This window comes from Syngnathus floridae, chromosome 6 (genome assembly GCF_059516105.1).
Source record: "Syngnathus floridae isolate MCC-2025c chromosome 6, RoL_Sflo_1.0, whole genome shotgun sequence".
NCBI lineage: Eukaryota > Metazoa > Chordata > Actinopteri > Syngnathiformes > Syngnathidae > Syngnathus > Syngnathus floridae.
Genome location: NC_142418.1, coordinates 16,923,143 through 17,171,796, shown reverse-complemented (window position 1 = coordinate 17,171,796; position 248,654 = coordinate 16,923,143). Strand labels below are relative to the sequence as shown.

Below are 248,654 nucleotides of genomic sequence, written 5' to 3'. Positions count from 1 at the left end.
ACTTTTGGTGCATTGAAAAATTTTGTTGATATTTTCAAGGACACAGACTTGATTGGTAACCGGCAGCTTAGTTGAAAAGTTCATTTGGACGTCTAGACGAGTGTTTGAATGGTTTATCGTTAGCAACGCAACAGCTAGCTCATTTGTAATCATTAGCGACTTAACGACAAATTGTCTCGTGCTTGGGCGAACGTTTCAAATGCTGTTTTTTTGCGGTGGCGTGATGCATCAGGCGCTAATGCTCATGTCACCCGTGCGGTGTTGTGTCCTGGCTTAATGATGCAGAAAAAAAAAAAAAAACAGCTCAGTTTTGACTTTGGAAGCGGGCCGCTGTGATTATCTGTCTGGTAATGACGCCCATGACATTTTCTTAATGACCTTCCTGCTCATTTGTCAGAGCCAGTGTGTGTTAGAAAGTGTGTGCGGCGTAAACAAACAAAAACTATAATAATACCACCGAAGAGAACATTTTTTTTTTGTTATTTTGTTGTGCAGTGTGGGCCTATTATTAAAAATCAATAGTTCAAAAGTCCCAGTGTGTTTAATCGTTTCTGCTGTGTCATTCAAAATCAATATAGTTGAACTTTCTCAGTGTGTGTTTGTGAGAGAGAGAGAGCGAGAGAGAGAGACATCAATTTAGAATTGATAGGATTCAAAAGCGGATACGTGATACCACTCAATCAACAGTACTATTGTGATTCACTGGGGAAGGGATATTATTTGAAATGCAGTTTCTCAGAAACTCTTACGGAAGAGCATTCTCCGTCCTCGCTCTCTACTCAACCGCCTACAGGGAAAAAAAATCAAGAAGCAAGAAAACAAAGCTTCATGGTCATGGAGGTCAAGGAAGGTTGGTGATCTTCTCCCGATGGATCTTCTATTCTTAATTTTAAGTATAGATATGAGTTGTCATTCAAAATCTATCGGGCCAGGTAGATTTTTGTTGCACCTTGCAAGGTGGATACAAAGAGAAGTTGTGTAACGGAAGAAAAGGTGCTGACTGGCAAACGAGGACGGCGTGGCAACAAAGGTAAATGCCCTGCTATCTGCTGACCCAGCACTTAATGGGATAGGTCGCCCGAGTCAGCAGGTAGGGCCGATCCCGGGATAGAGACGTCCACTTTATCTTTGGCCCTTGGCTTGGCGCGAAAACGATTCCCGGTCAGACAGTGATGAAGTACCGGAACGCCTGGGGAAAAAAAAAGGTCATCGTTTCCCTCCACGCAGGACTCGGAGGGAGAGGGGGGACCTCCCCTGCCATATGCACCTAACTCTTAATGGCGGTGCTAACCTTCTGACATTTTTCTTTTTCTGACACGATTGATATCCAGAAGGAAGAGTGGAAGCAGATCCCGAAACATTCTGGATGGACAGATGATTGTGAGTAGGATAAATGCAAGGATGGATGCTTGGGGGTGGCAGAAAGAGGTCAAAAAATCGATGGATGGCTTGAAAACAGACGGATGGATGTTCCAGATCGTGATAGGCAGTACAAAAAGCAACTTTGGACGTTTTGCCAGATAAGTGGAAGACAATGGATGGACAGACAGGATAAAGGGAGGACAAAATAGATGGACAGATTGTTTGGGAGTATTTATGAAGGTTGAAACACCTTATGGAAACTAAAAAATATATTAATACAACTACAAAAGCAGCAGGAATAGGCAGCTTGCATTGTACGGTTGGTATAAAAAGTCTACACACCCCTGTTTTGTATTGTATATAATGAGACCAAAATAAATAGATGATGTAACAAGGATAAACAATTTTTTTTTTAAAGATTTTTACACTCCTCGGGCTCTATTTTCATTTCATTCATCGGAGCGTTTGTGATGACTTTGTTATGGAGTAAGACGAGCGTCTTCTTCGCTCCACTGCACAGGCACTGCAGCTGTGTTCAGAATTATTATTTCATGCCCTACTCCCTAATCACGACATTTTTATACAAAAGATGACGCAATTCGCTCATTAATGAATCAATTAATGCTGTCACGTAATTACAACGCCTCACCACACAAAACTACAAACTCACTATTGTGAATGGGCCGGATTCTTCACTTCTTCACGGACTCCTCCATGATGGAAGAAAACACCCACAACCCGCTCTGAGGATGAAGACCACCTGCTGGGCCCACATCCAGCGCCGGGCCTCGGAGTTATTATCCTCTTTATCCCGGCTAAAGGTTGCGGCGTGTGCGTGCGTGTCTGTGTGTACGGTTGTGCGATGCATTTGTCCGCCCACAGTCCTCACGAGGGCCCTGCCAGCCTCGCTGCCAACTCTAAGCACTCTTATTTAGAGTGATGCATTTCCCTCGGCTTCCCTCCTGGAGTGGACCCTCCATCAAACCAACACACACACACACGCCGCAGTGTGTTGTCGGCAGGAATTGGAGCGGACACTGTTTGTGTGTGCGTGTGTGTATCAAGGGGAAGTCTCTTAGACGGGCGCCTACAAACAGTACACAGATAAAATTCAAATAACAATCTGTTCGGGGATGCCAATCGACTTCTCCGAGGAGTATTAGGGCTGCAGAAAAAAAAAAAAAAAAACTGAAATGTTTTTATCCGAACTGTTGCATGATTTTAGGCTGATATTCGTTGAAGGTGAACTTCTCTCCAGAAAGTTTTTCTGTTATTTATTATCTGTTACCTGACCGTCCGCCAAAATATAATTTATTATAATTTAATGACCACACAAGTGTTTTATATCCAGTTGGTATACGTGGTGTGTTCACACTTGTACAAATACACACACACACTTAGTACCTGCATAAAAGTATTCCAAGATAAAGCAGCAAGCGAGGAGACGCGCCAGGCATGAAAAATGAGCGCGTGGGACGGTCTGAGGAGTCCCTGAGAGTTTAGGCTTTGAAAGCAGCTCATTCATATTTGAATCACACCGCAGGCTCAATTAATCATGGCACAGTTTAAGGGTGAAAGTGATGAATATTCACATGCCGAGCCGCTCGACTTCTGACCCCCGCCGGATAATATTCCCACGCATCCCCACTCCGTTGCCGCCACTCCTCAAGGTCTTCCAAGGCTGTTTTCTTCGGTGGTGCTCAAGAAGTCTGCAGCATCATTGTGTTAATAGGCTTAAAGGGGGACTTGTTTTTGTATATTAATACGGTTTCATTATTTTAGGTCTTTAACTTTAGATTTGATGTATACAGATATAGTCGAGTCATTTCCATTCATTTCAACGGGGAAAGGTAATCACATAGCCGACTGGAGATTTAATTGAGTGTTAAAAGCATAGAGTAAAAGTCATCGGGTCCGCGGCGTCCGGGTCATTTGTTACGGCACACAAAAGCCTTCGTCTTGGAGTCCCGGCCCACTTACGCAGCCGAGCGACCTGCGCTTCTGACCCACTTTCCGACCTCATCCGTCACGCCAGACTCCCCGTTCATTTCCCAAGAATCCAATTTAGTCCCGCTGGGCTCCTATGTCATCATTACCCTCCCCGTCCGCTCACACTCTTCACCCATTTGAATATTTCATTATAGCTGAAGTAACACTTTAAATATGCCACAGGATGGGATTCGAACAAGGTGTGATTCATATGGGTTGAAGGGAGCGACGTGTGTTATTATGGGCAACCTGAAGAATTCTCAACGTGGAAGGAAATAACAGCGCCAACCGATGACCTCGCTAGAGGCAACCAGACTAAATTCACTCTCGGGAGCTTTCAAATGGATCTGTGGCCCTTGAGCAGCTGATTTAACAGTTTATTTCACTGTTGCTTTTCATTTTGAAAGGACGGTCATAAAAAAAATGAAGTTGTAAAAATGTAGATTTTTTTTTATATTTGCTTACAAACAACATGAGAGCACACCCAGAAAACAGGTGAAGCGGTCGTTAGCACTGTGATGTCATTTTCAGCAAAACAAAATGGCCGCCTTCTCGAAAATAAACTTGAAACTGCTAAATTTAGTGTTTTACTAACACTCTACTACCAAAATGACATGCTGCCAAAGTACAATGCCTAATGCTAACGCTAGCTTAGTATTGCTAGCTTGCGAAAATGATTATTATAAATGTTATCCTGCGATTTTGGTCAGAGATTCAACATACCTTCCCCCTAAAGCTGAAATTCAAGGAAAGAAACTTGAACGCGCAAACCTCGATATCTAATTTTGTCATCGATGATTGGAAGAACGCCATGGGTCGATATTTTTTTTTTCAACGACTTTGCTGACGAACAAAGCGTCAAAACAGCCAGTGCCTTCGTTCGCCTTCCCCACCCCCCGATCCAAGTATCAGATGATTAAAAAGAAACAATTCCCTATTGATTTCCTGCTGCAGGCGCTCTGGCATGGCACACTTGTTTTGTTTATTGCGAATCACAACTGAGCAAGCGCAGTGGGGAAAGAGAGTCATTACAAATGCAAATTTCCAATAAGTGCCTGCGAGCTCTTCGACAAAAAAAAAGGTCCTCTGAAGGATATAATTACAGCGCTGCCTTGATTACCTTTTACAGGCGGACCGATGCCCCCGATTCGGTCCAGCAAAGCATCGGAAAAAGCCCCCGCCCGTCTGACATTTGAATTAAACTGATTACGTCGGAAGAAGGTGGACGGGGTCAAGATGGTGGTGGTGGTGGGGGGTTGTCTGCTGAGCGCTGGAGTTTGAAGTGGCTCCTCTCGGAACGCTTTATTATCGCTCTTAAACGCAGCGTGACCGCGCTGGCTTTCGCGACGCCAGGCCATTATTCCTTTTCACGATGAGCACCCTCGGAAACGTTAAGCCGGGATAACGCGACGAGGGCCCGCGTGTTAAACGGCGATCACAAGTTACAGCGCCTGCGGTGGCTCGGTGAAATAAATTGGAGTTTAATTCTGTTGGTCTTCCAAAAAACAGATATTGTTAATCCGTTCGTAGGTGAGTTAATTGGTTAGCACGTTTAGCCATTTGGTGGTTCGCGTGTTTGATTCACTGTTCATTTTGAATGGCTAAGCTATACAAATTCTCATATTTATTTATATTATTGGTCACATTTTATGCTCAATAGTGAAGTAAATTGGAGATTAAAACTTGTTGGTCTTCCAAAAGACAGATGTTGTTAGTCCGTTCATAAGTGAGTTAGTTGGTTAGCATGTTTAGCCATTTGTTGGTTAGCGTGTTTGATTCATCGTTCATTTTGAGTGGCTAGGCGAAACAAATACTCATATTTCTTTTTTTTGGGTCATGTTTTATGCTCAATAGTGAAGTAAATTGGAGATTAAGACTTGTTGGTCTTCCAAAAGACAGACATTGTCAGTCCGCCATTTCTTGGTTAGCGTGTTTGATTCACCGTTCCTTTTGAATGTCTAAACTATGCAAATCCTCATATTTCTCCTTTTTTTGTCATGTTTCATGCTCAATAGTGAAGACTTTGATCGAGACTGACTTTTATTTCACACTCTCGCAACTTTGATGACGCCAGCCAGATCGACGACAAAGTGGCTCCACTTTAAAAAGCAATCTGGCTTTGTAACCGCCGTTTACAGAACAATCAAATGGACCAAAAGAACTGCTGATTAAAAAAAAGCAGCCCTCACTCAGTTCAATAGACGCTTCAATAGAATCCTTTCATCCACTCTCTTCAGTGGCATTGCGGCGGCTGAGGCGCCAGCTTGGTCCTTGTGACCTTTCAGCGTTTGGCTGCTGATGCAGATGATGATTCCTCAGCGGGTGGAGGAGCCAGCCACATTTACACCGGATGGATGGAGCAATAGTTGGAGCTACTAGACTCAGCACTGGAGAAAAGCTTCTGGAAGTAAAGTGGAAGCAGATTTGGTGACATAGACTTTAGACCCGGTGCAACCGAGTCTAAGTTGTTGTGGACTGCAAATTTTGGTGTATGTAAACTGAATTTCCCTTCTGGAACTAATAAAGTAATCTAATTGTCAGCCAGCACAGCGCCATTGATTGGTTGGTCAAACTCAATTCGTTGAAGTCGTTCCCTAAGCAAATATGGCTCAGTCTGCAGCTCATTCATAATGCACAGCGCCATTAATTGGCTTGTCATCTTCTGCGTTCCTCAAACATTGGTGGCTCATTTCAATCATAGCTAGAGCAAATATTATCCAGCCTACATGTCAATTATTACAGGAACAAGAAGTCATTCGTTCAAAGTTTTATTTTATCATCCATTAGTTTGATGTCATGACAGCAAATCAATAGAATCCATGAAAATGTGCATCTTTTCAAATCCTTATGGTCAACACCATCGCTTGTGATGTGTTTACCGCTTCCTCCCTCCAGCTGACACATGAAAATATGCATAAGAGCCTCCCTACTTCTAGCAAGCATCGCGTTTTATTATGTATGCACGTCTACGAGGTTCTGACAGCGACCCACCGGGCTGCGGGGCTTCTCTTTTGACACATCAGCCTAGCCGCTTAAACCACGCGAGCCCACCAGCGCCCTGTTCTATTGCTCGTTCAGCCAAACGCTAAGCGTTACATGCTGTCGCGCCCGTGGCGTACAGCCGCCCATCTGCGCTGACCTGCATTCTGCTGATGTTTACTGACATGCAGCGAACGACTTATCAGGATGTCCCCCGGCGAGCTTCTTCCTGCGACCACCTCGAGATGTTTTGCTGCCTCCCGCTTGAACATGGAAGCTGCTTCCCTTACAGCTTGTCAATCCCCTGACTCATTTGTACTCCACTGTGAAAGCAGAAATGAGTGGAACCAAACATTCACTCCATCAAACCACCAACAGAGCGCATAGCTCCACCAAGGCCAAATCGTCATTCTGAAAAAATGACATACCAGTCGCGGAGGTGCTGGTAATGCCAAGACAAGATAAAAAAAAAAAAAAAAAAAAGCAAATCTATCTGGTGGTTTTGATAAGTCGCTACCCCGTGTGACTATGATCTAATAAACTAACAAGCTAGCTAACTAACTACAAACACTTGTACGACAAACCAAGCAAACTAAACTAGCTAGCTAATTAAAATAGCCACTAGATAACCATATTTTCCGCACTATAAGGTGCCTCCAATTTTCTCAAAAGCCGACAGTGCGCCTTATATATGGACCAATATTGAGCCACTACAGCAGGGGTGCCCAAAGTCCGGCCCGCGGGCCACATGTATATATCTTATATATGGACAAAGTTTTAAAATGGGCCATTCATTGCTTTATAATCCGGTGCGCCTTATATATGGATAAAGTTTTGAAATGGACCATTCATTGAAGGTGCACTTTATAATCCTGTGCGCCTTATAGTGTGGAAAATACGGTACTCAACAAAGCAATGAATAGAAATAACAACTGCTAAGTGCAATCTAAGTTTCAAAACTATCAGATGGATGACACCACATAATCTATAAGATATGTCCAAGTCGACATGGACGCAAAAACTCTCGCTAATAGCTCATGAAATGCTAACACAAGCACATTAGCACACTGATCCCTAGTTCTCGAGAGCCTCTCATAAAGTCCACAGCTAGTTCTCAAGGCCGATGCATCTTTGTGAGAATCATTCTGCATTCAGCCTGTCAAGAATGTCAGCATTTATCTAGTCAGAAAGGCAAAACACAACAACAACACTCCGCTTAATACAAATAGATTTAGACACAAGTTTACATGTTTGCGCTGAGGCCCTGATTGAGTTCATTTATCGTTCTGTCTCTCAAATCAGTGAGTTGAGGTGTCGAAGGGAGATTGTGTGCCTTTCGTAGTTTGGGTAAAATAAAACAGACAGAGCAACATAACAAAGGAGTTTATTTACTAATATATTTTATATTCATGGAGAGAAGGGAAAATGAAGTAACTCACTATAACAAAGGATATTTGGTGTTTATTTTTAGCCTTCTTGTCAAAATAACGTCGGTGATGTCGTCGTATGTCAGTTTGCGAAAACAACAACGCAGCCGAAAATGCCAACAATGATTTTCATTGCGATGCATCTCGCCCCCTCACTGACTTTTTAATGACTTCCTCTGAGGTTAATTAGCACTTTTTTGCACTTTTGAGCAGAGGAAGACGACTGAGAAAAGCAACTTTTCTCCTCCCATGCAGACTTTTTGGTGGCTTTGTGTCTTTTTATTTTTCTTACGACGGTCACTTGGAGGTTGTCGCAGTAACAAACCTGGCAACCCCTGCTGTCATCATCCCGCCGCGAGGCGCATCCATCACTCCTGACATCTGCTTTGTTGTATTTCTGATCTGCAGATTTAAACGCTACATAAACTATGTTTACAGAGACGACACTGTTTTTTTTTCCTCGCAGACAGATTAGAAAAAATAAAATCACCCGTATTGTAACTTCTGCATTCTGACACTTTCCTACATCAAACTGTAAACGCCTTAGCATGGAAGAACATTAAAAAATACTAAAAAAAAGACAATAATGATATTATTCGATAAAATATGTTTCGCTACAGCATTTGGATGATGCATTAGCCCAAATTGTAGACGTGCGTGCTGGAAAGTGTCGACGTGTGCTCAACAAACGTCTATGAGGGTCGTCAACGCGGCCTTGGGCTATTGTCGTCTTAATTACGCCGCCCTCGTTATCACCGCCGCCATCATCGTGGTTGTTGTTGTCGGCGTCGTGTCTGACAACATCATTTTCTTCTGACTAACGACATGCCGAGTCGTGTCGTACATATTCATGAGCTTTGCTAGCGTCTGGCGCGGGAAGTAATGGCGGAATGATGACGGCCATTAGCTGAGTGGAACGATGTCTTCTCTATATGTATATTAAGGGTTGGGGAAAACATTATTCACATGGTGAATTATTACGTCGTTAACTGCTGCGATGCACTACTAGTGGGTTGTCTCCCAAATATTTCGTCTAAATTTAGGGGTGTTGATATTTGTCCAAGTACTTGAGTTGGTTTTATCCTTTTAGCGGTCGTAAAAAGCTAACTTTGTACCAATAAGGTTTCTCAATTAAATTATATCAATCAAGTAACTTTAATTGAAGTATTTGAACGCTGATATTTCTTAAATTACAGCTGAACGGCTGTTTGTTGCAGCATTAGCTTAACGCTATAAACGACAAAAAACAGATAGCAGCTAGCGGCACACGTTCAGTGACACTTCCAGGTCCCCTTGCGGTTTAAAATTGCTCATTTGAGTCCGTGAAAGATTGATGCAACCAATCTCAAGCGGTGAACTTTAACGCGGATCCGAACGCACGTCTATTCCGCATCGCGGCTCTAAAAATCGATGCGGTGATGACACGCCATTGAATATGCTTTAGTCTTGTCGACTGGCATTCAATAAACGTTTGGCCCCACTGGTGAGAGGGGGGAAAATCCGATGAGACTTCCAAAGGCTCAGCATGGCGTCAAATGACATTTGACTATTGATTTATATCCCATTTCAAGGCTGCTTTCTCTCGTCGATTCATCCTTTCTGACAGCGCTGTTGTATTGCTTTTCTTTTTCACGCACTTGACTGAGGTGACTCACACTAAGCTTGTCTTTTTATTTCCACCTCACTGGAGCTCATTGCGTTCCACGTGCTTTTTATTTCTTGCGATACGTATTAGTTGGCATATCGTAATTTCACAAAGGATAATCTATTTGGGCCAAGGTTAACATAGAATTTAGAATTTGAATATTATGTTAACATAAACTGCCATCATTTCTAGGATAACGCCATCATCCATATTCGGGTCCAACACCCCTGAGTCTGATCGTTTTATCAGAAGAGCTTAAATGATCAAATGTATGTAGGCCAAGTATATTACGATCACTCAGCATGAGCTGTCACTGTGTATACTTGTCAAGTGAGCCGATGATTGTTACATCGCGTTCATCCTGCTTATTGTGTCCGTCCTATGCCGTCTTATTATTGCGGATTTTTGCCACAGGGGTACATTGTCGGACTTATTGCCATCATTCCCGAGGTCTCATTGTGTAAGGGTTGGCGCAAAGGAACCACAGCAGCAACAACAGCAGCCTTGTCGTCATAGTCGTCGTGCGAATGCATAAAATACGAGACGCATCCCCTGGGCCGCATTGTTTACGACGCAGGGCAAACAAAGACACATGTGGGGGGATTATTTTGGGATCACAAGCACACTTCTATTTTTGTTTTAATAAGAAATGAAGGCAAATTGTATTTATCCAAAGGCAAAAACATTTGAGGTTTAAAAAAGGGGATGAATTACATACTCCAAAAGGTTGCTTTAATAATGCATTATTATCCTTTTAAAGCAACCTTCGTCAGACCATGAGGCTATATTTACAAAAAAAATTGCTCGCTGAAGAGCAGGGAATAAATGAAATAACGCCTGAATATTTAAAAACAAATAAAAGTGACAAAGTGCTGATGTGAAATAAAATAGAAATGAAGGGCCTTATTTTCAAGTCGAGTGCAAAGTGCAGTCAAGGACAAAGTGCAGTCTAATGGAGCACATGGCTGGGGGTTGTTAATTTCGTAAGTGGACGAAGGCAAAAGGGGCATTTGCGCCGATGTGGGAGTGAACACAGTCAACTTCTTGGTCAGTTACCAAAATAGACTCGCTGTAGTCCATGTCAAAAATCAATAACATCTAATAACGTGTCAGTATTTAGTCTGTACAGATTTAAATTTGAATAGATTTTTTTCAAAACAACTTCAGAATCTTATAGACTTTGGAAATGTAAAACCTACATTTGTATACTTTACAATTTAAGCAAAATCCTCGTGAAAACCGTACACGAATTCCCACCGCTGTCAAATATGTTAGCATATAGCATACAAATTCAAATTAAAATAGAATGTAATTAGTATTGTCTATCCAATTCTCAAATAACGAACCCCCTCGGAAGCAACACCATTGCAATCGCGTTCATTAAGCCTTTTGATAAAGAAAAAAAATGCTAACGTTTGAGATCTGAGGTCATTTTTCAGCGTGAGGGAATAAAGTGGCTACTCCCTCTTGTTACACAGGGCACTCAATTGATTTCCTGGACGGCCTCATTATTGGACTACACAAGAGGAAATGGGTTCTAGCGGTAATTAAAAAGTGATTTTTTTTTTTTGTGGGGGGTACTTTTGGTACGCCTCATTAAAACCTCAGCGTTATCTTGTGAAAGGGCAGCTAGGTAGTTGACAACGCGGTGAAAATGAAGCCTCAACAATGGGAGGGCAGACATGTTCGGCTCATCTTTTCTGTGACGAACGATAGCGGCTAATTGGCGGCGGCATCTCAAACGTCGCTCCCTCCTTCCCGATGGACGCTCGTGTGGATGAAAAGGTTAAGCCATTGTTAATTCCTCCCAGTTTCATCCTTCTTCTTTGAAAGTGGCTGTCCTGAAGCAGCGATTCACCAGAGGGAGGTTTAGCGAGCGGGATTAGTAGAGGACGGTCAGTTGAGTCATTCGCAACGTTCGTTCATTCTTTATTTATCCCGTATGAGAAATTTATGATTTATTCTAAATAGACAATTCATTAGCTACACTTGAACATTTCATATAGCTAAATAAGAAAACCTAAATATTAATAAATATTCGGTCGGTGCTGATTCAAATTGGGGTCATAAATGGCAATAACTCAAATAATGCCTGAATATATGAAAACAAATAGTTTAGAATTCAGTGAGGGCGTAATGGAGAAAGAGTCAAATAGAAATAACGAACTTTTTGCAACCTTTTAATTTTGGATGAATTTGGCGCTGCCCTTTCGAAATCTGTAGCGGCAGTCCCACAGCAGCAACCCACCAGAGAGGAGCTTTAGCGGGATTAGCGGCAAAGGACGTTCCGTCGAGTGGCGAGTGATCTTTGGCCAAACGTCATTAAAGATGCTAATCTCTCCTGTTGAACATTGTCGCTCTGCGTGAGGTGAGTTTGCAAAATGTTAATTACCACAAGTGACGGACGGGCCCAAGTTCCGTGACTGGACTCCATTAGCACAAAGCATATTAGCACAACTAACACAAATACCGAGTATAAAATGGCCATAATATGAAATATGTTGTTGAGACTTAGCAAATCATGTTATGCTACTATTGTGAAGCCTGGATACTGTTCATTAAGTGAAACAAACAAACGAACAAATAAGCAAACAAATCGTCTGTTAGCTTGCTAAGCTAAAGATGCTAGTTTGTGGTTGGTAACTTTCTATAGATTCGACCTACTCATAAAGCAACAAAAACCAACAGGCACACCTTTGTCTGTTCAAAATGTTAATGTTATATATGACTAATGTGAAGTGGTGATTTGTAAATGCTAATTCGTAAAGTGAATGAAGCCGGTCGACCAAATACAGTTTGCACCAGGGTTAATTGAACAAACTCAAAAGACAAACTATAGCTGCTCGACTAAGGACGTGAAGAACAGGACAGAACAGAGACGAGAAACAAGGAGACATGAGACGAGAACAATCCAAAAGGGAAGTGACGCGCAGACAGGACTTAAATACAAGTCAGGTAACGAGAGGCAGGTGACGGCAATTACTGTGAGGGAGGGGCGGGGCCAACAGAAACCATGGCAACAGTAAAACAAGAAAATAAACTGTGACAGATCTTGACAGATTGAAGGTTCCTTATTGTAACAAAGTCAAAAATCAATTTGTGACCCTCATCGTTTTGTCAACATGACATCATGAGATTGTTGGGCTTTAATTAGTCTTCGGGCCGTATCCTAGATGCTCCAGAAAAAGCCCCCAGTAAATAAAAGACAAATATTAGACTCACTGGGGATTGGTATATATTTTGTTTGAAGCCTACTGTAAATCTTTGCTCAGGGAAAACGCTAAGGACTTGCTTTGAGTTCTCGCCGCAGCAGCCTGTCATCTGTGCTTCCACACGAGAAGACACAGCACGGTCATGGTGGGCCCCTCCTTCACCACCAAGCACCATAACAACAAGACACTCCAATCTGTCACTCGACAATGCAACCTGTGTCCTACAGGAGGCCAAGTTGTCATTTCAAGCGCACGTCCACAAGATAGATGTCCCCTAATTCCTCCCGCCCGAGCACCACCAAACAAATTTACGACAGCGGCCCCCGTGGATGAACGATGACACGGCCTCGAGAAGGAGAGGTAATTTGCTCTTAATGTAGTGCCGTAAACATTTATCATCAGAAAAAGGGACGGAGGCGATTCTGATGAGTGTCGTTCTGCCGTCGCACTATCTCAACACGTTAAAGTCGTTGAAGTGACAACAAACAACAGAGATCAAAATAATATGATACTTCAAATAAAATATACCACTGTTTACAAAACTAGGGATTAAGCTAAGGCATGGACTGTATTCTGTATTTGAAAAATCTCGCCAAACAATTTTTTAATTCATTAGCCGTCACTGGGTTGATTTTTTTTTTCCTGAACTTCACGTCAAGTCAATCAAGTCAAATTTATTCACATAGCTCTTAATCACATAAATGCCCTCAATTGCCAAACATGTACAACATTCCAAATTTTCTGTCTGTTTTTTTAATCAAAATGCTAATGTTATGCTAATAATATGAAGCCAGCTAGCTAAATTACAGAGGTTAATTCCTGGTTGCATACTACTCATTCAATTTGACAAAAATCAACAGATACACCATTTGTCTGCTTTTCAGCTTTTTAACCAAAATGTGAATGTTATGATCCGAACGTAAAATGTTGTTTCTCTCTGATAGCCCTCAAGGCACACTTTTGTCAAGGTAAGTGACTCATATTAGCAACAAAATAATGCTACTTTTTTACCTTGAGCAAAAACAATAAATTACTAATGCTACTTTTATAGCTTGAGCAAAAACAATCAATTACTAATGCCAGATTTTCAGTACAAAAAAGCCAAACAAAACCCAATATGATTGACGGTTTAGCATCGGGAAGCGGACAATAAAAGTGATTTGCTTCATTAGGACGACCCTTGTTACGCTAATTAGCTTCACGAATTAGAAGCGTGGCTGTTTGCTCATCCGTCAGAGTACATTTGTTTCTAATGAACAAGTGTAATAATGCATTCAGTGCACGGCGAAGGCCGCAATTAGTAAAATGTCACCGTTGTTGTCCAAATCCCTTCGCATTGATATGTTAGTTACTTTCCTAACCATTGCAATCTGACACTGACAGTAGCCGTTTATCATGGTCGGTTTTTTCCAACATTGCGCTAGCCAAGTGGAAATAAATGGACGAAAATATCCTTATTTTTTGTTGTAGATGCACAGCGGCATACTACGGGGTGGATGACTTTTGCAACAATTACTGAAAACCGCAAGTGGAACCGAATCGGGGACTGTGACAGTGACAGCATCCCATCTGTCACATCCAAGTGAAAAGCAATGTGAGAAAATATTGGGCAAGTTTTGACTCTTGCGCCAAAGAGCTATTTTTGGCTATTCGTGGCTTGGCCGGGATTCAACCGAGAGGTCTGACTCATTTAGATGCGTCACGCCGCTAATTGTCCAATTCTCTGACCGCAGTTTCGCCACAGCGGTGCTACCTTTGCTACATTAGCACATGCTTCCATGACATAAGCAATCGATTTTCTTTTATATTTGACTCCGAATTGCATGACTCATCAGTTAGCCCCCCTCCATCCAACCATTGTCTGAACGGTTGATCATGTTGAAAAGCTTCAGATGAAAAAGATGAAGAAAAAAAGAATATTTCACGAAAGGCTGAAATGCAGACTGCTGTTAACTGTCCAGCCTTGTGCTTCAATGTTTGACGATTTCTACACAAGTTTTTATGACTTTAATAAGCCTTTTCTTTTCTTTCCTTTTTTTTTGTTTCCTTCTCACGTTCCGCACAAACCATAACGTTTTACTGCTTTTTTTTTTTCTTTTCTTTTACTACCGCTGGGACAGAGTCAACGACGCGGCATCTTCGAATATTTCACTGACAATGACAACGGTTCGAATTCAGTAAGGGTTGCATGAATTTATTGGTGTACTTATAAAAAATCGAGTATAATAAAGTCATATTTCTTCCGGAAAAAATGTCAAAACATTAGGAATATTTATTTTAAAAAGTTTTATTCTATCAAAAAAAATGCAAATATTATGATAATTGTCTTATATTTTTCAAGAGAAAAGTCAAAATATATAAAAATGGTGTTTTTCAGGAAATAAAAAGTCGTATTTTCCCAACTGATTCATATTTATGTATTTCTAGGTCTGGACATTCTGGTCTGGTGCATTCAAATCCATTTTTTTGACAAGAAGCACTGAATGATGAGGTAAACTATGTTAGCTCAGCATGCTAGTTCCTAGCAAGGCAACTGTCTGCTTCACATTTGCTTCTTTTGCACAGATTGAACTTTCCATGATTATTCTGATTTTAAAACCGAAAATATAAATTCTTCCAGTGAGCAATTGTTGAACACGCATAAACAGAACAATTTTCCATTAGCACCTGTCGTCGCTGGTCAAGGCTGCGTGAAATGATTTGAAAGTTAAAAAAACAGAATGGGAATAATTACCGGCTGGCCTTTTGAATAATGCACTCAACATTTTAATGCGCAAGACAGGCGAGATAATTTCCATGTGCTGACACCAAACGCATTGTGCCGCTGTTAATCAGTGTTCCTCTATGCAAATCTTAAGGAGAATTTTTTTTTTTCAAAGGTGTGCTGCATTAATAGCCACTAATTGTTATGTAGATCAGCACTATTATGTGTTATGGCTGTGAGCAGGAAAATACAAAAATAAAAAATAAGGAGCCACTTGCATTTTGTTCACCTGGGGTCACCAACTCCGGTCCTCAAGGGCGCCAATCCGGATTAGCGCCCTTGAGAATCGGACTTGGTGACCCCTGCCTTAGAGCTATGTGGCATTATTGTTTTGACCTTCCATAAACTTTTGCATTCATAGCAGCTTCTCAGATTGTTTCGAGTTCTTCAACTGAAGGTCTCTTTTCTATCTCCACAACCGTTGCTTACGAGGTGTATCGTCATTTATGTAAATAAGCGCTTGTGCTTCTCGACAGGTGTGTCCCGGTCGGTCAGCCCAGGCTCGGTGCACACAGCTGGAGCGAGCCCTCCACTTCTCCCTCCAATCTGCTTCTCTCTCGCACCGCCCCTCCCGAGCTCTCAGCTCCGCGCCGCCGCGAGCATCCGCTCCGCAAGAGCAGCGGCAGACTGCGCTCCGAATCGGGACCGATTGCACCTCTGGGAGACGATAGAAATTCAAACAAATCTAAGAAAAAAAGGAGGCAGCAGGAGTGGAAGAGGAGCAGAGGGGAGGAGAAGGAAGCGCCGACGCCTGTGCGGACGTGCGCCGCTGGAGCCGCACCGCCGCCCGCCCGTTGCCTTGTGACGCCGTCACCAGTGCTGTGCGATTGGAATCCCGGGCGATCATTCCGGCGGCGGACATCAACGTGCGCTGACGTTGAGGTGAGTGAGGTTCGAAGTGAGCATGGACGTGCAAATCAATCAGCATGACTTTTGTTATTATGGCTGACTTTACTTTGCACCATTGATGGTTTTGTACTATTAATGGATGTTTCGTTTTTTATGGATCATGATAATCATTGATACATTACTTGTGGCTATTCACTTAACTATTAATTCTATGGATGACTTTTAATGGGTTTCCTTATTACTATTGATGGCTTTAGTTATTTGAATGGTTTTAATTACACACTATAATGGATTGGCTTACTTATTACTTTGACTCTTATAAATGGCTTTACTCTGAAAGGTTTTTCTTTTGAGTAAAAGGATGACTTTACTTGTAACTATGGAAGATTTTTTCCAAGGAATGTTTGATACCACTTTTTTCCAAGATGATGCATCTTCACTCTTTAATACAGACTTTTTTTTTTTTTTAACAAAGACCTTTCCATCTGACGTTAATGATAATTTACCGATGTGTTGAACTTCCGCAGTACAGCGCATAAAATTAGAAGTACACATATAAAATACTTACGCACACTAAACTTTATCATTCGAATACTTCCGCTTGTCTTTTTTCTGTTTTGTGTGGCAGCACCTCCAAAATATTGAAAAGTGATGTGTCCTTCAAAAATGAGCGTTACTCTTATGTAAAATGGTTGTAGTTGGCTTAGAAGCAGTCATGTCACTCTAAACTCAACATTTTTTTTTTTCTTTGAGACATTTTTTATTCACGACTGTTTGGATTTCTGGGGCTGCCGAGGACCGACTCGCTCTGTCCTTTTCTCTGCACTTGAATCACAGACTGGAGTTGTGAGTTTGAATCACATGAAAAGAGTCACACATCGACAAGGTCAGGCGTCCTCCTTCACAAAGCGACGGAGGAATTGCGTCATGTTCGAGTTTCTGCCGCCGGCATCCCCCCCCCCCTCCCAGACCCCCCTACCCCATCTCTCCCAAGCCAAACAGTGGCTCATTACTTCCTGCCGGCCCACTAGGGGTCACCAGAGGTGAACCAAGCTTCTCAGAACCCCAGCGAGTTACTACGAGAAAGATATCGTCTTTGCTTCCTTTCATTTTCTTGTTCTTAGGGGAAGAAATGTACGTCAGCCCCAATTTAAAAATATATATGACATTTGAACTCATCTACTATGTCAAGCCTCTCTGATTGTAGAACAACAAAAATCCTGGAAAGAAATGACGCATCATGCTGATGAGCAAGTGGATGATCGCATTATTTGTTTTAATAGCAGGACACAATGATCCTGAGGGCAGAGTTCGCAATGGACAGTTTTTGCAGTAATGCATCAACGTATCGTCCGAGAGCCATGTCTGAATACTTTTGTCCATATTGTATCTCTATTTAGCTTCAAAATTGTCTGTATATATGGCAAAACGACACTTGGATTAATATTCAAATTTGTCTCAAATGGTCATGAAAGTCAATTAGCAGCGCCCCCTCCCGTTTTTTTATTTATTTATTTTTTTTTAAACACTTGCTCTCCCAACTCTCCTTAATGAAGTACATTTGTTATCCAGGAAAACTAGACCTGCGTTATCTTAATTAACTTCAGGTATTTCATTTATTTCTTACTTTTATGCAAATGTAATAATTGTTTTGTATTTTAAAAAAAAATGCTATCCGCCAATTTGAGAAACTTACATTATGGTGATTGAGTCGTTCATGGAATTGAATTAAAGTGCATTCCTTTAGTTTTATTCGCATTCCATTTAAACTGCAACCTTGTGGGCAGACCTTGTCTGTGTCTGCTATCTTTCTGTATACGTGAAAGGTTAGACAAATATTCGCAATATTGGTTGTAGTGCCTCTTGACAAGCGTTGATTATCTGCGCTAGTCGAGGTCATAAAGGTCCCTATGACTCATTCCACCCACACAATCAAATAAATGACGCTAATGCTCCTCAAGTATCTCTTCAACACGGTAAAATTCTGAGATAACCTCAAAAATAATTAAGGACGTTTCGTAAACTTAACACACTCGAGGTTAAAGACAATTTGAAAAGGCCTTCAGTCAAATATGCCTTTTGAAAAACATTGGAGGCAATCTCAGGTATTCAATGACAAAACCTCAAAGACAATTTAAAGCCAAAGATATAAACGTTAACGTCATATTGTTTTGAAAACCACAAATCCAATTCCGTCTCCGACAAAGGTATTATGGTTTCTTTTTAAACATCAAAGGCGATTTCGGCTTGTCAACATAGCTTAACGTTTTTTTCGAAAACATCCAAGACGTTTCAGAATCTTCTATGATCCTAACGTACGAGTTTTTGGAAAACAAGGACAATCTTGTCTCCGCTGAAGTTGACACATTTTTTTGTGAACATAGCTTCCACTTTTTATTATCTCCGCGTTGGACTTTTTAAACTCCCCCAAAGCGTTGGTGTCATTGAGGTTCAGTAACTCGATAACATTGTTCACAAGAGCACATTTATTAGCGTCGAAACGAGAGTTTTTCATTCCGCTAACTGATGAACAAACATTTTAGACGGCCTGTCGCTTCCGTTTAGGCAGCAATCCTCGCGAGCCTGCTTTGTACCTGGCTCTCGTTTGAAGCCGCCGCCGCCGCCGCCACATCGCCTCGATCAATAAACGGCAGAGATGATGAGATAACGTCCCGCGTCCCAGCTCTCCCAAACCGCAACTCCTCCTCCGCTTTCCTCAGGTGGGCATCTGCATGCCACATCAATGGCACTCATGAATTATGGAGGCGTGTCCCGCTTCTGTCTGTCACCCGCAAGTCTAATTAGCTTGGCCTGACACGTCTCGTCATCGTGCGCCAAGCAGAAGCTTGGGGGAGGTTCTGTTGTTTAAGCTGACCATGAGCCTTTCCATCAAGCCGTCCGATCTAGGCCAGGATGCTTTGTTTGTTTGTGAAGGTGTGCGAAGTAGGATGGTGATCATCATCTTCAATGTCATCTTTATCATCATCATCTTAATCATCTTCAGCCTCAGCCTGTGCTTTTCAATAATCTGAAACAATTTACCCTTAAAAGAACCAAATGCACATTTTTTGTAACGTCAAAAACAATTTAAAATCTTAAATGAACCTCAAAAAATGTTAACGTCAGAGCCATCAAGTCTTTGGCGAACCGACCTGATGTAACGCAGTGTAATTTAATGTTATGTAATTCAATATACCTCACCCAAAAAGGTTTTCCCACCCAAGGGTTTCTATTATTTATCGTAATTAGCTGTGTTTTCCTTATCATCGTCTTGGTTTGTTTTATGTGGAAAGTGAGTACAAAACCTCCCCCGGGGAATGTTTACAAACGGCTAAAACTCCCGAGCGTCCGCCTATTTGGTTGCGTTTGCCGCCGTTGTCCGCTCAGGCTGATGAAGTGCCCGCGATGTGGCTCAGGTGATCCCTGAGAGGAAGCGGAGGTGGTGCGGGGGTGATGACGGGAGGGGAGAGGTGGGTCTCCGCCTGGTCAGCTGATAGGTGCTGAGGAGCTGGGGATTTATGACCCCAGCAGAACAAAACGCTGTCTGCTGAGAGCCGGTGAAGCATAAATCAGCCAGAAGTGGGTCAGGTTGGGTCAGTGACTGGCGGTAGATCTGCTTTCCCCTTTTTTCTGTTTCCTGAAGAAAAATCGTTCCTCTTCAACTCATCGTGATGGAAAATTAATGAGGCTTCAGTGCATATATTTTTTGTCGTTGATGACAATACGATGAATCCAAGATTTGTAATTTGTCGTCGTTTTCCACCCCTGCCGTCTGCTCGACGTTTCTTTTCCCCATTCACTTCGGTGACTCGTCTTCCTCTAGGCTCCCTGAGCCCACGTGGAAAATTGATTTAATACGTGAGGATTAGTGTTGCTCGCTATAGGCGTGCACGTTACATTACGATGATTAATCCGGCATCGACACGGAGGCGTGCACACGCATCCACGCACAGATTAAACAATCTTATCGGGCCAACGCAACAAGTTGGAACGCCAAGTTGAGACGACCGACTCAAGTATGGAGATAAAGATTCGGCGGCGGCAAAGGCAGGTCATGTGTGCGTCGGTTCTTTGAAAACAACAAAAAGACTTTCAAGACATCAATGAAGTTGATGTACTGTCAAGTGTTTTGAGTCGAAAGACAATTTAATATCAATGAGCCTTTTAAAAATATCAAAGCTGATTTTTTTTTTTGATGAAGATGAAAGAATTCAATCATCATGAGTGAATCAAAAATAGACCTAAAGGACCACTGTTGTCAGTTTTGCCAAGTTCTTTTTCTGGAATTTGCGGTCCGAAAAGTCGTAGTCACACCAATTTAGAGTCTTCAATGAAGCTAACTTGCATGTTTTTCAAATCCGAGATAAAAGCCAGAAGAAAACATCACACAGAGATGCAAGAACCCCCCAAATCAGAGGCAGACATGCTAACCGCTAGTGCACCATTCTGCCGGCCACATGCCAGGCAATACAAATAGCGCAAATGTCTGACTTCTGATGCTAATGAACATCCCGGCAATTTTGGAGGTCACGTTGCATTGCCTTCAGTCGAGACTGCGCAGGAAGTGAGCGGAAGCGGGAGGCGTGCTGTCCTAATGTTCTGCTCTTTGTGATGCTAATTTCCAGCCGGTGTGCAGTCAGCTGGGAACAAGTTCCCCGCCACTTAATCCAATCCGAACATTTACAAGTTTATTGTGTAAGCAGCCAATACACACAGAAGCTCGCAGTTTTTCCGTCTAGCTTGCAGATGAACACTTTAAAAGAACAATTAAGCATTTTTGCAAAAGTGACAATTTTGTAAACGTCAAAAACATCAAAGACCTCCAATGAAATGGTATCGTAAACATCAAAGACACATTTTGAATGAATCTTTGTCAACATTAAAGAATTAACATAACATGCTTTGTAAAAATCAAAGAGCGTCTTGAATCAATCCAACTTGTTAGGGACAACAAGCGGCACCATTTTAATCATCAATGAACAATTTCTTCAGAAGTGTTTTTGCATACAACGGTCTTCAACTTTAGCTGAGTGAGTCAGCGTTTGAGAAAACATTTTCCTTTCTTCACAAGAGGCGAAAAGGTAAAGCTTTCAGAGAAAATACAAAATGCTTTTAGAAAAATACCGGGAAAACATTTATTTTTCTTGTTGTTGTTTTGGATTTGCTTTCTGCCATTTTCTTCCCCAACGGATCATAAAAGATTCCCTGAAATGTGCAGAATGCTCCTCTTTACCTTTTTAGCGGTTTATCTCCCAGGAGCCCGCTGAGATTTTTTTTTTTGTCTTTTTGCTCTCTTTTTTTCTAAGCTCTTTGAATTCAACATCTGTTCTCTGGCTTCAAGTCATAGCTGCCGTGGAGTATGATAATTCCTCCCCTGACAACCTTGAATGAGGCATGATGTCTCGAGCCGTACCGTGCGCTACGCTCGTTAGCTCGCCGCTTAAAGACAACGGCGGGAGATCACAACATTTTTACGACTTCTTGGAGTTTCTTCCGCTCACATTCATTTCAAGACGTGACGTAAATGCGTACGCTCTTATTTATACCGTCTCAGAATGGGGCTATAAAAGAAGGTGGTGGACTGTTAGCATGACGTATCATCCAATTGTATCACGCCGTGTAGGATATTACATCACATCATATCATATGATTGGAATGAATGAATCATATGGGTTTGAATTATAATCGGAGCTAATTGAACCATATATCAGGGGACCGAGTTGTATCGTACTTAATCGTAATTGGAGTGAACGGTGTCACAGCGCCTGGTGTCATAATCGGAGTAAGTCGTATCATATTACATTTGATCATATTGTTAGTGGAATTGGCACGATCATCATGATTGGAGTGATGGTATCATAAGCGGAGTCAATCGTTTTGGATTTTGTCATATCGTCTATTGTGTCGTAATAGATTCAAAATATATCACTGGAGTCAGTTGCATGCTATTGCATCATCATATTGTGAATCATATCGTAACGTGACTGGAATCAATCGTGTTCGGTCGTATTCTGCATAGCGTTAGAATCGGTTGTTCCACGTTGGATTGTGATTTCATAACCGGATTGAGCGGTATTCGTGTTTGAATCGTATCGTATGATACGACTCGATTGAATTGTACGAGAATGATGTGGCTTTTTATCTTTTACCGCATTGTAATGGAAACGATTTACATCCTTCGCATTGCGCAATGCCTCGGAGGACTTTTCTTGCATGTATTAATTCCAAGATAAACGCGAACGCTGTCTTTTCGATCGTGCTGTATTGCATCGTAAGAAGCGTTATCTACCGACTGGCTCAAACCTAGCGGATGTGCAACCCGAGCGCTATCTCGAAACGATCAAGAGGCAGCCGCTCGCCGCGACCTTGCCCCGTGCGGCGCTGTCGCACCACCTGGACGTCGCCAACAAACGTGCGCCGATTGCCGATTGGCTTATCGCCGGTGAAATTCCCGCCGCGCCTTGGCGAGCAAACGCGGCCTCGGCGAGATTAGGCGGGAAATTGACACTGACAGATCTCATGCATTACGGCTTCCTGGGAGGCAGCCGGGGGCCCCGACGAGGCGGCAGGTAGCGCATCCCATCAACGCCGCGCCGCCTTTTCCTTTAATACGCCTGCAGCACGTTGGCAGGATGAGAGCCCCCCGTTCGTTCGCCCGCCCGCCCGGCTCCTTCTGCGACGGAGATAAGGCCAGGTGTGCTCGGAGACGATTCATCGGACTAATGTGTTTACGGCGACGGTAATGAATAGAGTGCGAGTCATTAATTTTAGCTCTTCCAGCTAAATAACAAAGCAAATATGGGCAAAACTGTTTCATTTCCCTTTGGAACTGGAAGCAGCTACTTGCCCACCTCCATGCAAAACCCCCAGCAGCTTTCACTCCTGCATCTGCGCTAATGAGATAAAACCAGGCTGCTTTGATAAGAACTCCTACTTTGTTGTTTTTGATCTGCCGTGCTGGAAAAATCAAGGACGGAATGTGCGATCCAGCAATTCCGCGTGTTTCTCAGCTTTGTTTTTTACCCGTGGGATTTTCTTGCGAGCATTTTTTTTACATGCTACCAAAAATGCATGAATTGTCAATGTAGAGTTAGTTTGAAACGCCATTGTCACTCTAGATAAATTGTGGTATATCATTAAAATATTTGAATATTAGCTTTAATAAATGCCTCACCACATTTGCAATAAATGAACAGTCGTGGGATTCTCGACTTGAGTCGAATCGTGTTGTATATTCCGTTCTATTGGACACTGAAGGTGCTCCAGGGGTTGCCTGGCAACAAAGCGTGCCCCTGGAAGCGACTTTTGTGAAATGTGTAAAGTGTCAATTTTGGGAGCGTTAAAAGTGTGACCCCCCCGCTCCCCCCCTCCCTCAACTTTGATGCCCTGTCCTCTATTGAGCGTGCAATAAGATGGCCGAGTGTAATTGACTCATCAGTTCTCTCCTCATCTTACTAAAAAATCAATTTTTGGCTGTTCAAAAGCCTCTTTTGTGGATATACAAAACCTGGAGTATTTTGGCCAGGATAGTGTGTTGCTTAATCGACACGGTCAGGGAAGAGGTCATTCGTAAACATTGTATTAAATGAATGCCTCTCAAAGGAGAGCAATATAATCTTTGGAAAAGGTTACGTCATGCGAGAGGTACACCGATTGATTATTCAGCGTATTATAATAATAAAGTGGTTCTGATCATGTTTATGTTGCTGTTGGCGGTTATGTCGAATCATTCAATTCGTTTGTGGGGGTTAGGAACTGAAAAGTGGTATGAATTAATGAGAATTTTTATTTTGTATTTTTGTAATTATTCATATTTTTTTGTTTTTGTTTGTAAGCATCTTTTCTATTTTTTTTAAATTCTATAATTATATTTATTAAAACGACACTTCTTGCGTAGTCAGTCATCAAGAACCAATCACCTCCGTTCATTTATTTGATCAGAATTTGATCAAAACGCCATTTCGACTTTGGTGTCCATGCGAATGCATGGCGATGGTCTTAACCCACTTTGAGTGCCAAGACGCATAACAAGCTGTTGTGTTGCTCTTTGGAGAGTGACACGAGAAAGGCGGAAACTTGAAAAGAGGCCGGGAGCGCTAATGAGCCTTATTTTAAGAAACACAACACGCCTCATGAATATTTAACAGCTTGTCTCCTTGATGAACCGCAGCCACAACATGAAGTGAAAAAAAAAAAAAACACATAATGTGCAAAAAATAAAAATCATGTCTATTACGCAGCTGCTGCTAATGATTGACGCGTTCACGTGGAAACTTTGTAGTGCTCCGGCGAGTGTAAACAGAAGTTTACCGCTAACTAACGCTGTACCGAAAATTCCCGTGAAGTAAAAATAAATACGGCTTGTAAATTTGACACACCACAGAGCAGACTGTCTGCTAAATTTGAATTCTTAAAAAAAAAAAAGCCAAGTACATAAAACGAGGCTTCAAAAACTCCTCTCGCGGTGCTCAAATATAATTTACAAGCCTTTGGTGGCTGGCATACAGCCACGCCACAAGGAGGCGCTCTTTTTTCCCTCCTTAATTAGATTTTCTGTCTTTCTCTGTATGACAGGCGTTATCGTGGTTGACAACGAGGCGCTCTAAAGCGGCCATGCTGGGGTAGCCCCATTGAGCCCCTTCAGCGTTTTATTTGATATTCTAAAATTTAAAAAAAAAAATTTTTAGCCCTATAGGAGTGAAAAAAATCCTGGAGCAGTTCCCACCTGTCAATCTCCCACTGTGTCACGCTGCTCAAAGCCGATTGGTCGCCGCCATTGCCACGTGTTTGTTTTAATAACGCTGCAATCTCTCCTTAGTCCCCGGCCGTATATCTTCATGTCGCTCTGCGGCCGGCCGTATATTTCAGTTATGGCGCCGGCTTCATCACCCTTCAGCGTCAACGGCCTCCCGTAAATATCCGGCGCACAATTAGGCCGGCGGGACGCACGTACGCACAACAAAACGAGTTAGTGAGGGCGGAGCGCCGAAAGGAGAGGAAAAAAAAAAAAAACGTGGCTGCGTTCAATCACCGGAGACGGGAGGCCCGAGGAGCCAAAACAAAGGTTATTAGTGGAAAGGAGGCTTATCCTCGCCCCTTGTGGTCAATACCGCCAATTGTTAATGTGGACTCATCGTAGGGTCCGGAAGAAACCATCACCCGGGTGAAAAGTGCCACAATCACAATGATCCATGGTGGTCATCCCTGTTTTTATTATTACTGCATTGCGCCCCCGGGCTCCGTGATGCTTAAATCTTTAAATGGATGCCATAAAACACACACACACACCTACACACAAACACACACATTTGACATTACAAAAAGAATACTATAGATTCGATAAAAGTGCTTGAAATTCTCGCAAATATTTCAAATTATAAAAAGTATTATAAACACGTAAAAGACATTGTAAAAAAAAAAATCCAACACTAAAAAAATACCCCAAAATGACATCAACAATGGAATCCTTTTTACATACAATATAAATAATAAAATATGAATATGTAAATATCACCCACAAATATACCCCCAAAAATGATTAAAATTAACATATAGAAAGCGGAAAAATGCTAATCTCCAAGCTCCCACATGTTCTTTGAAAATAAAAGCCTGCAAGTAAACTCTTGTGAAGTTACTTCCTGCTCAGCGGGCATCGGCCATGTTTCCTCACGGCTCGGCGGGCAGCATCGGTCGCCCCCCGGAGTCCACCTGTGGGCTGATGGAAACAAGAGTGAGCTCTTGTCCGGGCCTGGGCCGGCGTGTAATGGAAATGTAAGCTCATTTCACAGAGTGCCGCCCCGCTTCGGGGACACGCAATCTCAGCGTAGTCAAAGAAACAAAGTTTCTTTGCCAAAGTTAGCTCGCCCTCTGTTGATCAGGAACATTTAAAATCTCAGTTGCTGTCAACCCCATTTAGAATCCTTAGTGGGTCTTCAAACCCTAATTTGAAACCCTAACTGTGTGGGTTTCCAACTTTTCAAATTCGGGTTCAAATTAGAGTTAGAATTTTAAATTAGGATTTCGTATGAGGGTGACATGAATGCCTGAAGAGCCTTGCTCAGCATCCGTGCCCAGCCTAAAGCTCCTCTCGGTCGGGCCACCACGCTCGAAGGCCTGAGCCCTTGGCTGCTTAGCTCCGAACCAGTGGACCTTTCCAAAAGTGTGTTTCTAAACATCTTGTTAAGATGAAGAATTAACACTCAGGCACAACTCAGGCTCCGCTCCAGCTCTCCATTGATGAATTAATTGATTAAGAGGAGCCTTTTGTCCATATGGTGTATTTAGTTGCGGGAGCAGCCAAGCAGTAAATTGCCTTTTATTGGCCTCACCTTTTTACTTGTGAGGGTCACTGTGCAGTCTTAACTTGCAATTAGGATCTACACACAAACACTACACATGTGGAGTCTCCACCACAAGTGCTTTATTTTGGCATGCAGTACCACCTTTGGCCACTAGTTGATATTGTGTGTAAAAATACTGAAAGAAGAGAAAGCAGGAAGCCTTATTTTTGATGAAGATATTAGGAAGAGATTGTGAATGTTTCAACCCTCTCCCAGCGTGCGTTTTACGCCATTTTGCCACTTTTTGTCGACTGAAAATGACATCACAATCATTGGCACAACATTTGTGTAGTGGTGTTGGGTCAAGAGGTGTGCGACGTGAGTATTCATTCAACCGTATCTGACTCAGTGGCGATGCATCATACGTTGTCGACGCGGCAATAACGAAAAGAAATGAGCGACATCAGCATTTAGCGCGATTTGTTGTTGTCAGCAAATCGGTCGAAATGTGATCCGGGCTTATCGTGTGTACTTGCTTCTGTATACAATGTAATCCAAAGTGTTTTGCATACAGGTTGTCAATTTTATTTTGTAAGTGTGAGGATTGAGAGATTTTTTTTTTCAAATCTTCATCTTAACATTGATTTTTGTTTGTGTGGGATGGAAAGAATGTGTGTGTTTTTTTAGACGGGACAAACAAGCTTTTATATTTTTTTTTAGCTTAAGGTCTTCAAAAAGCGTTGACTCACCAGATTGTCTCGGCGAAGTGACTCCATTGAACGTGATTGTTTTTCAGGTGATCTTGGCTGCAATGTGACACTATTGATCTGCGAACACAACGCACACATTCCGAATGTGTGACTGTGTGTGTTGTCTCACTTCGCCTACAGTGAAAATGAGCACTAGATGTATTTTTATTACATTCCGAATCAAGTGGATGGAAAAACGAAGGCTTTCTTGGCAAGATAGTGGAAAAGGGTGTGAAGACTTTTGTAAGTCTGCAAGGATTTTTTTTTTTATTATTTTGTTTATTTTTGTGCACCAACTGGGGCTTTTTTTCCTCTTTATTTGGAGACATGTGCCTTTTTTTTTTTTAGAATCCCAACCAAATCAGATTTGCTGGACTTCAATGGGATTCACGTCGAGGGTGTGCGTATTTGTTTTGTTTGTAGACTCTTGGCTCGGCGTGATGAGTTGTGACTGCCCGAGGCTGCGGCTGAGAAAAATCTGGAGGGAGGTGGCAGGCAAGGCAGGCGGCCTGCGGATTAAAGATGATATCGTGCGGCGGCGCAGGAATGATGGCGGAGATACACGTTGCCGGCCAAGTGAAAAAAATTCTCTCACGAAAAAATGGAGAGAGACGTTAAGATTATTCGAGCCTTGACTTGGGTGGTGCGCATACGGATTAGCATTTTTGGCCTACCAAACAACTAAATTGTATCATAGTGACCCGGTGCACCTAATTTAGTGTCTACTTGTTTATTTTTGACACCAGCAGGATAGGGAACAAAAAAAGAAATCCCAAGGAGTGAGAAATGACTTCCTGTGGTGCAGTAAATAGTAAAAGCAAAGAGAGGATGAAGTGCACACATTAATCCCGGAGTCAGAGCAATCTTGTAATCCACTCACTATGCTAATTGCCTGTTCTTTCTGCTGCAAAGGGGCCTTTTACAGGCCATTAAATGGCACTGAGCGCTTGACAAAGGATCACCAGCATGCGCACCCCCTCCTCGGCGCACACCGCCGCCCATCCACTCGCTCTCTGTTTTACACTCAGTCAGGCTGTTGCACGCCCACACGCCGCTTTTTCAAATAAAACGGCAGAAAATGAGAGATGCCGGGAGCCGTTATTTTATTTTTTTTTTTTCAGATATTGTCGGCAGGACGTGCAAAATTGCATTCCTGCTGCGATGCGAAGGCGACAAATTGTACATCTTTGAAAAAAACACGTTTTGATCTCTGTTGCCAGTGAATATTGTATGATGTGATGACTGTCTGTTGTCTGTCGAAACTCATGGCAGCACAATTTTTTTTGCGTGAGGGGGAAGGGGGTGCACCAACACAACTTTTATTTCCACAAGTCCGCATTTGCACCATTTTTTGGCTAATTCGGGAAAGGTGGTGTGCTAATTGAATCCTTTTTTGGGTGATTTTATCGCGTGGGAGGAAAAAAAGTTAGTGCACCAAATTTGTATCAATAGGTGTGTGCGAAGTTGAGAGGGTGCCATAACTGGGCCTCCTAAAAATATACACCTTCTGGAGGGGGGCTACTCTGGCTTTTTGAGGAGCGTGTGTGCCAACGGGATTTTTATTTTAGTCCTTTTTTGTGCACGAGGGAAAAGTGGGTGGGCCAACCTAGGTTTTCTCTTTTGTTACTTACCAAATGTGAGTATGTGCACCAACACACTTTTTGGGAAAGCAGTGCTATTTAGACAAAAGTAATGAGTTGCCGCCATCTTGACATAATGAGACATCCATAGCCAAACAGTAGCTGGGATTCGTGATTATTTGCAGATTTTCACAGTGGGAAGCATTGCAAACACATGACCTGCTGTCGACCACAGCTCACGCCCAGACGCTCACACGCCGACTCGCCAATGTCACACAGCATGCCTCTTAAAGGTCTTTCAATATTATGGATGTTCACTTTTTACAGGTAGCTCTAGAATGGATCCCCCTCTGCATTAAAGCAGCATTAACAGTACTTTATAGGTTGAGAAAAAAAAAACCCAGAGGTCATATAAGAGCTTCGTCACCCTCTTTCCACCGTCATCCATCAGCGCCGAGGTTGACGCGTCAGTGCCAACGATGGCTTTTGGAGCCCCCCAAAATTAACAACAAACTAAAGGCGGCCGATCGATAGATTGTGTCTGGAGAAATGATGAAGCGGCACTTCACAAGAGGGAAAATCAATGTCGCTTGCTCTCTCGTGTGCCTCCATCTTTCTTTCGCACAACTTGAGCTTTACTGCGCTTATATATGTGTGTGTGTGTGTAAGCCATTTAATGTTCCTTTTGTTTCTTCCCTTTTAGGCCGTAAGGACCCTCTGCCACTTTGATGTGTGAGCCCAGAGATGGCCCGACAGTGGAAGTAAGTAAGTGTGGCGCTTTCACCGTTTATTGGCCCTCCCGTGTATCCATCAACATCTCACTCAGGTTCTCATGTTGCTTACGCCTCTTAGTATAAAGGTAGTTCCTAGACGCCAAAAACTGCAGTGAGTCAGTTGCATATGATAAATCGTATTGTCATTAGAGTGGCTCATTTGCATTTAACAGGACAGCCGCCACAAAAGCTGCTCATTTCACCAACGCTGTAAAAAAAAAAAAGCGTGGAATGTGACTGATAGTATTGATTTTTGCGCTATTTTCACAAAGTCGCCCAAAAAAAAAAAAAAAGACATGTCAGTCCAGTGACATTTTTTTTTCTTTTTAATTCTGCAGTGACAACACTTCGAGCCTTTGAAAAATAATCCCATTATGTTTCCCCGGGCATTACATTAATAAAGTTCTCAGAGCGGAAAATCAGAGCCTCTGGAGCTCGATATTAGCTCTCGAAGTGCGGTGGCCGCAGAGTTGAAGGGAAATAAATAAGTCAATAAATAAATTAATTAATTAATAAGTCTGTAGAGAGGCAATAAAAATGAAGGTGATATTGTGAGTCTTTGTGGACAACACGATTTTGGCTCTATGATATGTTCTTGTGTCGAATCATGTGATGTTTCAGATTTGACGCATTTTGACAGTTGCTGTGATTGATTTTATATATGACGTCATTATTGGGGTGAATCATATAGCTTTAAATGAACGGTCTGGTGAGAAAAAAGAAAAGGGAACCGATGTCTTCATCTGAAGGACTTTTTGATGCCATCGACCTTCAAAGATCCTCCAGCGAGCGTGTTGCGTTTGTCCAACAAGCTATCTGGATGAAAAGGGATTGGAGCAGCACGTGTCCCGCTTCCAACATTCGCTGTCTGCATCCCGCTGAGGTGACTCCGCAGTAGTCCGACACCTCGTCACCTCCTCCGGAGATGAAAGATGAGCTCGCCTCAGCAGAGCTACCTTGCTGGAGAGCTCCTGTGATGCTTCTGGACTTTTGTCATTGGGCGAAAAGAAATAAACGAGTGTGTCCAAACTTCTTCATGTTCGGAAGGAGGTGAATTCTGGGCCAGCACTTTGGCCTCAGAGCTCCACAAGGATAAAGAGCTTTGACCTAATTAGCTGACTTTGTTAAGTAAAAGTGCACTGAGCATAACCCCCCCCCTCGCCCTCCCCCTTGTGTTTTGCCTCCATGACTTTATTAGCAGCTTTAATGAGCTGCTGGGAGAGCGTTTGTATCATAACACTGTATGCATGAAAGCAGCTGTTCTTAATTTTTTGCTCTTGGTGTCAGACTGATACCAAATCCTCCAATGAGCCCTGAAGTGGTCATCCACCCTTGGTCACCATTCACTGACCCTTGACTGGTCACCAGTTAATCATCTCAGCCTGGAGATTGGTCACCAGTTACCTTAATTGGTTGTTAATCACAAGAAACATATCAGGAGATTTAAACCTCCAATGCTACAGCTTGATATGTAACCTTCAAGTCATCCTTCCTACCTACCTTCCTTCCTTCCTACCTTTGTGCTATTTGCTCCGAGGCTAATCACGCCGCAGCCACATGATCAATGATGGCTTCCACGGCCAAACGCTCTGGCAGACTTAAACAAGCTGCCTGTCACCACACAAAGATTTTCCGCTCTTGATTCTCTTTGACTGGAGCACCTCGCTACAGGCGTTGGTTCCCACGCAGCCTCTGACCAGGAGAGAAAATGCAAGGAAACGTCTTCTGGCTCATTTATGATTCCTTTAGTTTAGCAAGAATCCCGCTGGGTTTTGTTTCTCTTGTTGAAGTCGGGTGTTTGGAGTCATGAGAAGATCCGTGTCGATATTGACAAGTTAAACCTGTCATAACATAGTCAAAATTTCCAAACATTCCAAAACCTACCCAAACCTTTTTCAATACCGTATTTATCACGACTAGTTTTAAACAACAGGCGTCTAGGAGGGAAACGTGAATTCGAGAGATGCCTCTATTCCTCTCCTTCCATTATCTTGGCATAAATTAAATCAGTTTCACACAGATGCACCAAGGAGCACCTTGGGAAAATGTATCAGGTAGCAAGAGCGAGCTGAAAGACTTGCAGCCAACCTTTAATGATGACTTAACAACAGGCGAAAAAAAAATAAACCAGCGGCCCTTTTTTCTTTATCTCCGAGATGAAATCCTCTGCAGACGGAAACGTGCGAGGAGAAACGTGCGGGCGAGAGGAAATGTAAACGAGAGAGGGAGAACGTGTAGGGTAGGGTGGGGGGGGTGACAGCCGGCTTGTCAAAAGTCTACCATGAATATTGCACCGTGCTTCACACATGGACACACACCCACACGAGCTTGCACAGTGAAGAAGACTACTGAGGTGTGCAGAGATAGATGGACGGATGAATGATGATGTGGAGAGGTTGAGGGAAAGAGAGGAAGGGCTCGGATGGATGGAAACATTTTCTGCTCTTCTCCCATTGCCACAAAATTCTAAACCAAGTCCCTCACGTGGTCGCCACCCCAGGTGTGAGTGTGGCCAGCACGCTTCCCAGGGGGGGTCTCCTGTTTACAGGATCCCCGGAGAGGGATCGTCACGCCGACCTGGTTTCGGTTTCTTCCTTCTCGCTTTTACCTGGGACCGTTCTCTAGAGAGGACCGCTCTGAAATGACACCGCGGTTACGTTCCACTAGATTGAGCGTAGCCATTTTTCACGATTTTGTCAAATTAATTTGGCGCATAATTGCCTTTCGGATGATGCGTGACACCGTCATGAATACTCATCAAACTGCGCCGTCATCGTCGCTTAAGAGGAAATGGCAGCCATCCATTTTCTGTAGCGTTTATCCCATCTCGACCCGAGACGGAGGAGTCCATATTAGCTGACACATGAGCTAAAGGCACGCTACACACAGGATTGGTCGCCTGTCAGATTTGTCATCTGTTAAATTGCTGGATTTGTCACTAGTTAGTCTGGATAACGAACGTCAACTAGTGGTATGTTCCATCTTTGGACTTACTATCAGATGTTACTGTCAAAGGGCTTATCACTGGGATGTTTAGTGGGACCCCCCCCATCATCTTAAAGGCGTGCGACTGTGCTGATGCTGTAAAGACGCAGCTGTTGGCACAATAAAAAAAATGCAGCGTCTTCACATCCCAATGGAAACACCCGCCCTCATAACCTTAACCATCAAAATCTAATTCCCGTCCAGATGTATGCACAAGACGTGAGGGGGTGAGAATCAGGAAGAGGGGTTGCCTCGGTGACTGAATCATAAAAAAAAAAGTGATGCTGCATAATTGCCTGTCAGATAATTAATTGGTGTTTAGTGGTGAAGTTGGGCGCATCCATCAAGGTTTGCTGGCAGCCGGCTGCTGTATCGATGGCGCCGCTGATGAGGGCAATAACGAGAGACGCTTTAGGACCGTGCTGGACGCCACCAACAATGGAAACATCCGCGCCACAATATCGTACATAGTTCATCTCCCGCTCTGAACGATAACCACCACTGTCGTCGTCCTTTACCATTCCTCAAGGTCTAATCCGCTCCCCAAAGGGATAATTATTGGAATCCAAAGTACCTTTTTCACATGCTGATCAGGTGTTTCATTCGTCCCCTGAGGTGTCGAAGTCAAGGGTACAACCCTTTTGAGGGTATGGCCTCAGTCAAAAGATTCTAATTGTAACCGTGGCTGTATAAATTAAATTTCTATTCCCTGCAAATGGTACGATAATAACACTTCAGTTCCAATATGATACAAAACAATTTCAAAGTTTTGTTTGACTCCAAGGGAAAGACAAATGAAGGAGTACTGCTGCTGTTGCGGCGTTCTGAATTCTTGCAATTAGCCGCGCGCTAGCAAACATCCTTGGCGGCGCTGACCTCCCGTCGCGCAGCGGCCGTCACGACTGGAAGCTTCACCAGGCTTATTACGGCTCCAAGTGTTATGGTAATGGAGGGCGGGTGTGTATGGTGGCGATAGCGCCGCGGGAAAGGATAGCCTATTATCCTCTGCTGTGTGCTCTTATCCACCACCGGTCAATGCTAATAATGGCGCGGGAAAGGGCGACCTTTCTGTTCTGGTGATGATGTGGGTGGTTGGAGAACAGTAGAAATATAGAAAATGAGAGTTTTTGCCATGCCGTTGTCTATGCTCGATAACATGGGCGAAGTACGCCCGATTTGTACAGTTAGCATGAGGTTTAGCTAACTGATCACAGCATACCTCTATAATGCAGTAATTAGGTTTAGCTTTAGCCAGATAGCATCTCCACAGTGCACCACTATTTAAAATAGCTTTATCCAGCTAGCATGACCACAACAAACCCCTTTTTTAAATAAAGCTTTAACTTAAACAGTCTAGAATGACCTTAACGCACCTCTTGTTAGCCAGCTAGCACAAAACAAAATTCCATTTGTGTGTCTGTATGAAATACTTCAGCGCAGTGTAGCATTAGCATCTTTTTGCTTTTCAGGAGGAGCTGACAACTTCCTGGTTTGAGTCCACCTGACAGTCCACCAACACACCTGAGACTACAGTAAGAGTGATTTTTAGTGATGCCAATCTAATGATTCCTCCAAAATGGTTATTTGAGCGAAATTTTGTAAATTCCTGTTAAATTCACACCCTCTGACAGATTGACAGTGTAAAAAAAAAAGTATTTCTGTTGGCTGGCTGGCTGTCTGGCTACTGCCCACAGGCTTTATCTGCCAGCGGAAATATTGACCAGCAACACTTGCACTTTGCTGGCGTTATTACTTTTCGTACTGCCCGTGTGTGTCTGTGTGTGTACAAATAACACACATTTGTTTGAGTCAAGAGAACACGAGCAAAACCCTGAGGAGTCTCTAAATGAATGTTTTGTGGCTTGTGTGTGTGTCGGTGTGTGGCCTGCTAAATAACCGCGCTGGTGCAAAGCTACTTTGTTCACATCAGTATTTAAATTGTGTCCGGGGATTGAACTAAACTTAACCCTTACCAACGATTATCTTAACTACCAACCCTAACATTACCTCCAACAAGGTTATAACCTTAGACTTTTTGAAAGCTATCATTTTAATGATCAGTGATAACATTCAAATAGCTCATGAGTGGAACACCTGTAGCATTGGTGTGTGAACGAACCTGACCTCCATCACAATCCCCCTCTTGCACATCAAACACAGCGCTAATGTTATTGCACTTTTTAAAGCGTGCATTGTAATTGCCGTACAGTCCCATTTTCAGCTTTAAATGGCTGTCGAGCCCCCGGTGGAGTGGCGCTCTCCAGTCAAGTGGGCCCTTGACATTTAGTGATGGCGTGGGACTTGAAAGACTGAAACTGATTAAAGATTCACTCAAACATATTCTGCCGGAGATGCTTTTTTCAGATGGACTGAAAACGCAGCTCCGGAGGCAGCATGCGGTTCAGCGTTTTTTTTGCGCGAGTCGTTCAAGTAACTCGAAGCTGTTCCGTTTTCTGGCACCTTCTAACCGATGGAAAAAGAAAACAAAAACAGCGGCGGCCCTTGAGCACGCTGGCCCGCTCCACCCCTGGTTTACATTCGACTTTCTCCCTCGTGGGCCTGTAAAAACAGTGAATGAGCACTAAAGGAGCAACATAGCAACACTCTCCCCGGCAGTACGACGGGGTCTTGACCTCATCTCCTGAGCTCGGCAAAGAAAAGAACCTCCTGGAGCTCGCCGATTGCCAATTTGCGACTCTGGGGAAATGCCGCCGCCGTCCCCCCCCCTTCCCGCCGAGTCGCAGTGAGGCGACAAACAAACACAAATGTAGGTTGGTCCTCGACATCACGCTTTCCTCCCGCTAATAAGCGAGCGGAGCGCCTCTCGGGACGAGCAGCTGGTCGTGTTTTTACAAGGCCGTCAAGGCACGCCACTCCTCGTTCATCAGCAGCTGTTAGCTACGCATCCTCGCACCTAATTGCTCTTGCTGGCACTCGGGCCGTAGCGTTTTTTTTTTTCCCAGTAGTAGTTATCAGGGCCTGATGAATGCTTGGTGAAAAACAGGAAGCTAATTGGGTGGAGTCAGCAGTTCATTAATAATTGCTGTTGATAACTCAGATCAATGGAAATGCAATCTACTATATGAAATTTTGAAAGTGGTGCGCACCAATAAAGCGAACTTTGGTGTGCACCAAATCTGCTAAAACTGTTTTATCTCGTGAATTAATTTGAGTTCCCAACTGTCTATCCAAAGTTCTCTTTGGCAGGATTCACTGCAGGCTTGACTCATTTATTGCACACCGGGGACGGCTTGTTTGCTTCCCACTTGGGTTCCCTTGTCTGCTTCCATAAAAAAATAGGTAACACGCATGCACACCCACGCTAGCAAACTTTGCTATCGGGGTTAGTAAGTAAATCAGTAAACAGAAGGTCTGTTTGTTTGTAATTTTTTTTTTCCCTGAAGGATGATGTCCTCTGTGCCCTTTTTATCTCTCGTGCACAACCTGATGTGAATCGCAACAATGTAGGGAGTCAGTTGACCGTGAACGCATCATCATCATTGTGTGCGTGTCAGCGATTAACATAAATATTTGTTCTGCTCTGTATTGGCTGTAAAAAAAAAACACAATTGTTTGTTGGCTTTGTTTGGATAAGATTTGGTTTCGTTTTTTTGTCATGTTTTCTCTTTTTCACGTCATGTCCCTTGTTTCTTGAGTCGGCCAATCAGCTCTCACGTCTCATCGGTTTGCTTGGATTCAGTTGATTGACAGATCAAAAAATGTAGTATGGCCAAACATAGTTTTTTTTATTAACTAAAGATAAAGATTTAAATCTGGACGAGGCTAGCAATACTTTTTGACAGAAAAAAAATTCATGAGTAGTGACTCTATTCACAAATGTCTTTTGTTCCCGTGTGCAGTCGCTTCGAAGATGCTGTAAATGGAGGACGAGAGGTCCCTCAGCAGTTCTTCCCAAATGTGAAAAGATAATTGTCTCCTTGCTCGAAGGAGGGGGACGGGGTGTGTCTGCGTGACCCCCCGAGTAGGTATGAGGGTCCCTTCTGAGGTGTTGTAATTACTTGTGCTGATAGAGGTGAAGAGAGGACGCCGCTCGCTTCCCGGCAAAAGCGCCGCCTCCCCCCCTCCCCTACTCGCTCTTGCCATATGCAGCGTTTAATGTCAGTGTAATCCGTAAAGGTTAGTGCTGTACATCTCCACAAGCAGCTGAATCAGTGCTCTGGAAACACGCTGTGACATTAAGAAGCCCGGCGCCCTTTCGTCCACTTTAATACGACCACACTTTGAGTGCTTCCCTTCTATCGGGAACAGTAATCGCACTCGGGTGTGTTCACTTGTACTTGTCGTGGCCCCTAGTAGTTGCGAGAAATTGAGATTTGTTTGCCATCGACACGACTCGAGTATGACGCAAACGATTTGATCAGGTTCGGTTTATTTGGTACCTTGGAAATTAGCATTGGTGGACGCCAAAGGGAAACTCGAGTGTGCCAAGAAGGGAACCCTGGAGAACACCCTAAAAAATTCAGGGAAAAAAATGACGCTATACTCCCAGTATTGGGAACATACTTCTCAATCTTTGCAGGTTTCCAACAATTATCTTCAAAACCAAAGAATGTATTTGGAATTATCTTTTTTCGCATTAAAAAAATCCCAAGTTAAGCTTGATCATATTTTTTTTCTTATATTAGCAGTGGTTCACGGTTTCCATATGTTTGATGAGTCCGAATTGCATCATAGCTCACATTGTTTTATTATTCTACCCTTGAGCAGATTCAATTCCGTTATTTCCGATGGGACCTGTTGGATAATTGGACATAGATGGGTGTGATCAAACTGTATGTATAATCGAGCGAGATGTACATCAAACCACTGACCCATTTCTGCGTGAATGAGGTCTTATACTACGGTAGACGAGTTTGCATATAGAAATACGGATCGTCAGTGAATATGAATATATGACTGTGACAATGTTAGGAATTGGAGAAACCTGATTTGCACTGGCGGGCAAAATTGCTCCAGTGGCGTCAAAGCACACTGGAGTCCAAACGCAAGCTAGCGTGAGGGTGGAGGTGGGGCGTTAAGGTGAGTCAGGCGTGAATCTGTGAGTGACCACCGTGTCCCGCTGAGTGTGTGTTGCCGCTATCCCACCGTGCCAGGACAAAGTGTGCGGCCTCGTACAATTTGACATTTGATTGACATTTGCAAATGCACAAACAGTATTTATTTATTTATTTCAGTTATTCGCACCCACTGGGTTTTTTTGTGTTTAAAAAAAATAAAAGTAGAGCTTTGTATCTTTTAGCAAATAGAGGCAATTGAAACCCTTTTTTTGTAACTGCTATTATTTTTCTAATAAACAGGCCAAGCGAGTACAAGCACAACAGAAAGTTGCGCAAAAATCTATCTTTTATTTCTATAATATTTATTTATTTATTTATTTATTTATTTATTTATTTATTTATTTATTTATTTATTTGCTTTCTTGTTCATTTATTTATTTATTTATTTATTTATTTATTTATTTATTTATTTATCTATTTATTCCAATAATTATTTGCAGGGTTTTTTTGTGTTTAAAAAAAAGTAGAGCTTTGCATCTTGTGGCAAATAGAGGCAATTGTAACCGTTTTTTTGTAACTGCTATAATTTTTTTAATAAACAGGCCAAGCTAACAACAGAATCAAAGGCCAATCTAAAGAAGTTGCACAAAAATCTATCTTTTATTTCTAAAATATTACTATATTTTTCTTTTTATTATAGATCGCTCTTGAAAGTAGCAGGTCTTGTTAGGATAAGTTCAGTGCAAGTGTGGCTTCCAACTATTGCTATTACCCTTCCTTAGAAAATAGAAGAAAAAAAACCTATAGAATAACGGGTTAAGCACAGTGCAAACAAAGCGTGGCATAAATTGGCACATAGAGTCCCAAAATAGTGTTAACACAGTCATCATCATCATCAGCCGACGTGCAAGCCTTCCATCTTCTTCTCAAAGTCAGTCGACTCGCTCGGTGTGCATTAGCGGCGTGTTTTGAGGGCTAAAATGGCACATTACAGCACATTAAGACGCATTACGGCACACGCGTGGGGGGGCGCGACTCTACTCCGTCATTACAGAATTGTCCTCTGATGCTTTTGTGTCATTTCCCTGCCGCCGTTTCGGAGTGGCCAAGTAGAAAATTGCCTGGCGCGGGTTCATAATTACACGCCGAGCGTACGCGGATCACCTCTGAGCCGAACGCGCGCCGCTTCCGATCAGATGCTCTGCGCCGCGGATTTTACTTCGCACAATGCCACAAATCACCGTCGCTTCCCTTTTGCAACCTTCGTGAGAATTGGGAGGAAATATACGATTACAAATCTGCACGTATTTTAAAGATGAGATTTTAATGACGGATGTACTGCTACTACTTAGCTAATTTGATGACTTAGAGCAGGGGTCCCCAATCCCCGGTCCGTGGACCGGTACTGGTCCGCGACCCGGTGGTTGGAGACCTCTGCCTTCGAGGAAGCAGGGCGCTTTTTCAACAAATAACTGCCAGTCAATAACAAATCTCGCTCGGGTCGCTTCTCCACGGATCAGCCCGAGAGCAAGAGATCAACCAATCACTGAGACTCAAACAGCTGGTGGGAAACGTAAAAGCCGGGCGGAGTCATGTGTGGGATATCGACGCGGAAAGCAAAATTAGAATTGATTTGTGGAGAAGCGAAGGGTGCTAGACTGAAGGGAGGTTGCGATCTGGCACAAGCTCCCGTGAATCCCTAATCCGTTGGTCTTTGAGGAATTCTCCGTGGCAGAAGCGCCTTCTCATTACTCTCACAGACAGGCGATCCGTCGCAGATTGGATGCGAGACGAGCTCCGGGGCGGCACGGAGATGCCTCGCTTCGTCTCGCCGGGCCTAATGGGATTCTTGTAAACAGGCGGCTCACTGGAGAACGCTTGCGTATTAACTGTTTTGTTTCACAGGTGGTTGAGCCACTTTCGACTCATCCTTGATGCATTGCCAAAATTGGAAAAATATATATTTAGACGTGTGAGGCCTCAGGTTGTCCTGGAACAAAACAACAAGGTTAGGGGGAACAAGAAAGTCTTTGAACCTTTGGAGTTCCTGTTAATTTTACATGATGCTCTGAGCCACTTTGATTCGACCTTGGAGGAGGTCGGCTCGCCTCGAAGCGGTCTTGTTTGCCGCTCAACTAGATTAACAGCTCGAGCAGTCGGAGGCCAAGCCGCCCCGCGCCGCGCCAGGAGGTCAAGTGGCTGGCAGCCGTTTTCCCAGAGTTTGGCATCGCCAACCCCCAGCCCGTGGCAAAAAAGGGGAAGTTTGCGCTTAATGAAAATTCAGCGTCCCAAAGGGCGCGGGGGGTGTTCTCGCGGAACGTCGTAGTCGATTATCTTGACTTTGATCCCGGCTCACTACCTCGAGCCTGTTCAGGGCGGCGCGGGCGGCGCAGGCGACAAAGCGCTTTCATCCTCGACGCCACCGCCAGCGCAACAAGCTGTGATCACACGCCGAGATGCACGTAACAACATTAGCATTTGCGCTAAAGGCAGCCCGCTGTCACCGATCAACCGCGTAAACTCACACTGAACAAAATAGTTGGTTTTATTCCTGTGCCACTGGCCTTTTGTGAACTTCCAGAAAATCACAATTTAGAAAAAAAAAACTATTAAATGCTGCTGGTCTGTGTAAAAGGGGCTGAAGGCGACCCACACATTTTTCCCAGCTTTCAAAGCAAAGTTCTTGAAGGGGCACATTTTTTGGACAGGTGCGAAAGTGTAGCTCAGCCTGTGGTTGCATTGTTAATTTAGTCAAAAGAAAAGAGGAAAAAAAATATATGCTCCTATAGGCCATGCTAGGACAGCACGGGGAAACGTTTTTTTTGGTGCACCGGAACACCCCAAAAAAAATCTCAGCTCGACTTGATGAAGTTTCTCTTTTATAAAAAAAAAAAAAAAATGGATTTAACTGTGACAGCAACAAAATATGGTGAATAACAAGAAGCTCAACACTTGTGGTGCAAAAACAACAGCAGGAGCACCTCTGCGCCGTACCCGCTGGTTTCAGAAGAAAGCAGAACGTCAGAAGGCAGCCAGCTGGCCCAGCGAGACTCGACTTTGAGTCCCAATGTGAATACGGTAACCATAGTGACGAGAAACTCGTACTCGTCAAAGAATTAGGCAAGCCATCTACTTTTTAGCTATTGTGCTTCCAAGAGCTTTTAAAACCAAAACACAGTTTCAAACAGAGTGGCACCATTTTTCATTGCAATGAGTCAGTTGTGTCCATTCGAGTCAATCGACTCGGAGTCGTCCACTGTATTTTCTTGTGAACGTCCACTTAAAAGTTGCTCATTTTAGACTCAGCCTTGTGTTGACTTCATTTTCTCACGCTCCTCTTAAGCTAAGACATCAGAGGGAAGTAAATACAGTCGGTAATGAAGAGGTAAATAAGACACATTGATCTCCATAGGCGGCCATTTTTCAATATAGATTAGCTGTTTTGAGTCATCATAATTTGGTGCCTCGAGCTGTGATTGTGTGTGGTGGCGGTGGGGGGGGAATAGTCTCAACATTGAGTTTCAAAAGATAACTAAGTGAGAAACAGATTGTCTAGGGAGCGTTCCAAGGAGCGTCTTGTCAGAAGAACAGCCTAATGGAAGCTGTATGAATTATTAGCGCCGGCGCGATCGGCTCATTTCCGAGTGAACCTGCGTGAAATGAATGCAGGGATGTCTCATTACGGTTTATCAAACATCCAGCTGGCAGCTCCGTCCGTCAAAAGGGAGGCAAATACGTTGTTGTTGTTGTTTACACGCACACCACGCCTCCAAGGTCAACACGATTGGTCAATGCCACTCGATTATCGTCGATGATGGAACGATCAAGTGCGTGTTTTTATATCGGATTTTAACATGAAATTTGGTAGGCGTGCTTCTCACGAGCACTAGTTTTGGGCAGGCGTTCCCAAAACGTTCATGATAATACCTACCAAGACGACGCTACCAAAAATCCAATGAGAGGTTTTCATCAGCGAGTTTTTGCTACGCTTTGCAAACTTTGAGCGCTCATCGGGGGGCTCCAAATCGTTTTTCATTTTCATTTACACTGCGCCAAATGAGCAAATTACCGACACCTACTTCACAACCTAGACGTTTAACGGCGCAATTAAATCACAATAGCATGCTTTCCGTCCGGCAATTAACCTTTTACTAAACCAATAATTATTTAGTGGCTTCCACCATGACAAACCCAGCGGTAATGGATGTCTTCTGCCCAATAAAAAGATGGAAATGTACGTTTAGCTCCTTATGAGTTTGGCTAGACAAGAAACATGCCAGACGACTTCAGTCCAAAGTAGTCAAGTAATGTAAGACATTATTAATCGAGAACATTTTCATTTACTGCAAGTGGAAACATTTAAAAATGATTTCCTTGATGATCATTTATAAATGAGTTCCCGTAAAGCTGAGTTTGAATCTTTTTCAACCCGAGATGGATGTGTTGTGCTAATTTTCTGCTCGTTTCCAAGGCAACCTCCATCACAAATGTTCGAACCATATTCCCAACTCAGTCAATCTGGTAACAAGTGCCATCAGAGCACGATAAGTCATCGGAATTACACGGCCATATGAAGTCACGCAACGACGGATGGTCGCCGGCTCGTTTGTCAATGGGCGACCAATCGCGTACCTCGCGGATAAACCTGACTCGGCACATTTGTCAGCGGGGACTCCATTACCTTTGGCGGGACGGGGAATAGATTCCATCCCGAATGGAGCTGTCTGCCCTCCAGCCTTGTAGATAAAAGTAGCTTGTGAAGCGTTTGGATGGATATCACTAAGTGTTATGATTACATTAGTCATAAGAGCCCCTTTCACGCTGCGTGCTCGAGAGAATAACTAAAAGTGAGAACAAGGGGGTGACATGAGCTCCTTTCATCCTGCCAGCTAAAGTTGACCTTTTCCCATTATTATATTTTATAGCATACATTGACAGTATAGCACCAAAAAAATGACTCCCGAAAAATGATGTGCTAGTAAAGACATTTTTGAAATTAGGATCAACAGCATTACTAAAAGCTAGGAGCTAGTTTACCAGATATTGTGGTAGTAATCCCAAAGCAAACACAGTCTTTGTCCTTTAGCACCTCCTTAGCTCTTAGCGTTGACATAAAGACACGCCATGTTGATCTGAGCTGGAATCCATAATGATAATAGCGACGGATCGATAGCGAGGCGCACCGCGGAGTCGCTGTCACAGCGGGATATTGACGTAGCGACGCTCATTTCCTGTGAGCGCATGCCGTTAATGACTAAAAATGTCATAGCCGCCTGTCAGCTGTCGTCGGAAACAGCAGGGAGGAGGAAACCGAGCGCAAATTCCCCACAGGGCTTTGAGATTTCTTTGTCAAGATTCAGGAATCGCTTATCATCAAACTTTTACATCATGATTTGATGAACTACGCCAAATAGTTTCACAATTTAGCTGTTTAGAATGACTGCTTCCAAATGGGGATGTTTTGGCTGGATTAGGGATTTGTCAAAGAACAATAGATATGGCAGCTTCAAACCAAAATGGCCGACTTGCTGTTCAATTTCGGGCATGGGTCATTGAGACTTTCTTGTGCATCCTGTTGTTGTGGTCATGTCTTTCCAAGTTCGTATCATTTAGCAAAACGTGTCTGCGATTCATTTTGAAATATTTTTCTAGGGAGAGAAATGAGCAAATTTGGCTAAAATGGCCACTTGAAACCAAAATGGCCGACTTCCTGTTCCATTGAGGCCTTCTCTTATATGTCCTGTTAAATGTCAATCTGTGAAACTGGTGGAAGGTATTTTTGTTCCCCTAATGCTTTTTAATTGTATTGATTTTGAACGTTGCATGCAACACAGCAAAAACTGCTTTTGTGTTGATGCCTTAGCAACAATTTAATTGATTTTGAGCATTACCTAACCCAAGATGGATGTGACACAACAAAAACCTTTACAGCGTAAATTCCTGACGAAGAATCTCATTGATTTTGAACATCTTTCAAGCCACGATGGATGTGACAGAACAAAAAATGTTTTTGTCAATGCTTGAGCAAGAATCCTATTGATCTTGAACGATTGCCAACGTAAGATGCCAAACATCTACTGTCACTCCTGGACTTTTAAAACATTCTCTCCAAAAGATTTCTCTTAATAAATTCATTTAATTATTTTTTTTATTCAGATGTGACGAATATTTTCCGCTTGCGGGTGGCCTAGTCCTCCATTATGTCCCTGTCGTCTGAACCCGAATGGCAAAAGTGCTCCTGCATTAGCATAGTCTCATTTGTTTACCATTAATTATGCATTCGTGTCAAGCCACTAATGATGACAAGGTCAAGGAGCACTAGGCGGGAGAAGAATGCCGTAATATTTCTCAGAGTCCAGAAGGACTTGCCAGCTCTACCTTTCTGCCTAAGGGACCATTAGCACATAATCCAGTCGGTGACATTTTGGCCTGAAATGGTTCGTTATGAATCCGTTAATTGATTGTGGATTTAATGGCATTTCCTAGCGATAGAATGGACTGCTTGGCTTCACCTTTGCCTTTCACCCAGATGCCCAGATAAGACGGGATTTGTGTGTATAATTTCACACGCAGAGACAATGATCAGATAATTGGATGTCATGTCGCATAATGTGCAATAAAGTTGTCTTTTGTTTGCTGTCAACACAGCAGGGCGGCGGCCATTATGGAATAACATAGCGCAAAAAGTGTCTGTTAGGACCTACAAAGTAGCAGAAAATTGCTTCTGTCCTCTCGTTTGAGTGGCGGAATCGCACAAGCGTTTACAGGCGGTGTAAAATAGACTTGAAACGTATCCTTTCACACGACAATCATGCAAAGAATAGTGACATCGCTGCCTTAACAAAAGGCTCGGAATGTATCCACCTTTGCCTTGAAGATAGCTTGTTGCAGAAAGTGCCGGATTGCGTCGTGGAATACAGACACCAATTATTTAACGCAGAGATACTGTCGCGTCCCAGTTGTAAAAGGAGACGATTATCCACATTTGACTTTCACACAGAGGCCAGATAAGAGGGTTGATTGCTTCGAAGACAATTGGTGGGAGATTTTTTTATGGGTTGAATATAAGAGACTTTGTTTCACACAGAGGCCTTTTACACGGAACACAGCAAAGTGTTGTGTATTATTTATCACCATTTTCCTATTACACATTTGTATTTTTCTACATTAAAGAAGCAAAAATATTCATGTTGCGGCGGTGATGTAAAAGAGTCGAGCAGCAGTAAAACCTCGTCCTTCTGCCTCGTCGCCACACTCTCATTAGCGGTCGCCATCTGTCCGAGCAGACCTCACACCACTCCGTCAACGTTCTGTGCTCCCGGCGCCCCATCACACCTTTGGACGCAGCGTCCTCCTCGGTCAGGATGACACCTTCATCATTCGCATCCCCCCTCGCATGGGCTCAATCTCGCGTCTATTTGTCTTCACGCTGTCTGAACCCAGACGGATTATTACTAATATTCGGGGTATGCATCAACATCACAGAGGGTGATGCGACACATTGTATCTCACTATGTCGCTACCGTACCCAGCAGTCACCGTACTGTATCTAATACCACAGGACGTATTAAAATGTAAGTGAATCGTATCGTAACTTTAGTCAATCACCTTGAATCATACTTGAAGCGAATCGAATAGTACCAGACGCTTCAACTAAATTGAATCAGATTCATAAGAGATTGAGAGAAGAGATTCATAACTTGACTCGGTCAGATTATCGTCGGAGTTGATCAGATGTTAATTGGTGTGATTAATTTGTAAATCAACCGAATCATCAGTGAATCGAATCATAATTGAAGCGTCTGCCACTTGAAATGAATCGTATGATATTGCATTAAAATTGGAGTGAATTTGATCACGATCGGACTAATCGTATCGCAACTGAAGTTAGTTGGATGTAATTGGTGTGAATTGTCTCAGAATTGCAGGAGTTCACTTTCTTCCACTCATAGTTCAATTATCCCCCTTTCACATCAAGACTGTGACATTTCCATCCCGTCACTCGTTTTCTCCGCGGAGCACGATGAAGAAGTCAGTTCCGGGCTCAGTCCGACGCTCCGTGTCTTGTCGCTCTCGTAATTCCCTCGAGAAATTGGAGCTGACAATCTTCCGCCGGCCAGACATGAAATCCCGTTGATCCGTCAGGACACGCTCGGCCTCTGAGCTCCCCTGGCGGGCACATCCGCAACACAGCGACACAGAGACGACGACGCCTGAGACAAAGCCGCAGACTTGAGGATTCCTGGGAGCTTTACTCCAGTGTCAAGCTAGTCCCCACCGACACTTTCTTAGATTAAAAGTTTGACTGACATCAGTCGAAAGAGTTTTCTGGATACTTCGCTTTCAAGGTATCTGGCCACTCTGTTGTATTAGATCATCATATCATAATTGGAATGAATCATTCCGAATCTGAATTGAGTCATATAGTATCGTAATTAGAGTCAGTCATAATAACAGAATTGTAGTGAGCCATTAAAGCATATCAAATCATCACTGGAATGAATCATACCGTAGTTGGAAAGAGTCGTAATTTGAGCGAATCGTGTCGTGATTGGAGTGAATTGTATCGTGTTACAAATCGAATGAATTTTGTCTGATCAAATTCAAAATACTGTCAATGTCAGATCATTAGAGTGATTCGGGTTCCATTTTGTCTCAGCATTACGACGGAATATGATTTACTACTAATATGTTACGATTCATTTGACAATGTGATGAACGCCAATTAAAATACGATCGACTCCAACGATGATGACACCATTAACTTTAATTACGATAGGAATCGCTTCAATTTACATCACTGCTACTCCATTTATGTTACAAAACCAATTCACAAGGATTTAAGATGATGATGTTTAAATGACCACTTGGACGCCACGTGCCCTATTTATCTGACGTACAACAAGCTACATAAGTTCGAATCAAAACGAGGTGACGACGGGAGGGTGCAGTGTGAGCAACAGCAGGCGGCTGACAAAACATGACAAATATTTTCCACCCTGTGACCTTTTCACATGTTCACCTTTAAAAGCGCCTCACTTCTTTCTGCTCCACAAATAAATGGCAAACATTGGACAAAATAGCCTTCCGACGCAGCTTGCCGGAGTCCGACGTGAGACCTTTATGTTTGGAACGTAACCCTCCAGGCCACCATGTTGAGTGTTTATAAATGTCAGTTGTGGTGACTCAAAAAAAAGTGAGGCTTTAAAAAGGGTGCCGGCGTACAACAGCTCACAAATGGCAAACAGATAGCGGCAGCTAGCGTGGGAAGCTAATGTTAGCTGTTTAGCGCTTTCTGGTCAAAAATCACAAACAAGTTGACTCGGAAATAAATTCAACTTTTTTATCCCTATTTTGGCTTTACGGAAATAGAAAACATTTGTTTTAACCAGACTGAAAATCTGACAGGTTAGCAAAATGTCGTCGAAATCATCTTAATTTTTCGGCGCGGCTTTTTATAATATTCTTCCTCTCAACTAAAATCCTCTCTGGCTTTACCCTCCACGTCCTCCCATGAACCTTAGCCGTCATCGGCCAATTTAATGAGACTTAATAAATTCAGACCTGAAAAATGAGCACCCATCTCATCAGTAACACAAATGTGAACCTTTGGACTGCTTACGATTATCGATTCTGCACACGAGACTCCTTGTCACCATCTTGCCCGAAAAGCTATATTTGGGGAAAACCTGATACCTCTTTTCCACTCTTAACTAAAAGCACCTGAGTGTGCTTGAGTGTGTCGTTCATTGAGTGTGTTTTTTTGCTGTGCTGTCCATTGTGATTGCCTGAGGATTTGGAAAGCGTGCACTTCTCCTCCACTCTGCTGCCATTAATAATGCACAGCAGCTTTTACTGGATTCTTACAAGATCGACGAGCACTACTTTTCTTTCGTTTGTTTTTCCTTTTTTTTTGTTCTTTCCGACCTGTTCTCCATCCCTGTAGACAGGAGATGTGTGGGAAACTCAGAAAATGTCTTCATTTATTGTCTCTCTTGTCAGGGCCAGGTAGTGCTGTTTTTTTTTTTCCGATGACGTATTAGTAGCCACTATTGAGCAGCACTTTGTATGCAAAGTAAGACCTTTGGTTTGTTTTTGTATTTAGTTTGATAAGCTGCTAATTTCAAAGCAAATTACTTCACTTTGGTTTCGTTTTGCACCGATGTCATTTTTGCTGTTTAAATGCAAAGGTTGCTATCTTCCGTTTTCGATGTCTTGACAGGTTCAGCTTTTTGTCAACAAAATGCAAATTTCCACAAAATGTATCTTTTTGATTGATGATTCTATTCGCTTGAATGAAGCCGCTTTTGTAAATAACCAAAACTTTGATTAGGGTTTAATTTCACACGTTTTGTTTGTGGATTTAATTTTCTTACTGAGATCTGGTTTTACTTTGTTTTGTTCCCATTTTATATATCTATCTTATCTTTGTGAATCAAGGGCTTTAATTTTGGAGGTTTCATATTTGATCGATCGCTTCTTCCATTTTTATTTCTAATTTGTGTTAGCTTGACAGGACCAACTTGAAAATTGATTTATATTTTTTTTCATAAGTCAGGCCTCAGGAGATGTACTCTGCGGTGTTACTGGGTTTAATTTGTACTTTGATAGGTTGCTTGTTCCTTTTCCCTTTGCTTAGATACAACCAGCTTTGTGTTAACTAAGAGTTTAATCTCCTGTGACTGGTGCGGTGCATTCAGGTCAGAAAACATTACCTCTACACTTTATACAAATTCATAATGGCCCATGCTTGGAAAAAAAAAAGATTGTGGTTAGACTGGAAGGTCCTGCTGTATTTTGTAATTATGTATAAAACATTATAATTGAACGAGGGCTGCGGTGCCTTGTTTATAGCAAACAAACAAGCTTTTGTTTATTATTCATCAGCAGTCGTCACGGTGACACGACTCCACCTTTGGTTCATTTCCACAACCATTTCCGAGCGGACTGTAAAATAAATATTCATGACCTTTTTTTTTTTTTCTCAACCATTCGCAAGTCGGAATGATAATAAGGACAATGAGCGGCTTTAGAAAAAAAAAACAATGAACGCAAAAATGCTTTTCAATGCTTCTAATGAGACACGTTTTAATAAGCAGGTATGTTCAACATGCTCGCAATTTGTAAACACAGACGCTCCGATTGCAACGCGACACGCGCCGGCGGGCGGAAATTAAAAATAAAATAAAAACAGGCTCATCAATGTTTGATGCGAGGGAGAGGAGCTTAGAGTAACCCCCGGATGTTCATTAAATGTGCTTCTTACACTTTTTTTTTTCAATGAAAAGTCACCTTGAGCGCGTCCGCGTTGTTTGCAAAAATAAATCGAGTCAATCAAGCTGCTTACCCAAGCGAAGACAATTCAATCACTATAATTCAAATAAAATTCTGTAAAACTACTCATATGGATTGAAGTCACTTGTAAACACTGTAAAGTGTCATGCAAGTCTTAAAACAAATCTGTTTAACGAATACAAAATATAAAGCAAAACTTTACGACAACAATGCCACATTGGCGCTGAAATGGTCACGACAACAAAATTGATCGGCAGCCACGCGAATGTTTCCACACCCGATATTAGCCACTTTCCAAAATGACACCAAGCGAGTCACACATTGGACGTGACAGGCGCATTTTTCAACAAATGTCCCGACACGGTCCTCTATTGTCGGCGTTCCCCGCCATCCGACGGGATTTGTCGGCTAATGACGGCCTCGGTTCCGGCAATTTTCCGCACTGTGAGTCATTGTTGGGCATCGGGCCATCATTTTGCCGTCGTGGGAACGAGTCAAGACGCTAAGCCGCTTTTCCCGGCGAAAAAAGACGAGCAAATCTGCCGCTAAGATGCTCACTTCCCGCCTGCGTGACTCTCGGAGCGGAATGTTCCGGGAGAATGCGCTGATGTCATCCGGCCTCCTTTCACACAGCATCTCCTGGAACATTTTCTCACCTTGCTTCATGTTCAGCATGGACGCTCGGTGAAACCAACAGTGACAATGGCTCTTGAATCTCACCGGGTGCAAAAAAAATAAATCCCGTCGATTATTTTCCTTCTGCGCTCACAAAAATCTGGACCAGAGTCCACGTATGGCGTTTAAAGCCTCCCCGGCGTTGTTCGTGATGAAGCGGCGCTTGTCACTACGATGTATAGCGTTAGCCTTTAGCTATCATCTATTGGGCATTAAACTGTGAAAAGGACATTTAGTTTTTCAATCTGTTCTTCAAGTCTGCCCTTTCGTCTAATTTATGTCTCCCAGGCGGGAGAAGGTCTCCACTGAGGGGCTCGCAATTCTTCTTCCTTTCTCTCTGTTGCCTTTCCCCATTAACTCGTTAAAACCATTTTTTTCTTTATTTGGATTTATTCTACAGACCGCAGTCCCATTTCCAACCTCTTTGTTGACTCGTGTGAGTTATTTAAAAAAAAAAAAGTTACCACTGATTTTATCGGAGTCGCTTTGGAGAGTGGCTTCATCTGGCCGAGTGTTGTTCTTGGCGCTAGTGTGAATGTCAGCGAGCATTAACAACCTCCCGTTAATTGAAGTGTAATTGCGTCGCCGTCGGGTCAGAGCTTCCGATAAATTTATGCCGCGCCTCCAAACACAAGGTGATAATAACAAGCTTTACAGGATGCGACGTTCTTTTGAATATCGTGAAAAGCATGACACGGTTCAGAAGCTACAGGCGGGCTAAATCCGACAACATGAGGTTTGTTTGATTCCCAAAGGAGGGAGGGAGACAAGATGGGGGTAGGGGGGGGGGGGGGCACAGAGATGTCTGCCCCATCAGGCCCATTGGATGTCCACTAAGTGTCTAAAAGCCACTAGCTGGAAGACGCACCTCATCAAAGATTCATGTACGAGATGGGATATTGTTCCGCCAGTCCGACCGCGTACGGGAAAAGGCAGCCCAACGTTTCCTCCTCCGCATCTCCTCATCTCGGTGAAGGTAGCGTACACGCCATCTTGGTTCTGGGTTGTGGGTTCGAGACCTGTATCGGTATCACCCTTTTGGTTTAATTGTGGCTTTTATTGATTATTTTAGCTGTGTTGGGGAGAACTTAACATTACTAGCTGCTCATTTTCTGTCAATTTAGCCGTATTGGATGAAACATCCAAGACGGGGGACGCATGCGGTTCCAATTTCCGTGTCTGTGGCTATCGTCACCCCGGAGGAGCGAGCTGCCGGTTCGTCCCTCGGGGTGTCAACGTGCCGTCTCATTGTGTCTTTCAGGTTTCATTTCCTGGTGCAAAGCCAGCCGAGCGCCAACCCTCTCCAGGCGTGGAAGCGGGAGATAAAGCTTTGTCATGTTGTCTGTCGCCTGCAGACATTTTTTTTTTTCCTTGTGACCAGGACATGACCTTGACTCTTTAAAGTGCTTTTAAGTGCTTTTCCTTTTTTTTTCCCTTTCCTCTCAAGACTGAAGAAAATACCCTCGCGGACTTTGACTGCCTTCTCTTGTGCTGTACGAGTCCAACAGAGCAGCATATAATGACGCTTTTCATTAACCCTTAGATGTATAAGTGGGTCAAAAATGACTCCATGATTTTTTGTTTTGATATCTTCATAATAAAAAGTCAAAGAACTAGAGGAAAAGAATGGAAAAATGTCACCAAAGAAGAATTGATGGCCTTATGCATCTGAGGGTTAAAACCCGAACCCTAGTTTGAAATCCTAACCCTAGTTTGACACCATAACCCTAGTTTGAAACCCTAACCCTAGTTGATCGCAAAAGCGAGGCCTCAACAGTTTAATTTCATGTCACAATAATAAACATTTTTGTTAAAAAAAAGGTAGTTGTGAGATTAGATATTTAAAAAGTCTATTTTTACTGGTTCTAGGATAAAGACGTACACGCTCCTTTTAAACCCCAGTTTGAAACCCCAACTTGAAATGACCTTTGAACCCCAAACTTTTAAAGCTTACTTTGTATTCCTAACATTAGTGCGGCTCAGCGGTAGACTTCTTGCCTCTCAACTCTTAGGATCGATCCTCAACCCTGGTGACCATGTGACCTTGAGCAAGACCCTGACCTCCATTTTGCACCCTCTGTCGAATCTATTTGTCGACTTGCGTGTAAAATACTCCCCCTAGCATTGAATTACGGCAGTGTCTGATTAGATTAGGTTTCTACCGGTTGCTAATTACCATCGCTTGATGTTTGCCAAGTGTGCGCCGACTTCCTTCTTTTGTGCCTGTAAGAAGCTCGACTCTTTGACCAATTTCAACGACTAACCAAACAGCCGTTCGTTAATGAAAGCCACTGATTATTCCTCCCCTGCCTGCGCCGCATTTCTCTTATCAATAAAAAAAGCGCTGGCGTCTCTCATCAAGGAGGAGAAATCCATGGAAAGCTAACGCGCTGACACAAAGCGACTGCTGAAGCCCAGCAAATCCGCCCGCTTAATTGATTATTGGCGCCGGAAGCGGGTATCTGTGAGGTGCAGGAGGCCTCGGGGGAAATAATGGAAAACAGATAAGATGAAATGCGGGGAGAAGCGTCGTCGCCGCTGCCGCCCGTTTCCTCCCGGCGTGCCAGCAAAGCGTTTCCAAATTGCCCGAATCAAAACGTAAACATGATGTAATCGCTAAAGTGTCGGCGAGACTTTTTGGAGTGACTCCGGTTCAAAAGCTGGGAGCCATTTTTGCCTTCTAAATTCTCCACGTCTACTTTGACTCGTTCGTTTAATTCAACCTACAACCGATCGACCAATCACGAGCCGACATGCTTTCTTTTGTTGATCTGTTTTTTTTGCGTCACTCCTTTTGTTTGTTGTTTTGGTGACAAGCTCGCAGGCTACGATTGTCCTTCGGGATCACCTTTTCGTGTGTGTGTGTGTGTGTGTGTGTGCTGTGAGTGAAGCGCGGTGTGACAACACAATCAAAGGTAGCTCGCAAGCTTGTTTTCTATTTATTTTAGTGAGGTAATAGAAAGTCAAAAACAAGATGGGCGACACAAGGCCATCTCTCCTGCACAGCGAGTGGGGGTGAAAAAAAAATTGCAGCGATGTTATAGCGCTTTCAAACATAACGCAGCAAACAAGACGGAGGTATTATGATGCACCTTGGAAAGAAGAAGAAGCACTCTGGCATTTGATCTCAGTCGTTTGAGATGAACTCCAATCGAATTTTTGCCTTGGTAAACAGACGGCAATTCTCGTGAAGGTTGGGGACATTGTGCGGGAAAAAATAATAATAATACAGGCGAATGCTTTTCAGGCAGCTTTCGATTGAACGCTCTACGAAAAAATGAGATGTTATTGCGACATATTTAGGATTTTTTTTGTTGTTGCCTGGAAAATGTCCCCAAAAGAAAAAAATATTTACAATTATGTCATTTTTCTACACTCAATAAGCAACTAAGGAAACTAATTGTCGTGAGTGGATGGACAACTTCAATCTTTGCGGCACCCTAACTAAGTGACGGACCGACTAACTAAGTAACTAACTAATAAAGCAACCGAGGAACGAATGGCTTAATTAAAAGGTAAACTCTCGCCTCACATTCAATCGAGTGTGGACACATCATCGGCGATGCTGTGCCTTTATGTGCTACACTTGACACACACACACACATACACACACTCTTCACTGCTGGAACTGTGCAGCAGCATTCTGAGAAAATGGCAGCTTCGACATCCCGGCCTATGTGACTGCCAGTGGGTCGCAACCATTAAAAGACACTTTAGTCCATTTGGCTGGCTGGATTGTTGCAACTAAAATGAACACACACACACACACAAACACACACATGGTTAATGCATCCTGGGAATTTATAGCTCTTCCCCCGTTTCCCGGGATATGAGAGGGATGAGCAGTTTTGTCAGATGAGTTTCTGGGGAGAAGGAAAGAAGATGGTTGCCATGGCAACACTTGGGCATCATGGGCAACACACTCCAGCGGTTATCCACGTCGGGTTGTGTTGTTTCGTCGACCGACTAACCAACTCACGTGAGTTTGGTGACGAAAAAGAATGAAAGATGTTTTGTCGTGCAGGTGAGTTGACCATGAGGCTGCTGTGGAAGGCCCTGGACAAGATGAGATGTCTGAGGAAGCGCTCGGCCATCCCCTTCCTCGGCTTCCTCATCACGTTCCTCCTCTTTCTCAACCTTTACATTGAAGACGGATATGTGCTGGTTAGTGATTCCATTACGTGTGTGTGTGTGCGCACCTGCGTGTTTAACAGCATCAAATGCTCCATCTTGTCTTCCAGGAAGAAGATAAGAGGCAGCTCAGGGAGACGTCGGCCCACCTCCCGAGCGCAGAGCGATACGTGCACACCTTCCGAGACCTCAGTAATTTCTCCGGATCCATCAACGTCACGTACCGCTACCTGGCCGGGACTCCGCTCAACCGCAAGAGTATGTCCAATGTTTTGTAAAAGAAAAAAATATATATTTGACATCAAAACATAATCGGCATCATTTATTCCTTGTCAGAGTATCTGACCATCGGGCTGTCGTCGGTGAAGAGGAAGCGAGGGAACTACCTCCTGGAGACCATCAAGTCCATCTTTGACCAGTCCAGCTACGAGGAGCTGAAGGAGATCGTGGTGGTGGTCCACCTGGCTGACTTTGACTCCGTGTGGTGCGAGAACCTCCTGCAGGAAATCAGCCGCAAGTTCTCGCACCACATCATCGCCGGCCGCCTGCTGGTGATCCAGGCTCCCGAGGAGTACTACCCGTCCCTGGACGGACTGAAGCGGAACTACAACGACCCCGAGGACCGGGTGCGCTTCCGCTCCAAGCAGAACGTGGACTACGCCTTCCTGCTCAACTTCTGCACCAACCTGTCCGACTTCTACATGATGCTGGAGGACGACGTGCGCTGCTCTCGGAACTTCCTGACGGCGCTGAAGAAGGTGATCGCCTCCCGGGAGGGATCCTACTGGGTGATGCTGGAGTTCTCCAAGCTGGGCTACATCGGGAAGCTCTACCACGCCCGGGACCTGCCGCGCCTGGCGCACTTCCTGCTCATGTTCTACCAGGAGATGCCGTGCGACTGGCTGCTCATCCATTTCCGCGGGCTGCTGGCCCAGAAGGACGTGATTCGCTTCAAGCCGTCGCTCTTCCAGCACATGGGCTACTACTCGTCCTACAAGGGTGCCGAGAACAAGCTGAAGGATGACGACTTTGAGGAAGACGCCGTGGACATACCCGACAACCCGCCGGCGCGGCTCTACACCAACATTGACGTCTTCGAGAACTACGACGCCGCCAAGGCCTACAGCGCCGTGGACGAGTACTTCTGGGGCAAGCCCCCGTCCACCGGAGACTTCTTCGTGGTGGTCTTCAACAAGTCGGCCAAGATCAGCAGGATCAAGATCGCCACGGGATCCGACGATAGACAGAGCGACATCCTGCGCCGCGGAGCTCTGGAAGTCGGCGAGAAACTGGTGGGCACCAAGAAGGGAAAGCAATGTTCGTCGTACATCACCCTGGGGGAGTTTAAGAACGGTAACATCGAGGTCCGGGACGTGGACCACAAGATCAGTTTTGACGTGGAGTGCGTGCGTATCGTGGTGACAGCCGCTCAGAAGGAGTGGCTCATTATCAGAAGTATAAGTTTATGGACGACACCTCCGCCCAGCCAATGAGGAAGACGTGCGGACATCGTAGGCGACAATTTCTAGAAATGTAAATATTTCCACTCCGATGTAAGCGTTTTATACGTACGTATTTATTGATTTGGATTGCTAAATGTTTTTTGTTTTTATACAAGCAAGTCTCAGATTCTCTGAAATGAAAAGGGATCGAAATGAACTTTACAAAGTATCGACTATTGTTAAAAAGCTACTGAATGTAAAGTTGTCGTCGTCGTTTTTACAAATGTATTTCAGCACCGGCTTTGCTTTGTGTTGACAATCATGAAGCTTGGCCATTTTGAGTCGAGGAAATCGCCTTCCGATTGGGACTCATTTGAAGCAATTCTCTGCTCGGAACCAATCCAAGCCGCAACTTCAAAACAAAATGAATAGCTTGAGATAAATATAAAAGCACGAGTCATTGAGAATCCAGCCCAAAATGGCTGCTTCAAACCAAAATGGCCAAATTTCGACTCAATTTTGTCATCATTGTGTCCACCACGTCACTTCACACATCCATCCAAATTCGTTTCTTGATTTTGCGAAACTTTCCAAATATTGAACAGGATTTTACAAGCTGTTCCATTTTACTCCTAGGTATTTTTCCCTATGCATCTTCTTTAAAAAAAAAAAAAAAAAAAAGTTGTAGTCGTTATTAGGAAGCGGCTGTCCTTGAGAACGCCGTCCAATTACTTGAGGTAATTGCGTCTTTCCAAGCCTTTCAAGACGGATAACAAGGCAGCAAAGTGTCGCTGTGGGATTCCCGGCAGGCCTCGTCCCCCGTTTGGCCCTTAATGAGCTCCCGCACCGCTTAAGCTACCAGGAGGAGCGCCATCTTGAGGTTCTTGGCACTTTGGATATTCACTTTGAAAGCCATCGCCACCCACTCCCCCCCACCTTTGTGTCACCGCGTCTACTCCGTGTTATGTCAAAGCGGCTGACAGGAGAACACTGTTTGTTTTTTCCACTGGAGATGAGATTGCTCAGTGAAAAACGAGCCAACAGTGCTGTTCTTTTTTTTTTTTTTTTGCAATATAAGCTCAGCGGCACAATTTTCCCGCAGTAAAAGCTCTCTCTTAGGACAAAATGAAGACCTTGGGAAAAGCCAATTCAGAACCAAATAGCAGACTTCCCGTGGCTTTTCAAGAATGGCTTCTTGAGACTTTTTGGGGGGTCGACTCATAATAGACAAGCCTACCAAAAATTTCATGATGATAAGTGAGATGAGCTTCAGGGTTTGAATAAAAAATTAAGAAAATAAACTACCCTGCTTTACTGAACTCATCAAAAGTCACTGCCATGCTCCACTAGAAAGAAAAAAAAAAAGTTTCACACCATCTGTGTACAAAATTTGATCAAATCCGTCGTCGTAGGGTCCCGGGAAATGGTCTTCATGACCTGAGTCTGACCTTAGCTTAGGTGGCAGTCTGAAGTCACGATGTTGGTCATGTGACGCATGTAACACGTGCATGAAGTGATGGTGCAATCTTTTCCCGGTGTTTTCGTACAAGACGACGTGATATCATTCGTTGTCTCGACTTGCGTCTTTCTCGTTGCTGCTGTACTGTAAAATGACGCATATCTATTTTTGTACCACACCTTGTACGATGATGTTGTGTTGTAAAAAGGAGCCGGATTAAACCCATGAATGCTCGGTGTCATGTTTGCCTTGCTTGACCGCATAATTTGGACACAAACGTAAAAAGCGGCAGAAATAATTTGGGGGTGACATTTGCAGCTGGTTGAAGCATCCTGAGACTTCACGTTTAGCCGCCAGCTAAGAACATACATTATTCATTTCAAGATTCATAATATGCTTTTTTTTTTTTTTTTTCTCTCCTCCTGCTGAAGAGCATCCATAATGAACGCTAGAGGGGACACGCTCAGGCTTTTTGTTTTGATTTGCATGAGAGACACACGGTAATACTTTTACAACTGAATTTTATATTTACGGTGTTTTGCTAGAAGTTACGCTGGTAGAATTGGGCATGATAAAAAAAAATCAACTATTACAAATTATGGAGAAAAAAAATGCAGAGCTGTGAATAATTTTCTGTGTGATTTCACAAAGCTGGTAAATGTCACTTGAAGCTTCGAGTCATGCGGTCCTGCCAAAAGGTGTTAACAAATGGGCCAAAAAAAAAGAAAGTATAAAGAAGACTGACATTTTAACTGCACTTGGGTGTGAACACTGGACCAAAATGTCAGAAACAAAGCCCGCCGGGTGCTGTTTAGTCCCGTGCCATGGCAAGGCTGATGTATCGGTAAAAAGTTGGCAAATAGTTCCTCATTGTTTAGAAAAATTCCGTTTTCATTTAATCTGTTTTAATCGTTTGGATAAATCCAGTCAAACATGTTTCCGGAGTCATAATCCTACCAGAAGGAAGGATTATGTGCGGAATTAAGTCATATTTTCTGAGCAAGACAAATCAGACTCAACTTTTTTGTTTTGGGTAAAATCATATCTATATAGGGGGAAAGTCTTTTGTCATCTTACTAGGATTACATTTGTTTTTTTATGGATGAAAAACGTCTTCAATATTATTATGATCCTTAATTATTCAATCATAAATTCTCATTTCATTTTGAAGTCTTAACATTTCATTCAGTGATTCTTTAGTGTACCACTAGAGGGAGCAATTGTATTGCAAAAATCATTGCTCTTGAGAATTGAATCAAAGAAATTGATTTTGTTCGTTTGTAGTTTACTTGTGAAGCAGCACACCACATTAAGCACCCATCGGAATCTTCTGCATTCCTGTCAAGTGACACGATCTGTTTCCGATCTCGGGAGATTCGCCGTTGCATCCTAACATTTTTCATTTGCTGCTTATGGTTTGCGTTTGTTGTGACAGCTGCCGGCCTTCAGACGCACAACCTGCTTGGAGACGCACTTGAAAGCAGAAGAAGCTCCCCGGAGACGACCGCTGGGAGACTTTGGTAATTGTCACCGCCACCAGCTGGACCCGAGGAAGGCCAAATACGTTATGTGCATGCGAGGGGTGTCGTCACATTTTTATTTTTTTGCAAGACGAAGCATTTGATAGCCTTGTACGCCGAAGGGGCGAACCGTTTGGAGGCGAATGCCCCCGAGACGCCTTCTGTCTGTCTCAACTCCTGGTTAGGAACGTCATATTCCACTGGTGCGGAAAATAGCAAGCCCACCTGTCGGAATAAATGCTCAATTAGACCTCCATAAAAGGAAAATTATACTTTAAAAAAAAATTGGGTCTTTCCGGTGTGACTCTTTTTGGAGATTCATAATCGCACCAGAAGGAAGAAATATTATGGGAATTAAATAGGATTTTCTTGAGAAAGGTTTTTGGGGAGAGAAAAGAGTGGTTTTAAGAAAAAACTCATCCTTTGTTGTCATCCCAGGGATGTTTTCCCAACAATTAATTGTACATTCCCAAAATTGCAACACTTAATGTAATACTTCATTACGAATGACTCACGCTAATCATGTAGCAGGCCTGGCTAATGTTGGCTTGTTTGCCGTGCTAATGCTAGCTTAGCTATTTTGTTGAAGCTCGATGGCATTCTTTGTGACTTTATGCATCACGACTATACACTTTCATAATGCATGCCATTGTGAATAGCTAGTCTGATGTTTGAAGATGGAAATGGTCCAAAAAAGATTTTTGCTTGAATATGATACTAAACTCCAATTTCTGGATTTAGTACAATGGAGCACTGTTTTGTTTGAGCCTTTGGAGCCTTGGCGGTGTCTCTGCCGGACTCCGCCAGGTGCCACATGGAACGCTTCCACGTCGACTAACTTTGAATGCTCCACGCACTCCTTTCTCATCTTTCATCCCACATTTGGAACACGTTTTCTTTCGCAGTCTGCCAAGCCGACACAACAGATGGTTGCTGTGACAAATACATGAGGGAAAGATAAAAAAAAAAAAAAAAAACACCTCTAAAATAACCTATAAAACTGATTGGATGGAGGACGTCATATGCCATCTTCATGTTTTGGATAAAAATACAACCTCATTTCAAAATTGAGGTTTCTTCATTTATGGAAACCACTACAATAATAATGATCTGTCAGGAAGTGATTTGAGGGAGGCCTTTACGGGCATTTGTTGGAGGTTTGGTATTGGTTGCTTTTTCTCAGTCGGCTTTGACTTAAACGCCTCAGCGGGGGGCCAGATGTCATCCCCACAAGCGGGAGCATCAAAAGGCAAAGAAAGGAAGGAAGCCTGGCGGGCTTTGGCCTCCTGTGTGCTTGCAGAACCATGGCAACCGCGACAATTGATTGTGCCTCAATCTCCTGTGGGGCAGTGCTCGATACTGCTTTTCTTTTTCTTCTTATTATTATACAGTTAGGTGTATATATATTTCATAACCAGATACTACAATAGCTGGCCAAGCGTCACGGTAAAAATACATCCTCGTTTGGTTACGCTTGACTTTGAAGAACGAGACAGGGACACACTTGGGAATGGTGGGGGACAAAAGACACATCTCAAGGACATTCAGACACATTTGAAGTTAGACCCGTGTAAAAAAGTGTGTATATATATATTCTGTCTATACTCTTTCTTCTAAAAAAAAAAAAAAAAAGCCAAAGGGAAGCATAATCCTCTAGAGAGCTAATCTTGTGTGACATAATGCATGACGGCAACTTTCAAGGGCTAGTTTTACACAAAATGTAACATTACGATTAGGAGTGGTTTGAAGGTTTGGGAATTAGGGTTGATTGGAGTTAGAGTGTTGGATTAATGGTTTAAGTTTAGTGTTTAGGATTATATTTAAGGTTAGAATTAAGTTGAGGGGTTGGAAATAAATGGTTAGGATTTCCATTGATTGTTAGCATTAAGCTAAGCTAACTTTTCTAAGGCAAAGCCTAGTAGATGCTTTCGATTATAAGTTGTAATTCACTTGCTTAGTTTGGCACTCGAAATACATAGTAGAAAATGTTTTTCTGAAAGTCCACGAGCTGAACACTAAGAATGTAAAAGGCCATAAAAAACAAATATTTGAAGAGAAATGGTGCAGCAACACATCCAGACAATCAGACATAAGATTACGGCACAAATAATTATATTCAAGTGTTGGGGGAAAAAAAGCAACGTTATGGCAGCTTAACAGTGCAGCAACACATCCAGACAATCAGACATAAGACTACGGCACAAATAATTATATTCAAGTGTTGGGGGAAAAAAAGCAACGTTATGGCAGCTTAACAGTGATGGTCTGCATTTCTTCATCAATCTTCATGTATAGGTGTTAAACTGCCCCCTGGTGGCCACGGCCTGCACGCCAGTGGGAGACGACTTTCTATGAACAGTCTTGGCTCTCTGAAAGAAAAACAAGTTAGTCCCAGATCATTCTTACAGGATGCTCTGTGAAATGCAAGGAAAAGCCTTGACAGATGCACACGCTTTGACTTTTATCGCATGAAATGAGTGCGCACACTGGCAGCCATGGAGCCTGACACAGTAAAGGCGCTAATTAAAGATTAATGTCAGCGCGCGCAGCTTGCTTTCAAGGCTCCCAGCAGCATTTTGCTCAGAAGCATCCCGGCCGGACACCCGCATGTTGCTAATTCAACAAGCAGCTGCAAGTAGCCAGCCAGCCAGCCAGCCAGCCAGCCAACCCGCGCATGAAAAACCTATGACAGTGCCAGCAAATGACTGACTTGTTTTAATTAGTGCAAGTAGGCAACCATACAAACGTAAATTCCTTGCCACAATTTCCTACTTTAATCTAAAAAAAAAAAAGACCTTTTTTTAAAATCCAGCTGGAGCTGGGTTGACAAAAAACATTTTGTTAGATAAAAAAGTATCCTAAAAAAAAGAGAAAAATCTGCAGAAAATACCATGATTTTGTCAAATAAATTTAAAACCCAATCGCACCGAACTCAGTGGAATAAAAGAAAGAAAGAAAGACAAGGAGTACGATCAACTCTGTTTGTACACCGTTCACGGGACCTACAGCGGAAACAGCTAGTAGGCAAATGGTGCGGCATGCAGGAAGGCTTTATATTAGACACGCCCACTTAATTAACACAGGTGTCTTCACTTAGAGAAGACACCTGTGTTAATTAAGTGGGCGTGTCTAATATATTAGACACGCCCACTTAATTAACACAGGTGTCTTCACTTAGAGAAGACACCTGTGTTAATTAAGTGGGCGTGTCTAATATAAAGCCTTCCTGCTTTATATTACAGTCTGCTTTACAGTCAACGTTTTCTGTCATTATAACAAGAAAATAATAAATCAACATTTGGACAACCATATAATTGAGAGCATATCTCAACAGTTTTTTTTTCTAGATTTTTTTTTTCCCAAACATGCACTCTCTTTTGACATTTGTTCTAAATAAATTGCTTTCTGATAAGATTCAGCTTTTTCACAAGGGAAAAATGTTCATTTTAATCTTCAAAACGATTTTCACTCTGAATGCACTACATCTGTGTAAAGGAGTGTTTCATAAATGCAAAAAAAACATTTTCTAAACTTTAATTTAAAAGGAATAATAGCTAAAGATGAGGGGAGTGCTTGTGTGATTGTCAAAGGGGGGGGGTGTCGGCGAGGGAATCATTTTAATTAGCAGCAAGCGGGCAAAGATACAATCTTCCACTCGCCGCCACAATTACTGACGTCCTCGTGTTTGGAACACAGTGAACCATCTGGTTGTGGGAGCGGGACACGACAGACGTACCAGCGCAGGCCTCGGCGACGTGCAAATATGTGTTTTGTCGGGGGGGTCGTGTTGCTGTCACATAACTGCGCGTTTTAATAGCACGCTAGTTTAAGGCGATCCCTTCTGAGGACAATCAAGCGTGCATATTTGCTGGGAAGTAATAAGAGGGCTAGTCAAATACAATTTTTGTAGAGTCAAATTCCATTTCTGGAGGTCACTCTGGCCACATGTGATTGTCGCATAACAGTCAAAAGAAAATGGCCTTTTCATAAATGTGAGCAAGTATTTTTGTAGAATGACTTCTTTTTTGGCTTGTCACTGCCCACCGGGATGATGTGACGTCGCCATAGCAACAAGTGGAGTGTCTGACTGAGGCAACGGTGTCATCGATGCTGTCGATGCGCAGTGTGTCCTCCGACGCGAGAGCACGCCGTTACGCTCATTTGAGAGGCCGCGGTTCTCTCCAAAGACGTTTGCAGCGTGAAAATGACCATTAGCACGGAATCAACTGGGGAGGGGCAGAAGGGGGGCGTGTCTAATTAACTCGGTTGATAATTAAGAGAATGTATGAAAGAAGGAGTCAGCTTTCAACCCTGCTCGGATATGCTACGCTACAATAATTTGACTGTGTCATCATTTTCACATATTTGTATTTTATCTGGTGAGGAAAACTATTTTATATTTTCTGAGTAAATTGTTTTCCATTCAGATTTTTTTTCTGTCCATGCCACACCGCTACAAAGACCCAAAAGCTGGTTTGCTTGTGCCACCGCACGACATCTTTTCCACACAACAGATGTCCATCAACGGAACGATTAGCGTGACCCTGAAAAGGCATCCAAAGCAACTGATGGTGTCTGCCGCCAAATCACTGGACTCCATTAAAAAGTTTGCTCAGACATCTGGCAGCGGATGCTTTTCCAATTTCGAGCTACGTTGGATTTTGGCGCTAAAACGTCTCAGTGGGATGTGGATAAGCCAAGAAAACTTGGATGACAAGGACAGTGAATCCTCGCTTATCACATGGGATAGATATGCCGCCGTAACTTTTGGGGGTTGCTGTTTTCCTCCATTTTGCTTTAAAGACAAATTTTCTAGCAAACATTTCAAAACAAAACAAAAAAAACGTTAACACCAACATAGAAGAAAAAGTTTACCTTTAAGGGGCGGAGCCTAGTGGTGTGGTCACTATGTGACATCAGTGAATCTTGGTGTGAGTGTCTGGGGGTGAGCTGGAAAAAAAAATGCAATACAGCAGGGGCTTTTCTTTTAAGGAAACACTAAACAAACTAGCAATAAAGAGAGGAAAAATAAAGCGAAAAATTCAATATATATAATGTTCTTTTTTGTGTGTGTACCTGTGTTGTATATTGTCCAATTAGTTTGTTTTTCTTGAGGAAAAATCGGAAATAGTCCTAATAAATATTAATTGTATATCTTAAGATTTGTCCTTTTTTTTTTACACTTTTAGTGGAAGGAATTTTGATGTTTTGGGGATTCAACCTTATTAAAACCTACTTCTTAAAAAAGTTCTAAAATACCTTTTGACGCTTTATCGATAAAAAATGCAATTTTTTTCAAGGATTAGGGTGTTTTCGCTGAATAAAGAAAGAAATGATTACATTTTGAAGTAATACCTAAATTTCACATGTCATTCCACAGTGTTGAAATCTTACAACCTGAGCGAATAATCCTTTCTTAGGTTTGTTCAAGGCATCTATAATATGGGATTCTGTCTTGTGGCTTTTTATTTGAGGGAAAACACGCATACGCACTTTCACATGCACACACAAGTCTTTGAAAAGTTAACTTTCTGGGGTTGGGGGGGAAAAAAAAGACAATTGTGTTCTGTCGTGCTTTTTCAAAGACATCCCTGAAATGTCTTTGGAATGAAAGTCAAGAACTTGTGGCGCCTGCAGCTCTCCAATAAAAGTACCCACAAAACAGTCCTCGTCTTTCTAGTTTATTCCTTGTCAAGAAAGACGAGAAGTGTATAGTGCAAACGCAAGGCAAAAAAGTGCACAAAGTCACACATAAATACTAAATAGAAAGCTGCTTGGCATACAATGAATAAATGACATACAGGGATGACCTTGGGGAGTGAGCCTCATGCTGCTTCACCGTGTCTAAAACAATCGAGTCCAAAGAATAAAGACGCTTTGAAAATGGCAGAGGTGAATGACTTACACAACACTGCCATCTACTGGCTACAAAGGGCATTACTCTGACACGATGATAGAATATATAATACTGAAGATACTAGAAGGTTATCTGTATACGCAAATATGTAAGATGCGTCTGTATAAATGTTATTGTAACTTGCATTAGTTAAATGAAAATATTTGAAAACTTTGTGCCGGCTGCTTCTGGAAGTCGATTGAGAATGAGAAACGTTAAGAAATGAACACTTACAGGTGTCAGGCTACTTTACTATCATTTAAAAAAAATAGTTTAGAGTAATTACAAATGAACAGAAAACGACAAAGAAAAAGCAAGACACCAAAACAAACATCTTGTCAGATTTACTTTGCATGTTTTGTGTCACTTTAGAAGCATATTTTTACGTTTCATGAAAATTTCAACAGCACAGGGCCATTCAATTTTAATGTCTTCAAGATATAATCGTCTTATGATTAAGGTTTTATGGAGAAGGCTAATTTGTTTTTTATCAGTACATAAATCAATCAACAGCATGGCAATGGAAGGAAATAAAGCGAGGGCCCTAAAATTGACCCCTGTGGAACCCCATTAGACAGCTGAGGGGAGACGACTTGAGTCACCAAGAAAAAAGTGAAAAATCAATCTCCATCATCCCTATTGAACCCAAGCGAAGAAATCTTTAACAGCGTTACTTTTTTTTGCCTTCTGTACCATTAAAATAAATGAGACTGTTTTTTTTTTTTTTTTTACCTTGATACTTTAATGATGTACACAAACAACCTAAAGTAAAGTGTCAATAAATAAATAGAGCTTTTCATTCAATGTGATGCTCAACTTTTTATCTCGTCGAGAGGCGCGGCAGAGCGGGAAAAAGTTGGTCGCAGCATACGAAGGGGTGGCAGTAAAAGGACAAGGGCGGCAAGCGCTCAGTAAAATTCACTCCGTTTCAAGATGTACGGCCTCCGAGACTTGGAAACGTGAGTGGCTTGCCTTTTCAGGATGTACGGTGACTTGCGCTTGAGCGCAGCATCGCCGCCATTTCCCGCAGCGTACTCTCTGGAGTCGTGATGTAGCTGTCGAGAGAAAGGAGCAGTGTTATTGGCAACGTTTTGTTGCCATGGAAGATGAAAACAGAATTTTGCTGGTGCTTTAATAATTTTTTTTATGTGTTTTTACAGTTTACAGGGGCACCTTGATTGACAAGCAAGTGATTTTGGTAATATTATGTCGTAACTTTGACAGTTAAATACGTGAGGTCAAAAAAGACTTAAGACAAAAAAAAGTACGTCAATTTTATTTTGGAAAAAAAATAAAAGTGAAATCTCAAAAGAAAGTCTTTTTTTTAAATAAAAATAAGTAGCATCTTTATGTTAAGTGAAATTCAGAAAAACTGATATTGTGTTACTGTTTTTAATTAAAAAAATATTTAAGTCCAGAAAGACTAGCTTTATTTTTCATAAAATTTTGATATTTGTTAAATATACTGTTAAAGAAAATACACTTCCAAAAAAATACAGGTGTTGCTGATTGTAACTAAAAAAGTCAAATCAAGTATTTAAAACTAAGTTGGTCAGTAAAGTAACTAAGTTATTTTTTCAAGGTAACTGTGGCAAGTTGTTAAAATTGCTTACCAGTGCCCCGGCCTGTAAATTTTGGAAGTTAGGAGCTTTATGGATTTTTCTTCCTTTGTGTTGCGAGCAAAAATCTAGCGTTCACCGCTAGATGGCAGAAGTGAACATCCCAACGTTAGTGTGCATAACTCACCCTGCCCTGGCGACTGTGCAGCAGCGCTCTGCAGATGTTCTGCAGGTTATAAAGTTCCTCCAGCCTCTGATTGCTCCACTCCCTCATCATCATCTGCTGTTCCCCTTCCTCGTCTTCATCTTCCTCCTCCTCCTCCTCTTCAGCCTCCTCGCCGCTCCTCCTCCACCAAGCCGCCTCCTCCGCTTCCTCCCCGAACAGCATCCCGCCAGCCAGCCGGCACAGGTTATTCAGCGATAGCCTCCAGTAGGGGGCGCTCTGCTTGCTCGCCTGTTTCAGCTGTTTCAGGATCAGCAAAAATGTGATCATATTGAATACAGAGTAGAGTGGAGTGCTGCTGAGGTTGTGAGAGGGTTAAAAAAAAAGCTTGATTATTCTGTTGGCTTTTTTTTTTTGGTGGAGAACCTTGTCGTACCTTGGAAGCAAACAGACTGCTGAGGAGTTGTTCTCCCAGTTCCTGCTCCATGTCTGAAGAAGAAGACATTGCCACATGGGCACAGGACAAAACATTAGGTACACTTGTAACATTTGATCAAATCAGATATTTGCTTTAGTTTGAATTACTATTTTCAGTGTCATAGTCATCATAATTATACTAAAAATAAAAAAGTCATGTTTCATGAGTATAAGCAATTTAGCCTGTATAAAATGAATAGCAATGTAGTGGTTGTGGTGGTAGAAGTAGTGATACAAACAACAAAAATATACCAGAGGTATTAAGTTTTAAGTGAAGTCCATTTACCGTTTGAAAATACTTTCTCCTGAAATGATAAATCCTATTTGTTGTATACTAAAATAGTTATCATAATTATGTCAGAAGAAAGTATTTTTACTACATATTCAAAAACAACTTCCAAGGTTCAGGTGAAAGTGAAATTATATAATCCAGCGTGCACAATACAATACTGGAAAATAAATCAGCTCTGAAAAGTTAAATCATGAGTTTTTACTGTTTACTTTTTCTCTGTGTTTTCAAAGAGTGAGTACACATCATATAAAATTGCACTAAATGAATATTTTAGTTGTCAATTGTTTTATGGATGATTTTTATTTTGGCTAATGACATCCAATACATCTTTTTTTTTTTCCCCAGAAATTATCACACTGCGTCACAGACTTTTGGACTCTTAGCGTGTGTGTGAGGTGTGAATAATTAAACGTGTGCGTGTCAATCCAAAGTGAGCATTTCATTCTTACCTGCACACAGCCCGCTGCAGGTGAAACACAGCAACAGCAACACACAAGCCAAGTGAGCCTGCATTTCGCCGGCTTAGACAAACAAACAAAAAAAAGCAGGGAGTTAAATATCAAAAGAAAAGAAAATGCAATCCCAGATGTGGACCGATGAGAGCAAGGAAGCTTTTTAGTCCATAGAGGTCAAACTTTTCAGGAGACTTCCTTGCTGCTTCTGCTGCTGCTGATGAGGAACACTTGGATGTGAGCCTCGGCTATATAAGAGCCGAGACCCCCCCCCCTTCCCCTCCACCATCATTTCTTCATCCAGATGTGTCATCACGCGTCATTCTGCCGTCATAGATTTCTTTTTTTCCAGAGTGTCATTATATTATCAGACATCAAATATGATGGGGTGGTTTTGTTGATTTTACTCCTCACCCAAGCATCACTGCAGATGTGCTGATGATTCATTCACACCTGAATATGGACTCATCCTTTTTTATAGCGCTTATCTCCACAAGTGTCTCGAATGTGCTGGATGACATCTAAAATGACGTTTTTATTTTTGTGTACAGTATTTTCACTCACTTAAGGGGAATGATATCAAATTTCAGGATGTTAGTATGACATTTGCGATATTCTTACACGGAATTTCTTCAACAGGTGCATTCAGTGTTGCAGTACCTTCATTGACCACGCAGGTGTAAGGTGGCAGTGTTGCACCAGTAAAACATCCCACGGTTGCCTCCTCCTCCTCCTTCCTCTCCTCCTCCTCCTTTTGAGTTCCTGCCGGGACAAGAGAGAACTTTTTAGTTCAGTTTCAGAAGTGCGCGTCGCGGTGCTGGTGAGGAACTTGTTCCGACTGCAATGGCTCCATTCGGGAAGAACTTCCTGAAAGCTCGTCTGAAAAACAGGTAATTCAAAACCACCCTGTGAACCCCTTCAGGGGGGTTTACATGACATTGTCTCTGTGGGGTGAGGTGGGGGGCTTTTGGGTGGGAGTTTCCGTGCAAGTGTAAACCAGGTCAGGCAAGTAATGTGCTTTAAAGTGTTCAAACTGGCAATGCGATTAACTAAAAGTGATACGAGTGGGTCAGCGCAAGCATTTTTTTTGAAAGAAAACAAGGCAGGATTTTTTTTTAAAGACAATCGACAATTGCACTATCTCCCTTTGTTGCGACTGTCCTTTATTTTTCATTTAATTAACTTCTATTAAGTTTGTTATTGTTTTATCCCCGCTACTAAATGTCATTAAATGCCTGCATAAATCCATAAAAAAAATTGTCGATTATTCTCGTCACTGTTTTATATATCCAAGTGTACTTAAAAATATGAAAACATATATGAACAACAGTGCACGTATTGTAACTTTGCCTTCAAGTTTGCTAGCATCATGCTAAGTCATAATGGCAAACGCCATAGAAGAGGTAACGAATAGCATTGGTGTCGGTCGCCATGTTTTAATAGATCTTTGAACACAAACGGTGGAGCAACATATAGACAGGCAATTATTATATCATTTAAATGGGGAAGGATATTCGATATAAATGTATTAAATACAGTATTCCATTAAAATGTGTATGTAATTATGAATGACTTTATATTTGACTACATTAAAACACATCATAGGAAAACAATTTGATACTTTGAGCGTATTTTCATGCTATTTCAAATGACCGTTTAATTTTAATGTATGCCTTCGTCAAATACGATCTCCCCAGTGACATTTACATGCACGCCATGTTGCAGACGTATCCACGCTGTGATTACCTTCAAAAGGTGCATGCGCCCTATTTTTCCCGTCCTTTTCTACATCGTGAAAGCCGCCACTATCATCACCTCTCCTTGAATCTGCAACCGCAATTTGATCAAGTAGCTCACTCTCCTTTTCTCATGTATATTTTGTTGAAGATGCTTCTTTGGAAGAAGTGTGTGAAATCAGAATACCACCCCCAGAAAAATGCAGCCAAAAGCTGCCTTCAAGTGCTCTGGAGTGAGCCAATGGTGTTCTTGACTAGATGAGGGCAGCGGCTAAAGCCTCAGCTGGCTTTGAGTTGGATTTAATTGAAAGGCGCTCCCCCCTTGCTTCCAAATGTCGCAGGGCGTGTGTGAAGGTTGTGTCGTGCTTGTTGTTGTGAGATAAGGAGGGGGAAGAGTCGTGTTGTGTCTCTGTCCGCACATCACAAGTGCGAGCGAGCGAGTTATCCCGCAGATAAAGATGATGTGATTTTCCTTATTCCACACCCAGATAAGGCCACCGACAGGAAGCGCCGCCCGTGTTTTTCTTTTCCGCTAGCGAATGTTTATGTTTTTTTTGTCTCTTTCCCAAAACATCAAAGCTCCTTCAACCCACTTTCCCGCTGCCTGTCAGTTTTGTGGATTGTTGGATTTCAGAATAAAAGAGGTGTCAAGTTTTAACATGTCACCTCTCACGTCCTAACCAATTATCACCTTTTATATGAGATGCTTGCGATGGGGATGCCATGTGACTTTGACAAAAAGATATTTTCGGATGAAAGCAATCTGCCTTTCGTTGAATTGGAATGGAGCGGCCATAAGGGATTTGCACCAGGCCCCCTGATCAAACACCTTAGCCACGCGCTTGCCAGATAACGTAGATGGAAAATAAAGAGGCTTGGGCCATTTTTTTGTACTTCCTGTCTGGCACAGGAAGTGGCGATTGTGCTTGAGGACAAAAATGCAGGTGCTTCCCCGCAATACACACAAGGGCGCGCTGTGCTGTATTCTCTTCCTGTTCTGTTATGTTTATCCACCTGCGTGTTCCCAATATTACTTCTTTTTTTTTTCATTTAATTTTGTGAGTCCGTATTATAGGACTATTTGCATATGCAGTTATTTAGTAATTGAAATCTTTTGCTTGTCTGTTTTCAGCTATATAGTCCATATCTTATTTATTTTTCTTTCCAGAATATGATTGTATGAACTGTTTTTCATTTCCAAAATGATCTTCCTCCGATAAATCAAGTTTCTGTGCCTCGAAAAAACTAATTAGCAACCATGTTAAGAATTATAATGTATAAAAGGGGTAGGAAAAAACAAGGAATAGCTTCTTCCTTCTCCTTTTTTGAACATGTTGATTTATTTGTCTTATTGGCATAACATGAGATTATGTGAAAATGCGAAAAAAATGATTTTGTGTTTGGTCGATCTCATGTTCAAAAATAAACTTCATTTATTTACAATGAGCGCATTAAAAAAAAAAAAAAAGATTGCGTCATCATCAAGTAAGCCTTGCAACTCTCTGTTTAGTTTCCTTCGAGGATGCAAATGCAAAGTGTGTTTTAAGTGGAAACGGTGAACGAGTTGTCTGGAATGTGGCAGGAATGCAACAATGGCAGTTAATGGTTACGCGGACCCTCAGAGCAAATAGCTGAGTGACGTCTTCGACAAACAAATCGTCCAAATCCGGCGAGTGAGCGCGACTTTGACCTCCCACGAGTTTTACAGTAATTGGGGCTTCATTGAAAAAGTTCAAAGTGGAACGCCTAACACTCTATTGTGTTTTGTTCGTGTTCTTTTGTAAAGACTTTACATCAGCCGGCTAGAAGCTGTTTAGGTTGCCGATGGAGTTCACCAAAATAATAAAATGGGATTAACTAACATTACTATGACATTAACTGGGATGACGCATCCATTTCTCCCGCCATGCGGATACTAAACACGGCACGCAAATCCAATCGGAACGTCTTATTCGATTACCTGCTCCCACAAGTTGGACGTCTGTGCCACTTAGTCATGTCTATTAGCAATGCTACATTAGCGTTGACCTATTAGCCACAGAGATGGCATATATGTATTCGGAAAAGAAAAAAAAAATGGTTACTGGTCGGTTGTCACAGTCCAGATGACAAAGTAATGAGTAATGCCTAATAGGATAATGATGAGCCTGTGAAAGAATGTCATGTCCTACTTTTTGAGCTCTTAGATTGGTTCATTATCCGTTATGAAAATACAAATACTGTTCCTGTCTTCCCCAGGACAAAAGACAACGAGTCCATCGCCGGGAAGGAGATCCAGGTGACGGTATGCAATGAGGAGAAGGTGGTCTGCGGCGTGACCAAGCACACCACTTGTGCCGACGTGGTTAAGGCATTACTGGAGGATCACAAATCTGTCCCGGAGAGCAAGCGACTCCTCCACGGAGAGCCCAAAGACTTCAGTCTGGTGGAACGTTACAAGGGTTTCGAGAGGGTGTTGCCGCCCCTCAGCAGAATCCTGAGGTTGTGGTATGCCTGGGGGGACCAAAGACCCTTCGTTCAGTTTGTCCTAGTCAAAAGCAGCGATGTTGTGCCCCAGCGTGCTATGAAGCCTACAAAGAACCGAAGTAGATATTCTAGGAACCCTCAGGCTCTTCCTGCGGAAAAGCAGAAACGCGTAGTGAGGAAGGCCTTCCGGAAGCTGGAGAAAATCCACAAGGAGAGCAAGACATCTGAGAGTACTGAGGAAATCGATCGCATGGTGCAGCTCATCCTCAACCAGGACCAAACTATTCGAGAGCAGATCCAACGCATGGAGGATCTGGAAGTGGAGTTCCGACAGTTTCAAGGGAAGGAAGACCACCACGGCGAGTTGGAAGCTTCCGCGTTGGACTCGGAGGAGCTTGACAAGCTGCTGCAAGCCAGTGAAGATGTCCAGAAGCTGGAGCTTCAGGTCCATAGACAGCAGGCCCTCATAGTACAGCTCTGTCGCGACATAGACGCCGAGCAAAGGATGGCTGCGGGTTGCGAGCCGGAAGGAGCGTCAGCCGTCCCCTGGACCCCCACGGAGGCCGACGAGTCCATCTTGGCTGAGCTGGAAAGGATGCAAGCGGAGCTAAGGCGCAGCTATCTGGCCGGCGTGTCCCTCCATAGCCAGGCGGCTGAGGTAGACAAGCAAATCCGTTGCTCTGAGGCCACCTGGCTCTCCAGGGATCAAGAGTGCTGGCAGTTGGCCGCTGAGCTCAGATCGCTGCAAATGAGCGATGACGCCCAGGAGATGGCCGACGGAATCGCAAAGGTGAGAAATGAGGCCACCACGGTCAAACACGTCACATTCCCCACGGACATGACCGACACGGATTCGGACACCGGGATCAGCTCCACACACAGCCAGGACTCACTGTCCCCCGGTTTGGACTTCCCTCCACCGCTGGACACGGACGTCTGACGATGTCTAGAGAACTACGTTTGAAGATGTCTGGACACAGAATTGAAGGATGTCTCTACCGCTGGATGTATAAAGAATGTCTGGACGTTTATAGGATGTCCGTAGACATCGGGACATGAACATTTCAAGGGGTCTGGAAACAAAGAATGTAATGTTTCAAGTGAGACCAGACCTCGAAAGAAAGTCACTTATCATTGAACATGGACAAACATGAACACGTCCAAATGTCTCCACCACTGGAAAGAGAAGTCTAAAATATTTCCAACATCTACAGAAATCAGAAGGGCTTTTCATATTTCTATTTAAAAGCCATACTGCACTTAAGAATGTCCTTTTTACAGTGTTTTTTTTTAATTAAAAGTCACTAAGATGCACTGTGTATATGAGATTTATATCAATTTATCATTGACACAATTGTACATATGCTTATTTGTTTCTATATTGTATCCACTCTGCTTTGTAAATCTCACGACTCTCACAAACACACTACAGTTGTACAAAAATGATATATTTATTTATCCTGCAATTTGATTCCACGCCAATGAAGTTGAAATGTCCATTCAAGTTTTCATAATAAACAAACGAAAATGTGACACCTATTGAATTTGCGGTGGATGTATTTTGTGTCACAATAATGAAGTCATGTAACCTTATCAGATTACGGAATGTGTGTTGCAGGCTAAAAGTGTCGCTATACTATACTTTGCTAACTCCTTTTTTTCGGGATCTGACTTGGGGATATTATGTCGGGTGTAACGTATAATCAGAGAATGATCTCCAGGGCAAAAAAGAGCCGTCTTCTCGTCAAACGTTCGACTGACTGACTGCTTTGTACTCGCGTAAGACGGGTCGTGCCGGAGGGGGGGCGGGCTCGGGGAGGGTATCTATTTCACGCACACGACACTCCCTCCATCTTTTCGCGCTCCGCCGCCGCCGCTTGTCTTGTGTGTTCCAGGGTCCGCAGCATAAAGAGGTCCAATTATGACGCCAGCTGCGCGGTGGTGTCACATCAGAGTTCAAGCTCCGCAAGCTGAGACACGTCCGACACGTTCGAGGGCCTCGCGGATAATTGGCAGCGCATCCAACAAGCGTGAATCATTTCATCAAACGGCCCAAGAGGCAATAAAATGGCACTACAGTAGCACTACAAGTGTGTGTGTGTGTGTGTGTTGTCGCTGGCAGCTTTAAAGATAAGAAATCAAACCGATCTCTTCTACCTCCAGGCTACAAGACTTACGTAGACCTCCAACAAGGCCAGAAAAACAACCAAAACAACAATTATGTGAAGTGCTCGCGAGTTCAAATTGAGTTTTCTGAAGTCGACGTACACGTTGGATACTTGTATTTCAAAGTATGAACGAGGCATACAGCCTGTCATTAAAGAAAAGGTCGAAGATATTAGTATGTGCTCAGACACAGTGACGCTAACTATTAAGGGATATTACAGCTACGTTCGTCACAGGTATAGCACTCCGAGGTTACCATTAGCAGAAGCCTCCAAAGCTTTTTGCTGACTTTTGAAAGGTTGCCAAATACGGCACTGTTATTTTAACATTTAATAATAATATCATGGAAATGTCACAGTTAATGGCATGTTCCAGGTTAACAATGCTTGTTTTTGTTGAGTCTAGCCATTACTTTAAGGTAGCAACCGCTAAGCTAGCAAGTGCGGGGTTGGTATTTGGTATTAATACAGTAAAAAAGAAATTATCCACACTGAAGTCGATTTCAATAATATCTGTTGAGATGGTGAACGCCTGATTCTTGAGGAGCTACTTATGTAGACACATTGGTATTTAAGTCTGACCTGGAATCGTCTGATTGAGATTAAAAATGGCCGCCATGATGATCTACCAGAGTGTTGTAAAGCCTAAATGCAAATGTGCTAAAATGTAGCTTACCAAAAATATATCTTTGTAATCAATCAAGTATCGTCATTGCGAAATGTTTATAAAAGAACCAAAAAATTTAAAAGGCTGAGATTACAAACTTTGTTGACAGGAGCGGTAAAACTGACTTTCACATTTTAGTCTGAGAAAATCGTTAAGTGTAAGCCGAGGTTTACGTAAGCAAGCTCTCTGGTGGAACCCAGACAATTGGCACACTTCAAATCCCGTCGTGTTTTTTTTTTTTTTACCGTTTGTTGCCATGACGACTTAAGGAATACTGATCTCCCTCGTGCGTCTGCGTCTGCATTCTTCCAGGGGCATTTGCTCCCGTTCAATCCAATTCCCGCGAAACAAATAACCTCTTTAACATAAAAACGCCATCTTGAATGAAGTCAATTCTGAATAAACAACTTTCTGTGCTCGTGCGGGTTGGGCGGGAAAGGGGATCCAGATTTACATCGGCACAAAGGGAGACACATTCCTCCCGCCTCGCGCTATGTGTGTTTCCCGTCAGCGTTCCCGTCTAAAAGGAAAGCCAAAAGGAATGTGAAAGGTAGCAAGGCCTGTGTGATGACCTTGTAGTCTCGCAAACACACATTTGCGTACACACACTGACACGTACTTTACTGTTGTTATTGTTAAGATTCATACAAAACGTGAGAAAATCTCGTAAACGTCTAAATTTCAATGCTTACACACGACTGTCAATCTTGTGTTGGGAACATTAGTAAAATAAGTTATTTGAAATAAAACTAGCATAAATCTCAAACGTAGCTGAACAGCCAGTTTGGTAGGTATCGAGCTTTTAGTAGGGCTCTCACAAAATGGTGTAAACGAGCGACACAAAAGTTTTTTTTTTACCTCTAGCAAATGTCAAAGCGAGAAATTTATTGATTTTGATCAGCAGCCTGCTCAGAAGCAGCACAGGAAGTGCAAGCAGGAAGCGGCGTGTTTGTGCAAAGAAAGGTCGCCACTCATTACGAAGAAGGACACACACACACACACACACACACACCATAACCTTATTGTAACCTCAACAGTAAAATGTGGAGTTGAAAAGTCTTAAAGGACAATTTGAAAGGATGTTTAGACACAGCAAAGTATTCCAAAGTGCTTCAGAAAGCTCTGAAAGAAAGAACAGATAAAAAAATCTGCTTTGTATTCTACTTTTCGTGCCTTGCTAGCACGGATGATAATAACTTAGCTACTGTGTGATTAGCTACGAGTGCCAATCGGAGTGTGTGTAAAAATGTAAAATTCATGCAAATTGTGATAATGTGATTGTTTAATTGTCTTGGGCATCCCTAAATGAGATTAGTAGCTGCGGCATGTGAACGTAATCCGATTTACTTCATTTGATAATCAACACATCATACTGCAGGCCGATCACATTACTCTCATATATGATTTAGTTTGGAATAACTTCCTGCCAATCACTTGAGTGACTTTTCACACTCCAGTCTCTCTGGAAGAAAACGATTGACTCCCGTCTCACTCCATCAGCTCTTAAGGCAAAGTTCAAGCGGCACGTTGAGATTCAATTTTTTTTTGCACTTAAAGAAAAATTCATCCAGATATTGTTTTTCAGCTCAAAGGGCTGTCAATAAAATATTTTTACTGCGGCAATTGAAGTCATGACAGCTAAACCTTTTTTTTTTTTATAGTCCCTAATTATCCAGGCTTCATTGTTTTAGTCTATTATCGCTTGTGGTGAACGAAGTTAGGAGAATAGCTAGCTAGCACTATAGCTAATGGAAAACACAATTGCTAATTTAATTGTTAACATCATGTCTTATATTGTAGCTTTCATCATGGAAACCATAGTAGCTAACATTGTGGCTAACAATTTAGCTAATACTGTAAGCTTAAATCATCATGCATCGATGTCAGTGTGAATATCATGACTAGCGCTAATAGCTAATGGCTAATAGCTTACGTTACCGGGAACTATGTAGTTGATAATACCCTTAACTAGCATTATATATTAATTGTCTACATCAATGGAGGTTTTTATCAATACTTTCCCCAACTTTTTTTGACATTTATTTCAATAGAATGTGAACATAACCTTTTTCAGCCGCGCCGTTTTCATTAGACGACAACCGCACGGGGACTAAAAGCAAATGTCAAACAAACTTTTCAATTCGACTAAAACGTTGGTGAAATTTATGTTCTTGACCAGTCCATTTTCAATTTCCAGCAAATTTGATTGAACCAAACAATTCTTGGAGCTCAGACACACACACACTCGATGCTACTGCTTAAGCTATCAAGTGAGGTGCTATTTGCACAATTATAGAAATATTCAGTTGTCTCGACATTGACGTGAGCTTCTAAATTTTGGGGGAGGAGATTGATGGATGGATGAATGCATATTATTATTTATGATGTAAAATGACATTCGAATAACAATCTCGTTTTGGGGCTGGCTTCACTAGCGGTCGAGAACAATGGAGGGCGTTTCCTGTTGGGTCAAGCCTACCATCAATGTGTGTGTGTGTGTGTGTGTTGCGTCCAGATGCTTCCACCTTAATGACGGGTCAAGACCCTGCGTGCCCTCCCGCCTTCGTGCACAAGCAAAGCAAACAGGTGCTGCCTGTGCCCGTCAGGACATCACGTCAGCCACTCACCACCGCGTTGGCCAGCTGCGCACCCACTCACACACCCACACTGATGATCTTTGCTAAAATCATGGAACATCACGGCTTGCTGTTGTGGCCACAATGTTCACCAAGGCGTTTGATAGCTACACTGTCAATGTTAGCCATTATATTAGTCGGTGTTAGCAACAGTGTGATGCTACTTAGAATATATTTATTGTTTTGAAGTGATAATATAATACAATTTTTATGAATGAATTTATTTTTAACGCGTAAACAAATCTAAGAGAAGACAAGTTCGATGGACACGGTGAACCAGCAATGCGGGGAGGGATTTTGTTGTAACATGAAGTCAACTTTTCTTTTTTTCTTTTCTGTGCGGTACTGTTAGCCTCTTAGCGGCTCAGAAGGATTACAAGTCTCTGCGGTTTCATGTCTGGATGCTACCCCCGTCCCCCCCTTCCCCAAATCCCTTCCACAAAACACCCTCACCCCCCCCCTTCCCACCCATCTTTTGAAGCCAATTCTCCTGGTCTGAAGCCCGGGGCTGCTACGTGATGTGCACACACAATTGCACGATAAACTTATGTGGCTGCCAAACGTCAGTCGTGTAACGGATATGCAAGAAGAAGACGAGAACTTCATGATTCAAGGAAGAAGCAATAGATCACAGAGCACGTGGATGAGCTTGAAAGTACTCTCATCTTCTACCTCGATTTACCCGGGGGCTAACAATATATATTTTTTTATTTTCGCCATTTTGTCAGCAGTAATGGGAAAAGAAATAATTGGTTTTGGGGTCAAGCTGACTACGAGCTGAAAACACACTTAGGCCCTCTGATGGACTGGTTTGCGTCCCAATACTTTTGTCTTTGTCTCTGCTGTTAAGCGAAGCTAATGTACGCGTGACAGCGTGACGGCAGGTTAGCAACGTCGTTTAGGATCACTTAACATGCTAATCGGGCGTAAGCGTAAATCGAGGCTCCTTTCGCTCGGTTGCTGGTGCGTGACGCCCCATGACAAAGCGCGAAGAAACCAACGAGGAAGAAGAGCTCGCTTCGGTGCACTGAAATGTTCGCTTCTACTTTAACTCCTTTCTCCAGGACATTTTTTTTTTTTGTATGAGTCACCCTGCACATCTGTGTGTGTCTTTATAAAACAATTACAAATGAGTGTGATTGCAGTCTGACAGCAGCAGGAAAATTAAAAAAAAAAAAGCATGGGCCTTCCGGTCCTCTAGATGGCGCTAAAATATTACACTTACTATGGGTTACATTTTTATGTTGACGTCATTTTATAATCAAAAGCTATTTTTTTTCTTTCCAAACAGTCTTCCTTTGCAATTAATGAGAGCTCAAGAATTTTTTTTTCTATAAAAATACGTATTTTCAGTTTAATGTTGCCTTCCCTTTGAGTTACAATCCAATTAAATTTAATTGAGTCGAATAAATAAAAGCGGCAATGTGGATATAATGTTGCATACCATCCAATGAAGGTGTTTCTTTCATTTAATTGGCTAATCAGTCATGTAACATGATACGCATGTATGAAACATGGAGTCCAATTTTCATTTGAACTACTTTTTCTTTCGTTTTTATTGCCTTTCATTTAAAAGTTCCACAGTAGCCCTTAACTTAGTTGAGAATGTCAAAAATATACGCAATGTAAAATACATTTTCTTTTAAAAGACTCAATGAAATTAAAATCTGTGTTAAAATGTGACTTAAGCCGTTGTCTGTACAGTTAATGAAGATTTAACGATGGCCACAATCTCCCTCCATATAGATCAACATTTATCAATATGCACATATTTGAATGAGCAGCCTGCGAGTCCTAAATGAGCCTGAGTGTTTTCTTCGGTTGTTTTACCAATTAGCCACAATTAACACAAGCGCTTTACATAAGGCGCACATCTGTGCCGTGTGATGAGGTCTTTGTCTGCCAGCGCTCGCACACAAACACAAACACACACCCTTGCAGACATGATTATGATGATCTTATTAGAACAAACACCACCGTGTCTCTGCGGAGTCCCACAGGGGTCCGTTCTCCTGACCCTCACGCTTGTTAGCTGTATGGCCACGTCTACGTATAGAGAGACCGTTTTTAGCTGTTCGATACAACGACCTTGTTGGTAGACAACAATTTTTTTTTCATTTTTGCTTTCCTCACTTTTGTGCGTGGCAATAAATTCAACATTAAGCAAATGGTGAGCATACAGACGTTTTTCAATTTTTTTTGACCGATTGCTCGAGTGGCATCAAAATGCCATCAGAGGCAGTTTAGGGGTTGGAAGGCTAGCACATTTAGCCAAGTGTGGCGCATTTTGAGAAGAGGCAATGAATACGTTTGACCTTCAGCGAGCGGAGCGCGGGGGGCATTAGCCTTATCTGAGTGACGCATAATTGCGTTGTGGCGACCGATCGCTCGCTCATCCATCCTATGGTTACACTTCTCTACACACTACGCAAACACGTGTGCCACTAAAACACACTGTTAACATATCCTAAATCTATAACGTCTTTTATTCTTTATTTTATTCTTTATAATTTTATTCTGTTTGGAATCATAAAAGCTGCCAAGTTAACACATAAAATTGAAATAATAATAATTTGGCTTTACTATTTTTTTTTTTTTTTTATTCAGTCATCGTGACATCGGTCATTGAATGCAACACTCCTGACATTTTGTTACATTCACAAAGAAATTACGACAAGATGAGTTCAAGGGTCACGTGACGCAATTAAGCCTTTTCATGCCGCTGAAGGAAAAATAATAAAACCATAACTCAATTGATTCTCTAATGGAGGTGAGAGGACAGGGAGATTTCTATCGATTTTGATTCGGGTGAGGATGTGGTGCAATAATAATACAGGCACTAATGGTTACATGATGACATCGGAGAAAATGAGATTAAAATACTCCACATTTCAGGACTTCAATGATCTTTTACATTACAAAAATGTCAATATTTCTGTTTTGGGTTAGCAACAGCCTTTGAAAGAGTCACCAGTTTCCTTCAGCAGTATTTGTTTGCTTTGAGACCAAATAAAGTCAGCCGGTTGATGCTTTTCAGAGTCATGGGGGGGTTGCGCTATGATGATGAACAAGGCGACAATTTAGTGACCCTTGAGTCGCTTCCATGGACTGGTAAGTGCTTTCCCTGGCAGCGCCATGACGCACGGGCCATCTTAACATCACACCTCCTCTGTACACGTACGTGTGTGTGGGTTTCACAAAAAAAAAGGACTAAAAATCAGAAAATAGGTTTCGATTTAAGCAAATCAAATGATTCCATTTTTAAATTGCTGTCCTTGAATCATATTGCCATGTACTGAACCAAGAAATTTGTTGCAAGGATATTTTGAACCTAAAAGTCTTACGACCAACATCTTAATACCCGAAGTATACAATTTATTTTAATATATATTGTTCTGCGCCTCAGTGGAATAAATTCAGTTTATCTAACTTCCAAATGAATGTTTTTCCCACTACAAATGTGATTTTGAAAACTGTATATTACGTAAGAAGCAAAGAATGTAAGGTAGATAATCGCGTGGAGCACATTAGTTAAACCGTGAAGGATTTCTTTCTGTTTGGTTGCGTTAATGTAGGATTCGTTGCGCAAAAACAGCTTTTGATGAGTCATCATCATCAGCTTGGTCTTCATCGCAATCTTCATCACACAACAACGTCAGGGAGAACAAGGACTAAAAATAAAAACAACAAACCTCAAACAAGCGGATTAAGTCCTGAGGAAATAGACACGCTGTTGAAGTTCAAACTATGTTGGTTACAGTCAATTTTATGAAATTTATTTGATCGCTACGACTAAAACTGCATATTTTTATACAAATCGCGCACACATATAGGAAATATGATTTTTGGTGTGTGGTGTTTGTGTTTGTGTGTGTCAATTGCTAGCTTGCCGGGTCTCAGCTGGAGTGTTTGGTCTCCAGAGGAGCATGCTCTTGTCCTATGGATACATCTTGTATGTATCTCCATGATGATGATAATAATGATGATGCAAGCCATGCAGCAGGACTTGTCGGTACTCATTATTGATCATAAGAGGGAAACGCACATGTCAGCTCCTGGAAAATAAATACAAAATTAATCAATAAAAATTAACCAATGACATCCAGATACTAATTTTGAATGAGGGGGGTGGTTTTAAAACAGACCTGGACAAAAAAGATGACACACCATTTTTGTAACTAACATTTAAAACAAGAAGATGACGTCACCGTTCACGGCTAGGAAACACACGAGGTTGATACAAAGCAGCGATATGCTAATTCTGGACATAGCTTCAACCCAAAAATGAAATACAAAATAGTCAAACATTTACTGACATTATTACGTGATTTATAAAGCTTTACCCACTTGGAAAACCAGGTTAAAACAACGCGGACGCTGACCGACGTCAGTAGTTCGCCGGTTCTCTACGACAAAGTGGAAAATGAAAATGGCTCCGCGCATGCGCTCTGAAGTACTGTCGCAGGTGAATCTGATTAAACCGTGGTTTACACCGCCCTCTACTGACCGAATTGAGTACTTTTCGTCTCAGAGAGAAAATACGTATTCATTTAAATGATGTGATAGAGGAAAATACTTTTTATTTTTGTCAGATTCAAGTGTTCCTGCAATCATTGAGACTTTTTCTTTCATTAAACGAGGCGTTGCAAAAAGCTTTGTCCCTGTGTGTATCATAGACACGTGTACAATTTCATGTAATTTGTGAGCTAATTTAAATGCACTTGAATTTCAATCATATCAGTTTCCGTTTTCATTTTTATGAACATGTATATTCAACAGCAAGCAACCACAAGCTTTTATTTCATTATGCATGAGCTCAATCAGTATTTGAGGTGATTACACATTCATGAAGTAACAATATATTGTACATTAGTAGGTATGGGATAACAGAAGATGTCAAGTTAATATAGTCTAATCTTGCAGTAATGAGGAATGAATGAAAAGGTTTCAAATGGCAGAGTGCAGTTACGTTTCCCCGCCAGCAGAGGGGAGCAAAGTCTACATTCAGTCTTTGTGCTGACTACACGAGAATAATCTTTTTTAAGTAGACAGGAATGTTATGTTTAATTCCTATAAAATCCTATAATAATATTGTAAAATATTAAAACCTTTTTAACCCTTCCCCCCGCTAAATAATTAACAGTAAATATTATGGAATAATTTATTTAACTCTTTCGGTAATTTGTACAAAAAAATCATACTATTATCTGATTTTTTTGTCAGAAAAAGTGTAGTTTTCCAGAGATTTTTTTCCTCCACTACATAAATCTCATATTCATTTAAAGAATTCAGGTAAAAAGTAAGCTTTCACTTACTTGAATGTAATATTGGATAAAGGTCATGTCAGAACTCAATTATTATAGAAGTATTCAGGATTTTTTCAAGTGAACATGGTGTGAAAAGTTTGAGAAACAAACACCACAAAACAATAGCCACTACTCTGCTGCCCTCTAGCGGACTCAAAGTGTACTGATGAGCTCATAAACTTTTTCTTTTTTTTTCAAACGCACATTATTTCTTCGTCTTCCTGCAACCACCCTTCCTTGGCTGATGTAACAATCACGCACATTTGGGATGAAGTCATTGGCATTTATTTCACTTTGGCACAGGAATATTAACATCACATATCCAGAGTTGTGTTGAGCGATTGACACTCAGGCCAGGCCAGCCTAAAAGCAGAAAAAGATGCCATAAAATCACGAAGGTTGCTAGAATAGTTAGCTCAACTTCAGCAAACATGTCATTCGTCATTTGAAAAATCACATTCTGAAATCCTGAAAATGACCAATAAGTTGGTCAGGTTTTTTTTAATTTTCTTCCAGAAATGGGTCCCTGTTTTTTTGGTTCCAAAAGAGGCTTTGTGTTTTTGCTTTGGTTTGGTCAGCGGTATTGTTACCGTAAGTGTGTTTTTTGCGCCAAACATGTGTTAATGTTTTGGGGGTTTGTTTGTTTTTTTCATTTATTTTGTTCTAATCTTGAAGTAGGTAGCATTTCTTTGGTTGAAGAAGTAGGTCAGTATTTAGGAGCTCGTGGGTGGGAGGTCCAAAGGTGAATGTTTTTGTTGTGACAAAAATGGAACACAATTTAGATTTTTTTTTTTTTTTCCCACAAGTGCACTTTTTTCTCCTCGCAGAAGCAGACAAGTGTTGTTGTTTTTTTAGAAGCAGAAGCAGGTTAATGTTTCTTTGGTTCCAGAGTTTGGCCAGTATATTTTTACAGAAACAAGAAACAGGTTTTGTTTATACCTCCGAAGTGGAACCGTGTTTGTTTGTTTCCAGAAGCAGGTCCATGTTTTTAATTCAAGTTGTGGCAAAAACACACGGCGCACTCCGTGAGTCCAGACTTGTGATCTCATCTGCCTCCAATCACAAGTGATGTCTTTGATTTCATTCTGGTGCCTTGAGTGCACATCATTCTCAAAAGTCTTCCTTTCTTTCTAGAAGCAGCTCATTGTGTCCAATTGTGGTATCGCATCCGTCTCCAAACTCTGGCAGTGGAATTTTATTGATCGCGTTCACTCGTCTTCATCACCCCGGAGCCTCAAAGTGTTTCGTAAGGTTCTAGAAGTGGCCCAAAGTTACATCGGCAATCGGCTCTCGTAGCGAGTCAGCATGCGACCATGCAAACACGCGGGCGCATTCCAAAGGTCCAAACGTGGTATCACAAAAGCGTGATTTTTATTGCATTCATGTGCAATAACTATTTCCTTCATGTGTGTTAAGTTGGTTCCACAACATTCCTTGGCTCTAGAAGTGGGTCAGTTTCTTTGGTTCCAGAAGCGGGTCAGCCTTTGCCAAGTTGTATCAGCATGTCTCCAAACACTGTCAGCATGTTTTTTATATTTCCTTCCTGTGTGATAACTGGAGTCCACCTGAATCTTGAGCCCTGGGTGTTTTTTTGGTTCTAGATGGTAAATGTTTCTTTGGTTCTAGAAGTGGGTCAACATGTGAGAAGATGGGAGTGGGTTTTGTGAGCCCAAGCATTGTGCCCACGTCACTCCTGAGCTTCAAAAATGTTTCTTTGGTTTGAGTGTCCAAGTGTCTTTGGGTCTAGAAGCGGGATCACATGGCCCAGGAGATGTTAGCGGCGTGCTCCTTCGCCTTCATGCGCAGCACGGCAATGCTGGACGAGCGCCTCTCAAACTCGGGCTTGGTTTCGAAGGCGTGGTGGCCGTTGGCGGCCGGCGAGAGAAGTGGGTCGCCGCAGAAGTTGTTGAGGGAGACATGGCCGAACTGGTTTTGCTGGTTGGAGAAGTAGCCGTGTTCCCCGGCGGCGGAAGAGGCCGAGCGCGGGGAGTAGGAGGCCACGCAGGGGGGTGAACCGCGGGGCAGCATGCAGGGGGACACCACGGGACCTGCCGGAGGGGCACCCGACCACAAGTTGTTTGGAATCTGTTAGGACAAGAAGCAGCGGAGGACAAAATTTCGTCATTTTGTTGGATTCAAGAGCTGGGTAATCAATCAAAATTTACAATCAAAGAAAAATAATTAATGTTTTTATCTGTGTTTGACAATCAACTAACCGCACCATTATTGACAATAAAAGTTGTCAATTCAAAACATCTTTCTTTTACTGCTTGAACATTTGCTTCAAATGATCCAAATGTCATTTATTCCATTTGCTGTGACATTTGTAATTGGCAGGTCACAATATGCGGTGGATGTTATTATTTTTCTAGTGTATTAAAAATGTCAGCGTTGGACATGCGTACCTGCCCGTAGCCGTCGGTGCGAGGCAGCACAGACAAGTCGTAGGCGGAGGCAAAGTGATTTTTAGCTTGTTGGATTTGTCCATAACGTTCCCGCTTCCTCCATTTGGCTCTTCTGTTCTGGAACCACACCTGACACACACAACAATCATATTAAACTCATAATAAACAAACAAAAAAAAAACATATACATGCGGTACAATTTCTTCTGAATGTTGTTTGGATGAGCTTGGCTCAATGTAGGACAATCGTGCCAATCACAATAATAACATTTTAAAAACATCTTGAGACACTCAGAAATATGTTTAAATAGAGTTATGACTTCTTTGGGACGTTTGGAGGAGCTTGATTTTGTTTTGAATTACAGGTCTAAGATATACAAAACAATACAATTTAATTTATATTGTGTATGAACGATAATATTAAGAATTATGGGTAAAAAAAACAATGAAGTCCTCATGTTTACAATTGCAAAGCAACCATCTTTCGTAATATTATAAAAAACAAAAGAAATTGGCCGTATAATGGGGACCGAGCGACACATGCAGCTCAAAATTAAGATTCCTTCTCAGCGTTTGTTTTTTTACATAACACGGCTACAATAATAATAATAACCATACTAAAAATTGACTAATCATTATAACAATAAAGAAAGTAACACTTTAATTGCCAAGAAATTATGAATATGTCGCTGAATTTTGTTTTGAAAAGTTTGTGTTGAGTTATATGTCAAACATGCAAATAATATTAATATTCCTGATAAATGCTCCTTGACTGCTGTATATAATTTACATAAATTTCTTTTAGCATGTCCAGAGAAGCTACACTCCATTTGTTAAAAATGACTGTGAAAACAAGAATAATCTATATAAGTAACTTTTTTTAAAGACATTTAAAAATATTTTGTTATAATTGCTATTTCTTTCGACATGTTCGCTTATTTTGAATTGCATGTCCTGCAGGCAAATAATGATAATAATCATTTTAAAAACACCATAAATTCAACCATTTAATTAAAAGGACACGGAAAAAAATATTGGTAAAAATGACCGTTTCTTTTGAGTTACACATCAAACGTAAACAGGATAATCTCTCTTTTTTTTTTTTTTTTTTTAAATAGAGCAATTGAAAAGACATTGAACATTTTAGGGGAAAAAATAAAATAAATTGACTATTTAATAAATAAAAGTAAATAGCTAAAAATATGATCTTTGTGTTTGGCGAGGCTTGACAAAATAAAATTAACTAATTAAAAAAAGCATGTAGCTAAAATTGTCATTTATTTTGGCAAGTTTGGAAAACCTTAACTGTATGTATTGTTTTGAGTCTAATTTGTTTTAAATTGACTTTATTCTAAAAAACACACTGCTAGGTCAGCGAACTAAATGTCTGCGGCATATGTCTAACAAACATACAACACAAACTTTTTGTATTTCTAGAGATTCTCGTCAAGCTAAAGTTGTGTTTTTCTTTGAGAGTCCTTCAATATAGTGCAAAATGAATAGCATGCGTGCACGCGTGCGTACGTGAGCGCGCGTACCTGCACCCTGGCCTCGGTCAGCTCAGTCCTGGTGGCCAGCTGCTCGCGCACGTACACGTCCGGGTAGTGCGTCTTCTGGAAGACCTTCTCCAACTCGTCGAGCTGCGCGCTGCTGAAGGTGGTCCGGTGGCGTCGCTTCTTGCTGCTCGTCACCTTGTCGTCGCCCTTGTCCGCCATCGACTCGTCCGCATCGTCGCCGCGGCAACATGACGCCGCCGAGCCGGGCAGCTCCTCCGCTTTGGCTGCGCCGTAGCCGCCTGGGAGTCACCGGAGAATTTAAAAAAAAAAAAACATACCAATGAACTTAATATTAATTATTTTTTATAGATTTACTCATTGCACGACAATAAATTATTTTACCGTGCTGGTCCGAGCGAGGGGAGACGCGGTGTTCGCCAAAGGCCTGCGCGCATTTCTGGGGAGACTTGGCGAAGTAGACGCCGCCATCCAGACTCTCCATAGTCGGCTCCATGAAGTAGTCCGCGGCCTTCATGGCCTGGTTCTTCAGGCCAAACTTGTCCTCCATGAAGTCCATCATCATCATTGTGAGTGCAGCGGTCATCACAGCGGCGGCACAACTTTATAGACCCCCCGAAAGTCTTCCAAGACGCCCCCCCTGCCCCCCTCTCGCACACAGACATCAACAACAACCACACTCCCTCTCTACTCTCCCCCAGAACTCCTCCTACCGACGGCCCAGTCCACACCGAACCGAACCACAAAACAATCTACTGCTGAAATGACAAGGAAACAAAGTGGAACTAAAGCTGTGATTTCTTTTAAAGTTTCGACAGTCCCGTTCTAAGAGTTAGTTTTGTGCTTCAAACTCCAAATAACTTGCTTTTTCTACTTTTTTAATTTCACTTTTAGTATATCTACATATGTTTTGAAGGTGGAAAAAGCTTACTTTGGTGTTTTCTCTGAGAATTACCGCAATAATCGTATGTCCCAGTTTTGGTTACGTCAGCATAAAAATACACTAAATATGATTCCAGCGGTCAATGTGTGTAATTTTTCTTACAGAAATAATTTCATCACTAATTGGGAAAATTGCATCATTAAATTCAACATCATTTGGAGAGAGGTGTATTAACAAAGAATTACCGACGGAGGGTTAAAAAAAATGCATAATTTTGCAAAGATATTTTAAAAGACAACTCAGAATTTCTTAAGAGTTAATAAGTTCTTAAGAGTAAAGTTTAGAACTGTTGTCCATTGTATTAACTACCCAACTTAAAGAATTAAGAAAAAATAACTCAGCAAAGTGTTTTGAGCAAACAACTTGCTTTGTTATGCTAAATAAAATTGTTGCAATTATTTAAAATATTTTTTTAAATGCAGTATTTGGGGAAAATCTTATCAATAACATGACATGAATATTAATTCTTGTGCAAAATTGCAGTGTTGTGATGAGAACTGTTTTTCTGGGGTCAGTGAGCATGCCACAGAAGGTAAAGTCCAAATAAACATCAGTATTAGGTGGCAGAGGGGGTGAGGGCCTTATTGGACTTCTAAAGTGAGCAAGTGTGGCTGCTGCACCATGCTGAGGAGGAAAATGTGAAAAGTTCACTGAGCTTTCTGCGGATTTTGGTACTCGCCGACACCACGCCAGCCGGGGTCATTCCAGAAGACAGCCAAGCTAGCTAACAAAAAAGATTATGTGGTCGGCAAAATGTCGCCATTACCACACTCGCACACAAAATTTCATTACGTTTGAAAACATTTGCATACTATACTTGTTTACAACATTGAGCTAAAGGTCAAAAATACCTGACGCCAGCTCTTGGCTAACATTCTTTTTTAAATTCAATTTGTCGAAAAACATCCTGCGGCTCTTGTTAGAGGAACCAATTAGCTGGGACATTTTACCCACGGTTTCTGCAAGCGCCGCGTTATCCCCCTCGACGTGGGTTTGGGTTTCTTGGGCTTCGTCGCGGTGGCACATTCCTCGTCGAGTTCATTTTGGAAAGAAATGCTAACCTTACATTTTGGAATCTCGTTTGCCGGCGGTTTTATTTGACTTGACATGTACTATCTAATTAAATAATGAGGTGAATAATCCACAATAACTCACAAAAAGTGCCTTTATGGGAAGAATTTTCGGTTTTAGTCATCAAATCTCCACCATGCATCTCCCCCCGGTGAGAGAGCAAAGTCGGCCATTTTGGCTTGAAGCTTCGGTCCGTTTTTTGGTCCCTTTTTGAAAGATTCCAAATTTGAGCTAACTTCAAATGTCATTGTCAGACAATTTTTGACTTATTGATTCTTCTATAACAAACTTTCCCTTAAGAAGTGCAATAAGAAGGCTAACCTAGCATAAGTGCTTCAACTTAACAAAACACATCAGGATTCAAAAGTGGACTTTGTCCAAGCTTAATAAAGACGAACCGGCAGGTGAGCAAAATTTCCTGCTTCCGAAAAGTGCTTATTTAGCTTGTCTATATTTGGGCTTAAGGGTAGTGTGTCGAGCTTAGCTCCTTGGCTCTTGTAGCTTTGCTACTTGTCTTTTTGCCAAAAAATGTGTCAGTGTTTTACTTTGTGTCTCTTCTTCCCTCCACCCCAGCCACTGCTTCGACACACGGGCTCATCCCGAAATGAAATGCGCTCCTCCTTCCTCCATGCAGCTGTAATGTCTTGTTCTAGCGGGAAAAAAAAAAAGAAGAGAGCCTGACTGAAAGGTGAAAAGTAAGTATGGTCATATCTGTCTACGTGTGTTGCTGCACCGATTGTGTTCATATCCATTGCTTGGCTGACTCATCATATATAGCACCACTAAATAGGCAATTATAAACCTTTTTTTTTTGAGGGGCGAATAGCTGTAAATCCCAGTAATGTTCTTTCGACGCTGGCAGCCATGATGGATTCCACGTGTAGACCATGGGGGGAAGCAGGCGGCAAAGACGGGGGGGGGGCCGGGACCCTATAACAGGTACCGATGCATGCTTGACTATGTGCACAGCTGGCACACCGCGTATAGTATATCACTCCATTTAGAAAGTGAGTCGGGGCGACCTGCAAATGACATACCAAGGAACGCGTAGCGAGTGATCTGATATCTCAGTCGACGGGGGTCTTGCTCTGACACTGAGCAAGCCACTCTTGAAAGTTTGCATGCTATTGGCTGAATGTGGGGCTGAGGAATGACATCGGAAGCCAAACAGAAGGTGACGTAAAAAAAAAAAAAAATCACGAAGATTTTACCTTAATGCCATCCCTCAGTTCTAGATCCGATCAAATGACATAACGAGTATCGAAATTATTGACCACACGTGTTCATAATTCAGTGCGAACAGAGGCAAGTCTGTCTTGACCATCATGTTCTGTCCTTGAGACCTTGACGGTGGCGGCGGTGGCGGGACAAGGCACTCTTCTTCCTCTGGGTCGGCGCACCTCGTGGAAATCATTTCGAAATCATCATCAGAATCCAATTAGGTCGAGTTAAAGGGTTGATGAAGGGGGGACAGGGCAGGACAGGGCTTTCCTTCACTCTGCCTTCCTGAGACGCTTTCATGTGCTCATCTGCCCTCACTGGCATCTTTGTCAGCCTCGCCGGACCCTCACACAAGACCCAGTCATCCTCCACCTTTTCTTTCTTTCTTTTTTTTTTGGGAGGAGAAACACACCATGTCCCCAGACTGACCTCAAGGCCCCTCTTACATGGGCCAATCAACAATTCCAAACTTTTAGGGCCATGCAACTCAGACTAGGAACTCTCAGCGAGTTGTGAGTATCGATGGGTGTGCCTTAGTATCAAGAACTAAAAAGTTAAAAACAGAATGCAGCTTTACTTTTGGTATTAAGGGAGGGCAAATTGTGTGGGACATAATTCTGCCTAGCAACCAATGACAGTGAAATCGACATCGGTATGAAATGACTCACTTGACTCGACTGCAAGTCCTGGAGTGTTTTTGTTCGCTCCACAGGCTTGGTCAGATAAACCGTTAGTGGTCCAAAGTCCACTGGGCTGATGTTCCGTACGTGCTGCTACTGGCTACACACATAATAATCAATGAAGGCATTTCAAGTGTGTGTGTGTGTGTGTGTGTGTATGTGTGGTGGCTTACTTACTGCAAGTTGTCGCCGCCGTCCAACGCCCACCGCGTCGGCGGAGATGTCGGGTAAGAAATGTTCGCTGAGGATGACAAGCAGGTTTTAAATTTGAAATAGTTTTAGAGTTAAATCAGAAAAGATTATTGATATCGGGATATTCTGCGAGTAAAACAAATGTGATAATGATTTTTTAAAATGATGAGGCACAGCATAGAAGAAAAGAATTGTACTCGTAAAATAACAATTGTGCAATTTGTTAGAGTGAACTTAGCACCTGCTATTTTTGCTCTTCAAATTCTTGCTCACCTCTTTGAGTGCCTCAAAGCGTTCTGGTTTCGGAGCCATTCCCGAGTCTGGTCCCACCTCACTCGCCCTAAGTCCGCCTCCGACTGGTGAACTGGGCCGCCGAAAAAAAAAAAAGACTCATAAGAATAAATAATGAAAAAAAATTAAAAAGGGCACCATTGTGCTCAATCTTGGAAAAAACCGTGTGTCACTGTAAAAAGTTACTACAGACAGACAAAAGTGAAAAGCTCGTGTGGTCAAAGCTGCTGGTGTGTTTACTTTTAGTTTCAAGAGCTTTGTGTGTTTGTTATCAAAGATTTCCCACTTGTTGAAAGACGCGCGACTCTCCCTTTCCCCGACTGCTGTGGTTCTCCAGTCCGACAGCTTTCTGGAACGAGGGAGAACTGGGCTGATTTACGAGGCGTGTTGAAATCCCATAATAAGGCCGTAATTCAGAGTAAACATTTGCGTTGTGCTGACAGTAGGGCGGCCGTAGACGGGTGTGGGCTAATAATGGATTCTGACGGGCCGTCACGGGGACTAATGACGCCTTTATTGCTCACTTTCGCCGCAGCGTAGCGAGGGAAAGGGCTGCAGTTTTTGCGGGTTAATTGCCGAGGACCACTAAAAGTGTCAAATGATGGATGTTCCCCCTCGGGGAGGGGTGCACGAGCAGGCCCGGAAATGGATGCTCGCGCTTGCCATTCCGGAAAGATGAGGCCGTCGGGAGTTACTTTCTACAACTATGAATTCAATTTGAATTAAACATGTGTCTTATCACAGTTAACGTTATTGAGGTTGATAAAGCTAAAGCGGCAGCAAACCAGTGCTTAACTGGTTTTATGGTTGGTTATAGAAATCATTGTTAGGGGTTACGGTTGGAGATTAGAGTTAAGGCGTTTGGTTAAGTTTATGGCTTACGGGTTAGCATGTGTTGGAGCTAACGTTAGCTCATGATAGAATTTGAGTAAAAACATCCAATTAAGCAGTAGCATGGAGACAATTCAGCCCACACCAGCGTCCCCCGCCAACCCCCCGGATCTCCAAACCTCCCGAGACACCACTCCAGTACTCCTGCAGGATATCAGGCGGGGGGCCCCCGTAGGATTCACGCCTGTTAAGAGGGGCTCTTAAGCACATTAAGTGAGCTCTTCTCTGGGCCAAAGAGAAGACGGAATATCAGGAGGTCGGGAGGAGGAACAGAGGGTGGCCTGAATGACTCAAGGAATGACATGCCGCCTCCCCCGCCCCACATCTGCCCGGACCCCTCCTTAAGCCAGTTCGATAAACTATAAATGCATTGTCAAGGCTGATTATAATTGTGCCTTGTTTATGATAGCGTAAAGCTAAAAGTGCACACAGCTGTTTATTTACATAACGACGGATGTGGAGCGTCGAGGAGACGGTCTCCACATCAGATTTGAAGGAGACCAGGAAGAATTGTTGCATAGCTTCCTGGAACACAAACATGGACGCAGCAGAATTGGCGTCGCCACCGAAAGTAACAGAGAGACGATCGGGTGAGACAATTACATTGCCTTTGGTCCCCGGCAACACAATCATGGACACACGCAACACTGTGGAGGGACCACGTCACCCATTCTGGCACACTTGACAACAGGAATCATCCGAGGAATGTTTTTTTTCCCTTCACAACAAAACATCTTGAGGCTCGCCCCCCTCCTCCTCCTCCCCCCGCTCGCCCCTTCCATCCTCTTCCCTGTCTCTCCGTGTAAGCCGATACCCGTTTCAAGTGGGTTACTCATGTCCAGCACATCCACACAAAGCCCGGATAAAATAAACACGCCGCGTCAGATATCTTGGAAAGAATCTGTCATGGCTTTTCGGGGCTAATCACCTCCAGAAGGACCCGGACTCTAAACCCCCTGAAACGTTAACCCCTGTTGGGCAGAGCGTGTCGGGCCGAGCCAGGTTTGGCTGCCTCGTCGGGCCTCGGGCACTGGGGAGGGGGGGGAGATCCGGACGAGGAGGAGGGGGAGGAAGGTGGAGTGCTTTCCACAGGTCATGGCCAGGGGTGCGCCAGGGAAGGTCGGCACGGGTCCGTTAAGGATCACAGCATCGGGAGCCTTTCATTGACACGTCAGTGGCTTAGTGCAGTGAGTCCCAACCCCCGTGCCGGGAAATTATCTAATTTCGCTTAATTGGTTAGACATTTATTATTTCATTACACTAAGTTGTTCATCTATCTATGCCAGCGATATATAATGGAAAGCAGAACAAAAAACTGCTCTACCACTAGATGGCAGAATTGAATATTAACCTGTGGCTCCACCTGTTGCCATTCGCACAACAGAATAATAGCTCTGCGGTCAGGCCGAGATTTCACATTGAGATGAAGAAATTGTGAGTAAATTGAGACCAGAGCATCATTATTACAGTTTAACTTTTTTGTTTGCGGTGGGTCACGAGAGTATTTTAACGTCAAGTGTGTGCCTTGGCTCAGTATAGCAACTCAAAGCAAATAAATCCACCACATGACAATTCTTATCTTAAAAAACTCATAAGTGAAAATGAGATTTGTACAAACGAAAGCAAAAAAGGTGTCACCATTTAGTGAACCCTCCCATTCACACTCATTCTGCTTTCCCCTCCTCCCCCTTCTGAAGTCTGGCTGCCGATGTCACAATGTCAAATCATCTCTCCACCTCAGGGCAGGCCAAGGAGGCCAAAAGAGAAATGTCTCTTCTTGAACTTCCTGAGAGCTTGTTACGCTTATTCTACAGGATCTCTTGAGTAAAACACTCAAGTCTTGAGCTACTTTAACACCAAAGACTAGCAAACAGTCTCCATGTTGGCCCAACCCAGCTTAAGACACAAAGCCCCATCTCGCCAGGTCTTACCCCTTGTAGCACTTGTGCTACGCCGTGCCAGCCTGTTTGGAACTGTCAGCTGGTAAGTTGTAAGTGGCTGGTTTCTCCAGGCCTCCAGATGCCCCGATGGACCTACAGAGGGAAGGCAGAAGGAGGTTAAATCAGGCCTAAAAAAAAAGTAGAGGACCGCAACACCACTTCTGGGAAGTATGAGAGCACGGCTCTGGTTGCCACCACGAGTTATACTCGACAAAGACCTGGCCGGCGTTGGGCGGGTTGACAAGATGACATGCCGATCAAAGGGTTGGACTACTGTTAGATCGGCGCAGCAGGGCCACGTCACCCCCGGACCGCACGAAACCCAGACGACGACGACGACGACACGAGACTTGTCGTTTTCCGCAAATGAAGCTCAATAAGAAGCGACAGAGTCTGGCTTCTGCTGTGCGTTACGGCTCGTTAGCGCACGCGAGCTGGAAAGGTGCTCTGCTGCCAAAGAGCAGACTAAGGAACAAACAGGGCCAGCAAAGCAAGAAATGGTTCAGATTTTTTTTAGAAAATGCCGTCAGGGGCATTTAGTGTTAAAGGAGACATATTATGCAACTTTTTCCACAAGACAAGTCAAAATACACAGAGGATGGAGAATTACGGCATACTTTATTTTCCTCTCCTTTTATATTGAAATCAGACAGTTCGGTCTTTTCTTGAGCTTACCATGTCCTGCTCATATATTGCACTTGTGAAAGAAATAAGGATATGCTTTTTTTCTTTATTTTTTTTTATTAAATGTAACACACCTGTGGGTTTCCGTTTGGACTTCATCTTCTGGGCTCTCCTCAGCATCAGCTCAGCTGTGTGCCTGTTGGTAAATCCCCTACAAGTATAAAATGAAGCCTTAGGAAAAGAACGTTATATGATCTTAAATGTCATATGGAACTGCAAATAATGGAAGATTTTAGTATTTAAAGTTCAAAGAAAAGGGGACAGAGAACGGAACCATGTGGGACTCCACTATGTTAATCATCGTGAAACAACTTACCATTCCTCCAGAATTCTTTCTGAACGCTCAGACAAGTCACTTGCCGCAGAGGTTGATGCAGACTTTTTCCTAAAAGTATATGAAGTTCTTATTTCCAATTCCAAAGATGATGGTCAGAGGTCATGAGCGGTGATGTCAACGTTAGCTTCTGGCATTGCAGCTTGCTAGCTAGCAGTTGCCCATCTTACCTATTGGAGTTGTGTGGTGAAACCATCTTGTCCTCACATTCTTTGATTTCCCAGGCTTGCGTATGCCTCCGTGTGGGCAGAGGTGGTAGAAGCCTCGGGGAATGTTGCGTATAAAAGTCGGGGAGCTAGAATGCAAACAATTCTTACTCCAGCCGGCCGCAAAAGCAGCTGGGCCTTTTCAGCCGAACCCAAACGGCTCACATGATGTACAGCACAAGCGAGCCGGCTGGCCAAAGAAAAGATCCAACGGGAGGTAAATGAAGGCAGAGAAAACACAGCTATGTGAAAAATGACATCAGGCCTTGAGAAGGAAAAAAAAGCCGGCATGTTTTTCCAGAAGATCAATCAGCGACAGTTGCAAAAGAATCCCCTGAGGGGGCGATAAGAGACATGACAAAGGGACAGCCAATCACGCCGTTGAGAATACTTCGACACAAGAAAAGAATTGTGAGAGTATCAATATTAAGGCCGTTATTGTTCCAAATGCGCAACCTTACCTCATTAAGCAACTGCTGTTTGAATACTGAGTAACTTCTAGCAGGAGCATCTTCATATAAACTCCAGCCTTGGTCCAGAATTGCCTTTTTGATATAGACAAAAAAAAATCATTTTTGGACAGAAAAAGTGCAAAGGGCTCCTATTTGTTTTATTATTTATTCCAAATGACAATGGCTTGTGTCCAAGAATGAATCAAATCATCACAAAACGATGAATTAAATTTCTCTTTACACTCAAAATGACATTCTCTGGGATAAAAATTTTAAACTAGTATAACATTATTTTATAATCAAAATGTTTACCAGGGAGGAGGTAAAAAAATCCGGTTAACTTTTGACAGATTCAAATAACCCTTAAAGGCCACCGTACTTGTGGTTAAGCTATATTAATTTGTCAGATGGAAGAATAATTAAGGAATATAAATAATTAATAGCCAGTGGGATTGGACAATTTTGTTGAGGGCGTTTTAGTTACACACCTCATCCAGGACAAACTCCTCCACATCCACCACCTCAAAAGCATCGTCGTCACTTTGCAGGGCCGTGACGGCGGCAAGTGCGGCCGCCAGCCTCCTCCTCAAGGTGAGGCCTCTCCATCGCGCCTGGATGCGGAACACACACAAAACTGTTTTTTTTTTAAACGCTCCATGATTCACAGCGCTAAAATACCGTTCGCTAGGCCATTCCAAAGACAAAACATGTTAACCTAAATTTTTTTTCCTCCCCCTGAACTCTGCGTGACTTCGGGTTGCTCCAAGACAAATGGAGCTCCAGTGTGCCTCTAAATTCAAGCGTCCCCATGGGAATTGGAGTGAGAACAGGGGGGACTCCAACTACCACACTTCTTTGGAATTTGATAAATCACTACGTACCTTCCCAACAAATGAACGCACTCATGCTTTGTGAAATGTTCTTGTGCAAACCTTTTAATTCATAAACGTAATATTTCTCAAAACAATGACAATTATTTTAGTCACCCTGAGAAACTACTTAGAAACTTTTAACAAATATTTTTCTATTATTTGCACACACATGTACAGACACACACACACAATCACGTGTACCTCAAAGGCCTCATTTGACATATGTACGTGTTGAAAAATAGATTTGCAGGAAGTGTTGAATTGCACACGTTTTGCAAGAAAAGCCCTGTGGAGGATTAGCGCAACGAGGCTCCACAGCACGTATGAGGCCCTTAACATCACAAACTAGTGAAAAACATGTTTACAGGTGATCTACATTTAAAATGAAATTGTGACAAATATAATACTTCATTTAATAATTCATTTTCAATCTTTAAATAATGCCGTAATTGGCTATAAATGGAGGAAGGTGACAAAGAAAATTTAGACCAAAATGATTACCTGGATGATGGTTGCCGCATGGTGCTGGGCCATGATGCTCCTTGCCGCCTCGGAATTGAGACTCCCTTCATCTTCTGACGCAAAAGACCTTGTGGTGGCAACGGGCGAACCCTGAGTTTCATCCAAGGGAGACGTTTGCCTGTCGTGGGTATGCTCGAGGGAGCGTCGCTGCTCCTCAGCCAGGTGGAAAGCTTCCGTGAAATGCCCGCAGGAAATTTTGATGGCGTCCGGCGGGTGCGAAGCTTGTTCAGCATGGCTGCATGAAGAAACATCAATAAGAACATACAGTCCATCATGATGGAGTTATTATATAAACAGCGTAAATGAAAACTTTTTTAACATGGCCGTTACCAAATTTACACCGGGTTGATTTTAAAAAAGAATGGCAAAACAGCGGAAAAAAAAAAGAGGCATCTCACTGGTGATCTATTTTTAGAACAGGTCAGCGAATCTTTGAATACATTGGCGACCTCTGGTCTCCAGCGTGGTCTCACTTACGTACGAATGACGTCATCACGACTAACATCGGCCTCCACACACTTAATCGTGGACCTCCAAGTATGTGTGTGAGTAACTCTTTCATTGAGGAGGTTTAGTGGCTACAAAGGCACCTCAATGAAAACTTAATGAATCTATTAGCAGCATGTTCCTGCCCCCCCCCCCTTTCGCTCCTCTAGCCTGAGGGCTTCTTCTAGGATAACCTGTAGACCACGTCCCGCTCCACAAAGATCTGCCTCTTCCCCTCACAGTGGGACAAAGAGGGAGAAGAGTCTGGAGGTCCAAAGGGATGCGACCCCTGTAACCTTCCTTCTTTTACCTGCTGGTTCACTCCAGGGTCACTCCGAGAATGAGACACTGTTTCACTGGACGTTCACACATAAAACTGGTCTTAAGAGGTGATGGGTGAAATATTTCGAGGAGTACGGATGCTTTCGATATGGGCACCAAAATTTGAGTCGGAACCGTTGGTCTCTATTTTTTTTTTTTTCTCGCAACAGCCTTTTAGTGAACCTTCCGCCTTCTAGGTTTACACGTCCTCACTGTATTTTTTTAAAGTATCGCTCCAACATATTGGACCACTTTGCAGCAGTCTTGTGTGCACCAACTATTAAAAGTAAAAGTGATATTGTCTGCAGGCGCTCTTTCATCCTACGTCCTGTTGGGAAAAGTTGTGAAACTGTACCCCCTGCCAGACCACATGGTTCCTCCACCTTTACAGGACGGGCGTGTGGGCAAAGCGCCCAACCTCGTCTAAGCCTCGCGGTGACACCGGGTCAGGCCAGAGGTTAAATGGCGGCGCTGTTCCCTGCAAGACCACAAACTGGCTCATTGTCCAGTGGCCAGAGGGGAGTCGAGGGCCAACTGTGAGGGGTGAGCCACGCTAGCGGCTCTCCCTCAAGCCACGGCGGTCCTCGGCGTGACCTGCGCGAGTCGCCGACGCCGCGTTTCATCTTTTGTGCGTCGTAATTTGGACGGGTCACCGAGACGGGTGGAAAGTTGACCGGCGTTTTTAAAGCCTTGGTGGTCCGAGAAGCACCGCGGGCCGGCTACGTGGAAGGCCTTGTGAAAATAGATGAACGTTGTCTCAAGGCTCGCTACACCCTGTGCATCAGACATAACAAGAAGGTAGCCCCGACATTCCTGGCCGGCTCGCGGGTCTCTCAAGACAGGGACTTAACAGATAAGCTGTCTTTTGTACCACATTTTAACTGCCGCTTGCTGCGCTACTCCATCATTTGGTAAGGTCAGCTAGAAAATGATCGCTTTAAGACCTCCTGGCACTAAAAAAACACATGAAATGTTTCTACTCAGTGCCAACAAGGATGTGAAGATTGGAATCGCAGCTAACTCAATAATTAGGGATGTTAGAATCACTTTTTTCAGGCTGATACCAGAACAAAATACTTGAGAAGTCACCAGTACCGATACCAAGTACCGATACCACTAGACTTTTATGGGTTGAATTTCCCCCAAAAAGAAACACTTTCGCAATGCTCCTTGAAATTATTTAGCATCTACCTGACTTGCTCGATGTGCTGCCGTTGTAAATCGCCAATCTGCTCGAGTTGCGTCCGGATCAAGCTGAGAAGACCGTCGGAGGCAGAGTCGATCTGCCTAGCAACAGCCGAGCTCGTCGGGAGGAAGTCTGAATCCGTCCCGTCGATGGTCTTCAGACTGGACACTGCTGCCTGTAGAGTGCATCTAACAGCAAAAGACAACTTGGTCATCTCCGAGAAGCCATTCCAGCAATTTAGAATCATTAATAACTTTCACAATAATCTGCCAGTTCGTCTTTTTTTTTTTTTATAGTCAGTTTGTTTTACGATCATGGTAATGACACGCACACAAAAAGTAGTCCTGGGCTTGTAAAAAAAAAAAGTCTAACAAGTGTTGTTAGTTAAGTATCGGGGCCTCGTGAGGGCAAGCGACCCGCTGAGCGGCAGTCTGAATGGTCGCGGGGGCGCACGAAATGGCGGCCCGAGGCTAAGGATGTTCGAGCGGAGGAATCCCAACTATCTGCCGGAGAAACAGACTTTTCCGGGCCGTGCAAATGTGGGAATATGTGAAGATGGAAAGTCTGCGGGACGCTGGGGAACGTCAATGATAATACAATTTAAGAAAAACACACCCTTGGGCTACAAAGTTTTTTAAAACACGATAAATTCTCAGAGTAACATACGATAAACCGGCGAATGTGAGAGGCAGCTTTTGAGTTTTTGTGGAAATTTAAGTCAGAAAAAAATTACCCAATCAGGAAATGCCATATTTAAAACAGCCACTCCAGGTCTTTAATTAAAAAAATATTCAAACGTTTTGTGGAAAAATATGTTGGTTTAATTTCTGCATACTAGGCGGCCCAATTTTATGTCAACCTTCTTCAAATTTTTATTCCTCGCTGTCAACCCAAGAGCACTTTAGATTTTTGACATCGGTTAACATCAGTCTGCCAACATCTCAAAGGAGATCTTAACATTTTTGGTAAAGGCTGCTTTCTGTTCAACAACATTAAACACAAGGTCTTTTTTTTTTTTTCCAAAGAACTTCCTCTGTGGTTGTGATTGACAGCTCGCTGTCGTTTGCCACGGTCTGACCGTGTTTTTGCGATGAGGATTCTGTTGCGTGCCTGCGGGCATGTTGTCTGGCACTCTTCAAACCTAGCAGCAAATCTAAATAAATAAAACCCTCTCCGACCTCATATGAGATCACTTGAAGTGGGCCGGTCTGTTAGAAAACGGGAAAAACAAACAAAAAAAATCTCATCCTCATTATTTCTTCTCATTTTCCCAATAAGAAATACAAAATGCTTTGGCTACAATGATGCTAACGAATGCTAACGGTAGCGGCCCATCAGTTTGCCGTTCTCCGTGAACCACAAAATAGCTAACAAACAGATGACAAATATTTTTTTTTCTCTTTCCCAGGAGGTCGGAGCTTTCCTGAGTGATAGCCTGCCTACTTAGCATAGTGTTGTTAAAACAACACATCTAAGACTTTGGCGCACTCCTCCATATCATCCACATCCTCCCTCTTCCCATATTTCACAGCGCAAACGACTTTCCTCCAGAAAGCCGACAGTGAAGGTGGAAGCTAAATTTATCGGGATGGGTGTTTTCTTCAGGGGCGATGAGATTCCCAACGCTTGTCGCTGTTTTAACTGGCTCTGGATAAAAGACGAGGCGAGTGGAAATACAGAGTGTAAATTCCACTTTTAGGCACCGCCGGGGGTCACGTTGAGTTCATGGCAAAGGGGGCGAGCGCAATTTAAAGGGGTCATGTTATGGAAAATCTACTTTTTATTTGCACAGCAAAAATTCACAAATAACACGGTAACAGCTCGCCTCATCACAACGCCCTAGCTGCATCCCGGTTGTCATGGTAACAGAAGCTCATTAGCATTTTCTTGAGACTGCGTCACAATTAATGTTAAGTGTTCTGTAATTCTTTAATCCTTTGTTGGGTTGGACAGAAGAACGTCAGAGAGGTTTTATCAAGACACCAGGGAAGTGTTTGAAAGGGAGGCACAAAACGTCTCCTCGGGATCGCAATCCTCGAGAAAAGTCGTACCGCTTGTGTTTGGCTCCTCGAGTTTGCTGTTAGAGACAAAAATCCGTAACGCAATTATCCCTAAGGCAAGCATTAATGGCCTTTTTGGCAAGACGTTTCAAGCTTACTTTACTAGTTTTGGATCTGCTGCCATGACAGAATGCTTGAATCCAAGTGACGCCCATAGACGAGCATATTTAGCATATAAACTCATCGAAAAATGCAGACTTTAATTTTTGTGCTTCAAAAGAGATGATGCAGAAGTAAAATTACATTGGATTCAATTAAATGTATGATGACTAGCTAAAATCAGAGTCAGTCAGTAAAATGTGAACGAGAGGAACTTTTCTAAGTTGTAATGATGAATCAAAATCAGCTTAAAAAAGGAAAACATAATGTAAAACGTCTTTTTATTTTGGTAATTTGAGTGTGAAACTGTGGAATAGGAATTTGGGGAATTTAAAATTAAAATAATTCCCAAAAAATCCAGAATGAGTTCTGCATTAATTTGGGAATTTTGTTTTGCAAACTATAAATGAGTATTTGACAACTTTGAAAATTCACCCTGATGGATTTTTCATCTTCTCACCTCCAGCTACTCTCCCGTTGGAGAGGATTCCCAGCGAGGTGCACCTCATTCAGGGAGCAGCATCCTTGCAGGCCGCGACAAACATTCTCCACATCTAGGAAACCATTTTTGCTTATTAGGCATATTGGACTGAGAACATTTCCATTTTTTTTGGTGCTGAAGCTCAACTACCTGATAGACAGTTGAAACTCAGATCCAAGGTAGCGAGCGATACTGCAACAGACATGTCAGGCAGGTGTGTGAGCCTTGAACACGCAAAGAAACACACTTTAAGAACACGGCACTTTTTGTTGTGTCATATCCCCGGACACTTAATTAGGTACACAATTTAATGAGACAATGCACTGAGAGCTGTTTCTAATATTGTGGTGATATTATTTGGCAAAACGGGAGGGTTACAATAAAAAAATATAATTGCTCTAATATGAAAAGTATTATTTGGAATGATCGCACTTTGTATATTAAATGGAAAACATCTGTTGGTAGACTTTTGTTGATTTAAAAAAAAATAAATAAAAAATACAAGACAGACTTCCCTTTCCACGAAATCTTCAAGCATCTCAATTTAATTGAATATTTGAATATTATTTTCCATTTTCCTGATTACCTGTTGCGCGCCAGCGTGAGCGTGTGCAAGTGGGGCAGCCACGAGGCGGTGAGTAGGCAACGCAAGGAGCCCAGGCTGTTGTCGTCCATGTGAAGCTCCCTGAGGAGGACGTGGTCCAGCAGAGCGGGCGGCTGGAATGGAGGAACACAGCCCGGTTGTCACTTAGCGATGGGAGGTGGGGGTGTGTTACAACAATGTTAGCGGGCTGCCGCTAAGTGGGGTCCATCCGTCAATGTCAGACGGTCCAGCCGGGCAGAAAAGTAGCGTTTCATTAAGTAATTAGGCCGCTAATATGTTCTTGTATTTGTCTTGTTAATTGCTTGGAATGACGCCATTGCCTAATTATTGCTTTAACATTTTTAGATATGCTCTTTCATTTTTTTCAATTGCTAGATTAATGTGAATCATCAACAATGACCAGACTATTTCTCTATCCAAAGTCTCATTAGATAAACAAAAATATTGATGAAACGTTTATTTTAATTAAATATTTTATTTCAAATTAAAATCAACAATTTTCATTTGTTTTGACATATTCGGTACATCATTTTTTTACACAGAAAAAAGTGGTTCTTGTAGCTTGGTGAGTTTTTTATTTGGTTTTGTCATTATAGCATACATATTTACTTGAGTGATTTTTATTTTATTTCTAAAAATTATAATATTTTTTTGTGGCTTACAGTATGTTTAAATTCTGTGTAAGAATGCCCCCCGAAAATATGTGTATTTTACATGAATGATTTTCAAAATTCTATTTAAAAATATGAACCACATTTTTAATTGCAATATTTATCTATTTTAATTGCAATCAAAGAAAAAAGTGGAAATTCAAACGATAGCTCAAGATGAATAAAGGTCAATAGTACCTCAGTGAGGCTGTTGTCGGTCAGGTCCAACGTACGGAGCAGAACGTTGCTCTCCAAAGACTCCACGCCAACCAGGTGGTTGTGGGAGCAGTCAAGGTGTAACAAGGTGCAGACGTCCTTCAGTCCTTTAGTACTCACAAGCTGGTTGTGGTCCAAAGACAAACGTTGGAGTCTCCTCAAGGAGCCTAGACCAGCTAGAAGAAAGGAAACAAATCAAGTTAATCTCAATTCTAATTTTGGTTGCACAAATGCTAAAAAGAGTGGAATTTTGCTGCATGCGTTGAAAAAATAAAATGCAGACACAAGTTTAGTACTTTAAGTACTTCTTGAGAGTCCGACATGATCAATTACTCAAGAAGTAAAGGAGTCTCAAGTTAGGTCATTTTGCAACGGCGAGCAAAATGGAGGCATAATTATTGTAACACTGCCCTCTTGTGGAGAATCATGGACAGTGCAGCAAAGGTCGAATTTTATAAATGTATAAATATGCTTTTCTGAATTAGGTAGCGATGGACCCAAAAACATTTTGTCATTCCAAATTTGTAATCACAAAAAAAGTGTTTACCAATGCGTGTAATAGAGTTATGCGAAAGTTCTAGAACGTCCAAGTTCTCTGCTCCGCTAAGGCCGTGAATGGATGTCAGCTTGTTGTGGCCCATCTTGAGAACTCTCAGGCCAGTCATATTCTCACAATCCACCATTGAGATCTCATTTTCCTACCATGAAAAAAAAGAAGATCTAAAAATAACATTTTTGCTTTGACAAAATGGACGTCATTCAAGATGGTGTTCACCTGCACGTCGACGTAGCTCAGCTTCGCTAATTGGTTGATTCCTCCCAAAACTTTGAGGCCGCATCTTCTCAGCGTGAGAGACTGGAGTTGTGCGCACTGAGACAGAGTGGACAAATTACAGCCAGGTAAGTCCTCCAGAACCAAGATGGTCACCTGGAAGAAACAAGATGGTGTCATCAATTCCAATTACACATTCAAGTGCTGGTTTTGGTGGGAATAGGACTTGAGTGGGATACCTCCTGCAGGGAATCCCTGCCTGCAGCCTGCAGCAGCGTGTCAGAGCAAAGCGGAGGAAGGTCATTGTCCCGAGCGGAGCGCCTGGATTCTCTCCTGGACCCGACAGAACTTCTTCGTCTGCTCCTGTTCTGTATTTCCGACCAGGGAACGCGTACTTTCATCCAAGAAAGCCTACTTTGATCCATTAGCTCGGTGAGCCAGGTTTGGCTTGAGGAGTTCTGGTGAAGGTTCTCGTGGATGTCTGGACGGATGTTCTCCAGAATGTTCCCATGGTTGTTCTCAATGATGTTCTGATGGATGCTCTCCTGAATGTTCTCATGGATGTTATCTTTGCTGTTCTGAATGTTCTCATGAATGTTCTCATGGATGTTCTCATGGATGCTCTCCTGAATGTTCTCATGGAAGTTTGGTTGGATGTTTTCCTGAACGTTCTCTTTGATGTTCTCCTGAATGTTCTCATGGATGCTCTGCTGGATGTTTTCCTGAATATTCTCATAGATGTTCTGCTGGATGTCTGGACGGATGTTGTCCGTAATGTTTGCATGGTTGTTCTCATTGATGATCGGCTGGATGTTTTCCTGAATGTTTTCTTCGATGTTCTCGTGGGTGTTCTCATGGATGTTTGGATGGATCTTTCCCTGAATGTTGTCTTTGGTGTTCTCCTGAATGTTCTCATGGAAGCTCTGAAAATCCTCATTGATGTTCAGATGGATTTTCTCCTGCATGTTCTCATGGATGTTCTGAATGTTCTTGCAAATATTATGAGGTTTGTTTTCATTTATGTTCTGGTGGATGTTCTCATGCTGGTTCTGAAGGATATTCTGAGTGATGTCCTTGTGATGCATGATGTCATGAATGTTCTCATGGATGTCGTCACAGATGTTCTGTTGGGTGTTCTTGGGGATGTTTTGATGGATGCTCACATGAATGTTCTCCTGAATGTTCCTGTCCATTTCAATGCTGGAGAGTCTAATTGCACGGCTTTCATCTTGGCTTGGTTTCTCTTTCTCTTCATTCTCCTCTGTCCTTTTCTCTCCTTGCTCTGGATGTTGTTCCACTCGCTTTGTCATCCTTTCCACGTCATCCATCTTTCTCCTCATTTCCCCATCACCCTTTTTCTTTCCCCTTGCTTCTTCTTCCATTTGTTTGGTCTCCTTTTCTTCTTCTTTTTCCTTCTTTACAGCTTCTTTTGTCCTCTTGTTCTCTTCCTCGGTTTTTTGGCTGGTTTCTTCCGTGTGCTCACTCTTCTTCTTTATTTCATTCTCAATTTCCCTGGGTTTTGTCTCTCTCCTTGTACTCTCCTCTTGGTCCACCACTCTCCTCCTCTTTTCCACCTCCTCCAGTTGTTTGTGAACTTTTTTGCTCCTCTCTTCCTCCTCCTTTGTCGGCAACTCTTCTTCGATTTGCATCACTTCTGCCTCCAGTTTTCTCTTTTCCTCTTCCTCCCGGTTTGTTTTCTCCTCTTCCTCCTCCGTCCTTGCTCTTTCCACTTCCACTACCTTCTTTCTCCGAACTTCCTCCGCTTTTGCCTTCCTCTCTGCCTGCTTTCTCTTGTCCTCCTCCTTCCTCTTCAGTTGTTCTTCTTCCATGAGGTTCCCATTTTCCTGCCTTTTGTCTTCCTCCTTGTTCATCCTCAGTTCTTCTTGCACTCGTTTGTCTTCCTGCCTCCTCCTCTCTTCCTCCCTTTTGGCCTTTGTTTCCTCTTTTTCCTCCTTGCTTCCAGTTATTTCCTCTTCCTCTTTCGGTTTACTTTCTGTTCCTATCCTTCCCTTTTCTTTCATTCTCTCCTCTTCCTCTTTCTTTTTCCTCTTTGCCTCTTTCCTCTTCTCCTCCTCTCGCTGCTGCTCTTTCAGATTCTCTTCTATCCTTTTCTGCCTCTCTTTATCTTTCCTTCTCTTTTCCTCTTCCTCCTGTCGCTGCACCAGGCTCCTCTGCTCCTCTTTGCTCTTTTTCAACTCCTCCTCCACTTGTTGTTTCATGTCATTGAGTCGCTCCTGTTGGATCAATACATCGTAAATAATTCTTCATTTTTTAGATTTCCTCAACATGACCAACCTGTTGAAGCTGCAACTCCCGCTCAAGCTTTTCCTGAGCCTTTAACTCCATCATATCAGCCTCCTTCCGACGCAGCTGCAAAAGAGAAAAACAAGATGTTGTTCCCGGATTTAGCTAAAAACATTTCTTCAACTCACCTTTCCCATCTCAATTATCCTCTGTAGCTCCTCCTCAAACTCTTGTTCCTCTCGTTTCCTACGCTCCATGTCCAGATGGAGCTCACTTCTAACCACATCTGCAAAAAGATGACTAAGACACCACGCTTGTGTTGTGGCGCCGTCTTGTGGGCATTTACAGTCCTGCAGCATTGTACCTTGGCTGTGGTTGGGCACAGTTGACAACTCTTGTTCGTCCGCATCACTGCCAGAGGTGGCGCTGTTGTCTTCATTTTGGTCATCTAAAGTGTCTCCCTGCATCAGAGCATAAATAAGTCATAAATAAATGAATAAATATTGTATAAACTCCAATTTAGTCAGTATGTTTCTTTTTCCTGGAAGAGGTGGCCTTTAACACAATAAACAAAAACTTATCAGTTTGTTTACTTGTCAGTATCTTGGTCATGTTATGAAAGACAGTTACCGTCTCATTTATTGTCTCCGAGTCCTTATCGACCAAAGCAACGTTTGCTTGCGTTACTCGTTCGGTGCTTCGTAATGCAGTGAGGTCTGAGAAAAAAAAATCACTTATAGTTTCTTTGTCAATGTACACGTGTTAATTCTGTACAGAAAACTAAGAGGTATTCATACATTCAAGGTCCTCCAGGACGAGCTTCTCACAAGCTGCCGCTCGGCTTCTGGAGAACTCAAAGTAGCTGAGCAGTGATGCCGGGATTTCATCGGAGGTCTGAAGTCCCAAAATGGATGTTAAGATGTCAATCAAAACAAAGCAGTTATTTTAGATGATTAAACACATCAATAAAAGCTGAAGAACAGGTGATAGGCCAAAAACTAGGTACTTGAGAAACCTAATAATAAGTTTCATCAAAGTATTTTCCCCCTTTCCTGTTCTTCAATCCCGCCCTACATGTTACTTCCAATTTCCCTCCCTTCCATTCTTCTTCCCTTAATTTGAAACCATCCCATACTTAATTTCTTCCATCATCCTTCCATCCTTTCTTCTTTACTTTCCATCATACATTGTCTAGCTTTCTTCTTTCCTTACTTTCATACATCCTTATTCTCGGAACTAAATTTTACCGTACCTAATTTTAGCCCACCTGGGGTTTGCCATTATGCTAGCACTTGTGTGAACCAGTTGTTTTCAAAACTGAATTTTAAAGTGAACAAAAACTTTCTTCAAAATACAGTAATGTACTTAGATAACCACCAACCTCCTCCTCATACTCTTCATCGGCGTTTTCCTCTTCCGTTTCTGAAGATGTGAGGAGCACCTCCGACATGTTGTGACGTTGATTGTCTAGTTCTTCTCACCTGACTAGTACTCATTTAGTTAGCTGTCCAAGTTATATTAAAAGTTGTGCCACAGTTGGCAAAAATACACTTAATTGTCACATTTACCGTCTCTTCACGTAAAATGGCATTTGGCGCGCAATTTTACCTTGGTTGACAAACGTTTACTTCCACTTCTACGAGTTATTGTTGCTATGGAAACAGTGTCCGCTACGGAAGATGATAAAGGACAAGATATACGAAAAGCAATTGGATATTCCGTTAATTATTTGAAATTTCATTTTATCTTCTATAATTGATTTAAATAATTTGCTATACTTTACTGACAACTTAATCCTTTAGTACCATAGAAACAGAAGAATTGTGTCCTGCTATAATGCTGAATGGTGGGTTTGTATGATCATTGTGGTGGGCCGAATGCGGGTCAGCGACTGTAGGTGAGAAGAAAAAGATGACCACAACAACAACAAAACAAAAATGGTACTCTGAACAATGCAGACTTATTCCCCGGTTCCCCTCTCCCACGGCGAAGGCTCTGTACTCGTGCTGATTTTGACTTTGAGGAGATTCCAGCGGGCCTACGCCGCTTTTCCCGTCCGGTCAGCATTCCCCCCGAGGCCCTCCTCAAGGAACCGAGTCTCCTTCCTCGGCCTTTCACAGGGGATGAGAACGGTGCGTATTCATGGAAATAAAAACAAAAGCCACAGCGTTAAACATTGTTCAGAAAAATAGTCTGTATTTAATGTACAAAATACTTTTCTGTCAATCACTGAACTTATATTAAGTACAAATTCTAAGAACCACTTAAGATCAAGACATAGTTGTCTGCGCAATAATTGCAATCATTAAATTAAATGATTATTATGACAATAAAGTGGTCTTAGGCTGGGCTAGAAGTTCGCTTCAGGTGGACTCCGTGCAACACAGATGTGAGGGATTTTGAGCTTTACTGACTTCTTTGAAAACCTCACAGCCATTAGCCCATTACTGTGAACACGAGTGTATTGTAAACGTCCCCTCGGGTCACAACACAACTTCAGTGGCGATCATGGCTTATGTTTGCATAGCTCCGCGGCGCTAGTTGAATCGGTAAAAACGCCTCCATCAGCAAACCTTGTCTACTCCGATTAGTTCTCGCGGGGCAAGGTGTATGTAGCTTTTGTCCGAGTGCAGGCGCCGCAGTCAGCGGCCAGACAACGGCGAGCCGCACGTTTGCACAGCAGACGACGCTCGTCAATGGCGTTGTTTGAATAGCCTGTTTTTACTGCCCAAAAGTTTTCTGTAGCCGTTAACCAAGCTCTGAGGTCAAATTTTGCCAAGGCCATTTATCCCTACTAATGTGTAGGACTGTTCATAAATTTACATATTCCAATTTAGCATTAGCATTTGACGACTCTCAACAGAGTCTGTAGTTAACAAGTCCCGAGCTTGAACTCCACCCGAGGAATACATCGTGGATGAGTCTTTCCGAATTGAGCCAGATTAAACGTCGTGGGATACTTTGCACATACGAAGAGCGAAGGGAGGAGAAACGCTGAAGCGGGCTAATCCGCGACTAGCCCGTTACCACATTGCATTCTTCACTTCTGTAAGGTCATGAGCAGCCCTATTTGGCCCCAACCGCTACCCCGACCCTCCCAGAGAGTATTTCCAACATAAGTGTGACCTAAGTACATTCAATCGGATCCCGTGATTAGGCAAAATTCCTCCAAAGTGTATCAAGTTTACAAAGTCCAGCATCTGATTAGCCTTAGCCTCATTTCTTGTATGAACTTGAGGATTCTGTGTAGGAGCACAGTACATTCTCTTTGTGGTCATATGCTCCTTAAATGATTCCCTACTTTGCTAGCGTATCTTCTAGCATGTAGCTCATAATTTACATTCATGTATTTAGTCTGACAGAAATCACTGAATGAATTTTAAGTTCAGCACATCAAGGGGTGACTCACTCGATTTGATTATTTGGGGATTTAAAGAAAGAAATCGACGACAAAAGTGATGGTAAACATAAAATGAGTGACATTGAACAGGAAATTGAAAATCTAAAATGTAGATATCTTGCTTTGTCGTTCTCAGAAAGAGGATATCCGTTCACCCGGCCTAACCCAGAAACCTCGAAAGGGGACATGAAAATGTTCAGATAAATTCATTCTCAGTATTTGCCATGGGGGGGGGTCAAATATTTAAATTAGAATAACGGAGTATAATGGAGCACTGATGAAGTCTACAGGCCCCATGACTAGTTGGTCTTGTGTTAGAAAACACATTGTGTAGTTTCAAGGACAGTTTCAACAAACTCAAGTATCCTCGAAGGGTCAAGCAAAAAGACACAACACGCAGATAGAATTGTGTTTTCTTTACCTTTATCACAGTAGTGTTGTGCTTGCAGGCTTCCAAGAAGACATGAAAAGTCCTTGTTCCTCACAAGGTGAACGCCTCATGGTCCCACGATTCCAAAGTTTACTGTACCACAATGATATTCTAAATAATCAACAATCATCAAAGTTTGGGACAGTAGGGGCAGGATGTTGCTTTTTTTGATTGAATAGAAAAGCCTTGTGAGTAAACACGTGTGATGTTTCAGACACTTTGTAAGCGCTCACCGATGCCTCGTGAGGATCAAAGTGATATTACAGGATGTCGACCAGATGTAAAAAAAAAAAAACTGGACTGACTTAAGATGTTTTGCAGTTCTAAAAATGTGGCTATGTAAAGCCAAAAGAGGATGTGGTTGTATATGACATTTTTTGTAGCCCTTCAATGTATGCAAACGTGCTGGAGGGAAGGGGGGGGGGGGGGGGGGGGGGTCACCATGTTGTTGACAATGACTATTTTATGGGTTGTAAATCCCTTTGTAAAGATGATTTACAGTGACCGACCGATTCATTCATTCATTCATTCATTGCAGGTGATCTCCATTGGCTGAGATGTAGCGTGTCTGTGACGCGCAGTGTAAAACAACACGCCTCAACTTTCCATGGGCTTCGTGTTACGAAAGTCACAAGCGCGCCATCAACTATTCAACATGGGCGCCCCAGCGAGATGACACCTGTGACTCACTTTTGTCTATTTTGTGGTCACGGTTGAATCAAAACAGGAGTTTCTTGACGCACTGTACCAGCAGATGTTAGCTGCCAAACAACAATAACAGAACGGCCCATCGTAGAGTGCTAATAAGGAATCACGTGGACATTCAGGCCAAAGGACAAATTTGGCCTAAATAATTGGTTAGTTGGTTGGTTACTGTTTTGCTAGTTAGTTTAGTCAGATTATGTTTGTACTTTGGATTTTTTGATGAGTTCTGTCAGGGATTATGTGATGTTAGCTTGATTGTCTCATGACTGAGTCAGTTGGTGAGTCAGGTGTGATACTTCACATCCATGCAAAACAACAAATTATTAAGAGGAGACAGAAAGGAAAAAAAGAAAGTTAAGCGTGTATTGTAAGCGATGCCTAATAGTGGAGTGACAAGTCATTCAGGTTTTATTTTTACATCTGAGATCTTACTTTCAAATTTTGAAAGTGAAAGTCTGTTTACCTTGGGACAAGTGTGGTCCTGCTAGAGGTCCACAAAATATTCGTGTCATCTAAACGCCACCGGTTCTTATGAGTTTATGAGCATGATGCTTAATATTTAGGGTGAAAAAATCTAGTATTTATGCCTTGAAGAAAGAATGGTTCATTCCTATTTCCCACCAAGCTAATCATAAGACAAACTGTACTGAGCATGTGTGGAGTCTAAAAAGATCAATTTGCCTGGAGGAAGAGGAGCATGAAAACCGTCCTTCATTCGCAACAAATCATGAATGTCGTACTTTCATTTTGTTATGTGTGGAAAGAAGGCAATGTTGACATTTTCAAAACCAGTCATATAAACCAAACTAACTAATTGTGATCAACTCATCTTATTTTATAAACCACTTTCTCGACTGCAGCTGTAACAACAATGCTCTTTACAGAAGACATAACATAAAACATGAACAATAATACAATCCTCGCAAATCGATTAATGAAATCTTTTAGACGCCTGTTTTAATTTAATCTTGGCCAAATACTCGGAATTTTCTAATATCAAAAGTAAATATTCTCATTTATGCAGTCCACCCTTATTAATTCATTCACTTTTTTTCTTCATTTGAGAAACAAAATGGACAAATTAGTAGTTTCACTTTGAGGCTTCCTCTCTAGTAAGATGAATGTCAAATAACCACTTTGATCATCTTTTAAATGTGGAAAAAAAGAGTATAAAAGAGAGTCTCTTCAAAGAGTATGTATAGTTCCTGTGCGGTTGACAAACAGAGGCACATTGCTGTTTAGCGCCAACCCTTTTTGGTAATAGTGGTCATAGTGGAATGTACCAAAGTTGAACAAAAACGGGGGAGTTACAGATAAAATGTCTGCTTCCAAGACGGTAGAATCTCCACAAAGTTGTGCTCAAATAGCTTTAATCGTGTATTACACCCAGGCTAATGTGACATGACGGCACACTGTGGTTTAGAAACTGGATGTAATCATTTGACGACGCTGAAAGTGAGAGGTAGCACCCTCAATTTCATTGTTGTGGTACGGCCCGCTGGCAAGCGAAGAGACACCGTCGTAGCGCGGCACCGGCAAGCCAGAACACACCGAACACGGAGCACACCGCAACGACGTTAGACGCTTTTCGAACGAGTGATAATGTCCGCCCCGTGTATGTGCTCGCACAATTTCATCCCTTGAGACGTCTTCGCTTCTTCTCGGCCTTTTTTTTCCTCTTCATTAGGTGAGTTCGCCCTACGGAGCATCCCTAGGATGTGAGTGCGCATACGTGCGCGTGCATGTGACGTAGACTGGGTTAGGGCTGGGGTACCAACGTGCGCGTGCGTGGATGGGATGATGAAATACCACACGCGGACGCCTAGGAGGCAGGATGGCTCATAAAGGGCACATTGTGAGACTCGTCAACGGATCACACGGCCTATAATTACTCATATTCTAAATTTTATAAATATCTAAATGTTGTGATGTCATTTTTCCACACTAAGGCCTGGTTAAACCACCATGCGTGGCGCCGTATAAGATTTCCCGTCACTCAGCATCCTCCGCGGAAAGATAGGCTAATCTGGAACTATGTAAATCTATTAATCGTGTTAATCCTTGTGTTCTAAATCCTTGTGTTCGACAAAGGAGAAAAGAATATGAACCAAAATGGCCTGATGTTGCGCGTGGCGCGTCGTCCACACCCATGGGTCTTTTCCCCACATCACTCAAACCATCAGAAAATGTATTAGGTAAATCTGCACAGACCGAGACTACCCCTTTACTAAAATAATCCGTGTCATGATTTAAAAATACCCTTATTATTTATTGTATTGTCAGTTCTCTGTATGAGGCAGGCGTGTTTTTTTTACGGGAATGGGGGTGTAAGATAAAGCAAACCTGAGAACAAAGTATACCCCGCTTTTTTTTAAAAATCGACTCGCCCAATATTTACATTAAAAGTCATGTTTTGCATGAATGTTACTGCTCCACCTCTAAAATTGCTTATTGATTCATTTATTTGTTTGTGTATGTATTTGTTAAATGGTCAATTGTAAATGATCAATTAAGAATATGCTGTGTTTGTAAAATAATCAATTTGATATATTTTATACATATAATTTATAAGTAAATTGATGTATCATTTGAAATATGAAGCAGCAAGACGAACTTTTACTCACAAAGGCGAGGTTCTGGGTTCGAATCTCTGGAGTTTGCATGATCTCCTCTGGATGTGTCCCTAAAATAATCCAAAATCATGTGAGTGGTAATGTGTCTTGATACGTGGGGTACGATATGATTCAAAAATAGTATGGTAGAATATTTTGAATCGGAACGATTCGATTCAGTGAGGTTACGATACGATTCAATACGGCCGTAGCTTTTGTCATATTTATTCCGATGTAAAATCTCGCCAAGCCCAATAGATCAACAGCAACACCAAACTGATTTTGAAAATGAAACAGTTTGATTCGGTTTCGTTATGTAAATACCTCACCCCCCAATCATTTATTTAGAAAGTGAGAGAAATGCGATAGTGTCACTCCCACCACTTCTCCAGCCATGCGGCTTGTTTTCATAGTTCCGCTATACGTGGAAATTTCATGGAAAAAAAAACATATATTTTTTTCCACAGTTCCCATGTGTCTGTGATATATTTTGGTTATTATATCCCAAAGATAAAGAATATAAAGCTACTTTACACCCTCTCTATAAAGCATTGCTCACAGCGAGGCTTTCAAGGTTTTTGGGGTTACAAGTTAATGCTTGGAGAAAGAACTGGCTGTTTCAAATATAGCAAACCCCAGAATGAAAAAATAAATAAATAGGGGAAATAATTTTCTGTATGCAGCGTTTGTGAACTGAGATGCAGTTGCGAGAAAACAAAATGGCGAATGGATTGAAAATGCTTGAATTCGTCTGTGTGATCTGCTGATTAATTTTCTCATTGTCTTACACAGATCCGGTGATAATGCCGAACTAAAAAACATCTTTCCTCGAAATCCCACGGACTCCGACAAACTGAAAAGTTGAAAGGCGGGACAATTGCGCAACCGTAACCCAACAACAATAAGCACGTGGCATCCCTCGCCCTCGTTTGCATTATCAAATGCCCAAAAACAGCAAAGCCGTCAAGAGAGAGCTTGACGACGATGTCACAGAATCGGCCCGGGACCTGCTTTCCAACGAGGACGCCTGCGACGATTCCTTCAAGAAGAGCTCGTTGATCATCGGCGACCATGACGGCGACGGCAAGGAGGGCGACGTGGAAGAGGGCGGCTCCGACGGCGAGGAGGAGGAAGAGGAGCGGCCGGCCTGGAACAGCAAGCTGCAGTACATCCTGGCCCAGGTGGGCTTCTCCGTAGGCCTCGGCAACGTCTGGAGGTTTCCGTACCTGTGCCAGAAGAATGGCGGAGGTGAGTGCAATGACCGCTTTCATCCATGTTTACGTTCGTGGGAGTTGTCAAACGACCGTACGACAAACGAGAGGTCACTTCAAAACATTGTGTCTCTGTTCTCGGTTGATGCGTAATTCATTCACCACTCCTTGTCTGTCTCTGATCTTACATAATGGAGAGATGACATCTTAAAAGGGAGGTCAAGTCCATTTTTTTTTTCGCAATTGCACATTATGGTTTTGTTAATTTTCTCGATTAAGTTTCTTGTGTGTGTTTTACATTTCTGCTCCTTTACAGTAAGGTGTCCGACACACTCATGCTGTGAGTCAGGTCGTTCCTCGCTTGAGTCACCCAGAGAGTCAGGCCTGATTTAAACAGCTCTGGTCCACCCCGCTGTGGTCAAATGTAATTTCATTAAAATGACACGTCTGGGACCTACGCAGCCCCAGCACCAAAATGCACACACACACGCAGCCCCCCCTCACACACACACACCAGAAACCTCAATGTTTTCATCTATTATAAGATACAAATTTCCTTTCGTGGCGTCACAGGCCATGTGCTACTGTCTCTTTAAGAAAACCCAGGCCCGGGTGGAAAAAGGACTCAGGGCTACTGTACAACTTTCGGCTGAGTCAATGAGTGATTCAGCTGCTGGTTGGGGTCCAGCAAGGGAGAAAGGAAGTGAAGTTTCTACTATAAATCAAATGGAATGTAACAAACTGCTGTTGCTAACCAAAACAGCAGTATATAGTGAGGTCAATGCTTTTACGGATTAAATGTCAAGATTTCTTTCAGCATTAATGATGTTAACTTTCACACTGCAATGTGATACATTGACAGATTTTTAATACAAAATCCACCGCGACTTCCGTAGAGGCTATTTTTAGTCGAAAGATAAAAGGTTCTAATATGATAATATTTGCTTTTGGAAAGACAATGGGAGACCACCTGGGAGGAAGGTGGACGCGGGATTGATGCTGACTGATGTCAAAGACCCCCAGGAATGAAATTGAATAAGATGATCTAATTGTTAAGACAACAGACGTTACACCTGGGAGGGGCATTGGGACTTAAAGAACATCCTGTTTGAGGAAACGATTAACAAAACACTATTTGGCGACGGATTAAACTACCAACAATACAATATACACGTGGGCAGATTGCGCAATCGCTAAAAATGTCAACAATGCCAACAGTCATTTTAGCGGGTTGGAAAAAATGCCAAACGGCTTTCATCACGGCATTTTGAAAGGTATGACGCAATCCTGCTCTAACTGATTTTTGTGGTTTTGGAGTGCACACGGAAGTACACCAAAGACTTGAATTCTCAAGAAGACTATCGTAATACCACTTCCGAGTCATTTTGGACTTCATCTCCTCGAAGACAGGCACTTGCAACGTTTGATTTCATAAGGGTGCCTCTTAAAAATAACCCACCTCTTGTTAAAGTAGGTCAAAACGTGAACAGTATCCTGCTTCCATTAATTTAGTGAGATGAACCTCATCATATCAAACTGGAAGCTAATGCTAAGCTATGACGAATGGTTCTTCAATTATTCATTTGATAATCGATTCATCGTCAATTATTGTTGAAATAATCAAAGTGTGTTGCTTGTGTTATTTTGATTCTTAGGGGCATACCTGGTGCCCTACTTGATCCTGCTGGTGTTGATCGGCATCCCGCTTTTCTTCCTGGAGCTGGCAGTGGGTCAGCGCATCCGTCGGGGCAGCATCGGCGTGTGGAACTACATCAGCCCTCGACTTGGGGGTATCGGCTTCGCGAGCTGCGTGGTGAGTCGCCGAAACGTTAGCTTGCTAGCTGATGAAATCCTTAACACCTCTTAGATGGACCAATAATAGACACTCTGTGCAGGTGTGCTTCTTCGTGGCTCTCTACTACAACGTCATCATCAGCTGGAGCCTCTTCTACTTCTCACAATCCTTCCAGCAACCGTTGCCATGGCACGAGTGTCCGCTGGTCAAGAACAAGAACAGCACATGTAAGTTCATTGAAAAGAATTTAATGTTAGGATTATATCAGTGAGGGTTACTATGTCACAAATTTTTTATGCACAATAAAGTTATAATGTTATAAATAGGTTGAAACTAAAAAGCTACTTTTTATTGTGCAGTTGTGGTGCCCGAGTGTGAGAAGAGCTCGGCCACTACCTACTACTGGTACCGCGAGGCCCTGGACATCTCGGACAGTATCTCCGAGAGCGGAGGACTCAACTGGAAGATGACCCTGTGCCTGCTGGGGGCCTGGTCCATGGTCTGCCTGGCCATGATCAAGGGCATCCAGTCGTCCGGGAAGGTAGGCTTAGCTTCTTGGGGGGAACTGGGGGAAAGTTTTCAGCCGCCATTTCTTGAAGAACCCTCTCACACCTCGTTAGCGAACATTAAGACTTACGGCGCGCTAACTGTATGTATGCCTTGTCTGGTCGCTAATGCTACAAAAAAGTGGCAATGTTATGGGAACAAAGTGTTAATATTCTTTAGCGGGAGCGTAAAATGGAGAGATGTTAACAACTTGTGTCATCCTCGGTCGCTCATGTGATTTTCCTGGAAGGGATTGGATACTTAAGCTCACCTAGCTACGCTGACCTCCAGCATCAAAGCTAACGTGACTAGCATCCGGAAGGATTAAGACCTCTCCTACCTCCATTTTTTTCATTTCATTTTTTTTGTCACATGACAAGTATTAGACAGCGGATGTTCGGGGGGGTCAAGCCGGAGCTAATTGGAAGAAATGGGCACGAGGAAAGCTCTTGATGTTTTTGACATTTGAATTCGGTTTGATCCCCTCTTGCGTCATGCCTCGACTACAACGTACGCTAATGACGGATCAAATAATGTCAGTAATCGCTTTCTGACCGTTACATAACTTTACTTCAATATCAATTACACGTTACCAACCGATTTTTTGTTTTAGCAGTTGAGGGAACGAAGACTTTTTTGTTGTCCGTGACAGGCAGACTGCCTTGGCGTCGTCATGAGCTGTGGTTTTATCACGACGACTGTCTTACTGTCTGGACAAAACAAGATGGATGCCCTCAACAGCGGTGGTCTGTGCCGTGCCAATTTGTCACGCCAGAGCCTCCCTGTTTGGCTTCAGCCTCTTGAAATGTGGCCGCTGCCATTGTCTAGACGCTATCTCCCACTGCCACTTTGCTCTATTTTAGTGCAGTCATTGAGAAACATCGCTGGAAATAATCCCTGAAGATAACGTGGATCTTTCACCTGGTGTGTCCAGACAGGTTTTGGGGTCGAGGAGTTCAAACTTCCCCGATAGTCGCCCCCCCACGAGGCGTCTCGCAAGTGTGAGCACAAAAGAATATTAATGGAGTCTCTCCTCCCGTGTGCACAAAGACTTTTTTTTTTTTTTTCAAGGAATATCCTCGTGTGAGCGCGGGTGGGCGTGAAAGGGATCTGGTTGTCGTGGTTACACGCGCTCTTTCGGCTTGGCTTGATTTAGGGAGATTTGAGGACAGGGTTCATGGGGAGGGAAATGGGGGGGGGATGGGTTAGGCAAGACTAATACTTTGTAAATCTTGCATAACGTCAGGTTGGAGCAAGTTTGATGACTCACCTTGGGTGCAGTTGTACGCCTTCATTTTTAGGAAATCCAGCCTCCAAAGTTAATTTTGCTTATCAGCATTGTAGTTACCTTGAAAAAGTGGTCTGATTACTTTTTTTACTCCTTTAAATTAGATTTTAAACGCAATTAAGATTACAAGTTACCTTATTGGTTAAATAAGCAAGTGATTAAGGCAAATTAAAGAGGATACATCAAAGTTAGTAGAAATAACTTAAAGATGGACACAATAATGCCCCATTATAAATTGTAGCACTTGCTAAACTTACGTAGCAACAAATTTAGCATACTAGCACAACATAGCATGGACTTAGTGTCACCATTTTAAAAATTGTACACACAAAATTGTGGTATGACCTTCTCACTTCTCATGGACACAAACTCCTTGAGAAGATAGCCATCTTTGCTGATATGTGGAATATTTCTCAAGGGCATAACTTAGATGTGTCATAATTTGACCATGAAAATACCACCTGCAACATTGGCCTGCTGTACACAGTACATGTTTACTTATTTGCGTTATCCCAAATGAATGTTTGTGTAGCTTTCCTTCTGTCTCGTGATTGTGTTGTGTGTTTATTTAAGTTGAATTTACTGACTGGAAGGCATGTCGGGTGTGGTGACCTGATCAGTATATATGCTGTTGATATAAAGATACAAAAAAAAACTAAAATAATAACACACTTTGTCTTTTTTTTTTTTTTAAATGGTTGTAATCTGAGACTAATAACTAACGGGATCATTTCTAGATAAACTAGTCCTTCAATTTTGCTACAAAATTAGCAATTTATTTGTTGTCTTTTAAATGTTTTGTTGACCTCAGCTGTGCCTGCATTTTTAGGTGATGTACTTCAGCTCGTTGTTCCCTTACGTGGTGTTGATCTGCTTCCTGGTTCGCTCGCTCCTCCTGGAGGGCTCCATGGACGGGATTCGCCACATGTTCACACCAAAGGTACGGACGCAATGTCTTTTTGCCCACGCTCCTTCTGAGCTCAGCAAGACATCACACTTTTGAGGAAGAATGGGAGTGCTCTTAGAAAAATATATATTTTTTTTAGTACCAATAGTTCAGCAAATACCCCTTCTGGAGGAAAAACTGATTTAATGAAAAAATAATCTTCTGACTGGCTGATAGCAATAACTTACCAATCAGCTTCCAAGGCTGTAAATTCTGCTGTAGCTTCTATCACCATAGAAACAAGAAGACCTACCACCGTTTCTTTGGTGCTCTAACGCCCCCTTGTGTCTGCAACATAAAACACCATGTGATCAAAAGAAACTCACCATTCCCTTCCGTGTGTGTGTGTGCTTGCCTGCCAGCTGGAGCTCATGCTGGAGGCCAAGGTTTGGCGCGAGGCGGCCACGCAGGTGTTCTTCGCGCTGGGCCTGGGCTTCGGCGGCGTCATCGCCTTCTCCAGCTACAACAAGCGCGACAACAACTGTCACTTTGACGCCGTGCTGGTGTCCTTTATCAACTTCTTCACATCGGTGCTGGCCACCCTGGTGGTGTTCGCCGTGCTCGGCTTCAAAGCTAACATTATGAACAACAGATGCGTGTTGCTGTGAGTCTCGTTCCACCCTGAAGATATCAAACGACACAAATGAGAAAAATCGATAACTTGTCTTGATTTTGTTTTTTTTTAGCAACAGCAACAAGATTGCGGATTTGCTGGGCAACGGCATCGAGGCCAACCTGATCCCCAACCACATCAACCTCAGTCAAAAGGTGAGCGTGGACGACTACCATCAGATGATCGACATCATCAGAGGAGTCAAGGAGGACAACTTTAGCAAACTCGGACTGGAGTCCTGCAGTATCGAGGACGAGCTCAACAAGGTATGGACGAGATGCGATTGTATTTGGAGGAAAAAAGTAAATTTTTTTGGGAAATACAAAGTGGTTACCCTTCACTGACCGATCTCTCCTCCCCCTCCCCTACCCACTAGGCCGTGCAGGGCACAGGCCTGGCGTTCATCGCCTTCACGGAGGCCATGACGCACTTCCCGGCCTCTCCCTTCTGGTCGGTCATGTTCTTCCTCATGCTGATTAATTTGGGCTTGGGCAGCATGTTCGGCACCATCGAGGGCATCCTCACGCCGCTCATCGACACCTTCAAAGTGCGCAAGGAACTCTTGACGGGTCAGCCAAACTCATGATTATGTCGATCGGGAGTTGGGAAAGCCGTTCCTAATATTGTGACCGACCCCCTCCCTCCCTCCAGTGGGCTGCTGCGTCCTGGCTTTCTCCCTCGGCCTGGTGTTCGTGCAGCGCTCGGGCAACTACTTTGTGACCATGTTTGACGACTACTCGGCCACGCTGCCGCTGCTCATCGTGGTCATCCTGGAGAACTTGGCCGTCGCTTGGTTCTACGGCATCGACAAGTACGGCCTTCGAACCGCTCAAAAACCGTGAAGAAAACTTATATTCATCCGATAAGGGTGAGCTCACCTGTGTTGTGATTCCATCAGGTTCTTTGAAGACCTGAAGGACATGCTGGGCTTCAGGCCGTATCGCTTTTACTACTACATGTGGAAGTTCATCACGCCCATCCTGCTGCTGGTTCTGCTGTGCTCCAGCTTTGTCCAGCTCATCAAGACGCCGCCCAGTTACAGTGCCTGGATACAGGAGCAGGTCGGTCACATGTGCGCCTGCAGAATTTATGGGCAATCCTGTACCTGTTTCCTCAATGCTTGTTCTTCTTCTGTAGGCCCAGGAGAAGCTGGTGGGCTTCCCTCCATGGGGCGTGGCGGTGTGTATCTCCCTGGTGGTGGTGGCCATACTGCCCGTGCCGGTGGTCTTCGCGCTGCGCTACTTCAGCGTGATCAACGACGGCGCCGGCGGCATCTCGGCCGTGTCCTACAAGAAGGGCCGCATCATCAAGGAGAGCAGCGTGCCCGGCGAAGGCGACGACGCCAGTCTCCTTCACGCCAAGACCACGCCCAGCGAGGTGCCGTCGCCCATGCTCGCCAACGGCATCTACCGCAAGCAGAGCGCCGGCGGGGGTCCCGAGGCGGACGCCGCGCCCAACGGTCGCTACGGCATCGGGTACCTGATGGCCGACGTGCCGGACATGCCCGAGTCGGACTTGTAGTGCCGCCCCCGTTCTTCCCGTCTAGTCGTCCATGTGTGTACCGCATAGTCTTTGTAAAACAGCCTAGCTGCTTTATTTCTTCTCTTTCCTTCTTTGTCGTCTCTGAACCTTAACATTTTAAAACAACAAATCGTAGGCAGGGAATATACACTCACAGGTCACTTCATTAGGCACACCATAGCAGAAGTCAGGTGACACCATCCCGCCTCTAAAAACAAAAATGTTCAGGGTTCTTTAATATTTGACAGGCATCCAATCGAAGGGGTTTCTTGAAATACCTTTTTTTAAGGAATGAGTGAGAGCTGACATTATTTTATCAATTCAATGAAATGAAATATTTGCTGGAAATGAAAAACCGTTTTAAATATTTGTTTTTAAAAATGAATTGAATGCTCTTGCTGGCCAAATCGGGTCAAGAATTACCAAACTCCAAATTAACGTTTACTAAAAATGTTTAAGCTAAAAAAAAATAATAATAATAATAAATCACCTCAACCGATACAAGATATGAAAACTACAAAAAAAAAACTGGATTGAAATCCAGTAGTTGGTGTACCTAATGTAGTGTCTGTCGATCGTGTGACTGTTGACCCCCCCCCCTCCCCTCCCGCACTTAGTCCATCTTTGGATCACTCGTCCGTGCTACTGAATACAAAAGTGTGAGCAATAAGGTGGACGTGCCACCGAGCCTACATGAGAAAGTAAGAATGTGTGTGCGAGAGAACGTGTACATTCAAAAAAGTTCCACGATTGGGTTGAGGCTAACGAGTGCCTACATCGTCATTTATAGAATACGCCATGTTTGTATAGTTTCAGTATTCTGTAAATATCATATAAATATATTTATCTGCGTTATTTGGATAAATGTAATTAAGGTTCAGTCATCAAATCGTCATTATTAACGTCATTGTTTTTTTTTTAACTAATGTGTTCATGAGGACCGAGTCCTTGTAAATAGTTTGTTCTGTCCATCAAATGGCTTGAAAACACACAGCAAAGAAATGTCTTTTTTCCCTTCCTCTTCTTCGACATTAAAATCTGACCCAAAAACACGAGTCAAAGTCTCGATTGATTTTCGATGCCGACTGTAAGCCTGAAGGTTTAAACCGGTAAGCAAAAAAGTCAAAATTTCAAATAGTTTATTTTAACATTTAACAAAAATAATATGGTGACCACTCCTTGGTCTGTTCGAAATATGACAATTGTAAAGTTATTCTTATACTTGCGTGTAATGTAAACCACAGATAGGAATCATTATCATAAAAAAAATGTGCAGTCAATCATTTGAGTGATGATCACATGACTTGAAATTAGCATCGCGTGTATTTTCTTTTTTTTTTTTTTTTTTAAAAATGTAATTGTTGCTCATGGGCCCTGATGGATAATACTTGTGTCCCTTTAAAATCAATCTCACATCTTCATTTTCTTCAACATTACGATTTTGGGGAATTTAAGGTTCCTCTTTCTTTCAAGAGCTCACTGAGGTCAAACCTAATCCCTTTCCCACCAACGTTCTGGAAAATGAGAAAAAAAGTTCTATTTAGATATTTTGTAATATTACATTGAGAAGATTTATATCCACGTGTGTTTGTGCGTATATAAAATAAGTCAACCTTTGTGTTCAGTCATGGCTGTGCAGCTGTTCTCTCATCCTGGCCGCAATGTTTTCTCTCCTCTCAAGGTGTTTCTTCAAATCTTTAACTTCGGAGGGCATCGTGCTGTTCCACACCATCAGCACCGACTGGGCGTCTGAGAACGTCCGGAACAAGCACGCTTAGCAAGATTCCACACTGAACTCTTGCCAAAGCATTCTCACCCCACTCGCTCTTGTCCTGCGGGAGTCTTCTGCCCAACACCAGGACCACATTCTTCCAGTTTTGCATTTCTGAGAAAGCCGAATCAATCACAATCATAATTTTTTGTAGAAATTGTGAAGAAGATTTGAAGGTGAGATTTAAAATTCAGTGTACGAATAAATAATATCCACCTATGAATGCCGAGGCGACGCATCGTAGCGAGTGGCATCTTGGTGGGATGACCCGTAACGTGTGGTGCTTGTTCCCCAAGTCCAGAAGTAGCAGGTGGCCCCCTCGGGTGCCCACCCAAAGCGTGGCAGTGCTCTGCCCGACCAGCAGGGACTTGACCTGCGCCCACCGGGCCCAAACTTGGGAGCCGTCGGCGGGCTCAACCGCCTCGCCCCCTCCGTCGGAACCGCGTCTACGAGGAGGTTGATTTTAAGTTCGGACTGAAAAAGTGAGCATGGCGGTTCTTGTTTGCTTGACCTTATAATTTGCGCGCAGTCAATGCAGTCCACCATACGCTCGCTCCTCTTGTCCCAAACCTCCACGGTGGCCATGCCGGCTTTGCTGAGGTACACGTATTTATCCACCGCCATCCGCCACACGCTGGCCTCGCCTCTGGGTTGATTCCTACGGAACCAAAGTTCTGGTTTTGAGTAAAGTATTCCAGTCGGTGCGTCAACTCGAACTGGACTCACGGGAGCGTTACGGTGTTGCGGGTGTCCATGTTCCTGCTCACGTCGTAGTCGGCGCCGAATGACAGGATCCTGGTACCGCAGCCGGCCCAAACGCAGCGACCGTCCAGAGAGTACGACGACGAGCATAAGCACACCACGGGAGTGTTGACGGTGCCCAGGACCAGCGACTTCACCGGCTGACCAAACTCCTAATGATGCAAGAAAAGCGTTGCAGATAAAAAAAAAAAGATAAAAATGATTTTCTGTTCGAACCTTGAGAGCGGAATCTTCGTAAATGGTGAGGAGGCCGTCAGCCGTGCCGACCAGCAAGTAGTTTTTTCTTTGCCTAAAAAAAATGCATATTGTAGATTATCAAAGAGGGTCGTGAATTTAAATTTTGTGGTAACTCACAGGCGTGGAGGATTGACGTGAAAGTAGAGCGAGGTGACGGAATCGGTGACGTTATTTAAGCGGTACCACGCGGACGGGTTCTGGCCGCTGAGAACGACCAGCGAACCCGACTGCGTGCCGGCCACCAGCCAATCGGAAGTCTCGCCGGGGATCTGGACCGTCACCAGGCATAAAACGGGACTGCTGTCGATCTCCTGAATGAAGAAGTTTCAGAAGATTTGTCATACATCATGATGAGCTCCACTTCCTGTTCTGTGGTTATCGTCACGTGTTTGGGTACCTGTGTGGTGACCTGGTTGCTTCCGAGGTCCACTGAGGTGACGGTTCCTGTCCTCTGAGTGCTGCTTCCCCCTCCCAGCCAGGCGGTGGCGCCGCTCACCGTTACGCACTCGGCATGCACATGCCTGGCCAGCGGCATCTCTCTCATCAGACATAACATTTCGCCCGAGTTGAGCCGGGCGAACACCTGATTGCAACGCAAATGTAATCAGCGACTAAATATTACCCGAGCATTGTGGGGGATTTCAAAAATTTTAAAATGTTCTCACCTGAGCAGATGTGGGTCGATCATGAGGATTAACCTTCAGGCAATCCTTCATCAGAGCTTGGAAGTCAGGCCAAGGGGAGCAGCCATAGTGCTTCACCGGATCTAAATTAAAAAAAAATAATCATAATAATAATTTATGCTGTTATGCACACATCTGGAACGATAAATAATAATAATAATAATTTTCATCTTGAAATATTTACATTTGAAACATTTATTTAATAATAATAATAATAATATGTTTTTATCTTTAAATATTTAGCTGCGAAATTTGGAGGAACTGAAGAAAAGATCCATTTGAATGATTGACGTGCTTCAAATTGTCAGTTTGCTGTTTACCTGGTAGCTTTCCCTGCACGGCCACCTCGTCAAACTCGCTGGGGAACTTGACCCCGTCGCAGATGCGCTCGCCGCCCGTCAGCAGGTCGTAGAGAAGGAGCCCGAACGAAAAGACGTCAGCCTGCTGGTTGTACGTCACGTTCCCTCTGGCGACTTCGGGTGCGCGGAAACCTGCACGACAGCGAGGTCTTGCAGTTGAGCTGTCGGAGACCATCAGGTGGTCGGGTGACGATCTAACCTGGCGTGCCCTCTGAACTGCGGACGCCCATGCTGCAGCAGTACTGAGCGATGCCGTAGTCGGTGATCTTGGCGATGACGTCGGCGTCCGTCTTGAGGTTGAACAGGAGCACGTTGTGAGGCTTCAGGTCGCGGTAGATGATCATGGCCGAGTGGAGGTACCTGATGGAACGCAGCGGATCACCTCACTTAGTGCCAAGGACATTTTTTATTTTTAAATCGTCGAATCTGTACTTGCGACAAAATTTCCATTCAATTCAATTTTCGCAACATGGTCGCTTACCGTAGTCCATCGGCCACGTGCAGAGCGATCCTGTGCCTGAGCTTCCTGTTCAGGCTTCCTTTCTTGTGCTGGAACAGGGAGTCGAGGGAGCCCCGCATGGCCAGCTCCATCACCAGGACGTGCGGAGACGAGCCGGCCCCCAGCAAGCCCACCAGGCTGGGGTGGCGCAAGCGACCCAACACCACCAGCTCCTGGAGACCAATTATATTGGAAGATGTTCCGATGGAGGTGGAATCTTGGGGCGCTTACCTGTCTAAGGAGTCTGTAGATGTAAAGTTCTGAGGCGTGCTTGTTGAATAACTTGACAGCCACTTCTTCATTCTTGTAGATGCCTCGGTAGACCGTGCCAAAGCCGCCGTCCCCTGTTGGTTCACCACATGCGCTTACTAAACACTCCATGCAATTCCCATATATATCTCATTTTTCACCAAGGAGGTTGGCTTTGGAGAGGTCCACGTGCAGCTCGTCGCTGTCCAAGGTAGTCCCAGCCGGCTGATCACTCAGGACCACGTCTGGAGCGACCTGAGAGATGGGAATGGTGCAGCGAGGGTCTTCAGGGTTCACCAGAAGAAAGTCTGAAAAGATAGGTATTTCTTACATTTTTTTATGAAGATGTTTTAACACGGTGAGGTCTCACCTTGGTCGAAATGTGCAAAGAGGTCTTCTAGCAGCATCTTGCTCCACTCGTGACCGTCCTGGAAGCTGTAGAGAGCCCACTTCTTCAGGAGAGCCTCCCCGCTGCCGTGCACGTCCGTGCTCAGCAGGCCGGGGAACCACTCCTCCAGCAGGGAGTCCACCTGGTCCACCACCTGACCCAGGAGCACCCGTCCTGGCGGGAAGTGAAACAATGACAACTGTAATCAGATTCATCATAGTTTGTAATCAATATTGGGAAGAGAGGACAACAGCGCCATCTGCTGGTTGGAATACCACAAATTGTTGCTGTACAAGGAAAGGCTTTTAAGTGAGCTCAAAAAAACAAAGGGAGAAAAAAAACATCTTCTCGGATACCTTTCCGCGAGCAGGGCACGGTGATCCGGAGCATGCTGGAAACATCTTCCCGCGCCGCCTCCACCAGGCAGTAGACCTCAATGGACCAGCTTAGGTACACGCCTCGATTCCAGCACACTTTTTCAGGCGGGCACGCTTTCTCTGTGTAAACACACACACATGAATGACTCCGAGGTGCGGCGAGACGTGATTGGCGAGCTCTCGCTACCTCTGCCGTAGAGCAAATAAGCCGAGACCTCCAGCAAGCGGACGATCTGTCTCGACCAGAAGTCGGCCGGGAAGTACGGCATCTCGTACTCTCGAACGATCACCTCCGAGTTCTCGCAGTGAGGTAGCTCAATGCTCGGCTTGTCTTTTGCTAAACTGGAGTTTAATCAAAAGGTATCCATAACGTTTTTCCATTTTAATTTTTGCATTCCATTTGTACCTGCTGGGCACAAGCAGCTGATCTTGTCCAAAGGGCAGCGCGATCAGGAACTTCTCCAGAAGTTTCAAGTAGTGCACAGCACGACTAGCGGGGAAACATTTGGTCTCGAGAAGAAAGTTTTCCACTGCTGAGCGCTGAAGCACTCCTTGACGATGCTTCCATCCATCCTTCAGGGTGAGTTTCTGCAAATCATAATTCTCCATTTAAGTGCACTTAACATTTTTTTCTCCAGTGGTCTTCATTTAATCACGAAACAAAATTGTGACAAACCTGCGAGAGGACGTTGCAGAGCCACTGTGGATCGATGAAGTAGAGCTCCTGAAGCTGGAGCGTGGGATCGTCAAAGTGCAGTAAGACCCCTTGAAGATGCAAAAAAAATATAAAGCTCAATAATTTTTTTAGATCATTTCTTAAAGAAGAAAAAAAAAAAGCGCTAACGTGCTAATTATTAGCAGCCTAACACTGACCAGCTTGGCTGAGGAAATGGATGGCGTGTGGAAGCTCCGCCTCCTCCAGTGGCAGCTGACTCTCCTGGATGAGGTCCAGCAGCTGTTGTCGCATTAGGACGGGGAACTCCTTCGGAACCCTGTTCCTCTCCTGGAGAAGCCTGCGCTCCAGCTCCACGTAGCTGTCGGGAACCAGCTGGCCCATCACGGGCTGACCCTGGATCTGCGGGTCGAAAGGGGGTGAGGAGAGATGATTCTGATGGAATGACGTGGAGCTACCTTGAAGTCGGCGGCCTCCTTGGCGATGGCCTTGCGGAGTCGGACGAGGGTGTCCGAGTCTTCGCAGGCCGACACGGTGAAGTAGTCCTGGATGGTCGGGAAGCCCTGATGCTTGAGCAGCTCCTCGCGGATTTTGTTGAAGCAGGCTTGGAAGGCCACGTCGTCACTCACGTCAATGTGCGTTCCCACCAGGATGACCGGGGAGAGAGGAGCCAGCGCCTTCGACAAGGAAGTGAAACATTTCGATTATCTGGCACCCACGGCAATCACGGCCTGTTGTCGTGGCAACCTTGATGTTGAAGAGCCAGGGCTTGAGCGCATCCAGCTGCTGGGCTCCTCTGCTCAAGTCGTGGACCACCAGGTAGAGCGCTCTGGAGGAGAGGAAATGAGCCTGCGAGCCGCACACCTCATCGCCACCTGAGATGTTTGGATTGGATTTAGTTCCCGGGTCTTAATTCACCTGTGTGACTCCACGCACCTGAGAAATCCCAGACATTCAGCACCATCTTCTTCTTGTCCCGTTCCCTGATGGTCCAGTCGCGTACGTCCACGCTGGTCCCGGCCGTCCGTTTGAAGGAGGACTGCTGCGAACGCTTGATCTTCATCAGCTTATGGATCAGGCTACTCTTCCCGCTGCCGGCATTCCCCACCACAATGAGCTTCATCCGGTAATACGGAACGGCCTTCTTCAGACGCTGCTGGAGAAACCTGAGCAAGGGAGAGGAACCTTCTTAAATTGTAAAATGAAAGAAATAATACAGGTCCATGTTCTCTTCTACCTGACGATGTCCTTGGTTTTGCTTCCGATCAGTTTGAGGTCCAGCTGGAGTCGCAAGCCGTCCAGCGGGAGGTCCCACAGTCGGCCCAGCCTTCCCATCTCGTCGGGAAAGGAACGTAGGCCGGAGTTGCGACTCACGTCCAGGGAAGTGAGACCCTCCAGCAGACCGACCTGTGGTGGGATCTAACCAATGTACCAAAATAAAAATAAAAAATCATCATTTCTGGATCGCCTGGTTCTACTACTGTAGCTCCCCAACGTTCATCTCACCTCAACGAGCTTGTTGTCACTCAAGTGCAGCTTCTCCAGTCGGGTCCACTTGTGGACGGGCCCGCTTAAATCCAGCTGGCCGATGAGGTTGTGGCTGAACATCAACTCGCGTAGGTTACTGGACACCCACGAGCCCGGGCCCGGTAATACCGCAATCTGATTGGTCCTCATGTCCACCGATCTCAAGCTGGGGATAAAAATTAAAAAAATATATAAAAATACAGTATATTTAATATAATGATCATAGATGACTTTGATAATGATTATAATGTGGGAAAAAAATAAAATGATGCAACGGTTAAATATAAACAAATTACAATTATATTAAAATTAAAATTATAATTAAAATTCTAAACAAATATAAACAAAAAAATTAAATGACTTGAAACAAAATGAATAATGCAAATGACAGAATGCAAAATACATTTTTGTGGTTGACTCACGTCGGTAGGCGGAGGATGGCATCGGAAACGCCAGCGAAATTGTTGTTGGCAAGTTTCAGTGTTATGAGCTTTGGCGGGAGCTGTTCCAAGAAACCTTCAGATGATAATTATCTCTGTTAAAAATAATAATAATTACATCTACAGTAAGTGCCACACCTATTTTGTTGGAGGAGGCGTTGAAAATTTCTAGCTTTGGGCAGCCTGTCAAGAAGCTAGATGAGATGTTGGTCACGGCGTTCTTGCTCACGTCCAGCAGTTTGAGCTCGGGGAGGTTCGACGGGGGCACGGAGAGCTCGGTCACGTTGTTCCTGAAGATCGGCGGTGGAAATCGTTTGGACATCCGAGAAGCTTTTTAGGGCTACTTTGCCGGGTTCCTACCCTTCCATGAGAAGCTCCTCCAGGTGCTCGGCAGCGCGGCCTATCTGGTGCGGGAAGGTCGTCAGCTTGTTGAAGGACAAGTTGAGCTGCCGCAGCGACGGACAGACGGCATCCAAAACGAGGTGCGGGCCTACGCAGTTGCGGGAGACGTTGAGCGTGGCGAGCGACGGCAAGGCGAGGAGCTCCACCGGAAGCGACTGAAGCTGGTTGCCTTGTAGGTCCAATCGGGTCAAGCTGCTCAAACTCTACACCGAAAGACACAGTTGTGAAGACAAGCCAGCTAATAAAACCAAAGATTTGGTAGAAATTGGTCACCTGACAGAGCGCAGGTGGAAACTCCAGAAGAACATTGTGGCTCAGGTCCAGTCTCAGAAGGTGAGCCAGCTGCTGCTGAACCGGGCCGTGGTCCATCAGGCACAACAGGCAGTCCAATTCGTTCCCCGACAGGTCCAGGAGGCGGATCTTCTCCTTCTCCTTGGGAAGCACCAATGAGCTCTCCAGAGACCCAAACGCTAGAAATGCAAATATCCAGAATTTCGAATCCAATTTAAAAACTACAATATCCAGAGATATTTTTATAAAAATATGTCCAAATACTTTTTTGGTGTCTTCCATATCGTCTGTGCTCATTGTGCTCGCCGTCTATCGGACCACTCTGGGGAAAGAAACAATGTCGTTATCAAATGTAAATATTTTTACAGGGAGTTGAGAAGAAGATGATTAAAAAAAAAAACAATAGGCCTGAAAATACGGTACCTCGCCATCTACAGGGATTTGTGAGTCATTACAATAGTTTGCAAACCAGAAATTCGCAGGCAAACTGGTCAAAGACGTACCAAATATATACAATGACGAATATAAACGTCCCCGGCAGTGAATGACTTAATAGCTTAGCATAAAATGCTAACTATAATAAATAAATCAGCAATGTACGATGACTGTAATGTTTCCAATACCTCCGCACTGGCGTGTCTGCGGCGTCCGTGGTTCCTCTTGAACGAACTCCCCCTCAACTCCTCCGTGGAGTTGTTGTGGGGCTTCAGGGAGACCCCCGTCAGTGAATCGCTCCCTAATCAACAGAGAACGATTCAGAACTCTTCACACGGTTATAAATAAACACCGTTCCTCACCGTCACTCTCCATGTCGTCAAGGAAGAGGCCTTCGTCCATGGAGAGGAAGCTGGAGTCGTCGCTCTCGTCCGACATGTATCCAGACGTCAGGCAGGGCTCTCCTGGAGACTTCAGAGGAGCTCCCAGCGTCCTGGAGCGTTGCAAGGAGAGAATGTAGCGTGCCAAGCTAGCTCCTTTACCTTCAAGACAAAGAACATACACATCCAATAATTGTTTTTTTTTTTGTTGAGGGGTTTGATGTTTTTAAAATTTTAAAATGGCCGCTTTGTCTAATTTTGGGCTGTCACCAGGTTTGACTGATTTTCAGATAGGTGAATTGAATTGAATAAATAACAATGACGCAAAGTCAATGTTAGTCACCATACAAAAACGCTTCAGGCATGTTTTGTCCTTCGACCTGTTTGCGACATCATTTTTGGTTCCCACAGTCACATTGTTGTTTGCTGAAGGTGAATGCAAATTGCCAAACCAGGTAATAAATCACACGAGCTGGTAGATAGGCGTGGTTTCAGCATAAAGAACATTGTCTTAGTTGCCCCAAGAGTGCCTGCTTGGTTTTGCTGTGTTTTTCCATTTACTTAGTTTGGAAGGCGACGTGTCACATCATTCAATCTAAAATTTTCCGTAAAAAAATTAAAAATAAAATAAATAAATGTGACACATTTTGCACTGAATAATTTGAAATAATAAGTGTGATATCTTGTAACAGTCAACATTTTAAAAATTGTTAGAAAATACAACAAAAGTTAAAAAAAAAATGTATCTTTCAAATTTTGAATACAGGTTTAATTTTTTTAATTTTTTTTTTAAAGCCCTGAAATCAATAACAAGAGTGGAACTAGCTTAACTACTTTAATTTGAGCCAGGAAAAAATATATTGAAGCTTTCTCACTTGTGCTGTAACGCAGGCTATGCGCTCCGCCTCTCTGGGCCAGCAGGGGGCAGAGCCAAGCTGCATCCAGACGCCCCAGGCGAAAACCACCCAGGCACAAAGCGTTGTTGTTGAGGTCCAGGCCCAGACGGCCCAGCAGCTGGATGACCATGGGGCCATCTGCGCGTTTCACGCTGACGGCCAAGGCCCGGCGGAGCTGCTGCTCGTGGGCGCCTTGGCTCAACAGCAGCTCCACCAACTCCAGTGGGCCTCCCTTTTCACACACCTACAACACACAATGGAAACATGCTTAGGGTTAGCAGAGAAGGTCATAAACCCGTGATATCCACACCTGGTAGATGAGGGACTCAGTTTTGGTCTTCCTGTTGACGTCGGCCCCGAGCTCGATGAGACACTCTGCCATGACGGTGTCTCCGTCCTCACATGCTTTCTCCAGCATCCTGTAGTGAAGCTCCGAGTTGGCGCACATCTTGGACAGAGCCAAGCACGCTGACCGACGAAGCTGAAGATATAAAAACAGGGATGGCGTGGTGGAATCCATTTCAGTGTCAAAATGTGTCAACGGTGTGACATACTGGATTCTTGCCGTGCTCGGGAATGTCGGAGTCTCGGAGGTGCTGGAATATCTGCCGATCAAAATCTTCTCGTTGGAGCTCCACAGCCGATCCTGAACAAGCGTCCAGCATCCTCAGAGCCACCTGGAAACACTGAAGACACACATACGATTATAATTTATCTTTCATAGCCTTAGATGATTTTAGCTACCTTGAGCAGTAAGTCATAATCCTCCTTGTACTCGCCCAGTGAGGCCACCAAGACTGAAGCTAGTACAGGAACGATCATCCTGGAGAGCTTCTTCTTGGATACCAGGTAGCTGAGCAGGGTCAGACCCCAGTAGTGAATTTCTGCGGGATGATTTGGAAACTTTTAGTGACTTTATTTATATATATTTTTTTATGAACGCACCTCGATCCTGTGGGAACATCTGCAGCGTGTGGAGGACCGTGTCGATGGCCCCCTGCTGGCAGAGCAGATCCACTGCACCTGAGCAGTCGGCCAGGGAGGCGAGCACCTTCAAGCCGCACAACTGGATGTTCGGACACCTGATGAACTACACACAGAGATAATAAACCGATCCCAGAATTCCTCTGGACTGCTAAATAGGGGCGATGTGTCGATAAAATTCAGAAACATTCATACCCTGTTGAGGACTTCCAGGTAGACAGTGTGTGCACCTTCGACCACACACTGGTTCTTCAGGACTTTCAGGGACACGTCGGACATGTCGGGGTCCGCCACCGAGGAGCCGTGCTCTCGTAAGCTCCGGTCTTGGAAAGGTTAGCGTGTTAGCATTCAACAGAAGCATTTGGACTTCGGGTCTACCGAGCCCATCGTACCTGGACAGAGGAAGACCAGGCTGGCTCGCAGGGCCTCCAGTTGAACTTCCGGTTGAAAGTTGTGGACCTTCATGACGCTCAGGATCTGACCCACGGCCATGTTGAGCTCATCCAGGCCGGCAGTCCGGCCTCGGAAGAGGAGGCCGAGCAGGCGGCAGGCGTTGACGGACACCCGGATTGAGGCCGGGTGCTTCTTCATCATCTCCGCCACGTTGACATGGAGGCCGCTGGACAGCAGTGTGGAACGTATCTTAGCTATGAAAGCAACGTGAGATATTTGTGTCAATTATTTTCACATTTTTACTTTTCACCTGCTCACCATCCTCTGCAAATAGAGGAGGTCTGAGGAAGTCCACGATTGAGGCTATTTTTTTATTTTACTACGTGTGCATGTAGGAAGCCCGGGCCCACTTACGATTTCGTGTGACCAGTGTGGCAATGGCGCTTGTGGCAGCCTGGAAGACACGGGGCGAGGAGGAGTGAAGCAACATGGCCGCCATCAGCTGTCTGTGAACAGGAGTCCTACAAAGAGATGCACCACAAAATGTTTCTAAACTTATCGTCATCAATTTAAAAAAAAAAAAGACTGTTGGAATACTAATATGGAGTACCGATCATCCTGCTCCTCTTCTGGCTGACTCCTTGTAGCTCCATGGACCAACAGACTGTGAATGGCCCAGCATGCAGCTTCCTGGAAGGGGTCATCCGATTTCATCACATTTAATTCACTTCAAATTGGCTTTGCTTCACCCTGACCTGAACGTGCGAGTCGGCGGCGTGGAGATCCAGCGCCGTGCAGCAGAGCCCCATCCAGCCCAGGTCCAAATCCAGATGCCCCGAGGCGCCCCCACGGTTCTCCTCCGCCTCGCCGTCCTCCAAGCCCTGCTCGGCCGCCGCTCGGCTCTCCACCATGCTGGACGCTGAGGAGCATCACGTGTGAGGGAATTTTTGTGTATTTTGTGCTTAAATTTTTGTGTGTTCTCACTGAGGTCTGCCAGGCAGGAGAGGGCGGCGGCTTGTAACGTGGCATTGTGGGGGAACGTCCGACAGGCCCTTACCGCCACCCGGGCCACGCCGTTCAGCACCAGGATGTTGTAGTAGCTCTCTGAGTCGACACACACGCATAATTGCACATAACGTCAAACGGATTAATCACAATAGACCTGCCGAATCTGACTAATTTGTTTCACAAAGTTTCTTTATGTCAAACACGTCTCGCCGCAAGGTATTCATTTACAAGAACGGCGACGCCCAAAAGACATGCATTGTTTTTATCCGTGTTTACTTCTCATCATTGCATTTTTTTTTTTTTGTGCAAAGTGACTGTGCGTGAGTCATTAAGTGCTCAACTGACATGTTCATGCATAGTTAACATAGTTAGCATGTGTACAGCTAGTCATAGCTCACGCTATGTGCTCAAATATGCTTGCCAGATAAAAAATACTTTAAATATTTTTTACAGTCCTCCTGTATTGAAGATTTGCGGGTGAATTTAGAACAGAATTCACCGCACATGGTATTTTTCCACTTGTAAATAAATATGTGACGGACATGCTGAACATGATTCGTCTTTTATATTCATATGGGAATAATTATGATGATTCTGCTGACCTGACGTGAACCTTCGGAACAGGCAGCACGCTGTCTCCTGGAGCTCCTCGTTTTGAGGGAAGGCATCCATGGCCGAGATGAGTGCAGAATAGCAGCGAGCGCTGCCGGACATTAACATTTCCACATTGCTGCCTGCAGGAAAATATTACAAAATGATTATAAATGTTGAGGAAATTTAGCAGCTGTTGTTTGATGTATGAATACTTGCGTTGTTTATTGGCAGCAAAATAAATGAACAGGAAGTTGGCCAATCTGGTTCGAATCAGCCCTTTTAGGCTAATTCCAATGCTTTGATGAACACTAATTACGGAATTTCCCCAAGAGCGCCCCAAACGAAAGCAATTATCATGCACCAATGGGTAACACTGAAATGCAAAACTTCCATAATTCCCTTATGATGTTCTGCAGGTTATGAATATGAGATTTCATACTTAATGGAGATTGAAATGTTCCCAATCCGCAAATTCAATTTCCAAATAGTGCAAATAATATTTACAGTATACACAGTTGCCCTTGTTCAAGTTCATTAAGTAGAACAATTTCAAGTTATCCTTTGCCACTTCGTAGAAAGCCACGGAATAAAAGCCATGACACAATCTGCGGGAAAAAGTCCCACGCTGTTAATCATAATGTCCACCAAGCATTGACATTTATGCCGAGGCTAAATATGTCGAGACATTACATCATCAGCGACCTATTTCCACGCAGAACAATAATAAAGCAAATATAATGAGGTCAAATTACATCCACTAGGGATGGAGGGAACATTTTTTTACAGTAATTGATCTATGAAAGTCTTTATGAGGACAAAGGTAGCAGAGTTGCTAAAGGAGAACGCTAGTTAAAATGGCTGCTGAATTACAGGAATGTGACAATGAAGCAGTCATGGAAGACTGTTCCTCACTTTTACATGATTTAAAATGTATTTTACTTCATCTATGAACTCTTTTGGGGTGTACAGATGTGGTCATTGCCTATTAGCATTAGCAAGTTAGCCTCTCCTTGTTTTTGCTACTATTTTTAACCTTGTTGTGGCCTGTATAGATGTGGTCAACACCTAGTAGCATTAGCACGTTAGCCTCTCCTTGTTTTTGCTACTATTTTTAACCTTTTTAAGGCCTGTCTGACCAAGACAGGTTTTAAAAACAAAAACAACATCAGGATGGCTCTAATTAAGCACTTGACACAGCGGTAAACACGCTTCTGAATTGGAAGTTAGTCAAGTTGAGCCGGAATGCCCGGAATGGCAGAAACGATTAACATTTCAAGTTTTGCTTTCATAGGGTTGACAGAAACTTGATCCCAGTTAGACTTTCTGCCAGATGGCAACAAAAAAGAATACATGGCTTTGACCAAGCTAAAAACATAATGATAGACTTTCACAATCTGACAAACTGACTTTAAGATATTTGTATACTCGATTGTGGCAATAATGATGGAGGAAAGTCTTACTGGGTCTGGACAGGGGGAGGAGAACTTTCATGGCCTGCAGCAGCAGCTCGGGGTTCTCCGGGAACCCGTGCAGGGCGGCCAGAACCGCCACGTGGTCTTGGTTCTCCACAAACGCCACCAAATGCTCATCCCTCACTGCACCATTGTAAAATAAATAAAAGGCATTACATAATTTCATTCAAAATATTTTGTCACTTCTGGCTCACCTCGATGAAGGAGGGCATGGAGAGCTCGGCAGCCTTGGAGCTGCACCTCCTCGTTGGAGGCGAAAGATTTCATGGCTTGGACCACCAGGCCGAACACGTCCTCCTCAACCTCCTCCAGCAGCAGCAGAGCGATGGCGTCTGTGTGACGGAAAGAAGCCACAGTTGATGATGTCACATGCTCTCCAACAAAACAAGCTGATCTTCTGAACATGGTTTTGACTACAAAAGTGTCTTCACAAGCAATCTTGATCTTTTTTTTAGTGATGAGCCTTCAAATGTTGCCACTGTGCTGTAGCTAACATGGAAAAAAAATCAAGTTAAAACAAAATGGCAGACTTTTAATTGAGAATTCCATTGGGCGAAATTGCAAAACGTTCAACACTGACATGAATGCAAATGTCGATGTAGGTGCATACTCAGGTAATTAGTTTTTTTTGTCAGTGGAAATGAAAAACATTAGACGGAAGAGTTGAACGTTTCCACTAGCAGGTTTAATTACGCAATCCTTAATTAAGCACTCGTACAAAGGGAAATGCCGCACCGTAATGAAAGATAATTTTGTCTGGATCTTGGATCCATTGTCTTAACTTTGCGGTTTAATGATTGCGGTTGAGGTTTCATTTTGCTTTTGTAACATAAAGTAAGGTAAGCTTCTGTTCTTGGCAAAGTTACTTCAAGTTTGCTTGATGTTTCTGTAATTATGTCTTAGCTCCACCTACTTCCTGGCTAAATTTACTTCCACGTTATTTCCTAGGTTAGGCCACGGCTCACTTCCGACAAGTTACATCAACATTTTTTTTCTACGTTGTGACTTTTAAGTTACTTTCTGGGTTACATGTATGCAAAAATTCTTGCCTGGAACTACTTATTATTTTCTGGGTTACATTTTCACTCAAGCGACTCGTTACTTCTTAGGTTACATTTCATTTTATTCACTGTTACTGCATTTCAATATTTATTTTTTGTCCTGCCAAATAAACTTGTTTTATGTTTGCACGACAGTAAATGAATATTTGCACTATTTTAGTTGTTACTTATGATTGCGTGTGAACAATTGCTGCAGCAAAACGAAAGCACTTACACGCCACACCAAAAAAAAAAAAAAAAGAACTGAAAGTAAAGTTAAAATAGCCACAGCCCAAAAGTACCTGAGCGGAGAAGGAGCGCCAGGCATCGGAGTGCGACTGTGGTTACTCGGCAGTCAGAGTGGTACTGAGTCAGAACCCTGAGGATTTGCCTGCGTGCACAAACAATTGATTATATTAAAAATGACCAATATCGGCAGATATAATGGGCCCAGCAATTCATTATTTTGTTAGCGAGACGCAGTTACTTACAGGTGAGGTGTGTTTAGGTCCTCCAGCATACTTGGACGTATTTCCAGCAATTGACACAACAGTGACCAGCCCACCTTCGGCAACAGGATGACATCATTACTATTTGGGATAAAACTCTAATCCATACAAAAAGTGGCGGTGCGTTCAAGTACCTGCTGAACTCCTCTGCTTTCCATGTGTGACAACAGTGCAGCCAGAAGTGGCTCTTGAACGTCTTTGTTTGCAAATAGCTGACAGGCTGAAACAAAGATGATCCTTTAGACCAATTCACTTTTGTGTGTTTTTGCTTTGGGGCCCTGCTATGATTCTGAAATGTGATTTACTAGGAAGATTAGTTGGACAGACTGAACATATCTACAAAAAAAATTCAAGTCCAACTCTGGGTCAGAGCAGTTAAAGGACGAAATGGACAATGGATCTATTACGGCAGGACTAGTTAGGACTATTAGATAGGGGTGGAGTAGTTAAGGGACTAGTTGGACATTGGAACTATCAAAGAAGGATGGACACGAGTTGGAAGGTCAAGGGAGAGGAACATTGGACCTAGTAGTCAAGAAGTAGTGACATTGTGACTAAAACGTAGATGGACATTTGATCTACTCGGGAAAGTGATAGTGGAAAGATTTGGTTGGACGTGATGCTCAACGTGACGCACAAGCAGCCATGCACGAGGTATCACCTACCATGGTCGGTGCGAGACAGGAAGAGCAGATCCTGCAGGATCTGAATGAGCGTGCAAAGCTGCCTGTCCTCCTGGGGGCTCTTGAGCCTGACCAGGAGCTTCCTCAACCTCTCCTCCAGCTCCTCTTTGTTGTCCATCTCGTCGAACGAGCCCCGGGCAGTCAGATCATGACAGCTTCGAGGAGAGGCTCCGACGGGCCGAGCGGCCACGGCAGCTTGGCCGGCCGGCAAGAAGGGCCGCACGGGAGGCTGCTGCTAGTCACCGCATCGGGGCGCATGTCTCATCCAAAAGTCAACTTTCGCTCGCCTTCCTCTTTTTGTCTTCGCTCTTTGTTTGTGTGTGTGTGTGGTGCTCCGTTTGTGACAGCCGCAGACAGGCGTGTTTTTGCCTCCCACGATCACATCATATGACTCCGTGCAGGAACAGGAAACAAACTTCCCGTTTGGAACGCGACTGAAAGAAGCGGTCGTCCAGGATTTCGTCTCCTCTCCGGTAATTTATCCGTCATTCAAACTCGGTGAGTAATTATAATTTACTCGAAAGATTCCGTGTTGTTTTCTTGGTGTCTTTCTGCGAATAAGCGTTTAAAATTGTAATATGAACTACCCCCTCACTTCCCCCTCTTTTCTTCTACGTCGATGTCTGGTGACAGCCGCAATATGAAAAGTATCGGGATTGACCCATGGCGCCGTACCGCGTTGGAAAAAAGACGCAATTAAAACAAAATAAATACATAATTATTTTTATCGATTGTACAAATAGTAGAGGTGCAAATGATTCTCCCTAAGAGGTCGTCTCGTTGCATTGATAGTGGTCGTTTAATTCTGCATGTGTAAAACTAAAATTACCACAATACCAATTAAGAATCGGATTATACCGATAAATCAATTGATAGATTTCCAGTTGTTACATTATTTATTTTTTAATGTTTTGGCCTTGTTATTGTCCAAGGCATTTGAAGCCTATACTGACACAGGTAGCCGCCTTCCAAATGTATTTAAATTATACGGTACATTGAAAATATCATTCAAAATACAGAATATAAAACTAAGTAACAGTGTTAAAGATTATATGAAAATATTAACTATAAGAAATAGATAAAACACAAAGCTCGCAGGTCTTTATGCGTAGTCAGCGAATGCCAAGGAGAAGTGGCTTTTTAGGCAATGTTTTTGGGGAAAAAAAACTGCCAAAATGAGGATATTCAGTATATCTAGAGTGAACTGGATAAAAACATGTCTGTATTACCATAAAAGTTTTTTCTCTCTCGAAACAGAATAATAAAACAAAAACAAGTCGTGGGTTTATGATGAGGTATATCTATTCAAATACACTTTTCATTAACACCGAATGGAAAAATACATTGAAGTCCTACTGAATAAAAACCGTTTGGAGCCTTGTTTAAAGAATAATGATACTATATTACCGCGAGCACTTGTCATGTCAGGTTGCCAAACAAGTCAGACAAGTTTATGCATATGCCTATAAAGGCCTAATTCTTTTTAAATATTTGCTGTTGAAATATCATTGTACATCCTGCAAAATTGTTGCGTGTGGTGTTTTTACTTTGTGTCCAATTTGATATTTATTCCAGAAATTCCAAAATTATAATCAGCCATTAATAACAATTTTTAAAATTTACTTTAATATCCAACGTGGTGAGAATACAAATAGTCTGTTATAATAGTAACCGATAATTTCTCCACAAAAATAAAAACATTACTGTATTTATGGAGCGTACATTCGACGCATGTAAATGACGTCACATTTTGGTGGGGGTGAGGTGGCTGGTTTGGTGACGTCGCGAAAACATGGCGGAACAGCGACTTGGGGCGTAATTCGTATCAGCTCGGCAATAATAATTGAACAAAGTCGTCTGAAATCGCAATTCCCCTCCCCACACGCACGACACGACGCTCCAGTGAGTTTTTCTCGCAAAGGGGGTAAAAAAAATTGCCAAATTAACACTTTAGCTCCTTCAAATGAGCAAAATTAGTCTCTGGATCTTCTCGAAAAACGTAGAAGACGCTTCGTAAATGATGTCCGACAAGTGTCAAGTGAAAATTGGAGGTCTTCGTTGTCAGCCCACCCAGACTTGACAGCTCCCGAGTGAGAGGCAAGGAAAAAGTTGTTGTTTTCCTTCTGAGTTTGAACCCTCCCCGCTTCCTATGTGCAACAGGGAGGACGATGAGTACAGCTTGACGCACTTCAGCAGTGGCAAAATCGTCAGCATGGGCATCAAGAATCAGAGTCCTGCAGAGGACGATGGCGAGCGGCGTCTCATCAACCCGTCCGACATATCCCGGAACCCCCCCACGCAGCCTTTCGTCTACGTGCTGGCCTTCTTCTCGGCCCTGGGTGGCTTCCTCTTCGGCTATGACACCGGCGTGGTTTCAGGAGCCATGCTGCTCCTCAAGCGGGAGATGAACCTCAACACCCTGTGGCAGGAGCTGGTGGTCTCCAGTACTGTGGGGGCAGCGGCCATCTCCAGTTTGTGTGGTGGCTTCCTCAATGGATTGCTGGGACGAAGGAAGTGCACACTGCTGGCCAGCTTCATCTTCACCTTCGGCGGGTTCATCTTGACGTTCGCACCCAACAAGGAGGTGCTCCTGGTTGGCAGGATCATCATCGGCCTTGGGATTGGTGAGAGTCTGTTGGGACCGTGTAGAAATTTTTGCGATAAACCAGGAATTTAAAAAAATATATATTTCAAATATAGTTGTAGAAATTCAATATTGATTGATATAATTGATTCCTGACTTAATTACACCAATCTAAGATTTTTTTTTTTTCCCCCCTTCTTTGTTTATCGTTCTGCCGCTTGAGTGAAGCAGAAAAAATAGTGAGCTGGGAGCGTTTGCGCCCGTACTAGCAATTGTTGTTGTTTTGTCAGCAAAAGCGGTTTTTCCTGTCGTAAAGAAATTTCAAAAATGTTCAAAACTGTTAGCGAGCAAGCATTCAAACTTCTTCCCACCAGGCGTGGCCTCCATGACGCTCCCCGTGTACATCGCCGAGGTGTCGCCCCCCCACATGCGAGGCCAGCTGGTCACCGTCATCACCGTTCTCATCACCGCCGGACAGTTCATCGCCAGCGTGGTGGACGGCGCCTTCAGCTATATGAAGCACGATGGCTGGAGGTAATTACGTATATATCTTAACACCTCGGGTAATTAGTAATTTGTATGTGACAGACAAGGATGCAATCTGCAGCTGAGTGCTACTTCCAAAACAAGTTTTACAAGCTCTGTTTTTTTTTGTTTTTTTTTTTTACCTTGCTTTATTTATCTGACGCCAGAGAGGCTGTGAAACTTTTTTTTTCTCACAACATCTACTTCTACAAAAATAATAGAAATGAGCTTTTTTTTTCCTCTCAAATAACCCCTTTGTCTCAAAATCATTCACGTCCATCTTTCGTTGCTCAAGGTACATGTTGGGTCTGTCGGTGCTGCCCTCCATCTTGCAGTTCGTGGGCTTCCTCTTCCTGCCCGAGAGCCCCCGCTGGCTGTTGCAGAAGGGCCGAAAAGAGGAGGCCCGCCGCGTCCTGAGTCGCATCCGAGGTTGCCAGGACGTGGATGAGGAGTTCGACTACATCAGGACCAGCATCGAGGAGGAGGAGAAGGAACTGCGTGGAGGTGAGGAGGGGGCGAGTTGGCTGTAAATATTTGTTATTCGGAAAGGCTCATGATTTAAATATCATTTCAATCCAATTTAAAATGTCGTCATTTGTTCTCCAGGTGGGATCATTCTTCTGCGCATGCTCCGCCACGGGCCCACCCGCAGGGCTCTGATCGTTGGCTGTGGCCTTCAGATGTTCCAGCAGCTGACAGGCATCAACACCGTCATGTAGGTCTTTTTTTTCTCGGAGGGGGGGTCTGGGTATTCGGCACCTGGCGTGACCTTCTCCTCTTCATCTTCTAGGTACTACAGCGCCACCATTCTGCAGATGTCAGGTGTGCGCGAAGAGAGGCGGGCCATCTGGTTGTCGGCCGTCACCTCCGGGACCAACTTTGTGTGCACGTCCCTCAGCATCTGGCTGGTGGACAGAGTCGGGCGCAGGAAACTGACGCTGGCCAGTCTCACGGGTGAGTTGGCCAAGTATTTTTGGAAAAACTCAAAACAAAACCAACCGAGGTTAAAACAAAATGAAAACTAACTCGTCGGAAAATTCCAAACTATTACAACACGGAATGCACCTGAAGGCGCGGCTAATTAGCACGTTAACAGTTACTGCAGCTGAAGCCCAAAATGTTTTTACTATTCAAACTTGACACACCGCAATGAACTTTAAGAACCAGGCCCAATTTCTAAACAAACAAAAGTGAGGCCTGAACGAGTAAATGCGTTTCACTTGCGTTTTAAAAACACCTGTCAGAACTTTTGTGCAGTGCCAAGAAATAACGGTCACAAAATACTTATTTAGTTTTTATCATAAGAGTTGCCCGTTAGGTCTCAGCAATATATATATATTTATCACTTTTAATACTGGATTCTTTTTTTTAAAGGTACCGCTCTGAGTCTCAGCGTTTTGTCACTGGGCTTCTTGCTGTCAGCTCAGTACTCTCCCGCAGTAACACTGCGACCGCTCGACTCCCACAACTCCTCCTGCGTACAATACGGGTAAATATAATAATAATTTTTTAATGACAATGTATGCCTGGTCTTCATGAATATGTGGTTGTTCTCATCAGCCACTGTGGAGACTGCATGTTGAATCCCGCTTGTGGCTTTTGCTACCGCGAGAACAGCAGCAGCGGCGTTTTTGACTCCGCCTGCCTGCCCGTCGATCCCAAGACCACCGAGCACTCGGCGTGGGGACGGTAGGTTGTTGTGTTTTTCATTTATTGACTTAAATTGGAAAAATAATTATCTTTTTATTCGACAGGTGTGCCAACAAAACGGACTCACCGGAGGGTCCATTCTGGGCGTACAACTTCTGCCCGACGTCTTATTCTTGGATCGTGCTGATGGGTCTCCTCCTCTACCTGACTTTCTTTGCTCCAGGTGTGCAAGCATGCTTTTGAAACAATACGACTTGTCATCATGACGTGATTAATTGTTGTGTCTATTGTCATGCATGTGGAAAATAAAAATAACCGAACGGGAATGCCTGTGTGTGTGTCAGGGATGGGCCCCATGCCTTGGACTATCAACTCTGAGATCTACCCACTGTGGGCTCGCAGCACTGGAAATGCCTGCTCGGCCGGCGTCAACTGGATCTTCAACGTCGTCCTCTCTCTCACATTTCTTCACATCGCCGAGCTCATCACCTATCAAGGTGACTGTTCAAACAAGGCTTGCATTTTCGAGCCGAGTTTGGTGTCTAATTTCGGTTCACACAAGATGGCGTGAGAATTTCTAATTCGATTTTTAAACAGAGTTAGGGTTTGAAGACCAGTTTAAGTGGTCAAAGCGCTGATGAAATTTGTCTTTTTGTTAGGCATCTTCTTCGTGTACATGGGCTTCACCGTCCTGGGCCTGATCTTCGCGTTCGGGTGCCTCCCCGAGACGCAGGGCCTGCAGCTGGAGGACATCGAGAACCTGTTCACGGGTCCGTTCTGCTCCTGCGGCACCTCCCCGAACCTCAGCAATCAGAACATCCAGTACATCCGGGTAAAAGGCAACAATTATCTGCCGTCAGACAACGACACCTCTGACATAGACTAGTTTGTGGCGGTGGGATTCTGGCTTTTTCTTGTTTGGCTTATTTTTTGTATGAAGACTGCTGCAGCTTGGAGGAAAATCATCTGCTGCCCTCTACTGGCGAAGAGCATAAATTGAGCAAAATTTGCACTTGTAGATTTTTTTTTTTTTTTTGTGGGACCTTCCTACTCAGGCAACTCTGATCAATCTGTGGCTTCATCTCACATGGGTACGACTTTCCTCTCAACATATTCAAATCATATACAAGGAAAATTCAAAGGCAAAGCAGACACACAAAATTACTTTTAATATAAACCATAAATGTTTTAGACATCTGTAAAAGATGTCAACAATATGAAAAATACCAAACATCTATAAAGATTTTTATTTAAAATACTGGATTTAAAAGGTGATAATTCTAGTGCAATTTGAAGGTCCAAAAAATGTTTTGATTGAGAAAAGTAGAAAACGATTATTTTCTTACTATACCTTATAACCAGCACACTCCCCGAAGACGGCAAGAGTACTGTACTGTATGTTTTGGACCATTGCTTTATTTTATTTTAGCCACAGGGTTCAAGCTAGTGTTAGAGTTTCGGTTTTACATCACCAAACGTGACAGCCATAGAACACTATATTAGTAAGATTTTATTACTGACACACTCCATTTTCTCTTCTTGAAATGCATTCCTGGGTCATGCTCATGTTTTGGTGCTTGGTGGTGCACTTTACAAAGTCATTGTATTTTATTTGATTTCTTTATTTGACTCACTAAAAGTAGTTGAAATGTTTTTAGAAAGGTCCGGAATTCAGCCTTGGGGACTTCGGGAAAGTGGGCGCGGAAAGTGGCGTAGCCTATATAACTGTAAGTAATTTAAAAAAAAAAAACATAAAAAGCACAATGTTGTATATAAAGCATTTAAGCACCTTGGCAAAGGTAGAACCACATTTAATTCCTTCGCTCTGTCGCTTTTCTGAAATGTATTTTCTTTTATTTCCACAGCTGAAATGACCTGCTTTGTGTTCTGAGCACCTTTTTACCACACAGCCTTCATTTTGCATGAGCAGGAGGAAAAGTGCCTTTAGGGTATCCGGTCGGACTCACTTGGCTAGATGTTATTTCAGGGGTGGGCAAACTGTTGTGCTTGAGAGCCACATTTTATTTTTAAATGAGATAGAAGCGTGGCATGTATGTAAATAATTAAATAGTTTTTCATTTTCATGTTTTTATTTATAATAAAATAATATAATGAAGTGCAAAATATTAATCAACCAGTGCTATTTTGTTGAACCCTTTTTAGAAGGGACACAAATTCATACAACAAATTTGACAGGACTTTTGGAAATTATTAGGAAACGGCTATGTGGCCAGTTTGCCCACTCCTGCGATAAAGATGGTCCTCTATTTCAAACGGGACCTCAGTGCTGTGCAAATTTCTTTTTATTTTCTCGCTTAATACATTCCTAACACATTCGCTATTATCACTTCCAATTACAATGCATATATAGCATTTATATCCATCAATGGCGGTGGATATAGTGTCATGAAAAAGACTGATAAATTCTGTCTGTATACAATTTGCAGAGCACATTAAATGGCTGATATTGATAGTCTAGTCTAGTGGCTCAGTGAGGGTTAAAGGAAAAATTAACAGGGCTGGTCTAAGACTTGCACTCATCTATGTATGGTATGGTGTGATAGGATTTATTTTTAATGGAATATTTATAAACATTGTCACCGTCCAACGAAATGCACCAGGTTGTTAAATATAGGAGCACTTTTTGTTGGTCAGTGCCAGAATGATTTCATTATGCCAAATATAGTCACACAATGTAATATGTTGTTGAATTATTCATGTTTAAATTTGTTTTTGGAGACATCTAAGTTGCTTGAAAACCAAAAATCATTTTTTTTTTTATATGTAGCACTTGTTAATTTCTTCCTGAAGGGGAATAAAATAAATTAAGCTCATGTAACGTGTGATTGTTCTTTCCACCCCCCTTACCGTTTTTACATGTATTCTTTTTAACCTTGCTACTGTTTAATTTAATCGAAACGGCGTCACACAACGCAGCCACAAGATGTCGCCAAAGCTCCGTGATGTCGCTTTTATTACTTTTACTTAACCTTAAGCTCCGTGCGTGCTTGAGCATGCCTCTGACAGCACCAAGCAACCACTCAGACGTCTTCTAAGAACAATGTGCACGTCAGAGGAGCAAAAACGCGTAAAAAACAAACATAAGCACAAATATTAAAAAACACCTGCAGCTATGACGTGGTTTGACATTTATTGTGCAGTGGTCGTTTGATTTCGTAATTGCATTTATGTAGTTTTAATTAAACAAGTACAGAAGAAACATCCAGGTGTTAAGATTAAAGTTAAATAATTCTAGATAAATTGTTTATCAAAACAAACCGAATGTATGGACGATTAAGACGAGCCTAAAGAGGGCGTGGCTTAGTGACGCATTGCGGTTGACTCCCCGCCCGCCAGCGCTCCTCCACACGGCGCGTGCGTTTGCGTGCACAGCACACGTCTGTTTGCGTGCGCCTTCACGCTGCATCAGTCGGTGCTGGTAAACTGGTACTGGCCCAGGCTTGCGCACGCGCGTGGCTGCATCCGCGGCGTCGGCGCAGGTAGAAAAAAAGAAAAGAAAAAGAAACGTCTTATTTTTGGCGTTTGTTTCCCCCCCGACATGGCGGCGACCGATTGGCGGTAACGCTATTGCCCTTTCGAGAGGATTACACGAGGAACCATGACGTCGGGCCAGGATGAAAGTTCGGTTCGTGTGGCGTTGAGGTGAGTCTACTGTGTATGACACCTGCCATGCTAGCTTGCTAGCGCCTGGGCGGGAACGACCCGGCTTGCAACCGGGTCCCCGGCTCTCCCGTGCGGGCCTAGTTCCAGCTGTGGACGGCCAGCTGGTAGTGTGGCCGCGGTGCAGGTGCCGAGAGGATGATGGTGTAACGGTTGTGGATGAAGCAAGCTTGCAAACTCGAGTGATTCAGCTTTTGTTTGGAGACGCACTGATTTTGGGGGCTCACTAGTTAGCTAGTCAGCCAGGTGCGTTCGTATCCTCGTTAAATAAAGATTGTGACGTCATAGTGTCGCGCATCTTTCGTGCTGCTCTATCTATCTATCTATCTATCTATCTATCTATCTATCTATCTATCTATCTATCTATCTATCTATCTATCTATCTATCTATCTATCTATTATTTTAATCATCTAATAATAATCTAATCATTATCTATCTATCTATCTATCTATCTATCTATCTATCTATCTATCTATCTATCTATCTATCTATCTATCTATCTATCTATCTATCTATATTATTTTAATCATCTAATAATAATCTAATCATTATCTATCTATCTATCTATCTATCTATCTATCTATCTATCTATCTATCTATCTATCTATCTATCTATCTATCTATCTATCTATCTATTATTTTAATCATCTAATAATAATCTAATAATAATCTAATCATTATCTCTCTCTCTCTCTCTCTCTCTCTCTCTCTCTCTCTCTCTCTCTCTCTCTCTCTCTATCTAATCATTTTGTCACCATCTTATCATTCCACCTACCCACTGTTCAATCTCTTGCTCTATCGTTCTTATCTGTCATGATCAGTCGTTCTTATCTGTCAGCTGTATTGTGTTGTTCTAGCCGTCGTTTTTTTTGTATATACAGTCAGTCGGGTTTATAAACAATTTACCTGAAGCGTACTGTAACCAGAGTATTCATGGGACTAGGGATCAATCGAATAATTATTAAAAGAAATAATAAATCTCGCATTTCTTGCTGCCCTGAGTGTCCCTGAGTCTGCTTGGCAACAGTCACATGCTAAGAAGTAAATATAGGGGCCTTCTTTGTTGTCCTTTGCTGGTTTCTTTTTCCCCCAACTTTTTCTCAGTTCCTCTGCAGGCACAATATAAAGAAGGTGTAAAAAGAAGAGTGAAGCAGCTCTTGGTTAAAACATTTTTTTTGCAGGCAGTGGAGGAACTCTTCAGACTTGTGGTCTTTGTTCCCCCCAAAAGGATGCAATTAGCAGAGGACGTGTGGGCAGTTTCTCCTCCTACGTTCATTGTCACATCTTTTTTTTTGTCCTTTTTTCTATTCACCCAACTCAAATATAGTCTCAAGGAGATCCCGACCCTTGCTCTTAACTTGCAATTAGAAACAGAGTGTCAGTCAGGTCATGCAAAAACTAGCATTCGGCAATTCTTGAAAAAAAATCATCTAAAAAAAAACCCATTTGCTCTTTTTACTTGTAGACACTTGCATGACCGGTTTGCTTTCCAGTATGTTGTGGCCTGCCCATCCGAGCACACCTTTGTAACTATGTCTTGACGTTATGTAAATAATACAGAGTACAAGCGCCGTCCGGCTAGCACTACTAGCTAGCTACGCCTGAAAGAACAGCGGGGGCCTCTGTTGAGATCAGCGCGGCTTAAGAAAAAAGAAAGATGGTTTCCGTGGTTACCGCAACACACTCCATTGCTTGACCAGACACACACACTCGCTCTGTCGTCCAACCTTTAATGGACTGATCAATTCATTAAAAGACACATCTGAATATTTTAGTTCACATCAATGTCTTGCCAAGGCTTGCTGCTGTTCAGGCCGCTGTGCAAGGGCACCGTAATGACATTAAATGGATCCGTAAAGACCTGAAGGCTTTAGTCGGCTCAGCGTAATGGGCGGCAGGCATGCCGCTACCCGTCTAAGTGGATACAACGTTGTAAGCCGCAGGCCGGCGGATGAGGAAGTCAAACAAATCGGGAGTCAGGTGACGAGGAGCAACAGCTGATCAGCACCCGCTGCAAGTGCTTTTGTTGACAATAACAGGGATTATTTCATTTCTTTATCTTAATCAATTTAGTCTCAACAAAGTATCCAGAAGAAGATGCAGACTTGGCCTGAGGTGTGTGTGTTGTAGTCCAAACCCAGCAGACTGGACAGTGTCCAAAGATCCTGTGAAACCTCTGCTTTGTTCACAGCCACTGAACCAAAGCATTCCCTCGGTACCCCCGCCGCTCGCTCGCCATTTTTTGTTATTGGCGCCGCCCCCCCCTCGTGCGTTACTGACTGCTCGGTGGTTGTCAAAAAAAAAATCCTTAAAAGATCTGGAGTCAGATATTGTTTAAAAATCAGTAAGGGGTTCTGTTGGCCTTCTTATCAACTTGGCTCAGATGTTCCTTCAAATCAGCTGGATTCAGCCTTGCAGGACTGCTCCAAAAAAATCACAAGGTTTGAAGTCATCTGGAAGATAGCAACCGACCTTTGGCCTCCAATGCCTTCTTGAACTTTGGTCAGATGTTTGTATTACTTCCGTCTGTGAATATAAGTAAAATTCAATAAATGTAATGAAAAAGTTAAATGTCGCCAAATAGCATACAATTAAAAAAAATAAAAATACAAATACAATTTATTTCATCACTTACTCTAGCAACCTTTTTTTTTTTAATTTCCAAAAATGTGTTGGATCCCCACAGGGGGAATTCCCGCTGATCCCCAAGCTGCCCCCCTCAGTTTGTTTTTGGAAAAAGTGGCGCCCAAACAAACAAGATAGCGCAAAGTCCCCCGCGTGGTGCGCTGATAACAACATTGGCTGCTTCCTGCAGGTCAAAGTTCACGCAGGCACCAAAGGAAAGGAGGGGCTGTTCTAAAAATGATTTGATTATATCTGCAGACCTGATTGGTATAAATATGATGATGATGAGATGTGTGAATCTATTTGAGAGCGTCGGCGTCCTATTTGTGAACCCCGCTGGAGTTACATCCTCGTCCTATTTGTGGTACCGTGAGGTTGGACCTTGGCAGGATGCTAAGCTTGGTTCTGTATTTATTATTTTATTTATTTTTAAATCCCCCCCCCCCCCCCTTCCTCCCTTCTATTGGTGTCATCCAGTGGATCAAACAGACCTCTGTGATACTCTCCCTGCATGGGATTAGGATTTTAATTCATCCGTTGACGGTCACCATGGCAACACCATCCTCTAAGTGCTTTTTTCTGATATTCACTTCTATGGTGTGTGTGTCATGTTCAGTTTTGTGGTGTGTACCAGGGTTTCACTTTTTTTTTTGGGGGTTGGATTTGGATTCATTTGGTGTCGAGTTAGCCAACATACGTCACATCACAGATTCTTGACCGGATTACGCAGTTCAGTCTCCTGAAACAAAGAACGTCCTGTCCTCACTGTAGAGGATTACAAATGTTATATATTGTGACTGCAAACAACTCCAAAAGAGCCAGGGGGTTTCCCCAGTACCTTGTTGCCCCCACAGTCCGCTCGGTGCCAGGGTCCAGTGTCACATTTACGAACGCACAATGGCCGCACTATGCTGGACGCCCCAGATATTGTTTTGGAGGCACAATGAGGCCGTTATTCAAGTTAGATGTGAAATGCTGCCAGGTGTCTTTCAACCCTGTTGAGGACTTCCATGTCAGAGGAACCAGCAACAAGCAGAATTTATGATTTTGAGAAAAAAAAAAAAATTAAGTTTAAAACAATAAATCCAACATTTATTCGCATCTTGCTTTATTTTTTTTTAATCCCCCTCAGGATCCGTCCTCAACTGGCACGGGAGAAGATCGAAGGATGCCACATCTGCACGTACGTCATGCCCGGCGAGCCTCAAGTCATCCTGGGCAAGGACAAGTCCTTCACGTACGACTACGTGTTCGACATGGACTCGCAGCAGGACGCCATTTACCAAACCTGCACCGAGAAGCTGATCGAGGGCTGCTTTGAGGGATACAACGCCACCGTCTTCGCCTACGGACAGGCCAGTAGCTGCCACGCCATTTTGTGTGAAATTGAATTGACATCAAATTTATCTTTGACTTGATAATTGCGTGTCTCCACGCGCAGACCGGTTCGGGAAAGACGTACACCATGGGGACGGGCTTCGACGTTAACATCATGGACGACGAGCTGGGCATCATCCCCCGTGCCGTCCACCATCTCTACCGGGGCATCGAGCAGCGCCGGCAGGCCGCGCAGGAACAGGGTAGCCCCGCGCCAGAGTTTAAAATCAACGCTCAGTTCCTGGAGGTAAGCAGCTCGACGGCAGCTGTCATTATCAGCATGGGGTCGGGAGGAGGACGGGTGCGAGGTGGTCAGGAAGTGGCCACGGAGGAGTTAACAAGGAGCCACATTGAGAGGCACTTGTGCCGCTCCGTCACACTTTGACAGCGCTCGCATACCGAAAAAAGACTAGCCGCAACTTGAGACGTGATAAAACGTGGACGGCCACAAATCAGACTGGGCAGTAAAATTAATGGTATTGTGCTTTTAATCACACCAAATATTTGTTTGTACTTATATTTTTATTCTGATGTTATGACGTAAATACATTTGTATGTGTGGATTCTCACTTGCATTGAATAGAAAACTACACAGGTATGTAGTATTTAAAAAAAAAAAAAAATACTGTTTAAACCAACATTTCCTTGATGTAGGTAGAAAAAAATAAAAATAATAATTAGGGTGGTTTCCTTGAGTTTAATTAGGTGCTGTTGATTAACAGCAAGGAACGTTTGTGATCAATTTAGATGTATTTCCTTTTTTTGTGCCTCGGGCGCAGCTTTACAACGAGGAGGTTCTGGATCTGTTTGACTCCGTGCGGGACGGGAAGCAAAAATCTCACATCAAGATCCACGAGGACGCCAACGGAGGGATCTACACCGTGGGCGTGACCACGCGCACCGTGTCCTCCGAGGCCGAGGTATGAGGAGAAGCGTTTGCCGCATTTCCCACGACGGCCGCTGATATTTGTCCCGACTGATTCAGATGATGCAGTGCCTGAAGCTGGGCGCTCTGTCTCGCACGACCGCCAGCACGCAGATGAATGTCCAGAGCTCCCGCTCTCACGCCATCTTCACCATCCACCTGTGCCAAGTCAGAGTCTGTGCCTCCCCCAACAATGTGAGTCATGCTGAGGTTTCGTCTTATATTTCCATTTAAAAATACTAATTAATTCACATTTTTTATTTTATTTTAAAATGCAGATGCCCTTTGAGTAAATTCATCTTGGTCTTTGCAGCAGGAAGACGGCGGCGGCGACGGCGGCGACAATCGGGTCTCCAACGGCAACGGAGACATGGACGAGTACGAGACGCTGAGTGCCAAATTCCACTTTGTGGACCTGGCCGGCTCCGAGAGGCTCAAGAGGACGGGCGCCACGGGAGACCGAGCCAAAGAGGGCATCTCCATCAACTGTGGACTGGTGAGTGACCATTGTGTTGCACTGCCATCTGGTGGACGCCACGGAAACACAGGCTTGTGCCTTTAAAAGAGTTGCTTATTTCATTCATTCATTGTTTTGTTATTCAAAGCTGGCCCTGGGGAACGTTATCAGTGCTTTGGGCGACCGCAGCAAGCGGTCCTCGCACGTGCCTTACCGAGACTCCAAACTGACCCGACTTCTGCAGGACTCCTTGGGAGGAAATAGGTCAGTGGCGAAACACAATTTGCTTTTCCACCATAAAAGCAGACTAAAATGGTATTCTTGTGTGTCTCAGCCAAACCGTGATGATCGCGTGCATCAGCCCGTCCGACCGCGACTTCATGGAGACGCTCAACACGCTCAAGTACGCCAACCGCGCCCGCAACATCAAAAACAAGGTGGTCGTCAACCAGGACAAAGCCAGCCAGCAGATCAGCGCGCTCAGGACGGAGATCGCCAGACTGCAGATGGAACTCATGGAATACAAAACGGTGTGCGGGTGTTTCATTTCGCTTTTCACGGGTCAGCACAATGACCCGTCCTCTTAAAAAGTTCTGACCGCAGGGTAAACGCTTGGCGGGCGAGGACGGCGTGGAGAGCTTCAGCGACATGTTCCACGAGAACGCCATGCTGCAGACGGAGAACGGCAACCTGCGCGTGCGGGTGAAGGCCATGCAGGAGACCATCGACGTCCAGCGGGCGCGACTCACGCAGCTGCTCAGCGACCAGGCCAACCAGGCCCTCGCCAGGGCAGGTAGGCACCACCAAAAATAGAAAAAGACCACCTTCAGGTTTTTCTAGAAACAACCACAGTGCAGCTCAGCCTCTGTCGTTATTTTCCATTTCATGTGGATTTTTTTTTTTACATGCTTCCGCTTATTGACAAATTCACCGTCTTTCTTTCTTGTTCAGGTGAAGGAGGCACAGAAGAAATTGGCAACATGATTCAGAGTTACATCAAAGAAATTGAAGACCTCAGGTAAACACTGATGCTGTTTAGTTGTGATATTCGTCGCATCAATGTAGATTTTTTTTTATCATGAATTCATTCATTCAATACATCTTGCTGACGTATTGTCGTGGTCCTCAGAGCCAAGCTCCTGGAGAGCGAGGCGGTGAACGAGAACCTGCGCAAGAACTTAACTCGCGCCTCCAGCCGCCAAGCCTTCTACGGCGGGCCCGGCTCTTTTACGTCCTCCTCCGCCCCCGAGAAAGAGACGTCCGACATCATCGAGATGGCCAAGAAGGACCTGGAGAAGCTGAAGAAGCGAGAGAAGAAAAAGAAGAAAAGGTGAGCACAGAGCGAATGTTGAAATCGACTTCAATTTAGGTTAAAGGTGTTCACTGACACGACGCTGTGAGAATGAATCGCATTCTTCCAAAAAGCTGGATCTTTCTCTCACTCTTCCTTCCTCTCCTCGTCTCTCTTCACTTCTCGTTTAAACTTTCACTCCCTCCCTCCGAAGACTACAGCAGCTGTTGGAGGAGCGAGAGAGGGGGGAGGAGGAGCTGGAGGAGGAGGTTGCCGTCAGGTTTGTTGGCTTCCGCCCTCCTGCTCCTCACTTTTCGACTCATCCCCATCATGGAACACAAGTCCCGGTCTTGCTTGTAGTTTGCCCATCAACGCTTCTTGTGTTTGTCATCTAAAAAGATTATTTTTATTCAATTTTGTGTTGCTAAAGCTGGTTGAAATGCAACCAAAATGGCTTCAATCTTTATTCCTTTTTTTTTTTTTTTGCAGTGCGTAGTCCCTCTTTTATTTTCATGGTTTAACACTATGCTAAAAATACAATGATTATCCTATTTATTATAACAAAGACCCAACGGGTTTTTTTTTTAAGCCAATAATAATAAGGGCATGTGTTTCTATATTTCAGCGTAGGCAAGGAGGACAATCCCGACAACGAGCAGGAGAAGAGCAGCGACAAGGAGAACAACGTCGAGCGAGCCGGCGATGAAGCCGATCTGGTGAGTCGCTCCACACACACAAACTGGGATTTTTTTTTTTAATTTGTCTTAGTATGATTATTTAAAACGCAATTCCAAAACATGATTTGCTTTGATGCCTTCAGTACAACTCCAAATCTTCATACTCTGCAATTTATTCTATCTACTCAATAGGACGGCAGCGAGCACGATGAAGGAGACGAGGAGGATGAAGAGGAGGATGAGGACATGGAGGTGGAGGACAGCACGGACGATTCCGACTCGGAGTCGGACGAGAAAGGTGAGAGCGATCTGAACGTTAACAAGTAGCGTCGAGTAGGCATAGATCAGTGCTTACATTTTTCTATGGGTGGTCCTCAGAGAACTTCCAGGCCGACCTGGCCAACATCACGTGCGAGATCGCCATCAAGCAGAAGCTGATCGACGAGCTGGAGAACAGCCAGCGCCGTCTGCACACGCTCAAGCAGCAGTACGAGCAAAAGCTGATGATGCTGCAGTGCAAGATTAAGGACACGCAGCTGGAGCGGGATCGCGTCCTCCAGAACATGAGTAAGCTCCTGTTCTACCAGAACCAGTTTTCGATTCCCATTTCTGACTGTGTGCATCATCTTCAGACTCCGTGGAGAGCGGCACGGAGGACAAGGCCCGCAAAATCAAGGCGGAGTATGAGAGGAAGCTGAGCGTGATGAACAAGGAGCTGCAGAAGCTACAGTCGGCCCAGAAGGAACACGCCCGCCTGCTCAGAAACCAGTCGCAGTACGAGAAGCAGCTACGCAAGCTCCAGATGGACGTGTCTGAAATGAAGAAGACCAAGGTAACGGCAAAATGCTGGAACCGTCACAGCCAGACAATTTCCATGACAGCCAAAGAAAAAAGCATTTGGGTCTGGGTATGTGTTGCGTTCAGGTTCGCCTCATGAAGCAGATGAAGGAGCAGCAGGAGAAGAACCGCATGAACGAGTCCCGCCGAAACCGGGAGATTGCCTCCTTGAAGAAGGACCAGCGTAAACAAGAGGTCAGCGAATGGTCCTCGTCCTCTCATTGGATGAACTTTTGATGGACATTCATCATCTTTTTTTTCCTCCTCTCAGCATCAATTGAAGCTACTGGAGGCTCAGAGGAGGCAGCAGGAGCTCATCCTCAGGAGGAAGACAGAGGAGGTGGGTTTTAGCCTCTAGGGGGCGCTCTTTCTTTTTTTGCGTTCAAGCGTCCTCCGTCTGTGTGGTCAGGTGACGGCTCTGAGGAGGCAGGCCAGGCCCACCTCGGGAAAGGTCATTCGTAAGATCAATCTGCCAGATGCCAACCAGGACTTGTCCCACCGTCCGCCCTCTGGACGCACGTATTCTGGACTCGGTGCTCCCAACGGCACCAGGTACGCCTCCAGTTGCTTGTGGGCGGAGCATGGCATCAAATCCCTTGTGTCATCCTTGGCAATCATACGAAAGCAAATATTTGCATTCTTCTCGTGCGCAGGTCCTCCCCCAGGCGGGTGGGTGGACTTTACTCCACCCGGATGGCCCGCAACAAGTGGCAGTCACTGGAGCGACGCATCTCGGACGTCATCATGCAAAGGATGACCATCTCCAACATGGAGAACGACATGAACCGCCTCCTCAAGGTAGATTTACGTGCGAGCTAGCCACCAACAAAATGTCAGCGCCCGGTTCGCCCGTAGTCAATGGTTTTGTTTCCATAGCAACGCGAGGAGCTGACCAAGCGTAAGGAGAAGGTGGTGAAGAAGCGAGAGCGACTGGCCAGGGAAGACTCCGAAGCGGAGAAGGCGGTGGTGCCGCTCAACGAGGAAGTGGACGCGCTGGCTGCCAACATTGACTACATCAACGACAGCATCGCCGACTGTCAGGCCAACATCATGCAGATCGAGGAGACCAAGGTGAAGGACATCGGATGACGAGATGTTGGGGACGGGTCGCTCATCAAGCTTTGTGGTTGGCTCCAGGAGGAAGTCGACACCGTGGACGTCTCTGCTGTGATCGGTTCCTGCACTCTGGTGGAGGCTCGTTTCCTGCTGGATCACTTTATGTCCATGGCTATCAACAAGGTATGCACAGCAGGACAAGACAACTACTTAGCTTGTTAGCCACTTAGCCAGCTAGCACTTCTTATTTCCCCCAGACTTAAGAATAGATGTTAACCTCCGCGTTTGGTCGTGTCAAGGGTCTGCAGGCGGCCCAGAAGGAGTCCCAGGTGAAAGTGATGGAGGGCCGCTTGAAACAGACGGAGATCACCAGCGCCACTCAGAACCAGCTGCTCTTCCACATGCTGAAGGAGAAGGCCGAGTTCAACCCGGAGCTGGACGCCCTGCTGGGCAACGCCCTGCAAGGTAGACGCCGACATTTTAGAAGTGGTCTTACGTTAGCAATTAGCATCAGGGTACCGTTTGTTGCATGATGTGTTCAAGTCCCCACGGCCTGCTGCTGAACACAAACTATTTTATTTGGATCCTTGGAGCAGATTGCGGACTCAAATAATTTTGTCCACGGTGAATTATGAGTAGAAATGGCGAGTGTTCAGCAGGTTACCTCCTAAAATGTCTTTACTTCCTTCACTTTCCTTCCCCCACCCCAACTATGGTTATTCATTTGTCCGTTGGTTTTTTTTTGTATTTTGTGTTTCCACACGGTTCTTTTTGTGTTGTGGTGTTCTTACAGAGCTAGGTAACGTGGCAGCCGGTAAGTGGAACGACATCATCGGAGTCTGCTTTTTGCCAGCGGCTGAGCGCATGCATTGTATGGAACTAACTTGAGCAGGTTGCATGAGGTGCAGTTTTCTTTCTCCTCTCCTTCCCACCAGCTCATCACCCCGCTGCAGCCTCCACGCTTTAGCACCCTGCTAACGCCCCCACTCACACACAGGAAGAATACGTGGATCACATGACCTGTAGGTCGACCAGGAGCCCCAAACTAACGATTCCTTCAGCCCCCATCCCACCTCACTTTCTCTTTTCCGGGCCGAGCTCAGTGAAGAAGGCGTTCCAGTCGAAGCGGCATGGCGCTGTGCTGACATCGCCTCCCATCATCTGCCGCTCTCCTTCACCTTCTCAAAATCCATTCTCCTTAGCTACAACCGACAGCGGAACCTCTAAAGTCCAACTATTTAAAAAATTTGATTATAATTTTAGGGTCGGAAATTCACCTATAATTGTGATACAATTAGCATTTTTATAGTCCTTTGGGTCTTTTTTTTTTTTTTTTTAGTCGTGATTATACTAAAGAACAGATACATTCACTTTATATTCCTTCTAACCAGTAATAATGTAGTTCCACTTTGGAGGTTCCACTTTGAATGTGTTGAGATTTATTTTTTTTCTGAATGCGTTTCTTGACAGCAGTTTATTTATCCACAGAAAACGGCGACGACAGCAGCAGCGACGAGTCGGCCACCAGCCCGTCAGCAGACGGAAAGTACGTTCGGTTCTGTTTCTACGACGATTAACAAGTTGATAGCGGATGAATCAAACTATGCGTTGTCTTTTCAGCACTGTGCCGGATCTTATGAAGTTCTGCGGCGAGACCAAGACTCGGAATAAGGTATTTTTCAATCTAGTATGTTTTTTTTATTGTTTTAGCCACTTATTTAAAAAAATATATATATATATTCTGTTTGTTTGCAGGCTCGCCGGCGCACCACCACTCAAATGGAGCTCCTGTATGCCAACAGCGAGGCCGCCCCCGACACGGGCGACTTTTCAAGCCCCGTGATGCCGCTAGCAGAGACGCCAGACGGCGTCGGTGACTTTGCGGCACTCTCGCCCAGCTTCTCCTCCAAAATGTACAGAGCGTAAGTCGGGGAATTTCCTCACCTTGTCCCGCATGCACCTCATCATCATTTCACCCCCATTTTTTTTTTGCTTTACATTTCATTTGTCCCCTTAAAAAAAACAACCCAACGATCAGTTCGGGCCCCAGAAAGCCGCCGAGTGCCGAAAAGCGAGCTTCGCCGGCACCGTCGCCGCTCACTCGCAGGAAGACGTATGACAAGGCCCAAGCGGAAGGCGACAGGGCAAAGCTCAAGGAGATTAAACAGTAAGAATGTAACGCCACTAATACAGTCCAGCTTTGGCGAAGCATGGCACGAAATTAATCAACTGAATCGATCCCCGTATTCTAATTCTGTCCTCCTGCTATTTGCTTCCCATCTCGTTTTTATGTGCAGTGTAAATTTTGTCACCAAACTAAACGTTTTGCAATTTTGCGTCAAATTCCGTAGCAAATAGACAAAAAATTTCCGAACGACCCCGAGATCAAAATGGAGCCAAACATTTCTGTCTGATTTGTTCCTCAAGTTCGTCATTGAAGATCTCCGGACAAAATGAGCCTAAAATGATGGTGTGGGTCAGACTCCCCTTATTCTTTTTCCTCCCCCCATCCCTTCTGTGTCCATCATATCTCCAATGTTCTGAACTTCCCTCGGAGCCGCATGCATCTGTGCTTGTGCGTGAACGTGAAGCTCCTCCCGTTGAAGGTCGTCGCCCCGCCATGTTTTTCGTTTGCCTTTGACTCTGCAGGGGCGTCATCCACCCGGTGACATCCAGCAAGAGTCGCTCGACCTCGCTGCTACAGTGCGTCCACGTGGCCGAGGGACACAGCAAAGCCGTCCTGTGCGTGGACTGCACCGATGACCTGCTCTTCACCGGATCCAAAGGTATTCCACATTTCGGGCCTTGTTCTCATTCTAGACGCCGACTCAGCATTCTTCTCTTCCTTCAGACCGCAGTTGCAAGGTGTGGAATCTGGTGACGGGCCAGGAAATTATGTCGCTGGCCGGACATCCCAACAACGTGGTGTCGGTGCGCTACAGCTCCAGCCTGGTCTTCTCCGTCTCCACCTCCTACATCAAAGTGTGGGACATCCGCGACTCAGCCAAGTGCATTCGGACTCTTTGGTGAGTGAGCGGGAAGACTTGTGTGGTCCATCTTTATGTTGTGTGACATCATTTCTTTCCACGCCATCATCATGATGATGATGATGATGATGACGTCCGTGCAGCTCTTCTGGTCAGATTAATCTGGGCGACGTCTGCGCATCCAACACCAGTCGGACGGTCACCATCCCGGCGGGTGAGAACCTGATCAACCAAATCGCACTCAACCCCAACGGGACGGTCCTGTACGCCGCTGCTGGGAACTCGGTCAGGGTGTGGGATCTACGAAGGTGAGGGTCTTCAACCTTTGCTTACATCGATGGAAGAATTCCAAATATATTTGACTGTGGTTTATTTATTCCCGTAGGTTTGCGTCCACTGGGAAACTCACCGGTCACCAAGGTCCTGTTATGTGTTTGACTGTGGACCATTCGGGGAACAACCAGGACCTGGTGATCACCGGCTCCAAAGACCACTATGTCAAGGTGTGTTATTCCAGTAGACTGGGATGCGGTCGCTCCACAATGTTGTCAAGAGATGTTAAAGGTCACTCATACAGCGTCCGGTTGTGTTTGTATGAAGCTCTTTGACGTGACCGAAGGCTCCCTGGGAAGCATCGGCCCGACGCACAACTTTGAGCCCCCCCACTACGACGGGATTGAGTCTCTGGTGATCCAGGGCGACTTCTTCTTCAGCGGCTCCCGCGACAACGGGATCAAGAAGTGGGACCTGGATCGCAAAGACTTGCTACAGGTGCGATTAGTGGTCCAAATCATTTCTTTTTTTTTTTTTTTTTTTTCTGCTCTGTCACAATCAATCGCTTGAACCTTTCTCCCATCAGCAAGTCCCGAACGCTCACCGCGACTGGGTGTGCGCCCTGGGGTTGGTCCCGGGCTCTCCGGCGCTCCTGAGTGGTTGTCGAGGAGGGGTGCTCAAACTGTGGCACACGGACACTCTGGCGGGCCTGGGCGAGCTCAAGGGTCACGACAGCCCCATTAACGGCATCGCCACCAACGCCAGCCACTTGTTCACCGCTTCCGAGTGAGTTTTGATATTTCGAATGAAACCTTAACATCGATAGTTTCTTAAAAAAAAAATGTATTTGCCTCTTAGCGACCGGACGGTGAAGATTTGGCGCGCGCGCAGCGGCGGACTGGACGGCACTTTTGAGGCGGTCGACAATGCGGCGGACGAGGTGGCGAGTAACTGAACGTATTCGCAACTTCTGCTGGACTCTGTTCTGATGTGCACTTTGATTCCCCCTTTGCGCTTGTTCCTCCGCCAGTACGAAGCCCGAACACATACACGACACGTAGCCACTAAGTGATAACGACTCATCAAGGTTGCGTTAAGTGCCGCTTTCCAAGCATGAGCTATTATTAGCTATTGCTTGTTTGCACCGTAGCCGTCCAACATGGCCGCCGCCAAATCTCGGCTGGAAAGTGTCGGGTTGCTAGCCGGTCTAAACAACCCGCCGCTGTGCTTCCTGTTACTTGATGTCGCAACACTTCACGTCACCCCAAAAGACACTCAACGCTACCTTGGAAGCTTCATTACATATATAACTTTTTTTTTTTGTGTGTTAAGTGTTCGAATGTGACAAATGCTGAATTATTATTTATGTCATGTCGACCCGACTTGATTGCGTGGTGTGCGGGCTTCATGTTACCACGCAATGCAGTTGCTCTTCTATTCTTAGCACGTAAGTCTTAAAAGTGATCATTTTGTTTTTCCCCCCAGGATGAAGCTTCTTAACACTATCCATCCTCTATATCGGACCACGTACGTGGTCCGCACTCCATCCACACGCCGACCTCCTCGGTCCTCCGTGTCCACACTAACGTTAATGTGCACCATGCCCTCCTCGTGCGTTGATGCGGTCGGTAATATTCTCGAGATGATCACATGGTCTGTGCTCACCCCACTAATATTGTTGTTCTACGGTTGACCCACTCCGCACTCAATGTGTGTATGTGACATAATCCACGCTAGCTCCATGCACAATTAACCCCGACCCTCACTACATGTTGACGTTGGGCGTGATCTCTTCGTATCGCTGATCACGATTTCGCTTTCAGTAGACGCGCTTACGTGACGTCTGCTACGGAAGCAATTAACACTCACTTCATGCATATCGGCCACACGCCGTCGCCTTGCTTACATTTATCAGAGGGCTTCTTGTCGCGCACGACAGGCGCAGCCCACTCGTTAGCATAGCCAAGGCGTTGTTTATGTCATTTTGCGTCAGTCCTTCTCGTAGAGGCGAGGCCTTCCGATTTCATGAATGTTCCGATGATGACGAGGCTAACGCGAGCGAATGTTTTTCTTTAGGGACCACCGACGGGAACGCTTCCTGACTTGATTTTCACGCTTAGATTCTTTTTGTTGTTAGCAGTTTGTTCAGTCTAATTCCGGACCTTCCCCTCCTCTTTTGGAATTGTAGAAGCCATCTTGCAAAATGGCCATCGCTGTAGCTATTCTAATGTCAGATGATGCCTGGTTAGAATAAACGCCATCTGTCAAAAAACAAAACAGATCCCTTGTGCTTTCTTCTTTGCACAACAACCCCCCCCCCCACAAACACATACTTGACTATTAAATAATTACCAAACGTATCCACCAGATGGCAGCAGCAACCAAAAGAAATAGACCCAGTGGGTTGGTTTTGAATTATTTCTCAAATTACTGCAAGTTATATTATTAGAGGTTTTACATCCCACTCTGTGCTCAAATCATGTTTTTATACATAATCCCTCCTCAGTCATGACGACTATCATTGCCCAACTTTCAGTCCAACTTCTCGTGTTGTTTTCTCGAAGCGTCCCGGGCGGCAGCTTATTAAAGCGCGGGCGTTCATTCATCCATCCTCATTTAAAAACAGCAACAGCAGCACGCGGAAGCTTTTTGCAGTATTGCACATGTGGGAGGAAATGCTGACTCAGCGCAACTTATCTTCAGGAACACCCTTTGAACGCGGGGGATTCTCATTCAAGACCTCACTTTCTTTTCTTTTAGTATTCTAAGCCAAGGTTTGTTGTTTTTTCAGTGTTATGGTGCTTAATTAGTTTTTCTTTCTGAATCTTAATTAGAAAATTCACACGTTTATCTTTTCGAAAATGTGACCTTCATGTTGACCTTATGCTTTTTGTAGAGGGGTTAGCATGGACGCTAACCGGTGTTAGCACACATCACTGCCAGCCTGCCATTTTGCTCCGGGATGGTCAAGGTGGTCCCCGATGGCGGACCATCTGCTGAGTCACAGCTGGGCTGGACCACCTTTGCGCGACTTTGAAATAACTATTTTTTTTTTTTTTTTTTTGATGCTGCTTTTTCTTTGCCTTTTTTACAGTGACATTTTATCCTGAAAGATACACCGGAAGTGATGTCACCAGCAAATTTTGCATATCACAGTTAGTCAGGAGTTGGTGATTAACTTTTTTTTTTACACTTGCAGTCAAATACATACTGATGCTTTAAGCCACAGATGCTTGATATGGGAAATTTCTGTCTCCTTCAGCCCTCACTCTCCAGCTTTCTCCCCCTACCTCCCTCTTTTCCTCTCTCCCCCTTTCTTTCTCCCTTTCTGTCACTTCCTCTCATGTTTTTATCTCACCTCTCTCGCTCTCTCTCTCACCCTACTCATTCTCTCTTATCTTTTCTCTCTCCATCCATCCCTGTAGCTCTCCTTTCCTTTCTCCCACAATCTCTCTCCCTCCTGCTTTCTCCTTTTATCTCTCTCCTTCACTTTCTCTTGGCTATTCCCCCTTCTCTCATCCTTATGCAGGTATGAAGGTAATTATTACACACATCTGCTTGATTCCACAGCCAATTGAAACCCTTCCTTTCCTTCCCGCGCCTCTTTCTCTCTCGCTCTCCCTCCCTCTCCCCTCTCGCTCTCTCCTCAGTGTTGTCACACACTCCCATCATTTTCCCGCGCTCGTAAGCATCCACACATCGACGCTCGGGTGGGAGCAGTGGACGGAGGAGCCACCTCCTTCTCCCTCCTCAGTCCCACCACTTCTACTACCAGCAACTCCCTTTTGTCTTCTTCCTCAAGGCACGACCACCGCCATCCTCATCATCATCCAGCTCCTTTCTGTCCCTCTCATGCCAGTCACTGAGGCTTTACTGCAGCTTGGAGCATGGCGTGCATCGGGGACGCGGACCCCTTCACCGCGGCCATCCCAGCCACCAAAGTTGAACTCACCGTGTCGTGCAGGTAAGCATCTTTTACTCTGTATGTGTTGTGATGCTTTTGGCAAAGGTGTCATGTGTGATCTGACACGTGCGGAGATGTTTCTCATTGGTGACTGTTTTGATTATTATTATTATCATACAGCACTGCCTTGAATAGTTTAATTCATTTTACCCATTGAAATGCCATTACTCACGAAAACCCACACATTTTTTTTTTTTATGAAAACAAAAAATAGTACTGTATTGTGTTTATTATGTTGTTACTGTAGATAAGATTTATATCTAAGTGTACCTTAAAGGGGTGTGAAAAATTGAGTAGGATTGACTGCGTGTGAGTGTGAGTAGTGGCCAATAGCAGCTCCTTGCAAATGTTCTCATTTTGCATTTGAGAGTGTGTTTTTCCTGTAAGTGGCTGTTTTTCCCTTGCTTACATGTGAGAGCATTACAATATCTTCATGACTCTGCAAAGCTACAAAAATTGACCAAATGAAGGCTCATAACATGAAAGATGCAGTGCAAACATCATTGTTTCCAATTATATGGTGTTCCTAAAGAAGTGTCCAGTGGGTGTATGTAGTGCGAGTCGACTATAATGCCTCCCCTTTATAATGCTGAATATGTATTTATTTACCCTGCTCCCGCTAATAATAGTGGTATTCCATCTGTGGCAGACTCTGTGCCCCAGTTAGGTCACTGGGCTCAAAAAATAAATGAAAAATTAAATTCTGAGGAAAAAAAAGAAGTAATGAGCTTTGTTGCTCACCAATACAGCAGCATCTCAACATTTTCCAGATAAATTTATATTTATGTTTAGTATCAAGCATGGTAGAAATGATAGTACTGGTCGAGCCTTTTGCAAATCTCATTAAGATTCATAAATTGGACAAGAAGATTGAAATTTATCGGCGACCGTTTCACATGAGCTACATGTGACCAAACGATTTGTGACAGCTTTGATGGCTTCCTTGATTAACATCAGTAGACAAGAGTCACCTTCAGTTTTTATATTAGCATTAAGAAATTTGGGGGTAATTTCTATGATGAGTTGACCCACAAAAAAACTTCTAAAGAAGCCATGACTAAAAAGGCACAAGATGTCTGCCATTTTGATTTTATAGCACCCAATAACTTTTGTAAAAATTCAGCACTCAAAGCTTATTTCACTTGGCAATGTGAGATTTGGAAGGCATGTCAACCATAAATTGACCCACAAAAATGTCCCAACAGGCCATGCCCAAAAAGATACCATCTGTCTGATATTTTGTAATACCTCAAAAACCATTAGAAAACTCCAGCCCTGGAAGCCAGTTACACCGAGCAAGATGAAATTTGGTAGGCGTATCTGTCATGAAGAGACCCACAAAAAAGTCTCAAGAGGTTAGTCTCAAATAGACATAGGAAGTCTGCCATTTTTGGCGGCCATATTGTCGATCTTCAAAAACTACTCTTTGAAATGATTACTCCCTGGAAAGAATCTTAGACGCCCCCTGCTGACAGAAAAGACATCTCAGTTCCCCGCCCCACCTAAAATCCTTCCCACCCTTTTGCATGTGCTGGTATCGGCGGTGTGATTTTCTCACTTTGTTGCGGTGCGTAATATCTAGAAGATGATCCTCTTGCCATAGGCTTCACATTTACATCGAAGCAGAAGGACTGACACACACACATTTGAGCGATGGCGTGTTGCGAGCAGACGGCATGTAGCAAGCACGCAGATGTTGGAAAAGTCAAAGCGTCAAAGATCACACGGCCGCCGCCTGTCTCAGGGTCCGAGCGCATTGCCGAGTTGGAGCCGCTTGACATTTAGGGCCCGCAGAAGGCATTGACGCGTTGAGATGTGGCGCCATTGAAGACTCCCTGCTGACCCGCTGGGAGACGGGTCGATGTGTCAGCTCCAACGTTTCGCTTTCCTCGCCTAGGTGAAGAAAGAGACACCATCAGTGCAAGAGCAGTAATGAAGAAGAACCTTTAAGGCGTGGAATCAATATGCACTTCTTTTTTTTTTGGACCAAAAATATATATTGGACAAGTGTTGTCCATCATCTCTTTCACAGCCGAAACTGAATTGAAGACTGAAAGCCTTTCACGCAGAGATCCTGCAAAATTAGTTTTCCTTTTATACAGAATCAAGCGAACCAATGTGGGGAAAAAAACATGGAAGTGCCAACATGGAAAAATGTGGCTCAAAAATGTTTCGAAGAACTGGGAGGATCACTCAAATATTTTTTTTCACATAGAACCCATAAAAGGCAGGATATTTTCACTGCAACACAGTAAACGATGCCAGGAAGTGTGTTGTGCTGCATCAAATACTTCCATCGCTTTCAACTTCACGCTTTGAAAATTCCCGTTCACACGGCGTACAGTAACGGCCTTCCTGCAGGACTTCCAAAAGGTAGAAAAATCGATGATTCCATTTTATCTGCAGTTCATAAAGAGTAAGCACACACATGGATAAAGCGCTGACTGAAACAAGCTGGGTGATGAGGTCTTAAAGCCTTTGGACCAAATGGCACCCTTGTGGTCATTCAAGTCAAAATGAGTTAGTTGCTTTCCAGTCTGACCCACTTTCCCGCCGCACTTTCTATCCCGCCTGGTGCCGTGCTCGCCGTCATAAAACATGGAACTCCAAATTAACTTGGGCAATCTTTGAACCGCTTCCAAGTCTTCTTCTTCTGTTTCAATCTTTTTATCTTACACCCTGACAATTAAAGTCCATTTTGCCTGACATCTTTTCACATTTAGGTGGAGTTGAAGTGTCGTTAGTGACTTGTGGTGGTTCCACATGATTGTGTGCCTCCATGTTTTTGTTCTGTTCGATGCTACTTATTAGTTCCACCCAGTCTGCCTCATTATATGGCGACTGCATCAGTAGGCAATCCACTAGATTGTAGCATGGGGTTGCTCCACAATGTTGTGTGCTTCAATGTACCGTATTTTCCGCACTATAAGGCGCACCTAAAAACCTCCAATTTTCCCAAAAGCTGTCAGTGCGCCTTATAATCAGGTGCGCCTTATATATGGACCAAAATTGAGCCACTACAGCAGGCGTGTCCAAAGTCTGGCCTGTGGGCCAAATGTATATATCTTATATATGGACAAAGTTTTATAATCCAGTGCGGTTTATAGTGCGGAAAATACGGTATATTTCCACAGTCGGTCGCTCCACAATGTTGTATACAGAAGATGCGTCTCCCCCGAACGGAGTCTTTGAATGCATCATCGTTTCTATGTGTGACCTTTATCTCAAAACGGATTATTTCAATTAGTACTTTTTTTTTTTTCCAAGTATAGAAGTCTGGTCTCATCTGGCTTTGCTTTTAAGCAGCGGGCAGTCATGTTGGGTTGAGCACGTGACGGGTCGCTGGTGGGAGTTCAAATGTAACTCGGGTGTCAGGAGGGAACGCTGTTGTAAATGTTTGATGAACGCACAGCCACTCAACCATTTCCTTTTTTTTTTTTTTCTTTTAAATCTGTATCTCGATCAAGATCAGGTGGACACGGACAAATACACGACAAATGTTCTCGCACACATCGCCACACACACATTCGACAAAACGAATACATATATGATACACACGGATTCATACACATGTGGACAAACGACATATCATGACACACACGTGCACACACACTTATATATTGCTGCCGTATTTCTTGGCTTTTAATCCGCCATTTCTCTACTTTGGCAGGTAAAGTCTCCCACTTCTCACTCCCACACACTCGTGAAGCGCTTGGACGCCATCCTGTCGGTTTATTATCATTTATTTAAGGGGGGAGGGGGGGTCTAGGGGGGTTTGGTACCATCTGGGCCACGCTGGGATCAGCAGAAGCCGAGAGCCTGATCCAGAAACATCACTTGACATCAGCGCGGCTGCGCGGCGCTCGCCGCCTGTCAAGTGGGACGGGACAGGACGGGACACGAGCGACGCCGCGCTCGCCCCGCAGCTAGCATGATAGCTTCATCATCCAAACGCCCCCACCAAACACCCCTCCACAACCCCTGCAGCAACTGCTGGCTGGCATTGGCACACACACACACACACACACACACACACACACGCTCCGTCAATGGAACATGATCGCCATTGGTAGCTACTTCCTGTCATTTTTTGCTTCCTTTGCCAATTCTTGGGTTACTTCCTGACATCTTCTGTTCATTGTGTCATTCCCTATTATTTTGAAATTTCCGTACCACCCTATTCATTTAATTGTATTATATTAAAACCCCGTCGCTTTTAATTATAACAGAACCAAATTGGTTTCCATTGCCTATTATTTTAATTGCGTTGTATCTTTCGATTTGGCACGTAACTTATATGACAAGACTTTGGGTCCCCCTCCGATCTCGTCTTTAATTGATTTCCTCAGTTCGGAGAGCAGCTGTTCGGCATCCTCCACATCTTCATTCTCCTCCTCCCCGTTGGTTTCCGCAGAGCCAAGATGGCGGCGTCATGTAAATTTGATGGCGCTGAGGGAAGGCAAAAAGAGAGAAAACAGACTGCTGCACGCCTGAAATATTTAATAAGCTCCACTTTATGTTACTTCCCGGAGTCTCCTTAATGCCTCCGCCTCCGTGGCAACCAATCAAGTTCCGTCAATCAGAGAAGAGTCTGTTTGTTGTTTGCCGTTTACTGAGGAAGCTTAATTAAGATGCTTTTCAATTAGCGCTAATGTTTTTCTCTTGTTTTCTTTCTTTTTAGAAACCTGCTGGACCGAGACACCTTCTCCAAATCGGATCCCAGTAAGACCCACAGACACACACCAAAGCAGTAACATTAATGAACACAACATTGTGGAGATACCGCTAGTTAGCCGAGCGGAATATTTGAATGTCTTCACATAGCATAAGATCCAAGGCAGTATGGCTGAACATATGTTGTGTCATTCCCTGGAATATAAATATTGATTAACACGCACACACGACATTGTGGAGTCATTAATGATGTCTGCGTCAGCTCTGTGTTGCATTGTGGATGATTTTTTTTTTTTTTGCACTTTTCCCAAATCTCTAATTTTCCCCTATATATAAGATTTTTCATAATAATATCCACTATATTCATTAATATATAATTAAGTGTTGGCATCACCAACATTTTTGAGTCTTGAATGAACCTAATGTCGAAATTCTTTTTGACTCAAAACTGTAATGTTGAGCTTAAATTCAACGAAGCCCCTTAATTATCATTCCTGTTGAATATTTTTCCTACCCTCCCAACACTTACTGACCACACACAAAGGTCTATGGTAACATGCACAAACAGTGGAATTTTATCCGGCTTTATAAGCTAATATGAATATGGTACGCCAGTGTGTGCCTGAGGCCCTAAAAATGTGGCCGTGTGTGTTTGTGTGTTTGTGTGTGTTGAGGCGCCCTAATGCTGTGTGACTGTGGCCAGTGACTGTCAGCATAGCAGAGACATGGACGCAGCACAAGTGCCTTCTTGTATAAACGTTGGCCCCGGCGAGGATGCTAATCCCTCCTCCTCCTTTATCTCTGGCTTCCCCAAAAAGAGCTACCCGGGCGTGCTCAGGTGTTCCCATCCAAGAATCAATTACCACCACGTCTATAAAAATCAATTGACATTCCAGTCAACACAATGTGATTTATTTGTTTCATCCAATCTGATGTGACGGTGTGACTCCACAATGTTGTGTGTGTTCGCCACAATGTGTGCTTCGGCGTCTATAATGAGGATTAGAATTCCAGTAGACTGATAAAATGTTACGATTAATGCTAATTCATCATACATGCTAGCGAATTAGCATGGATTTTACGCTACACCTTCTAACAACAGCGACTTGAATTTATGCTAGCGAATTAGCATGGATTTTACGCTACACCTTCCAACAATTAAATTCACATCGATATTTGACTTGAATGTATATAAATGTAAAAATAAAACACTTAATAGCTATCTGTTCTTGAAACCTTTCAGCGTGACATCATTTCATCACACTTGTTGAGACATCTACGCTAGCGTAGCGGTAGCGGTGGCACACATGCTAATGAAATGTCACTTTAGTGCCGGATGATTGCTTCGCTCCACCGTATTCACGGGAGAGGAGGAAAAATAAAATCCCAGACTCCCCCCCCAAGGGACGAGAGACGCTGGCATATCGATGTTATCGAGCGTCCTCGCTCGATAAGAAGGACATTCCGCCGCACTCTAACCTGGTTTTTCTTCTCCCACCTACGCAAACAACAAGCCTCCTATTCCGTCTCCCTCCATCCTCCCCCTCGCTGACATATCGTCACGCTGCAAGGCAAACTTCTAGTGACATTTAATTAGGGAGTTTTCCCGCCATGCCGCCGTCCGAGGGGGAAACACGCTCTCAGCTCGTCAGCATGAAGTTGTCACTGTTAAAATTCGGTTTCAAGACCGTCTCCTCTTCTTTCCACAGTTTGTGTGTTGTACACGCAGGGGATAGCAAACAGGGAATGGAGAGAGGTGAGTCACAAATGACATTTTTCTTTTTTTTTTTGGGGGATATAAAATGGTGGCGGCTGAGTGTTTTGAGACACTGAGGATTGTTTTCACAGTTTTTGTACCACAAGAGGATGAAATGTTTTGTTGTCAACAAATGTTTTATGCAGCACATACGGGAAGGATCTGGAATAAAAGCGAGCAGGTTAACGTGCCGCTTTGATGCTGTCTAATGGGCAAAGTCCGTATTAGTGTAATTGCGTCCCAGTGGGATGCGTCGACGTTTCAGTCGTCGGCGAATGGTGTCGTGAAAGATGTGACGACAGAGCGCGCACACACAAAAATGACTTTCATTCAAACCCTCAAACTCGTCTTTATAACAATGCTCCGGGTCACAGTTCTTAACAAATATGGCTTGGGGGGCGGCCATTTTGCTTTGTACTGCCACTCGCTAACAACTGAATTTATTTATTTATTTATGTATTTATTTATTTTTTATTTAAATCCCTCCAGACCGCCACTTTTGTGACCAATATTAATTGATGTTCTTTTTTTATTGTATTATATATAATATATATATTAATTATATATATTCTATATATATTTATATATATAGAATATATATATATATTTTTCCCAGGGGTTTCTGGTGTGCACACGAGGGTTAATATTTTAAAATTTAATTTAAGTTTGATTATTTATTTTTGTCATAAATTAAAAAGATTATTATTTCAATTATTATTTCAATTATTTCAGACTGCTCTCAATTGAAACAATCTGTCACCATTATCATTTTGGCATCCAATTTAAAGTGTCCTACTTTATAGCGTAAATGATAAATAGCGTGTCTGCACTTGGATTTGATATGACTTGATATTATTATTGTTTTTTTTTTTAACAGTTTGGCAGAACAGAAGTGATCGACAACACACTCAACCCTGACTTTGTGCGCAAGTTTATCTTGGATTATTTCTTTGAAGAGAGGCAGAATCTACGTTTTGACCTGTGAGTTAACCATTGATTCATGTGTGTGCGTGTGTGTGTGTGTGTGTGTGCACGCACCCCGCTCTCCATGCATTGGAGCAAAGCTAACCGTGAAATATTCATGCTGTGTGCGGGAGGGAGATGTACGTTATTCCGCCTTTTAAATAAAAGACACATTTTCTTGTCACTTTTTTTTTTTTTTTTTCCCGAGCAGCGTTCTCATTCTGCTCGGTTGCACTCGGAGAGGAAAAATAAGTCAATTTGACTCCAAGGCATTTGTGGGGACGGCGATGGCCATGCTAAGGTGTCCATCATGAGGAAAGGGAGATGGGACACTTCAAGCTCCAGTCGTTAGTTTGATCACAACTAAACTAAATGAAGCAAAAATATGCCCGAGGGCAATGGAGGAGTACAAAATTCAAAACAAATGCAGTGTCAACTTTTTTTTTTTTTTTTTAACTACAAAATTCAATTATTATTTTTTTTACCACCAGTCATTTGATTATTGTGCTTTATATCAAGAATATGAAACAAAAGACCTCGGTGTAAGCCCAATAAAAAAAAAGAAAAAACACAGCACAGGAAGTGGAATCCTATCCGGCGCAGTGCCGAGTGATGTCATCCACAAATTTGTGCTCACGAGACGCCGCGGGATATCTGTGTGTGTATGTGCGTGTTTGTGTATGTGTGTATATGTGTGGTCGAATCAACATCCATCCATCATGTTGTTTTTAATGCCTCCCTTCCCATCACTTTCTCTTGCTGTCTCACACGTGGACACACGCACACACACACACACACACACTTGTCAGTGTGTCTCATTATGAAATGGGATCACATGAATGATTCATGAGGCGTCCAAAGTGACAGAGGCAAACGTAACGCATGAAGCGCACCTGTGCCTTGTGCCGCCAGCACACACACACACACACACACACGTGCACACGCACACGCACACACACACTCACACACACACACACCTCCACATTAATACCCCTGTCAGGGTATGTTTATTTTCATTGTGTTGCACTCACACAAAAATGATCAAAAAAATCGAACGTGAAATTTGGTGGGCGTGTCTATCATGAGTAGACTCCCTCCAAAAAAAGAAGGTTGTTTGAGGCTCATTTGAGCCATTTCCAGTTTTGTCCATTCGCTACCAAAATTGGATTATGGATTATTCAATCGAGAATCATTTGAATTTTTGGTCTTGGTGTGTGGGCGGAGCCTGCCAGCAAAACGGGATTCGAATGGTGTGTAAACTTTAACTCTTCTTTGCCCAGGTACGACTTGGACTGCAAGAGTGACAATCTCTCCAAACATGTGAGTGTCTCTGTCTGTTTGTTCATATCAGCCGAATGCAAAAATTCCAAATGTTATTCATTCCTATTCAAATAGAATGCCCCTTTCCTTCACCTCCATCATGTTCGTGGCTGAAAGGGCTAACCCCTCAGTCCCCTTCCCTATATTTTACTCCAATAACCCCCCGCCGGCTCCATCTGAGCGCAGCATGAAGGCCGAGGATGCTTGGATGCATCCTGTCAGCAGTGTGGATGTGTGGGATTGCAGATCGGCCACATTGTCAACAACCGGGCCCTTATCCACGTCCTATAAATAACACTATCATCATTTAAAAAAAAAAAATGTTTTTCATCACGGTCACAATAGCTCAGTTGTTCCAGATCATATTTTTTGTATATGTGCCTTGCGCGGATACGACCGCAGGGTGTGCTGACAAAGCACGCACTTATGTGGAATTAAGAGCTTTTATAGTCGCTTTTGTCCTGACATTTCAAATACTTCAATCTTGTTTATTTATGCTAATGAATGCTAAAATGCACATGATTATTTGTCGGTGCTGTTTGATGAAAAGCGGTAGGTTCACTTTTTTTTGGAGGTGGGTATAATTATATTTAAATATTCATCCTTTTTTTGAACTATTACTATTTGTTTAAAGCACATAATTTACCAAATTAAATTGACAATAATAATAATAAGGGGAAAATACATTTTTAATCATTAAATTTCAAGATTTTATTTATTTTTTTGAGCCCACAATAAGAAACGACACAAGGTACATCATGGATACCTTGTTTTTATTTTCAGCCAGTTGAATATGATTTCCAGCGAGTTCCCCTTGGAAAGGTCGCAGCTTTTTTGTCATGTTTCTTAGTTGTCAAGCGGAGGAGGACCTTGCTGTGTTTTGGCTCTCTTCTGGCCGGCATCTTTGGAGCAAATTTGTGCCTGCGGGACGTGAACATGAGTGTGTGTGTGTGTGTGTGTGCGTGTATGTGTGTGCATATATCATTGCACAGACTTCTTGTTGTTGTTGCTGCTCCTAAAGCCAATCTCTTGTGGAGGCCTCCGAGACATGAACAAGGACACTACACATGCTGCGTTCAGACAACTGGGAAATTCAAGCACTCGTAGAAATAAAAATGCATTTGAGCACCCAGCTAAATTCCAATGCACACAAATCAGAAGTTGCCAAACAATGTTTAAAAAAAAACGTAAACAACATGATAGTCTTACACTGAACTCACTTTTTTTCCCTCTTTTCCAGGACTTCCTTGGGCAGGCCTTTTGCACGCTGGGCGAGATCGTGGGCTCGCTGGGAAGCCGGCTCGAGAAAGCGTTGATGTGAGTTGGACAACAACAGTCGTGGAAACAACTTTAATTTGTTTCGTGACCAGGCTTGTGACTGAACCGACACATTCTTTAGATCAATTTATCAAAAAATATCAAAAACAACACAATTAGACCTGTACTGTTATAAACGTAATAATGGGAAGTCAATTAGCCAGCATTAGCACCTAGCATGCTATCATCAACTAGCCAGCCAGCTAACATCTGGTCGTACACAAAGATAACATCCACTGTAAATATTTCAAACGTTAGTGCGTGAATTTCCTATTTTTCCACTTTTTTTGCTACGTTGCATGAACGTAAAAAGAAAAATGGAGGACTTAAGCGCCCTAAGCTACTATGTTGTGTTGCAGGGGTATTCCTGGTAAGAAATGTGGAACGTTGATCGTGAGAGCCGAGGAGCTGAGCAACTGCCGGGTAAGCCGCACAAATATCCTACGTGTCCTAAATGCACCACGGAGAGTGTGTTTGTAGCTCCGACACACAAACGTCCTTCATGTCCTAAATGCAGCACAGAAATAGTGTTTGTTTGTCCGTAGACGCTCCCAACGGTGCTAAAATTAGAAGTGGAGTGTCCAAAAGCGGACTTGCTAAAAATAGCCCCTCGCTGCTGTTAGTGCCACATACAGCACAAGGAGAAGAAACGATGATGTCAGCATATTTCTTTCTATATTTGCATTATTCATCTTCACTTAGACGGTTTGTTGTTATAGATGCGTTCGGCAATGATGTATCGAGGTCCACGGCGGTAATTCCACTTGGTTGCTAGTTGCCATGGTAACAAGAGTCTATATGAATTTTGACCTCTCGAGTGTTATTATCATTAAATACCAATTATACTTAAAGACATAATATTTATGAGTTTAAAATATCATGAGATAGGCATGTTAAGTGGCCGTGTAAAATGTTTCGCAACTCTCGGCCGAGCCGCCATAGGAAGAATGAATGACGCCGAGGCATTAGTTAACAATGGAACTAACTCAAACGGAAAGTCTGCTCGCAGCATCCCATCATACTCTGTCACCATGGCAGCCATCACAGTGTGTGTTTGCGTGTGTTTGTGCGTGTGATGCCGGCAGGAGTCGGTCATGCTGCAGTTCTGCGGCAACAAATTGGACAAGAAGGATTTCTTTGGCAAGTCGGACCCTTTCCTCGTCTTCTACCGCAGTAATGAAGACGGATCGTGAGTTGACAAGCTGCTGCTCGCCTCCGCCGTTGTTCATCTAACTAACACAAACACACACACACACTAACACACTCATATAGACGCTGATTGTTCACGCTCCAGAAAGCCGCCGTGTACACTCTATAAGCACTAAATGTGTTGTTCTTATATAATCTTCTATACTGGATGTATTATATTCATCTGCTATGTGTATTCGGAAGGCAGGAGAAAATAATATTAATAATCATAAAAAAAAAAATTATAATATAAATAAATAATCAATAAACTACATGAAAATAATTAGAATAATTATAAAGATATGAAATAAGATTTTTTTTTTAAAAAAGGGTAACGAAAAGGATTATTAAATAGTGAATCTGGTATGCAATATATGTCTATAAAATTAGATAAGCATAAATTCACCATTGTGCAATTTTGCGGTGCCAAAAATTTGCCAGGAGGGAATAATGGCAAAGGACCTGTTTGGTTCTCGGGTCAAGCTGCGGCCATTGTAAACCTCCCCGAAACTTAAAAAGGGAAGTGCAGTTGGCCCTGCAGGGAAAGCAGGACTGCCACTTAACAAATTCTGCTTTTCTTCCGGTTTTGATGTCCACTGAGGCAGCCTAAATGCTATGTGAAGGCACACATAGACCTTAACGCGTGTTTGTGTACATGCCGACACGTGTGTGTGTGTGTGTGTGTGTGTGTGTGTGTGTGTGTGCGTCTCTGGCAGGTTCACCATTTGCCACAAGACTGAAGTGGTGAAGAACACTCTGGATCCCGTGTGGCAGGCCTTCAAGATTCCCGTCAGGGCGCTCTGCAACGGCGACTACGACAGGTACATCATAGAAACGTGTTTTTAATATGATAATTATAAATTATGCAAAAAAACAACAACACACACTTTGTATTATGATGTAATAAAAATAAATGCCGTTGGAATGTAAAATTCCCTTTTGACATTTTTTGCACATATTTCAATAGAATTAATAAAGAACATCATTTCATACAGTCCCTTGTGCCACATTTTAGCATAACATTACAGCAAATAAAGCTTGAATAATGTTTCGTGTGGAAAGCTTTAACATGCGCTCTAATTTTTATTAATGGTCACTACTTGGAGGTTAATGAGTCACAAAGAAGTTACTTTAGCTTCTTTACTCCGATGAATATTTTTCGGGGCCACAGAGCTGTTGAAATCCATCACATCTTTAATTTACATACATACGGCGCTTGATAGCGATTAAAGCGTATAGCCTTTGCCTGTGAGATTTAAAAAGAGGAAGCCCAGCAGGTTGGAATAGTGTCACATTCACATCGCACTTTGTGCTGGATTACCAGGACCCCCTACCCCCCCCCCCCGTGCACGTTTGAAAAAAGGAAAAGAAAAAGGGATTTGCATTTGTAATGACTTGACCTTAAACCTGCAGCAGCACATTTTTTATTCATGTATGATTTTAAGGTTAAATATCAGAGCATAGGATGATGGCACTTCTTGTATTACCTGTCAGGAAAGTCACTTATTACAATTAATGAGAAAAGCTACAAAAAATCAGGAGAATATTTTTGTTTTTTAGACTTTCAAAGCACTGATAAATGTCATGGACTTGTTTTTTTTATTTATTTCATTTTGTTCTTTTCTATTGTACACGGATAGGATGGCAAAACATTGTCTAAGTCTTATTGTAGATTGTGAGTGTGAACTTTGTGCAAGCTTTGATTGTTTGACATTTACCGATTGTGTCTTTCCATCCAGGAGCATCAAGGTGGAAGTATACGACTGGGACAGAGACGGCGGGTGAGTTTCGTTTCTTTACAATCACATTTTGTGCAGTACAAAAAGAAGCAAAGTGTTGATCGACATGAACCCAAAAGCCTGCTAGCATTATTACCCCGATTAGCCGCTAATGTAGCTAAAGTTTTATGAGTTTTCACGCAATTTCCCAATGACAGATTTGCAAATGCAGCAATTAACATCCATGTCTCTCAATTAAGCAAACCGCCAATTGGCTCGTTAGCGGGGGGACGTGATGTGCTGCACGTCACGCTTTTAACACGATAATGTTGACGTGTGTCCTTCCTCACGCATAGGCACGACTTTATCGGCGACTTCACCACCAGTTACAGAGAAATGTCAAGAAGCCAGTCACAGTTTCACATCTACGAGGTAAAAGTCTTACACACATGCACGCAAATATATAAAAACAAGGACACACACGTGCTAACAAGATAGAAAGACAAGGACACTTACACACACATGTGCACACACATTCTATGCGTCATATGCACACAAAGGTAGATAAACAAGAACACAAAGATAGAAAGACATGCCCACACATAAACACTTGACCGGCAAATACAACTATAAGCATGAGGGCGGCGTACGTACGGCGAGCGTCATTACTCGCTATTGGGAGTTCATTGACCTCGCCTTTCCGATCAAACCGTCAGCGAAGGTCGAGCGGGAGACAAAATGCTGACGAGAAGAAGATAAAGAAGAAAGCGCCGCTTTTACATGCCATCAAACACGTCAGCTCCATTTCGCCTACACAACATGCTACCGTGGCTTGTTAGGCGCCGCACGTTTTACAGTGCACGAAAAAAAAACACGGTAAAAGCATTCCATTGATGTTTGACATTGAAGTCAGCAGTCGGCGTGACGGATTAAAACAAAGTTGGTTTCTCCAGCGCGTTGACGGTTTGAAGTGATTGAGCGTCACCATGGCAACGGGAGATAATCAATGTAAGCTGCTCTGCTGTTTTCCCTACACAGGTGCTAAATCCAAAGAAGAAAGGAAAGAAGAAGAAAAAGTATCAAAACTCAGGAACGGTGAGTTCTAGCGCGGATGTGATTAAGATGGATTTACGGCAAGCGTCAAACGTTGCAGGTCACCTTGTTGTCGTGCCTGGTGGACACCGAGCTGTCCTTCCTGGACTACATCCGAGGCGGGTAAGCCAAAATAAAGACGGACAGGCGAGCTGTAACATGCCTATTAAGTGCGCTTGGCCGTCGTTCCCAGATTGATAGCTTTTTTTGTCTTTGTAGGACGCAGATTAATTTTACGGTGGCGATCGATTTCACAGCATCGAACGGTGAGTGCGTGTTATCGCTTCAAGTGTTGGAAGGCAACACGCTGGGCTTCCCTTATCTGAGATTGATGTCGCCGCCTTTTGTTTGAAAGTCAAAAGTAAAGCGACGTTTTGACGGAATGTCACTCGTGCCTATCGGATTTAATATTGCTTTTTTTAATATCCAATATTTAACACTGGCAAAAAACACACAAAAGAATAAAAAAGCTAAAAGGCGCCTGTTCTCCCAAACTTTCCACTCCGAAGAACCGATAATGTTTCTCTCGTAAGGCTTTATGAGGTGCCTGGAGGCAAACATGCGTAAGAGCGGCAGAGTTATTAAAAGTAATTAACTTTGGGGGGCCGCGCGCTGGTTCGTCTCCCCGCCATCTCGTCACTGGTTGAAGTGATTGTAAGTGGAAAAGCTGATATTAGCTGCATAATTGTTTTATTCCTGGCAGTTTGGCTGGAGGCCACGGTGAGTTTTTATTACAAAACTACTCAGAGGCGCTCGAGCGTGAGGCGGGGGGGTGATTATTTATGCAATACTTTTGGGGCTGCCATTTCTTCAAATGTTAAAAAATGCAGCAATTTTTCTTTGATATCACCATAGGGCATAATAATATATTATTGTGAAAGTATTTTTTTTTTTCTCCATAAGAAATGAATGGAAAATAAATATTTTATTAACTCTTTTGCCACGGTAATTTAAAACTTATTTCTGATTTTGTATGTATGTGACGCAGGCAACCCGTCGCAACCCACCTCGTTGCACTACATGAGCCCGTACCAGCTGAACGACTACGCCATGGCGCTTCGGGCGGTCGGCGAAATCATTCAGGACTACGACAGCGACAAGATGTTCCCGGCCCTCGGCTTCGGAGCCAAGCTGCCCCCCGACGGACGCGTCTCACACGAGTTTGCCCTGGTGAGGACCGCAGAGCTGGCATTGCTCATGATAGTTATGCTTAACAAATTTTATGTTATTAACTAAAACTACTGGGGTGTATTATTGAACCCAAAGGTGACACTTCAAACCAAAATGGCCGAAATGGTCTTTTTGGTGGTCTCCTCATGACAGACAAATGTTGTTGGATTGAGTGACTGAATTTTCCACCATTTCCGAAACTAAAATGGCTTCTTTAAAAATCTTCCTATGTTTTCCCGACAAGGCTTCTTGAGACTTTTTTGTGGGTCCACTCATGATCGACTTGTCAACCAAATTTCATGTCAAACTGAATTGAGTACTGAATTGAATACAAATCGACCTCATCACGATTTTTAGCATTTATAAAGATGTAACTGAAGCATTTAGCAAAGAAGTGAGTGTAAAATGCAGCTAACCATGATATAAAAGCGCACATTTAAAATATAAGCAGTCAAATGATGATGTCATTTGTTTGTCAATCATCAGTCGAGACCTAAATCTGTAATGCGGCGCCAGATATCTAGACTGCATCTGCTCTTCAGCTCTTGCCTCCAGATGTTTCTCCAGTCATTAGCGCTAACAGGCGCACATGCATAAGGGCTAACATGGTGACATCATTTCAACAGAGCATAGAAATTCTCCCGTGTACGGAGCTCTTAAATTATGCAGCGTGGCTCCTTTAAGAGTTTGCTGCTTTCATCGTCATCAATTCTGTGTGCGCAGAACGGCAACCCGCAAAATCCGTACTGTAGCGGCATCGAGGGCGTAATGGAGGCTTATTACCAGAGTCTCAAGTCAGTGCGTCTCTACGGCCCCACCCACTTCTCCCCGGTCATCAACCACGTGGCCAGGTACTAATAAGCGTTGCATGTTTTATGGCCGATTATCAAAGTTCACCAACATGCTCCACCCACACATCATGAGGAAAGCTCAGATGTTTGCATTTCAGTTTTTTTGCTTTTCAAATTTGGTAGTAAGACGAGTGAGCTGTAAATGGTCAATATGGCCGCAAACATTTTTTTGTGGGTTAACTCACATGCTGACCAAATTTTATGTTGCCAAGTAAAACTGGATTCAGAGGCTGAATTTTGACCTCATTTCTGCGTGAACTGAACCACTTCAAACCAAGATGGTCATTTTGAGACTTATTTTGTGGGTCGACTCCTGATAGCCATACCTACCAAATTTCATGATGCTAACTGAAACTGCTCTCAGTGGCTGAATTTTCCTTTTTCCCCGACATTCCCGTTATTGCAGGTACGCGTCGGCGGTGACGGACGGCTCTCAGTACTTCATCCTCCTCATCATCTCAGACGGCGTCATCACAGACATGGCTCAGACCAAAGAGTCCATTGTCAACGTAAGCTCTTTTGTTTTGGTATTATCATCTGCGTAAAGATGTATTACACCAAATTTGTCTGTGTGTGTGATTGGGATATAAATGCTACCTTGTGTGAAGCTAAATTAATTTTAATATCACCCTTGAATGATTTTGTGGATCTAAAAATGTGTTTTTTTTATGGGGGGGGGCAGTGATTGACTTTTATATCGCCAAGCGCTACCTCGCCGGAAGTTTCCGATCTCTGTTTAACACCCGACATTAAAATAAGAAAAGTGAGCAGACAAGAAAAAGGCGGATTGATTTTGCAACCCCCCCCCCCCCCCTCCCTCCCCCTCCTCCAATGGTGCTTCCTTTTTTCTCATGGGCTCAGCCAGTAATTAGCGGCACTTTTTCACTGACAGCCTGCAGCCCCAAAGATAGCAAACAGTGCCAAATCCCCCTTCTTGTCTCTGATCCCTTCTTTCTCCTCTCACCCTCGTAGGCTGCCTCTCTGCCCATGTCAATTATAATTGTCGGGGTCGGACCAGCAGAATTTGACGGTAAGCGGCGTGCATATTGCACGTGTGCGTGCTCGTGTGTGTGTTTGACGTTAATCCTCCATTCCGAACTCGCTATCTCCACTCCCACATGGCACAAGGCTTCACTCCATGCCCTCCTCTCGATAATTGTTGCTCTTCCCCGGCACGCCGCCACGGAGGGGAAAATTCCCCCTTGTCGCGGCAGAAGACGAGTGCTTATTTCCCATGTAACGTCGCGGCAAAACACTCACACGGTTTTTATTTATAGAATTGGGCGCAAGTCATCATATGGAATTGAATGCAAAGAGTTAAACAGAGTACAGAATGCAATTAGACATTATATTGCGTACTATTTTTTAATGCAATTGGATCAAGTGTAAACATAAAATATTTTAGGAAATAATTTTGTTTTTCCCTAATGGATAAAATGTTAACATGCTAACCATTCGTCTGCCATAACAGAAAGTTCTAAAACACATTAGGCAAGATATTGCCCTTTAATTGGATCGTATTTTTTAAGGAAGATGAATAAATTGTGGACATGCTAATGATTCACATGAATGAGGAAGATAACTACCCGAGTTTATAAAGTGGTGAAGCAGCTTGGGAAAGAGGCTATAAGGATATTTGGGTGTGATGTAATCCCCCCTCGACCCCTCCCTTTCAGAAATGATCGAACTCGATGGGGACGAAGAGAGGATCTCCTCCCAAGGACGCTTTGCGGAGCGGGATATTGTTCAGGTATGACATATTTCCAAATAGTATTTCGAACGGCACTTGATTAAATGTTAACACGCTATCAATTTATTCATTTTTTTTTTTTCACCCCCCCCCCTGTGTTTTTAAGTTTGTTCCGTTCCGGGATTACATCGACCGCAGGGGCAATCACATCCTCAGCATGGCCCGCTTGGCCAAGGAAGTGCTGGCGGAAATCCCCGACCAGTTCCTGTCTTACATGAGGACGCGGGGGATCAAACCCGGCCCGCTGCCGCCCCCTTACACGCCGTGCCCCCCACCGGCTCTTCACCCTCTCCTCGCCAGACGGGTAAGCCGGATCTAAGCTTCGGGGCCTCGTCTTCTCCTCCTTCTTCTTCTTCTTCCAAATCTTCACTGGAAGCTTTTGAGGTGGTTACCGATCGTTGTTGTCGGAACGCCGTGCACGTGGACGCTGCGAAAAGTGACAGTGGGAACGCTAGCTGTGTCAGGGGGGTGTGGCCTAAGCCGCATGACGGCCACTTCTGTGTCTCTCCGTAAATAAATGTTTACAAGTTGAGGCCTGGATAAGGATGAAACGACCAATGGAGGTGAGGAATGGGAGCGTGTGACTTTTTTCATATTTACGATGTTATTAAATGGAGCATGTGCTAGTTAAAGAGAAGCATGCACTGTCGTCCTGCACTCAGGGCTTCGTCCCGCCCCACCGACTTGAACCAGCCTTACCTTTTGGCGGCGTTCTTCCACACGGCTTTTTGGAACCGTAGCTAGGCAGTATTCCATCATCTTCACTTCAAAACAGGACTACAGTCTGTTATTCATTTATTTTTGTATCTTTTGTCATCCTACCTCTGAGTGTGTTGCCAAAGCATGCTAGCTTGTCTATTTTTTATTTTCGTATTGTTGTTATTCAAGTCTTTGAATTATTAATATTTCTTCCCCGTTGCATTTTTTTTTTTTAAAGAACACAACATCAAAAATAATGAGGGAATGAAGCCAGTAGTAAATGTTTTTGTAGCATTTAAATATTCTCCCTTTTTTTGACAAATTTATAGGAGTGAAGTATCAGGTGGTGCTAAAAAGATTCTAGCTGTTCAATCTGTGAGTAACTCACAGTCCCCATCGTATCGATTGTCGATACCCAAGATATTTGCCAATTGTGACGATACCTGTCGTAATCGATGATGCCCACAATTGCTCTCGATGACATCTCGATTCTTAGTTGGATTTTGCTATGACGAATATAAACATGTCACAAAGTTGTGATACATTTCCTTGCCAATGTCTTATTAGGAATCGTAATGAATGAATTATTTCACTGATTTATTCATTTGTCTTTCTGCCTTTCGGCTGCCAACGTTTCAGGGCCACTTCCAAATTTAAAAGGGGTGGGGGTGGGGGGATTATTTGTGCTGCACTCCATTAAAATTCAGGAGAGAGTCCCTTCCCAAACTGCACTGACACTTTGAGCCACGACCCTCATTTTGTATTTTTTTTTAATTCATTTCTTTCTTTTTTTTTTGGGTTTGAAGTCAAGCAAAAACAAGCAACCGCTCATTTCCTTTTCACCGTATGAAAACAATTCTTAGCCCTGTCCTGAAGGTTTACAACATTTTCTAAAGTCAGGCCTCAAAATACACATCCAACACACGCTTGTAAAATGTTTTCTTATACATATAAATACAGTATATATTTATACACTGTACAAATATCTGCCTTCTTTGGTGTATGGGCTCATGATATTTATCTTATATGTGATGCTGCTTCTATATGTATCATATTTTGTACCGAGGCCTGTAATCATATTTAAATTATGACTAACAGGCCTTATCCGTGTTTCTGTGTTGAGTTATTCATATTTAAATGATGAACGACAGGCCTGTATTTTTTTATAACTGTATATTGTGAACACTGACACTCCGTAGCATTGCTATTAAAATAAATACTTTATTGAGTGTAACTGTTTAGTGTATTGTAGGCAATGGAAGGGTGGTCTGACAGAATTTTTGTACTCTTTATGATGATTATTTTCATGTTTTCTTTTGTTCATGTTTTTTTTTTCCCCCTCACTCCTGAGAGACAAATGTAGCATCAATTGCCGAAAGCAAACAGGAAATATGTAAATGCACTGGACACTAAATTAGGTACATCGTTTAATAATATCCAAAGCAAAAATAAATTCTGACTTAGTAAGATAATGCTCTTGTTTTAAATATTTCAATTATTGTGGTTGGTTTCTCAAACTTTTCATGTAAATGTTGCTTTTATCTGGTTTTAATTCTTTTTTTTTCATAAAGTAATAATAAAACTGTAGCCCATTATGTAAATTGGTGAATTATAAATAAATAAAATTTTATCAGCTCCAGCCTTTTTAAAACTTGCAACATTAAGTAACCAAAATAAAGGTGCTCACCTGGGATCCCATTTCAGTCAACAAACATTTTGGGACCATAGCAAACGCCCAAATCCAAATATTTGCAATACATGATACAAATAAAAGACCAATAAATAAAAAATCCATAGATTACCCTTTGTCACCAAAATGTATCTATTAATTATTTAATTTATTTAAATGTAGTGCTTATGTGGAATCCAACCCAAACATTTTGAGTGTTTTTTTTTTTGCATTGGATTTCATTGACTTGTGTTCCTAATGCTGTGTCCAGTGGGTGTATAGTACATACAGTATATCTTGAGTATAGTATATAATGTGCAGTTCGTATGGCGCGTACCACGAGGCATAAGGGCCTTTCATTTCATTTATTCATGGCGACAACCCCGACGTCGCCCACGCTCCCTTCGTCTCGCAGATGTGCATCCGGCGCACGTATGAAACATGCATGACGCTTGTGTAACCAGGCCGACTTTTGATTGTGCTCTCAGAGGAACAGTGCTTTCATGTCGCTAGCTATTAATTTCGCCATCAGCGACCTCATTTAAAAAAAATAAAAAAGACACAAAGACGTTTGACATTTTTTAAGGCAGGGATCGGGAAATAGCACGACTTCACAAAGATGTCAGCTAACGATGCGACACTCGCCGATGAATCAGTCATGATGACCCGTTGCGCTTCTCAGCAGGCTAATTAGCTGATTAGCCGATGCTAACAAGCACGACGAAGAGTTCAGTGTACTGGCACTCCTGATCTTTTTTTGGTTTTAGTATTCAAGAAGACTTAAGCAGAGAAGGGATAATGGCTTGTTTTTCTGCCGTGTTAGTTTCGAACCGCAGTTTCACACTCGGCTAACGGGTTTGGCCTTCCTTTTGCTGTTTTGGTTTTGAACAATTATTTGGATTGCTTTTTGTGCAGGTTTAGCTCAGGGATCACCAACAAGGTGTCCACGTGCATCAGGTAGCCACCAAGGAGCATACGAGTTGCCCACGGGTCTATTCTAAAAATAGCTCGCCAGCGCTGGTACATTATGGTTTCCTAGGAATGTTGTAGACGTGGTGATCATTTGAAAATGTCAATGCCTAAAGAGATTTCAAAGTATGTACAGGAGTCTAAAGAGTGACTTGAATGCAGGAAGGATGAGTCATTTTTCAAGATGGATTTCCAGGAAACGAGAAGCAATTCTAGCGTGTTTGGGTTAAGCGTATATATTGGAAGCACTTAAGGATCTATTTTTATTGGACATTGTTTGGCATGTGCCCTCAGGAAGAGCAAATGAATCGTGTTCACATGACGACGGGGGAGTTTGAGGGTGGGCTTTGGATTTTTTTTGGTCGCAAAGTGTGAAATCACTGTTCCTATGAGGCCGTGTGGGAGTAACAATGGAGAGCATTGATGGACGGTCGCCGCCGCCTCCGTCCACGATTCATTCACATTGCAGCCAGCTAGGCCATGTGACCTTGTTGTTTTTTTTTTATTTATTTTTTTGTCTCTGATGATATGAACATGGTTATTCCACGGAATGCTGATGAATATCCTCTCTTATCCGAGCATGCGTTAGGTTTGCATGGGTATGTTCTTTTTTAGCAAGTGGATTTTCAAAATAAGAGTCTAATTGAAATTTGTACTGTTTTGCCTTAAAAATCTTACAAGGTCAATCTTGGAATTGTGCAACTAATCGTAAAGATAAATATTTTATTTTCAATTTTTTTTTTTATTATCCAAAGTCACTCCTCTGTCAGACTCATACAAGCAATACAGTTCTGTTAGAAACAAATGAATAACCTCTGGACATTTAAAAAAAAAACTTAAACCCCCAAAATACAATTTTGGTGCATCCCTATGTGAGAAGAACAGGGTGATAACATTAGAAAGAAAAACAAAAATTTTCTAGAAATTACTTGCTTTCAACTGTGTATGACATTCGACTCCAAAATAACTTAAATAGTACGAAATAATTTTCAAAAATTCTTAGAAGTTTTGTCTCCCACTTCAACCAAAACTTATTTTTAACCCTGCACTGAACTTTCCATTCCAAAGACTTGAAACAGGAGACTTCCTGGACCCTCACAAGCCCCACCAAATCCTATTTTTCGTTTTTTTTCTGTTAAAAAGTTACAGAAATGTAACAATCTCTCGATACTTTCAACTCTTCCGGAGTACCGCCCAAAACTGTAGATGTACACGGGTTGTAATCAAAACCAAAAACTGTCTTCCAAGAACTTTGTTTTATCCCCTGTGTAACTTTACATTCCAAAACGACTTCCTAGAACACTTAAAATCCACTAAAAGTAGATTTTTGTGTAGTAGAAGGATGAGATTGTCACAATTGGACTTTATGAAAATGTCTCCACAACTGAACTGTATTGCTTGATGGAAACCTTTTGAGTAGAGCCTCACTGGTGGCCTGATCCCATGAAGAAAAAAAAAAAAAAACAAGCACAGATCAGACCACAGATCCCGCTGCAAAATGAAACAGTCGGTCTTCCTTAACTCCAAGTAAACGAGCCTTTACTTCTTTTCTGGCTTTTGATGGATTTTGCATGACGCTCGTGTAAACACGAAAACACCCATGATGAGAACTTGCCATCTGTTTGCCACGTCACAAACCAGCACTGGTTTTACTTGTATATGGAAGCCATGATGAAATTGGTTCAAAACGGTTATTTATGTAAGAATCTTTCAATAAATATTACTATTAAAAAATATTTGTCTGTAATCGCTCTTTGTCACCACTGAGAATATATTTTTTAAAATTTTAAAGAATTGCAGATAATTGTATTTGAGATAATAGGAGTAATATTTGTGTATATTTTATGGTGTATATTTATTTAGGAATTAATTATAAACATTTGCAGTTGGGTAAAAAAAAATGGCTTAGCATTATAGCAGCGCTAGCATAAACTCGGAAGTCATCTCCATGCTAATGCAGGTGGACAAACATGTTCAAATATTGGGACCGCGCTCTACCAAGTGACATTCTCATTGTATTTTTTAATAGCACTGTTAAAAAGAAAAAAAAGAACGTAAACAATGTTTGGATGCTTAACGCGCAGCCCATCCCACACAGCAAGCGCGTGGGCCGCTTCGCTAGCAAGTGACAGGGGTGCTAATTACAACTTTTTATTTTTAATTTTTCTTTTTAAAATCCCGGCCAACATTTTAATGAGCTGTCTGTGGTTCACAGTGTCTGACTTTTAACTCCCTTGTTCAACCCTTTATTATTATTTTCTTATAATACTCGCCACCCACTGCTAGCTAAGTATAGAAGCTTTAATTGGCACTCACACACAATACATAGGAAACACGTGGCAGGTTAATGTTTTAAAGGATCGCAGTTCCGTTGACAAGAGTAGAAAAGGCAGAAAATAGAACAAACAATTACCCCCCCCCTATTAAATGTTGGTTTGAGATAACCTATGGTTCGTGTGACTAAATGGGGTTCCTTAAGAAAATTCTCTTTTGAACAACTTTATCTAAAATTATGTGAGGACATCTCACAAAAACCCAGATTCCACTTTTTTTATTTTTAACATTTGAGGTTGTACCCACAGAGGGAATCACACATGGTGTCATCCTCTTCATTCATTGCCTCTTTGGCACTCCAAAGCAATAAAGCCCACTTGAACGAGCTCAGCGTGAATCTCGCTCCATCGCTCGCACATAGCGGGATTTTTATTTTATTTCCCACGAGCGCGGAATATGCACGCATGCAGGACTGCTCGGGAATAAGCGATAGTGAGTGCAGATTTGATGAGAGCCCGAAAAGCCAGACCTCAGAGGGCGGCATGTGTCTGTTTGACTCAGAGAGAGCGCGTACGCCGAGATGTCCTGGCAAGTACACGGCACATTCAGGACCAAAAGCAACATCTCACGCTATGAATAGAAGCGCAGGGGGTGTCTCATTGGCTAAATATAACCTCGTCCTTTCCTTTTTCATGCCCAGGGTTCTATTTTTAGCCACTCCCAGGCCTTCCTAAGCTGCCAATGTCTTTTTTGGGAACGTTATGTAAGAATGGGCTGATTCTTAAGGCGAGTGATGTAGACTTTGAGAATGAAATATTACATCACTCTGACAAGCCGTGTTAACAGAAAGAGCAAAGTTAGGTCACATTTGTACCTTCTCAACTGTCAGACAAAAACTAGTTAATATTAAAACTTGCTATAGGATAATTAGTTGTGGAAAGAAAACTTTGATTATTATCAAATGCCTGGAGGAAAGTTTAAATGATGGGGTGGGATGAGGTTTCATGTTGATGGGTTGGTGCTTGGTGAGTTCTGCCTAGCAACAAGTGACAAGACCTGCTCCATGTTACCCAGGCTGTGGAGTCGAGCTTATGTAATCCTCGTGTGTAGACGTCTGAAGGCGTAATAATAATAAACTCCATGTGAATGTATAGCGCTGTCAACAAAGCTCTATTATTATTATTGAATATGATTACAGTTTATTTTAGCTCCATGTGCCCAATTCAGTGTGTTTACACTTTGAAAGAAAGTACTGTGAGAAAAAGTCACGTCCAAAGAAAATGTTCATTGAGTGTAAAAGAAGTGGCAGTAGTCCGAGAGTCAACACTCATCATTTTATATTTAATACAGAGTTGAAGCAATTTTTCCAATGGACTATAATGACAACAAAATTTTATTTTTGTTAATTTGAATTTTTCCTTTATGGGAATATGTGTTGCAAAACAATAAGTCAAAATAGTTGTTTATTTGAACAGATTAAAAAAGAAAAACACAAAATATGTATTTTGAATTGGTCAATTGTGAAAAAAAAAGCCACTGTGTTTGCTTTTAGCTTGATGTCAGCTGGTTTCTATTGAATAGATAAGTATTTTATATCTAGAATATATGTGTATTTATATACACACCTAACCTAATTTCATTTTTTTCTTCAATTGAACTGACATTATACTACAATGCAAATTGGACCTTGTATTGATTGATCTGACTACTTTCCTATGTCACAATTCCATTCCGTTCTATGGTTATCATCACTATTTCCAAGCACCCTAGCATCTGTACAAAATGAAATGAACGAGTGAGGAATGAATGATTAATGGTCAAGTGAGTGTCAGGGCTTGTGAAATATTGAAATCAACTTGTAACATGATCTATTTATAGTGGCGCAGTGGAACAACGCGGCAGTCTTGTTCCTATAGGTGGAAGACGAGGAAAAAGAGGAAAAAGAAAACCCATTACGCTCACATTTTCATGTAAAGACCCTTTTCGTGCTGCCATTAAACTTTTACGCAGCAGCGGAATCCATAAATAATTTCCACGCCGAGGAGACTCCCGCACTCTTTGCGGACGGGGTTTGTTCATTAAAAGTGACACGTGATATTTTTTTATTCATATTAAAGTTTACATATATCCGTGCAAATTAGATTTTGGAACGGCAAGGTTAATTTATTTTATTTTTGTTGTATTGTTATGACAATTGGGGTCAGATCAAACACTGACCAAAGCTCCCTTTTGGTTTTTGGTGCACGTTTTTTTTTTTGTGTGTGCACAAAATTGTGAATCGTAATACGAGTCATTATCCGTTTTATATTGTGTTTTTAGGAATAATTTATTATTAGTAATTTCTTTTTTAAGTTTTTGATAAAAATAATGATACGGGGATTATCATCCGTTATACTTAAAAAATGAAGTGATTGCCACTGGGAAGTTTATAAACGGACAAAGCAGTGCACTGCCATCTACTGCATAAAGGGTAGAACTACAGTTAAAACAAGTTATGTTGCTCAAGTCATTTAAAAAGAAGAACCTGGAAAACAAAATAATCATTCTAAATCAAAAGTGTTTCCCTTGCTGCTGGTGGTGTCCCGAAGCCAAAGTTGAACGCAACTTGATCATTTAAATCATTTAAATATCATCTGTATTGATTTGATTGTGTGTCCCTCCATGGTGCAAGTGAACCTAATGTAGTGACCAGCTCATCAAACTATTTGTAGGAGAAAATACCTTCACGGTTGAATGACTTCTCAATGATATAGAGGCTTAATGAAGTGCCCCCCTCAGTTGCCATCTGTTCTGGGGAAAGATAATTACAGAAAGGCTAATTACAGCGACTGGGCTGTAATTAGTGATGAAATTGTAATATTCAACGTGCTTCGTATCGTCATATGGCTTTTGATGCATGTTAAAAACAGACGAACAAGAAGATGTATCTCCTGCAGCGATCAAGTCATCCGGGTCAATGTGCAGTCGCAGGAACAGAGCCAACTCCTGCAGGCGCTGGAGAAGGAACAGGAAGTGTGCTAATACAAACACACACACACACACGTTCTTTTATTTTATTATTAAATTTCAATTTAATTCTTTGTTCATATATTTTTAAATATACTATTATATATTATATAATATTGTGGCGGAAAGTAGGAGGGTGCAACATATGTATAAAAATTATTGCGATCGTAACACAAAATAATTTTGAGCCATTGCAATATAGCCAATTAAGAATTAGTATATGAACTAATACTTGCCTATATAACAGTAAAAGAAGTTAATTTTGCCCCTCTACGTTTTTTTCCTCCACTTTCAAAAAAAAAAAAAAAAGTATCGTAACACAACTTTATACTTGCTGTACGTACTTGGTGATTCTTTAAGCCCTTCCAGGACCTTTATGGACTGGACAATCAATAAAGTTTTGAACTCTACTCAGTGGGGTCTACTGTACTCATTTATTTGGCAATTTTTTTTTCTCTTCCAAGACCTTTCCCGCCGGCACAACGACGGTTCTTTCGGGACTTTGTGACTTGTGTTTCAATTTGACTTTAAAAATGGGTTATCTCACACAACTTGCGGTTGAAAACTTTAAAACATGGCGAGGAAAACAAGTTATCGGACCATTCTTGGAGTTTAGCTGCATTATTGGGCCCAACGGCTCCGGTAAATACCCTTTTCTTTCTCTTTTACTAGCCACATTTTGTGAAGGGCTAGCTAACGCGTGGGCGAAGCTAACTGCTAATCCCGAACTTGGAATTGTTATTGCACTCATATATAACGGCAGTTATATTCCTTTAAAATGTGTGAATTTAATTAAAACTCGTTTAGCTTTCTTTAAAATTCTTTAAAGCCAAATTTGCTCGAGGTTAACCTTTCCAGTTTAGTAACAAATATGTTTCACAAAAACAGGTAAGTCCAACGTGATGGACGCCATAAGCTTCGTCATAGGCGAGCGGGCGAGCTCTCTGCGAGTGAAGCACCTCACCGACCTGATCCATGGAGCCCACATCGGGCAGCCGGTGTCAAAAAGAACCAGCGTTTCCATGTTCTACCAACACGACGAGGACCAGGAGATTGTCTTCTCTCGAAGTGTCTATGGTCAGCATATTTTCATATTATATTAAATTATTGGAACAGACAGGAAATGAAAGTGAGGAAAATATTTCTGGTGTGGCAATTTTCATCTATTCATCCACCATCTCTGTATGAGATCAGGCGTACCTAAAATGGCTGCCAATGATGCTCATATTTTTATTTATTTATTTAAAACCATTGTTTATGTAAGTCTTTCTTAACTTTTGCTCCATTCTTTAGATTACAATTACTTTTATTTGTTGCTCTATATTCTCAGGCAACACCTCCGAGTATCTCATCAACAACGCTCATGTTTCTTTCAACCGGTACACTGAGGAGCTTGCCAAGATTGGCATCATCACCAAAGCTCAAAACTGCATGGTGTTCCAGGTAGACAATTTGGTGTTTTCAGTGTAGGATGGGTAATGCTGCATTTTGAGATCATGTTGTTCCCGCATTGGTCACCAGGGAGCAGTGGAATCCATCGCTTTGAAGTACTCCAAGGAGTGTACCAACATTTTTGAGCTGATCAGCCAGTCCAAGGAGTTAGTGGATGAGTACAACCAGAAAAAGGAGGCCATGTTGAGGGCCAAGGAAGACACCAATTTTCAGTTCAAGAAAAAGAAATTGACAGCTGTCGAGAACAAGCTGATGTCTAATGAGAAATTGGAGGTGAAGCGAGTTGGGCGAGTCACTACTGAATTACTTCTAAATGGAGATGCAGTTTAATTTTCTGTCGTCAGATGTGATAGAACTGGTTCTTCTGTTTTTTCCCAGGCCCAGAAATACCAAGACCTGCTGGAAGATATTCAAGAAAAGCGTGTACACCTGAGCCTTACTGAGCTCTATCATAATGAGAAGGCCATCAGTAGTACCAACGACACTCTGAGCATCAAGCATGGGGCAGCTGCCGCTCAGAATGCTTCTCTCCAGGACTGTGAGCAGATGGTGAAGACCTTCAAGAAGGAGCATGGACGCCTCGTCAGGGAGGAGCAACGCATGGAGAAAGAGATCCGGTAGATTTACATGTATTTTGTTTTCAGATGTATCCATTTTAGTTGCATTTGGAAAGGATATCAGTGAGCCCCCTCTAAAAACACGACGGTGCAATTTTATTATTTTTAAATATCTTTGTGAACATGTCATTGGTTGTCTGTGTGAACCTATTATGACCGCTACATCTCTGAACCTCTTGCCTAGTGCCCAGGAGCACGTCCTTTCGCAGTCTCGCTCTCACTTTGTCAAAACAAAAGTGAACACCTCCCATCATTTAAAAAAGATAGCTGAGCTTCAAGCGTCTGCAAAAAAGAGCCAGAAAGTCTTAGGGCGGACAGAGGAGGAGCTTGCTGAAGCCCAGCAGGAAAAAAAGGAGCTGGAGAAGACCTGGAGGTTCTACGAAGAACAATTTCGGCAGCAGAGAATGTCCCTGGGCGGGGAGGTTGAATTGGATGAGAGCCAGGTGAGTGTCAAAAGAACCTTCCTTATTATGAATGCCAAATTAATTTCTTTTGCACGTGATCGGCAGCGAGAACGCTACAAAGAACTCAAGGAGCTCTTCAGGAAGCAGAATTCAGTGCTAGGTCAGGAAGTCGAGAAGATGCAGAGGGTTGTCAAGGCTGACTATGATCTGATGGCATTTGACCAGCGCAAACGGAAGGAAGTGGAGGTAATAACAAAACGGGTAACTCCAATCCATTAAAATAGCGACTGTAAAGTAGGTACAGTACATTTAAATAGTTTATTAATACACCATACGGTGATACTGACTGTCTGACTCTTGCTGCAGGCTGGAATCCAAAACAACAAGACACATTTGGATGATTTAACCGACAGAGCAGAGAGGCTTGAGGAATACACCAAGACCTGCAAGTATGTCATTATGCGCTTGCCTTGCAACATTCTGTAAACCAGCAAATTCACGACAGCATACCCTCACCATTCACGAGTGTCAGGGACTCAAACCTGCAGCGCTATGAAAAATTTGCAATCAATATTCTGCAAACACGAGTCCCTGCGTTTTTGTTTTGAGGTCATCTCTTGACGAGCTCCGTCAGAAGGAGGGGAGCTTGACTGCAGAGTTGCAGCGTGGCAGAGAGCGCACTGCCCAGGTGAACGAGGAGCTGGGCCAGGTGTTGGAGCAGCTAGGCAACGCCTGCCTGGACAGCCAAGAGAGCAATCGTCAGCGACAGCGCAAAGAAATTCTGGAAAAGATGTGCAGGCTCTTCCCTGATACGGTGGTAAGCCATGGAGGATGATCATGTGAATTGAAAGCAAAACGGGACAAATCTGTCACGTCTTTCTCGCCCCAGTACGGCCGCCTTTGTGACTTGTCCAGCCCCATTCATAAGAGGTACCAGCTAGCTGTCACCAAAGTGTTTGGCCACTTCTTGAAGGCCATCGTGGTGTCCACAGAGAAGGTGGCCCAGGCCTGCATCAACTTCCTCAAGGAGGAACGGGCTGAACCTGAGACCTTCCTGCCCATTCACTACTTGGATGTAAGTGTTGGAATAGTACATCTCAGCCTTTTGAGGAAAATCGAAAAAGATTCGGAACAATTCATTTGTAAATTATAAACAGGGAGCCACTTCCAAATTTTATTTATTAGAAAAAAAACGTTGGCTTTTTAACACACGACTTGTTTGGTCAGTTGCGAGCGGCGTTATTGACCATCAGCTCGCATATTCAGGTGAGTCCCCTCAACGAACGCTTGAGGGAGATACCGGGTGCCAATATGGCAGTGGACGTCGTGCTCATCAAAATGTCCACAAACGTGCCACAGCTGAAGAAAGTGGTGCAGTTTGTATGCGGCAACACGCTGGTGTGTGAAACCATGAAAGAGGCCAGAAGCATTGCCTTTGGCGGGGACCGCCGCCTTAAGGTAAACACATTTTCAAGTGGGTGCAGGAAATGCACAATAGCCTTATTTTTTCATTTATATCTGAACTGGTTCCTACAGACTGTATCGCTGGACGGAACCATGTTTTCAAAGTCCGGTCTCATTTCTGGAGGCTCCAGTGACCTCCGCAGCAAAGCTCGCTGCTGGGGTGACAAGGACGTCACTAGGCTGAAGAATAAAAAAGACCAGCTAACTGATGAGCTACGTGTAAGTCGACATACAACTCTTGTACAGTGGATAGACTCTTAATTTGTTAAGTCAGAAATAAGGGCTTCTCATACTTTTGGATCCAGGAACCACACACAACACAAGGGAGACATTTTTCCAATGCCAATGAAACATAACCACTATGTGTAAATTCCATTATACACCTTTTATTCTTTAATTAGCACAAAGCTGAGGTAGGGAGGGGTAATTGGTTAAATTTATTTCCTTACGTGGGTTTGCACATTTGTCTCTTGTGGTGCAGCAACTCATAAGGCTCAAGCGGAAGGAGTCGGACCTGAATTTGATCATTGCGCAGGCTCAGGGTGCACATACCCGCCTGAAATATTCGACAAATGATCTGGATAACCTTAGGAAGAAAAGCATCCCTAAATGCCTCGAGGTAAGAAGGCTTTCTGACTTGCTTGTTTTTATTTTACTAGCCTCACATTATTGTCACAAATTGTCATTCTCCGCCGATCGATTTCAGGAGATTTCGCGTATGGAAAGTGAAATGGCAAACTTGGACTCCCAGATCCAGATGCAGGTGAAAAGTGTGGAGGCAAAGGAAACTGCCTTGGAGAACCTCAAAAGCCAAATTCAGCAGGTATCGTACCTTCAATTCAACTAATCATCGGAGAAACGTTCATTATCCTTTACAGTTTCCAAACATCTTGTCATATTTGATTGAAATGAAAATATTTCTTTAGACAGAAGACGTGGTGTTTTCTGACTTCTGTGCTGAGATCGGTGTGGACAATATCAGAGTGTATGAGCAGGAGCTGCTGAAACATCAGGAAGATCACGACAGGAAGCGGTATAAAAGACATGAGACTTACTGGGGTTTACTTGCTCACTTTTACGCTACTTTTTGGTCACGTTACATGAGTGGGAATTTACACTGTGCTGCAAATACTTTCAGTTTGGAGTTTGAGAACCAGTGCAATCGCTTGGATGCCAAGATGGAGTATGAACAAGTTCAACTAGAGAAGCACAAGAAGAAGCTCAGTGAAATTCAGTCTTCCATCGACCAGGAAGAACGCAACATGGCCAAAAAGAAAACGGTTAGTGTGGATGTACTGTGAAATAAGCCCTGAACACTGTCGTGGATGACAAAAAAGAAAGAGTAATTGTCAACTGAGTTTTTAGCTTCATATTCTGGCTCACCTTTCAGGAGGAGGAGAAGCTGCTGGTGGCCGTTCAAGAAAATGACAACAAACTGCAGGAAATGAAGAACCAGCTGCTGGAAAAGAAGAGGCTGGAAGCATCTACCAAAAATGAGCTGGACGAAAAAATCCTGCAACTCAAAGAGATGAACAAGTAAGACAAAAAACACAGATGAAGACCAACAAAACTGTCGCTCCAAGCGTATGGTGTGCGAAATCTCACGCGAAGAAACGTCCTTTTCCGTCAGAGACTTGGCCGAACTTCAGCGGGAGGTGATGACTGCCGAGAGCATCCTGGAGCAGAAGCGTTTAGCCCGACACAACTTGCTACTGGCGTGCAAGATCGAGGGCCTGCCAATCGATTTGCTGTCGGGTGACCTGAATGAAATCAGCCAAGTGGAGGTAGGTAAAAAGACATCTGAACATGTGCAATGCTAGAGACAAGGCACGCTCTGCCAAAATTCACAAACCCAAGTGTAAATGAAGTACATGTGTTCGTGTCTCTCCAGCTGGAAGAAGGGTCTGAAACCTCCATGCACGTCTTTGAGAGAGAGGCCCACCTCGCGATCGACTACTCGATCCTTGAACCCGAGAGCAGGGTGACGCATCCGATACTCTTTCGACGTTCAGCATTAGGATCAAAATGCTGCGTTAACGTCGGCGTGTGTGTTTGCAGGATGTGCCGGCAGGGGAGAGAGACAACTACATTGAAAGGCTGAAGCAGTCCCTTCACGCTTTAGAGGAGCAACTAAAATTCACAGCCCCACCCAACTTAAAAGCTGAAGAGAAGCTGAGGGAGGTGCAGGACAAGCTACAAGATGTGACGGATGGTACGTTTGAAGGTTTTTGAGTTACAACCAAGCCCGTTCATTGTGTGGAACCGACTTTCTTCCTCAGCCTTCAGAGCCAGCACCTTTGTCACGCGGAAGTGCCAGCAAGAGTTTGAAGAAGTCAAAGCTAAGCGCTTCCATCTCTTCAGCCAGTGCTTTGATCACGTGTCCACTGTCATTGATAGCATCTACAAGAGATTATGCCGCAACGAGAGCGCCCAGGTGAAAAGACCGCTTGGCAACCCCCGAGGGCAATTGCCATCAAATGATGACATAAGAGATGAAATTTGCTTCAGGCCGTCCTGTCTGCTGACAATCCGGAGGAGCCGTATCTCGGCGGCATCAACTACAGCTGCGTGGCTCCCGGCAAGCGCTTCATGTCTATGGCAAATCTCTCGGGCGGGGAGAAGGCCATTGCGTCCCTGGCTTTGGTGTTTGCCATTCACAGGTAGCATCAACGACCAAATGGGAAATGTCAGATGGAGAGTTTACAAAGTTATAAAAACAACACCCCTGTTCTAAAATAAGTCTTCTCCCTTCTCAGTTTTCGTCCTGCTCCCTTTTTGATTTTGGACGAGGTGGATGCCGCCCTGGACAAATCCAACGTCGGAAAGGTAAGATCTCTTCTAATAATGCTCTTCGGGGAGAGAGAACTCAAGAATGACAAGGCACTCTCCGGGCCACGCCATTTAAAGGCACAACACATGAATTTGCTGCGTTGTGTGTGTGACTTTCGGTCTTGTATTTGTATTTTACAATGCAGTACTATTATTACTTGTGGAGTTTTGTTACGTGTTATCCATTTTGTGCTTCCAGGTGGCCAGCTTCCTGAGGGAGGAATCCCAAAAGAATATGCGGGTCATTGTCATCTCCCTGAAGGATGAGTTTTTCTCCAACGCAGACATCCTGATGGGAGTTTACCCGAATGTAAGATTGCTGGCAAAATTGTGCTCAAGGGCCACATTTGATTTTGATGCGCAAATGAGATGGGGAGGGCATCAGTTTAAATCATGAAACATACATTGAGTCAGTGTTTCTTATTTAATTAGTTAAAAATAACCAATGATGTGATTAAACAAATGTTGGATGTCCTCTACATATAAAAACATGTTTTAGGTTCAATTAGTTACCAAATGATTTAATTAAATACATAATAAATAACTGCGCGGGTCATTGCCTACACCTGCACTCACCATGTTTATTTTTCCCTCTCTAGTTCGACGGATTTATGTTCAGTAGTATGCTGACATTAGACCTGCGTTCCTTCCCTATCCTGGAGGACAACCACAGAACACCTGAGAGGTCTAAGGCCAAAAAGGACATCTTGCCAAGCAGCCCTGAATCGCCTCCATCGGTTTAGGTCAATTTAGGGAGCGTTTCTAAGACTCCAAATTGCTGTTTGTCCTCTATGGAATGTGTGTGAGCTTGTTCCAAGCTTCACAATGTTTTAATGTTCGTCAACTTGAGCGATTGGTGCTTGAATGAACTTGCCCGTTTCCACTTTGTGTTTTGGTTTAGGTTGGCCTCACGGGGGCGCAAGTGGCCTAGTCAGTTGGTTGACCACTTCACACAAAACGGTTTGACAGCCCTCAACTTTGTAATGTTATACATTTTTCTCCGAGTGGTCATTATTAGATTTCACTTCGAATACAGTCAATAAATAATTTGTTCAACTACTTCCAAGTTCGCGTGCAGCTTGTGACGTCTTGCACCACGTGATCAATATTTACGGAAGTGTCTTTTGGCTTTAAATGGCTTCCACCTTCAAATGTCACTAAAGAGCGAATAACTTAAATTGCAACCTAAACAAGAAATTACGCACACATCCGGATGTACGTAAGGTTGTATCTTGACACTTAAGTGTGATTGGTTAGAAAGTAGCCGCTTAGCTTTATTTGTAGTTATTAGCAAACAGCGAGGTTTGGTTTCAGTGCGTGCAGAATTTATTAGTCAATGAACGATATTCAGGTGGAAGTTGAAAAGGTGTTTTGGGGCCCCTGGTAAGGCCACACCGGGTTGTGTTTCGCTGCGTTTATCGAACACTTGACCGGCTAGTTAGCTCGGTTGAGCTAAGTGCTAACGTTAGCTGGTCAGCTGCATCATGGGCGCCGAACAAAGCGGAGATGCGGAGCACAAACACTCTGACTACAGCTCGTCGGGTTAGTATGTTTTTATCTTTCTATCTTGTTAAACCTTTTTAATTCTTTTCTAGTTACTCTGTCCTGAATTATTTTGTTGATCTCCCCACTTACACTAACGAATTTTGCACATCCTAAGATGTTTTGGCAAAGATAACCTCAAAGTGTCTTATGCTTGTTTTGAAATTTTGATCTGGTGTTATTAAAACAACATGGCTTGTGATCAACTCCCGTCGAGGATGAAATCTACCTCATCCATCAAAATGTGACTTAATTGGTGGGTAATAAATGAAAACATTTTTCTTTGCAGTCGTTCCTTCGCCCGCCAAACAGAAGGCGAAGATGGACGATATTGTTGTGGTGGCTCAAGGAACTCAGTCCATGAGGAACATCCACAGTGACCCCGATGTCATCAAACTCCAAGAGATCCCCACCTTCCAGCCCCTCTTAAAAGGTCTGTGTCTTTTGAATATTCAGACTGTAGTCCAACCCTTGTTGTGTCACAAAACATTTGGAGATGATCAGTTTTGCTAGCAATTACCAGCTCTATATGCCGGCTCCCCACTGGAATATCAGAGTAGACTTTACCTCAGCTTAATTAAACTAATTAACCCTAACTGTTGTTCCGACACATTCCTTGCGCCCTCGGCAGGAGTGCTAAGTGGCCAGACGTCCCCTAGCAGTGTGTGTCTGGAGAGACTGGATCCGGCGCAGGTTCTCCAGCTGTGCACCCGCTACCAGGACCACTTGCACCAGTGCGCCGAAGCCGTCGCCTTCGATCAGAACGCCTTAGTAAAACGCATCAAAGAGGTGAGCAGTTTGAACTTTTTTGACAGCAATTAATACTTTCATTGCCTTAGCACACTGATTTGGTATGGTAATAGTTATTGAAAACATGTTGACGAAACTGTAACATTTTAATATTCCACTAGGTGGAAGAAGTGAGCTTTTCAACCAACCTGAAGATACAAAGGATAGTTTTGCCTTCTGCTGTCTGAAAACACTTTCTCACTTTAGTCACTAAAGGGAATGGATTAACAAAAAACTTTATTTGCCGTAAATAAATAATAGTGGGTTTTTTTTGGGGTGAAAACGGTGATTGGAAATCACTCCAGCCACCCATTCCATCGCTGTGGTGTCGCTCAATACGTTCTAACTAAGCCGACTTGTCCTCCAGATGGACCTCTCGGTGGATACCTTGTTCAGCATCATGCAAGAGCGTCAGAAGCGCTATGCCAAGTACGCGGAGCAGATCCAGAAGGTCAATGAGATGTCCATGATCCTGCGCCGCATCCAGATGGGCATTGACCAGACGGTGCCACTGATGGAACGCCTCAACAACATGCTGCCGGAGAGCGAGCGCCTGGAGCCCTTCAGTATGAGACCTGATGCAGACCCTGGCACCAAGTAAGATACTTGCCAAGAAGTCCTGAAATCTAAGGTGAGGGCCGCTTTTGTCTGTTCTTTTCTGATTTGTACACGGGGGCTTCTACTGGGATGAATCTTCATCTTGGAAGTACAAGACACGAATGTGAATGAGCTCTGAATACTGAGAAACTTGAACTCTGTGGATTCCAAAGCTGTTGAAACATGCACACGTCAAGCAAATGATGTGGACATGATAGATTTAGCCCTGCACGGACTGCCAGTGTTTGACTTAAGAATAATGGAAGGCACTTGGACAAACGTGACTTTAATTTATTCGCTCTTTGTCAATGTTTTGATATGACCACTGCAAAGCCGATAATAATCTTTTATGAAACCTTTTTGGACAAAATATACGCACTACAATTAATATTACTCGGATTTAGTGAGCTTGCGCTTCAACATGCGTGACGTGCTAATATTTAGCCGCACCGCTGTCACATTATAAATGTCAAAGATTATGTGGAAAAGTTGCATTTCAAAAATAAAACTGCCAAAGGAAGTGTCACTAAGTACTGTTTGAGTCAATGTTTTGATTTCACGTTTTCTAGCACCCCTTCTATTGGGCCAGAGATACCTACCAAACATTAGTGCCCCAGGAAATTTATTTTTGTACACTAGACAGAAAATTTTTAAGTCCGTTGTGTGGCGTGACACTTAAGTGTGGACAAAGCAAAACAAATTGTTGTCATCAAAATGAACAAACAAGTTTTGCCGTGTTTAGAAAAGCTCTGCGAGGCGTCGTAGCCATGCAGTCCGCTCTTATCGGCCCGAAAGCTGGTGTGAATGAGGATTTAAAGGATTTATCTGGGCGCTGATGCTGAGCGACGTATGGCGTTGTGAAGCTGCAGTGCTTCTAGTTGAGAAGATTTTGTGTGGTGTCTGTCTAAGCTTTAAGTTTCCCCTGTCTCAGTTAAAATGTCTGTTTTTAAAGTCCTTGAAGGGAAGAAGGCTTGTTTGAAGGGTTGCTCAAAAAAAAAAAATTGCAGCCACGTTTTGGATATTAACAGAATGATGTGACACAATCTGCCGGCGGAGCAGTTCTGCGTGAAATGAAAGAAATCCAATTTTGTCTTTCAAATGTCTCATTTGAATGGAAATCAAACGACGGCCGTCTTCATTCCTGAAAATGCTGCTCAACCTTCACGTCCTCCCTCACCCAGCGGCAACTGACTTGTTTTAATGCACATAAATAGACATTCTGAGCGTTTTGGAAAATGGCAAGCAACCATGACATGATTCATTAGTTCCATTCAGTCTGCCTTGCTTCTATTTTTCATAATTTTCATATTTACTGCACAATAAGCAGCAGTTGGATCATTTCTTCCAAAAAGAGGCTTCTCGCAGTTTATTGCCAGATGATGTTTACTGTCAACAAAAAGGATTACACAAGTCTTTAAATAGGAACGTCCCTGCTAGCTTGATGCTAACACGTAATATAAACTACAATAGAAAATAGACAGAGAATATATAAAAAGTCACAGGCATGTATTCTTTGTCCTCTGCAATAAAAAAGGAATATTATTGCACCTCCCGAGTCACTAGAGAATAGTGACTACATTTGTCTGTATTGTGTTATACTGCCCCCAGTGGCCTGGATGGGCACACCACAAACTGATTAGTAATTCTTTCCGCTTGAATCATTTTTGTAGAGTACAACATTATAGAGTGCTGTTTTCCTATAAAGACATTGACGGTATCGCTGTTGTCCTTTTGATTTGAATTTAAGACCACTTTCACTTAGCATAAATTGTCAACAATATGTTTATTACGACAGCCTGTAATAGTCCCAGAATTGTGCGTATATTTTTTCCTCTTCAATTTGATTGTTTGTGCAACTAATAAGAGGCTTCCATGGTTACATATTGAGCTTCAAACAGCAAGCAGAACTCAAACAATCGATGTCATTCATATGCAAAGGAGCGCTCCGACAAGCACGCCCTCCTCTTAACATGCTGCAATTTTATGCCACTACTTGAGTCCGCTGACAATAATGATAAGTGGCTTCCTCTTGTTGATTAGCAGGCAAGAGGCTGTCGAGATGCTTTGTCACGCTCTCGTGTTGAGAGAGATGAGAACTCGAGCTAACGGGCCGTTTGAAGTATCCAAAAGAGCTCTATTATGAAGACAAACAGCAACGATGCAGTTTTTATTGAGATTTGTCTTCTTTCCATTCTGGAAGCAAACATACGCTAACTACCCTGGTGTTGATAGTTATCCAGAAAAGAGTGGGTATGGAAACTTCTCATTGAGGAAAATCGAGGCTATTTTGAAAGTGTGGGTGTTAGCAAATGTGTGAGTGTTACCTGTTGTGTCTCAAACTAGGTGAAGAAATGTCATGACTTGAATTTGAGCGGCTGTGTGACCTCACATTGTCCTCCCGCCAGGCCTCGCGTGGTTAGCATGCAGCGAGCGGCGGCTACGTGGCGCGTCCGCATACAAACTTCCAAATTACCACCTATGAAATATTAACCACTCGCCTTGGCGGAATAAAAAAACTCTTGTGTCACCTCTCTGGAGTCGCTCGTTAAAGCCTGGCTATTATGTCCGTCATGATACGTGTGGGTGATTCATTTGCTCTGGGTTGGCAATAGAATATAATTTGAATTTAATTTGAAGTGTATTATTTTTTTTTTGTTTCCGTTAGCTCTATTTTTTTTTCAAGGCAACACAACTCACATAAAACCAGCGTTTCTTATGTTGGTGTCAAAACGCAAGCTTGCTAGCTCGGTTTCATTCTGTTGATGTTTGCTCCTTTCACAGTCAACATCGCTTGTTCTGCTTGTTTTCCGCGACACACACGTCGTCACAAACCCGACACAACGCAGCTAATGTTTTCCATTGCGTTGTCTTGTTGCTGTCTTAAATCAGCGTCAAGCGCTTGCTGCTGTCTATCACCTTTCACGCTTGGAGTCTCATTCCTGCCAGGAAAACACAAGATACAAAGTGCTTTTTTTTTTTTTTTTAAATTAAGTAATTTTCTGCTGATGCAGCCCCGCAACAACAAGCAGCAAGGGGGACATTATTGCTCCGCAGGCACCTTTCTGTTCCCTCCCATTACATGTCTTCATAGTGTGTTGTTTTCGTTCATTTTAGTTTTATTATACAATGATAAACTCCTCCGGGATAAATAATACTGCAAGCGGTGATGAACAGTCCCCCACATTTTTTTTTATATCAACAGTCCTTTGAATAAGAAGCTTCTCAATTTACCGTCTTGAATAACTGCTTCTCATTTTGCAATGAAATGGTTCATAACAAAATGTCCGACTTTATGTTCAATTTGAAGCATAAGTCCTTGAGACTGTCTTGTGCGTCGTGTTGCAATAGACATGTCCACCCAATTTTGTGTCTATCAGTGAAACTGGTGTGGGGGGGGGGGTCTTGAATGTTTTTCTAATTTCACAAGGAGTGCGACTGAATGGCTCCTTTGAAACAAAATGGCCGACTTCCTGTTCTATTCACTCTGAGACTTTTTTTTGTAACAATAGAGACAGGTCCAGCCAATTTTGTATCCATCATTGAAACTTGTTTCTGGAGCTCATCTTTTTTCTACTTCCAAGGACGTCTGACTGAGTACGTAATGGCTGCTTCAAATCAAAATCGTTCCTTTTCACTTCCTTCCGTCCTTTCATGGTAGACACGTCCACCTAATTTAATAACATTCGTCCATTTGTAACATCCCAGGAATTATAACTTAGTATTATTTATTGGGTGGACTTCGTACATGGACTCCTAACATTGCATAGACGCGCAAAAATTGATGAGGCCCTGAAAAGACTTTTGGTAGTTTTTTTTTTTTTTTGGGGCATAAAAACAAAATAACTGATCTGTTCTGAATTACAGGCGTGTGAAATGCAAGAAGGAGGGAGGTGTCATGCTAAGTCATTGTGGATGCACAGCTGCTGCATGATACACACACACACACACACACACACACACACACACACACACACACACACGTAGACAGCAGGAGACAAGCCAATGAGGCATTTGCTGCAGACACATTCTGTTTGTGACACCTTGTGGTGGATGAGAGAGGGGGAGAGAGAGAGTTAGAGTGAGAGAGCATGAGGGAGCGAGAGGATAAGAAGAGAGGGAGAATGATTGGGACGAGCAGATGAAGCGGCGTCGCAGCCAGAGAGGAGAGCTTCACTTTCCCCTTCACCCATCCTCCTCGTCGTCTTCCTCTTTCCCGCCGTGAGTCACGGACATCGTTTCAGGTGAGACCACCTCTTTTATTTACGCCCCTCCTCTTCCTCCAACTTCTGTCAGACTTGGAGCTCACTTCTTCCGTCTCCATATCGGCAGCTCAGTGGAAGAGATAATCACGCTACCTGCGCTTGTGGTGTTCTCGCTGAGAGCTGACATGCAGCATCAGGACCGAGGGGGAGCATCCTCCTCCGCATCCGCATCTTGATTGACGGCCGAGCATCATCGTTCGGCGCTGAAAAGCACGTTACGGGAATTGCCGTGAGTTGCTGCAGATCCTCGCTGTGTTTGTGTGAGCCATATTTGCACCAAATTCCATGTTTAGTCGTGAGCCTTGTGTTGTTACTAGGTATGTGTCGAACGTGTGCAAGTCCTAAGTTTTTTTCAAGAACTGATCGAGACATTTTACAAAAATTTTCTTGATAATAACCAAAAACATTTCAAAATGAGTAGATGTGGCGTTATACTGCCATAAATGACGCTGAGCAGGCGCTACTGGTCCGCCCCCCCTAAAATATGATTGGACAAAGCCAGAAAAGTGACTTTTTAGTCATATACAATTTTTTCACCTCACTGATGGTGTGCGTTGCCTGGGAACCAGTTCAGGTTGTAATCCACCTTTCCCTCAAAGTCCCTTCCGATAGGCTCCAGCTCACTCGTGACCTTGAACAGGATAAACGGTATAGACAATGGATGGCTGGATGGATAATTTCCCACGGCACACACACACTAATGTGGTTGCGAATGACTGACGTAAGCAACTTCTCCAAGCAATCAAGTAAGTGCTGCTTAGCGGGAGCTACCGCTGCTAGCTAACGCTAATCTCCTCATCCAACAAAACTCAATGTAGCGCTTAGCGCTTACTTTTTGGCCATGACATGACAATGATTATTTTATTGGTACATTGAATTTGAAGTTTTATCATTTGAAAGACACGTTTCCTTTTCAGCGACATTATATTACTTTTTAAAGTAGTACAACGTAAGGGGCGTGGCCTAATGAGTGATGTCAAGTCCTCTGACTCGTGCAGTTAGGTGAGTTTTTTTCATTTTGTATTTGTGTGTTTGACTGTTTGTCTCGTTCAATAAATGGCTAATTTGGACTTCGAATATTGTTTCGCAACACAAAGCAAAAACAAAAATGGGCCGTAACTTGAAAAATAGTACGTTTGGGTACTTTAACCGTATTTGTGTACGAGCAATTCACATGTCCTCTTTGTTTATTTTATTTATACATATGTTTACTTTTATTCATCCTCTTTACTAGAATATTACGAAGCTCCAGCCCAAGTTTCTTTTTAAAAACCGTTAAAAAAAACATACGACATATAACATATACATATATCTTGTCTTTGTCCAATATCTGAACCTCAAAGACACCTCATTAAAATCAATAGGTTTCCTGTTCTGACATCTTTTATGGCTACAAATAAGTCAAAGCAGTTCCCCAGCAGACGATAGTTAGCTTTGTTTAATTGCTCCGCTAAAGGGACGGCACTGGTGCGGAAGGCCAGAGGGCGTCCCGGCAGGCTTCATTATCGCGACCGTGGCGGTGAAAGGCGGGAATACACAGCGGAGGCGGGAGGATGAAAGCGCAGTAGACGGATATTACCTGATCAAAAAAAAAAAAAAGGTGCCGGCAGGCGGAGCTGATAAGCTTTTGCCCACGGTCGCTTCGAAGGCCGCGAATCGAGCCGGAAATACACCTCGGAATTCTTCCGTCAAATGGTGGATAAACTCAATATAGTAGAGCTCTATTTTTAGACATCCAGTCAAACCAAAATGTGATTCACTGCATTGAAATGTGGCTCTTGGAGGCGATAACCATTTCAGCTTTATTGCGGTACGCTCCGTGATCTCGCTCTTGTTCTTTCGGGTGAGAAAATGAAATATTTTCATCATAAAAACACCTGTTAAAGACTTTCAGTGGGCCGTCAACACGTATACCCATGCTAACATTAGCTTAGCATGTTGTCTTGGCTGCAAAGTGCCAATTCTAGTTACCTCTCGGATAAAACTGAGAAATATAACGTACATTTCGTCTCTCGGTTTCCATCACTGCAAATGATGCACTCTGTGCGCTGTGGTTTGACAGATTTCAATTTAAAAGAAAGAAGTTGGTGTGTTCGAGCGCGACAGGAGCATTTATCCCATCAGTCGCATGTCACGTTGTAATCTTCTTATAACGCGCAATGGGCGGGAAAAAAAAAGAAGCAGCAAAAAGCCGCTTTTGATTCGCATTTGGCAGCTCTAATCTTGTTCCCCACCCCAAATCCCCTCTGAGATGATTTTTGTCAAAAATATTCAACTGAAAATATGAACATTCCACACACGTAATCTCGCTGCTTGTTCATTCCAAGCAAAGATAAATCATCATTTGAAGTGTTAAATAATGTTTAGCCTTGTTGGGCATTTGTAATCCTATCCATTTTTTTTTTTTGCCATCCTTCCTGTTCTAATCTGCGAGGATCAGCAAGATCAAATGCTGTGGATTTATTATTTTTTTAATAATCTACTTGAATAATCCAATTCTAGCTCTTGTGCATTATTAAAAAAAAAAAAGAAGTACTTGAGTTCTTTTCTCCAATCAAATTTTCTTTAAAATATTTTTTTCTTTTTGGTGCATCCCTTCATTCCCAAAAAGAAGTTGAAGTTGTTATCAAGCAGGAGGTGTCATCCCCAAATATGAGTGAGGTGGTGAGTCAGCCACTACCAGGCTTGTCGCCATGGAGACCAACATCTTCCCTTGCATCTTATTCTCACTTTTCCCAGTGCAAAGCTCCCCAAGTAGCAATCACACTTTCTTTTTCTTTCTTTATTTTTTGTTTTTTTTTTACACTGCTGTCTTCTTCTCCTTTGCTTATGATGTCTCATGAATTTTCCTTTTGTTACCCCCACGGGTACGTCATCTTTCCATTCATGTATGTCGTCACGTGTCCTCACTGATAAACACCCGAATGTCACTTTGACGTCAAACCACCTCGGCCACACTCACGGATGATTGGCACGTCCCAGGTGATGTCATCCCGCAGCCGTGATGAACCATAAAGCAGCTCTCATAAAATAAAATGTCTTTATTGTAGTCTCCCTTCCAGACCAAAAAAGCTCCTCCATCTGATCATGAATTATTCATAAAATATAGCAGGCTTCCGTGAGTGCGTGCGGAAAATACAGTTTTATTTTTACATGCAACATTGCTGAATTATTATTTTTTTTTAAATGTGCACCTAACTGGAAAAGATTGCATTTTGATCTTAGTTAGAAACTGAATTATGCTAAAATTAGGATGGCAAAAATTCCGATAAAGGTGTGGCAAGTGGCCTTTACTTCAGTATAGTGAGCAATCATGCTTGTTTGTTAACTAGTTGATGTGTTGTTAAGTAGAATGACTGGTTAGTTGGTTGTGCCTTCATTTATTTGTTAGTTATTTGTTCATTAGTTCGTAACGGAATCGCATCGAAATTAGACTGGGCCAAATGGAAACTACCATTAGGTCGTTAATTAATTGGTTAGCTAGCTAGTACTTTAGTAAGCTCGGTTGTTTAGTTAATTAGCTAGCTAGCTTAATTACACAAAACAATCGATTGGGTGCAGATTTGGATAGGCATTGTTGTTTCTAATAAACTGAGCATCAATTTCATTCACTCACTCACAAGCCGGTTCACATTTTGGTATAGCTCCTTCGAGGACGGAATCATTTATTTCTACTATTTGGCCAGCCCAGCCGTTGGTTAGCATGCATTTTTAAAAAGACATACTCCCTCCTGGATATCAGCAGGACGAGAGTAATTGCTGGAAGGGGAGAAACTAACTGCGTGCTCCTCTCTCCTCCGCCTTCCCCTCCGCCACCTTTTGATGAATAAGTAAACACCTACAAGCCGGCAGTTGCTTTAAAAGTCTCCAAGTGGGAGGACAGACGACCGGCTGTTTACTCGTTAGATGATCGCACTTACATGCGCACACACACGAGTTACTTGGAAAGGCTACGTCAGCACAGAATTCTTTATTCCGGTGTCCAATTATTATTTATATTATCATGTGTCCTTTAATATTTATTGTGTTTATTTAGCCGCTTTGCCATAAAGGTTCTTAATATGATGCAAAGACAAAAAACACAATAATTCACATCCAGGGTCAATCAAAACTGCTTTTTTTTTTTTTCTTTACCAAGATACTTTCAATTCATTCAAATTGTGCCCTAGTCGTAAACTACGTGAGGTGATGAGGGTGTGAGTAGTCGAGTAACATTCATCATTTTAAGTTGCAAAGTCAAGCAAAATTTTGATGCATTACTGTGAATTAAAATGTCCCCCAAAAATTAATCAATGCAGGAATTTGAAAAAAGGTCCAGAACCTGCTCGCATCAGACGTACAGTACCAGCCGCAAATTTCGAAGCACTTTAATTCACAATATTTATGGAATTTAACAAAAAATAAAACCTGAGAACTAATAACACGGCCAGCACAAGGCCAAACTTCTGATGTGTGATGGTCACTTTCCAAGGATGACACTTTTTAAATATAATAACAAACTCAATCATCCGCGCACCTTTAGTGCGACGCCTCCACGGCACATATGTAGTAGTTATTAACATGCTTATTCACAATGGCATCTATTCAACTGTAGCCAACGTACAAGAGCCGTGACGAGATGCTCGCTGAAAAGCAGCCAAAGGCCAACAGAGCGAGGACGCTGCATTTTAAATAGCAGCCTCAGCTCACTGGATGAGAAAATGGGTCATGTTTGTTTCCTGTTTCTGAAAACGAGTGTGCTTTTCTCACACCTGCACCTCACGCGTTTCGTTTCGATATCCCTCGGTTGAGCGGACCAACACTGACTGGTCGCCAATCCCGGATGTGGCTTTTTGTAAACGTTTTTGAACTCCCGTTTCCACCCCGATGATGCTGCTAGGTGTAGTCGTGTTTAAGGTGGAGCGGTTCTCTGGCTAATGAGCATCGACGCTTCTCGGTAGAGATGACTGACCCACATTTAGCGCGCTGCCCTGAGGCCTGCTGTGTCGGGATGGGGAAAAAAACGACCATGCAGGATGTTCTAGTATTTGAAAAGACTCTCTGAGGATTCCGCTGGATTCGGATATGAGCTACCACGTCGGCTACGCTAATGTCTATATTCTTACGTTATTAGTTTGCCAGGTTTGCTTTAAGTTTGAATTTGTTGTCCACAATTACAGGAAGCGATTTGCGTCTTCTACCCAGCCTGTCAAAACAGCATCTTTAGCAACGTTTAGCATTCCGGATGATTGACGTAGCCTGTCCACAGTGTTGTGTACGTCCACGTTGTAGTAGAAGCTAAACGCGTTATTGATGCGTTCCCGCAGTGAGTCGACAGCCCGCAAAGTCAAAGCAAAGCCAAAACATCAATCACTTGGCATGAGTCGCGTTTACAACAAGTGTGTCATCCATCTTGATGAGGCTGCGCAGAGAGTGCAGGGGTCGTCCACAAGGGGCACCGCCGCTTTCCACGCAAAGTGGGATTAAATGTCTCGCTGAAGGGCACCTTGATGGAGGCTTTCTTTTTCACCATCAAACATCAAAAAAGATGCATTCAGGGCCACACGCCAGGGAAAAAGATGATGGAAGAAGCAACAATTTAAAACAAACAAGATGGCAGAGATGTGAAGTCAAGTCAACACACGGGGCTTCATTTCCATATCGATTGTGAGCGGACAGTCAGAGAAGATAAACAAGAAAAAATAATGCAATTTTTTTTTTATCATGATTGCTGATAGTGAGAGGCGGCATGCTGAGGTTGATGCGGAAGTCTGCGGACAAGATGCGGTGCCTGAGGAAGAAATCTACGTTGCCTCTACTTGGCTTCCTGGTCGCTTGCCTGCTGCTCTTCAATCTCTACGTGGACATGGACGGATATGTGTTGGTGAGTTATACTGAATGGATATTTGACGTCTAAAGTTGTCGATGGTAGTGAATGAGTTGTTTTTATTGTCGTTATTTTCCAACAGGAGGCAGAAAAGCGTCAGCTGGGCGAGGCGTTGATGCATCACGCTAGCTCGGAGCGATACATCCACACCTTCAGAGACCTGTCCAACTTCTCTGGGACCATCAACGTGACCTATCGCTACCTGGCGGGATTCCCTCTGCCGCGCAAAAGTGGGTATAAGTAACACTCCGGATCTGGATTGAATGGACATGATTAGCACAATTTGTTCTTTGTCAGAGTATCTGACCATCGGGCTGTCGTCGGTGAAGAGGAAGCGAGGAAACTACCTCCTGGAGACCATCAAGTCCATCTTTGACCAGTCCAGCTACGAGGAGCTGAAGGAGATCGTGGTGGTGGTCCACCTGGCTGACTTTGACTCCGTGTGGTGCGAGAACCTCCTGCAGGAAATCAGCCGCAAGTTCTCGCACCACATCATCGCCGGCCGCCTGCTGGTGATCCAGGCTCCCGAGGACTACTACCCGTCCCTGGACGGACTGAAGCGGAACTACAACGACCCCGAGGACCGGGTGCGCTTCCGCTCCAAGCAGAACGTGGACTACGCCTTCCTGCTCAACTTCTGCACCAACCTGTCCGACTTCTACATGATGCTGGAGGACGACGTGCGCTGCTCTCGGAACTTCCTGACGGCGCTGAAGAAGGTGATCGCCTCCCGGGAGGGATCCTACTGGGTGATGCTGGAGTTCTCCAAGCTGGGCTACATCGGGAAGCTCTACCACGCCCGGGACCTGCCGCGCCTGGCGCACTTCCTGCTCATGTTCTACCAGGAGATGCCGTGCGACTGGCTGCTCATCCATTTCCGCGGGCTGCTGGCCCAGAAGGACGTGATTCGCTTCAAGCCGTCGCTCTTCCAGCACATGGGCTACTACTCGTCCTACAAGGGTGCCGAGAACAAGCTGAAGGATGACGACTTTGAGGAAGACGCCGTGGACATACCCGACAACCCGCCGGCGCGGCTCTACACCAACATTGACGTCTTCGAGAACTACGACGCCGCCAAGGCCTACAGCGCCGTGGACGAGTACTTCTGGGGCAAGCCCCCGTCCACCGGAGACTTCTTTGTGGTGGTCTTCAACAAGTCAGCTAAGATCAGCAAAATCAAAATCACCACAGGTTCAGAGGATAGACAGAGCGACATCCTCCATCACGGCGCCGTGGAAGTGGGTCACAGGCGCATGGAGGGCAAGCAGGATGGCCAGTGCGCCTCCTACATCACTCTGGGGGAGTTCAGAGGCGGCAGGGTTGAGGTCCACGACGTGGACCGCAAGATTGGTTTTGACGTGGACTGCGTGCGCGTTGTGGTGACAGCCAGTCAGAAGGAGTGGCTCATTATCAGAACCATCAGCCTGTGGACCACACACACCGCCAGTCCATTAATCAAGTGACCAATCAAATCATTAGTGCGTTCATGTTGGACGAGATTCAAAAAAATATTTTCTTGTGTATTTTGGTCTTCAACTCTTTTTTTTTTTTCTCAGTCATGTACTATTCCGAGTCCATCCTTTATACTTAATTTTCCTAATATAAAAACAAAATATGTTCATGTGTCTGATGTCTTGTTTTGGAGGTTTGGAAATCAAGCTGCTTCAAAAGCAAGTTACACACACCGTTATCAGCGCCTATCCGTTCTATTTATTATTCCATATCTGCTGAGTGAAATAATTTTCGCTGGATGCGAGATTCAGCTTGCCAGGTGAGTTGTTTTACTTTGCTGCCACCTAGAGACCATCTTAAGTTATTACAGCCACTCGTCTTTGGAGTCGTATGGAGAGGTCGTGTCCTGATTGGATGAAGCTACAGGCCAATCGCATCATATTGACAGAGAGAAGGGCCAATCAGATAACACGTATCTTATGACATCATCACAGCGCGACGGGTTCATATCAACAAACAGCAGAAGCGAACTTTCGCCAGAGATTTTCATTATTATGTAAGTTATTATTTTCTTAATCCCCTCATAATTGCACTATTAATATTTGAAATCCCAAAGATGTTCTTAACACCTTCGTTTTCTGTGCGAGCCGTGTTGCTGGATGTGACACCTCGCAATCAAAAATGATTTTTGAAATGCTAACAACTTGCATGAGCCAGCCGAACGTTATTACTGCTCAACTTGCGTCCACCGTAAATATCCGACAATTGCTCAATTTCATCGGCAATTTCTTCCATTCTGTGCACCGCAGAAGTGAATGCCCGTGGTGCGTCACTTGCTGCTGCCTTTGGAATGGGCCAGCAGATCTCAGGACAAGCGGCGCGTATCCCTGAGAAGTTGCTCAAACACGTCGGCCTGATGCGGGACAGCGGCTACCTCACCTACGAGGAGTTTTTGGCCAGGGTGGCGGAGCTCAATGACTTGTAAGCACACATACATACTTTAATTGTTCCCTGTGCACAATACATTCATCATTCACCCTCATTGGCGTCGCTGGTGAACTGGCTGTTTATACAAATATTGCTGGATAATTCTATTTTTCTACTCTGGGCAGGACTGCTAAATTAGCTGCGGGGCAACACAAGCACCTGCTGTTTGAGGTCCAACCGGGATCGGATGCCAGCGCCTTGTGGAAGGTAGCTGTTAGGATCGTTTGCACTAAGGTGAGAACAGGAAAGAGCAAGATTCAATCGTCACTGTAATCTTATTTTGTTTCACTTCTCATTTACGTTTGCCATTTTCTGGTTGACTTTGGAGTCATCATGTGACTTGCTCCGCTTCCCGCCAGATCAACAAGACCAACGGCATGGTTGAGGCGTCGCGCATCATGAATCTGTACCAGTTCATCCAGCTGTACCGTGACATGACCAGCCAAGCCGCCGGCGTGCTGGCCACAGAGGGCGACGCCGCCACCACCACCAATCCGGAGGCTTCTTGCATGCCACCTCTCGCCCCTGACGCCTGTCAGGCCAGCATGTGGATGGGCAGGTTGGTAGGAGAACAATCAAGAATCTGTTGGAATAAATGTGGTTAGTGACTTGCATGTCAAAGTTGTTGGAACCTGAAGCTAACAGGTGATTTGACGCCTGACTCCCCCACGCCCCCTTCTGCAGAGTGAAGGAGTTGACTGATGACGAGGAGTGCTGCATCTGTATGGACGGCAAAGCCGACCTCATCCTGCCGTGCACTCACAGCTTCTGCCAAAAGTGCATCGACAAATGGTAAGCTAGGTCACGCTAACGATGCAGCAAAAATGCTAAAATGCCGCGTGCGCTTAACGTGTTCCCGCAGGAGCCGCAACTGCCCCATGTGCCGCCTACAGGTGACGGCCGCCAACGACTCGTGGGTGATGTCCGACTTCCCCACCGAGAACGACATGGCGGGATACATCCTCAACTTGGCCGACGAGGCAGGACACCCGCATCAGCCTTGACGCGACAAGTAAACAAAAAAACACGTCACTTTCACTGAACATTCTCTCGTGGTTGGGAGTAGGTGTGCTGGAGGTCACATGACACCAGAACCTCCAAAGTGGGACAATCCGTTCCACGAAAAACATCGTCTTTCCCATCGGAACTCATGTTCTCGGGTCAAACTAGTGCCATCATAAAATCCTCATGATCCTATCATTATTATTATTTACCATACGAACTCACAGGAAAAAAAATCCATACAAATGTTGGCCGGCATGTGGGCAAGGAGAGCCACAGTCACTGATGCACTTTTGCTCATTTCTTGAACCGGATAAACATTTACCCATACAAATACAAAATAAGACACCCGCAAGGAGCTGCTGTGGGCCACAACTCACGCCCAAGCGCTCACACGCAAACTTAACGGCCAACTTGACTCACGAGGCACACATACAATACAATCTACTGTATTACTGTAAATTCTCTTCTACTCTCTTCCATTCGCTCTTGTAATGTTGTTTCACATCACTGTAGTAATTTTTTAATAACAGAATCTATGAGTTACGAACTGGGTCATGAAACTGACATTGAGGTAGCACAGTACACCAAGTTGTGGTTGTCACGTCTCACTGCCTTTTCGATTTCACTGCATTTAGCATCAGAGGAAACAGGAAGTTCACATGAAGGGAACACATTTTAGTCAAAAACATGCCCCCCCCCCCCCCCCCCGTTGTTATAAACCAGCATGTTGCTATGTAATTAATATCCCTGATGAGCTTATGAATAATGAATGACATTTAGTTTGAAGAATTGTGAAGCACTGCGCCTTATTTTTACCATTTATGTGAAATTTTCACATTTAATCTGCACACGAAGTACTGTACTTTGTTCCAGATTTTTCTGAGCCTTTTATTGAGTGTTTGAAACATATATCTCTGAAAATATGTTGAATTGTTCTAATTAAGCTATATATTAGATAGATTAGTTACTTTTATTGCTGTGTATATCCAGAATTCATTTCTAAAATCTATTTTGTGTGGATTTTAGGTTTACTTCATAAAAATATAATCCAAAAAATGTGTATTGTTCGATTTTACCCGATTTATTGCTGACTTTGCTGTACTGTTTGCACTACAACAAATTATATCATTCGTCGATTTATTTTATATTGATTATTTTGCCCACTTCTAACATTTAATTCTGTAAGTGTAATGCATTGTATGGCCACCAGGTGGCGTCTTAACATTGAAGAAGGGTTCTTAGAGGTCCGTTTTCCACAAAACATCCTGAATTTAACATAATCACATTGATTGATAGTAGCAGAAGTATTTCAATTTATTTTAGCTTTTAATTCTGTCAGGGCAAAACATTCGATCTGCTCTTTTATCAATTCATAAGTCATTTATGTAAAGGATTTTGAGTGATAATGTGTGTTATTAAATATTATATGCTACATTGAACTTTTCTTAGGTTCCCCAAATCTGCTTAACTTGTCTTAATATGGTTGGATTGAGGCATGACGGCATTATCTTGAATAAAGTCACCTTTTGCACTCATTTGAAACGGCATTTTTAAAATAGCAATCAATATCTAATTAATATACAAGTAAATATTGTGTATAATTGTAAAAATTGAAAATGCAAGGCATCTTCATATTTAAGTTTATTTGCACGTAGACATTTTTAAGAATAACATTTCACATCTAAACTTGTAAAAAAAAAAATCCACATATACTTAAAATTGTGCATTTGTCAACTCAGTTTTTTGATCTCATATTCTTGTTGAACATGCAAAATGTGCTCGTGTTTTCTGTAAAAAAAAAAAAAAAAAACGTTAAAACCTTTCCGAACTCATGTCACTCCACCGCTGGAATGGTGGCGTCCGCTTTGACGGCGTCCACTAAAAAGCTGAGTTCGTTGCATAGTGTCTCGTGGCGGTACGCCATGCGGATTTGCGCCACGTTTGTACGTCCTATGTCGTTGCCCTCGGGGCCGTCTTGCAGATAGTTGGAGCCCAGGAAATGTTTCTTGTCCTGTAAGCAATACATCAAAACGTGGATTGTGCTTTCTCACACAGATTTATATGAATTTAAATTTTATCCAGCATAAAACTATTTGAAGATAGTGTTCACCTGGTGCGACAAACCGCTTTGCAGCACACTATTTCTGGCGATCTCGCACAAGTCGCAGGTGCTGAGTTTCCAGAGCTGAGCCGCGATGGCGTACTCCTCCATCAACGCTTCCTGTGAATGTTTCAACTCCAATTATGTCTTGCTCTGCAAGCCCACGTGTGTCGTCTTGCAGGGGTTCGAACCTTTGTGTAGTGGAACTGCAAGGGGTCGTCGGTGGACAGCGATACACACAGGCCCTTCTGGAGAAACTCCCGCAGTGGGTTTTTGGAGTATTGCAGGAACAGGCTGTTGTTGCTCAGCGGTGACATGGCGATGGGGACCTGAGCCAGGTAGTAGAGGTACTGCAACACTGGACTCTGGTGGACAGGAGATGTACCAAATGAGGATTTAAGGACTAGATTTCCAACATCAGGGAATGCAAAATGTCTCGGCAAGGTGAGATGAACATATTGTGATCATTTGAGGTTTTGATTCTTAGGTGCCGAGTCTCCAAATGTCTTTTTGTCTGAGTTTGTGATGGGGAAAAAAATTGTCAAAGCACAAGACGGCATTACCTTCTTTAAGTTGAGGCCGTGGGAGATGTTATCCGCCGTCAAGAAGGCGGACACCAGGTGAGTGATGGAGCCTGCCTCGCCACAGTGGGGACGGAACTGGAAGGTGTTCAACCCACGCTCCCTTTTGAAGGATGCAAAAAATGTGTGTTACAAAAACAGTGGCACCATGTGGTTTGTTTGTCTTTTTTTTTAAAGCATTTATTCATTTTTGTTATTTCTTCAGCCTGGCAAGCCACACCCACTCCGTGTTTCCAAGGCACGCCAATCGCCGCGGCTGTTTCTTGTTTTATAAAAACTGTCCAATCAAATTCGTTTATTTTCTGTGACGTATGTGCAACTCCGGAAACCGATTCCAATTCAAAATGGCGCGCGGGGGAGGCGATAGTACTTTTTTCATCAACATCATCAAGCATTACAATAACCATTTTAAAATAACTCTTAAAAGTCTCTAAAACCGTAACTGCTGACAACCCTAGAAGCATTCATATTAAAATACACCGTTTTTTTTTTTTTAATAGAGGGCGGCGGGGTGTCATGGCCTCTCTCAGCTGATCAGTTCATTTCAATTGTTTGCTCGGGTTTGCCCGCCGAAGAACGACCCAAACCCCTTCGCTGGTACGTTATATCTGAATTTCAGGTTTTTACTGTTTCTTTGTTTTATTATTGAAGTCTGTAGCAAATATCTCAAGCCCAACAAGTGAAGTGGAAACACCAATGAGTTGTACCAAACGAAAGGACTCACTTGCGCAGGTTGTTGAGTACCATGATGTTAGCGTACATGTAGAACAGGTAGTAGGTGTACGGCGGGTTATCGTCTGCGGTCCACGATTCAGGCTTTGGACTTTTGTATGAAAACAAGTGGTCACTGTGTTTGGACTCGTCATCCACGCTGTCAAATCCTGTCACCTGCAGAAGGAGATGAACATCACAGAGGAAGAGCAATGTTAGCAGAGAAACCAACATTCTTAACATTTGTTTGGTTGACGCTTGTAAGGTATTTACATATTTTAGAAAAACATGAAGCGCTGGGTGCTTTTGCGGGTTGATTGTTGCCTCAAAGACGGGGATGAAGATGTTCTCCAGCATCTTTGCAAAGTTTGTTAACAGTTTCTTCGACCTGAAAATGTCACTGTAGGACAGAGGAACATCAATTGATGAACATTCAGAAAGTCTTTTCGGACCTAGTGGAACCAAGAACACTTACTAGATCCGAGGAACCTGGATCATCCATCTCAAGTTGGGTGAATGGACTTTGTGCTGAATAAACCAGGTGGCAAGCCCCTCCCATTCGCTGGCTGATCTTCCGTAAATGGACAGACGAGGCTCGGCGTGTTGGTACTTGCTCTCCTCCAGGTCCTTTGCTACTTCCTGAAACAGATAGATGTAGATTCTCGATCTACTACCTTTTAAAATTCTATTGTCCTTAAACTGCTCTGATAAAAGTCAACATACCTTGATGAGACGTGCAAAATAAGCTCCCTCGATGTAGTTGTCAGTCTTGAGGTAAATCTCTCGCAATTCGCTGGCACCCACCGGGTTGTACTTGGAGTTGAATTTGTCAAAGCGATGGAATGTTTGTCTCCCCTGAAAGAATCAAATAGAAACTCTTTGCACTTGTAGCGTTGACCGCTCCAATGCTTTTTGTCCTTACAGCATGCACGTCCAGAGAATCCACCGTGAGGTCATAGGGGTCCATGTTGAGATTTTTGAAGACCTGCTCCAGCGTATACTTCTGGCCGCCCTTCTCCAGGACGACACGGCTTTTCTCTGTCTGGTAAGTGGTCTTGATGAACTTCAACAAGTGCTTTTGGTTCATGCAGGCGGCAGCATGTATGTGCGTATCCACCTTTGATTGAATGGCTTGGTTTTAGAACTCAAAGATGGTCATGATTTAGTCAAACTTCAACCGACCTTTCTGACGTTGTAAAAATCCCGATGTGGAACACTCTTCAGCTCCTTGAGCTCAGCCATTTCATTCATCATTTCATGAAGGTAAAATTTGGAGGATAAAAAGTTCAGTCGTCTGTGGCAGTATGTTTTCCTGCAAGACATTGGGGAATCCCCTTTAATTAAAAATGCCAATCCAATTCAAATCTTGAACGTCTATAGCCGTCAATGGCGGTGAATGCGTTAAAATAAGGCATGTGACCCGTGTCGATTTTTTTTTTTTTTTTTTTTGTCTTTGTTGCTGTGAGCTTCTAGCCATGTGAACTGTGCCATGTAGATGGTGCTTACGTGGGGCCATCAGCAATCATGGCAAGTACGTGGCTCAGGTCGATTGCAAAGGTCTCAAAGTCCGGGTAGGGGAGCGTGCGAGGTTGCTGCCGTTTCAGGGCCTCTGCGTTGTTGTAAACGTGAACGATACCGTCCTTCATCTGCATCCGGTACTCCAAGTTCTCGGGGATGCCCTCCACGGAGTACGGGTCCTCGTCTTCACGGGGGAACGGCCAGACGTCTACAGTTGAGAGATGGATCGTGAATGAAATTGCGACGAGGCGGGGGTTTACGGTACTTGACCCAAAACGATTTCCAACCTGGCAAGACCTCATCCTCCTCTCGCCACTTCTCTCCCTCTGCGTTTCGAAGGAACCGGGCAATGGTCCTGGGAAAGCGGTGGTAAGCCAGTCGGGAGTACTTTTCCCTGATGAACAGCGCTCTCAGGAGGCTCTTGGCCGCTTGCTCGTAATCCTCCACGGTGATCTGGGATAAGCGCATGGATTCCGTATCACATCGGGGAATCTAAATAAAACGCTTACTTGGCTTTGGCCTTTGCCAGCCAGTAGCAGCTGCAGAAGGGCGCCGCCATGAAGGTCGTTGGCCATGTTTACCCCGGCGCAGTAGTCTCCGCTGATTGTCACTCTCTGGAAATCGGGGAAGCTCTCTGAAAAAGACGGCTCGGGCGCGGTTGGGGAGATCGCGGGCGAATGCGCCAACAGGCTCCAATCTCCGGTGGGAATCTGCAGGGACTGGGAGCGCTTCATCATGAAGGTCTTCTTCCTGGTGGCGAAAATGGCTCAAGAGAAAAGCGAGCAAATCTGTCAGGTGTCCAGTCCTCATACCTCATGACCGTCTCCTTGGACTGCTGCTCGGCCAACTCTTTCTGTAGCGTGCGCTCGCGGTCCTCTCGCAGACCGATGGGACAGTCCTCGGGCACAGTGAACAGGGCCATGGCGTCTTTGGTGTTCTCCTCCTTCAAGGCGGAGGCGTAGACTTTTTCAGCCAGGAGACGTACCTTCTCATCCACATCGCTCATGGATATTTTGGGGAAAAGCCGTGGCACCTCTGCAAAGGTATATTTTGCTTTATTCTAATCGTGCAGCATGGTGCTAGGTGCGAACAGAAGCACAGTTTCGCCGATGGATTCAAGTGTGAAGTCTCAGCAGACGTCAGATAATCTACGTGAAATGCCTTTTTATTTTTCACAGTCGACTTAGCGAGTTGCTAACGTGCAGCAGTTCTTGCTCTATGCTGGCCATCAGGGTAGAAAGAACATGCATGCAACGCCAGTCATATGAAGTTGAGCCACCAGCCGGAGGCCTGACCTGCTTGAGAACCTGACAGGCTTTGAAACCCTACACCGGTAAACATCTCCCGTCCATACTTGACAGTCACTGGCTTTTGTGTGTTGCGCACGTGGTCCCTCCCTGAGACCACACAGCGCTAACTACTAGCCTAGCATGGAGCGTGCAGCGTTTTTATTCATTTTTGCAAGTTTCTGTGGCTGGGGAAATGATTATTTGTGCAAGTGTTTTCCTTGGGGGTTAGGCTGAGTTTCCTTGCTGTCAGTCAAATGTACGTAGCTTGTAAACCTTGACAGAAATCAAAACCAAAATTCCAGCTTGTCGCTAAAATACGTCAATATTGGCATTTCATAGTTTCGGTTCTCATGATCTTTCGGCCTGACTGGATTGGACTTCTCTCCGAATCTGTTTTTAAATTGAACTTAATATGATGACACACAAGGGAGAGCAGATGTTTTATTGAGTTGGCCGAGTTTGCGAAGGAACCTAAATGTAGTTTGTCGTACGAGACTGCCGTCGCCGTGCAAACGCGTAATTTTATCTTCACACGTGCCGCCACCCTGGCACACTGTCCGTCCGTCACGGCCTCTGTGCTTCTATAGGCGTGTGTGCCACGTGTGTGCCTGCCATAAACGCGACAGCTGAGCAATTCCTCGCTCGACCTTGACCTACAGCCCTGGAAAACGACAAAACCTGACCACGGCGACTTTCCTACTTTATAAGAACCGGTAACTTCAATTCACACAGAATGATAACTTGGATATGAAGCAATTGCATGGTTTATACTTTGCAAAAAAAAAAAACAACAACAACAACAACCATACTTTCCATAACCATGGTTAGAATCCCTATTAAGATTCATTTTTTTGTTGAGTCTTACTTTATCGCCATTCATTCCAACTTTAAAAACTTCTCGTAATTTTCCAGGACGGCGTAGCGAGCTTTTCTTGTATCCTACCTTCTGTGGTGACTTTGGCCATGCTGCCTGCTTCTACTCGTTTGCTCTTCTCGCTCAACACTTATATAATTTGCTTTGGCCTCTTCTGGAAATGTCTTGCTCGCTTGCTGGAGCTGGCACCTTCTCGTCTGCCCAGTATCTTCCTCCTCACTGAGCTTTGAGGCCAGTCTGTTTACGCATTTAGGTAGGTGGGGGCAGTAACGAAGCCTTCGTCTGGCGTGTCCGTCCTCACGTCTCTATTTTAGGCCATTGGGAACGTCATGGCTACTGGGGGGGCGGTTGAATCAGGTGGCGATGTTGAAACTGGTGGTGGTGTCGCAAAAAAAAAAAAAAAAAGGGAAGCTTCTAGATAGCAACCTAAACATCTGGTATACACATTTCGGCCACCAGGAGGCAGAATAATAAATACATTGGTCATTTTATGCCGAATGTATTATATGCCTGTGTTACCCTACCTGTCTACATGTGTTGCCGCACCAGTTGTTGATCATGAAGCATGAACCTAGCAGACTTTTGTTAAATGAGGGAACGCGTATATTTACCATGGCACCCGCAATCAAATTGTGACGAGTGCTCATATTTTGTTAACACTCCGATCAAATGAGCTGTTTATGTCCTCGTTTAGAGTTTGAGTCTTTGCAGCTTACTGTAGGTCGGTGGGAAAACAATGTTGTGAGGACAGTGCGGCTGTAACGTCAATAGACGCTGTCGACAACCCGCTGACACTCGCTGGGTGGAAAGATAATAGCCACTGACCTCTCCCAAGGCAAGGCGTGGATTGTTGCTTGCAGAGGGCTGCTTCCCTTCTCCTCATTGTGACCTGTGAAGATTAACAAAGGTCAACAAGAGTTCCCAGTGAAAATTGGGAGCGCGCACCGTTTACTTCAAACAAGTGTTTGTAAAATGAAGTCACCCAGGGTAGCTGGGGTATCCGCAAAATATTTACCAATAAATGATCAGAGAATAGCATTGAAAACACAAATTATTTATTTTTCTAGGCACTGAGTTTGGTCACGTGACACTCACAAAGTGTGTGCGAGTGTGCGCGTGTGTGTATGGTACCCAACTTGAAGTTTGTCAAAAGCAAAAACAGAAATGTTAGCAGGAGGCTATCTAAAGAGCTTTCCATTCACTTTCCTTTAAAGGGCAAGACTTGATTGACTGGAGGAAATGCTTGCTCTGTGGCTGCTTTTCCCATGCTGATAGTGGAATGTCAATGTTGATGTCCCCTGTTGGAAATTTGCTCCCTTCCCATTTTCTTATTTATTTTTTTTTATACATAATCATGTTGACGTGTCTTGTATTACTCACTAAAACAATCAATTACGGAGCACTTGCGTTTGTTTCGTTACATTGACCCAGTTTACCATTTACCACTATAGAGATAGTATTTTTGGTATTATTTTTAATCGTATCCAATGTATTTGTGTATATATACACACACACACACACACCTATACAAAATTTAAACTATCTTTTGCAAAGCCCAAATTATGAACACACATTTCTATAAAATGGACAAGATTACGACAAATTGGAATGAATAAAAAAAGTTGCCAAAAAAAGTGATCAATACATTTTTAGTTTAAGGGGAAAAAAGTCAATATACAGATTGGCCTGACTTTAAAATGGATAATGTTGCACTTACTTAATGTATTGAAACCTGCCGAGGGTCTGACTGCACATAAGACGAGAGCGTCAAGTCCCAATAGAGGAAGCTGAGTAGGAAGTTTGTACATCATTAGACAAAGGCTCACGAAAAGGCGCCCCCCCCCCCCCCCAAACAAGCAAACTGCACGCCTGTTACTCGTCGCTAGATGGCGGCATACCGCTCATCCCCTCAAAGGGTCTGCACGGCCTTCTTGCGAGCGCCAATAATCGGTCACTTCATTAGGTACGGTACGCCAGGAGACGCCAACATTTGATTGAAAAGATCATGCGAGACAGTTTGATAGTTCCATTTGATTGAAAAGTGCACGCAAGAACGTTGTATCCATCGCGGCTGACCATTTGATCTCTGCTCGTCTCACCCTGTTGTGCGCCGTGGTGAAATGAGCCAGCCGCAGTGCGTCGGCCCGTCGGGCCACAAGATGGCGTCGCGCACGATTCAGTGACACAAACTGGGATGAAGACTTTCCAATGCAAAGTTGCACCATCCAATTCCACCAACGCATGCTTGGCCCGTTGGGCCACAAGGTGGCGTCGCGCACGACTCAGTGACACAAACTGGGATGAAGACTTTATTGTTTCATGTCGCCACGTGACCCCAACGCAAAGTTGCACCATCCAATTCCACCAAACGCATCCAATTCAACCAAGCAAGGCCTTCCTTCCTCCTTCCACTGCGCTCAAAGCAAATGCACAAAGTTGCACCATCAAATTCACCCAATCGCGTTGACCACCTTCCAGCGTGGAAACAAAACGTTTGCCAACAGTCCCAATGTTACAGCATGCATGCAATCAATTGTACATGTAATCAATCAATGGAGTAAGTATAAGAAATGAAGTGCTAGCTGGGGCTAGTTCAATCAGAGAATAGAATCCATTCAATCAGTAGACGAAAATTGAATAAGAAAGCACTCGCTCGGCCCCTCCTCCCCTGCTGCAAACAAGTCGAAGGCCAACCGCTCAGGCGACTCGCGCGTTGCCCTCCCTCAAGCCAGATGGACGCCGGATGGACGAGGGCGGGTATCCATTGCGCGAGGGCCTCGTGCCGCCGCCGTCAACGCCGCCACTGCCTTCCCGCTTCTCCCGATCCGCTTTCTGTGTTTCGTGCTGGATTCTTTTTTTTTTTTAAATTGCAGAATGAACGAATGAAAAAAGAAAAATGGAAGCGCCTCCAGGATCTCTCGTCTGAGGAAAAGCAGAGAGCCGCCGGTTAGACAAAGCGCAGCGCGGCGTAGCCACGGTGGACGACAAACGGCGGCTCACCCGGCTGGCGGCGGCGGCGGCATCTACAGCATCGTCACGTAGAGCCCAACAAGGACGCTTATCACCAGCAGAGCGACGGAGCAGGACACGCCCCGGGTGGCTGCGCCCGGAGGTTCTAGAGCAAAGATGGCAAACAACATTGGCCCGGCCGGCCGGCCGGCCGGGCGGGGGGCTTGCTCCACTGACATGCAAATACTCACTCAGGTTGTCAGTGGGGGTCTTCTCGGTGGTCTCCTCGGTCTCCTCGCTTCTGCCGTTGACGAGGATGGCCTCGGACTTGACTTTTGAGCCAGTGCAGCCGGTCACCTCGCAAACGAAGTTGCCTTTGGCCCGAGCGGTCAAAGTGAACTTGGAGCCGTCATTGCCCACCGTGGTGCCGTCATCGTCTGCGACATTGTCTTCGTCCCTCAGCCACTGGTATTCTCGGACGTCACCCTGGGCCACACACGTGAGGATCCTGCCACTCCGGCTGATGCTGACCGTGGAGATGGCTGTGGGAGCTGTCAAAAACAGGAAGAAGCGCTTTGCAAGGGGCGGGCAACATTTCTGGGATGGTGCTTTCCAAGGGCCCTCTACTTACCTGCGTAGGTGTAATCAAACTTGGGGCTAGTCTTCTGGTCAGCGACGTAGCCTTCGGCCTTGCAAGTGTATTGACCGTTGTCAGGCGTGCCAAGTTCGCCGATGGTCAACATGGGTTTCTCGATCTTAATCTTAGCACCATTGTCAGTCATGGGGCTCCCATTTTTGGCCCACGTGATGGTCTCGAAATCACCGTCGACCTTGCACTCCAGGGTCAAATCGCAGCTATTTTTCTTCTCCACTGTGGCAGAAGTGACAGTAGCTGTTGGGAAAGAGGAAATGAGATGCAAATCGGGGCCCCCTCGTCTCGTCGTCCTGAGCCACGGGAACAATTGCCCGTCGGAGAGGGTGGGCCGCCTGCCGCTGTGTTCCCTGAATTGTCTGAGCGGCTACCTCGAGACTTTCAACAAACACGTGCTATCCCTTTGCGTAAAGGGAGTGAAAGGAGCGCGAGAGCCGCGACGGCAAACTTACTTCGGACTTCAACTTTAAACTTTTTGGTGTCTCCAGCGGTCACCGAGGCCTCGTACGTCCCGCTTTGAGCTTTTACCATGTTGAAGAGGCCCAACTGTTTCTTGTCGGTGTCGGTGAACTTGGGCGGATCATTGGCGCCTGCGTCAGAGACGGGCTTTTCGGAGCCATCCTTGCCTTTAAACACCCATGTGACAGCTGAAGTATGTTGGGAGGCCAATTTGATGGCGCCACCAACCGCGACGTCGCAAACGTTGTTAATGCCCTCGGTGCAGGCCTCTGAAAAAGCCCAAAACAGTTGTACGAGTTATTCACCGCAATAGCAAAGTCCAAGCGCAGGCGGTCAAAAAGGAACGCTGGCACGCAGCCAGACGATAGGCGTGTAACTTACTGGCATCAACAATGATGGTGTACTTTTGCACCGTGTCACCGGAAGTGGCAAAGTACACGCCGGTGTTCTTTACTTGCAGGGGGCCCTTTAAACCCGCTGGATCAGTGTTCACAAACGCCAAATTGTCGTGGTGGTCCTCATTTGGTGTTTGGAAGTTCCATTGGGTTGTAGCGGTACCGGGTATTGTGAGGACGTCTTCCTTTGCGCAGAACACCACCATCTTCTCCGTGCCCGAGCACGGTGCCGGATCTGGAAGAGCAGAGATGGCCAAAGCATGCGCTTACTCCTCCCGCTGTGTACTAAAAGGACACCAACGATTGTAGCGACAGAAGCTACTTCAAGGCACAAAGTGGATTTTTAGCATTGAGCTATGTCATTTGTGCAACTCGCTTTCGGGACGTTCTCCGCGAGCCATTTTGCCACCGTCGCCATGGACGTGTCCAAATGCAATTCCCAAAATGAAGGTGCAAAACATTGTCCCAACAAAGTGGGCCTTTTTCACATCAACATGGCTTGTCTTTTAGCTTTTGACGCTTTGACAATGAATCGATTGGCTTCAAGATGCACAGTCTTTTTGATTGGCTGCTTTATTGCTTGCCGCTTTGAACCAACTTCAATCAATCGGATTGCGTCGAAAGTGTGAAAAGTTTTACCACCTGCCGAGTGGACGCAGAACAGCAAGAGGATTGTCACAAGCTTCATGGTGATGGCGCAGCGAGCGAGCGAGCGGCTGGCTTGGGTCGGTGGGTGGGTTGGCTGGCTGGCTGGCTGGCTGGCTGGCTGGCTGGCTGGCTGGCTGGCTGGCTGGCTGGCTGGCTGGCTGGCTGGCTGGCTGGCTGGCTGGGTCGGTGGGTGGTTGGTTGGGTTTCGTTGGCCGGCTGGCTGGCTGGCTGGCTGGCTGGCTACTCAGACTCGACAAGCGAATCAAATGACTGTCGGACGCGAGCTCTGCCTGCTACCCGCAAGGTGCGCGACGTCACGCCGCTTTGACACGCAGAGCCCGCGCGCGCTTCGCATCATGTCAAAGCGTCTGCCAGGTTGACAGGAGGGAGCCACGTCACCACTTGCAAGGAAGTCTTGCAAGTTGTTGCGCGGCGACCAACTTGATTCCTACCGTCGTTAGGAGTTCAAGACAAACGGGCTAATGAGTCAGCCAAATGTGCAAAATGGCGCGCCACGCTTGTTTTGAAGTGGGCATAAAATGATGACGATGCAGTACCTGTCTTGCCGTCGATCGCTTGACTTGACTTGACTTGACTCTCTTACACTTCGTCCCGCAGTTGCATAACATAAAATGGGGATTGGCACGCATTCTTTGAAGCGCAATTCAAAATTTGAAAAAGACGTATTCTATATATGTTCTATCTATCGATGTGATTATTGATTATTCTTATCCTTATTGTTCATTTTCCATCAATCTGAGAAAAAAACAAAAACAAAAAAACCCACCGGTGATAGTTCGTCCAGAGGTTGCGTAACATTAAACGAATACAATGATTTCAAAAGAAATATCTCTCATATAATGTAGACGTAGTGCACCCATAGAATTATTTATTATGCTTATCCTTATTGTTCATTTTCAATCAAAGAGAAAAAAAAACATCGGTGATAGTTCGTCCAGAGGTGGCGTAACATTAAATGACTACGATGATTTCAAAAGGAATATCTCTCATATAATGTCGACATAGTGCATCCATAGAATTATTTATTATGCTTATCGTTATTGTTCATTTTCCATCAATCTGAAAAAAAACATCGGTGATAGTTCGTCCAGAGGTTGCGTGCCATTAAATGAATACAATGATTTCAAAAGGAATATCAAAGTCAAAGTCAGCTTTATTGTCAAGTTCTCCACACGCCAAAGACACACAAAGAAACCGAAATTTCGTTCCCCCCTATCCCACGGTCTCACATCATGTAGACATAGTGCATCCATAGAATTATTCATTATGCTTATCCTTATTGTTCATTTTCCATCAATCTGAAAGAAAAAACATCGGTGATAGTTCGTCCAGGGTTAAAGAAATAAACACATACAATCATTTTCGAAGAAATATATCATGTTTGCATTTCTTTTCGTTACTTTTCGTTTTCAATCAAAAATTAGGCTCGAGCGGTCGGTCTGCTCTGTTATGGTTCGTCCAGAGGTCGCGTTACATAAAGTCGGTATCGGCCCGCATTCTTTAAGGTGGATTCCAAATAAATGCATACGACACATGAATAAATACAATTATTTCCAACGCTGTAGGATCTTTTCCTTCGTTTCAATTTTGGCAAGCCGCTTTGAAGCAGCTTGCTTGCGACGGAAACGTTTGCAATGGCACTCCAAGACGGAACGGAACGGAACGGAACGGAACGGAACGGAACGGAACGTCCTTCCGTTTGTCTCCTCCGGGTTGAGCAACATCCTCCGAATTCAAAGCCTTCAAAGGACTGGCGTGTCACTTTGCGACTCGGCGGCCCCGCCGTCCGACCGCACCTTTGGTAGCTCTGCCGCTTTGCATCAGAGGACAAAGGCAAAGCTGAAGCCCTCGACCCCATCCGACCTCCTGCAAGCGCTTTTCGTGGCAATGTTGCGTCAGTCATCTTCCTGGCTGCTCTTGGCAAAGTAATGATGGATTGCAAATATCCCCGACAGATACTCTCACGCTTGCTGCGGGAATGGGCCTGAGATAATTGGGTGAAGGCGATGGATGGCCTTCAGACATATGTTATTGTGTGCCTAATTATTATTTGTTGACTTTATTCCCTCATGTAAATCACACCTCACAACGAAATTTGGAGCTCGCCACCGTTTTGCCGAGCTATCGAGGGATCGAGATCGCTGCCTTTTCATTCCGCCTCCGTTAGGCTCAACGGATTCCTTTTTCTCACATTGTCATCGTTCCGCCGCCGCCGCCGCCGCCGCCGCCGCCGCCTGTTCTGTCCGCTTTTGATATGGCCGAGGGCTTTGGCGACGGGCTCTCCAGTTGCCGAGCTACCAGAGTGCTGGCTGAGCGAGAGAAAGAAGCAAGAGGGGATTAGGAAGCAACGCTCCTGGCTCTCGTGGCTTTTGATAGCGGTGGCCACCGTGTTCCTGGCCAAGCGTCGGCCCAAAAGCCAACAAGGCGAACGAACGGCACAATCGTTTGCTCCCTTTGCGCCAATTCCTAATCTCCTCTTGCTTCCAGCCAATTACGACTCTCCGGCCCGTGAGCTACAACGTTTTGCGCTTTCGCAAACTTCCAAATGCATTTGCTCTTTATGCCAACGGCTCCTCTTCTGAATGAAGGTTGAAGGGAGGAGAAGGAGTTCTTTCTGCTTTTTCTGGCTGCCGCGCTGGACTGAGTCATGGCATTCCAACCGGAGGAAAGATTTGGAAATGTTTCCTCTTTCACTTTTGCATGCAACGCATGCACTTGGTTTACGACCGGCTGGCTGCGCGTGCGTAGTCTTTCGAATGCAGTCAATTCGAACTCCAAGCGCTCTCTTTAAATATCTGTATATGATAATGGAACCATCTGTATGTCATGTCATGTCATATGATAGTCTGTATCTTTGCAAAGACCAAATACTTCACTCAAGTTACTACAACAACTGCAGCAGCAGCAGCAGCAGCAGCAGCAGCAGCAGCAAAACGGACAAGCACGTTTCAATTCACTAAAACATGGGGGGGGGGACAAAAAAAATGTTGCTTTATTCCAGTATACTACTCCAACTAAATGACTTTCAAATGATTGAGCAGCAGCAAAAGAATAAGAAAAAATAAACAATGCACTCGAAGCACATCGCAGGCTCAAACTTTGTTGCTTATGCCGTCATCTGACAACGTTTAGTACTTTTGCATCGGACGGGGATTTGGCGCCGCCTTGTGGAATCTTGAAGGTGTTACAGTACCGCCAGAGAGGTTTTCGGCAAAACGCGAGCGAGAGAGAGCGAGAGAGAGAGAGAGAGAGAGAGGTGTCTGTCAGTCGGTGAATTGATGGTGGACGACTGCACCGGATGATGAAATTCACTTTCTGAACTAAACCACTGAAACAAAACTCCAGCACATTCCAATTGATGGAGCTGCACCTGTATACCAACAGACGATTTACAAGATACAGGAAATACAGTCTTTAGAAGATTGTCCACTCCACCGACAGTTCATTTTCTCCCAGATACCCTGTCATCGTTTCCTAGCAAACTCCGTCTTCCTTAGTGGGCAATGCTGCTAAGAGCGCTTGCCGGGTCGGGCGAGGTCGCTCCGCTTCGCTCGGCGTCCGTCCGAGTGACTCGTCGAGAGAGGCCTTGCCTGGATCTTTGTCTGCGCTTAGCAAGCACACCCAACAAGCAATCTCCTCCGGCCCGCTGCGAGGCGCAGGCGCCTCCGTAGGCTCGTCGGTGCCTCGGCGGCGGCGGCGGCGGCGGCGCCCAATAGAGTTCATCTTGTCTTTTGGGGCGCTGGCCACCTTTTTGTCGTTGTCGTGCATCTGGCTCAGGCGGTGGATGAGCTCGTGGTAGGAGCATGAGAACAGGAAGCAGCCGGAGGTTTTGGACGGCGCGCGGCGCCTTCGGATGTTGAACGGCAGGCTTCAAGAAAAAGACGTTCTCATCATACGCTGCATCTTCGAAACGGCCACTTTTAATAACAGTCGAGGTTATTCGGATGACGTTCGTCTTGGCGGTAGACTCGAATCGTTGAATTTTGTGTACCTGGAGTCTGCCCATTCCATTTTTGTCTCTCCACCCTGCTGTGGCGCGCCAATGAGGACGGGGGACACGTCCCTCTTCATTGCCAGGCGCCCTTTGAACCTGAGGCGCACAGGAAGCAAGCAGCACGTTTAGCCACGTTAACCCCCAAAAAAACTCGCAAAAGGTCTCTGTTGAAAAGAGAAGTCCGTATGGATTTGGATCGATGGACAAATTGGATGGAACTGGGCCCAATGTCTGACGTTGACATCAGTTTGACCTTTGTGTGGCTCACCTTTGACCAATGTGCGGCTCACCTTTTCCGGAGCGCAATGCTCCTCACTTGCGGCATCACCGCCGTTAGCACGCAGCAGCAGCAGACGAGTGTGTGCAGCGCCAGCCTCATGTTGGCGGGGGGCCGGCGGGCGGGCGGGCGGGCGAGCGAGCGAGCGAGCGAGGGAGAGGAAGAAAAAGCTGCCAGAGATGACGTGCACAAAGATTCTGAAAGTCCAGGCAGACATTTGACTGTTAGGATCAATTCAATTAAGGAAAAACTGCGTGTACTCGTAAGGACTGAGAATTTTTCTCCCAAATCAAAAAATGTTTCGTAAAGACAGTCTTTCTTTGTTTTGTTTTTTTTTTATTAAGAAAAAAACAACAACAACAACAAAAAAAGAGCAAAGCTATATTTTGTCAGGAATAAAACTTGTAATCTTTCAAGTAGCAGTTTTCCCAAAATAATATTATAATGGACTTTATTTACCATGCGTGGGAAAATAAATACAAATTGTATTTGATGTAGTGCACTTTTGCAAAAATCAAACTGCAGATTTATTTGAGGAAATGTCCCAATCGGATAAAATGACCAACTGATTCGTTACTCTTTACTATTAGTTGTATTCATTTTAGTCGAGTGGATTTAATGTTCCACTTTGATTTTCCTCTGATTGTCCGATTGTGCTCTCGAAGTCAAATCAATGATCGTCAAATCATTCCTTTTGAAATCATTTCAAAGTTTGAGACTCTCTATAGCACAAGAATCTTATTTGAACAAATCGGGAGTCGCCAATGAGGAATTGTTTATGTCAAGACTGGGACAAACGAATGGAGATAAAGAGCTGCATATAATATCTATCCGTTTCATAACTATTGTGAAAAATCATCAATGTCTTTGCGTGAATAAATGTAATGAGTAATTTGGTATTTTAAAATCCAAATTTGTGTCATTCTACTTCTTTTTTGTCACTACCCCAGGTGACTGAAGAAAGGTGAGGATGTGCGTGATGGCGAATAAGAAAGAAATGTCTTACCTGTAATTTCCAAGTGAGTTGTCGAGGTGATGAGAAGATGTTGGTGTCGTCGTCTTTACTCTGCGTGGAGGTCTGACGTTTACACTGAGGACATGCGAGTTTTTATAGAGGCAGCAAGGAAGGGAATGATGGGAAGGGGGGGTACCTGAATGCCAGAGTGGGAGTGGGAGGGGCTGTGGGACACTTGATGTCAAAACATCAACCCCACACGGAGAGCAGAAGCGTCCGTCAAGATTACGCGCGGGCCTTTCTTCAAAACCTTAATCTGTCTTGAAAGTCAAATTTGAAATCATAACCCTGACTTGGTATCATGAAATCCGACTTTGAAACGTTCACCCTGACTTTAAAGGATCATTTGAAATTCCAACCATTTTTTTGGAAGCCTTACCCTGATTTGAAACTCTAATTTGAAATATCGACCATGGCTGTCGACTTTGGCTAACGAATGGGGAAAAAAAAAAAAACACAACGTACAATTTTTTTCCCCGATTTAACATTAGCATTATTTTTTCAAAAAAGAGATACATTCATCTGAATTACAAATGACAATTTTGGATTTATTGTATAGGAAGTTAATAACGTCTTTTCTTTCAGTAGTCCCCAGAGTGACTCCGACCGACTGTCCTGTCAATCTTGCCAGGCCTCCAACATGGATTCAGAAGTCCCGGACAGGAAGTTGCGGACGTTACACAGGAAGTCGAAGTAAGTGTGGTTAAAAGCGCTTTCAAAGTGTCACGGGTCATTAAGACGAATACGTGTTGTCGCATGGCTTCGCTCACCTAAAGTGGTGAGCCTCGTGGAATTTAAATGCCTTTAAATTGCCTGTGTTGCTATGGCAACCACACGCCCCATCGACCTTGTCATCTCGATGCGTGCGCTTTGTTGAAACTGCAAATGTGAACAGATCACACGATAATGTCAGGGCAACTATCACTTAAGTCTCGATGTCTTCCATCCATCCATTTTCTGCCCAAACACAATTCAAAATGAAAACAATTGCCAAGTTGCTGCTGCTGTTGCCCGCAACTCACGCCCACCTGCTCACGTTGACGTGTAAACGGCCAACATGAAAATAAAAATAATGTGTTCCGGTTCCCCCGGCAGCTAAATCTCATTTCCAAGAGGAAATATCGCAAACACTTTCATAATGAGCACCGCACTTGCTCATTTCCTGTTAATTTCCTCTTTTCTTTTGCGATGACAACACATTTAGGCAGCAACCTAATTGGGCCTAAAATGAGTGCGCCCTCTGCTGGTAACTAAGTCGTAAAATCCAAGCTGAATACATTGCATTGCCTCAAAACATGTTAAGTTTGTTGATGTAAACATGAAATCGATCAAGTCCCACGTGATGAATGATCCTAATAATGTGGAACAGCGTTTTCGTGCGGCCGTCTCATGTCTTCATTCCAAAACACAGCAAGCGTGCGCCCTGTCCAAGTCCAGCTCAACAACATTTATTAATCATATTTAAGTCAAATCATTTCAAAAAGCCTTTTGTGGCCAACGACGTCGTCACCTCATATCATTGCAGGAACTGCTTTTATTTCTATTCCACGTTAATCAAGCCAATGTGCTTGCCGGGCCCCCACTCAAATGTTTTCTTTCTTTTTTCTATTTTTGGAATAGGAAAACTCTTTTACGACACACTCTCAGCTATTCAAAACATTTGACTCACAGTCATCTTACAATAATTTGAATCGGCGCCAATAGCTGCAAAGTTTCTTTGTACGTACGTACATCAGTGAAGCCTTCGCTAAAACAAATTGAAGCAATGAGAATGACCTTACTGCGCTTTAAAACACCAACAGGTTAAGATAAATAAGAAAAAAATTTAGCCGAATAGCGCAGGCGTATGTGGTCAAGCTCTTTATTTTGTATATTTATGCCTCCATAAGCTTATAAGTCAAATCATGTCATGTGGTCATTATTTTCCACAAAGGCGTGCATGTAAATGTGTTTGTGGGCCGGACCCCCGCTGCTTTTGATTGAGCAAGTGTACCTAATAAAGCGTCCCGTGAGTGTACATACAGTGACTGATGTTCCTAGTATGATTTATTGCACCCACCAGGCACTTCCTTTGGGGGGCTTGGAGGTCACCTTCAATTAGGGACTTTACCTACAAATATTCAACAAGTTGTGCATAGAGATTAACTGGGGGAAAAAAAAAAATCTCAATCTTCTCCATCGGAGCAAAACTGAGATCCGTTTCCACGCCGCAGGGTCAGTAGAACACAACGTGAATTGGGAACCGCTGGTTGTCTCCCTCATGATGGGATATTCTTAGACCCCGCGCTTCTATTTATAGTCGCCGTCTGTCTTTTATTATTCCCCCCAGATTGCAAGGTTTGAATTAGCGTCGGCTATGCGAAAAGCGCATCAATCGCATTGTGTCAGGATGTCACATGTGTCGCATAGTTTACAATTTGAAGTTGTTCCAAAGATGGAGGAATGAGCAACGAGCGTATGGATTCCAAGCAAGTTCACTCAGGGAAGACGTCAACGTTAGCTTCTTTGTCGAGCATGTTTTTAGCATATTTCATTTAAAAGGAAGCGCTTGATGACAACACTGTTGGAGAATTTGTTTTATTGAATCTGTGAGCTACTTAGCATCCTTTTTTTTTATCCGGCGTTTTTCTTTTCCGATTAGAAACGTACATTTTGTTCCTAATGAGTCACTCGAAGCTAACGGTAGCCGCGATCCGGAGAGGAATGTTAATCCGAATGTGATGAGGCCGGTGAGCGAAGCCCAAGTCTTTCATCGCATTGTCGAGACGTTATCAAGTGTGATTTATTTAAGAACGCTCTGACGCCGGTTGTGCCATTTGGCCTTTTTTTTTTTTGGTGAGCATAATCAATCGCAGAAGAGCAGCAGTAGCGCGGCTGCCAAAAGTCAAAAGACAAAGTGTCTGTTTGTGATGCTCCAGTCTATCATTATTTCCACCAAGCCATCACCTCCTTGGCTTTGACTGAAAACCGTTTTACATAATGTTCAGAAGCGTAAAACCGAAAAAAAAAAGATCTAGTTTTGGTTGGAATTGGACATTTTGACATTAAAATGGATAATGTTGCACTTACTTAATGTATTGAAACCTGCCGAGGGTCTGACTGCACATAAGACGAGAGCGTCAAGTCCCAATAGAGGAAGCTGAGTAGGAAGTTTGTACATCATTAGACAAAGGCTCACGAAAAGGCGCCCCCCCCCCCCCCCAAACAAGCAAACTGCACGCCTGTTACTCGTCGCTAGATGGCGGCATACCGCTCATCCCCTCAAAGGGTCTGCACGGCCTTCTTGCGAGCGCCAATAATCGGTCACTTCATTAGGTACGGTACGCCAGGAGACGCCAACATTTGATTGAAAAGATCATGCGAGACAGTTTGATAGTTCCATTTGATTGAAAAGTGCACGCAAGAACGTTGTATCCATCGCGGCTGACCATTTGATCTCTGCTCGTCTCACCCTGTTGTGCGCCGTGGTGAAATGAGCCAGCCGCAGTGCGTCGGCCCGTCGGGCCACAAGATGGCGTCGCGCACGATTCAGTGACACAAACTGGGATGAAGACTTTCCAATGCAAAGTTGCACCATCCAATTCCACCAACGCATGCTTGGCCCGTTGGGCCACAAGGTGGCGTCGCGCACGACTCAGTGACACAAACTGGGATGAAGACTTTATTGTTTCATGTCGCCACGTGACCCCAACGCAAAGTTGCACCATCCAATTCCACCAAACGCATCCAATTCAACCAAGCAAGGCCTTCCTTCCTCCTTCCACTGCGCTCAAAGCAAATGCACAAAGTTGCACCATCAAATTCACCCAATCGCGTTGACCACCTTCCAGCGTGGAAACAAAACGTTTGCCAACAGTCCCAATGTTACAGCATGCATGCAATCAATTGTACATGTAATCAATCAATGGAGTAAGTATAAGAAATGAAGTGCTAGCTGGGGCTAGTTCAATCAGAGAATAGAATCCATTCAATCAGTAGACGAAAATTGAATAAGAAAGCACTCGCTCGGCCCCTCCTCCCCTGCTGCAAACAAGTCGAAGGCCAACCGCTCAGGCGACTCGCGCGTTGCCCTCCCTCAAGCCAGATGGACGCCGGATGGACGAGGGCGGGTATCCATTGCGCGAGGGCCTCGTGCCGCCGCCGTCAACGCCGCCACTGCCTTCCCGCTTCTCCCGATCCGCTTTCTGTGTTTCGTGCTGGATTCTTTTTTTTTTTTAAATTGCAGAATGAACGAATGAAAAAAGAAAAATGGAAGCGCCTCCAGGATCTCTCGTCTGAGGAAAAGCAGAGAGCCGCCGGTTAGACAAAGCGCAGCGCGGCGTAGCCACGGTGGACGACAAACGGCGGCTCACCCGGCTGGCGGCGGCGGCGGCATCTACAGCATCGTCACGTAGAGCCCAACAAGGACGCTTATCACCAGCAGAGCGACGGAGCAGGACACGCCCCGGGTGGCTGCGCCCGGAGGTTCTAGAGCAAAGATGGCAAACAACATTGGCCCGGCCGGCCGGCCGGCCGGGCGGGGGGCTTGCTCCACTGACATGCAAATACTCACTCAGGTTGTCAGTGGGGGTCTTCTCGGTGGTCTCCTCGGTCTCCTCGCTTCTGCCGTTGACGAGGATGGCCTCGGACTTGACTTTTGAGCCAGTGCAGCCGGTCACCTCGCAAACGAAGTTGCCTTTGGCCCGAGCGGTCAAAGTGAACTTGGAGCCGTCATTGCCCACCGTGGTGCCGTCATCGTCTGCGACATTGTCTTCGTCCCTCAGCCACTGGTATTCTCGGACGTCACCCTGGGCCACACACGTGAGGATCCTGCCACTCCGGCTGATGCTGACCGTGGAGATGGCTGTGGGAGCTGTCAAAAACAGGAAGAAGCGCTTTGCAAGGGGCGGGCAACATTTCTGGGATGGTGCTTTCCAAGGGCCCTCTACTTACCTGCGTAGGTGTAATCAAACTTGGGGCTAGTCTTCTGGTCAGCGACGTAGCCTTCGGCCTTGCAAGTGTATTGACCGTTGTCAGGCGTGCCAAGTTCGCCGATGGTCAACATGGGTTTCTCGATCTTAATCTTAGCACCATTGTCAGTCATGGGGCTCCCATTTTTGGCCCACGTGATGGTCTCGAAATCACCGTCGACCTTGCACTCCAGGGTCAAATCGCAGCTATTTTTCTTCTCCACTGTGGCAGAAGTGACAGTAGCTGTTGGGAAAGAGGAAATGAGATGCAAATCGGGGCCCCCTCGTCTCGTCGTCCTGAGCCACGGGAACAATTGCCCGTCGGAGAGGGTGGGCCGCCTGCCGCTGTGTTCCCTGAATTGTCTGAGCGGCTACCTCGAGACTTTCAACAAACACGTGCTATCCCTTTGCGTAAAGGGAGTGAAAGGAGCGCGAGAGCCGCGACGGCAAACTTACTTCGGACTTCAACTTTAAACTTTTTGGTGTCTCCAGCGGTCACCGAGGCCTCGTACGTCCCGCTTTGAGCTTTTACCATGTTGAAGAGGCCCAACTGTTTCTTGTCGGTGTCGGTGAACTTGGGCGGATCATTGGCGCCTGCGTCAGAGACGGGCTTTTCGGAGCCATCCTTGCCTTTAAACACCCATGTGACAGCTGAAGTATGTTGGGAGGCCAATTTGATGGCGCCACCAACCGCGACGTCGCAAACGTTGTTAATGCCCTCGGTGCAGGCCTCTGAAAAAGCCCAAAACAGTTGTACGAGTTATTCACCGCAATAGCAAAGTCCAAGCGCAGGCGGTCAAAAAGGAACGCTGGCACGCAGCCAGACGATAGGCGTGTAACTTACTGGCATCAACAATGATGGTGTACTTTTGCACCGTGTCACCGGAAGTGGCAAAGTACACGCCGGTGTTCTTTACTTGCAGGGGGCCCTTTAAACCCGCTGGATCAGTGTTCACAAACGCCAAATTGTCGTGGTGGTTCCCATTTGGTGTTTGGAAGTTCCATTGGGTGTCACTGGTACCGGCTATTGTGAGGGCGTCGTCCTTTGTGCAGAACACCACCATCTTCTCCGTGCCCGAGCACGGTGCCGGATCTGGAAGAGCAGAGATGGCCAAAGCATGCGCTTACTCCTCCCGCTGTGTACTAAAAGGACACCAACGATTGTAGCGACAGAAGCTACTTCAAGGCACAAAGTGGATTTTTAGCATTGAGCTATGTCATTTGTGCAACTCGCTTTCGGGACGTTCTCCGCGAGCCATTTTGCCACCGTCGCCATGGACGTGTCCAAATGCAATTCCCAAAATGAAGGTGCAAAACATTGTCCCAACAAAGTGGGCCTTTTTCACATCAACATGGCTTGTCTTTTAGCTTTTGACGCTTTGACAATGAATCGATTGGCTTCAAGATGCACAGTCTTTTTGATTGGCTGCTTTATTGCTTGCCGCTTTGAACCAACTTCAATCAATCGGATTGCGTCGAAAGTGTGAAAAGTTTTACCACCTGCCGAGTGGACGCAGAACAGCAAGAGGATTGTCACAAGCTTCATGGTGATGGCGCAGCGAGCGAGCGGCTGGCTTGGGTCGGTGGGTGGGTTGGCTGGCTGGCTGGCTGGCTGGCTGGCTGGGTCGGTGGGTGGTTGGGTTTCGTTGGCTGGCTGGCTGGCTGGCTGGCTGGCTGCTCAGACTCGACAAGCGAATCAAATGACTGTCGGACCCGAGCTCTGCCTGCTACCCGCAAGGTGCGTGACGTCACGCCGCTTTGACACGCAGAGCCCGCGCGCGCTTCGCATCATGTCAAAGCGTCTGCCAGGTTGACAGGAGGGAGCCACGTCACCACTTGCAAGGAAGTCTTGCAAGTTGTTGCGCGGCGACCAACTTGATTCCTACCGTCGTTAGGAGTTCAAGACAAACGGGCTAATGAGTCAGCCAAATGTGCAAAATGGCGCGCCACGCTTGTTTTGAAGTGGGCATAAAATGATGACGATGCAGTACCTGTCTTGCCGTCGATCGCTTGACTTGACTTGACTTGACTCTCTTACACTTCGTCCCGCAGTTGCATAATATAAAATGGGGATTGGCACGCATTCTTTGAAGCGCAATTCAAAATTTGAAAAAGACGTATTCTATATATGTTCTATCTATCGATGTGATTATTGATTATTCTTATCCTTATTGTTCATTTTCCATCAATCTGAGAAAAAAACAAAAACAAAAAAACCCACCGGTGATAGTTCGTCCAGAGGTTGCGTAACATTAAACGAATACAATGATTTCAAAAGAAATATCTCTCATATAATGTAGACGTAGTGCACCCATAGAATTATTTATTATGCTTATCCTTATTGTTCATTTTCAATCAAACTGAAAAAAAAAAACCATCGGTGATAGTTCGTCCAGAGGTGGCGTAACGTTAAATGACTACGATGATTTCAAAAGGAATATCTCTCATATAATGTCGACATAGTGCATCCATAGAATTATTTATTATGCTTATCGTTATTGTTCATTTTCCATCAATCTGAAAAAAACCATCGGTGATAGTTCGTCCAGAGGTTGCGTGCCATTAAATGAATACAATGATTTCAAAAGGATCATCAAAGTCAAAGTCAGCTTTATTGTCAAGTTCTCCACACGCCAAAGACACACAAAGAAACCGAAATTTCGTTCCCCCCTATCCCACGGTCTCACATCATGTAGACATAGTGCATCCATAGAATTATTCATTATGCTTATCCTTATTGTTCATTTTCCATCAATCTGAAAAAAAAAACATCGGTGATAGTTCGTCCAGGGTTAAAGAAATAAACACGAAGAAATATATCATGTTTGCATTTCTTTTCGTTACTTTTCGTTTTCAATCAAAAATTAGGCTCGAGCCGTCGGTCTGCTCTGTTATGGTTCGTCCAGAGGTCGCGTTACATAAAGTCGGTATCGGCCCGCATTCTTTAAGGTGGATTCCAAATAAATGCATACGACACATGAATAAATACAATCATTTCCAACGCTGTAGGATTTTTTCCTTCTTTTCAATTTTGGCAAGCCGCTTTGAAGCAGCTTGCTTGCGACGGAAACGTTTGCAATGGCACTCAAAGACGGAACGGAACGGAACGGAACGGAACGGAACGGAACGTCCTTCCGTTTGTCTCCTCCGGGTTGAGCAACATCCTCCGAATTCAAAGCCTTCAAAGGACTGGCGTGTCACTTTGCGACTCGGCGGCCCCGCCGTCCGACCGCACCTTTGGTAGCTCTGCCGCTTTGCATCAGAGGACAAAGGCAAAGCTGAAGCCCTCGACCCCATCCGACCTCCTGCAAGCGCTTTTCGTGGCAATGTTGCGTCAGTCATCTTCCTGGCTGCTCTTGGCAAAGTAATGACGGATTGCAAATATCCCCGACAGATACTCTCACGCTTGCTGCGGGAATGGGCCTGAGATAATTGGGTGAAGGCGATGGATGGCCTTCAGACATATGTTATTGTGTGCCTAATTATTATTTGTTGACTTTATTCCCTCATGTAAATCACACCTCACAACGAAATTTGGAGCTCGCCACCGTTTTGCCGAGCTATCGAGGGATCGAGATCGCTGCCTTTTCATTCCGCCTCCGTTAGGCTCAACGGATTCCTTTTTCTCACATTGTCATCGTTCCGCCGCCGCCGCCGCCGCCGCCGCCGCCGCCGCCGCCTGTTCTGTCCGCTTTTGATATGGCCGAGGGCTTTGGCGACGGGCTCTCCAGTTGCCGAGCTACCAGAGTGCTGGCTGAGCGAGAGAAAGAAGCAAGAGGGGATTAGGAAGCAACGCTCCTGGCTCTCGTGGCTTTTGATAGCGGTGGCCACCGTGTTCCTGGCCAAGCGTCGGCCCAAAAGCCAACAAGGCGAACGAACGGCACAATCGTTTGCTCCCTTTGCGCCAATTCCTAATCTCCTCTTGCTTCCAGCCAATTACGACTCTCCGGCCCGTGAGCTACAACGTTTTGCGCTTTCGCAAACTTCCAAATGCATTTGCTCTTTATGCCAACGGCTCCTCTTCTGAATGAAGGTTGAAGGGAGGAGAAGGAGTTCTTTCTGCTTTTTCTGGCTGCCGCGCTGGACTGAGTCATGGCATTCCAACCGGAGGAAAGATTTGGAAATGTTTCCTCTTTCACTTTTGCATGCAACGCATGCACTTGGTTTACGACCGGCTGGCTGCGCGTGCGTAGTCTTTCGAATGCAGTCAATTCGAACTCCAAGCGCTCTCTTTAAATATCTGTATATGATAATGGAACCATCTGTATGTCATGTCATGTCATATGATAGTCTGTATCTTTGCAAAGACCAAATACTTCACTCAAGTTACTACAACAACTGCAGCAGCAGCAGCAGCAGCAGCAGCAGCAAAACGGACAAGCACGTTTCAATTCACTAAAACATGGGGGGGGGGACAAAAAAAATGTTGCTTTATTCCAGTATACTACTCCAACTAAATGACTTTCAAATGATTGAGCAGCAGCAAAAGAATAAGAAAAAATAAACAATGCACTCGAAGCACATCGCAGGCTCAAACTTTGTTGCTTATGCCGTCATCTGACAACGTTTAGTACTTTTGCATCGGACGGGGATTTGGCGCCGCCTTGTGGAATCTTGAAGGTGTTACAGTACCGCCAGAGAGGTTTTCGGCAAAACGCGAGCGAGAGAGAGCGAGAGAGAGAGAGAGAGAGAGAGGTGTCTGTCAGTCGGTGAATTGATGGTGGACGACTGCACCGGATGATGAAATTCACTTTCTGAACTAAACCACTGAAACAAAACTCCAGCACATTCCAATTGATGGAGCTGCACCTGTATACCAACAGACGATTTACAAGATACAGGAAATACAGTCTTTAGAAGATTGTCCACTCCACCGACAGTTCATTTTCTCCCAGATACCCTGTCATCGTTTCCTAGCAAACTCCGTCTTCCTTAGTGGGCAATGCTGCTAAGAGCGCTTGCCGGGTCGGGCGAGGTCGCTCCGCTTCGCTCGGCGTCCGTCCGAGTGACTCGTCGAGAGAGGCCTTGCCTGGATCTTTGTCTGCGCTTAGCAAGCACACCCAACAAGCAATCTCCTCCGGCCCGCTGCGAGGCGCAGGCGCCTCCGTAGGCTCGTCGGTGCCTCGGCGGCGGCGGCGGCGGCGGCGCCCAATAGAGTTCATCTTGTCTTTTGGGGCGCTGGCCACCTTTTTGTCGTTGTCGTGCATCTGGCTCAGGCGGTGGATGAGCTCGTGGTAGGAGCATGAGAACAGGAAGCAGCCGGAGGTTTTGGACGGCGCGCGGCGCCTTCGGATGTTGAACGGCAGGCTTCAAGAAAAAGACGTTCTCATCATACGCTGCATCTTCGAAACGGCCACTTTTAATAACAGTCGAGGTTATTCGGATGACGTTCGTCTTGGCGGTAGACTCGAATCGTTGAATTTTGTGTACCTGGAGTCTGCCCATTCCATTTTTGTCTCTCCACCCTGCTGTGGCGCGCCAATGAGGACGGGGGACACGTCCCTCTTCATTGCCAGGCGCCCTTTGAACCTGAGGCGCACAGGAAGCAAGCAGCACGTTTAGCCACGTTAACCCCCAAAAAAACTCGCAAAAGGTCTCTGTTGAAAAGAGAAGTCCGTATGGATTTGGATCGATGGACAAATTGGATGGAACTGGGCCCAATGTCTGACGTTGACATCAGTTTGACCTTTGTGTGGCTCACCTTTGACCAATGTGCGGCTCACCTTTTCCGGAGCGCAATGCTCCTCACTTGCGGCATCACCGCCGTTAGCACGCAGCAGCAGCAGACGAGTGTGTGCAGCGCCAGCCTCATGTTGGCGGGGGGCCGGCGGGCGGGCGGGCGGGCGAGCGAGCGAGCGAGCGAGGGAGAGGAAGAAAAAGCTGCCAGAGATGACGTGCACAAAGATTCTGAAAGTCCAGGCAGACATTTGACTGTTAGGATCAATTCAATTAAGGAAAAACTGCGTGTACTCGTAAGGACTGAGAATTTTTCTCCCAAATCAAAAAATGTTTCGTAAAGACAGTCTTTCTTTGTTTTGTTTTTTTTTTATTAAGAAAAAAACAACAACAACAACAAAAAAAGAGCAAAGCTATATTTTGTCAGGAATAAAACTTGTAATCTTTCAAGTAGCAGTTTTCCCAAAATAATATTATAATGGACTTTATTTACCATGCGTGGGAAAATAAATACAAATTGTATTTGATGTAGTGCACTTTTGCAAAAATCAAACTGCAGATTTATTTGAGGAAATGTCCCAATCGGATAAAATGACCAACTGATTCGTTACTCTTTACTATTAGTTGTATTCATTTTAGTCGAGTGGATTTAATGTTCCACTTTGATTTTCCTCTGATTGTCCGATTGTGCTCTCGAAGTCAAATCAATGATCGTCAAATCATTCCTTTTGAAATCATTTCAAAGTTTGAGACTCTCTATAGCACAAGAATCTTATTTGAACAAATCGGGAGTCGCCAATGAGGAATTGTTTATGTCAAGACTGGGACAAACGAATGGAGATAAAGAGCTGCATATAATATCTATCCGTTTCATAACTATTGTGAAAAATCATCAATGTCTTTGCGTGAATAAATATAATGAGTAATTTGGTATTTTAAAATCCAAATTTGTGTCATTCTACTTCTTTTTTGTCACTACCCCAGGTGACTGAAGAAAGGTGAGGATGTGCGTGATGGCGAATAAGAAAGAAATGTCTTACCTGTAATTTCCAAGTGAGTTGTCGAGGTGATGAGAAGATGTTGGTGTCGTCGTCTTTACTCTGCGTGGAGGTCTGACGTTTACACTGAGGACATGCGAGTTTTTATAGAGGCAGCAAGGAAGGGAATGATGGGAAGGGGGGGTACCTGAATGCCAGAGTGGGAGTGGGAGGGGCTGTGGGACACTTGATGTCAAAACATCAACCCCACACGGAGAGCAGAAGCGTCCGTCAAGATTACGCGCGGGCCTTTCTTCAAAACCTTAATCTGTCTTGAAAGTCAAATTTGAAATCATAACCCTGACTTGGTATCATGAAATCCGACTTTGAAACGTTCACCCTGACTTTAAAGGATCATTTGAAATTCCAACCATTTTTTTGGAAGCCTTACCCTGATTTGAAACTCTAATTTGAAATATCGACCATGGCTGTCGACTTTGGCTAACGAATGGGGAAAAAAAAAAAAACACAACGTACAATTTTTTTCCCCGATTTAACATTAGCATTATTTTTTCAAAAAAGAGATACATTCATCTGAATTACAAATGACAATTTTGGATTTATTGTATAGTAAGTTAATAACGTCTTTTCTTTCAGTAGTCCCCAGAGTGACTCCGACCGACTGTCCTGTCAATCTTGCCAGGCCTCCAACATGGATTCAGAAGTCCCGGACAGGAAGTTGCGGACGTTACACAGGAAGTCGAAGTAAGTGTGGTTAAAAGCGCTTTCAAAGTGTCACGGGTCATTAAGACGAATACGTGTTGTCGCATGGCTTCGCTCACCTAAAGTGGTGAGCCTCGTGGAATTTAAATGCCTTTAAATTGCCTGTGTTGCTATGGCAACCACACGCCCCATCGACCTTGTCATCTCGATGCGTGCGCTTTGTTGAAACTGCAAATGTGAACAGATCACACGATAATGTCAGGGCAACTATCACTTAAGTCTCGATGTCTTCCATCCATCCATTTTCTGCCCAAACACAATTCAAAATGAAAACAATTGCCAAGTTGCTGCTGCTGTTGCCCGCAACTCACGCCCACCTGCTCACGTTGACGTGTAAACGGCCAACATGAAAATAAAAATAATGTGTTCCGGTTCCCCCGGCAGCTAAATCTCATTTCCAAGAGGAAATATCGCAAACACTTTCATAATGAGCACCGCACTTGCTCATTTCCTGTTAATTTCCTCTTTTCTTTTGCGATGACAACACATTTAGGCAGCAACCTAATTGGGCCTAAAATGAGTGCGCCCTCTGCTGGTAACTAAGTCGTAAAATCCAAGCTGAATACATTGCATTGCCTCAAAACATGTTAAGTTTGTTGATGTAAACATGAAATCGATCAAGTCCCACGTGATGAATGATCCTAATAATGTGGAACAGCGTTTTCGTGCGGCCGTCTCATGTCTTCATTCCAAAACACAGCAAGCGTGCGCCCTGTCCAAGTCCAGCTCAACAACATTTATTAATCATATTTAAGTCAAATCATTTCAAAAAGCCTTTTGTGGCCAACGACGTCGTCACCTCATATCATTGCAGGAACTGCTTTTATTTCTATTCCACGTTAATCAAGCCAATGTGCTTGCCGGGCCCCCACTCAAATGTTTTCTTTCTTTTTTCTATTTTTGGAATAGGAAAACTCTTTTACGACACACTCTCAGCTATTCAAAACATTTGACTCACAGTCATCTTACAATAATTTGAATCGGCGCCAATAGCTGCAAAGTTTCTTTGTACGTACGTACATCAGTGAAGCCTTCGCTAAAACAAATTGAAGCAATGAGAATGACCTTACTGCGCTTTAAAACACCAACAGGTTAAGATAAATAAGAAAAAAATTTAGCCGAATAGCGCAGGCGTATGTGGTCAAGCTCTTTATTTTGTATATTTATGCCTCCATAAGCTTATAAGTCAAATCATGTCATGTGGTCATTATTTTCCACAAAGGCGTGCATGTAAATGTGTTTGTGGGCCGGACCCCCGCTGCTTTTGATTGAGCAAGTGTACCTAATAAAGCGTCCCGTGAGTGTACATACAGTGACTGATGTTCCTAGTATGATTTATTGCACCCACCAGGCACTTCCTTTGGGGGGCTTGGAGGTCACCTTCAATTAGGGACTTTACCTACAAATATTCAACAAGTTGTGCATAGAGATTAACTGGGGGAAAAAAAAAAATCTCAATCTTCTCCATCGGAGCAAAACTGAGATCCGTTTCCACGCCGCAGGGTCAGTAGAACACAACGTGAATTGGGAACCGCTGGTTGTCTCCCTCATGATGGGATATTCTTAGACCCCGCGCTTCTATTTATAGTCGCCGTCTGTCTTTTATTATTCCCCCCAGATTGCAAGGTTTGAATTAGCGTCGGCTATGCGAAAAGCGCATCAATCGCATTGTGTCAGGATGTCACATGTGTCGCATAGTTTACAATTTGAAGTTGTTCCAAAGATGGAGGAATGAGCAACGAGCGTATGGATTCCAAGCAAGTTCACTCAGGGAAGACGTCAACGTTAGCTTCTTTGTCGAGCATGTTTTTAGCATATTTCATTTAAAAGGAAGCGCTTGATGACAACACTGTTGGAGAATTTGTTTTATTGAATCTGTGAGCTACTTAGCATCCTTTTTTTTTATCCGGCGTTTTTCTTTTCCGATTAGAAACGTACATTTTGTTCCTAATGAGTCACTCGAAGCTAACGGTAGCCGCGATCCGGAGAGGAATGTTAATCCGAATGTGATGAGGCCGGTGAGCGAAGCCCAAGTCTTTCATCGCATTGTCGAGACGTTATCAAGTGTGATTTATTTAAGAACGCTCTGACGCCGGTTGTGCCATTTGGCCTTTTTTTTTTTTGGTGAGCATAATCAATCGCAGAAGAGCAGCAGTAGCGCGGCTGCCAAAAGTCAAAAGACAAAGTGTCTGTTTGTGATGCTCCAGTCTATCATTATTTCCACCAAGCCATCACCTCCTTGGCTTTGACTGAAAACCGTTTTACATAATGTTCAGAAGCGTAAAACCGAAAAAAAAAAGATCTAGTTTTGGTTGGAATTGGACATTTTGACATTAAAATGGATAATGTTGCACTTACTTAATGTATTGAAACCTGCCGAGGGTCTGACTGCACATAAGACGAGAGCGTCAAGTCCCAATAGAGGAAGCTGAGTAGGAAGTTTGTACATCATTAGACAAAGGCTCACGAAAAGGCGCCCCCCCCCCCCCCCAAACAAGCAAACTGCACGCCTGTTACTCGTCGCTAGATGGCGGCATACCGCTCATCCCCTCAAAGGGTCTGCACGGCCTTCTTGCGAGCGCCAATAATCGGTCACTTCATTAGGTACGGTACGCCAGGAGACGCCAACATTTGATTGAAAAGATCATGCGAGACAGTTTGATAGTTCCATTTGATTGAAAAGTGCACGCAAGAACGTTGTATCCATCGCGGCTGACCATTTGATCTCTGCTCGTCTCACCCTGTTGTGCGCCGTGGTGAAATGAGCCAGCCGCAGTGCGTCGGCCCGTCGGGCCACAAGATGGCGTCGCGCACGATTCAGTGACACAAACTGGGATGAAGACTTTCCAATGCAAAGTTGCACCATCCAATTCCACCAACGCATGCTTGGCCCGTTGGGCCACAAGGTGGCGTCGCGCACGACTCAGTGACACAAACTGGGATGAAGACTTTATTGTTTCATGTCGCCACGTGACCCCAACGCAAAGTTGCACCATCCAATTCCACCAAACGCATCCAATTCAACCAAGCAAGGCCTTCCTTCCTCCTTCCACTGCGCTCAAAGCAAATGCACAAAGTTGCACCATCAAATTCACCCAATCGCGTTGACCACCTTCCAGCGTGGAAACAAAACGTTTGCCAACAGTCCCAATGTTACAGCATGCATGCAATCAATTGTACATGTAATCAATCAATGGAGTAAGTATAAGAAATGAAGTGCTAGCTGGGGCTAGTTCAATCAGAGAATAGAATCCATTCAATCAGTAGACGAAAATTGAATAAGAAAGCACTCGCTCGGCCCCTCCTCCCCTGCTGCAAACAAGTCGAAGGCCAACCGCTCAGGCGACTCGCGCGTTGCCCTCCCTCAAGCCAGATGGACGCCGGATGGACGAGGGCGGGTATCCATTGCGCGAGGGCCTCGTGCCGCCGCCGTCAACGCCGCCACTGCCTTCCCGCTTCTCCCGATCCGCTTTCTGTGTTTCGTGCTGGATTCTTTTTTTTTTTTAAATTGCAGAATGAACGAATGAAAAAAGAAAAATGGAAGCGCCTCCAGGATCTCTCGTCTGAGGAAAAGCAGAGAGCCGCCGGTTAGACAAAGCGCAGCGCGGCGTAGCCACGGTGGACGACAAACGGCGGCTCACCCGGCTGGCGGCGGCGGCGGCATCTACAGCATCGTCACGTAGAGCCCAACAAGGACGCTTATCACCAGCAGAGCGACGGAGCAGGACACGCCCCGGGTGGCTGCGCCCGGAGGTTCTAGAGCAAAGATGGCAAACAACATTGGCCCGGCCGGCCGGCCGGCCGGGCGGGGGGCTTGCTCCACTGACATGCAAATACTCACTCAGGTTGTCAGTGGGGGTCTTCTCGGTGGTCTCCTCGGTCTCCTCGCTTCTGCCGTTGACGAGGATGGCCTCGGACTTGACTTTTGAGCCAGTGCAGCCGGTCACCTCGCAAACGAAGTTGCCTTTGGCCCGAGCGGTCAAAGTGAACTTGGAGCCGTCATTGCCCACCGTGGTGCCGTCATCGTCTGCGACATTGTCTTCGTCCCTCAGCCACTGGTATTCTCGGACGTCACCCTGGGCCACACACGTGAGGATCCTGCCACTCCGGCTGATGCTGACCGTGGAGATGGCTGTGGGAGCTGTCAAAAACAGGAAGAAGCGCTTTGCAAGGGGCGGGCAACATTTCTGGGATGGTGCTTTCCAAGGGCCCTCTACTTACCTGCGTAGGTGTAATCAAACTTGGGGCTAGTCTTCTGGTCAGCGACGTAGCCTTCGGCCTTGCAAGTGTATTGACCGTTGTCAGGCGTGCCAAGTTCGCCGATGGTCAACATGGGTTTCTCGATCTTAATCTTAGCACCATTGTCAGTCATGGGGCTCCCATTTTTGGCCCACGTGATGGTCTCGAAATCACCGTCGACCTTGCACTCCAGGGTCAAATCGCAGCTATTTTTCTTCTCCACTGTGGCAGAAGTGACAGTAGCTGTTGGGAAAGAGGAAATGAGATGCAAATCGGGGCCCCCTCGTCTCGTCGTCCTGAGCCACGGGAACAATTGCCCGTCGGAGAGGGTGGGCCGCCTGCCGCTGTGTTCCCTGAATTGTCTGAGCGGCTACCTCGAGACTTTCAACAAACACGTGCTATCCCTTTGCGTAAAGGGAGTGAAAGGAGCGCGAGAGCCGCGACGGCAAACTTACTTCGGACTTCAACTTTAAACTTTTTGGTGTCTCCAGCGGTCACCGAGGCCTCGTACGTCCCGCTTTGAGCTTTTACCATGTTGAAGAGGCCCAACTGTTTCTTGTCGGTGTCGGTGAACTTGGGCGGATCATTGGCGCCTGCGTCAGAGACGGGCTTTTCGGAGCCATCCTTGCCTTTAAACACCCATGTGACAGCTGAAGTATGTTGGGAGGCCAATTTGATGGCGCCACCAACCGCGACGTCGCAAACGTTGTTAATGCCCTCGGTGCAGGCCTCTGAAAAAGCCCAAAACAGTTGTACGAGTTATTCACCGCAATAGCAAAGTCCAAGCGCAGGCGGTCAAAAAGGAACGCTGGCACGCAGCCAGACGATAGGCGTGTAACTTACTGGCATCAACAATGATGGTGTACTTTTGCACCGTGTCACCGGAAGTGGCAAAGTACACGCCGGTGTTCTTTACTTGCAGGGGGCCCTTTAAACCCGCTGGATCAGTGTTCACAAACGCCAAATTGTCGTGGTGGTTCCCATTTGGTGTTTGGAAGTTCCATTGGGTGTCACTGGTACCGGCTATTGTGAGGGCGTCGTCCTTTGTGCAGAACACCACCATCTTCTCCGTGCCCGAGCACGGTGCCGGATCTGGAAGAGCAGAGATGGCCAAAGCATGCGCTTACTCCTCCCGCTGTGTACTAAAAGGACACCAACGATTGTAGCGACAGAAGCTACTTCAAGGCACAAAGTGGATTTTTAGCATTGAGCTATGTCATTTGTGCAACTCGCTTTCGGGACGTTCTCCGCGAGCCATTTTGCCACCGTCGCCATGGACGTGTCCAAATGCAATTCCCAAAATGAAGGTGCAAAACATTGTCCCAACAAAGTGGGCCTTTTTCACATCAACATGGCTTGTCTTTTAGCTTTTGACGCTTTGACAATGAATCGATTGGCTTCAAGATGCACAGTCTTTTTGATTGGCTGCTTTATTGCTTGCCGCTTTGAACCAACTTCAATCAATCGGATTGCGTCGAAAGTGTGAAAAGTTTTACCACCTGCCGAGTGGACGCAGAACAGCAAGAGGATTGTCACAAGCTTCATGGTGATGGCGCAGCGAGCGAGCGGCTGGCTTGGGTCGGTGGGTGGGTTGGCTGGCTGGCTGGCTGGCTGGCTGGCTGGGTCGGTGGGTGGTTGGGTTTCGTTGGCTGGCTGGCTGGCTGGCTGGCTGGCTGCTCAGACTCGACAAGCGAATCAAATGACTGTCGGACCCGAGCTCTGCCTGCTACCCGCAAGGTGCGTGACGTCACGCCGCTTTGACACGCAGAGCCCGCGCGCGCTTCGCATCATGTCAAAGCGTCTGCCAGGTTGACAGGAGGGAGCCACGTCACCACTTGCAAGGAAGTCTTGCAAGTTGTTGCGCGGCGACCAACTTGATTCCTACCGTCGTTAGGAGTTCAAGACAAACGGGCTAATGAGTCAGCCAAATGTGCAAAATGGCGCGCCACGCTTGTTTTGAAGTGGGCATAAAATGATGACGATGCAGTACCTGTCTTGCCGTCGATCGCTTGACTTGACTTGACTTGACTCTCTTACACTTCGTCCCGCAGTTGCATAATATAAAATGGGGATTGGCACGCATTCTTTGAAGCGCAATTCAAAATTTGAAAAAGACGTATTCTATATATGTTCTATCTATCGATGTGATTATTGATTATTCTTATCCTTATTGTTCATTTTCCATCAATCTGAGAAAAAAACAAAAACAAAAAAACCCACCGGTGATAGTTCGTCCAGAGGTTGCGTAACATTAAACGAATACAATGATTTCAAAAGAAATATCTCTCATATAATGTAGACGTAGTGCACCCATAGAATTATTTATTATGCTTATCCTTATTGTTCATTTTCAATCAAACTGAAAAAAAAAAACCATCGGTGATAGTTCGTCCAGAGGTGGCGTAACGTTAAATGACTACGATGATTTCAAAAGGAATATCTCTCATATAATGTCGACATAGTGCATCCATAGAATTATTTATTATGCTTATCGTTATTGTTCATTTTCCATCAATCTGAAAAAAACCATCGGTGATAGTTCGTCCAGAG

General features: G+C 43.9%; 18 protein-coding genes and 1 long non-coding RNA gene across 46 annotated transcripts; 11 read left to right on the top strand and 8 right to left on the bottom strand.

Moving 5' to 3' along the window:
- The first annotated feature begins 10,878 nt into the window (after positions 1 to 10,878).
- Positions 10,879 to 56,850, top strand: mgat4c (mgat4 family member C). Of its 8 annotated transcripts, none has more exons than XM_088379529.1 (12): positions 10,879 to 11,187; positions 12,675 to 12,759; positions 12,842 to 12,974; positions 14,085 to 14,208; positions 14,735 to 14,791; positions 15,042 to 15,105; positions 15,855 to 16,260; positions 29,540 to 29,597; positions 34,064 to 34,126; positions 53,607 to 53,746; positions 53,824 to 53,971; positions 54,050 to 56,850. In XM_088379529.1, exons 10-12 carry the CDS (start codon positions 53,618 to 53,620, stop codon positions 55,204 to 55,206), a joined length of 1,434 nt encoding a protein of 477 aa, XP_088235655.1. In that variant the 5' UTR covers positions 10,879 to 11,187; positions 12,675 to 12,759; positions 12,842 to 12,974; positions 14,085 to 14,208; positions 14,735 to 14,791; positions 15,042 to 15,105; positions 15,855 to 16,260; positions 29,540 to 29,597; positions 34,064 to 34,126; positions 53,607 to 53,617; the 3' UTR covers positions 55,207 to 56,850. The 8 variants fall into 8 exon arrangements, with proteins under 8 accessions (XP_088235655.1, XP_088235656.1, XP_088235652.1 ...); XM_088379530.1 differs by lacking the exon at positions 10,879 to 11,187 and adding an exon at positions 11,267 to 11,297; XM_088379526.1 differs by lacking the exon at positions 10,879 to 11,187 and adding an exon at positions 11,489 to 11,770.
- A 3,278-nt stretch (positions 56,851 to 60,128) lies between these two features.
- On the bottom strand, positions 60,129 to 81,147 carry nts (neurotensin). 6 transcript variants are annotated; one of them, XM_088379183.1, is made up of 9 exons: positions 80,991 to 81,147; positions 80,534 to 80,698; positions 67,634 to 67,735; positions 66,971 to 67,042; positions 66,189 to 66,241; positions 65,777 to 66,052; positions 65,003 to 65,085; positions 63,010 to 63,084; positions 60,129 to 60,503 (listed from the first exon to the last, which is right to left on the bottom strand). In XM_088379183.1, exons 2-8 carry the CDS (start codon positions 80,661 to 80,663, stop codon positions 63,051 to 63,053), a joined length of 750 nt encoding a protein of 249 aa, XP_088235309.1. In that variant the 5' UTR covers positions 80,664 to 80,698; positions 80,991 to 81,147; the 3' UTR covers positions 60,129 to 60,503; positions 63,010 to 63,050. The 6 variants fall into 6 exon arrangements, with proteins under 6 accessions (XP_088235309.1, XP_088235311.1, XP_088235307.1 ...); XM_088379185.1 differs by lacking the exons at positions 60,129 to 60,503; positions 63,010 to 63,084 and adding an exon at positions 80,789 to 80,914 and having other exon boundaries at positions 64,359 to 65,085; positions 67,638 to 67,735; positions 80,991 to 81,142; XM_088379181.1 differs by lacking the exons at positions 60,129 to 60,503; positions 63,010 to 63,084 and adding an exon at positions 80,789 to 80,914 and having other exon boundaries at positions 64,359 to 65,085; positions 80,991 to 81,140.
- rassf9 (Ras association domain family member 9) lies at positions 67,732 to 72,719 on the top strand. Its single transcript, XM_088379179.1, has 2 exons — positions 67,732 to 67,863; positions 70,948 to 72,719. The coding sequence occupies exons 1-2, from the start codon at positions 67,817 to 67,819 to the stop codon at positions 72,113 to 72,115; spliced, it is 1,215 nt and encodes a 404-aa protein (XP_088235305.1). The 5' UTR covers positions 67,732 to 67,816; the 3' UTR covers positions 72,116 to 72,719.
- A 922-nt stretch (positions 81,148 to 82,069) lies between the features above and the next one.
- alx1 (ALX homeobox 1) lies at positions 82,070 to 87,634 on the bottom strand. Its single transcript, XM_088379918.1, has 4 exons — positions 86,252 to 87,634; positions 85,892 to 86,148; positions 84,355 to 84,483; positions 82,070 to 84,034 (listed from the first exon to the last, which is right to left on the bottom strand). Exons 1-4 carry the CDS (start codon positions 86,451 to 86,453, stop codon positions 83,705 to 83,707), a joined length of 918 nt encoding a protein of 305 aa, XP_088236044.1. The 5' UTR covers positions 86,454 to 87,634; the 3' UTR covers positions 82,070 to 83,704.
- Positions 87,635 to 87,959: 325 nt separating this feature from the next.
- Positions 87,960 to 109,371, bottom strand: lrriq1 (leucine-rich repeats and IQ motif containing 1). Of its 2 annotated transcripts, XM_088379911.1 has the most exons (28): positions 109,107 to 109,371; positions 107,246 to 107,396; positions 107,091 to 107,176; positions 106,667 to 106,770; positions 106,083 to 106,179; positions 105,916 to 106,001; positions 105,650 to 105,746; positions 105,474 to 105,571; positions 105,337 to 105,411; positions 103,281 to 105,275; positions 103,045 to 103,197; positions 102,817 to 102,967; positions 102,252 to 102,445; positions 101,386 to 101,516; positions 100,950 to 101,023; positions 100,779 to 100,872; positions 98,165 to 98,347; positions 96,146 to 96,401; positions 95,261 to 95,383; positions 94,782 to 94,865; positions 94,285 to 94,409; positions 94,097 to 94,165; positions 93,855 to 93,931; positions 93,088 to 93,189; positions 90,248 to 90,338; positions 89,960 to 90,023; positions 89,771 to 89,882; positions 88,580 to 89,024 (listed from the first exon to the last, which is right to left on the bottom strand). In XM_088379911.1, exons 4-28 carry the CDS (start codon positions 106,733 to 106,735, stop codon positions 88,882 to 88,884), a joined length of 4,743 nt encoding a protein of 1,580 aa, XP_088236037.1. In that variant the 5' UTR covers positions 106,736 to 106,770; positions 107,091 to 107,176; positions 107,246 to 107,396; positions 109,107 to 109,371; the 3' UTR covers positions 88,580 to 88,881. The 2 variants fall into 2 exon arrangements, with proteins under 2 accessions (XP_088236038.1, XP_088236037.1); XM_088379912.1 differs by lacking the exons at positions 88,580 to 89,024; positions 107,091 to 107,176; positions 107,246 to 107,396; positions 109,107 to 109,371 and adding an exon at positions 87,960 to 88,530 and having other exon boundaries at positions 106,667 to 106,955.
- A 1,969-nt stretch (positions 109,372 to 111,340) lies between these two features.
- Positions 111,341 to 121,407, top strand: slc6a15 (solute carrier family 6 member 15). Its single transcript, XM_088379913.1, has 12 exons — positions 111,341 to 111,507; positions 113,225 to 113,680; positions 115,299 to 115,456; positions 115,539 to 115,665; positions 115,798 to 115,979; positions 118,102 to 118,212; positions 118,581 to 118,822; positions 118,905 to 119,097; positions 119,208 to 119,400; positions 119,483 to 119,642; positions 119,730 to 119,892; positions 119,969 to 121,407. The coding sequence occupies exons 2-12, from the start codon at positions 113,374 to 113,376 to the stop codon at positions 120,350 to 120,352; spliced, it is 2,220 nt and encodes a 739-aa protein (XP_088236039.1). The 5' UTR covers positions 111,341 to 111,507; positions 113,225 to 113,373; the 3' UTR covers positions 120,353 to 121,407.
- A 67-nt stretch (positions 121,408 to 121,474) lies between these two features.
- lrrk2 (leucine-rich repeat kinase 2) lies at positions 121,475 to 137,996 on the bottom strand. Its single transcript, XM_088379909.1, has 51 exons — positions 137,387 to 137,996; positions 136,856 to 136,941; positions 136,704 to 136,777; positions 136,515 to 136,603; positions 135,367 to 135,504; positions 135,161 to 135,295; positions 133,709 to 133,840; positions 133,083 to 133,202; positions 132,854 to 133,017; positions 132,709 to 132,788; positions 132,513 to 132,619; positions 132,098 to 132,352; positions 131,901 to 132,028; positions 131,667 to 131,811; positions 131,466 to 131,605; positions 131,276 to 131,407; positions 131,032 to 131,202; positions 130,701 to 130,965; positions 129,808 to 129,987; positions 129,634 to 129,746; positions 129,275 to 129,332; positions 128,993 to 129,189; positions 128,678 to 128,922; positions 128,456 to 128,607; positions 128,300 to 128,393; positions 127,857 to 128,043; positions 127,588 to 127,769; positions 127,287 to 127,516; positions 127,098 to 127,225; positions 126,809 to 127,027; positions 126,551 to 126,752; positions 126,354 to 126,442; positions 126,084 to 126,265; positions 125,865 to 126,019; positions 125,657 to 125,797; positions 125,283 to 125,474; positions 125,074 to 125,220; positions 124,895 to 125,007; positions 124,646 to 124,836; positions 124,364 to 124,524; positions 124,126 to 124,296; positions 123,788 to 123,888; positions 123,520 to 123,705; positions 123,240 to 123,433; positions 123,102 to 123,174; positions 122,850 to 123,037; positions 122,635 to 122,781; positions 122,340 to 122,569; positions 122,169 to 122,237; positions 121,966 to 122,101; positions 121,475 to 121,866 (listed from the first exon to the last, which is right to left on the bottom strand). Exons 1-50 carry the CDS (start codon positions 137,520 to 137,522, stop codon positions 121,974 to 121,976), a joined length of 7,542 nt encoding a protein of 2,513 aa, XP_088236035.1. The 5' UTR covers positions 137,523 to 137,996; the 3' UTR covers positions 121,475 to 121,866; positions 121,966 to 121,973.
- On the top strand, positions 137,428 to 144,997 carry LOC148396969 (proton myo-inositol cotransporter-like). Of its 4 annotated transcripts, none has more exons than XM_088379916.1 (13): positions 137,436 to 137,902; positions 139,565 to 140,028; positions 140,363 to 140,522; positions 140,809 to 141,017; positions 141,120 to 141,228; positions 141,304 to 141,467; positions 141,888 to 142,002; positions 142,074 to 142,202; positions 142,268 to 142,386; positions 142,508 to 142,660; positions 142,823 to 142,995; positions 143,822 to 143,890; positions 144,029 to 144,997. In XM_088379916.1, exons 2-13 carry the CDS (start codon positions 139,617 to 139,619, stop codon positions 144,035 to 144,037), a joined length of 1,821 nt encoding a protein of 606 aa, XP_088236042.1. In that variant the 5' UTR covers positions 137,436 to 137,902; positions 139,565 to 139,616; the 3' UTR covers positions 144,038 to 144,997. The 4 variants fall into 4 exon arrangements, with proteins under 4 accessions (XP_088236040.1, XP_088236042.1, XP_088236043.1 ...); XM_088379917.1 differs by having other exon boundaries at positions 137,437 to 137,902; positions 142,823 to 143,254; XM_088379914.1 differs by having other exon boundaries at positions 137,428 to 137,902; positions 143,822 to 144,997.
- Positions 144,998 to 145,524: 527 nt separating this feature from the next.
- Positions 145,525 to 160,627, top strand: kif21a (kinesin family member 21A). 5 transcript variants are annotated; one of them, XM_088378319.1, is made up of 35 exons: positions 145,525 to 145,826; positions 149,603 to 149,825; positions 149,912 to 150,094; positions 150,627 to 150,767; positions 150,833 to 150,967; positions 151,086 to 151,268; positions 151,378 to 151,493; positions 151,564 to 151,759; positions 151,833 to 152,022; positions 152,181 to 152,247; positions 152,359 to 152,559; positions 152,735 to 152,800; positions 153,146 to 153,236; positions 153,390 to 153,495; positions 153,576 to 153,764; positions 153,830 to 154,029; positions 154,122 to 154,229; positions 154,306 to 154,374; positions 154,444 to 154,586; positions 154,688 to 154,832; positions 154,911 to 155,105; positions 155,172 to 155,273; positions 155,390 to 155,555; positions 155,884 to 155,904; positions 156,579 to 156,636; positions 156,711 to 156,762; positions 156,846 to 157,003; positions 157,129 to 157,257; positions 157,740 to 157,876; positions 157,942 to 158,116; positions 158,221 to 158,385; positions 158,463 to 158,580; positions 158,678 to 158,848; positions 158,937 to 159,136; positions 159,209 to 160,627. In XM_088378319.1, exons 1-35 carry the CDS (start codon positions 145,783 to 145,785, stop codon positions 159,303 to 159,305), a joined length of 4,740 nt encoding a protein of 1,579 aa, XP_088234445.1. In that variant the 5' UTR covers positions 145,525 to 145,782; the 3' UTR covers positions 159,306 to 160,627. The 5 variants fall into 5 exon arrangements, with proteins under 5 accessions (XP_088234445.1, XP_088234444.1, XP_088234447.1 ...); XM_088378318.1 differs by having other exon boundaries at positions 145,526 to 145,826; positions 156,846 to 157,012; XM_088378321.1 differs by lacking the exon at positions 152,735 to 152,800 and having other exon boundaries at positions 145,527 to 145,826; positions 156,846 to 157,012.
- A 141-nt stretch (positions 160,628 to 160,768) lies between these two features.
- Positions 160,769 to 182,046, top strand: LOC148396967 (copine-8-like). Its single transcript, XM_088378323.1, has 21 exons — positions 160,769 to 161,887; positions 162,153 to 162,314; positions 166,996 to 167,036; positions 168,698 to 168,744; positions 169,622 to 169,725; positions 170,988 to 171,027; positions 172,268 to 172,344; positions 172,704 to 172,767; positions 173,430 to 173,533; positions 174,249 to 174,353; positions 175,272 to 175,313; positions 175,607 to 175,682; positions 176,289 to 176,345; positions 176,404 to 176,465; positions 176,562 to 176,608; positions 177,331 to 177,512; positions 178,236 to 178,363; positions 178,770 to 178,872; positions 179,336 to 179,393; positions 180,040 to 180,113; positions 180,220 to 182,046. Exons 2-21 carry the CDS (start codon positions 162,238 to 162,240, stop codon positions 180,430 to 180,432), a joined length of 1,701 nt encoding a protein of 566 aa, XP_088234449.1. The 5' UTR covers positions 160,769 to 161,887; positions 162,153 to 162,237; the 3' UTR covers positions 180,433 to 182,046.
- Positions 182,047 to 189,174: 7,128 nt separating this feature from the next.
- Positions 189,175 to 196,555, top strand: smc1b (structural maintenance of chromosomes 1B). The gene is made up of 25 exons (XM_088379144.1): positions 189,175 to 189,372; positions 189,619 to 189,807; positions 190,061 to 190,173; positions 190,252 to 190,455; positions 190,561 to 190,799; positions 190,984 to 191,242; positions 191,309 to 191,449; positions 191,570 to 191,652; positions 191,813 to 192,020; positions 192,093 to 192,278; positions 192,470 to 192,661; positions 192,740 to 192,886; positions 193,149 to 193,286; positions 193,374 to 193,490; positions 193,594 to 193,700; positions 193,806 to 193,947; positions 194,058 to 194,203; positions 194,298 to 194,451; positions 194,559 to 194,648; positions 194,726 to 194,879; positions 194,947 to 195,101; positions 195,176 to 195,327; positions 195,424 to 195,493; positions 195,696 to 195,806; positions 196,096 to 196,555. Exons 1-25 carry the CDS (start codon positions 189,264 to 189,266, stop codon positions 196,237 to 196,239), a joined length of 3,750 nt encoding a protein of 1,249 aa, XP_088235270.1. The 5' UTR covers positions 189,175 to 189,263; the 3' UTR covers positions 196,240 to 196,555.
- Positions 196,556 to 196,634: 79 nt separating this feature from the next.
- borcs5 (BLOC-1 related complex subunit 5) lies at positions 196,635 to 198,954 on the top strand. Its single transcript, XM_088379159.1, has 4 exons — positions 196,635 to 197,038; positions 197,328 to 197,471; positions 197,670 to 197,827; positions 198,195 to 198,954. The coding sequence occupies exons 1-4, from the start codon at positions 196,981 to 196,983 to the stop codon at positions 198,426 to 198,428; spliced, it is 594 nt and encodes a 197-aa protein (XP_088235285.1). The 5' UTR covers positions 196,635 to 196,980; the 3' UTR covers positions 198,429 to 198,954.
- A 132-nt stretch (positions 198,955 to 199,086) lies between these two features.
- LOC148396964 (alpha-1,3-mannosyl-glycoprotein 4-beta-N-acetylglucosaminyltransferase C-like) lies at positions 199,087 to 210,169 on the top strand. 3 transcript variants are annotated; one of them, XM_088379150.1, is made up of 5 exons: positions 199,087 to 202,665; positions 202,754 to 202,915; positions 208,404 to 208,549; positions 208,635 to 208,782; positions 208,850 to 210,169. In XM_088379150.1, the coding sequence occupies exons 3-5, from the start codon at positions 208,415 to 208,417 to the stop codon at positions 210,013 to 210,015; spliced, it is 1,449 nt and encodes a 482-aa protein (XP_088235276.1). In that variant the 5' UTR covers positions 199,087 to 202,665; positions 202,754 to 202,915; positions 208,404 to 208,414; the 3' UTR covers positions 210,016 to 210,169. The 3 variants fall into 3 exon arrangements, with proteins under 3 accessions (XP_088235276.1, XP_088235275.1, XP_088235277.1); XM_088379149.1 differs by lacking the exons at positions 199,087 to 202,665; positions 202,754 to 202,915 and adding an exon at positions 202,926 to 203,432; XM_088379151.1 differs by lacking the exons at positions 199,087 to 202,665; positions 202,754 to 202,915 and adding an exon at positions 203,465 to 203,688.
- A 315-nt stretch (positions 210,170 to 210,484) lies between these two features.
- Positions 210,485 to 213,531, top strand: rnf141 (ring finger protein 141). The gene is made up of 6 exons (XM_088379158.1): positions 210,485 to 210,560; positions 210,814 to 210,985; positions 211,117 to 211,225; positions 211,351 to 211,550; positions 211,676 to 211,783; positions 211,854 to 213,531. Exons 2-6 carry the CDS (start codon positions 210,855 to 210,857, stop codon positions 211,993 to 211,995), a joined length of 690 nt encoding a protein of 229 aa, XP_088235284.1. The 5' UTR covers positions 210,485 to 210,560; positions 210,814 to 210,854; the 3' UTR covers positions 211,996 to 213,531.
- A 93-nt stretch (positions 213,532 to 213,624) lies between these two features.
- Positions 213,625 to 220,865, bottom strand: LOC148396962 (AMP deaminase 3-like). 2 transcript variants are annotated; one of them, XM_088379145.1, is made up of 16 exons: positions 220,788 to 220,865; positions 219,896 to 219,959; positions 217,720 to 217,942; positions 217,489 to 217,657; positions 217,195 to 217,360; positions 216,896 to 217,115; positions 216,572 to 216,701; positions 216,312 to 216,506; positions 216,113 to 216,244; positions 215,865 to 216,028; positions 215,663 to 215,789; positions 215,403 to 215,566; positions 214,661 to 214,781; positions 214,289 to 214,462; positions 214,107 to 214,217; positions 213,625 to 214,007 (listed from the first exon to the last, which is right to left on the bottom strand). In XM_088379145.1, the coding sequence occupies exons 2-16, from the start codon at positions 219,951 to 219,953 to the stop codon at positions 213,831 to 213,833; spliced, it is 2,331 nt and encodes a 776-aa protein (XP_088235271.1). In that variant the 5' UTR covers positions 219,954 to 219,959; positions 220,788 to 220,865; the 3' UTR covers positions 213,625 to 213,830. The 2 variants fall into 2 exon arrangements, with proteins under 2 accessions (XP_088235271.1, XP_088235272.1); XM_088379146.1 differs by lacking the exons at positions 219,896 to 219,959; positions 220,788 to 220,865 and adding an exon at positions 219,140 to 219,603.
- LOC148396960 (uncharacterized) lies at positions 214,993 to 244,178 on the top strand. 3 transcript variants are annotated; one of them, XR_015859100.1, is made up of 4 exons: positions 214,993 to 215,275; positions 216,314 to 216,434; positions 230,069 to 230,173; positions 241,740 to 244,178. It is a non-coding gene; the product is annotated as an uncharacterized LOC148396960 (long non-coding RNA). The 3 variants fall into 3 exon arrangements; XR_015859099.1 differs by lacking the exon at positions 241,740 to 244,178 and having other exon boundaries at positions 230,069 to 232,504; XR_015859101.1 differs by lacking the exons at positions 230,069 to 230,173; positions 241,740 to 244,178 and adding an exon at positions 220,285 to 224,440.
- Positions 221,367 to 224,589, bottom strand: LOC148396961 (uncharacterized). Of its 2 annotated transcripts, none has more exons than XM_088379153.1 (7): positions 224,168 to 224,589; positions 223,512 to 223,760; positions 223,124 to 223,399; positions 222,651 to 222,890; positions 222,271 to 222,570; positions 222,071 to 222,185; positions 221,367 to 221,992 (listed from the first exon to the last, which is right to left on the bottom strand). In XM_088379153.1, the coding sequence occupies exons 1-6, from the start codon at positions 224,211 to 224,213 to the stop codon at positions 222,094 to 222,096; spliced, it is 1,203 nt and encodes a 400-aa protein (XP_088235279.1). In that variant the 5' UTR covers positions 224,214 to 224,589; the 3' UTR covers positions 221,367 to 221,992; positions 222,071 to 222,093. The 2 variants fall into 2 exon arrangements, with proteins under 2 accessions (XP_088235279.1, XP_088235278.1); XM_088379152.1 differs by having other exon boundaries at positions 222,651 to 222,911; positions 224,168 to 224,576.
- LOC148396958 (uncharacterized) lies at positions 233,129 to 247,829 on the bottom strand. The gene is made up of 8 exons (XM_088379157.1): positions 247,708 to 247,829; positions 235,930 to 236,053; positions 235,274 to 235,522; positions 234,886 to 235,161; positions 234,413 to 234,673; positions 234,033 to 234,332; positions 233,833 to 233,947; positions 233,129 to 233,754 (listed from the first exon to the last, which is right to left on the bottom strand). The coding sequence occupies exons 2-7, from the start codon at positions 235,973 to 235,975 to the stop codon at positions 233,856 to 233,858; spliced, it is 1,224 nt and encodes a 407-aa protein (XP_088235283.1). The 5' UTR covers positions 235,976 to 236,053; positions 247,708 to 247,829; the 3' UTR covers positions 233,129 to 233,754; positions 233,833 to 233,855.
- On the bottom strand, positions 244,803 to 247,748 carry LOC148396959 (uncharacterized). Of its 2 annotated transcripts, none has more exons than XM_088379154.1 (7): positions 247,604 to 247,748; positions 246,948 to 247,196; positions 246,560 to 246,835; positions 246,087 to 246,347; positions 245,707 to 246,006; positions 245,507 to 245,621; positions 244,803 to 245,428 (listed from the first exon to the last, which is right to left on the bottom strand). In XM_088379154.1, the coding sequence occupies exons 1-6, from the start codon at positions 247,647 to 247,649 to the stop codon at positions 245,530 to 245,532; spliced, it is 1,224 nt and encodes a 407-aa protein (XP_088235280.1). In that variant the 5' UTR covers positions 247,650 to 247,748; the 3' UTR covers positions 244,803 to 245,428; positions 245,507 to 245,529. The 2 variants fall into 2 exon arrangements, with proteins under 2 accessions (XP_088235280.1, XP_088235281.1); XM_088379155.1 differs by having other exon boundaries at positions 246,087 to 246,326.
- Positions 247,830 to 248,654: the final 825 nt, after the last annotated feature.

Coding starts and splice junctions, on each gene's coding strand:
- mgat4c (XM_088379529.1), top strand. CDS start 53,618: ATGAGGCTGCTGTGGAAGGCCCTGGACAAGATGAGATGTCTGAGGAAG. Junction 53,747..53,823: donor TTGAAGACGGATATGTGCTG/GTTAGTGATTCC, acceptor CTTGTCTTCCAG/GAAGAAGATAAGAGGCAGCT. Junction 53,972..54,049: donor GACTCCGCTCAACCGCAAGA/GTATGTCCAATG, acceptor ATTCCTTGTCAG/AGTATCTGACCATCGGGCTG.
- rassf9 (XM_088379179.1), top strand. CDS start 67,817: ATGGCTCCATTCGGGAAGAACTTCCTGAAAGCTCGTCTGAAAAACAG. Junction 67,864..70,947: donor AAAGCTCGTCTGAAAAACAG/GTAATTCAAAAC, acceptor TGTCTTCCCCAG/GACAAAAGACAACGAGTCCA.
- nts (XM_088379180.1), bottom strand. CDS start 80,663: ATGAGTACCGACAAGTCCTGCTGCATGGCTTGCATCATCATTATTATC. Junction 67,736..80,533: donor AACACTCCAGCTGAGACCCG/GCAAGCTAGCAA, acceptor TTGTCCCGGCAG/GAACTCAAAAGGAGGAGGAG. Junction 67,043..67,633: donor CACCTGCGTGGTCAATGAAG/GTACTGCAACAC, acceptor TGTTTGTCTAAG/CCGGCGAAATGCAGGCTCAC.
- alx1 (XM_088379918.1), bottom strand. CDS start 86,453: ATGACCGCTGCACTCACAATGATGATGATGGACTTCATGGAGGACAAG. Junction 86,149..86,251: donor CCCTCGCTCGGACCAGCACG/GTAAAATAATTT, acceptor GGTGACTCCCAG/GCGGCTACGGCGCAGCCAAA. Junction 84,035..84,354: donor GCACCGACGGCTACGGGCAG/GTACGCATGTCC, acceptor TTGTCCTAACAG/ATTCCAAACAACTTGTGGTC.
- lrriq1 (XM_088379911.1), bottom strand. CDS start 106,735: ATGTCGGAGGTGCTCCTCACATCTTCAGAAACGGAAGAGGAAAACGCC. Junction 106,002..106,082: donor CGTCCTGGAGGACCTTGAAT/GTATGAATACCT, acceptor TTTTTTTCTCAG/ACCTCACTGCATTACGAAGC. Junction 95,384..96,145: donor ATGCGGCAACCATCATCCAG/GTAATCATTTTG, acceptor TTCCGCATCCAG/GCGCGATGGAGAGGCCTCAC.
- slc6a15 (XM_088379913.1), top strand. CDS start 113,374: ATGCCCAAAAACAGCAAAGCCGTCAAGAGAGAGCTTGACGACGATGTC. Junction 119,401..119,482: donor GCGCAAGGAACTCTTGACGG/GTCAGCCAAACT, acceptor CCCTCCCTCCAG/TGGGCTGCTGCGTCCTGGCT. Junction 119,643..119,729: donor TGGTTCTACGGCATCGACAA/GTACGGCCTTCG, acceptor TGATTCCATCAG/GTTCTTTGAAGACCTGAAGG.
- lrrk2 (XM_088379909.1), bottom strand. CDS start 137,522: ATGGACAACAAAGAGGAGCTGGAGGAGAGGTTGAGGAAGCTCCTGGTC. Junction 133,841..135,160: donor CCTCCCCCTGTCCAGACCCA/GTAAGACTTTCC, acceptor ATTTTCCTGCAG/GCAGCAATGTGGAAATGTTA. Junction 126,020..126,083: donor CAGCTGCTTGTGCCCAGCAG/GTACAAATGGAA, acceptor ATTAAACTCCAG/TTTAGCAAAAGACAAGCCGA.
- LOC148396969 (XM_088379914.1), top strand. CDS start 139,617: ATGGGCATCAAGAATCAGAGTCCTGCAGAGGACGATGGCGAGCGGCGT. Junction 140,029..140,362: donor CATCATCGGCCTTGGGATTG/GTGAGAGTCTGT, acceptor TCTTCCCACCAG/GCGTGGCCTCCATGACGCTC. Junction 142,996..143,821: donor AGAACATCCAGTACATCCGG/GTAAAAGGCAAC, acceptor AAATGTTTTTAG/AAAGGTCCGGAATTCAGCCT.
- kif21a (XM_088378318.1), top strand. CDS start 145,783: ATGACGTCGGGCCAGGATGAAAGTTCGGTTCGTGTGGCGTTGAG. Junction 151,760..151,832: donor AACTCATGGAATACAAAACG/GTGTGCGGGTGT, acceptor TTCTGACCGCAG/GGTAAACGCTTGGCGGGCGA. Junction 158,849..158,936: donor ATCGCAAAGACTTGCTACAG/GTGCGATTAGTG, acceptor TTCTCCCATCAG/CAAGTCCCGAACGCTCACCG.
- LOC148396967 (XM_088378323.1), top strand. CDS start 162,238: ATGGCGTGCATCGGGGACGCGGACCCCTTCACCGCGGCCATCCCAGCC. Junction 177,513..178,235: donor TCTCACACGAGTTTGCCCTG/GTGAGGACCGCA, acceptor CTGTGTGCGCAG/AACGGCAACCCGCAAAATCC. Junction 178,364..178,769: donor GTCATCAACCACGTGGCCAG/GTACTAATAAGC, acceptor CCGTTATTGCAG/GTACGCGTCGGCGGTGACGG.
- smc1b (XM_088379144.1), top strand. CDS start 189,264: ATGGGTTATCTCACACAACTTGCGGTTGAAAACTTTAAAACATGGCGA. Junction 190,174..190,251: donor AAAACTGCATGGTGTTCCAG/GTAGACAATTTG, acceptor ATTGGTCACCAG/GGAGCAGTGGAATCCATCGC. Junction 194,452..194,558: donor ATGAAATCAGCCAAGTGGAG/GTAGGTAAAAAG, acceptor GTGTCTCTCCAG/CTGGAAGAAGGGTCTGAAAC.
- borcs5 (XM_088379159.1), top strand. CDS start 196,981: ATGGGCGCCGAACAAAGCGGAGATGCGGAGCACAAACACTCTGACTAC. Junction 197,039..197,327: donor CTCTGACTACAGCTCGTCGG/GTTAGTATGTTT, acceptor TTTTCTTTGCAG/TCGTTCCTTCGCCCGCCAAA. Junction 197,828..198,194: donor TAGTAAAACGCATCAAAGAG/GTGAGCAGTTTG, acceptor CTTGTCCTCCAG/ATGGACCTCTCGGTGGATAC.
- LOC148396964 (XM_088379149.1), top strand. CDS start 203,171: ATGATTGGACAAAGCCAGAAAAGTGACTTTTTAGTCATATACAATTTT. Junction 208,550..208,634: donor ACATGGACGGATATGTGTTG/GTGAGTTATACT, acceptor ATTTTCCAACAG/GAGGCAGAAAAGCGTCAGCT. Junction 208,783..208,849: donor ATTCCCTCTGCCGCGCAAAA/GTGGGTATAAGT, acceptor GTTCTTTGTCAG/AGTATCTGACCATCGGGCTG.
- rnf141 (XM_088379158.1), top strand. CDS start 210,855: ATGGGCCAGCAGATCTCAGGACAAGCGGCGCGTATCCCTGAGAAGTTG. Junction 210,986..211,116: donor GTGGCGGAGCTCAATGACTT/GTAAGCACACAT, acceptor TACTCTGGGCAG/GACTGCTAAATTAGCTGCGG. Junction 211,551..211,675: donor GCCAGCATGTGGATGGGCAG/GTTGGTAGGAGA, acceptor CCCCTTCTGCAG/AGTGAAGGAGTTGACTGATG.
- LOC148396962 (XM_088379145.1), bottom strand. CDS start 219,953: ATGAGGAGAAGGGAAGCAGCCCTCTGCAAGCAACAATCCACGCCTTGC. Junction 217,116..217,194: donor GGAGGATGAGGTCTTGCCAG/GTTGGAAATCGT, acceptor TCTCAACTGTAG/ACGTCTGGCCGTTCCCCCGT. Junction 215,567..215,662: donor TTCATGTTTTTCTAAAATAT/GTAAATACCTTA, acceptor CTCCTTCTGCAG/GTGACAGGATTTGACAGCGT.
- LOC148396961 (XM_088379152.1), bottom strand. CDS start 224,213: ATGAAGCTTGTGACAATCCTCTTGCTGTTCTGCGTCCACTCGGCAG. Junction 223,761..224,167: donor GTTCTGCGTCCACTCGGCAG/GTGGTAAAACTT, acceptor CTGCTCTTCCAG/ATCCGGCACCGTGCTCGGGC. Junction 223,400..223,511: donor CACCATCATTGTTGATGCCA/GTAAGTTACACG, acceptor GGGCTTTTTCAG/AGGCCTGCACCGAGGGCATT.
- LOC148396958 (XM_088379157.1), bottom strand. CDS start 235,975: ATGAAGCTTGTGACAATCCTCTTGCTGTTCTGCGTCCACTCGGCAG. Junction 235,162..235,273: donor CACCATCATTGTTGATGCCA/GTAAGTTACACG, acceptor GGGCTTTTTCAG/AGGCCTGCACCGAGGGCATT. Junction 234,674..234,885: donor GTTTAAAGTTGAAGTCCGAA/GTAAGTTTGCCG, acceptor CTTTCCCAACAG/CTACTGTCACTTCTGCCACA.
- LOC148396959 (XM_088379154.1), bottom strand. CDS start 247,649: ATGAAGCTTGTGACAATCCTCTTGCTGTTCTGCGTCCACTCGGCAG. Junction 247,197..247,603: donor GTTCTGCGTCCACTCGGCAG/GTGGTAAAACTT, acceptor CTGCTCTTCCAG/ATCCGGCACCGTGCTCGGGC. Junction 246,007..246,086: donor GTTTGATTACACCTACGCAG/GTAAGTAGAGGG, acceptor TGTTTTTGACAG/CTCCCACAGCCATCTCCACG.